This window comes from Siphateles boraxobius, unplaced genomic scaffold, assembly GCF_051911475.1.
Source record: "Siphateles boraxobius isolate OS27281-9 unplaced genomic scaffold, OSU_SipBor_1 92, whole genome shotgun sequence".
NCBI classification, from domain to species: domain Eukaryota; kingdom Metazoa; phylum Chordata; class Actinopteri; order Cypriniformes; family Leuciscidae; genus Siphateles; species Siphateles boraxobius.
In genome coordinates this window covers 3,904,050-4,176,749 of record NW_027509222.1, presented here as the reverse complement: position 1 = coordinate 4,176,749, position 272,700 = coordinate 3,904,050, and the positions used below count along the sequence as shown (strand labels likewise).

Here is a 272,700-nt window from a genome sequence, read left to right as displayed (position 1 = left end):
TCGTTTACATGACAACATTTTCAACTAAAAACAGAAAACGTATGCGTTTTGGCCGCTTATTTACACTACAAAGGCGTTTTTACTTAATTTATGCTTCATCTTATTCTATGGAAAATAAGGCTGTGACAATCTGCTTCCATCTTATTTTACCCTTGGCAGCATGTTGTGTTTGCAACCCCATGATAGGTGTAGGTTATGTGCATGCATGACATCAAGGCTAGATTATTGTAATGCTATTATGGGTGGTTGCCCTGCACGCTTAATAAACAAACTACAACTGGTCCAAAACGCAGCCACTAGAGTTCTTACTAGAACCAGGAAGTATAACCATATTAGCCCGGTTCTGTCAACACTGCAGTGGCTCCTTATTAAACATTGTATACATTTTAAGATATTGCTGATTACTTACAAAACACTAAATGGTTTACCTCCCCAATACTTGAGCGAGCTCTTAATGCATTATAGTCCTTCACGTCTATTGCGATCTCAAAACTCCAGCCAGTTGATAATACCTAGAATATCAAATTCGACTGCTGGCAGTAGATCCTTTTCCTATTTAGCACCAAAACTTTGGAACAGTCTTCTTAACATTGTCCGGGAAGAAGACACAGTCTGTCAGTTCAAATCTAGACTAAAAACACATCTCTTTGACCTAGCATACACATAATACACTATCGATTTCTACAATTCAATGTTAGGCTGCATAGATTAGGTCAGCCGGAACCGGGAACACTTCCCATAAATCCTGATGTACTTGTTACATCATAAGAAGGATGGCGTCTACGCTAATATTAGTCTCTCTGTTCATCCCGAGATTTACCGCAGTCCGCCGGATCCAGGCCGAATCCAGATCTGAAGAAGGACCTGCGCCTGACACGACGACAATGCAGTCCTGAAGTGTCCACTATTCTCTCCACTGTGAAGGGCTCCTTCCCTTTACCTCTGTACAGATAAAATGTTGTCGGGATAATTCCGGTTCACGTGGCTACGCGGAAACGGAAAAAAATCCTGTATTATACATTTTTCAAGGCTTGAACCTAGGAACCTATTTCATGGTTTGTGTTCTAGAGCCACCAGACACTGTTTTGTGCAAATGAGCGGCCGGATCGCATTAAGGATTTTCTGTTAGAACGGTGTCGTGTTAGCAGCCCCTAAGTTAGTAACTAATGAATGTTGCGATGGAAGTGAATCAATCAAAACTAACTTTAGCTAGACAATAACTTTATTCTAGAGCTGCTGTAAAGCCAAAACAATCTCTGTTACTTTAATTTCCTATTATCACAGTAAAGCTGCTTTGAAACAATCATATTGTTAAAAGCGCTATATAAATGAAGGTGACTTGACTTGCTTTTAGTTCAGCTTCTACAGTCCTCATCCAGGTTGTCTTTGGCCTTCCTTGGTCTCCATGTGGTCTCCAGCTTATAGCTACTTTTAGGATGCGGTTCTGGTCTATCCGAAGGACATGCCCAAGCCATTTTACGCTACCTTGCTCAACAGACTGCCAAGGTAGATGAACTCCTCAACATCTTCAAGAGGACTTCCATTCAGAATAATTGGTTCATGAGATCTTACATTAATGCGCATCACTTGGGTTTTGGCTGTGTTTATGTTGAGGCCCATTTTCTTCGCAAAGTTGACTGTCAGTCTTTTCTTGTAGGTGGGCATGCATAAATGACAAAAGAGCTACATCGTCTGCAAAATCAAGGTCTTCAAGCTGTTGGAAGAGAGTGCACTGTATGCCTCAAGGCTTGTCTGATGTTGTTTGTCTCTTGATCCAACCAATGGCTACCAGGAACGGGATTGGTGAGATGACGCATCCTTGCTTTACCCCTGACTTCACTGAAAAGTTAGGGGTACGATAAACCCAAACTGCAGATAGAATAGTTCAGTCAGTGTAACCATCTTCTGAGGGATTCCATTGGCATGCAAGATCTTCCAGAAAGACTCAGGAGATATGATGTAACAAAGTATTAATTTATTGACAGCCCAGCAAGCAATTATTTATAGTTCTTTGGCCTAGGCCGCGTCCGTAGTTCATAATCCGAGGGTAGCGGATCTGCATTTCCTGCCTGAAGACGAAGACAGGGGCGCAGCTCAAACGTGTGTAAGTACCAATCTTTTATACGGCGAGTATAAGGATGTGATAGGATAGATGTGAAGGTAATAAGTGACGTAGTAATTAAGTCTTCCTGGCAGAACTTAAGCTAAAGCTTTCATATCTTCCACAATGTGTCACGGTGTTGGCTGACAAAAGCCTTTTTGAAGTCAATGAAGTTAACATATTCCCCTTCCTGAAACCAGCCTGCTCTTGTCTCAGCCTGAGGTCAATAGGGGCTTTCGCACCGGAGGAACCTGTTTATGTTCCTAGAACTAATGGTGAAAGTACCCAATTTTGGTGTGTTTGCACCGCAGGAACTGGAAACGATTTTAGTTCTAGGAATGACTTTTGGGGGTCTAACCCAGCACAATAGGAACTACCAGTGGTTGTTAGCTGAACACATGTGAAACGCCAGCAACCGCCATCTTTGAAAAAGCCGTGTACACACACAGATTGTAGCCTTTATTACCATAATGCATTTGGATGTGTTATTGTCATTTTTTCCTAAAATAATTCTCATTATATCATGCCTCTCACTAAAAATACTTTAATACAATATTTTAAAAACTAAATCAGCAGTACATTTACACACACTTGTTTTATGGGGACTTTCCATAGACATAATGATTTGTATACTGTACATTCTCAGCCCTTACACTACCCCTACCCCTAAACCTACAGAAAACTTTCTGCATTATTCACATTTTCAAAAAACATAATTCTGCATGATTTATAAGCTGTTTTCCTCATAGGGACCAAACAATATCCCCACAAGCACAAGGATTTTAGAGATTGCCAACCTTATGGGGTATTTTGTCCTAATAACATAAGGTTTACCTGAACACCACACACACGTACGCGCACACACACACACACACACACACACACACACACACACACACACACACACACACACACACACACACACACACACACACACACACACACACACACACACACACACACACACACACACACACACACACTTACTTAAGCGGTGCTTCCACCGCAGAAACTTTCCCCAGGAACTAGGGACTTTGGGCTGGTACTCTGTGTCTTTCGACTGCAGGAACCAGGGTCTAAATAAATTTCCGGGTAGAAATTTTCCCCTCAGAATGTCCCTGCTTGCGAGGTAGTAATTTTACAAAGTTGAGGAACTTTCAGTGGGACTTGGGCACTGTCAGAACATGCTGATTGGTTGAGTTACCACAGTATTTAATTTCAACCACCATTTTTTAAAATCTGTTGTGGTGCGCGCAGTCCTACGTCTCCAGACTAATTTGCCTAATCTTCACGGTACTTTAGACCGCGGTGAAACGCAGAAAGCAACAGGTCTGGGCGGAACAAAGTTCCAAAAACATTTTCAACAACGTTTTTGGGGAATTGGAAATAATTCGATAGTGGCAAGTGAATACATATGAAGTGATTAACTTTGGCAATTTTCACGCACAGCTACTAGAAGATTTACGTCTGTCAGACAGGTTGCTCACGTCATCAAGCTTAGTTTGAGTCGGTTTGAGTCTGCGCGTCAGGAACGGAAAGTGCTAAAAAATCGCTAAAAATGGGCTTCAAATGTCTCAACTAAGTTCCAATGAGATGGCTCTGTCCACTTCTTATACTGTCTATGGTTTCACCGCAGTCTAAAGTACCGTCAGTATTAGGCAAATTAGTCCGGAGACGTAGGACTGCGCGCACCACAACAGTTTTTGAAAAATGGTGGTTGAAATTAAATGCTGTGTTAACTCAACCAGAATATTAAAATATTGTTTAAAATTATTTTTAGTGAGAGGAATGATATAATGAGAATGATTTTGGTTGCTAGTTCCTAGAACCGAGTTCCTAGAATTACCAAAAAGGGGCTAATGGCTACTTCAATTCTGGACAGAAGGATTCAGCAAAATTCGAAAGATGCCCTGCCAGTTGTCACAATTTCGAAGGTTACCCTTCTTGGAAGCTTGATAATGAGGCATTTGGACCAATCCTCAGGGATGATGTCTTTATTCCAGATGTTCTTGAATAGATCAGTGAGCACTCTAGTAGATATGGTAAGGTTTGCTTTAACCATCCGGCTACTGAAACCGAGACAACGCCGTTTTGAGGGCCTGAAAACACAAACTTTTGAAAACTGGTTTCAAAGTGCAAGTTTTTGAAAATAATACCGTTATTATCTCTGTGTAAACTACAAAAAACGCAAATTTGTGAAAATGCATGTGTATTACGTGTGCAGTCTATATGTACATAGTGTTTCTTCGCAAAGTCGCATCGCCAACTACTGGCCCGGCATGAATCATACAGCATTTTTAGTTGTTTTCGGATTGTTTTGACCACATTTTCGTCTGTACGTGAAAAACGCAAAGGAAAAACTCTTCCGTTTTTAGTACATCGTGTAAACGTACCCTAAAAGGTTAAAATTGAGAATGCATTTCTATATATAATATGTTAAGAAGTTTCAGTGAGATATTCAGATTGCATGAGAGGGAAGTGCCGGTGTTGTGCCGAATTTCGACCCCCTGCCAAATTATTACCCCCCTCGTTGAAGTCAGTACCTGATTGCCTAATCCTAACCCCACCCCTAATCCTAACCCCTCCCCCACAACTAATCCTAAACCTACCAATGCTAGGGGGGTAGTAATTTGGCGGGGGTCAAAATTCGGCACAACACCGGTTTGCTTGTTCGCAGGCTTGGGTCCGGCAGCAGGAGTCTTCCCAAGGCTCCGGGCTGCACGCCAAACCTTTTAGTAAATAATAGCATGTAGCATCTATTACTCCCAAGAAGGAAACAAAATTTAAACTTACACGGAGATGAAAGAGGCTTTGTGTTGCTTGTGCTTGCTGCCAGTGGAACCTATCCATTAAAAGAAACAGGATGTTTTATGGGCCATACTGTATAATAGGCGAAGTCACCTGACCTCAAAATCTTCTGAAACGTGCAGAAGCTGTATTAATATCTAAGCAAGGTGGTTTTACACTTCTAGTGTCATGAACTGCAAGTAATGGTGTCGTCGCCCTGTGCCGCTCAAAATAAGGGGATCAGCTGGGCCGGCTGTGAAAGAACAATGATGTCAGAATAAATCCAAAAGCTTTCTTGCGTTTGTGTGTGCAAAGCTCTGCATTCTTTAGGATTCCGAGAGAGTGATGGTTCTCTTCGCCATGGTAACATGTACACAAACAAAAATGAAAGGACAAGATGTACAATGTGATTAGTATCGTGTTTCAATGCATAAACTAAAAGCGATCCTTCAGGTCATTTTAGACATTCACAGAGAGAGCACATATTTCCAAATGATAAATTAATAAACATTCAGTGGTAAACTGCAAATAAACTGAAATAACTTCACATGCTATGGAAAGTTCCAAATATATAGGCTATATTAGAAATACCACCACAGTACCGACACATTTCTTTTTACTATACTTTTTTTCAAAGAAATGTTCAGAATGTTATTTCACTCCAAAATCAAAAAGAAAAACAAAATAAAGAAATTATATTTTGCATTAAGAACTATTCATAGTTTTAGCATTGTGACATTATTTCATCATCGTTGGCTGTCATTAGCATAATGCATTTGGACCTGTTTTTGTAATTCTTTTTCCTATAATGATAATTCTCATTAAGTCATGCCTCTCACTAAAAATACTTTAATACAATATTTTAAAAACTAAATCAGTAGTAAATTTACTGCTACTATAAATTACTACATATTATATAAAATTATATATATATATTATATAATATATAATAATATATTATATATATATATATATAATTATATATTATATATATATATAATATAATTAATATTATATTATAAATACTATATATATATATATATGTATATATACATTTATAATTTTCAAAGAACTTTATAATTTTTAAATTTTAAAGAAGTCTCTCATTTATACACACGTGTTTTTTTTATGTTTTATTGGGACTTTCCATAGACATAATGGTTTTTATCCTGTACAAACTGTATATTCTCTCCCCTTACACTAAACCTACCCATCCATCACAGACAACTTTCTGTATTTTTACATTTTTAAACAACATAATTCTGAATGATTAAGAAGTCGACTAAAACAATTCCCCACAAGGACAAGGATTTCAGAATCTGCCATCCTTATGGGGATATTTTGTCTATTTACCCGAACCACACACACACTAAATGGGGACACTGTATAACCTAACCCTACCAGAAAAGCTTTCTCCATTTTTACAATTAAAGTCCCCCTTTAATTTAAAAAAAAAAGTTTTTGTCAGGTTTGTCCAAACTTATGGTGAAATATGGTTAAGTAGGTACAAACACACACACACACACACACACACACACGCTTACATTTTATAAACGAAATGTTTGCATTTATTCAGATTTTTGCTCCTGCAAGCATAACCATCATTCCTCTGTCTTTATTCTCCCGAAGACCTGAAACTACAGCTCTGTGGACACAATGGCACAGTGACAATCAGAATATGGTTTTGATATGAGCTCAGTATTTATGAGCGGGTCACTATGTAAATAGATTCAGCAAACAAATGAAGAGGAAAGAAGGGTTTAGTGTTTGCCTGGATCCGCTTGTGCTGGAGGGACTGTTCTCTAATCAGTTCAGCTGCAAGATTTCTGCTCACACTAGAAGTTAGATGCCTATGTGTGTGTACATCAGTGCACTGAATATCAGAAAACAACAGAATCATTGATTCGAGTATTAGAGGATATTAGAGTATTTAAAGGGATAGTTCACCCAAAAATGTAAATTTTGTCAGTAATTACTCTCCCTCATGTTGTTCCAACCCCGTAAGACCTTCGTTCATCTTCGAAACACAATTTAAGATATTTTTTATTAAATCTGAGAGCTGGATCACTCCTCTATAGTCTTCTAAGGGATTGAAACTTGCCAGCCCCGAAAAACCCTAAAAAAATAACGACTTTATTTGAACTATTAATGTCAGTCTCTGTGGGCCTCGAGTGAGTTCACTAGTGTAACAGCGCAGCGCTGCTGTGTTGTACGTCACACGTAGGCTCACTATTGGCCGACGCTGGTCATGTGTGTGATGCGTGTGACGTACAACAACAGAAGCGCTGCGCTGTTATACTAGTGAACTGACTCGAGGCCCACAGAGAAGGAAATGAATAGTTGAAATAAAGTCGTTATTTTTGTTTGTTTTTGTGCACAAAAAGTATTCTCATCGTTTGATAAACTTAAGATTGAGCCACTGTAGTCACTTGGACTATTTTAACGATGTCTTTAATAACTTTTAAAGACATTGTAATAATAACTAATAACTCATTAATAACTCATCCCTCCATACTGGCATTTTTCCTACAGCATTTAAGCAGGCTCGGGTAACCCCACTGCTTAAAAAACCAACATTAAACACATCACTTCTAGAGAATTACAGACCTGTCTCTCTCCTACCTTTCATTGCAAAAACACTTGAACGAGTTGCTTTCAACCAAGTATCATCTTTCCTGTCTCTGAACAACCAGCTGGATGTTAACCAATCTGGCTTCAAGAAAGGGCATTCGACCGAGACCGCATTACTTTCAGTCACAGAAGCCCTGCGGATCGCTAAAGCTGCTTCCAAATCATCAGTTCTCATTCTCCTAGACCTGTCTGCTGCCTTCGACACTGTGACTCATCAGATCCTTCTGTCCACCCTCTCATCACTGGGCATCACTGGATCTTCCCTCCACTGGTTTGAGTCCTATCTCACAGGTAGGTCATTCAGGGTCGCATGGAGAGGCAAGATATCCAAAGCACATCGACTGACCACAGGGGTTCCCCAGGGGTCAGTCCTTGGACCCCTCCTCTTCTCCATTTACACCACATCACTGGGACCCATCATACAGGCACATGGTTTCTCTTACCACTGCTATGCTGATGACACCCAGCTCTACCTCTCATTTCAACCAGACGATCCCACAGTAGCTGCACGTATCTCAAGCTGTCTGGCGGACATCTCGGCATGGATGAAGGAACATCACCTGCAGCTCAATCTGGCAAAGACTGAGCTTCTCGTCCTCCCTGCCAATCCGTCTCTACAGCACGACTTCACTATCCAGCTAGACTCAACCTCAATCACCCCATCAAGGTCAGTCAGAAATCTTGGAGTAATCTTTGATGACCAGCTAACCTTCACAGACCACATTTCAAAGACAGCTCGATCATGCAGGTTTGCAATGCACAACATCAGGAAGATCAGGCCTTTCGTAACTGAGCATGCAACACAACTTCTTGTCCAGGCCCTGGTTATTTCTAGGCTTGATTACTGCAATGCTCTTCTAGCTGGTCTTCCATCATGTGCAACTAAACCCTAACAAATGATCCAGAATGCTGCTGCTCGTCTTGTCTTCAACGAGCCCAAAAGGGCCCACGTCACTCCGCTGTTCATCTCCCTGCATTGGCTACCACTCGCTGCTCGAATCAAGTTCAAGGCGCTGACACTTGCTTACAGATTGTCCACCGGCTCAGCTCCCTCCTACTTTCACCCGCTCCTACGGGTCTACACCCCTACCAGAAGCCTACGATCGGCCAAGGAGCGACGGCTCGTGGTGCCTTCACAGCGAGGCATAAAATCACTGTCCAGAACATTCTCATTCACGGTTCCATGCTGGTGGAATGACCTACCCACCCTCGTCCGTAATGCAGAATCCCTGACAGCATTCAAAAGACAACTGAAAACTCATCTCTTCCGTGAGCACTTAACATAGAAAAAAAAAAAAAAAAAAAACTTTCTCTTGAAATCTTCGCTTGTCTGGTTTATGCTACTCTGAGCAATGTTTGAACTTTATATTCTGAGCACTTCTTGCGTGGTTTTTGCCTCTCCATGATGACTCGCTTGGTTTAACCATCAAATGTAAGTCGCTTTGGATAAAAGCGTCTGCTAAATGACTAAATGTAAATGTAAAATGTAACTTTTGCGGGGAACAAGTTTCAATCCCTTAGAAGCCTATGGAGGAGTGATCCAGCTCTCAGATTTAATTAAAAATATCTTAATTTGTGTTCCGAAAATGAACGAAGGTCTTACGGGGTTGAACAACATGAGGGAGAGTAATTACTGACAGAGTTTTCATTTTTGGGTGAACTATCCCTTTAAGAATGGCAGAAAAATTAATTGTTATACATAGTGTGCTTTCACAGCTTTGTTTGTGCAGGTATTTTGAGAGGTTGTTAAACTAATTAAGACACAAATACAATTTGCATGCATTTTACAACATACATTTAGGTTAAAGCAACACCAAGGAACTTTTCCTCTGCGGTCGCCCTACAGTTTGGAAGTGGAATTGTCCATTAATGCTGTCGTAAATAATTTAGCCTAGCGCAGCCGACTGTCGCACACGCACGCTCGCTGTTTATCCAGCACCGGCTTTGGAATCAACAATGGCCACAGACAAGGTAGAGTATGATGCATGATTTTATGAAAAACATCACAAACGAAGAAAAACTATGTATGCCGTAAAGCAGTTGAATTTTGTAGTGTTTTTTGTGCTCCGGTTACTACCCGAAATCACAAGGGTCTTGGAAATATATTTTTCTAATCTAGCAACTCCATTTTACTCTTTTTTTCCACCAAAGAACAAGCACTGTGTGGCATCCAAACGTAAGGCATTGCTCAGTGTCTTTATTAAAAATCCCACATCTGCAGACAAAGCTTACATTATTAATGCTGCTCATAATCACTGTAGTTTCTCTCAGCATTTTAACACACTAGGCCTTTATGTTTTCCACAAGCTCAGAGCAGAGAAATAGACAATCTTGGGGAAAATCTCTTGAAACAGCGCCTTCCTCTGTCATTTCTTTTATTAAACAGTAAAAAAGAAAAGAAAGATATTGTCTATAATTTATTTTTAAAGAAATGTTAGTTTCTTGATTCTAATTACTAATCTTATAAATACAGTATAGTAATATTTTATCACGTTTTTGAGACTCAAAAACAAAAGAACAGACGTTGAAACAAAACAATATATATATATATATATATATATATATATATATACACTCCAAAGCCTGTGGTCAGTTGCACCATACATATTCTGTTTCTGTATTTCCCTGTGGCAGTTTTCACGTGTGATTGACGTTTTCCGTTCACCTGTTGTCCTGTTGACCGGTCCGTTTAGTTCCTCGTTTGCTCTGTGTGTTTAAGCCCTGTGTTCTGTTCAGTCTACTTCATTATTTTGTTGTTTTATACCTGTTACGCAAGTTATTTCATGAAAGACTGTTCCATTGTTATATTTGTCCTCGTGCACTTCATATGTACAACCCTCGACGTCAGTACATTTGTTTGTTTTTGTTTTTCAGCAAAGACGGGTTACATTTTTATTTTTAAACAGTGAATAATCATCAAAGAATACTGAAGAAACATCACAGTTTACACACAAATATTAAGAATCACAATTTTTTTATATTAGAATGATTTCTGAAGGATCATGTGACACTGAAAATTCAGCTTTGCCATCAGAGGAAAGAATTGTATTTTAAAATTCAATAGAAAAGTTATTTTAAATATTTTAAAATATTACTGTTTTTACTATATCTTTTTTTTAAAATAAATTCAACCTTGGTTAACAGAAGAGACTTCTTTAAAAACATACATGTTATGATTGAATGAGAAAGTTTTTGTAATTGAATGGACTTTTTTTAAAATAAATAAAAATTATTAAATACATAACAAGACTATTTATGCATCGGTCCCATTTTGTTAAGCTTGTTTTCATGTCTTTTATTTTGTAAAAATTCAGTCATATTTCCTGTTTGTCATGCATTTCATGTGCTTCCCTTGTCATGTTCCGATTGGTTGTTTTAGTGATGTGTTTCTCAGTTCTGTTTTCTCATTGGTTTATAGTGTTTCTTGTTAATCATTAGTCTTTGTGCATAAATAGCCCATTGTCTTTTGTCTAGCTGTGTTCATGTAAAGTCTGTTGGTGAGGTTTGTCTTAATCGGGTCTAAATCAAGTGTTTTAGATGTCACGGTTTGTCTTGTATTCTGTCTCAATAAACTCTCCTTTAGTTGACTTATATTACAGCACCATGGAGATCCTTATTCAACACATGGGACACAAGATGACCACAAGCCAACATTTATTCAAATGAGAAAGTCAAGCTATCATTATAAATCGTTTTTAAAGATTAATTCCAGCTAAGACTTTACACATACATAGCATGTAAAACACAAAATTGTGAAACAAAAGTCCCATTCGGACTGGATTAGTTTAACATGGAGAGTTGGGGTAAAGTCATTATTACCAGAGTTTCTCAGTGATTTTAGTCCCGTCTGAATGTGCCATCTCAGTTATCAATACGGACAACATCAGTGAAGATTACGGAGACTTTTACCTTCTGGAAAAAGGTCCTCAGGTAATGCTAATCCCGTCTAAAAGCTGTAATTGGGTCAATGACGTGACGCCTAAATTTTCTGTCCAATTGCATTTGTTCAGGTAAAAACGGGTTTAAATGCATAAAAAGATACCGTATTTGTATTACATCTCCCATGTATGTACTCACTTTAACTTTTAAAAAAACATAGTTATTTGTAACTTTTTTTGATATTTGAAGTGTCAAAATATCATGTGGTGCGACCGTCCGGCCCTAACTTCTGTTTTGAAAACATCTTTGAAATTACTCTAAATTTATTAAAAAATATTTTCTGCACTCTTTGGCATGATTTCCAAAGTGTTTTTTAATTCTGTAAAAAAAATCAAAGCATTTGTAGTTATATTTCCATCATAATATACAAACAAACTTTGTCCTACAATGTCCATTTTATGAAATATCATGTGGTGCGACCATCAAGGAACTACCATTTTGGGACTTTTATGTTGAAAACTATTCAAACACAGGAAGTTACATCATATACCAATTTACCAAGGACCCATGGAAGCCACAAGCAGGTTTGTAATTCTCTCAAATAGGAAAAATATTTATAGAAATAGACCTTTGTAATGATTGGTATGTTTTGTGCTTTTATATTCAATTGATGGTTTATATACAAAAAGTACTTTAATTTAGTATAATTTGGAATAGATTTTTATGCAATTTGCGATTTTTTAAAAATATTTCAGACGGTTTATGTTTACTCTTTGTAAAATATGAGAAAAATGCAACAAAAAGTTATAGCATGTAATTTTAGTTTAGTAATTATGCATTTATTAGTAATGTATTTATTATTGCCTATTTATTTATTTAAAACTATTTTTAATCTATTTTACCAGATGCCAATGCCAATTGAAGTAAAAATTCTGACCCTGCAGGAAGAGTGGACTACCTTGCTAGGATAAGAGTGAAGTATTATTACAGTTTAAAATAGCTGGTTTCTATGTGAATATATATAGTAAACTGTAATTTATTCCTGTGATCAAAGCTAAATTTTCAGCATCATTACTCCAGTCTTCAGTGTCACATGATCCTTCAGAAATCAGTATAATATAATGATTTGCTGCTCAAGAAACTTGATTAGTATCGATGCTGATCTATGCTCTAGATCGAGCGCTCAATTTCCGGATTGAGGATTTTAGTTATACTATTTTTGTTACTACTGGAAATTGTGGAAACTGTGATACATTTTATATGTCAGGACTATTTGATGAATAGAAAGTTGAAAAGAACAGCATTTATTTTAAATAGAATCTTTTGTAACATTCTAGCCTAAAAATCTTTACTGTAATTTTAGTATCAATTTAATTTGTCCTTGATTAATAAAAGTATTAATTACTTTGACCAATAAAAACTATTGACCCCAAATGTTACCTATATACAATATTTGTATTTATATCTATAACATTATTATTTGTTAGAAAGAAATTCTAAGTCAAGTTAAATGAAATGGTGCACTTATGTTTGCGATGTGATTTTTATATTTAAAAAAAATGTTTATAATATGTTTGTGTTCAGGAAAATGCTGTGAATTTTGCATAAAATTTGGTTTAAATCTAGTTTTTGCATAAAATGCGTTGTTCATTGATCTCTTTAAATAGATTTTTAACTATATAAGGTCTTCGTTGTCATTTGGAGCGACCACTCATCATGTGGTGCGACCAATAAAAGCAATCTCTGTATTCAATTTAAAATAAAATATCTTATTTCTGTGGCTGAAATATGAATCACTGATAAAGTATGCTTAAGTGAATGATATTTTTAAAAAAAATGTATCAGTTTTATGTGATTTACAGGAAAAATAAGTCTGTTAACTAGATTTAAGGCGACAAGTCTAAAATTATAGAACAAAAAGATGTAAAAGAAATGCAAATACTTTGTTTCTAAACAATTTAACTACTAAGAACTTGTAAAAAAAATGTTAAGGAAATTAATTAATTTTAAGATAAATCACGGTCACACCACATGACATTTTTTAAGGCTATGGCCAATTCATTTAGATGAAGAAACACTAAAATCACTTAAATATTTTTTTTTATATGAATTTATGTGTACACAACATCCTTAATGTTTGAACAATTGCAACAGGTATTATTTTTTTTTGTATTTTAAAATTGGCCTGCTGAATATCCTTATAAGTCATTGACCCAATTATGTACGTAAATATTCCGCCATTTCCTGTTTAAAAGTGGTTTTCCACAGTTTTTCAAGTATGGAGGCGCTTGAAAAAGCATTCAGTTGTGTTCTACTGGTGGGACAAAACTCAAGTGTTTTCCACACACCATTCAGATCAAAAAGAAGTTCGAAAGCACTTGAACTTCTTTTAGCTTTAGGTAAGTGCCTATTACCAACAGAATCCAATCAGAATTTAATAAATAAATCATTCGACCGGAACTAACTGTAATATATTAGTTATATAGATTATATGCGTTTTCGCTCGTGTTATCAGGAAGCAAATGACGAGTTATTCTAGTTACCCCTCCCACTTCTGATAGTTTTACTGAGATTTCTAATCCTGTGCGAATTGGTCATTAATATTATAGTAGTCTTGTGTTAAAATTACATTATTACTCCATCTACCCTTGTTGAACTAATCCCACCCGAATAGGGCATAAGACTTCTTCAGCAAACATAAAATACACAAATAGGCCAATAGAATTACTCTTCCATGAAGTCAGTCAGTCATGGAGAAGACGTCCCACACATTAAAGATCAAGCGTTTAGCCCCAGACCGCACTGCTGTTCCTGTTCAGCAAACATCTGGCAGACATGCAACTGTTTTAGCTTCAAAATAGTAAAACCAAGACTAGTGGTCGATCGATATAGCGCCAAGGCCGATACGTTTTTCTGATTAACCGATGTGTTGGAAGCGTGACTTTTATTTTGACGGCGCTCCAGACTTTTATTTTGACGGGTGGCACTGAGAATGGCAGCGCCTGATCACACAGCGCTTTCGCATTCTCCGTCTTCATTAGTTTACGAATCACGATCTCTCTCAGTCATATCTAATAATGTGTTAGAAAGAACTGGCAAACAAAGGTAGTAAAATGTTGGGTGAAAAAGTAAAGCCTTTACATTATTTGTAACAGAAAAAGGCAGACAATCAGGCTAAAATACTTTCTCATTTACCGTCAACATTCAGCAAATGCGCATCTACATCATTTAAACAAATCTCTGAATATCTAATAAACATTTAATTTCACAAACCTTGCAGATTTAATCGAATCCAGCTGTGATGTCTTGTGAAGTGTGCGTTTGTAGCCTCATAAACGTGTTCCTGCGAGTGACGGTCGGTCAGTGTGAAGTGAACAGAAGATCAGCTTCACAAACACGATCGAAAAACTTGAAATCCTTCATTTTAAAATATGCTGTGCTATATCCAGTTGTCCACTGTGTCATATTCATATCGTTTCATATCTTATCGCAGGAAATCACCAGACTACTGCGTGCTGAGTAGTGTTTACTTCTTTTTTTGTTCATATATTTTTAAACAATTAGTTTATGGAAAATACTGTAATAGGATTGCAGATTCATGAAGCTGCCATCTAAAGTATAAGCATGTTTATTTTAAGGTGTTTTTTTTATTTATTTCTAATTTATTAAATATTGATTAAAATAAATATAGAGTATATATATTAAAAAAATATCAGCTTTATATAAGCCACCCTGTTCTCTAAGATATCGGCATCGGCCGTCAAAAAAAAAACAATATCGGTCGACCACTAATCAAGACATGCGCCGTGTTGTGTGAAGTTTAATCCTCCTTGTTAAATTCCATAGTGTCATGTGATGAATGCGTCACAGTTCTGTCTTCACTTTGTGCATGAGGTCTTTCTGGTCAATCATTTCCAGTTGTCTGTTCCAGCGATGGTATGCTAACAGTGCTATATTCTTAGCCGCCACCGAGCTCATTTCCATCGCACTTCCGGCCCATTCGATTCCATTGAGGAAGTACAAGTTATCGTGCAGCTCCACCGGTGGCAATCCCTGTGTGCTTCCATAACTAGGGTAAGCCAACCAATCCGTGACCTGCACGGAGTAATAGGACTTAAAGAGGGTCTTCAGCTCATTCTTCCCCAGAGGTGCTGGGGAAAAGACCTTGTAAACCCCAGCCTCCTGAGGCTGTTTCCTGCGGAAGCCCGAGGTTATGTTGACGGGACACACGCTGGCAGCGCTGTTGAACACCAGGCCGGGAGTGTCTGTGGTAAGGATGCTTGAAAACGGGAAGAGCTTTGGGTCGGGGAAGCCGAAGTAGGAGCAGTTTAGGTAGCCGTGGATGATGGAGGCCACGGTTTGGTGGTAGGAGCCCGTCATTTCAGGGAGTTGTGGCTCAAAGCCCTGGAATGAGATGCCGGAGTTGACGTTTTGTTGGAGAGGCGTTGCTACCACTACAATATCATAGAGCTCCGATGTCTTTTCATTTGGAGAGTCGTAGGTGAGCTCATACTGGTGGTAATCTCCTGAGGAAACAAACTGCAGTTTTAGTTATTGTTCAATAAGACCACCACATTTTTAAGGTGCGTTCACACTGGCATTATAAAATGGATCGGTGAATGTTTTAAACAGCTGATTGTACAGGTAAGTGAATCGCCGTTCTGAACTAATGCGCTGCTGCATTGTAACGCACACAGACACAGAGAAGAAAGCCATGTGTAAAAACGTAATTCTTAAAAATTCTTAATGCTTCCCCTGCCATTGGCGAGATTTTCCATCATTTATGACACAACTTTCCTGCCATTGACAGAAATTTCAGGCAATCCATGTTTTCACTGTTGTTACTGAAATAGTACAGAATCTTCTGATCCAAAAACAATCGAAGAAGATCTGCGTAACCCAGAAGAAGAGACTTTTTTGCCCCTTTCTCCCCCAAAAAAAGTTTGTGCTAGTGACATTTTGAACAAACATCATATTCGTTCTGCTGTTTGAAAGAAAATATCTAAATGAGCACAGCTTTATTGGACATATGTGAGCACGGATTAGAAGCATAATTGAACAGGCTAATTGAAGCATGACGTCATCAAGCGACATTTTGGGCCGGATTTAGCTACTTTCCTGTGAAAACAGTTGGCAACACTGGATAGAAGTTGTTTACGCACAAGTAAGATAATGTGATCACCAAATAAAGCTGCATGATTAGTCGTAAAACGATTCTTCTGTGTCTATTAAATCTAACCAAACAGTGTTTGCGTTGCCACTGATCCAGAGAGAGCAGTGGTCATGTATAGATATGAAACAGCTTCACAAACAGTCTTTTCAACCACACAGAATCTGTGTTACAATAATTCATATTTTCACAGAAGTACTAGTATAAAAGTTTATATTTTGAATATAAACACTGATGTCTAAGGCAGAGATCAAAATAGAGCAAAATCACCTTTTAAAAGTAATAATGTGACGAGTGAGCGAATCCAGACAGCCGTTGAGCGTACATCGGATGTACACTCGTTATTGCGGTGCAATTTGGGATTGAATAAGTGCACTCTATAACGTCCACTATGGTTTGGGACATCACTACAAATGTCTGTCCCCTCAAATAACGCCCTATTTGAGGGTATAGGGGGCGATTTCAGATTCAGACAATGTATTTGCCATTGAATCATTCATTCAAGAGATTTGTTCAAAAATGCTGATTCATCCAGTACTGAAACAAGAAGTATTTATGAGCGAGTCATTGAATCATTCATTCTAACTGCTTTTTTTTTTTTTTTTATAATTCACTCATCATTAATTAAACGTTTTGTCAGAACCTCTAGTAAATGACATGTTATGTTGTTTAGTTGTCAGTTCAGAATTGTGGGAGAATCGTGATCTCGGTTTAAAAAAACAAAACAAAAACATGATTCTCCAAACATCCAGAATCGTGCAGTCACAAAACTTTCTGAATGAAATGTCGAAACCCATGAAGAGGTGCAGGACTGTAAAGCTTTCGGGTGTTGATGGACTCGATCTACTCCATATAGGTTTTGATTATCGTTCTGTATCCGATCAGGACAAAGTCTTTGACAAAAACGTGATTTTCTACGCTTTTTTCACACATTCAAGTTTAGATCCGAGAACAGTATTTTTGCCAGTCAGTATGAACACACCTTTAGAGGTCCAGATGAACATGATCATGTGTTTTCAGAGATTGTTTTTTTAAATTAACGGTCACGTGGAATACCTGTTGATCGTAGGCTAATGGTTGTAACTGGACTCTGGATGAGATTAGCTTTTGCTAGTTTGAGCAGTCCTGAGCAAACCAGCTTGTTTCCTCCCTCCACGGCCCAGAGATTGGCCTGAGCGCCAGCGAGAGACACGGCACCTGTCACAGAGAAACACACACGTCAGAACAGCTGGAGAGAAGACCACTAACATGACCAACATATGCTTTGTTCCAGGATCATGCAGAACTTTCTCTTCTACTGTTGATAAGATATTAAGGTTACACATTATTGTAAGGTGATGTAGTTAGGTTGCACTTCCTCAAATAAGTACTGAGTTAGGGTTTGATTTAGGGTTAGTTACTTGAAACTATGAATCATTTACTGTTAATACTATAGTAAATACATGAAGTAACGTAACCATGTCACCTTAAAATAAAGTGTTATCGGTATTAAAAGTGCCAAATCATGAAGACTTTGATGTAAAACAGTTTGATGTCATATACCATATAAACTTTTAGAACTCTGTCCAAAACCCATTCATTTCAGCAAAATAAATAAAAAACATTAAGAAAGCTTGTTTAATTTTTTTACATTTAAGAATTCACATACATGGTCACAAAATTAATTAAAACTATTATATAAAAATGTACAATGTTTCAAAATATTTTTTAAATGTATTTTTTTTTAAATGGCTGTTTTGTGTTTGAGTACATTTTAAAATGTAATTTATTCCTGTGATAAAGACATGTTAATGTTCAAACAGTTGCTTAATAGCTGCTTAATATATTAATACAAAGTCTTTACTGCCACATTTGATAAATTTAATGCATTAAAAATGCGAAATTTTCAAAAAATAATACTAACACTGTACCTAAACTTTTGAATAGCATTGTATATTTAATAGACGTTTAAACTGATGTTTTTGGTGCAATATTTACATGATGACAAGATACCTTTAGATTTTAGCCCTTTAATGTTTGAGGTTTATTATATACTCTATATATTTAGCTATATATACACTTTGTGCTTCAAATATGTATTATGTAATTATTATTCCGCACTTTTAGAATTAAAAGAAAGTGAAAAGAAGAGAATAATTCTCATAAGAGTGTAAAAATAAGAGAAGCTAAATGTATAATTGTAACCCCTCTGAAGAAAGTGCTGTGCGTACCGACAAATGCAGGGATGCTGATGTTCTGGCCGTAGTTGACCCTCATGATGGGGGCGATGACTTCATCGATGAAGCGCTGGGAGACGCCCAGTTCAAGCAGAGATTCGGAGAGAGAGCGGCGGGTCATGTTGATGAATCCTGAACCGCCCAGAGAATGCAGCAGCTCTTCCACTGAACTGAAGGCGTAGCCGTGGGCCTGATATTTATAGATTCTGACAGGAAAAGAGGATGATGGTGAGACGCTCATTTGGTAAATGAAAATCAAATACAAAAACTTGTTACTCAACTGAACAGAACTGCAGATTTTAAGGTTCCCCAACACTACAGTTCATTTTTCTTTCTTCAAATAACAGAGAATGCATCAACTGGATAATTTCCCAAGAAGTAGTTTGACAAGAAGTGCCTCTTTCTTTCAAGGTTTTTTCAGGATTAGCTATTGAGGACATAATCAAAAGGCTTTTTTTTTTAAGTGCCCCTTTTGTGCTTTTTTCGAATATTATCTTTCATGCAGTGCTTAATAAAGCTGTTTGTGACTGTAAAAGGTCTCCAAAGTTTAAAAGATCATTGTGTCCCCAAAGAAAGAAGAGAAGATCCTGAACTTGAAACGAGTCGTCAGTCATTCCAGTTTTACTTCCTGCATGAACCTATGTAGGGTTGTAGCAAATTTGCATAATTATATATTTGCACAATTTTTTTCAAACAGATATTCAATAGTGTTGGGACATGTATCCTATCGATTGTAAACAAACGCTTTCTCTCCTGTTCTGTTCCATTCATTGTAAAGCGTCCTTGAGCCCTGGAAAGGCGCTATATAAATAAAACTTATTATTATTATTATTAAACATGCCATGGCGAGACAGATATTGATAAGACCAAAAAGTGTTTTGTATCATTTTAGACCCATTTCAAATCTATCTTTTATTGCTTAGATCTTAGAGAAAGCTGTTGCCGGAAAAATGTAAATACACAACACAGAATTTCTGGAGAAAAAAAAAAAACATTATATAGAAATATATTTTTTAAACATTATGAATTATGAGTTCACAGATTGTATTAATTAGACATGCACTTTGATTATTAACATTTAATTAAAACAATTAAAATGGAATCCAGAAAACTTAGAAGAAAAGAAAACGTATTTCATAGGGCCCTAAACATGTCATTATTGTCAAACTTTTAATGAATTGTTATTAAATTGTATAAGTTTCATGATTTCAAGTCATTAGATTTAATTAATTATGTTTCTTGATTACTAAAATGTAATTTAACCATTAAAATCGAAAATTGAAGAAGAAAAAAAAGGATTTCAAAGGCCCCAACAAATAGTGGGTTTCATTCACTAATAATTGCGTGGATTATTAGTATTTGTTCACACGAACGAACTTCTCAAAAAACAAACAAAAAACCCTCTGCTTAATTCACAACACGTTCGTATGCACAAGAATTTGTTCTTAAAGGGATAGTTCACCCACAGATGAAAATTATCCCATGATTTACTCATCCTAGGTGTTTATGACATTCTTCTTTCAGACGAATAAAATCAGAGTTATGTTAAAAAATATCCTGGCTCTTCACAGCTTCATAATGGCAGTAAATAGATTTATGGAAAAATTAACTGATTTGTAAACAAACACATACATTACACTAAGGGATGTTTTTTTTATAATATTAAAGTTAAAAACTTTACAATTAAATAATCATATGTCTACTCCAATTTTAGTTTTTTAAAATATAAACATTTAAATGGTGGCTGTCATAAAAACTTCACGGATTTATTCAAACATTCATTAAATATTGAAGAACATAATGAATATGTAACGTGGTGCATATATTTATCAAAATGCTCCTCTCTAGAGTTAATTTTTCTAGCTGACTAACGAGTTATGGTCACTAAATATGTTTTTTTTCTGAGGTAAATGTGATTTTACGTGACATTGTTTACAAGCGGTTTTATTGACGTCTTTCTACGGTTGAAACACTGATTGAGCGATTACATGAGAGACATGATACGGATTTCGGTAAGTTGTACAATATCTTTTAACATAACTTCGGTTATGTTGCTGCAATGTATATTATGAGAAAATAAAGTGTTCTTTGACCTTAGATGCATGTAAAAGTATTATAGGAGACAACCAAAACATAATTAGGAATCTTTAAAATAGTAGGCTATAATAAGGGCACTTTAAAATGCAACAGCCCTACGTCGCAGCCCGACAAAACCACTTGCTATTGCTACTCAGTTTCAGGTGGTAATTATAACATATAAAGGGGTGGGAAAACACGATTTCACTTTTCTAACTTTAGCTAGTGTGTAATGTTGTTTGAGCATAAACAATATCTGCAAAGTTACAGCGCTCAAAGTTCAAAGCAAACGGAGATATTTGCTTTTAAAGAAATCAATTTCTAAGGACTACAGCAAACAGCCGGTAGGGACTACACGACATTCCACCAGGGTTGCTGACGTCACTAATCCCTAAACCCCTCCTCCGAGAATACCTAATAAGAGGGGCGAGGGCATTTTATATTGCGTTGGAGAAGAGTTATTGTGGTATAGGAGTGTTGTTGCCGCCGCAATGTCGTCGAAACGCTGTTATTTTCATCCCGGTTGCAGGTCCACTTTGTTGAGCCTTCCTACGGATGCGGGAGTTAGGGATCAATGGTTAATTATGACCCAAATCTCGCTCTCTGTGCTGCACATTTTACGGAGGAAAGCTTCCACAATCTTCGCGAGTTCAATGCAGGATTCGCACATCGGCTTGTGCTGAAAGATTGAGCAGTTCCAACTTTAAAAACAGAAGCATTTGTTTACGGGCCACAACCTGTAAGTAAGATTTCTTTTTCGTCGATGTGTTTTCCTGTAATAGTTCGTATTGTTAATTAGGAAGGAAGTAAACAAATGACAGCGCTGTTTGGCTCTGCTGGTTTGTTAAATGCTCATTCATACTTAACGTTATCCGACAAACACCTAACGTTACAAACTTTTTTTAAATCTCAACAGCGAACTTGGAATTAGTGTAAATTATTCTTTGATTAGAGCTTTTATGTATTGTTTATCTACATGCTTGTTTATCTACAGGCATGCTAAACATGGTTCTGTGTTTGATTTGGCAGCCGATGTTTAGTGTTCGTTTTGGGTTTATAGTTCTGGCGACAGATATTTGGCTACAATCCTTCTAAAAATACAAAAGTAACAGTCCATACAGTCAGAAACAATCACTATAGATCCGCAGTCTTTACTAAAAAAAAATCCCTTTGAGGACTGTAGTATAATTTGTTAGAACGATTATATAAAATTCTTGTTTATGAAGCTTATTTTTTTTAATACTATAATAATTAGTACAATTAAATAACAGCGTATCTAAAAGGTAATGAGAGAACAACAAAAAACAAACCTTTCTGAAACGTCGTTTAACAGCCGTTCTTGAACAGGTTCTGCTCGATCCTCTTCACTAACATTCTCTGGGTCTGATTCGGGCTCAAATTGGTATGGTTTTATTGACGCCATCGTTTATAATACACCAAAGCACAAACTAGGCTACCGGTAAAGGTAAGAGTCGTGACGTTTCCGGAAAACGTGCACTAGTCGGTTAGCGAATCACAACACACTGAGCCAGCTAACCAATCTGAGCACATTTCGTAGTTTTGAGGGACTGGCTTCATAGAACCCGGAAACCATCAGACCGTTCTTACAAGGAGGGACCGAGCAGTGTAGAATAAAGGTGAAAATAATGCAATTTTTTTAAAACGAAGCATGAACACATGTTACATGCACCCCACAAACACAATCAAGCCTTTGATATGTCTGGATACCAACATTCTTCAAAATATCTTCTGTGTTCAGCACAAGAAAGAAATTCATACAGGTTTGGGTGAGCAAATGGGTGAATTGTGCTCTTAATTATAAACGTAAGCAAATTTAAAAGATTATAAACGGTCAGTAAAAGGATTCCTAAAGCGGTGTTAACGTCCTGTACCCTCTCGCTCACCTCATGAACTTCTCCATGATCTCCTCCACCCACATCTGCAGGCGGATGAAGCTGATCCCATAGCGCCACCACAAGCGGAACAGATCCAGCAAGTACCAGTCGGTCTCCTCCAGAATAAACTCCTCTCCGTTAAACACTGCAGTTTTCCCAGCCACGCTCTTACGGTACTTCAGCCCTGTGGACGGGTGACATGAGATGAGCATTGAAGAGAACAGGCTCACACTTCATAGAAAGTGTCTTTAATTGTACTTGCATTAAAAAAAAATGTTAAAGGGTTACACTGCAAAAAATGCTTTTCTTGTTTCCAGTCCAAATATCTAAAAATGTGTAAATCAAGATGCATTTACCAGAAAAGTAAAATGCCATAAGATGTTATATCTTGTTTTCTGGGGAAATAAATAAAAAATTAAGTGAGTTGTTGCTTAAAAAAAGCTAAATTATCTGCCAATCGGGTAAGAAAAATAATCTTAATTCAAACAGAAACCAGATAATTTTGCTCACCCCATTGGCAGATAATTTAGCTTTTTTTAAGCAATCATTCCCCAGAAAACAAGACTTAATATCTAATGGCCTTTTACAACTTTAGTAAATGGGTCCTGATTTAAGAATTGTTTGATATTTGGACTGGAAACAAGACAAAAATAGTTGAAAAAGTAAAAAAAGCATTTTTCTGCAGTGTAGTTCAACCAAAAATGAACATTTTGTCATTAATTACTCGCCCTCATGTCGTTCCAAACCCGTATGACTTTTGTTCATCTTCAGAAACATAAATCAAGATCTTTTATATGAAATCGGAGCGATTTCTGTCCCTCCATTGACAGCTACACAACTACTTAGATGCTTCAAAAAGAACTGCTTCATAAAGAGATCGTAAAACGAATCCATATGAATTGAGCGGTTTATTCCAAATTTCCTAAAGAGACTTGATCGCTTTTTGAAGAGAACAGATTTAATTTAGGCTTTTATTCACATTTAAACATTCATCAACACACACGTCAGTTTTGGTAAACAAGCTCAAGCATGTTCTCTTGACGTGCGAGAGCCAGTGAGGTTTATTCTCGTGTTACGCAGCAGTTTGAGCTTCAGCAAGAGGTTTGTTCTGAACCGTCAAGCAGGTTCGGTTGAGCTTCTCTTTGTGTTCGCTGATCAATGTTTATATGTGAATAAAAGTATAAATTAAATCAGTTCATCATATAAAGTGATCGAGTCTCTTCTGAAAATTTGGACTAAACCACTCAATTCATATGGATTAGTTTTACAATCTAATTATGAACTTTTTTAATAGTCAAAGTGGTAGTTGCGGAACTGTCAATGGAGCGACAGAAAGCTCTCAGATTTTATTAAAAATATCTTCATTTGTGTTCTGAAGATGAATGAAAGTCTTACAGGTTTGGAAAGACACAAGGGTGAGTAAATAATGACAGAATTTTCACTATCCCTTTAAGTGCAGTGTAATTATTGTGTGTTCATATTGAATTGCAAAACACTTGTGCTGCTATTGAGGTGTGATACGGGTAATGTCAGGGGTCGGTTTAAGGGTGGGTCAACAGTGAAATTACGGATGCAATTACAAAAATTAATTAAAGCTGTAATTACATGCAGGTGTTTTAAAAAAAATATATATAAATACAATGTAAAAAAAACATGTATGAACTAAATAATTGCATTGCATCAAATTATTAATTTAAATGTTAGAGCATAGTTGTTAAAGACACCTGTAAAGTGGGTCTGAGAAAAGAATGAATAAAAACAAACCACTTACTCGAAGTATGAGCAACTGAAGAAGTGTTTTCTCAGGAGGACTAATTCAGTCACTAATAACTAAATTCAACATTAGCAATATGACTATAACTAACCCAGTTGCTGGACAAAGTCTTGCATGTGCAGGTTGAGGGAATGGATGATGGATCCCCCGGACTCGTAGTCTTGCTGGTTGACGGTAACAGTAGCCAGTCGACCACCGACTGAGCCCTTCTCAAATACATCAATTGTCACTTCTGGCCCGAAGTGTTGCCTGAGGAAATGCGCTGTAGCGGTTCCTCCGATTCCGGCTCCAACGACCGCTGCAAACACAACAACACGAGTGTTCAGACTGCAGCATAAAAACTCGTATTATTAACATCATTCACTTTTTGGCCTACCTATTTTAGAAGGCGGGGCACCATCTTGTTTTGCAAAATCCGAACCCGCCAATACATGCACACAAGAAAGAAGAAAAAGCAGATACTGATTCATGTTTATGACAACCGATAGTAACGTTACTTCCCATGAACAGAGGATGCACGTGCATTCAAGCTAACAGTTAAATGAATGCATGAGCCTTTATGCGTTTCTTCTCAGCATTGTAATAGAAAAGAAAAAAAGGAATTAACACGCAAAATATCTGATGATTTTGATAAATGTAGCTTGAAAGCTATACTCATAAATGTCTGCTATTGGCCACCGGCAACAAGAGCGCATGATCTTTCATGCGCACGTTTCTGACCAATCAGAGCAAGAGAGACTCTCTTCTGACCAATCAGAGCAACAGAGACTCTCTCCTGACCAATCGGAGCGATACAAATGCCTCACCAATCGGAATAGGAGAAACCTTCTTTCAACAGGGATCATTTGATGCATAGAGATGGAACGGGCTTCTTGAAACCAACTGATTAGATTTAGTTTTTATTGGAAGTTAAAAGGAGCCATAAAAGCAAATTCAGTGACAGATTTAGACCGTCCAGTCCCTTCAATCATACGGCATATATTTAAACCACCACCTTTCAAAGACATTTTAAGGTGATTGACAGACAGAAATATGCCTAAAAGATGGCTAAAATAATTTAAAATAGCCATTTACAGTAAAGAGGGCTCTCACAGGTGTGATTTCTCAGTCAGGAGTCAGGTGATATCTGTCAGGTAAATTTTACATTTCCTACTTTCTCAGAAGCGGAATTAGCCACAGTTGGGTAAAATTCTGTGAATGAGAGAAAGCTTTAAACATGTTTTTTGTGTTCTCATTTTCTCAAATAGACAAAGAAAAACTTCTCAATAGTGTTTTCACAACTTTCAAAAAGAGGAAAAAAATAAAGATAGAGATTACGGCAGTCGGAAGAGAGAAAGATATCATTTTGAACTTGTAGCCACTGTATTCAAAACAGCAGTGTTAATTAGTTTTTTTTTGCAATTTAAAGTAAAGGATAATACAAAGTAGAAATATATATATATATATATATATATATATATATATAAAGATATTCTTGCAATGTTTTGTCAGTAGAAGAACTATCCAAAAACACATTACGAAACACTTGCAGGCCTCACAGCCTCGCTTTCATTCCTGTGAAAAAATCAAAGATGACGCAGCTCTGAATAAGATCTGGCCTATACCTTTATTCACTATTCCCTACATTACTCCACTAATAATACTCCACTTGAAGGAGTGAATGAAAACGATGCGGACACAATGCGCCGGAAGAGCTGCAGATTTTGCATAGTTTGTGCTTGCTGTTTAATAATCATTTGAAACTTACCAAACTGGCAGCTCCAGTAGTAATGCAAATATTTATCTTGAACTCTGTCATGGAACTACATCTTATTTAAACAATTTAATAACCAATTAAAACGGAATTTATACCTGTATTATATTACGTTGTTTGGAAAATGGATGGATGAATTCATTTCCACACGACTCTCACAGTGCATTATGGGTATTCTCTAGCCGTTGCACACTCATTGTTGCGGTGCATTATGGGATTTAATGAGTGCACTCAATAACGTCCACTATGGTTTCGGACACCACTACAAATGGCTGTTGGTGTCCTATTTAAAGGAGTACTTCGACACATCTCCGTTCACGCCATGTCGTAATTATCATTATTACAGGATTTCAACTTGTAAAAAGGGTTCAAGTTCTTGTAGAGCTCGTAATTACAACTTGCGAGCTGGGAATTTTCTGAGAGCTAATACTTGTACCACATGATCGAATAATAATAAAAAAAGGACCTAACATAAATGATGCACTTCCAATATATCAGCATATTCACACAATAATTAATATTTTCCCTGCATTATGTATATGTATAATCCCTTAAAAATGGAAAGCACAAGCTTGTATGAGTTGTATTGAATAATTAAATACAATTAGATTCAATTCATATAAATAAAATGACAAAATAAAAAATTATATTAAATAATTAAATTAAGCAAATTTAAATCTGGTAGAGAAATTAGAGTTGTAGTTTTACTTAACTTCTGATATTGATATTTTACATTTTTCCAAGGTTAGTGTTCCAGTCCGATCGTGTGTTAGTTATTAGTTAATTCTGGGTCAGGGAGAAATTCCCCTTTAGCCACCTGGTTTTGTTTGAACACTGATTTCCCAAACAATAATAATTATGCTCACGATTAAGAGGGATTTTCTTAAAAATCACAATGACCAGTGCCAGGAACCTGATAGGTGATTTGACTTGATGCATGTCCAGGAAATGTCCCTTCTGAAAGGTTACAGTAGATTAAAATACATTAATCATTATTAAAATTGAAACCATTATTTATTGATTTAAACCATTTGTGACATTTCAAAGACTTATTAAAATAATACAATAAATAAAGAAATATTGTCGAAATATACAGGCCACTCATTCCATCGATGGACATTTTCACCCAAAATACATATAAAAATAAATCTTATTGGGTTAAAGTACACATTTGTGCCCATATTTGAGCTCTTAAAATATGTCATATGTAATGTTTATTTCTAAGGCACGTTTATAAAAGCTACTTAAATGTCCTAATTGACCTAGTCTGTGAAACCAGGCCACGGTGTCTTCACTTTTCTCGTGTTATATGAGGAAATAATTCAGTAAGCAGGATTTTTTCTCTCTCATTTGTTCAAGAGAACATTATCAGGGCAGTTTATATCTCCTAAACTGTGCCATTAACCCTCACTATAGTGTTCATGTTGGCTTTCACACGTTCGTTCGCACTCTTAAAGGTCAGCGTTTATTTATACGCAGTTTCCTCGTCGTGAGTGGCCTGTGACTTCAGGTCATCTGTAGCCTGTGATACTCTGACTCATTTCCTCCGTCATGTGAGGAGAGAGAAAACTCAGTGGTGCAAGATGGACAAAAGTCATGATGACAATATCATAAAAACAACTCATGACAGGACATTCCCAGATTGTTTATGACCTTTACAGACATGTTTTGCTGTTGTAATGGTAAAGAAACGCATGAAATGGTCAGTGGAAATGCTTATAATTCATCGAAAAGCGGTAACCTGAAGTCAGCGTTATTATTTAACACAACTGAACCAACCTATAAACATTCATTCATATGGCCAACCAATCAGCTAGAAATTGCACTTTAAGGTATAACAATTGCACGGGTTACTACGTTTTACAGTGTATAACGCTGAATGCAGGGCTTTCTCGTAAGACAATGCAGGGAAAGCATGAAAACCAGAGTGATATTCAAAACAGGAGGGCTGATATTTTGCATTGTTTTGGTACTCTTGGAAACTGGGACGAAAAATCCAACAACAACAGCTCTCGAACGAACCAGGATCGTGAAAGAGTTGGTCTGATAAGAGCCTTGTGACAGTTAGACAGGACGAGATATGGCACTCTTGATTGGCAAACCGAACAGGGTTAGGATTTCCCCGTCTCAACCCACGGACTTTACAGAGCGGAAATGGTGCATTAAATACTTAACCAACATTTCCTCCTGCTCTGGCGGTTGGGGTTTTCTCAACACCAACGTCGCATACACGTCGCCTCGTCTGCAATAACAGGCTACGCCGACGGAAAAACAATGTTATTCGATCAACCTTTATCCATTAAACACGATTGCAACAGTGCGCTGTTGGTGGTGTGACGTGGGTCTATTATCATGGCCTATACGTGTGTTGTGCAATTACGGCTATCTTTGCACTTTGAGCAAAATGGATAGCAGGGGGACTTTCCCATGACTGTGTGTGTAGTGTGGAACAAACGCCCATGCAAATGACAGGTCTAATCGATGGGTTTATATAGGGATGCTGCACTGAGCGAGTAGGCGGCAGAAGAGCTTATCGCTCGCGACAGGTTCATGAGAGACATGATTCAGCATCCTCAATATGGTACTGGTACCGAAATGACTCACTAACAACACATGTTGTGGACCTGTGGAGAAAAGAGGACAAAACTGAAGGTAGGTTTAAGGAGGTGAGTGATAAAACGCAGATAAACGACAGATGCGCACGTGGGTTGAAGATGTAAAAGAAAAAAAAAGTGGCAAAATGCAATCATTGCATTTCGTGTTTAAGAGCGTTCCCCGCACTTAATATAAAATCAATGTGGAGTTTATGACGGCACTTCAGGTTCATCATAACACAACATACATGTAATACTGGAGGCAATTTGCGAGGCGTTTTTGTAACATTTTAAATACACTACCGTTCAAAGGTTTAGGGTAAGCAAGACTTTTTGTGAACGAAATTATTAATTTTATTAAGCAAGGATGCATTTGTTGATAAAAAGTGGCAGTAAAGACATTTATATTGTTGTAAAAGATTTCTATTCATTAAAAAATTCCCCCAAAAATAATTAAAAACTGTAAAAAAAAAAAAGTTGAGAAGGCAACCAGCTGCAGGACATTTCTGAGTTTTCTCAATTTAGGGTCATTAGTTGGACAAACTTTTTCATGTTAAATAGTTGAATAAACTTTAAAAACAGAATTTGTCAAACAAAATGTAAGTTGGATTTTTTACAGTGTGCGCTTTAAAAAAAATATAGCCTATAATCAAAAAGTTATGACAACATGTTTTTACATTGCTTTAACTCACAAAAATTAAGTTAAGCCATTTTAAAACAATGTATAAAATTCAACTCATTTTGTTATAGTCAGTTTAATGTAATTTAAGTTGAAAAGACTAATTTAATGTAAGGCAACCACTTTTTTTACAACGTGTTTTTGACCAAATAAAGTATAATAGATTTTCAAAAGCAAAATCTTATCGACCCCAAACTGTAATGAACGGTATAATGTATGTTTTATATATGAGATTTAAAGTGAAATAATGTGTGCCACTAAAGTCAATAGTTATTAACAATAATGAAACTCGCATTACCTTTCATGTTGCTATTATTGTTATTTTTGTGCGAAGTAGGTGAATTTTTTTTTTTGTGTTACTTATTTTTTATTTTGAAAATTCGTCAGATGTCCTTTTACAGGTGAAATTATTTTGTTGAGAAGTTGTAACATGCACTCACAATCAACATGATTAGAATTCAATCAACTGAAAACATTATTTAAATGATCCTTGATCACCGGAATCTTGGTTTTATTCATATTTTGTTTATATTTGATTCTTGCAAGGAAGTCAACCGAACATGACAAATATTAGTTAGATTCATGCATGAAGCACTTTTAAGAAAATGCTCTTGAACAAATACAGAATTGCTGGAATAATGAAGAAATCCAAGATACCAAGAAGAGATAAAAGTGGTGTGACACATTTTACTAAATAATCCTAATCCTACCATTTATGACAAATTATCTGTCTCTTTTTTTTTATGTTTATTGGCATTCCATCATTTAAGTTTCATTTTATGTTTTGCTTGTAGGTAATAAACCCCCCTGTTGGCAGCTCTGCATGATTTCTGGATGTTAAATGAGCTCTTGGCTTTGAGAACTGAATTCCAAGGGTGTCTTCTTTATATTCAGCCCACGGAGTTCAGTTCTTAAGTTTGGATGCTCTCTGCATCTGCGCTGACCTGAACACACACACACACGCCTGCTACTGGACCAGAAGGTACTGATGCACAATTCTTCTAATTTTGGCTTTCAGATCTTAATGCACTTGTTCAGTGGATTCTGTCCGGTTGTGCATCATCATGTCTCTATTGCGTAGAAGTAAATTAGAAAACTATTGCTGTAGTTTTAAGGTGATTTTTTTTAAGTAACACTTTTATTTGTATCCTTTTTTTTTATTGTATTTGTACTTTTATTGTAAGCCTTGTTTGGTTAAACACAATATAGTAAAGAAGGGACATTAATTGTTAGCAATGTTTTTTTTTTAATCTAATTTATATGCTGTCTGTATAATCTCATATCTATACAGTATAGGCCTATACTTTTTTTTAGCTTGCCCTATATCATATTTTGACATGAAACAATGTCAGTATGATTAATAGCATTGTTAATAATAGGAAATATGTCTGTTATCAAAGAAAGGAACTGTTTCTTTACTGTTTTTGCAGCGCGATACGTTTTTTACTATTGATGAACTTTATTGCAAAAAATATTTTGATAATAAACAACATTTTTAATTTTAATATGAAAAAAACTTTTCTTTTATGCAATTCAAAGTGAAAATTACAGGTCATTATCCTTTTAAAGTGCATTAGACCATTAGACCACCGCTTTGCTAAAACCGGTTTACTAAAAAATACTTTGAAGTTATACCCAGTCATTTGTATCACATTATTAAATTTTTGTACTTTGTACATCTGACACTTTATTTTACAGTGTCCTTGTTAGACATGTTTCATGCAGTTAATAATAACAGTAAATCATGCATAATTACACGCAACTATCTCTAAAACTAACCCTATAAATTCATGATGGAAATTAATTTGACTTAGTTAAAGCTGCAGTCCATGGCTTAAAGTACAAATATAAACACTTATTATAGGTGTACCGTATGATTCAGCATAAGACGAAAACAAGGTTTGGAAAATGGATTCATGATGTACTCGCGCTTATAATAAACATTTTGTCAGTTTTGAACACAAAACAGTAACGGACTGCAGCTTTGAATGTATAAATACACTCTAACAACGACACCTTCAAATAAAGTGTAAGCCTAAGTTGTTATACATTGATAACCATCATAACCAACATATACTTTTTTTTCAAATGCTTTATCTTACGTCCAGTTGATAAATCGCTAGTTCTTGACATTTTAAAGTAAAATGTCTTCATCGCCCCAATCTGCCAAAAAAGACACAAAAACTGACATTATCCGGAAGGCTTCGGCTGATTTTTTCGTTTTAAAGACAATTTAAAGGGGCCATGACATGAGAAATCAAACTTGCCTTGATCTTTTGATGATAATTAGGTCTTTGCACGATAATTCAATTACACATTTATTTGTATAGCACTTTGCACAATACATATCATTTCAAAGCAGCTTTACAGAAAAATGCATGTTTCTACATTACAATTTAGACTGTTATCCGAGGTGACTGTTTCAAAGTATTGTCCATTTGTCCAGAAATGTACTAAGATAATACAAATCATGCGGTTAGCTAAAATCATGTTCTCATTTAGGCAGAAACAATGGTCTCATTGAAACAATTATTACATTTTGGGATCATTATATGATTATATAGAAAATTGGCAGTAACGCACAAAATAATTAATTGGTTTGAGTAGGACAAACTTAAATTAAACTAGTTCAGTCAAATTAACTTCTATGAGTATTTAGCACTTTCTTTTTCTTTCAAGTTCACAGAACGGATATATTTTAAGTAAACTGAACTGTTTCATTGTTGTGAGTTTTATGAAATTATTTATTTTAATTTAGGCAAACTTAAGTTTAACTGAAACGGCTGGGATGTCTATTTCCCAGCATGCTTTGCCGATGGCACTCGAAAGGGAGAGTAAATGCTCAAATTAAGTGTAATATAATGTTTTTTTTGTGCAAAATTAATCTTAAGTGGGTGATTTATAATGTTTTGTTATGCTTATTTAGAAGAATTGGTGGTGCATGCAGCTTGATCTGAGAGCAAATAAAACTTTTATATTGCTGCACTCATACAGCAAATGCTACTGTATAATATACTATTGTTAACATGTTAACAAATTAGTATGTTAGCAAACTAGCTTATTACAGCTAGCTAAGTTTAACAGATAAAAGCGCTCATATTGAGATTACATGCCATTTTAAGTTAAATGTATGAATTAGTGTACTCAAACATTTCAAGTTAAGAACATTTAAAATGAATGAGTACAAAATACAAATCTTTTGCCTTAAATTTTTCGAGTTTTGCCAACTTATTCGTGTTTACAGTGCAGTTTTCCATCATCTCTGCATCTGAAGTCTTCATACGAGGGTTATGCAAACTGCAGCTGGTGCACTGTTTCCTCGTTGCTGCAGTTCATAACATTTCAAGCAAAAGATAATCATGTGCATGTCATCTGACAGACATCTGACATTTGTACTGGAGTACAAAGAGGTTAAGATATGTATTATATGAATGCTAGGCTAAAGCGATGCGTCTTTAATCTAGATTTAAACTGGGAGAGTGAGTGTGAGCCCCGGATAATATATCAGGAAGGCCATTCCAGAGTTTAGGAGCCAAATGTGAAAACGCTCTCCCGGTACTTTCAGAAGCACAAAGTTTTGTGATCTTAAACTTTGCAATTAATACAGATCTTACTTAACCAGTGTAGAGATGATCAAATATGGGTTATATGATCAAATCGTCCTGATAAGAACTCTAGTATAGCTGCGTTATTGACTAACTGTAGCTTGTTTATTGAGGATGTAATGCATTACAGTAATCTAGCTTTTAAACTAACTTTTCTGCATCCGAAACAGAGAGCATGTTCTTTAGCCTAGCGATGTTTCTTAGGTGAAAGAAAGCTGTTTTTGTAACATTTAAGGACTTTCTTGACATTGCTTCAGTGATCTCCCAGAGCTTGCTCTCATTGATTTCTTCTGCTGTGGACTCAACAATCCTTTTCAATCCGCACTGATCCGTGATGGTCCTCGAGGATCTGGTCTACGCCCTCCAGTTAAGCGGTTCTCCTTTCACTGTGGGGGAGGTAGAGGAGCACACTTCCCATCAACTTTATTCTTGGTTTTGGGTGATGGCCCAAAAAAGAGGGAAGTGATCCATACTGGATTCAAGCGATCACTAGTCCAGTGCTCCCAGTGCTTCCCAGTCCAGTGGTCCCAAGTCTCACCGCTGATGTCTGTGTGAGCGGCTGGCGTCCCGTTCGTCTCAGCCCTTTCAAGTCCTGCGGTTCAAGAGTTCCTACCACTGCTGTTTGCACTGCCGGTGATGGCAATAATGTGTGTTTGGGCCACACACTCCTTTTACTCCTGTTACGTAAGCAGACTCAGAGGATGATGCTGGGTGATTAAAGGGATAGTTCACCCAAAATGAAAATTCTGTCAGTATTTTCTCTCCCTCATGTTGTTCAACCCCGTAAGACATTCGTTCATCTTCGGGACACAAATTAAGATATTTTTGATGAAATCTGAGAGCTGGATCACTCCTCCATAGGCTTCCGAGGGATTGAAACTTGTTCCCCGAAAAGTTATTAAAGACATCGTTAAAATAGTCCAAGTGACTACAGTGGCTCAATCTTAAGTTTATCAAGTGACGGGAATGCTTTTTGTGCGCAAAAACAACCAAAAATAACGACTTTTTTTCAACTATTATTAATTAATTTCCTTCTCTGGTTGAGGAGATTCCCGCTTCCATGTAAAGCACTTTGAGTACCCAGAAAAGCGCTATATAAATGTAACAAATTATTATTATTATTATTATTATTACAGGTGAGAATGGAGACACTGTGGACGGACGTGACACTGAAGACAGGGAGATAAATCCACTTTGTATAGACGAGATCGGTGCATTTATAGTGGCAGTGCTGTGGGTGATGGGAGATGTAGTGCAGATCTGTGACAGTTACGATTGCAGAGGTCGTTCCTGAATACGTTGCCTATCCTGAGACGACCGTGGTTCAAGTCCATGAACTTTCTGCCTGTCCTGAACTACTGTAAAAAAAAGACGGACGACGCACCTTACCTCTCTTCCATTGTAATAAGTGAAGCCGCATGTGACGCAATGTGTCGCTGACATCTTGAGTCTCGAGTCTGCGCTGCGTGAGCGTGAAGTGGTATCAAGGTTAGTACAGTTTACTGAAGAACAACTCATTATCTAGGTGTGAAATAAACAGTCATGGAAATGTAGAAATTAAAGTTTAAGCTCCAATCCCGAAGATCCCGAAAAAAGTCTGTTATTTGCCTCACTGACTACTCAATCACAGGTGTCAATCATGACGTCACACAATCCGTTTTTATAGCATCAAATAACTAACTAAAACCAAACTTATTTAAAGAACGAACTCTTGAACTTATATCAGCGTGATAAAAAAAAACTGGCTAAAATGACAGAGACTATCTTTAGAAAAAAATTATTTGTTGTGTAATTTGTAGTTTATGACCTATACTGGGACCAGCCACCAGGGGGCGATCGAAACGCTTTGGCTTCACTTTTCAGGACTCGTGTGGCACGCTTTGCCCCGACATGACCCCGGAGGTCACCTATGAACCCTCAGTTTGTCCTGTTATGGCCACAGAGGTTAACCTGAACTCTCTGCCTGTTTTGACACAGCCCTAGAGGCCAACCATAACCTCTCTATGCTCTTTGTTCCAGTTCCACCTGATTAGCCATGGTTTCCAGGTCCGACCAAACAGCAACCTTCTGGTCTCTTGAATCCAACACGGAAGTGAATTAAACTGCAATTCATCAACTGGCCGCTAGAGATAGGCTCCAAAAGAGAGTCAATCCCATAGACCCCCATCTTAAAACTTTACAGCAGAAAAAAATATGTTTACAGCCTGGTGCAAAAAGTGGTTTTGGTCTATTATAGCTAATTTTGCCCTTCATGGAAACTGTGAGGGGGTGATTTTTTTTTATAACTCACCCGTTTAAATTATCTTAAGCCTTAAAGTTCTGCATAATTAAGGGCGTGGCCACTTGAGTGACAGGTGGATTGCAGCTGATGTCATTTCTAGTGTTTGTCTGCTGTGTTAGATAATCCCGCCTCTTTGACCATTTTCGGTTAACCCGTGAGTGACGCACTGCCAAGATGGGCTGGCTCCACCCTCTTTGGGCTTCAAAATGCTGTTCTGAAACCTGCAGGTGACGTCACGAACAATACGTCCATATTGTTTTGCTGCGAATGATTCCCACTGATGGTCCTTAGTTACACCTTGGCAACACCAGCTGGAGAGCCCGGGATCTCCACCAGAGGGCGCTCCTTCCCCATGCTTTAACTCACAGTGAACTACATTTCCCAAAACTCATTGCCTGGACTAATCATATTCTGATTAATCTATTATTACTCATTTGTTATTATCCTATAGCCCTGTGTATTAACTCTTACTTTGCGATATCTTGTAGGTTGTTGTTACACTGCATTTCTGAGCATTATCCTGTATGTGTCTTGGTTTTTTGGTTGTCTGGATTACCTCTTTGTCTGTGTTTTTTGCCCTGTTGTTCACTTGGATTGCTTGACCTTTTGCCTTTTATATATTCTGGATTGTCCCAATAAAGCTGCATTTGGCGTATATATTTTTAAAATGAACTGATTAGGCTTTGTGCCTCCTTACATCTGTTCCCGATACTATTTTATCTGTTGTAACAAAAAAACTAGTGCTGTCAATTGATTCAAAAAATAAACTAGATTAATCACACAATTTTTTTGTGTGATTAATCGCGATTAATCGCATTTAAAAAAATATATATTTTATAATGTAATAATTTCACAGTTAATCTCAAAATGAATGTAGAAACAACATAAAGACAGTATATTTTAAATACTTGTTTAATGGTGTCTTTTTATGAACGAAGGTCAGTGTCACTGATAGTAATACAGCTACTTTCGTCTCAATGAAAATTTGTAACATTTATTAGGCTTAAAAAAAAATAACTTTTTTTTTAAGTAAATTACAAACAATCCTCACACAAACCCATAATAAATGTCATATTTAGATGTGTCCGCCTGTCTAATAAGTCATCACAGTGCTTACAAGGCTAAATGGTTATGCTGTTATTTATTAGGACTTCTGACATATTCTGTAGAAATCAGATGGCAGCTGGGATGCGTTTACCATATATAGGCCTATATATTTTTAAATAATATTGAATAGGCTTTGTGCCTTCCTACGTCTTTTCCCCATATATTTTATCTGTTTTAACAACAACAACAAAAAATGTATTTTTTTCATAAGTTTCACATATTTTTTTGTTGCAGCTGGAAAATAAATGTCGGAAAAAAAGGCCACATTGTTGCTTTCAACCACAAGATCTCTTATTTACATATGTACAACTGGACCATCTCTGCTTAATGGAGTGCAACAGGGAGCACATCAAAACTAGTTTGCATTTTAGCACTCCCAGTTCCATCGCCCTGAACATGTGAGCTTAGTGATGGTGACGTTGAAGTAGTTTTGATGTACTCAAGAAGGTTTTTGAAGGTCTTGTCTCTGTCTCAGACTAAGAGGAGTCAGTATTTTATTTTAAGACATTGGAAAAAATTCTATTGAGTTTTTGTGAAGTGAACCATAGTGATGCGAACATCTGGGTTGGTCTACAAAAATGCCATGATCACTGCCGCTCTTCTTCTGCCCTATTACATTTAACAGTGGCTTTACTGCCATCTAGTGGTCTTTAGTGTGAACGATTGAGACTGTTATCTTGTGTAAATACATTTACATATTTTATTTTCTCTCTTTTTTTTATTCTGATGTCTCTATTGTCCTGTGCATTGGGTTAGCAGCACCAAGTCCAAGCTTATTATTTTAACCTTTTATCACATCTTATCGCAATAATCGTGAGTTCTGTAGCGTGGTATGTGTTATGTATCGTTACACCCATAGACTGTAAAAAAAGACTGTTACACCCCATACCTTTAAACAAATGTTGTATTTTACAAATAAATTAGATAAAATTAGGCCTTAATCAAAAGGAAAATGCATAGCGTGGAGGAAAATAAAATCAAAAAATGGCAAAAACAGTGGGATAATGCAGTAAAAGTATATAGTCAATGGCCTACAAAACAGAAATATATGATTCAGAGAGAGCATGAATGTGAAATATGAGACAGTTGAACATATTCTTACATCATGTGAGAAATTCACTGAAATTATGTGTCAGTTAGGACTTAGATGCGTAGAATATTCTCGAAAAGACTGGACTTTTGTTGACTGGACAAGCGAATGTTTAAGTGTAGGACAGTAGGGGGCAGTAATGCAACAATCATGAAGCCAGCCTCCGCAAAACTCCACCGTAGAAGAAGAAGAAGAAGAAGAGGGAGTGGAAGCTTCTAGACGCCTGAACCTCGCTCGCTCCTCTTCCGTTATCCCCGTGACTCTGTGTTCAGGTTTCCAGCAGAATGTCCGCGGTTAAAGCACTAAACCCGAAAGCAGAGGTGGCCCGGGCTCATGCGGCCCTGGCCGTGAACATCAGTGCGGCCCGGGGACTTCAGGACGTGCTGAAGAGTAACCTGGGGCCGAAGGGAACAATGAAAATGTGAGTTTGCCGTGTTGCGCACCGCTTTGTTAGCACGTGTTTGTCACCCAATCATCCGCTAACCGGTTCAGTCTAACATGTGCTCCGGGATTTACGCGTTTTCCCCTCGTCACTGCGACATGTCAAAATGCAGTGTGTTGCAAGGCTCGGGAAATCTGTTCGTTAAATGAAAGTGTGTGTTTTTGAGGCAAGTTTGGACCCACTGGTTGTTAGGAAGTTAGCATCAGTGCTATCCACTCATCGTGACAGTAAACTTGCATGTATAATTGGCACATCTGGTCTGGAGCTGTGATAAAGATTTGTTTAATACATGTTTGCAGTACTCTGGTATCAAGTTTTTAATTGCATGCAGCGGCCAGCCATTTTAATTCTAGAACGCATGAACCAAATAAAATAAATTAAACAATGAATGAATGGTTGTCTCAACAAAAAAACAAAAACAAGTGTCCTGGTAATTGAAATCATGTAATCTAAATTAAAAATGCATTTATTTATGAAATGTTGCAGTACTTAATATTAATTATACGTGTACATTTTTATTAATGTGTTCTTGTAATGTTTTCAAAATAACTCCCTCCCTTTCAACGAATTCTCTGATGACGTGTTTACTAGCGCGAGGGCGGGGCAACCTGTCAATCACTCTGATCACTGTAATAGCAAACAACAATGATTCAACCAATTTCTGATGGACAAAATTAAAAGGTTAGTTCACACACACAAAAAAAAGTCAGTAATTACTTGTTCCAAACACCTAATACTTGTTTATCTTCGTAACACAAATGATGATAATCTGAGAGCTTTCTGTCCCTCCATTGACTGCTACGCAATTACCACTTTGATGCTTCAAAATTTCAAGAATTAAAAAGATCGTAAAACTAAAAAGCTCAAGCATGTTCGCTTGTGTGCAACAACCAATGGTGTTCATTCGTTACACAGCAGTTTGAGCTTCAGCAAGAGGTTTGTTCTCGCGCATCAAGCAGGTTCGGTTGAGCTTCTGTTTATATTCGCTGATCAGAGTTTATGTCTGAATAAAAGACAATTAAATCCAGGGTTTCCCGCAGCACTTTGTTACTAAGGCGGCCGCCTAAGCAACACACGCCTGCCGCCTTAACTACGTCTTCAAAAAAATTTATATGAGCGTTATCCGCCAAGTTACTCTGTCCTGTTTTCTCCATTTCAATCTTTAAATATGTGATAAGCCTTCGTGTTCGCTTCAGTCTTGTAATCTGCACGTCAGAACCATATACTGTAAAAAATGGTCAGAACAAACAGAAGACAGGGTGTGTGTTCATCTGAGCCTCATTGGTGTGTAGGGCTGGGTACCGAGTTCGGTACTTTTTAGGTACCGACCGAATTGCCTCGATACTACCGAGTATCGAAACATGTCTTGTTTTTCGGCACCAAGTTTCGGTACATAAGTGGTTAATAAACATGCAGCATGATTGGCTGTGGCGGAAAAACACTAGTTTACGCGGTGAGGCTCGTCGCACGTGAGGCTGTAGTGTGTGTGTGTGTGTAAGCGTCCCAACCCAGAAAGATAGAAAATATGTGGAAATTATCAAAAGTGTACCTACCTATGCCAGAAGCACGCGATGCAATATTTTCGACAAGATAATTGCTGCCAAGACTGGCAACACGGTAAATCTGATAAGGCACTTAAAAGCGCACAGATTATTTGAGAGTAAAAAATGTATCCGTCTTCGACTTCAAGAACTGGAGCGCGTCACAAATGAACCGAAACTCAGCGTATAGGATACTTGCCTCGCAGGCATGAGAAATAGTCCTATATACGCTCAAAATATGTCTACTATTAAATGAAACAATTATAAATAAATAGTTGATTACCTAATCCATATAGGCGCGCGCGCGTTCACTAACGTTACTGCAGGAATGACGAGTCAGCATCGCCATAATCATCTTTGCAGCCAACACACTCAGTAAACACTTGTTCATTAATAAACAATTAAAATATCTCCTTGCTATTGTTTCCCGACACATCCATAATCATTAGGCTACTTTTGCCAGTGCTTTGCAGCAAGCTTCATGTGTGCTGAGCGCGAGGCATTTATGCCGCACTCCAGTAGCCTATATTTAATTCAATTCACATTTATTTGTATAACATTTTTCACAATACATATCGTTTCAAAGCAGCTTTACAGAAAATGCATGTCTAAATTATAATTTAGAGTGATCTGTTATCAGAGGTGACTGTGTGTAATGCATTTCAATTAATTTTCATTCAGTCTCAATGTTAAACAATGCATCAAGTTAAGGCAGAAACAATGAGCTCATTGAAGTAAAGAATACATGTCGTTAAATTATTAGGAAAGATAGAAAACTTTAGCATTGGTGCTTTTTTACAGACTCAAAATATGAATATAAAAAGTCAACAAACTGAAAAAATAAAATTTAGGTAATGTTATATTGTTAACACTTTCATAAAATTGGTATCGAAAAAAGTAGCATATCGTCCAGGAACCGGTATCGAAGTCAAGGTATCGGTATTGGTATCGAAAAATTTGTTACGATACCCAGCACTATTGGTCTGTCACTGCTTGTCAATGTCAGAATATTTGAGATGACTAATCAAATCAAAGTAGGCAGGCTTTATGTTCGCAGCGCGAACTTTAGTAGAGAGCGACTCACAGACAGGAGCGACTCGACGCACTTCAGTTTACGGTCGGTCAAGTGCGAGAAGATGTAAGTTGCTAAACTAAACATTTCCTATTTGACAGTTTTTTTTAGGTCATAAATGTTAAACGAATCACAAAAATAATCAGACAAACTAATAAACTTTTGTCTATTTTCGCCATTTTGAACTGAAAATAGACCACTATGTGACGTGGCTCATGTAATGTAACGTTAACCTTAGCCTAATAATTAGTTTACTGTCATTGTGAGGGGACACGACACATTAACCAGGGTACCTGCGGGATCTTAAAAGCATTGAAAAATAATCTCAAATTAAGGCCTTACAAGCCTTGAACTTGGTATACAAAGTCTTGGATTTCGTTACAAAAGTATTATATATTTTTTTATTACTAGGATTGAGTGCACCTCGCACTCCACGTCATAGCAGAAAGCGCGAAAGCGTGCGCACCATTACTATTGTTACTTGGCAAGTGAGTTACAGAACAAGATAGTAACGTTAGCGAAGCGTAGTTTGTCGTCTGAAATAGGAAAGTTTCAGTTTAATCCGCTGTGGCCACAAATGCCAGAATTCAATAATTTAACCCCCAAATCAGAGCTTTTCTTAGCTTACCCGGTCTTTTCAATAGTAGCTGGGAACCATGCGCGCGTGCTCTCTAACTCACACTGCTCAAGAAGCGCGGATGATCTGAAAACACAGACAAGCTGGAGTTCAGCAATCTTCATTTGAGATTTTCAACTTAAATTGAAGGGTCATTCAGTCGGTCTATGTTCAGTCACGAGCCGCTTGCGCTGTTTGTGTGGAAAAAATGCAGGCTGATATCCAGCAGTGTTTTTAATGTTGATGCAATGTTTCCCGAATATCCACACGATTTCAAATGTCACATTGATTTTATACAACAGTTAAAAAACAAAACAAAAGGGTAACATTAAGTGATTTACTACATTTAAAACAGTATAGTCAGGCTTATTGATCTATTTTGCAAAGAAATCTGTGGCTTTGAACGAATCGTGAGATTCAATGAATGACTCGATGACACACAAAGACAATGAATTACCGCCACCTACTGGCGATTTTAATACAATATTTTTATTAATATTAAACGATTTTTAACATTGCCTATTTATTGAACATTGTTTTATTTAATGAATTATTTATTTTTTAAAGGTATTACAAAGGTAAAAAAATGAAATGGAACAATTGATTAAAGGGGGCAAATATTGTCCCTTTATGGAAAAGGTGTGACTGCAGTCTAAGTGGAAGAGGGGTACGGCACTCTAAAAAATTGGAGAACCACGGATAACATTACTATCAGATGTAATGTTATTACCTTGACAAACGGGAGACTCCCGGGACTTCCGGGATGTCTGTATTTTGTCTCGAGCATCAGGTTGTGCAATCAGTTCGCTCGCAACGTAAGTGATGGATTAAAATAGCGCTACCGCAGAAATAGGTTAAATTAAAACGGTGTTTACAAAGTGAAGCATTAAATACAAAGGCAGTTAATAACAGCAGCAGTAAAATATTGTTTTTTAGTCACTGTACTCAGTGGTTTTCAGCGAATGCTTGTGTACTAATGCTTAATTTCTCCTGTCCTTTACTCAAGCCTGTTAGCTTGCTGGGTAACGTTACCTCCATTCCGTTCTCTTTTTATAGCATTTGTCTACTAAGTTTTAATTGTTTTTCAAACGCGATCTACTGCGGCTCTACATTCACACAATTGTTTTCAGTCTTTCTATATTTATTTAATCAATTTATCCTTATATTATATTCTTTTATATATTATATATATAATATATATTATATTCTTTATCCTTATATTCCTTATATATAATTAATTTTAAATAAAAATTAAATGAATTATATATTTTAGATGTTTTTAGTTTGTTTTTAGTTCAGATATTCACATCTGAACAACATGTCTGTGTAAATTATGTTTAACAAAAATTGTGTTAAAACATAATATGTTGGATATCATTTTTTTAACAATAATCATGTTTGTCAACTTGCCATCAGCAATTATCATTAAAAACAATGCAAATATTGATATTAGTAAAACTCAATGTGTGGCTTTTGCACTTTTTAAAGTACACTTTTACACATAAATACCCTGATTTACGGTTTTATTTAGTTATAATAATAACAAAATCTAATTTAATTTATATCCGATTAATCGATTAATCGAAAAAATAATCGTCTGATTAATCGATTATCAAAATAATCGTTAGTTGCAGCCCTACTTAATTTGTGTCAGGAGTTATGCAATTTCCTTCTGGACCCCCGACGACCCCCCCCCCCCCACACACACACACATTTTCTGCGGGAAACCCTGAAATCTGTTTATCATACAAAAGTGATTGTGATTTTGCTGAAGACGCTAAATTCATTTTTTCAGAATTTTCTGAAGCGTCAAAGTGGTAGTTGCGTAGACTGTTAATAAAGGGACAGAAATTGCTCAGATTTGATAAAAAATATCTTCATTTGTCTTCCGAAAATAAACAGAAGTCTTAGGGTTTGTAACAACATGAGACAGAATATTCATTGTTGGGTGAACTATATATATAACCCTCTGACAAGCTCTACTTTTTTTTTTCTTCTTGTTTGGCAAGCCGTTTAGTGAAGGAAAGTGTTTCATTGCGACTTAAAAGGTACACTAAGGCCGTGTGTCCACCAAAGCGTTTTTAGCCAGATAACCTATTTGAAGAAAAAAATATAAAATTTAAAGATGTTTATTTAAAATGTATTATGCATATTTTTAAATAGTGTATATAGCCTGTTTCGCTGTGTTTCAAATCTCTGCACTGTGTGCATTAGGGCTGGGAATCACAGGGTACCTCGAGATATGATACATGGCTCACGATACCGATAACATCACGATTTAGCAATTCTGCGATAATATATTGGTAGACCATCCTATGATAAATCACAATATCTATGAAAACAAAATGCCCATGAAAAGGTTAAGTGCAGGTTGTCTCTCTCTTCATTAAAGTCCAAACTGTTAGAAAACAGCACAAAAAGTTTCAGTCTGTACATTAAATGGAACATTTTAAGTAAATTAAACATACTTTCTAATAGCTTAAACTTTTCTTTGTGTAAACTGACACGTATCGACTTGTTTTATATAAACCTGGATACATTTTCAAAATTTACCAACCTGTGATTGGCTATTTTGTTCACGCGCTCATCTCTTATGTCTGTGATTGGCTATTTTGTTCATGCGCTCCACTCTTATGTCTGTGATTGGCTATTGTGTTCATGCACTCAACTTTTATATCTGTGATTGGCTATTGTGTTCACGCTCTCAACTAGGGATGCAGCGATTACCGGATTTCACAATTAACCGCGCTTTAAAACGTCACGGTTAATTAATCGTGAAGACTATGCTACACCGAGTGTTCTGCACGGAACGGAACTTTTGCACCACACGAAAACTAGGTTACATCAGCGGTGCACCAGCTTAATGCCGTGCTCGTCAACCACTATGGCAGAGGGACTAGCAGCGACGCTCTATTTCCACCGAAAAGACATCGAGATAAAAACATCTCTACTTTTCATAAGGCCGCAAGCGCACCTTAGGTCAAGTGACAAGAACCAACACAGCAACGACAGACGCCTCCGGAGCGCAACCGCCCTAGCGCTTTGGAAAAAGGAGAACGTGGCGTGCAACTTTCAGCTTTCAGTGCAACGTAAAAAAACAACAACAAAAAAACAGCGGAATGTTTTGGTTACGCAAGTCTGTGGAAAACAGAATGTGACGTGCTCTCAAGAGTTTCAGTCAGTGAACATTTAACTTAATATCCTATTGCTTTCTCCTGTAAATGTTAGGCTTTGTAGTTTTAATATGCCCGATGTAAAACACTAACATAAGATCAGGGCCGTTTAGACTTCTAGGACTACCAATTAACTGCATTTCAGTTATTAATAACACTACATGAGAGATGTTCTCAGTTTCTTTCTATAATTTTTACTTAAACTTCAAACAAACAAACCAAAATAATGAGATTTTAATAGATGATTTTCTAAAGGCACATGTAAAATTTGGATTAATAATTTAAAAAAGAGTATTAAAATAAGTACAATAATATTGGAGTGGATAACATTTGGACTATATTTGTTTTCTTTTAAAAGAAATACATAGTTAATATTTAGCTTACATTTAATTCAATAGAGCCAAATACTTTGTTTATTCTTATTTTCATTGGGATTTATTATCCCTTTATTTGTTTTTAAGTCAAATACCAACAAGATATTGTTTTCATGTTATCAAGTTTTCTACCTCAGGTTGAAAATAAATTTAGAACAAACTAAACACTTAATCATTTTGTGATCTATTTCAATCAAAGAGCCCTGCAGCCATTGACTTAATTTGTTATTTTTAAAAGAAAAATGCTGTATTATACATATAGTGTTGTGAAATTAATTGATGCATAATAATCGTGATAATCGTTAAATCGTGATTAATTCTCAGACAATAATCGTACTTACAAAATCTGTAATCGTCGCATCCCTACTCTCAACACTTATGTCTGTGATTTGCTACTACAATGATCTACTCTTCCAAAACATGTATATATGCATTTTTGACGCTTTTGACCGAACGCTTGCACAGATACACATGGAGCGTCTATTTACAACATGTTTGTCCCATCAATGGTATAAAAGCCGAAGCGCGTCCAGACTTTGATGTGGCTGGGACATATATTATTTTACTCACACTGCTGTCCGCCATCCCGTTAAAAACCTCTTTGACTTAGACTAGTTATCTTTTGTTCACGTTTCCCTCATTCATGTTGAGCGCCACTTCGAGGAGCCATGAAGTAGTGATGTTGGGAGCAGGAGGGGCTTGTTTTATTAATTAAAATATCGATATTTGGCTCCAGCGTATCAATTCTCGTATCACACAAAGGACAACGATATTTCGCCCTTAGTATCGAGATTCGGTCCCGCCCCTAGTGTATGCGTGTAAGCATCTGATACCCCTTTTCCACCAAAGCGTTTTGAGAGCCAATTCGGAGCCGGTGCCTGCGCGCGAAGCAGTTCTTTGTGTTTCGACAGCCAAAGAACCGGTTCTCGGCCAGGAAAACTGGTTCCAAAGCGGCACCAACTCTTTGCTGGACTAGAACCAGAGAACCGTTCTTTTACCACGTCATGCTTACGTCGGGGGCTTGGGGCGGGTTTAGATGTGTCCTAAACATCTTTTCTGACCGCAAAGCCAGGAGAAACATTTGCAGAAACACGATGTAGTCCGCCATTGTAATTGTTATGCTTGAAGTTGGCGCAAGCGTTTCTAGCTTTTTTTAAAAATTTTTTATTGAAAACATTATGTAAGCAAAGAAGAAAACAGTCACAAAATAGAACAAATAAACGGAGAGAAAAAAAAGACAAGACAGGTGTACATAACTAATCAGAAAAGATTACATATCAAAGGAAAAGATTAAAAGACTTACATATTTCAATTGTTTTTAAAGCCTTCTTGGTTCACGAGTTAGAGATAATCCCAAAGTAATGTTGTACTTGTAAGCGTTTCTAGCTGAGACGTAAAGCGACGTACACAGTGACGTAACGACGTCGTTCGCTGGGCGCTAGAAGTGGAAAAACAAACAGGTTCTGAGGAGGTTCGCAAGTTGAACCAACTCCGAACCAACTTTGAACCAGCACCAGTTCCGAACCCGTTCTTTTTTGGTGGAAAAGGGGTATGAGTGGCACAGTAAATGCTGTAAACTTCATCTCTGTGTATGCTGGACCAGATACATTTGCATCATTTCCAACATTTCTGAAGATGATTACAACATATCATTAGATATCTCAGCTGATGGATTTGTGTAGTGCACACTTCAGTTTCACGGCTTCTTCCATTTGTCACGCCGCAGGATAAGTTTTATGATGAGAGATTAGTTTTAAAGCAAAGAAAGATAACTTTTCAGCAGGCTGGTATCCAAAAAAAATTGAAGAAAAAGAAAAAAATATCTCAAAAGGGTTCTTAATGGGGTAAAATTAAGGACATTTAGTTGTAATTATATTCATTTGAGGATGGGTTAGGTCAAGAGTTGCACGATTATCTAAAAACTGCACAAAAAAAGTGGTTTACACATGCCATCTCGGCCTGCCCTTACAAGCTGGAGCTCACATGGGGAAGCACTTTTTTAAAACGTTTTTATATCAGCAGTCCTAGTTCCAGTTTCCCTTTTTTAATGATGAATACAGACTACTGTTATATCATCTCACACAGGCGCAGAACATACTTTATTGTTGGCCTTATTCTGTCCTCTTTACAATTTGTTCAAGTGCATCCTTTTATCCTGGACTGGCGATGTGAGGCGACTACAGTTGGCTTTCACTGGGTTTACTGCTTTGTAAAACTGTTATAACTAGGATATACATCTAGCAAGGTTTCATAAAAACAGCAACCAAGTTCTTAATTTATTGATGAATCCAAATTTTTTCTAGAGGTCGACCAATTCATCGGTTTTGCTGATATATCTGTACCGATAGTTGATTGGTGGTACTATGGGTTATCGGCAAAAAACCATACCGATAGTTTTTCTCGGTTGTCAGTTGCTGGAGTGGCTGAGAAGTATCAGAGACAATTTACTTAGACATGCCACGTCCTCAATACAACTATATTGGGAAAACCCGTAACGCCAAAGATGGTGGTTGTATGCACATGTCCCGCCCCTCCCGCTGGAAAGCCAATCGTCTGCTTTTAACAGTCAAGCCGGGAAACATTTAAGCCTATCGTCTGGTTCCACTGACGCATGCGCACAGTTGAGGTTTGAGACAGCGGAAAATACGTTACTGTTTGAAAAGGCGGCAGATTTGATATGCAGTGTATGTGTGCGTTGTGTAAATATCAGACTTACCAAGTCTCCCGGAAGTTCCTGGAGTCTCCCCCATATTGATAGTGGCTCTCTGATGGCCGGAAATTAGTTCAAATCTCCCGGAATCTAGAGCGAGCGAGCAAGAGCGTGCACATACTGTGCTTCAAACCATGTAGCACGCGCACGTCAGAGAGGGAGAGAACCCTTGCACATGCGTTGTAAAAGTATAACCTGTGGGGAAAAAAGGCGTTTTAAAACTTATTTTGGGGCAAAGTCATAACTTTTTCAGCGATTTTATTCATATTTTACTTCTGTTTCTATACATGCAGTTTTTATGACCTGGTGACCAGTGAAAGTGCAGTTCTGACTCTCTGTCCATTCATTTAGATAGGATCCTGGTCTTGTTAGTCCGAAATAGCTGCCCAGAGGCGTTGCCAAGATGGCGGCCGAGTGGCATGACTTGCCTAAAAGGACTTTGGAAGTATACAGAGCGAGAGTGGCCTCTAGAGGACAGATAAAAACTATCACAGGCAACCGCCTGTTGTTTATTTTAACACGCCAGTCTGCACAGATATCACACATGTCATGGAGAGCGCTGACACTTCAGATGCGCATTTAAAACACTGACAGCGAAACGTTATGAATACAGAACACTACAGTACATATTGCCACATCAGTAATTAATACATAACATAAAGTAATTAATTAGTTGAGTAGATGCTGCATTAGCAGAGAAAGAACAGAAGTATGTTTGCCGTCGAGGCTGTGAGGACTCTAAACATTTGGGTCAGGTTTGCGTGTGTTTGTCACATTGTTTTAACTGCTTGAGGTACTTATGTTAACGTTGCAATTGTTATCATCTATTTGCATTAGTTTATATCCAGCTGGTCACTTTTATGCATTCATGAGCCGGCGAAGTTGCATATTTAAAGCTAGTGACGTGATTGCTTTCTCAACATTGATGTGTTTATGTAGCCGTCAGAAACGCATTCAATTATTTTTTATCACTGCAGTGCATATTGTTATTTGGATTAGATAATGATCAAGTGTTCTAATATAGAAGCAAATAAAGTGAGATACTAGGCTATATTGTAATATAGGTCTACATTTATGTAATTTTAATGCTCTGGCCTTTGCAGAGATTGCTAGATGAATACCAGCGCCACACACAACGTGAGTCCGGCGGATATAAAAGAATAAGGACATTTCATTCTACCAAACTACACGCAAGTGCTGAATTAATACTCACACGGGTCAGTTTATTAGACGAATCAAACTTGAGGTAACGCAGCGCTGTTTCACTTGCTCTAACAGTTACACTATCACACTAAACAGCATTTGAGTGTGTTGAATGTTGTTAGTTAGGTTGTGTGTTGGCTGTGTGAGACTAAGTACGTTAAGCTAGATCAACATTAGAATAACATACAGATCATATTCTAACATTTCATCATGTTGAACTAAATAACATTGATTAGTTTTATGGACATTTGCTCACCCGTCTAATAAAGTACATGCAACTCGCGTCTCTGTCAAGTCGAAGTTAGTCGCAGACGTGGACTCTCGGCATCTTTTTGACTCAAAGTCTGCTTGCCATGGTCCATAATGTTTGAACAAAACAACAACAGCGTGAGCGTCCTGCTAGGCATAACAGGCCAGTTGTCAACATCTGTCGCCATGGTTACTATGGCAGTACGAGGTCAAACCTGGCGTAAACCGAGGGTAACGCGGATATGATGTCATTGACTGGCGACTCCTCACCCCTATTTACAAATAGTTTGAAACATTTGAGATATTGTAAGTAATCAACAAAACAAAATATGGGCAATTCCATGCAAAGGTCATCTTTACCATGAAAAAATAAAGTTTTAAGCAAAAGAACAAAACGCTTTTTAAGTTGTCCATTTAGGTCTGTAATATACTAGTAATCATGCTTTCAAAAAAAGGTATCAAAGACCCCCCTTTTTAAACTTTATTTTAACAGTAAGCATTTTGCAGAAAGATGGAGGCATGCCTGAGAAATACATATACTAATTTGGTCATAACAGCACTGCCTGTTGAATTTATAAGGGCTATAATAAAGAGGTCTTGACGCTTCAGTGCACTGTCACGTCCATAACGTTTTAAAGGTTTAGTTTATTTAATATGACAGTTATAAATGCAAATAACTTGAAACTTTATTTACAAAGCTAAATTATGTTTGTTTATTAGGATAGACAATTCATTTCACTACTTTGCTCTGAACAACCATAATAATGCGTTATGGACGTGACCGTTATGGACGCTTCATATTAAATCATGCATATGACTATTTGTGATCTGTTTCAAGACAGAAATGATTTTATATATAAACTTGTCCGCGTCTCATAACAGAAAATCAACGTAGGCTATGCCTCTCAGAAATATAGCCTATCTATGGAAAGATTGCATAGATCAAAACGAAAAGAAATAGGCAACTCTCTGATTGTGTAATCTGTATGTGCTTTTTCCACCACCACGTCCCTTTAGAGGCTCGGTACGATCACGCTGACAAAATAATAATAGGCTAATAATATTGCGTGTCAATTATTTTGTCAAATCATATTTATACGAAATAAAATGTGGTGATTTTGACTCGAGACTGTGCATTAAAATCCATAAACTGGCCGAAAACCGTGCGATCATTTAGACACAAAAAACGTAGGATTTACATGATTGCTAGTGTCTCACATCTACGGACAATAATGTCCATCGGTTCACCTGACTGTGGAGGAAACCTGTGATTTGAACTCCTATATGACAAACATTAATTGTTAATGTATTTTAATTTTGACTGTCTTCCGTAATAGTCTCTGCTTTAATGTTCCGTCTATGTGTTTATAGTAGCCTATTCACGTCCTAGTCGAGAGGCGTCCTGCAATTGCGCGAGGAACCTGATTGGTATAGGCGCGAAACAGGCGCCCTCTAATTCGCTCGCGCTTCCTGTCATTCAGGCTCAGGTTTTGACAGCTCGAAGATAGCGTTATCTCAAAGCTAAACTCCTACCACAACGACAGATGGATAAAATGGTAAGATGATACTAAAAACCGCACACAATCAGGGAAAATAAATTGAATAAAAATCTAGTTATATTGATGTCATATCAAATAGCCTTGTCACCTCAGAGTCATCACCTCAGATAAGATACCATGACAATATAACAACCTACTTTATAGCAGTGTGTGTGTGTGTGTACACACATACATATTCACACATACATATACATACATATACATCTGTTTGATCAAACAGATTCTATGGATTTCAGACGCGTCACATCCATAACAAGGTTTTTGTCACGTCCATAACGTTGGTTTTTCCTCATAATACACTTCATAACAATATAAATATTTTAAACATTGATATTTTTATGTTCAGCTAAGACCCCTTCATCATGTGGATAGCAATATTTATACATTGAATTTAAAAGTTCACAGACTTTAAAGGAAATCGAACAGTATACCAAAAACTCTGTCATTTCCCGTCACATCCATAACGCATGCATATTTTCCTTTTTTGTGGGTGCTTAAATGTATTTTAGAAAAACATATTTTGCCTGTCAATTCCCCAGATTGGGTGCTCTGAGAACATGCATTTCCAATTTAAATATTGTAAGAAGTTTTTGATATTTTACTTCAAAAATCCTACATATTGTACCTTTAACTAAGGTTAATAAATGTTGTAGAGGTATTGTTCATTGTTAGTTTATTAATTTCAAAATTTACTAATACGTTTTAACCTTAACTATGAACTAACATGAGTGATCAATGTGCTGTATTGCTCAAATATTAAAACATGCTGTAAAAATGTATATTGCATAATGCATATAGTTCATGAAAGCTAGCTACTTGACAAATGGGACTTGCAAACCTATGAAATTTACGTATATTTCTAGGTTATAGCTAAAGAAACACATTTGACCTGTAAAATTTTAATGTTTAAATAATTTTCTGTAGAATTCGTTCTGTAGAGCTTTTCATTTTAATATATTCATATTTCTATATTTATTTAATTTAGCACATTTCAGTTCAGCACTGTTTTACTTGGTGTTATGTTTGTTTTTTTGTCCAGTATTCATTTTGAAAATATCGGTTGATTAATCGTTAATCTGCAAGTACTGTCAAACCTAGATATCGGTATTGGTGAAATCTACTATCGGTCGACCTCTAATTCTTTCACCAAGCAGTTTTTCAGACGCGTGTAGGAGAATGGTTGTCAAACAACAGACGCACAGGTGCAGTAATAGTGATGGAAGGAGGCTACATGTGTGTTTATAGAGCATTTTACAATGGCTTTGAACACTGCTCAGCCAATCATAATCAAATACTAAGTGAATGCACACACAATAAACATGACATCTTGTACATGTGCTCCATGCAGAACTGACTCAATCCTCTTATCTATTGAACGCGTTCTGTTTGTTTCACAGGCTTGTGTCTGGTGCAGGAGACATCAAGCTCACCAAAGATGGGAACGTTCTGCTGCATGAGATGGTGAGAGCTTTACTACAATTCATTTAGGAACTTTACTGTCCTAAGTTATTGTTACTATGACATTAATTGTCTACCGCCTGTGTCTTAAAGATTGTTCCACGGGTGCAAGTGCAATATGTTTATGGCTCATTGAACAAGCATGAAGAACATTGTTTAAATAGGGGACTGAATAAGCATTTTTTAAAACTGATAATATGTGCATTTGTTAACTATATATAGTATTAGTGTGTGTGCTTGCAATCTGGACTTACTAAATGTCATTATGTGATTTACCAGCGTCACTTCACTGTCATTCATAAATCCTCTCCCTTGGCCTTTTGGGATAGTAAAGTGTCCATCGTATACATACATTCTGACTGGAAGTGTTAGGTCATCTGGGTACTTTTTAGCAAGGACATTTATTACTGTCACATATTATTTAGTTATTTATGTGATGTTTTTCACCTACTATATAGTAGGGAAGTATGCAAATTCAGATGCAACCTGAACCAGACTACATGAATGATGAGCAAGCAATCTCATTATTGGCTGCAGGATCAGCTTGTGCCATGCTTGATGTGAGAGTTGCAGATTGCCAGTAAAGGACCGATCAGCTCTCTAGAGTTTCATGATTTGAACTAGATGTTTATAAAAATGCTCCTCTTTAGAGTTGATTATTATTAATTGTTATTATTATTATATACCATGTTTATGAAATAATTACATTAGTCTGGGCGGGAATCTCTGTGTGGCGAAGCCTCAGGTGCTGTAACATATTAGACGTGTTCGTCATTTTGTCTGTGCGTTATAATTAGTTTTTTGGTCTGTGAAGGATCATTAATTCCCTGTTATTCAAGCCACTCTCTGAAGTGGCATATGTTCTTGAGCTTTCTCTTCTTTTTTCCAGCAAATCCAGCATCCCACTGCTTCATTGATTGCCAAGGTGGCCACGGCCCAGGATGACATCACGGGAGATGGCACAACATCTAACGTGCTCATTATTGGAGAGCTCCTCAAGCAGGCGGACCTCTATGTTTCTGAGGTGTACATGTGCTTCTCATATGTCTACTTTTTTCTGTTCAGAGTCATGTTCCCCTTTAAACCAGTGTTGTACTCGTCTGAAGGGTCTTCACCCCAGGGTAATCGCAGAGGGGTTTGAGGCTGCGAAGGAGAAAGCCCTTGAGGTGCTGGAAGAGGTAAAGGTCATGAAGGAGATGGACCGAGAGACGCTCATCCATGTAGCCAGGACCTCACTCAGAACCAAGGTCCACGTGGAGTTGGCCGATTTACTTACAGAGGTGAGAAACGTTGTTTGAATATTTAACATTTTAAACCAGTTATGATAGAACAGAAAATCCTTTGGAAACATGGGGGAAAAAGGATTTGTTGCTTGTCACTGTATCACAAGTTGTGCCCATGGCATTGTCTTCAAAGGGGACATGAAATGAAAAATGTGTCCTTGGTATTTACAGTTTAGAATATACTTTTTTTTTTTGCCATTAGATGTGCTGAGATGCAGTAAAACAATATATCCAGATATTATAATGTGCACTTAAAAATGCATTTAAAATCTAAATAATTCGTAAATAGGAATTATTCCCTGCATTTTTAAGAGTACTTCTCCATCAAACGGTTAATTTCCAGCGTTGCGTGTGTGCTGCTTTAAAGAGGAATGTGCTTTCTGATGTAAACGATCCCAACGCGGATGAGAAGCAGGGCAGACTGAGTGAAAATGCACATTCACTCTATCAGCAGGGCTATATTCACAATCTTTTGGGGTTTTACAAACGCATTTACCACGTGTCCCGTTCACACAGAAACTTAGTTAGGGTTGGGTATCGTTTGAATTTTAATGATTCCAATTCTTAGCGATTTCTAATTTTCATTCCAATAAGGTAAAAAAACCCCCTAGTAATTAAAAAAGAACAAATAAAAATATATAAATCACAGCAAATAGATACAACTGAACAAAGTTACGTTTTAAATAAGCAGTGTTTGAAGATATTCAGGTACAAAAACTAATCAAATGTAAAATAACACTTCACTTTATAAATAAAATATACATTACAAATATAGTTACAAAAGTTATTCATTCAAGATCGAGTGAATTTTCTCTGTCTTTTGTTGTTTGATTAGTGTTAGTGTCATAGAGACGGCAGCAGGAATATTAGTCTCCTGTCACTTTAAAGGTGCATAGCGCAAGTGTCTGAGTTTTTGCAGAACTATGCCCCCCTCAGGCAACAAGCGAAACTGCAACCAGAGTGTGTTTTCTTTCTTACGTGGAGTTTGCCTTGGGATTTTGAACGGACTACAAGCCGGTCTCTTTGAATCCATCTTCTACTTTAGTCGCGCGAGTTGTCTTCGCTGATACGGAGAATTGCGGCGAATACACAAACCTGCCAGACATAGCCAGGTGAGCGTGAGCGCGCATGACGTCACGCCCAGTCTCAAATTCCGACCCGAATCCCTCTTATTTATTTTACTGTACAGGATTATAGAGGCAATCACAGTGATCAGAGAAGGGCTCATTCAGCCCATCAGGCAATTGTTTATGCATGTATGGGTTAGAAAAATGGGTATTTTTAACATGAACTGTTGCGCAATGCACCTTTAAGAGCTGCACAATATACTGTTACTTTATGTGTGCAGCACAGAAAGCAGTGCTGGAGTTTAAAAAAAAAAATTTTTTAAGGCTGTCCATTTTCAACCACTTCCAGAGGCAGTTTAAAACACATTTGCTTTCATAGTGTAGACGCTCAATGCATTTGAACAACCACAACGTACGACACTACTCTCCATCTATTGAGCTAATGTGTAAACATTATGGAAACCGATTGGCTGAAGACCTAAGTTTAGTTTGAAGGAGAGAAATGTACCTTCTCTCTCACCATTCCTGATTTCTAAACTAAACTTGGGTCATACAACTATCAGAGCAGGAACGACAGCTGGTCTCCATGTTTTTCCGCAATCTCAGGTCGCATTCATACATAATTTGCTCGAGCTTATTTCATCCACTAAATCCAAAGATCTGAAAAAGCTCATTTAATTTTTTTATTTTTATTTACAAATTGCCATTTCCATGTGTCGCACTTTAACAGACTCCTACAGATTTAATGGGGTCATCTATATATTTGGTCAGTGTAATTTAAAGGCCTTTGCAATGCTAAATTGTAAAGCTTTTGCGTTTTCGTTGAAGGACGTGTTCGTGGCGGCTTGACAACATTTAATGTTTCAACGTTACTCAAGGAATGTGTTGTAACTCAGACATATATTGTCCAATCGGCCCCAAACTTCACATGTTAAGAGTCCTGGCCTGAAGACATCTACACTACAATCATCTTATAGTTGTAGCGCTACCTACTGGAAAGACGTGACATGTTTTAGGCTGATGCACTCATAGCATCATATTAAAATGTCATCAAGTGCTAAACATAGTAGCAGCATGCTAGCTACATTTAGCTAAGTGTTAAAGAATTTGGATGTTCAAGTCCTGGCCTGAAGACATCTACATACTAATATTCAGTTATAGTTGTAGCGCCACCTGCTGGCAACAGGAAGTGACATGTTTAATATTGTCACGCACTCCTATTATAATTTTAAAATATTCCAGCAAGTGTTAAACATGCTAGAAACATGTTTTTCACTGCTTGCAGCTTTAATAATAGTTTTAGAACTATATTCAGATACATTTTTTACCAAGCTTTACCATACCACGCCTCAGGATCGGATTTGGAATCAAACATATACGAGACTTATCACAGCTCTGGCTATCTCGAGCATCAAAACATCATGCATACTGTGGGAAGGGTATGAATATAGTTGACACAGTTTGTCAATCACCGCACTGGACATTTATTTGCATTTCTGAAAGATCTAACAGCCTCTGAAACAGTATGGAAAATTATTTTCACAAATTTGATTTGTGCAAAAACTTTACTAACTTCATAAGATAACCTCCAGAAACATGCATTTCATGACCCCTTTAATATGATAAAAAATGAATTGGATAGGACATGTTTCCCCTGTACATTTACATGTTTTTACTTCAGGCTGTGGTGGACGCTGTGCTGGCCATCAGGAAACCCAACGAGCCCATCGACCTCTACATGGTGGAGATCATGGAGATGAGACACAAAACTGACAGTGATACACAGTAAGACTCACAGAATGGTTTCTCCTCTTGTCAAGTCAAGTCATCCTCATAAATTTAGCGCTTTTAACAATGTAGATTGTTTCAAAGCAGCTTTACAGAGATAAACATATAATTTAAGGTAACAGAGATTGGTTTGGTTTTATAGTGGCTCTTGAATAATGTTTTTTCCAGCTAAAGTTGAATTTGATTGATTCACTTCAGTCTAAATGATCATTTGCTATTAAATTAGGGGCCGCTAAGACGACACCGTTCTCTCTAAACAGACTTTAAACGTGAACCTGTGATAGACACTGATGGCGTTCACATGCGCATTAAGGATTGATTCTATAGTTATGTGCGTTTGAATATATGTGTGCAGGTTTGTAATTCCTTACAAACCATGCCTAAAGAAACTACTTGTCTATATATTTTGATGCAGAATTTTTATTTTATCTTATCACTTTGGGTAGGTACGCGAACCGAAAAATTCCACAACGCTTTATCTGTAGAGTGGTATAGGGATCCTCCATAGGGAGATGCTAGATGGCACTTCAGCACTGCATTGTCATCGAGTCCAGGCGATGGTCCTTCGTCAGATCTGGAAACGGCCTGGATCCGGCAGGCTGCTGGAAAACCTCGGGATAAACAAAGACACTAAAATTAGCGTAGATGCCATTCTTCTTATGATGTAACGAGTACATCAGGATTCAAGGGAGGTGTTTCCAGTTCCGGCTGACCTAATCTATGCAGCCTAACATTTAATTATAGAAGTCGATAGTGTTATGTGAATGCTAGGTCAAAGAGATGTGTTTTTAGTCTAGCTTTGAACTGACAGACTGTCTGCTTCCCGGACAATGTTAGGAAGATTGTTCCAAAGTTTTGGTGCTAAATAGGAAAAGGATCTACCGCCAGCAGTCGATTTATATATTCTAGGTATTATCAACTGGCCGGAGTTTTGAGATCGCAATAGACGTGAAGGACTATAATGCGTTAAGAGCTCGCTCAAGTGCTGGGGAGCTAAACCATTTAGTGCTTTGTAAGTAATCAGCAATATTTTAAAATTTATACGATGTTTAATAAGGAGCCAATGCAGTGTTGACGGAACCGGGCTAATATGGTTATACTTCCTGGTTCTGGTAAGAACTCTAGCGGCTGCATTTTGAACTAGCTGTAGTTTGTTTATTAAGCGTGCAGGGCAACCACCCAGTAGAACATTACAATAATCTAGCCTTGATGTCATGAACGCATAAACTAGTTGTTCCGCCTACAATCCTCTTGTGTGGATTGTAGGCTTTCCTTAAAGATAAAGTTCACAAATGAAATTGTGAAAAGTGGTAAATTGTTTTGAACATGACAGAAGGACTTCTGTTTAACACAAAAAGTGAATATTTAGATGAATATCCTGGGCAGTTTTTTCCATATAGTGAAAGGGAATGATTAATTAACTCACCATGAACTGCATTAAATATAAAAACGCATGTCGTAGATTTCAGTTGCACATTTTTAGGGGGGCTGGGTGGTATTTTGTGGGGGTTAAAGCTCTCCCTAAAATCTTTAACGAGGATCATCATTAGCTGCTGTTTTATCTGAACTCTGACTGGTGGTGTATGGTGTATAACGCCACCCCTGCTGCTACGCCAGATTCATGGTTCACGGAAAAAGAAGAAATGTCTTGGCTTGATCTTGAATTTCTGGCCTCTGCCCAAGATATTGATCTATAAAGTCCTCTTGATTTCCCTGTCAGAAAAGTTACTCGTGTGGAATCAGTAGGGGTTGCAGCACTTACATTTACAACTGTTGGGGTTTATTTATTCTCAGGCTGATCAGAGGATTGGTGTTGGACCATGGATCCAGACATCCTGACATGAAGAAGAGGGTGGAGGACGCTTTTATTCTCACTTGCAACGTTTCTTTGGAATATGAGAAAACGTAGGCTTTACAAATGTTCATATTTAATCATTTCTAGTAGGTTACTGGGTGTTGCTAATCATCTATGAATTAGGAGATCTGTAATGAAATAATTGTCTGTTTTCACAGAGAAGTGAACTCTGGCTTCTTCTACAAGAGTGCAGATGAGAGAGACAAGCTGGTCAAGGCTGAAAGGAAGTTCATTGAAGACCGTGTGATGAAAATAATTGATCTAAAGAATAAAGTGTGTGGAGACACAAAGAAAGGCTTTGTGGTCCTCAATCAGAAGGTAATGTAATTATTTTAGTTTGGGGAATAAATGATTTTGAATCTTATTTTATTTATTTATACCCTTAATTCTATTCTCTAAGGCAAGCATCACTATAAGTATTGATGCGCATTTCACGCTGTAACTGGTAATATTAAGGCGGAAGAGAAGATCATGTGCTTCTCTTGAGCTGCGCCAGAGCGATCTCACGCCACAGCGCCAAAATGGTTGTGTTTTTGAATTTCGTAAGAAAATGGACGTAATTTGAAATCTGAGACTGTTTCATATCAATAGTAACAAAGCACAAAGATTATTGCGTTTATTGGATGGGATGCGCGCTACAATGTTCCATTCATTCATCAACTGAAAACAGGATGACTAGACTAATCGATTCTTGGGATTTAAGAATCGATATCGGTTCGTAGAAATGAGAATCGATTAATATCGAGAAATCTTTATTTTTATTTTTTATAAACCCAGCCCTAGTAAACAGACTCTTTGAATTAAACGCAGGTCTTTTGTACAGGTTAAGTTCAGCCACATAATCATAGTCATTAAATTAGCAATTTTCTTTTGACCCAGTATAACAACCACTGGTTAATAAATACTGAGAAAGTTGTCTGACCACACGGGTCTCTAGCAGTGAACCGCTCAGACGAGCACTACTCACATTTTCATGACATGTAGAAAGTTTTTTTAGTTTTTATATTCTTGTTCATGCATTTAAAAGAAGGTCCCTCAAACAGGATTTCAAAGTTACACTTCTACATGTTTTCATTAGACAAGTGGAGTGTCTGTTCTTTAACCCAAATGTATTTGTACAGGGTATTGATCCGTTTTCTCTGGATGCTTTGGCTAAAGAGGGGATTGTGGCTCTGCGCCGAGCAAAGAGACGGAACATGGAAAGGTATGAGAATAATGTTAGGTAGGGGTGTAACGAAACCCCTTTAAATTCTGATACCGGAGTTTCTTTTTTTCTGCTTAACTAATATTTTCTCATGCATAAATAAACATTAACTATGCTACTTGAATATAAATAGAAAACGCATACATTTGCATAATATTTTCAGGTTGTACCTTAGGGGCTTTCGCACAGGAGGAACCTTTTTCATAGTTCCTACAACTATTGGCGGAAGTACCCGCTTTTTGGCGTATTTGCACTGCAGGAACTGGGAACGATGTTAGTTTTAGGAACTCCTTTTGGGGGAACTAAATTAGCTCCTACTTCAGAGCAGGGTCTAAAGGCTGATTTATACTTCTGCATCGGACCTACGCCGGAGCTTCTACGCTATACACTACGTGTTTTCATTTATACTTCTGCGTCGTTGTCCGCGTTGACGCTGAATTACACATGCAGAGGGAGCATGCGAAACCCGAGGGAGGGGTTCTAGCAGACCAATCACAGCGCTTGCGTCCCTGTAGAATTGACGCGTTGTTACATTTTTGGAGAGGTGCATGTCAGGGTACGCCGAAGGGTACGGCGTAAGTTCGACGCAGAAGTATAAATTGGGCTTAAACCAGCACTATAGGAACTACCAGTGATGTAAGTGCAGCGCTGATTGGCTGAACGCACGCTAAACACCAGCACTCGACATTTAAAAAAAAAAGCTGTGTGTACACATAGATTATAGCCTATATATTAACTCCAGAAACTAGAGATGCACTGATTGATCGGCTGGCGATCTGGAATCGGCCGATTTTCACGTGATCGTGATTTTTCGCCTGTCAGTCTGACATATGCCGAGTTTATGCCGGTCAAACGCACTCGGGCACCGCATGATTAACATCAGCATCACACGTGCACACGGAACGCACAAGTAGGAAACCTCGTGAATTACGTCCGTTTCACACCGCGAGCAGGAGCGTCGGCTGAGCAGAGTATTTGCTGCGCTGCTCGCGCTCAATTAAAGTGAAGGCACACTTTTGATGGACAAAATAAATATTATTTCGCACAAAGTGCCCAAAATGCACTGAATTTGGATGTCTGGTGTGTTTTAACAAGAACTGGAGTAGGCTATGTCAGAAAAGAAAATTAATTTTCTTTTCGAAATGAGCACATTTTTTTAGTTGGATATTGGATGTGAAAAGGAAATGGTTCTTCCGTAACACTGCACTTTAGATGTGTGTGTGTGTGAATTCCCCACAGGAGTAATTGATTTAGTTCTATTTTATAGTGATTACTGTTCAAAAAAAGTTCTATGTAAAATATTCTACTAAAGAAAAGAGAGAAAATAAATATTTGTGTGCTGTAAAGTGGTTAGAAAAATGAAATTGGAATCGGCTAAAATCGACATCGGCAGCTCAAACTCAACGAAGAATCGGCCTAGAAAATTGTAATCGGTGCATCTCTACCAGAAACTAACTCTATAAACATGGACAACAGTGGTAGATTGACCTCTCAACCTTTACGCTGAGGAGAAAATCCAACGCAACTTTGAGGGGACCAAGCAAAACATGATTATGTATTTTTGCTCAGCTAGCGACATTGAGCGTCAACCACACGGCAAACGCTAATATTCTTTCATATACGGTTTACTTTTTTTAAATGACAGTTTTATCTGATAATGTGTTAGACAGGACTGTTAAACAGAATGCAAACGGACTGTGCTCGGGCTCTGGTGTTCTCAGCGCCGTCAAAATAAAACACAACAACAAGCACTTCTTGCGTCAATCCAGAGTTCCTACTGGTGCTGGAAATAACCCTACAGGACTACTTTTACCCTACTACCCTACTTTTAGTTCTCAGGGAACTATCCTGGAGTCCAGTTCCTATAACTACCCAGTGCGAAACACCCCATTGCACCCGGGGGTCCTCGACCAATAGACCAAGTCTGTGAAATGAGGTTTAGCACTTTATTTTACAGACTATTAGTTACATATTTTTTTATCATCTGAAACGTGATGTGACTTATATTCCAAAGTGACTTGTATAATGCATGGTTTAATCACTGTTAAACTATCAAAAAACAACCAGTACAATACAATTTTATAGGTTTATATAAAGTGTAACTGTTTTATTTATTAAACCAATGTAAAAATTGTAAAGTTAGTTTAAACATTTTTACTTTTTGCTTTTGTCAAAATTGAAAAGCAAAATCCCTCTTACTATTCAAAACATGTTTTCTTCCCATAAGGCTGTCTCTGGCATGCGGTGGTATAGCTATGAACTCGGTGGACGATCTCACTCCCGAGTGTCTGGGTCACGCTGGGCTTGTGTATGAGCACACACTGGTGAGTGAACCGAACTCTGACTGTGAGCTGACATTCAGACTGTTGTTCACTCATGTTTGGCTCTCTGTATCAGGGAGAGGAGAAGTACACGTTCATTGAGAAGTGTGGAAACCCTCGCTCCGTGACCCTGCTGGTGAAAGGCCCCAACAAGCACACGCTCACGCAGATCAAAGATGCGGTCCGAGACGGGCTCCGGGCCGTCAAAAACGCCATTGAAGACGGTAGGAAGACAAACATTACTTTTCAGTAATATACATCATGTTCTTTAAAGAGAATATCCCATTTCATATTGAAGAACTGTTTTAGTAATCATCTTAAAGTTGACAGTCCCAGTCTGAGTCAGGTGGCGTTTTCTTCAATCTGTTTGGTTAAACACTTTTATTCTGAGCATCCCTATATTTAGTCACTTCCTGTGTAGAGTAATACATCATAAGAGAGACTATTTATAGCATACACGTGTTCAAGGTGAACGTGATTTCACCAAGTACCACATGTTCCTGGATCGACATCTTTGTTGATCCTGGAACAACTTTCAGATCAACCAATCAGATTTGAGGGACAAGTTTACAGTTTATATCAAGTTTAGCCGTAAAACCAGGGTAAGGTGCTTCAATATCAGTGTTATTCATCTATTATTTCCCTCTGATTTTAGGGAAAAGTTATGGGTAGGATTATGTTTAGAGGTAGGGATAGGGTAAGGACTACATTTTGGGACAGGATTGTTGTTCCAGGATCAACAAAATATGTTGATCCAGGAACATGTCTTACTTGGCAAAATCATGGTGACCGTTGTTCAATTACCCTCTGTTTGATTACAACATATTCACATAAATGTAAAACTTCCATATGCCTTAAACCCTTTCATTGCCACTCATTTAAAGAGAATTTTATTCGCTCAACTCTAAAACGGCTAATGGTAATGCTAGCTAGAGATCCTGCGGATCTGTGTGTGTGTGTGTGTTTGCAGGATCTGTGTGGACTATAGTGGTGTTTCCTCATCTGTGTGTGTGTGTGTGTGTTTGCAGGATCTGTGTGGACTATAGTGGTGTTTCCTCATCTGGTGTGTGTGTGTGTGTTTGCAGGATCTGTGTGGACTATAGTGGTGTTTCCTCATCTGGTGTGTGTGTGTGTTTGCAGGATCTGTGTGGACTATAGTGGTTTTTCCTCATCTGGTGTGTGTGTGTGTGTGTGTGTGTGTTTGCAGGATCTGTGTGGACTATAGTGGTGTTTCTTCATCTGGTGTGTGTGTGTGTGTTTGCAGGATCTGTGTGGACTATAGTGGTGTTTTCCTCATCTGGTGTGTGTGTGTGTGTGTTTGCAGGATCTGTTGTGGCCGGGGCCGGTGCGTTTGAGGTGGCTGTAGCGAATGCTTTGGTCAATCATAAGCCCAAAGTAAAGGGTCGTGCTCAGCTGGGGGTGCAGGCATTTGCTGACGCGCTCCTCGTCATCCCCAAGGTACTGGACAAACCACAGAATAATGCGTGCGCTGTGTAAATCTTTTTGTGTAAAGATGCCTTTGACTGAAGCTTCTCTCCTTTTCAAAGGTTCTGGCTCAGAATTCAGGCTATGACCCTCAAGAGACTCTAGTGAAGCTCCAGAGTGAGTTCAAAGAGACCGGACAACTGGTGGGAGTGAACCTGAACACAGGCATGTCTCTCTCTCACTCACTCACTCACTCACTCACTCACTCACTCACTCACTCACTCACTCACTCACTCACTCACTCACTCACTCACTCACTCTAGCTCAAATTTTTTTTCTATGATGGCTCTAAAATAGGGATGGCGAAAACTAAAAATTTTCTTGACCGACCACCGAGCCTTGTTAGCCGGTTGAAACCGGTTAACCGATTAGTTTAAAATATGCCACGCTATTTGAAATAACAGCCATTTCGAGCCGCGCCTGCAATTTCGCAACTCTGTCGCGTCTCTCTCTGCCTCCCGCTCACACACACACACACACAAACACACACTGCCCCGGCGCCGCGCTTCCACTCACGTCACTTTTTTAAAATCCCCTACAGCGCGAAACATGAGTCCCGCAAACGCGGCGCCGAGGAGCTTGTATGTAATCGGAGGACAAATGGCTCCTTAGTTTTGAAATGGTTTGGGTACAAGGTGATCGCGTTGAAAATAAAGGCGTTAGTCTAGCGTTAGAAGCCCATTTGAAACATTGCAGCGGCTCATTTAAGAAAATGACAGCTCCGAAGAGACGCCACTTTAGTTTGAGGTAACGTTAGTGCTAACAATAATAAAGAAAGATGATGATCATCATCACCTTATCTGTTACCACTGAAATGTAGATGTAATGTATTTCTACAGTATTACTACTGTATCTAAGCACTGTATCACACAAGTTGCAACTTACTGTGTCATTCTTTTTGGTGAAATGGTCCCACACACTACGTTTCTTTGCACGCTTCATCCTGTCGTCTGCACTGGCTCTAACCTCGAGTGTTTTAGCCTGTAGCCTTTACTTTTCGCAAACCTTGTGAGCGCGCGAACCCAAACGCTGTGACCTCGCGCCAAATGTTTTTATTGGTTTATTAAGTACAAACAGGCGAGTTATGAAAAATTGAGTGTGAGGGATTTGTTCACTTCACACAACAATATCTTGGAATGAGATGGCTAACTGTAGTAGCGTTTAGTCCACTGTCTATAATAGCCTAATTTAGAGATCACTTTTTTTTTAACCGACTACCGACAACTTTGATCGGTTAACGTTGAGACGGTCAACCATCGGTCAAACGGTCATCGGTTAGCATCCCTACTCTAAAATACATTAAAAGTTTTTTTTTTTTGTGAAGACAGTGTTTAGTACTGTAAATCAGGCATGTGCAGTCGATATCTGTGTCTCAATCCCAAAATCAGTTGTATCTGTAATCGGATGAAAACGGGTCTAAAAACACAGAGATAAATGCAAATCTGAACAAATGATAAAGAATACAAAATGCTTGTCAGCTCAGCGAGAGAGTTAGACATATGTATCGTATCATACAAGGTTTGAAACATTTAAATAGACATATCATATAGTAGAAAATGTTTATGATTCAGTATCTTAGTTGATATTACTGCACATTTCTCAAAAATAAGAGCTTGACGAGAGGTGGAAATGCAGCTATTGATTTATGATCATTGCGCTAATTTCATTCATAGAGCTTACACTAAAATCACTTCATAAATGTGTGTGAATGAGTTTTATATAGCTATATAGAGCTCCCCTGGCTATGGCTGGCTGATAAAGATAATTATCACAATATAATTTGGTATTTATAAATAAATACATTTAGATAATGATAAACAGTTAAAGCCATGTATGCTGCTACTTAGTCCAATGATTAATTTGAATAACCTAATTTTTTATTAAAATTAAAACATTCTGACCGAGTTCTGTTGTTTTTACAGATGTAACCATTTTTGTTTATGAACATAAATGTACATCTTCATCCCAACTCAAACTGCTGTCATATGAGCATTTCTAAGAGATGAAAAGTGTAATATTATTAATAGTGCAGCCTGTGCTGAAGACACGTCAGAGTCAGGCAACACACACGTTTCATGACACAAAACCGGATCACCCGTTAGCACATGCACAACTTCAAATACATTTTTCTTTCAAGGAAAAATGACTAGGAATGTGTAAATAATTCAAAAACGTGAAGTGTTTGTCGAGAACATCTGCATCGTTGTGTCAGGTTTAATATCAGTGTGTGTGTGTAGGTGAACCTATGGTTGCAGGAGAGGCCGGTGTGTGGGATAACTACTGTGTGAAGAAGCAGCTGCTCCACTCCTGGTGAGACCCGTTCCTCTCTCTCTGTTACTCTACAGTTAATGCTGTCAGATCCCGTCTGCACTCTTAGAAAGACACGCGTGACCCGTGCTGGCAGGATGAGTTCACTCCAGGCAGACAAGTGAAAAATGTCAATTTTACATTTGAGGTTAGATCGAGCGCAATCCCGATATACACACGGTGCTGCGGGTCCTTAAAAAGTCTTAAATTAGATTAAAAAAAATTAAGGCCATAAAAAGTCTTATTTTTACTTATGTCTAAGTCAAATTGCCATCGAAAATTTTAGACCTTTCATATCTAAATGTTTTCCAAATTAAAACTATCTAATTAGCGTACTTTTTTATTTATTATTCGTTCTTTGTGGATTTGCTTGTTCACGTGACATTTCGCGTCACATTCGCGGCAGCATTACGTCTGTCTCCTGCACGGGAAACAGCAGCAGAGAAGGAGAAAGCTGGTTAATTTCAGTTCAATTGTAAGTTCATTCTTTATGTGTGTAGTGGTGTGCGATGTGTATTGTCTATTATGATATTGTAATCATTGTTTTACTTTAACGTTAACTATGTATGAGGGCGCACTGCAAGCTGACATCGCATCGTCTGTCATGCTTGCTTTCACTGCGTGATGTGTCAGTGCAGTTATAGGTATTTTCCCTAATAGACGTATAAAGTTTTTGTATTTTATCATATGTTATCATACAATATTACATCAGCAAGAGGGCTGTTTTCCCGTGCACAATAGCAAATATGATATTTATTTTATATAACAGTTAACGTAAATTAACATTGTGATTTACATTTTATAAACAATATTGTCAATATTGTTTGTTTTCCCTTTATTTCGCTGACGAGAATTTCAAAATGAAACTGTAGCAGAGTCTTAATGCAAAAGACAGTGATGATTTCTTGACTGATATCCGCGTTTTGAATGAATCATTTTAACGATTCAATGAACAATTACTTGCACTTCCTGAATGAATCAGCCGTTTGAACAAATTGGTTGAATGAATGACTCCCTGAGACTTGCCGCCGCCTACTGGAGGGTTTAGTTTCACATTTAAAGTACCCTGTAATTAAAATGTTACAATTAGAAATCAGTTAATATTGAATTAAGAATTGAAATAATTGAATATCTCATAGCTTTATTTATGCAATTGTAAATGGAGTGTAAATATATTAATGCCAGTTCTGATGCTGCTTCTGTGTCTCCTCTGCACTGCAAAGATGGATTTTAATTTAATGATTTAATTTAACTGGTAATTTTTTTTTTTTCTGATTTAAACAAATGTTTTGAAGATTTTTTTTTTTTAAATAGAGAATCTGGAAATAACTAACTCATTTGTGAAAATTTGCACATTGCGACTCATTTGCCAGCACTGGTCACATTTCACATGGTTAAAGGATTAGTTCACTTTTTAAAAAACTTTTGCTGATAATTTACTCACCCCCATGTCATCCAAGATGTCCATGTCTTTCTTTCTTCAGTCGAAAAGAAATTAAGGTTTTTGATGAAAACATTCCAGGCTTTTTCTCCATATAATGGACTTCAATGGGACCCAAACGGTCAAAGGTCCAAATGACAGTTTCAGTGCAGCTTCAAAGGGCTTTAAACGACACCAGACGATGAATAAGAGTCTTATCTTGCGAAACGATCAGTCGTAATTTAAAAAAAATAAATAAAATAGTTTAAGTTTTATACGCACAAATGTTCGCCTTGCTCTGTTCTGCGATGCGTGTTCGTGACGGCACGTAATACGCTATTACGTTGAAAAGGTCAAGCTTCAGTGTTTACAAATGTGAGGAAGGAGGACCATACACGCATTCAAATGTGTTTGTGTCAGTTTACCGTTTAAAATGGCCATTTCGTGTGCGTATCCTGGGTGTTCTAATATTAAAAAGGCTTAAAATATACATTTGTAAACACTGACTCGGTACTTCCGCTAACGTCAAGCTTGACCTTTTCAACGTAATTGCGTTTTACGTGCCGTCAAGAACGTGCATCACAGAACAGAGCAAGGCGAGCATTTGTGCTTATAAAACTTAAAGTTTTTTATTTATTTTTGAAATGACCGATCGTTTCGCAAGATAAGACTCTTATTCATCGTCTGGTATCGTTTAAAGCCATTTGAAGCTGCACTGAAACTGTCATTTGGTCCTTGAACCGTTTGGGTCCCATTGAAGTCCATTATATGGAGAAAAATCCTGGAATGTTTTCATCAAAAACTTAAATTTCTTTTCGACTGAAGAAAGAAAGACATGGACATCTTGGATGACATGGGGGTGAGTAAATTATCAGCAAAAGTTTTTTTTTTAAAGTGAACTAATCCTTTAACCATGGTTTGGAGGAGGCATGTGTAGGTTAAATATAAAAATAAACGGTCTGGAAAATTCTCTATTTCTGTGATGTTTTGAATGAACAGTGCATGTTTTGAATGAACAGTGCAGCACCTCATCAAGTGTGTTCAGCATTAAATCACAGCAACTCTTACATCACATCTCGTGCGCTTCTGATAAGGCTGCCTGACACACACCTAAAATTCTAATGTGGATTCTTTAAGTTCTTAGAATATTCTAAATAGAATTAGCCTCCAGTGCAGAGTGGTTATTTCCCACTGTATCACGTGATGGACAACTTTAGTGAAAAATGAAAACAATGTCTCTGATGCGTGAGCCTAACCCAGACTCCTCTTCTGCACAGCACTGTAATCGCCAGTAACATCCTGCTGGTCGATGAGATCATGAGGGCTGGCTTGTCTTCACTCAAAGGATAGTCCATCATCAGGAAACCCGCCTCATCCCGCCTGGATTCAAGACCACAATCCTAGGCTAACAACATATGTGTCTGCTCATTGTATGTGTCCAAGCAGTTTTGTCCATTTGTATGACCTAGGAAATGTTACTCCTTCCAGTCAGTTGGTTTATTTAAGAAATTGTTGCATAAGCACTGAATTGCAATACACACTTTCTTTTGTACCCATTAAACCTTTTTGTGCGAAATCTTTGTGAATTGTGTGAATTTAGCATGAGCCACTAGTCAAATCAAGAATATCTAATTGAGTGCGCATGTGTGTATACAGTATGTAGCAAGATGCTTCACTACTGTTAACAATGAATGCTAGACAACACAACGTATATATGGCTTGCTTCCTAGATAAAAATAAAAGGTAGAGTCCCTGCCGCTGCTGTTAGCAGCTCTAGTTCTCACAGAAACAGTGTTTACATCCACTAGTTAATCAATCAATACAGTCACATTTCACAAGTTCTGTTTATTAATTAGATCAGATTGATCTTGCTTTCAATGGTTTAATTCTCAGCAAAATGTGTTCACAAGTAAATACTTAACAATTGAGACCAACTGAACAAGTTTCAGAGACATTTGATGAATAGAAATGGAATAATGAATGAGTTATCAAAAGTAACAGTAGAATCTGGTGTGGCTTAATGTACTTAGATTTTATTTCAAATATTAGCCATTTTTGGGAAGAAATGACCATGTCAAGTCAAGTCATCCTCATTTATATAGCGCTTTTAACAATGTAGATTGTTTCAAAGCAGCTTTACAGAGATAAACATATAATTTAAGGTAACAGAGATTGGTTTGGTTTTATAGTGGCTCTTGAAAAAAGTTTTTTCAAGCCATGGAGACAAAGATGTATATGGTCAATGTTTATTATTTGGGTGTCAGCTTCTCTACATATGCAGATGATGGCGAGGGTGGATTACCTCGTGTACTCATCGCATCATGACATTTCTTACCCCCCACCTAAAAAAAACCATATATTGAGTAATTGTGTAGTTATGTGATAGTGACAAGACTACACAAAACAGTTCAGTATTTTTATTAAATGATACAGATGCTACATGGAGCTTTTTTTATGACTGCCTTGTGTGAGAGCTCATTGATCATCTGGATGGTAGACTTCCTTTCAACTTGCATAAACAGCTGAGACAATCTGATCACTACATGTATATTCATTTTAACCTGAACCCTTGATAATGTGCCAACTCATTTACTTTCAAGTCCATCAAACATGTCTAAAATTACATCATGAAATTATAAACAAGTAATCTTGTTGAAAGACAACATTATTGCAAAGGAGCCAAATTCATTAACTAAAAATAATATTCTGTACTTTTGCACATATATCTGCTAGGCTGATTTGCAGCATGACTGTATTTATCACTGAAAATATGTTTTGTTCACACATTTCAGTAACACTATTTGAAGGGACGAGTGTATGCACAACAGAAAGGTGAATTGGAATTTGAATGTGGTGTGAAAGTAAAACAAAAAGGGTAAATATATGAGGCAAATAAATTCTGAGATGTTCATGTGATTGCCTAGTCCAGAAGCGCCCTGGAGGAAGTTTTTTCATTTAGCTTTTCATTTATGCTGGATCAGTCATCTTCATCACTTCCAAAGCCTTCTTCATCTTCCATTTCCACTCCCTGAAACAATCTAGAGCAGAACATAAATAAATAAACACAGCAAACGCACCAGCCATTTTAGCAAACTTTTTATCATCTGAAATCAATTATATATGACTAAGACCAGGAATTGAGGCAGTGTCTCCTAAAAAAAAAAAATACTTGCTGAGAAAATAATCGATAATACAAAAAGTAAAAAAGCGCAAATATTACAAAATGGGAAATTTAAGTGTAAAAGTCACTGATCCCACTGACTTAAAGGGATAGTTCACCCAAAAATGAAATTTAGCCCATGATTTACTCACCCTGAAGCCATCCTAGTTGTATATGACTTTCTTCTTTCAGACCAATACAATCAGAGTTATATTAAAAAATATCCTGGCTCTTCCAAGCTTTATAATGGCAGCGAATGGTGCCTTAGATTTTGAAGGCCAAAAAAGTGCATCCATCCATCATAAAAGTAACCCATACGACTCCAGCGGGATAATAGGCCTATGTCACCAAAAAATTGAAGACCGGAAGTTCGTCTTCTAGTAGGGATACGGCTCTTCCGGTTAGCTTTTTACAATGGCGGAGTCCGATAGATAACGCTGGACCAAATCTCTCCTCGACCTGCCTGAAGTCACATGTGGTGATGTGGTTCGGATGGCAAATGAAAACTCTCAAGTGGGAAAGCGTGAAAGCTGAGGTATGGCTGTCTACCTCCTGATGCAGAGCAACCCGGTACACTACAACAACAGCTGCAGGTGTAGCCTACCGTACGCCAGTAAGATAAACGTTTCTATGGTAACAGCGAGTTGGACCAATCAGCAGACGTTATTGCTACGCTTTGGATTGTGGGTAGTGTAGTTTTTCTTCATAAGATCGCGGATAAAACATGTTTTTCTTAAAACAAGGTTGATTTCATACGAACTTATAGCTTCTACAGGAGCAAAAACCCTCGTTTCACAACCTCATAGCTCGTGGTCAGTCTACCTCGGATGGTTTAGACATTATGGCTGATAATCTAAATCCTTATCGAGAAAAAGTGTTCACCGGAAGTTCTGTATCCCTACTCCGCGTTCCGGATGCAGGAAGTGTGACATAGGCCTATAAAGGCCTTGAAGCCATGTGTTTGTGTAAGAAAATAGCCATATTTATAACTTTATCAACTACAATAACTAGCTTCCAACAGACGGTTTAGGACACTTGCATGTCCTTGTCGGGTTACTAAGCATTATCGGTAGACTGTGGATGTAATGGCACTGGCTCTGATACGCACATAAGGGCTTATTGAAGACAGTATATGAAGGAACTCACTGGTTATAGCATGGTGAGCTGGGGTTGTTGAAGTGGCTGTAGGGGTTCACTCTGCTGAGAGCTCCCAGACAGATCCAGCAGAAATACTTCTGACAGGAGGAGCAGGTCATCTTGTTACAGCCATGTACCTTCTGAAGAAATGAGAAAAATGAGAAAAGCACTTTCAATCATTGTGCAATGAGTCTTTCAGAGTCCTCCTAAAATGCACACTACACGTCAGATCTCAGTTTGCTGAAGGTTTCCACAGTTTTTCTTCAAGTGAATTATTTTTTAGAGATTTCTGGGGCAGTTTTTTTATTGTAATGTTTCGTAACACTTTCTATGAAGCAATTACAAGGATATTTTTGATGAACACATTGCAGCGCAGAATGATGCGCTTGAAGCAACACGGAGTCACAACACGCAGCGCTTTGCAGTGAAAAGTTCAAAGCTCAAAGGGAAGAGATATTGATGCGTAGTGTAATATAAATATATGCAATAGTTTATTGAGCTTTTTTTCTTTTAACGGTTTTAAATTTCAGTTACGGTGCGCGTGAAGACAATCATAGATCTGGAGTATAATAATAAGAACATTGAATCATCTTGGAGAGTATCATCGTGTTGACCGTCGTAACCGAACGAGACGTTGTTTGAACGCTGAATGGAGAATGACTGACAGCGGCAGCGGAGGGAAAAGAGGACTGACAGGAAGTAAAGTGGGAGAGAGAGGGAAGGGGGACAGGAGCGCCACATGTCAGAGCACTGTCCTATAGGCGATCGGCCTCAATGTTTTTGATTCTTTTCCATTCTGCTGTGCAGAGTCCAGCTGTTTTTGAACACAATAATGCATCTTCCGTAATTCTTCCAAAGAGAAAAGCATCTGACTGGGATAAGCCTAACTATTCATGGCATTTCATTTTAGACAACTCACCTAAAACATATTGAGAATATGTGGCATGTACGTGCTTAGTACTGACCTCGATATGAGAGCCACAGCAAGGGCACTGCTTCGAGTTACTCTTCAGCCAGTCAGTGCTAAAAGACTCCTCCACCGCCTTCTGAATGACCCGCTTCCCAAAGCGCTTTTCAAGGAACTTCTTTCCCTCTTCGCTTGCAGATATGTACTCATCCCGCAAACTGCGAAGCTCATCTGTTAAAGAAAAGCACACCTTTTGAACTGTACAGAAGGGGAACTAACCAACCAAGTGCCTGTACTTCACATTTTGTAGCAAGAAAGCTGGTCACTGAGAATCCAATACATTTATGGAAATACTAATATCAGAATCAGGCAACAAATTAGCTAGAAGTGACGAGAACTCAATCAGTAACTCAAATAGGTTTAAACATGCCTCTTACCAGCAGTCGCTATGCAGTTGGAAAGGCCGTGATAGCTCCTCTTACAGAGGGTGCAGAAGGCATATCGGCAGGAGGGGCAGATGCCCATGGTGGAGTCGGGCTCGACCATCACAGCCATACAGCAGCTCGTGCGGGGGCAATACACAACATCTGCCATCAGATCCAGACTGGACTGCAGCAGAAGACGATCGTAGCGGGCAAACTCATCTTCACCCACAAGAAGTTTCACCTATTATCATATGAGCAATGTCCCAAACCATTCTTTCAGGTCTCAAAACAAAGACACTTCACACATTTCAACTGTTTTCACACACTTTCTTGATGATTTCTGGAAAACTCTACATTAGAAGTCCTCTTTAAACTTCACACAAGTTTAACCATGTGCTCATTCACTCAAGTATAACGATGTGAACTTAAACAGCACACATGTCTTTAGGAGTAAACATTAAAGGGATAGTTCACCCAAAAATGAAAATTCTGTCAGTATTTACTCTCCCTCATGTTGTTCCAACCCCGTAAGACCTTCGTTCATCTTCGGAACACAAATTAAGATATTTTTGATGAAATCTGAGAGCTGGATCACTCCTCCATAGGCTTCTTAGGGATTTGAACTTGTTCCCCGAAAAGTTATTAAAGACATTGTTAAAATAGTCCAAGTGACTACAGTGGCTCAATCTTAAGTTTATCAAGCGACGAGAATACTTTGTGTGCAAAAAATACAAAAATAACGACTTTATTTCAACTATTCGTTTCACTAGTGTAACAGCGCAGCGCTTCTGTGTTGTACGTCACACGTAGGCTCACTATTGGCCAACGGTGGTCATGTGTGTGATGCGTGTGACGTACAACACAGAAACACTGCGCTATCACACTACGTGAAACGAATAGTTGAAATAAAGTCGTTATTTTTGTTTGTTTTTGCGCACAAAAAGTATTCTCGTCGCTTGATGAACTTAAGATTGAGCCACTGTAGTCACTTGGACTATTTTAACGATGTCTTTAATAACTTTTCGGGGAACAAGTGTCAATCCCTAAGAAGCCTATGGAGGAGGGATCCAGCTCTCAGATTTCATCAAAAATATCTTAATTCGTGTTCCGAAGCTGAACGAAGGTCTTACGGGGTTGGAACAACATGAGGGAGAGTAAATACTGACAGAATTTAAATTTTTGGGTGAACTATCCCTTTAAGTAGCAAACCTCATGACACACTAATCAGAGTTTCAGGATAATATAAGTAGAAGCACAGGGTGAATGTTCTTTAGAAAATGTATCCTACACGGGAAAGCTGAAGAATCCTCTACAGGGTTTTTTATACTACTAACACATACTGTATACTACACAGTAACAGTACTTTAGATCCGTAAAAGTATTTGTGCATATATGAGAGATGACTGCCTAAGGTAGAGAAAGTCTTGTCAGAAGACCAATAAACTGTTATAGTACTGTATAATGAAATTTGGTAGAAGGAACTGAATTTAATTATTATTTTACTGTACTGTAATAGACAGTATACTGTAATGTGTTGCATACCAAGTTCATTTTCAAATTCTTTTGGTATTTGAACCTTACTTCTCTAGTGCTTTTCATCTACTGTAAGATCACTTTACAGTAGTGTAAAGGAATATTTTCCTAAATCTCATTGTTGTATTTTACAGTATCTGCACTCTTTCATTTACGTTGTTTAATGTAAAAGTCGGATTTAGGAATAAATTTTGCAGCTTAATGTCTAAGAGGTTTTTGTTACAGTGTTATGAAAGTTTCTTTGTGTTCTCTAGTTCAAAGTAGTCCATGTATTTGTTAGGGTTTGTGTGTCATCTGATGCCAAAGTTTGATTCTGACAAAAGAGAATATATTTGACTTAAGTATTTGATTTTGATGTAACAGTTTGAGGTTTGTATAAGTTGGTGTGTAGTTCAGAGATTGTTGATGGTCAAAATTAAACTTTTACTATTGAATTTTTTTTAGCAGATGCCATGGTGCCATTTTCTCTGATTTGGCCCTATTAAGCAAATCCTCACATCTTCTGATTTTGCTGTATTATAAAGCCAATTTAATAATATCATGCAGCTATAATTGTGTGGGTATGTTGATATGGATATCAGAGTGTGGTTTGTATGTGTAAAAAATGTGTGCGTGTGTGTGTGATGTTTGAGAAAGAGAAATTATACTGTACTTACTGCAAATCATAAATGCTGGCCTCTATTGGAAAATTGTGGCATTGCACCCAAACAATTTTTATACATCTAAAACCTCATTCACTTTTTTTTAAATACATTTATGTTGTGTGCCCCAAAGCTTTTTGACACATGTGTGTCTTCTAAGGACCTCTGAGTGACTTTTAAGGGTTTAAAGGTGTAAAATAGCTGATGGAAAAACAGTCGTGTGAGCATTAGATAGGTATTGTAATGCATTGTGCAATATTGAATGAACACGGCTCTATAGGACACTGTTGTAACTGCCGCCTAAGGACTACAGTTGAAATTTAGCTTTAAGGAAACACTGTTAGTAGTATATAAACTGAATTGTCCCTGTACAAAGAAAACAAATGAATAAATCAGATTTTCACCCAACGGTTTAGGGAAAAGACATGACCAACTGTTTGCACAACAAGGATACTCTCTTTGACTACTGTGTGTATTTTTCCATTGAAGCATGATAAGACCAGAAAGAAAACTAAAATCAGTACTCAGGCTTTCTGTGTGCACACTCCGAGGGTACGTTTACACATCAACGATGTGCTAAAAACTGAAACTTTTTTTTTGTACAGATGACAACGTTGTCAAAATGATCCCTGTTCAAACGGATCTGTGAAAACAACTAATAACGCTGCATTATTCATGTCAGACAAGTAGTTGGTGATGTGACTTAATAAAGAAAGACTACGTGCCCGCGCACTAACGCGAGCCGAGCTCACATGCATAAATAATCTATTGCGTTTTTTTCCCGATTTTCATTCTAAGGATGTTAATCTTGATAATACTCTATTATTACTTTGCTTTCTGGGTAAATTTCATCTTCACAACGCCAAAAACATTCACTGGAATCCCAATTTAAGAAGGTCCTCCTCTGATAAAGTCCCATTTTACTCCCTTTAAGAAAATGTCAAAACCTTTGAACACAAACGCTTCGAAAACATGTATCGACACGACAGCAATTGCCACTGACTGGTCCTCAACAAACCCGTCTCCATCCCAGTGTGATGACTCCGATCTTCAACCAGATGAACTGGATAATATTCTGATTGTTCCAAACCAATGCTGCCTGAATCATAATCATGGACTGTTCGTTTATTGACCAGAGGAGAACTGGAAACTTTTTTGCATTATTTTCCTGTTATCTCTGTAAAGCTGCTTTTGAAACAATCTGTATTGTAAAAAGCGCTATATAAATAAAGGTGACTTGAATATCATCCTTGTAAGGAACATTTCATTTTTCATGGTGACAAAATGTTATATTGTGATTTGTGTAATTCTTATAACCACTTGTGATGATTTCCGTACACCCACCTTGTTAATATCTGTATACTTTCATTTGCACGAAAAAAAAAAGAAAAGGTTATAGATCTAATATGCATGTGCATGAGGTCACTGTTTTGTAGTTTACAGAGATTATAAGGGCATCGTTTTCAAAAACTAGCACTTTGAAACCCGTTTTCAGGCCCCCAAAATGCTGTTGTCGTGTAAATGAATGGTCAAAACGCATAAAAAGTCTACTGTTTTTAGTTGAAAATCGTGTCGCTTAAACAGCCTCTAAAAGTCTATCAGACGATATCAAGTGTCTTAGTGTGCTTAAAATTGCATGAATGTTTAAACTGGCAAGATTAACAAAAAACATGAACAAATAATAAACTTGCTCTGGATAGTTGATGGAATTTCCACGCATCTTTCAAGCTGGCCCTACATTACCTATTCATATACTATTTTTATTACCATTCATATGAGCACACAATGACACAATCATAAAAAAAGACAAAGATACCTGTGTGGGAGTGGCCAGGGACATGCACTTGGGCTCAGGGCAGTTAAGGCACTGAACTTTGCCATCTCTTATTTGGATCTGAAAGTATTCCTTAATGCAGGCCTTGCAGTAAACATGCTGACACTCTTTGAAGAGCAAAGAGTCGGATCCCAGCTTCTCCGAGTAGCAGATGCCGCAACAGAACACCTTCCCGTCGAACACCTTCTGCTTCTGAGCTTCGTCAAAGTCCAGCAGCTGAGTCAGTATATCTGTGTTAGTGTCAACTTCTTGAACAGCTCTCGGGTCTAAATCTTGTGCTTTACTTTTATCTCCAGAAATGTCTTCGGATTCTTTCTGACCGGATTCGCATTGATGCTGAATGCAAGAGCTTTGGATTTCAAGCGGAGACTGGATTCCCAGGAAATCGAGAGTCTCTTCCTTTAGGAACTGGATCCAGGTAAAAAGAACCACATTACCTTGGTTCTCCTCCCAAAGCTCATCCAGCCTCCTGCAAAGCGCAGTGATCTGATGGAGTGAGAGTGGAAGATTATCTAAAATTATGATAGAATGCCACATATTAATCACGTCAGAAATACTACAGCAGCAGAAAAGATATATGTGATGTCTGCACCACTAACAAACATATGGGGCCCTATTTTAACGATCTAATCGCATGGTCTAAAGCACATGGCGCAAGCGCAACTTAGGACGTGTCCGAATCCACTTTTGCTAGTTTAGCGACGGGAAAAATGGTCGGCGCTCCCGGCGCATGGTCTAAAAGGGTTGTCTCTATTCTCTTAATGAGTAATGGTTGTGTTTTGGGGGTAAGATGCGATAAACCAATCAGAGTGACATCTCCCATTCCCTTTAAAAGCCAGTTGCGCCATGGCGGATTCGCTATTTACATGGAGGAATTTACAAGTGGAAAACTGAACGCGTCTCCAGAGAGCAAACGGATCTGCTCGTGCGCAAGGTTAAAGCTCAAGCGGACCATCTACGGGACAAGCCGGATTCCACCATATCTTTAAGTACACAATAATAATCTTTTACATTGTAATCCTTTTATTGGTAATATTTGGCATGTTTGTAAATGTCTCATTCATAGACTTAGCTTTCGATTGGTCAATGACAATGCAGTCTATTTCAGTTGCCTCAAAATAGCAACGCACCAACAAACACATCTCGAATTCAGACCAGCAGCCCATGGGCTTACAAATAGGCGCAAATGCATTTGCTATTTAAACAACTTGGCGCAGGACATGAAAATGATAACTGCGTCGGGCTTTCTGACTGATATTGCCAAACTAACACCATTTACCAATGTCAAAGTTGCTGTGACTGATTGCGGACCAGGGGGTTTCATACCAATGAAATGTGGACCCTCTTTCATGAGGGTCCGGAAAATCATGAACATTTGTCAGAACTTAATTAAATGTCCCTGGCTGTTTAAATAAAAGAAAAAGTTAAATTTATGCGAGCATGACTAATTGCTTGATGACTGGTTTTTAGACAAATGGACAGGGTGTCCAATTAAGAATTTTCTGGTTAAAAATGTGATTTGCAATTTAAAATGTGTTTTTACTTTTTAACAAATGCTCGTCTTGCACTAGCTCTGTGATGCGCCACGCATGACGTAATCACGTTTGAAGGTCACGTGTGTTCTGGTTTAAAAAAAATGTAGGGTAGGGCGAAAAACTCCATCTCATTTTCTCCTCCAACATTGTTGTTTTACCTTTTATTTATTAATTTTTTTGTAAAGGACGTTTTACTTAGTCTTTGCACGTTCGCTTTGTAAAAACTATCTCGGTACTTCCGCCTACGTCACGCGTGAGCTTTCAATGTGATTACGTAATGCGTGGCACATCGCAGAGCTGGGGCAAGATGAGCATTTGTGGTTAAAAGTATATTACTGTTTTTGTTTTTTTGAAAATGACCGATCGTTTGGCTGGATAAGACCCGTATTCCTCGGCTGGGATCATGTAGAGCCCTTTGAAGCTGCACTGAAACTTACATTTGGACCTTCAAACCGTTGGACCCCATTGAAGTCATTATATGGAGAAAAGTTTTTTTCCTCAAAAACCTAAACTAATCCTTTACATGCTGCATGATCTTACATTTGTCAGCAGAGAAAAGTGAGAGTCACAGAAAGCTATGATTAAAAACTACAAAAGCAAAAATAACAAAATTACAACAATAACATTACACACATTTCAGGCCATTACTAAACAGGACTCACCTGGACTCTTGTAAACCATTTGGAGCTTAAAGTAAAAACGGGAGACGATACTGAAGGGTAGTCTGGTGGAAGTTCAAAACTCAGAACCAATGGAGGTAGAAATGATAAGTTATACTCTGTGGATTTCTGTCCTGCAAAAAAAACAGATATAAATATATAAATATTTTAAAATAAATGTATTTGTGTATTATTTTTTATAAATTGTAATATATTAAATACAAATTTTGTGTGTGCATATATACACTGAACAAAATTATAAACGCAACACTTTTGTTTTTGCCCCCATTTTTCATGAGCTGAACTCAAAAATCTAAGACTTTTTCTATGGCCTTTTATTGTGGCCAGCCTAAGGCAGACCTGTGCAATAATCATGCTGTCTAATCAGCATCTTGATATGCCACACCTGTGAGGTGGATGGATTATCTCGGCAAAAGAGACGTGCTCACTAACACAGATTTGGACAGATTTGTGAACAATATTTGAGAGAAATAGGCCTTTTGTCTAAATAGAAAAATTCTTAGATCTTTTGAGTTCAGATCATGAAAAATTGGGGCAAAAAGAAAAGTGTTGTGTTTATAATTTTGTTCAGTAGATAAACACAGTATACAATTGTGGTCAGAATTAAATGGCACCCCTGGAAAATATTATCAAAAATGGCTGTAAAAAATAACAGCCATTATTATTCATTTTGAAATAAATGTTTTTCTCCAAAACAGGTTAGCCACAATTATTAGCACCCTGTTATGAAATACTTTTTGCAATCTCCTTTTGCCAAAGATAACAACTCTGAGTCTTCTCCTATAATGCCTGATGATTTTGGAGAACACCTGACAAGATCTTCAGAGACCATTCCTCCATACAGAATCTCTCCAGATCCTTCAGATTCACAAGTTCATGTTGGTGCTTCTTCTCTTCAGTTCATCAGGTCAGGGAACTGGGACGGTCATGGCTGAAGCTTCATTTTGTGCTCCGTAACTCCGTAATTTTGATGTTTGTTTTGGATCGTTGTCCTGATGGAAGATCCAACCATGGCCCATTATAAGATTTCTAGCAGAAACCGTCAGGCAGGGTGGGAAATTAAATTTTTAGCCCACCAGCCACAGTGGCTGGTGGATGCCCAATTTTACCAGCCACTTGTATTTTTTACCAGCCACTTTTTCTGGAATTCAAATTTATGAATGAGAACTGTGACTTTGATAACATTGACGTCCATTACAAATATGTAATTCGTTTTATCCATTTAACAATATGAGTTATGCTGCACTCAGGCGCCAATTTATGTTTTCCTCCGTGGATGCTCACGGGCGCACGCCCTTTTTTTTTTTTTTTTTTTTTTAAAAGCACTATTCAGCACAAACAGGGCTACCATAATATGTGAGCAACATGTATGTACATGTTTGTATTTATGAGAGAATTTTATGCATGGTTATTTTACAGTTTATTTTTTAATATTAGTTAAGACTGTATGACCATAAATGATGGAGTATTTAAATGTATTTTGCTGCTATTTGAAAAAAATCCAGCAAAACGCGCCAGCGCGTTTGTCGACCCCAGAGGGTTAACTCAATAATAAAGCCGTAAAGTAGGCTATCTTTCAACTCAGGACAGCACCACTTCTCACAAATACAGATAGGATTGGAGATGAAAAGTTTAACTGACACGTAATCGAGCTCCAGAGCACCCACGGTATCGGCTCCTATCCTCGCTAGGGGTGTCACGATTCTCCAAATCCTTGATTCGATTACATTTTCGATTCTAAGGTCACGGTTCGATTCGATTCTCGATTTTTACTTTTTTTTTTTTAAGCACAGGTTGCTGTTGCTCCTAAAAAGCTGACATCAGTTAATCGCAATCTCACACATCTCTGTTATTATCAATGAAGCTGACTGCACAATGAATCTTTCATAATATATAGCCTACACTTTGTTTGTTATAATTAGAGGATTTGCCAGCTTACAGAATTCAGCACTGAACAAAAAGTCTGTTTTGAGCGGTGAGGAGAGTCTATCTTAAATGCTTCTGATTGGCCATTGCGTTCAAGAAATCAACACATATGTCTGTGATTGGCTAAATCGCTCAACGCTGCAAACATGTTTTAAATAGAATCTCTGGCCTGTAAATCGTTTCTATTTTGTTTTAGTTGTTCTTGTTGCTTTTCTGCAACAGATAAATACAAATTTATTAGTTTTTATGTTTTATTCATAGATATTTCTAGTTTGCGGGAGTCTGCAAATCGTTTTATTCTCCCGCACACACAGAGTGAGTGCATTACCGCCCGCGCTTGCACTCGGCCATCAAATTTAGTCCCGCGCCGCACTCTATTGCGTTGGGAGTGCACGTCTATAGATCAAGAGCCCGGCCCGAGGATAGTGACGGGAAATATCGGCCCGGGTCGGGCCAAGTTCGGGCTCGGGCATAGAATCTAAGTCAGAGGAATCACAGCCTTTCAACACCTGTGTATTTTTCCCCGCGCCGTGATGAGTCGTTCATGAACGATCCGTTCATTGCATCTGTCATGCGACAAATGAACAAAAGACTCGGAAGGTCAAGTATTAATGTTCCCAGTAAATTACTTTTGACTCCATTATAATGATTTCTTAATTCAGAATATGGTCAAGATTGTGTAGGTGGATGTGTTCGGGGAATTTGCCTGTTAAAAGTATAACATTTAAAGCCCCTGAAATGACTAGAAAAAAGATTAGTTAATTTTGATGAACGAGACTGAACAATAGAGTCAGTAAAACGATCCGAACTTTCCATCACGGGCGCGACATGGGGGCGTGGCAGCATCGACGATTCCAATTTTTATTTCGATTTTTGAGATTGTGAATTAATTTCGATCGATTTCGATTTAAAATCGAAACCGTGACACCCTTATTCCTCGCGGCTGCTAAAACTATCGCTAAACTAAAAAAACGATAGCTATCTAGCCATCACATAACACAACTTCAAGTTAGTAATTTACTTGCACATCCAAACGTAGTCCCGAAAAGGTCTGCCCTTTTTGCCGATCGCATGGACGTTTCTGAATAGAATTGGTCATATTCATTATTGACTCTATTTTAAGGTTAGTTGTTCCTCTAACGAACAAATTGTTTTCATTTTCGAACGACACATAGGTTCGACAGTAAGTACAGTACATGGACTGTTCGACGGGAAGGTAGGCTAACCATTCCCTCGTTTTCCCTTCGTCATCAATGCGCCACTTGTTCGAAAAGTACCTTCACTTTTTATTTACTTCGCCCTCAACGGTTTGTACATTCATATACTGCTGACTCCGCGGCGGGCCTCTTAACATAGGGTATATGTCGCCACATTTCCTTTCAACCAATCAAATTAGTTACTCGACAAAAGTGCATTATTTTTACTTAGCAACAGCATTCTTTGACAAAAGATGTCCAATCCGTTACAAGGAATGTTTTAAGTAGTAACCAATAAAGTAACCAACATTGGCTGGTGGCGGGTGCTAATTTCCCATCCTGCCGTCAGGTTTTGATTTTTAATCTGTTGATATTTGACAGAATCCACAATGTATCTGAACAAGAAGTCCAGGACCTCCAGCAGAAAAATATGCCCACAACATTAAAGATCCAGCAGTATATTAAATTGTACACATGGGGTACTTTTTATCCTTGTGTGCACCAAACCCATCTAGCGTGTTTGCTGCCAAAAAGCTCTTTTTTAGTTTCATCTGAACACAGAACCCTGTGCCGTTTAAAGTTCCAGTCACGTCTGACAACTGAATATGCTGGAGTTTGTTTTTGGACGAGCGAGGAGGATTTTTCTTGAAACCCTCCAAAACAACATTTGGTGATGTAGGAGTTGTTTGATTTTTTTTATATATAGGATTTCTGACCCCAAGACTCAACTAATCTCTGCAATTCTCCATCTGTGATCCTTGAAGAGACTTTGGCCACTCAAGCTTTCCTCCTTACCGTGGATTAAGACAATATAGACACACGTCCTCTTCCAGGCAGATTCATAACATCTTCTTAGTTATTGCCCTGATGGTGGAAATGGAGATTTTCAATTCTTTAGCTATTTTCTTACTGCCACTTTCTATTTAGTTTTTTGTAATGCTCAACAATCTTTTGATGCACATCAGAACTATATTCTTTGGTTTTACTCATTGTGATGGATGATTAAGGGAATTTGGCCTTTGTGTTTCCTCATATTTAAACTCCTGTGAAACAAGAAGTCATAGCTAGACTAGTCACCCTGGTGTGCTAAAAAAAATGTAAATTTACTAATGGGAGATATTTTACTCGTAAAAAATTCTAGGGGTGCCAATAATTGTGGCCACAATGTTTTGGAGAAAAATATTTATTTCCCCCAATTTCAATTCTTTTACTTCAATGAAAGGTTAGATTTTTGCCTTTTTTTAATGAAAGATCAAAAGGATAAACAAATTGTAGATTTTCCATATTGTAATGATAAAAATTTAACTTTCATATATTTTAAATTCATTGCACACCAACTGAAATATTTCAGGTCTTTTATTGTTTTAATACTGATGATTTTGGCATACAGCTCATGAAAACCCAAAATTCCTATCTCAAAAAATTAGCATATTTCATCCGACCAATAAAAGAAGTGTTTTTAATACAAAAAAAGTCAACCTTCAAATAATTATGTTCAGTTATGCACTCAATACTTGGTCGGGAATCCTTTTGCAGAAATGACTGCTTCAATGCGGCGTGGCATGGAGGCAATCAGCCTGTGGCACTGCTGAGGTGTTATGGAGGCCAGGATGCTTCGGTAGCGGCCTTAAGCTCATCCAGAGTGTTGGGTCTTGCGTCTCTCAACTTTCTCTTCACAATATCCCACAGATTCTCTATGGGGTTCAGGTCAGGAGAGTTGGCAGGCCAATTGAGCACAGTACTACCATGGTCAGTAAACCAGTGGTTTTGGCACTGTGAGCAGGTGCCAGGTCGTGCTGAAAAATGAAATCTTCATCTCCATAAAGCTTTTCAGCAGATGGAAGCATGAAGTGCTCCAAAATCTCCTGATAGCTAGCTGCATTGACCCTTCCCTTGATAAAACACAGTGGACCAACACCACCAGCTGACATGGCACCCCAGACCATCACTGACTGTGGGTACTTGACACTGGACTTCAGGCATTTTGGCATTTCCTTTTCCCCAGTCTTCCTCCAGACTCTGGCACCTTGATTTCCGAATGACATCTTTTTAGAGTTAATTAGTTGATTCAGATGATTAGGTTAATAGCTCGTTTAGAGACCCTTTTCATGATATGCTAATTTTTTGAGATAGGAATTTTTTATTAAAACAATAAAAGACCAGAAATATTTCAGTTGGTGTGCAGTGAATCTAAAATATATGAAAGTTTAATTTTTATCATTACATTATGGAAAATAATTAACTTTATCACAATATGCTAATTTTTTGAGAAGGACCTGTATATGTATGTAATATATATATATATATATATATATATATATATATATATATATATATATATATGCACACACAAAATACGACTCCATGAATATGTTAAAACAAGGTTTAAATATCCGCTAAAAGAGTCTCACCCTTGACTAGCAGTTTGAAGTTAGGAGGAAGCTCTAGGCACAGATGAATCTCACCCTCCTCTTCTGATTCTGCCTGGTGAAACTCCTCTTCATCATATATGCTTGTTAGAGCAAGCAGTTCATCTTTTTTCGCTTCCTGGTCGGCTGACATTTGAACATTCCTGAAATTAATATGAAATCAAGTAACACTTATATTTTGTAAAGCATCTTGAGCAATGGAAATACTCTAAATCAGGGGTGTCAAACTCAGTTCCTGTCCTGCAGAGTAGAGGGCTGCATTGGGATTGAGTCCCGCCGGGTCCCGCGGGACCCAACGCAAATCTCGCGGGAGCGGGCGGTTTGAACTTTGCTGCGGGCGGGAATGGGCGGGCAAAAAAAAACCCTGCGGGATCGGGAGGTTGCCTAACGACATGATGGAGATGTCAATGATGTGGAAAAGAACCTCAAACTGGGTATTTACAGCACAAAACCTGAGCAAGGCAAGTCTGACATTTACTATTCATCTTCCTGATCAGTGCATCAGAATACATGCAGGCCAGGGAAACGAAACCAACAAACCCATGAATCTCTTTAATAATAGCAATACAAATACGCGTTTTTTTCCTGCGGGACGGGAGAAGACACAAAGTCAGTGCATCTCTATTATTGTGCGGGAATAAATTCTCCGAGTTTTGCGGGAGCGGGCGGGAGTGGACATACATATTGCGGGAGCGGGCGGGAGTGTAACACATACGTTGCGGGAGCGGGCGGTAATGGTCAGAAATTCGGCGGGCGCGGGCGGGAGCGGGATGAAGAAAACAGTCCCGCGCAGGACTCTACTGCAGAGTATAGCTGTGTTCACGCAGTGTCGTAATTACCGTCATTTCGTGATGACAACACATGACGCTCTATTTGAAGCTGTTCACGTCCTCGGACTGGGAATTATGCATTAACCAGGGTTCCCACACCTCGGTTAACTTCAAATTCAAGGACTTTCCAGCTCCAATACCCTCAAATTCAGGGATGTGTAGGATCTTAATGTGGGGACACATTTCAGGGGAGAGCCAGGTTACGTCGTGTTTCCTTGTAAGATACTCGTTACAGTTTAGCGTACGTGAACGTCATGGCAACAGTACAACACAAACTCACGCGGGAAACACTCAACGTAACGCGTAAATGCCCGTAACTAACGTAAATCAAGCAAGCCAAGTATGCATAGGCCACGAAATGTTGGAGAAATAACACATTAGCCAACCAGAGAAAAATAATATTGAATATTTTACAGAAAACTTATTGCGCAAAATAAATTCAAGCACATGTTTAATTTCAAAAACTTTCCAGGGCCTTGAAATCTTTTTTTTTTTTTTCAGATTCACAAACTTTCAAGGACCCGTGGGAACCCTGATTAACGCCTAAATCAGGGGTTCTCAAAGTTTTCATAGGTGAGGGCCAATTTAGTAACCCAACATTGAACTGAGGGCCGCCAATGGGGCGGGGGAGAAAAAGAAAAAAAACTGAAAAAAATTCCCATTTGAAATAATTTTAATGACCAGATTGCATCCCTACAGTTTACATTTATTGCAATAAACACATTTTAATTCATAACTGAGGCAAAACCTGGCGAGTTTTTTTTTAACAGAAACTTTTAAAATAGAAGCTTACCAAACACGTCATGATCATTCATATCTATCATTGCCTGTCAGTCGCGTTTCCATTATTGCAGATTTTCGCAAATGTTTTGCGCTATTATTATCTTTTTTTTTTTACCGTAACTAAAAAACGAAAAATTAACGTTTTTTGTCTTTTTAAAACGCAAAGTTGAACATCAACATTTTAATTTGAACTGGCGACAGCAACTGCTGCGCAAAAAAGTAAATAGACAGACTTTTTCAGATTTTTGTTTAAATTAGCCTTCTTTTTGCCCCTTTATTAAACATTTAAAATATTCACAAATTAATATGGAAAACATGTCGATTTTACTGGTTTTCTAAGGCCAAATTAGAACCTGGAATTTATATTTTTCCCGCAGTGCTGAATGAGAAGAGCCATATAGGCTATAGCCTGTGTCTCTGGAACCACAGCCCACAGAAAGGTGATTTATAGGTGAGTTATAGGCGAATGATAATAAATGTGTCTGAAAAAACAGCGAGGCATTTTAATTGTTTATTAATTATTGTTTTCTAAGTGTCGGCTAAAAACATATCTATATCTCCGGTGTTAAGCAGTTGCGCTTTTAGAGAGAAATGCACCTTTCATACGGATTACATAATCAGAAGGTATTGATTTCGATTCGAATTTGTTTAAAAGTGGACATTTCAAGCTTTCGCCTACATAGGTTATATTGTTTCAGTTCTCGCACTCCACTTCACGGAGATCATGAAAGCGCGTAGGATAGCTACTGATTGTTTTATTTTATTTTACAAAAGCACAATGTTTTCTTGTTATTATGAGTTTACACAAATAAAAGTAGTTGCGAATAATGTATTATTATTTTCTGTATGATCAGAAATGATAGAGTATTTTAAGTTGTTTCCACTGTTGATAGGAAAATGCAAGTGTTCGCGCCGGCGAAAAATTTGAAAGTGAATGGAAGCGCGGCTATTAATAAGCTTGTCATTAAGTCACACTGAATATTGATTACTTGCTCAACCTTTTAAATTGCAATGGGATTTGTGGTGCTGTTTTCGGCCGCTAAACACCACTAAACGGATAGATTAATTTTTTCAAAGCAATGTACAGTTTTAACAGTTTTACAGATGTTTTTCAGATGTTATCGCGGGCCGCCAGAAATTTTTCCACGGGCCGCCATTGGCCCGCGGGCCGCACTTTGAGAACCTATGGCCTAAATAAATCCGCAGCAGTCAGGTGGTGGTACAGTGGTTATGTGGTACTAGTAGGAGCTCTCAGAAACTTCCTAGGTAACAAGTTATAATTACAATTTCTTGGAGGACGTGACAGCTTTTTACAAGTTGGAATCTCATAATTATGGTAATTATGACATGGCATGTAAGAATCTTCAGGCTCCAACCCGAACAAGGTCTTCAGGAGTTTGACACATGCGCTCTAAGTAAACTACTAAAAAACTTGTTCTATGTAATGCAATGTTCCATGTATGTATTTGTTCTATGTACAAATGTCTATGTCCCAAAATGTGCATACATCCTTCACAAAAGTAATCCATCCGGCTCCGGGGGGATAAACGAAGGCCTTCTGAGGGTAATCCGTGTGCTTTTGTCATAAAAATATACATATTTAAACCTTTATAAATGAAAATATCTGACTTCCGGCAACGATCGACACGCATTCACGGGTGATGGAAGTCGGCGTACGAGGTATGACGTATATGTATATGTACGTAGCGTAGGAACCGTCGTGACGTAGAACGAATGCGCCAGCGCAGCGAGAGAGCAGAGCAAAACAAAACTACGTCATACCTCGTACCGCCGACTTCCATCACCCGCGAACGCGCGTCGATCGTTGCCGGAAGTCAGATATTTTCATTTATAAAGGTTTAAATATGTATATTTTTACGACAAAAGCGCACGGATTACCCTCAGAAGGCCTTCGTTTATCCCCCTGGAGCCGGATGGATTACTTTTGTGAAGGATGTATGCACATTTTGGGACTTGAAGGAGGTGGACCCCATTGCTTCACATTATATCCACTGAAGGGTCTGAGACATTTTCTAAAATAACTGAAAATGTGTTCGTCTGAAACAAGATTGACATATGCATCTCGAACGGCTTGAGGGTCAGTAATGCATGGGTTAAATATCATTTTGGCCGAACTATCCCTTTAAAACTGCAGTGAACCAAAGACAGTCTCAAAAACACGGTTTGAAATCGCTGGTGTTTCTGACGTCACAAACTACCTTGTAACCAATCAGATCAGCGTGTGATAATCAGCGAGTGGATCTCTGAGCTGAGTGAGTGAGTGGAGGCGGGGCTCATTTGCATATTTAATAGAACCGCATACACTAAATAAGGCAAGGGTGTCGAGTTACATTCAAGCCATTTTAAGACCTGAAGAATTTTTTTTCCAAGGAAAAACCGCTTAAATATGTCATTTTGGAGATCAAAGAAGAGTTTGAGAGGGATTCAATAATTGACTACAGGGGGACTTTAATATTCTCATTACTCAAATAATTATACTTAAATTACTTGGTGTTAGTTTTTCAAGTGTACTGTCTTTTTTCTCCATTCAATGGTGCACTTGATTAATTCATTACACAAAATGTATTTGTGTCTCACAAAGAGAAACACAGACTGCAAATACATGACCAAGTTTCAGTCAGAGCAACTGAGCTCACAGACAGAAAACCGGAGCTCTAAGATGGAGTATATTTAATTTATGACATATTATGTGGATACATTTGTCCCGTATCAAAAAAGGCACACGAAAGAGACAGATGAAATATGAAAACAAATAAATATACGATTATAATCATATTATGATTTGTCTACATTTTTCAAGCAGTCTCTGGTATTTTACATAAACATGCGTCTATTTATTATCGCAATGGTTAGCATAAGTAGCCTTTAGCATTGAAAATATATTTCTGCCTCATATGGTGATCAGAATCCCCATTGAACCGCAATCGAAAGCCATTTCATACACCCGCTGGAGTCTGAAGGTGAGTCTTGAGCTGTAAGTTGTTTTAAATGTTGAGGTTAGCTGGTATGATAACATGGGATATTAGCAGCGGTTTTAACCCTCTCCTGACTCAGATAAACTCCATCTTTTGTTCATGACCACTCCTCAAGCCTCATTTGGCCTAGTTTGGACTAAGGTATTTGGCGGGCAAAAACCCTGAGGCGGCTCAATCAGGTTGAACCACTGTAGTCATGAACTGTTTTAACAATGTCTTCACTACCTATCTGGGCTTGAAAGTTGCAATGACGATGATCATAAAGTGTGTTCCAACGATGAACTTACGGGTTTAGAACGACATGCGGGTGAGTAATTAATGACAGCAATTTCACTTTTGGGTGAACTAACTCTTTAACTAAGTATGACAAAAATATTTAAGTAATGGAATTTGAAGTAAATGAGAGCTAACAAGTTTATTTACAGAAATATTGCGATTTCTTGTTGTGTTTGAATGTTAAAATGGCCCTCATATGAGATGTCAATCACAGCACTGGCCCCCAGACAATTTGAGTTCGAGAGCCCTGATTTACACCAATCGTGATGTTCAAAACACAGGAGACAAACGGGGTATGAATGAAAACTCATGCAGTCAGTCTGTTCACCTCCTATAACATCTGAATGTGAAATCAAAATTTAGATGAATTATTGTAAATATTTCTCTAAAATAATTGCATCCTGTACATATAAAGGTAGATATTGGCAGTAAGTCCGGAAAAACAATCTACTACAACCATTTGTAATATGAAACATAACATTTAGGTCAATTATAGGCTAATGATTGTTTTCCTTAAAATATTTTAGCACTGCATTCGTATAAACTGGGAGGCATTGGACAAATCTCTCCTGTAGTGAGTCTAGCACCTTATTGTGATCCTACAACAACCGTTTAGAATGTGAAAATGTTGTTTTGATATATATATATATATATATATATATATATATATATATATATATATATATATATATATATATATATATATATATATCATTTTGTGTATGTTAAAAAACTTGTGAGTCATTTAAATGGACGCCTGGACATCTCATATGTTTTGTACTGTGGGTGGAAATGTCAGATGATCCCTTAGGGAGCATTTCTACACGAAACTAATAACTTTAACGCAATGTCACCCTACGACTACAGTCCATCTGATTGACTTTAGTTATTTCCTTTATTATTCATCCAACTTGCGACGTATGAAAAGATCTTAACTTGTAAAACACGTACCTTGCTCTGTGCCTGATGCAACTTCAACAACAACTGTCGTTTCTTCTTTAGGTTTAATGGCAGCTTGCGAACGAACGTCATCGGTGCAGACCGCCACCTACCGGGATGGAGTGTGAAGAGAATTAATTCTATATTCCTATATCCTATTTTTTAATCCACCCAATCCTAAATAGTAATGATGGATTCATTTGATTTTCCGCATTTGGACCATTACTTCGTATATTTTGAATAATTAATCATCCTAAAGATTGCAATTCCTATAATCAAAACATGCTCCACTGTCCGCTTTATTAAACAAACATCACAGAATCCTGTGTTATGTGTAGTGAATGGGCGTTTTCGAAACACTGCTTCGTGAAGCTTCGAAACCTTTGTGAATATTTTGTTTCGAACCAGTGATTCGGAGCGCGTATCAAACTGCAATAGTCACGTGATTTCAAGCTTCGTTGCGTCATAACTTTTTCGAAATGACAATGATTCGCCGCTAGAGGGCGGTGATCTCTGTGAATGTTTATTTTTTATTTTTTTTTATTTTCACATGATCTCGGATCAGTTTCATAATGTTGTAGACACATTTGTATAACAAAAAAGGAAGAGCATACTGACAAGCCACATCCACCATAAAACACAAAAACAAGCCCTACAAATGAATAAAATTCATTTTTTTTGTATTATTTGTATAGCGCTTTTCACAGTACATAATGGTTCAAAAGCAGCTTTACAGAAAATGTCTACAGTAAAATTGAGTGATCTGGTATCAGAAGTGACCATGTCCAAGTAATGTACATATAAAAGAACACATATTATTCAGACACTCATATTTAATTGTGTTTGATGATTTGTAGATTTAATAGATACAACTTTTAATAAAACATTTGCGATTTGTTTTTAAAAGGTGTTATAGGCTGAAATGTCATTTACATTGTTTGACCAGCAGGCGTCACCAGCGCGCGGTGTTTCGAGCGTTTCGAAACAGTGAATCATTTTGCGAAACAATCATTTCAAATGATTCAGAGTTTCGAAAAGAATCGGTTCTCCCATCCCACCTCTCTCTGAACAGGTCCGGGAGTCTTCCCCATATTGAAAGCGGCTCCCTGATGCACATAAAATATATACAATATCCCAGAAATCGAGCAAGCAAGAGAGAAGCCCTGTTTCCACCTGGTATTAAGATAGGTTTTCGGTTAACCGAATTATAATGATGATATTTGACACCCAAATTCTGTTAAACAAGCCTGTTCAATTTAGATAATGTATTAAGACTATGGTGTACTTTCTCCTGTCTTGGACTTGGACCAGATTTAAAAAGATTTAACATTCTTATGTTAATTACACACCCATTGCAAGTAGCCTAGTTTTATTTCTAATTCACATGATGAACAGTAAGAAGCAAATCATCTCAATGACAAAAGTGCCACAATTACCCTGAATTCACCCCTACATTTATTGTCCTGTTGACTGTTTTCCTATAATAATAAATAGTGAATAATACCCGAATTGGCTATATTAAGATGAGTAATGTCAATAAGTGGGTGTCATAAAGCTTGTTAAGCCAATATATCATCAATTTCATTACCATCCGTTCCTACGTGTACAGAAATGACTGGATTAACTGCATGTTATGGATTCTGAATAAACTTTTGAGAATTACATAGGCCTATCTTGATGAATATGCTAAAACCGAGAGTGAGTCAGTGCATATTACAACATTTAGAGGGCCATGAAACCCTATATTTATTTATTTATTGCACACTACTAAACATAATGTAGCCCTTATTATGTTCATTACTAAAGGGAAATTTAGAAATTTACCATTTTCCTGAGGCATTTTGTTCTTCCAGTTGAAGCAACGTCACAATATGTGAGTCTACGTCATCAGTTTCTAAACATTTTTATGAGAAGGAACTCTGTATGTCCAATCACTGTGCGGTATAATGTCAAGTCATGTCACCTTCATTTATATAGTGCTTTTAACAATATAGATTGTTTCAAAGCAGCTTTACAGTGATTATAGGAAATTAAAGTGACAGAGATTGTTTTGGCTTTACAGCAGTTCCAGAATAAAGTTATTGTCCAGCTAAAGTTAGTTTTGATTGATTGATTCACTTCCGTTACAAAGATCATTAGTTATTAGCTTAGGGGCCGCTAACACGACACTAACAGAAAACATTCATCATAGCGTTCCGGCCCACTCATCCGGACAAAACAGTGCTATGCGCGTTTGATGTGCGCAGGCGTGTAGTCTTTCTTTATCGTTACCACGTAGCCACGTGAACCAGAATTATCCTGACAACGTTTTCTCAGTACAGAGGTAAAGGAAATGAGGCCTTCACAGCGGAGAGACTTGTGGATACTTCAGGACTGCGTTGTCATCGTGTTCATTCGCTAGAGATGCGTGGTTGGCGGTAACAGCCGCAGACTCTGCGGATAAACCGTGGATCGGGTGGATGACGTGATGAAAATAATATTTTAATTAAATTCGGGCAGGTGGCCGTTGAACCAATCAAATGAAAAAATAGCCTATATACATTGTTAAATATTGTTACCGAAAAAAAAAAAAACAAGTACACTTTGAAAGAGTCAAATTTTCATCAGGCAGTAATTTGGCTGATGATTCATCGATTCATCTACCGTTCCTCGTCCCAGCGCCTGGTAGTTCACTAAGCAAACCTGCAAGCTATGAGCCCAGCTGTCAGTATTGGAGGAGGCCTAAACGTCTCGTAGATGAGACTGCCTGCCTGGGATATTAGTTATGTTTTAAAACAGCCAGTCATTGTTGCCTACCACTCGGGGAATAGGCATTTAAAAGAGAGACAGATTATGGAGTGATATGACTCAGAAATTACATTGGGCAATGGCAGCGCGAGATGTTCAGAAGAACGCAAGAGCTAAACTTCTACAAGCTCAATAACATCCACAGCAAAAAAAAAAAAAAAAAAAAAAAAAAAGAATAGGGAAGAAAAATAGTCGGAAAACTTTGCCCATTAATTAGATGTGCAAGGCAAGCAGGCAAGTTTTGGGGTTGTTATGGACAATTAAAAATGTGAACATCGGAATGAATAGAGTTGCCGTTTCTTTTTTTTATTGAGGCTCCATAGTTTGTTTCTTGATTGTTAGGCCTGCTGGTATAAAATGAATTGCCCTGTCTGCCTGAAAAAGACACGCTCTCTTCCCGTGTCAAAATTAACGGGAGTCTTCAGAACAGGCTCATCCTAGTCGTCACCCTGACATGACAGTGCGTTAATTAGCCTATAATGTGAATGACTTGTTATTTTTTCCAAGCTTTCTTTCTTTTTGCAAAAAAATAAAATGTGCAATAGGCATTAATTAGTAGTAGGCTAAATAGCAGCATGTTGAAATTATGTGCTATGTATCATTTTTATTACAATGATAAAATTGTACAGTAGCCTAGTCAGGTAAGGTCAGGTTTGCCGATGTGCATTTTATTTAGGCTATTTATTTATTTTTGTCCCTGTGCACCAATCAGAGACGGAGTTCACTGCTGATATTCTGGGGATACAACATAGCCAATAGGCTATACTAGGGACTTTAGCCTTTAAATATCTTTGCTGCATTGGATCAGTCTCCTTTCTAGAGCAGGCTTGAGTTTTCTAGCCTCGCGGCAGCAGTGCCTTGCATCGCCCATAGACCTTAAAACAATCAGCGGATGGCGGGCAGGTGAGGCTTTGAAAATTGGTCAAGGAACGTTGGTGCGGATGGATGGCGGACCGATGAGTTTTGTGATGCGGTTGCGGATGAAATAATAGCCAATCCACGCATCTCTACCAGGCGCAGGTCCTTCATTAGATCCGGATACAGCCTGGATCCGGCGGACTGCTGTAAACCTCGGAATTAACAGAGAGACTAATATTAGCGTAGACGCCATCCTTCTTATGATGTAACAAGTACATCAGGATTTATGGGGAGTGTTCCCAGTTCCGGCTGACCTGATCTATGCAGCCTAACATTGAATTATAGAAGTCTATAATGTGTTCTATGTGTATGCTAGGTCAAAGAGATGTGTTTTTAGTCTAGATTTGAACTGACAGACTGTGTCTACTTCCCGGACAATGTTAGGAAAACTGTTCCAAAGTTTTGGTGCTAAATAGGAAAAGGTGTTAAATTATCAACTGGCTCGAATTTTGAGATCGCAATAGACGTGAAGGACTATAATGCGTTAAGAGATCGCTCAAGTACTGCGGAGCTAAACCATTAAGTGCTTTGTAAGTGATCAGCAATATTTAAAAATGTATAGATGTTTAATAGGGAGCCAATGCAGTGTTGACAGAACCGGGCTAATATGGTCGTACTTCCTGGTTCTGGTAAGAACTCTATCGGCTGCATTTTGGACCAGCTGTAGTTTGTTTATTAAGCGTGCAGGGCAACCACCCATAATAGAATTACAATAATCTAGCTTTGATGTCATGAACTCATGAACTAATTGTTCTGCATTTGTCATTAAAAGCATATGACGTAATTTAGATATATTTTTAAGATGGAAAAATTCAGTTTGACAGATACTAGACAAGTGACTTTCAAATGAAAGATTGGTATGAAAGAGCACACCCAGGTTCCTAACTGACGACGAAGACTTAACAGAGCAGCCATCAAGTGTTAAACAGTATTCTAGGTTATTACGTGTGGAAGTTTTTTGTCCAATGATTAGAATCTCTGTTTTTTTCAGAATTAAGTAGTTTATTATAGTTTTTTTCCCTAGTTTATTATATCAGCTATGCATTCTGTTAATTTTGTGAATTGTTAAGTTTCATCAGGGCATGAAGAAATATAGAGCTGAGTATCATCAGCATAACAGTGAAAACTAATGCCATGCTTCCTAATGATATCTCCTAAGGAGATGCAAATGCAAATGCAATTCCACTAATGCCAACATAATTTTCGAGTCTATTTAAAAGAATGTTGTGGTCAATAGTATCAAATGCAGCACTAAGATCAAGTAACACTAATAGAGAGATACAACCACGATTGGATGATAAGAGCAAATAATTTGTGACTCTCCTGAGAGCTGTCTCAGTGCTATGGTACGGTCTAAATCCTGACTGGAAATCCTTGCAGATACCATCTCTTTCTAAAAAGGAACATAGTTGTCTCATAACGCATGAGATAGTATTCAAATGTAATTCAAATGTTTCATGGCAGTGATGTTGCACTGGTAGGTACGCCAAAAACTACAACATCATAGAGGGGTTTGTAATACAGATGTTTTCTTATTTAAAACATTTACATTTACATTTATTCATTTAGCTGACGCTTTTATCCAAAACGACTTACAATTGCTATATGTCAGAGGTCGCACGCCTCTGGAGAAACTAGGGGTTAAGTGTCTTGCTCAGGGACACATTGGTGTCTCACAGTGGATTTGAACCCGGGTCTCTCACACCAAAGGCATGTGTCTTATCCACTGCGCCATCACCACCGCCATGACAATGAAAACATGACAATGTGTAACCGCTGGCCTGGACTACTGCGTCTTCTGAGACAACGGCAGAAACGGATGAGCGGCTTTATTCCGTGCAGTCATCTCCACCGGTTTCAAAACATATCTCTGTTATATTGTCATTTTCTGCTCGTCTGGCACTTTGGAACAACACAATCTGCAGTAGTGATGAGTCAATTATGGACGAGTTGTCTCAGAGAGTGATTCGTTCATTTTGTGTTGACCGGCATGCGCAACATCCCATGGATTTGTACTGGAAACATAAATGTTTAGTTCACCTTCTGAGTCAGACTCTTCCGTTCTTTTGTCACGTGTCATGACAGCCGTGTTGGATACAGAAGTCAGTTATTGGATGCGTCCGAAAACTGATAAATGCTGCCTTCGGAGGGTGCATTCCCAGGTCGGAAGGGATCAAGGCACGTCTGAATGCAATAATAGTTTCTTTTCCTGTCTCCCGAGATGCCTTCATCTGATTACTTTTGAAGGCAGCATAGATGTATCCTTCGCTGCCTTTGATATCCCATAATCCTGTGCTTTACATTCTGTAACAGTTGAGCTAAAAAATAAAGATCATCTGACATCTGAAAGTTGTGTCTGGTCGTCAGTTTGTGTGTAAATGTAAATTTTTTATCAACGTTGTCCACTAATGATGTCATTTCTAGCGAGAAATTACTATTGTAGTCATTAAATATTCACTTGCTCTATTCTGCTGTAGATCACTAAACCGTTACGCTGCCTCAGAAGTCTGTCTGAAATCAGTTTTGTGAGGTACCTTCGTGCGCAGACGATGCCTACAAAGTCATTGCCTGACAAGGCAGCGAAGCAAAAAGTCAGCTGCCTAGTTTTCTGGCGCAGGCGCATAATTCCCAGCATGTAGTTATTTTGTAAAACTTTTTTAAAACTTTTTTTAAGTTACGTGATGCATTTCTGGTCTCAAATTTCTTACAGTTTATAAAATTGTGAATTTCTGTCATGATGGTTCTTTTCCATAACTTGTGGGCTGTGTCCAAAATTGTCCCCCTATACCCCTATACCACTAGCGGCGCCAGGAATTTGATTGTAGGTGGGCCTCCAGAAAACTGGATGGGCCAGTTAAAATAAGCAAAAAAAAACAAAAAAAAAACGGGTTCCTCTTCATCTCCGTTTCAGCGCTTTTCTGCGGCACTGAAGACAGCAACTCAGTAGCCTACCTGTGTGGCTCTTGTGTCGCTGTCCTCAGCTCAGTGCAGTAACGTTAGCCTAACTGGGGGTTGCACACTGGACAAGAAGCGCAGCGCTGTGCCGCGTCACGTCTAGGACAACTCGAGGTATCGCACATTGGACGCGCACTTTCTCAGTTTATGGCCGCAAATACTGTTATGTTTAAGGACATTATGGAATGAAGATAATGTCTGTACTATGTTATGATTGAACTGTACAATTAAATACAATCGTTGCTGACTTTGCAGTCTGAACACTTTACCTCAGAGCATCTGTTAACTGAATTAATTGAGAATATCAGCTAGAAATCCGATAACATCAGCAATTTTCATTCAAGCAGCTGATATCTGTAAATAAATATATAAAACTAAATGTATATTGCAGCACAGGGTGATTTTGAACAAGGTCCTGAGCCGTTGCTGGGCGCCGTAGACAGACGACGAATGGCGCCGGCGGTGTGTGAACACTCATAGAGAATAAAGTGTTCGAAATTTTCGCTGCCGCGCTTCTCTTCCGGTGTGCGACCCCCTTAAGTCACACGTGGGGTAGAAGCCGCTGATTGGTTGAGAAGCTTTCACTCAAAGCTTTCCTCGGGCTGCTTATTGGATGAACTGCTAGGGCGGGCCCGGGTGGGCCTGGGCCCACTCATTTTAAGTCAGAAAAAAGCAGCAGCCCTTCCTGCGCATTCAGTGTCTGAATTCACTCACTCGTTTGCATTCACTCCTTGAAGTGGACTATATTAGTGGAGTAATGTAGGGAATAGTGAATGAGGGTAAAGGGGGTGATTTCGAACACAGCCATGATGAACCAACGAGTTAAGTGGTGAATTCATAATTTCGGTTTCTGATACAGATTGCAAAGCTTCAGCCTATGGGGATGTGACGTGACAATAGAAGGAACGTCTCGGATTGGGAGGTGAGGTGAACTAACAGACTGCATAGCCTGAAGACCTAGATAACCAATGATTTAATCGTTTCTGGTTCTTATAATTTGGCCTTGGCTGCGTTATATTTTTTTCTTAATGTGATCGTTTGTGTAAGTTGATGTGTTGGGGAATTTGGCTATTAACATGTAACATTTCAATTATATTCAGCTGAAATTAACAAAATGACTTGGGAAAAAAGATTCATTCATTTTGCTAAGCGAGACTCAAAGATCAGAGTCAGTAAAATTATCCGAATTCTGCATGTTTTCTATAACAACGTCTGACGTTACATTTCACATGGCGTGAGGAGGTCACAAAAACCATGCGATATCCAATCAGAGCAGTCAGACTGAAATGGATTTCCAGAGATAGGAATAGGCTTTTCAAACCTCATATGAATGTAACTCGAAATGGATTTGTAAATATCACATTTCATGTGATTTTTTTTGCCGTTCACACTTACTAAATCTGTTCTGATTTCAATTGGATATGTGCAAAAATTGGATTTGGACTGACAGTCTGAATGAGTCTTATATCATTCAGTGTGTTCCATGAATATAGGGTCCTTGGAATACACTAATATAGAGCAGACATCTTGAATGAAATTTTATACGTTATATAGGATTCAGATGATGGGATTAAGTGTATCAGCTAATGTGAAAGAAAGAGATGGGGTGGAAACATTTGGAGAAGGCTAGAACTGCTAGATGGTTTTATACATTCAACGAACTTAAGTGTTAGTTAGAATAACATAAAGAAACAGATGAGAAGAAACAATAATCTCCAGATTTAGGTCTGGACATATGGCCCTTAATACTACACTGCAGAGAATATGGAAACATGACGCAGGGAAATGTGACCATTGCAAGGAGAAAGAGACATTAGAACATGTGATGATAATCAGTCATTCATATTATAATGAAAGGATGTGATTTCAGAAAAATGACTCTGGGAACATAGGATCTATTCTTTCCTCTATAAAATTCAGTAGCATCTTTGTCATTTTAATGTATTGTCAGTATCATCAGTCACATTTGCACATTTAAAATTAATCTATTCTGTCCTAGTTGAAAATGAATGACTCATTTTTAGTGAAGGACATGACGTTTTTTGTGCAGTCAGTCAACATTTCACAAACAAGATGTCTGATTCATTTATTTTGTTCATGAACAAGTGCAATTGGGTCACATTCTATTCAAGGTAATGACGCTGCTACACAGAACTCTATGCACCATAGAGGTTTTCACCACAAATGACAGAAGAACACATTTTAATTCCATATATTTAGGATTATGTTTTGTGCATGCTATTTTTGCATTGCACCCGCTTTCCCTCCTTGTTAAACAAGACTCACAAAGTGAATGGATCAATGACTTGCCCTTTCTCGTTCCAGTTTTCAATCTTGAGTTCCTAAAAACATATGTTTTAAATTCATATTGCCAAAGCATTTGCAAGGTTGCAAAAGTTGATCAGCATCATAACTTTGAGAATGTGATGACTGATTGTACTGGTTATATATTCGTTCAATATGTCCAACCCAATGAAATGCACCTGTACAGTCCACACTTGAAAACGGTTGGCTCATGCTATAGCCAGTATTTACAGACTAGAGAAACCACCAAAGAAGTCACACGCTTGAAATTGAGATTCAAAGGAGAGAGACTTCAGTGAATAAGAAATATGAGTCAGTGTATGAAAATGAACAAATCTGATCCGTTCAATTTAGGGGAATAACGCTACATGTATTCGTCCCGAACCATCACGGTATGGACGTCATGTTTCAGTCCATACAGTCAGACGATGAATACAGTCAGTTACAGGCGATCCACACTCCAATCCTTCCAGAAGGGGGCGCGATCATCCCAAAAACAAGACTGAATCTGAAATCACCCCCTAAACTCTCAATCACTATTCTCTACATTAGTCCACTAATACAGTTCACTTGAAGGAGTGAATAAAAAAACGAGTGAGCGAGACATCGGTTGTACACTCGTTATTGCGGTGCAATGTGGGATTGAATAAATATACTCTATAACGTCCACTATGTTTTCGGACAGCACTACAGATGGCTGTCCCCTCATATAATGCCCAATTTGAAGGTATAGGGGCGATTTCGGATTCAGCCCAAGAGTTCAGATGGTACGCAAGAGCTTGCTAGTAGCCTATATGCTGAGTTTCGATCAATTTTTGTGACGCACTACACTAATTCATGGAAAGGAAACCAGGATTGCAGAAAACAGCATCATGTTTGTTTTCTTTATTTTACAATAGCACAATGTTTTGTTTTTATCGTGAGTGTACACAAATAAAAACAGTCAATTTACAGTTTGGAATGACGTCTTACTCTTATCTGTTTGACCATATATGACTAAGTATTCCTGAGAGTTGTTTCTGCTGTTATAATGGGACAAAACGAAGCCAATTTGTGTTGTAGAAGTCTCTCTACTGTCCAGTGATGAAATTCGTGTCCTGGAAATGAGAAGCCTCAGGTGCCGCTTTACTCGCCGTCTCGTCGTGGCAAGGTGAAGTAGGCTCAGATGTAGATGGCACTTTTTCTCCTTCTTGTTCACCTTTTAGTGATTTTTGAACTCTCACGCGCAAAGGAAATGACAGCGTAGGCTACTCACATCACATTAATGAATCAAAAATCAAACCAATATGTTTGAAATTAACAAGTTTGATAACAAATCAATACGTTTGAATCAATCCAATAAGTTTGAAAACAGCCATTGCATTTTACAGCGCATCATTGGTCAATCTATCATTTAGAGTAACAAATCAACAATTCCTTATTTTAATTTATTTTAAGCAACCAGAAATCTGTTTTTTTATGACACTGAAATCAGTGCATTGTTTTACTGCTTAATACTCTAGGAGGCTGTACTGTGCCGCTACTGTAGATGGAACAAACTGTAATTTGCACTACTGTCTGTTCAATATAAATGAAAAGAAACCTAGCATTGGGGATTTGTTGCTTTCCTTGTTGTACCAAACTCGTATCGAACCTTGACTCCAAAAGGACCGTACCAAACCGGGACTTTGTGTACCATTACACTCCTTATTCAATTAAAAGATTCTTTTAAAAACACTGATTCACGAACGACACATCACAGGACCTTGGGAACATAGAACCTTTCAAAATAGATACGTTCCCACTGCTCATACTTTACCAGGGTTAACAATTAATCCTGGACATTCATAATCTCACGATTCACACTGTACATTCCTATACCCTCGGTTTATATTCTTGTTTGCATAATTGTGGTGTCAATGACTGTGTAAATGCAGCAGGCAACTGATTTAAATACCAGCTTTTCTTATTCTTTCGCATCAGTGAAAAAAAAAAAAAAATTGTTGCCATGTAAATCGTCCTTGGCTGTTTTACAAAGTGTTACAAAGCAGAGTTTCCATGAATGTACAAAGCACGTAATAAGAGGCAAGTGCTGTTCAATTTGTTATTGGATCCTTTTGCTAAGCATTAAGCCATAACATTCTAACAACGCTTTGTTTACTTACATGTTTGGCACCACACTGCTGAGGGTTCTAACAATGATTTAGAACAGTGGGTTAAACACATTATAAAAAGCCCTTCAGAATTCATGTAGCCAAGATTAATTTATGTTGCCCTGAAAATGTTAGACACTACAAACAAGGCTATGGCATAAAGGTTTTATTGTTTTTGAGATTAAAACATAAAATCAATACTTATTCCCTGCCACAATTAATTAATTTACTATGAATGACTTTGTATGGTTATACATTCAAGTATTTCACAAGGACAGGGTAGGTAGTGCCTATGTGCTTCTGGTTGTAGTGGTGACAGACTATCTCCACCTCATATATGTTAAAGGAGACTTTCACTCGCTCGTTTGGTGACGTGAGAAAACACAGTGTATACAGGGCAAATTCAAACTCTGGGCTCACACCAACAAAGATGCTTCCTTTGGGTTTAATTCCATTCTTCCAACTGAACTGGAGAGCCAACATGTGTTTGTTCTCATCCGGCTGGGAATATGGAAATTAGAATAAAAAGAAATGATGATTATGCATTTAAAAGAGATGAATGTGACTGGACAGACAGATAGAGAATATCATTTATTAATTGGTTGATTACAAGTTTTCTGCAAAAGATTTTCCTCAACAGATTTCAGCTAGTTAGTGGTTTGAACTTGTTTAATCATTTTAATTAAAAGTGCTGTAATTGATGTTAATCCAAGTACTTAAGAACACTAAGTTCTACGAGACTAAGTATTCCTCATTCTACAACCCAGCCACTTTTAAGTAACCAATATATTTTTGCCTGTCAAGCAGAAGATTCAACTATAATAATGCCGGTTGCATTTCAATAGAGTGGTGCGGGTATGACATCAAAGCCCCACCCCTGGTTCCCTCAGGATTTTCCTATGGGGTTTTATAATGGATTCAATTTAAAATAAAGCCTGTTGTAAACATAATTTGACAATACTTTGACGTTTTGTTCTACAACGTCAATTACACACCCATACCGGAAACACGAATTTTGAAGCGGTTATGTTTATTTTTGAAAATGTAAGTTTTTAATAAATAACTAGATAAGTCAGTTGGGGGTGTGAGTGTGTGCAGTGTAGGTTGTAGAACAAAATGTCAAAATATCATAATGTTTACAACAGGCTTTACTCATAAATTGAAAACCCCCAGCCTCCTGAAGACCTTGATTACATATGTTTTTACATTGCTTTGACATTTTTTTTTTTTACATTGCTCAAAATAAGTTTAACAACTAAAAAAAAAAAAATGTTATACAAGATTCAACACATTTTTTTAGTCAGTTTAATATTAAGTTGAAATGACTTAAACATCTTTTTTTTTTTTTTTACAGTTTATGGTTGATTAGTGCTGGAGAAAAACTCAGCAGGAATGTGGATCTCGAGAACCAGTCTCGAGAACTTTTGTAAACATTTCGGTTACGTATGTTGGGATCACGCTTAGGGAGCCTGTCATCTTCAAGATCTGTTAAAACGAGCCAATGCACATTGGCGTGCGAGATCTGCATCTCACACTCCGCCGCCCACGGCGCATGCACCAGTTGTTTTTCGCTGAGGAGCCGAGCGGAGCCCGGAGTCAGCGGTGGTCCAGCAAGAGTGGAGATGGGACTACGTCTCCGTTCCAGGAAACGAAGGTTACATACGTAACCGAGACGTTCCCTTTCAATCGCTCACGTTCGATGTAGTCCAAGTGTCGACTGTTTGGGATCCCAAGTAAAACACCACTAGTGCTGCGACCTTCCAGTGCCTAGACAAAAGCCTCCTGATCCCCCCGCATTATTGAGGCGGAGATGGGACAGGGCTTAGGCCAGGAAAGTCACTGCTGTTCCGGAAGACCCACTTAGTTAGACTTGGATAACACTGGGAAAGCATGCCCTTTCGATGGAAGGAGGGATGCTATGGAAACCACATCCAGCCCACAGGGAGGTAACATGTGGAGATACACATATGGACTGGGTGGATTACCGGGCAGTGGAACACATGGAATGTCACTGGGGTGGTTCCAGCCTATAACACTCAACCAACCAGTGACGGCAGAGCAAGCTCTGCAAAGGGAAAGACACGTGCTCGCCGTAAGGAGCCGTACCGTGGAAGAATACACATATAGGATTGCCAATAGGATCACGACATATGGACCCAGCATAGTACAAGTTCCACCAGTGCACACAAGTGGTAGGCCTAGCATAGGACGCACCGCCACGTCCAATGCCGAAGGGGTGTGGAAGAACTCAACAGGGTTTGGCTAAAGGAGAACTCAACTGGAGCAAGAATGGCGCACATATCCAATCCATAGGAGGGGAATGGCGCAGCAAGCCGACACTTCGAGCAGGGCTTACGGTGTTAACTGACTTCTATGTGAAGAGAGCACACGGGAAGCAACCGGCTCGACACATAGGCTATAGAATCTAGCAAACGTGTTAGGTGTCGCCCAGCCTGCCACTCTACAAACATCTATCAGCGAGGCACCCTGCGCCAACACCCAGGAAGCGGCTAGACTCCGAGTGGAGTGAGCTCGCAGTCCCAGGGGACAAGGTGCATCTTGGGACTCATACGCCAAGATGATGACATCCACTATCCAGTGGGCCAACCTCTGCTTGGAGACAGCCTTTCTCTTCTGCTGGCCTCCGTATCAGACAAAGAGCTGGTCTGAGGTCCTCAGGAATCGCGTTCTGTCCACATATAACCGCAAGGAGCAGACGGGACAGGGCAAAAAGCCAGGGCTGGGTCTGCCTCCTCCAGGGGCAGTGCTTGCAGGTTCACCACTTGGTCCCAAAAGGGAGTGGTAGGAACCTTGTGCACATACCCAGGCCGGGGTCTCAGGATAACGTGAGAGTTAGCCGGCCCAAATTCCAGGCACAATTCATTGAACGAAAATGCATGCAGGTCCACTACCTTCTTGATTGAGGCCAAAGCAAAATAAAACTGCAGGATAACTGTTCTTAAAGACAGGACTTTTAACTCAGCTGCCTGCAGTGGCTCAAAGGGAGGTCTCTGCGATGCGGTTAGCACCAGAGATACATCCCAAGAGATAAATCTCCTCGCTCCCCTCAGGAACCTTGCGATCAGGTTGTGCTTTTCCACGGATCTCCCATCCACTGCATCGTGATGTGCGGCAATAGAGGCAACATACACTTCGAGGGTGGAGGGAGACAGCCCTCACTCCAACACATCTTGCAGGAAAGAAAGCACAGAACCAATCGAACACCTTCGGGGGTCTTCTAGGTGAGAAGAACACCACTCAACGAACAGGTTCCACTTCAGGGCGTAAGCATGCCTCGTAGAGGGTGGTCTCGCAGAAGTGATGGTGTCTACGACTGACTGTGGTAGATCAACTAGAACCTCCGCGTCCCGTCCAGGGACCAGACATGGAATTTCCAGAGGTCTGGACGTGGGTGCCATACGGTGCCCCATCCCTGAAAGAGAAGGTCCACAGAGGAATGGGCCAGGGAGGGGCTGTCGAGAGGAGCATGAGTCTGGGGAACCAGGTCCAGTTGGGCCAATAAAGGGGCAATTAGTGTGTCAGCTCATCCGTGCCAAGGGTCCCCTCGGTCAGTGAGTAAAACAACTGGCAATGGGACGAGTCTGGAGAGGCAAACAGATCTATTTGTGTTGCCCCGAAGTGGTCCCAGATCAGCTGTACAGCCTGGGGAGTCGCCACTCTTCCTGGGCCACAGACTGTCGTAAGAGCTTGTTGGTGGCACGATTGAGCAGGCCAGGAATATAAATGGCACATAGTGACCTCAGATGCATAGAAGGAGGTGGCGGGCGAGTTGCAACATGCGACGGGAGCGTAGACCACCCTAATGGTTGATGTATGCAACGGTTTTACTGTTGTCCATACGGACCAGTACATGCTTGCTGAGCAGCGGCATATTGAGGCACCTCAAAGCAAGGTGTACTGCAAACAACTCTAGGCAGTTGATGTGCCAATGGAGTTGGGGCCCCATCCAGATCCCTGCTACTGCATGCCCGTTTTACGTGGCTCCCCAGGAGGGATCTGTGTTGACAACAGCATATCTGGACACTTGTTCTAGGGGCACTTTGGCCCGGAAAAATGAATGGTCTGACCACGGGCTGAGGGTTTGGCAGCAGGCCGGGATGAAGAAGCCGGTCTTCAAATCGGCTAGAGGAACTGGCTCTATCGCATCCTTCGCCAGTGGGACTGCTGAACTTGGGTGGACTGAATCATGTAGCCGAGTCTGATGGTACGGAGGAGCCAGCTGGATCGGTTGGGAAGCACTCTCCAGGCTTCCATAAACCGAGCCAGGGGGACCAGAGGCATCACAGACATACCCGGGGTGGGGCAGCAAGGTGGAGGACAGGGACCTGGCTCGGAAGGCCCGGGGGCGGCCCTGAGTGAGGTCTGAGTGTGCGGTGCAACACTTACCTATCTCCATGGGTCGCCAGGGGGTACGGGAGAAGGCGTAATCAGGTCCTCCTCACCGCACCTGGCTGCTGGCTGGTGACACAAAAGCGGGCTGAGGGGAGCAAGGCATAACAGGGTCGCACACCGCCAGCCTGACCCTCTTGTGACCCAGGAACGGAGGAATTTGCTCTTTTGACAATTCGGGTACCGCTGGACTCCGGGGAGCCAGTGGCGGAACGGTAACCATCTGAAGAGTTCGTTCCCCCATCCCTGGGTGGCCTGTCTCAGGGACGCTTGGTCTTACACTTGCCACCTGGTTTGGCAGCGCCTGAGACAGGCTGGATGGTTTGCTTGCGGCTGGCTGCATGCTGAGGCCTGGGTGGAGGCTGCTGCGGAGGCCCAGCGGCACGGGGACGCCCTCAGCGACGAGCAGGCAGAGGAACTGCCACCGGCGGCGGGGTGGAGGCAGCAGCGGGCCACCGGGAGAGGATATACCGGATGGCCTCCGTCTGCGCTTGGGCACCAGAGAACTGTTGGGCACAGTTCTCCACCGCGTCACCGAACAGCCCAACCTGGGAAATTGGAGAGTCCAGGAACCAAACCTTGTACGCATCCACCATATCAACCAGGCTGAGCCAACGATGGCGTTCCTGGACCACCAGGGTGGACATCGTTAGACCGATCACGCAAGCCGCAAAGCTTGTGCCCCCGAGGTCCAAGTCGTTTGCGGTGCGGAGCTCACTCAAGAGCGCACGGTCTAGACTACCCTCGTGCACGTCCATGAGTGCCTTGGCCTGATAGACCTGTAGCAACACTATGGCATGCAAAGAGGAAGCGGCTTGCCCACAAGCTTTGTAAGCTCTGCCCGTAATAATGGACGAGAGCACACAGGCCTGAGAGGGGAGACGAGGATCCCCCGTCCAAGAGGCAGCAGCTGCCGGACACAGGTGTGCCGCGACAGACCTCTCCACCAGAGAGATAGCCTCGTAATCCTTCACCGCTCCCCCGTCGAGGGTAGTGAGGGGGGAGGAGCTCTCTAGGCAGTTTCTGGCAGTAAAAGGTGCTATACACGACCTAGTAAGCTCTCCATGCATTTCAGGAAAGAAGCCTTTCTTCCCGTCGGGCTGAGAACCAGCACGGTCCGCCCCGAGAAACCAATCATCCAACCGAGACTGAGCGGGACATGGTGGAGGATTCCATTGGAGCCCAACAACCTCAAGGCCCTTTTCAGCATAGCTGACATTTCTGAATCTTGCTCGGGTAACGTTACACTCCCAGAGGGAGATAACGTAGTCAAGTTATCATCTCTAGAGGCCAGCTCCCCCTCCGATGCTGCAATTGGCATCCTGTCCTCTGGAAGGGCCCAGAATGAAACGGCTGGCCGGTCCATTACAGAGGGACAAGCACGGGGGACTCCATCAGCTGCAGTGTGATGGAGGAGTGAGGAGCCCACAGGGAATGGTTACCGGGCGGGTATTTCATCACTATCCTCCGATCACTCATCCCACACGGCACCCAGGGGTGGGGCATGGTAATAGGGACTACACCTTAGCGGACGAAGGCGAGTCTTGATCTCAACACTGAGACAGTCATATTCCCGCAATGGGAACATTGACCATCCACAAAAGCTGCTTCAGCGTGCTGTAAGCCCAAACACGTGATGCGACAATTGTGACCGTCAGAGGGGGAGAGGTAACGACCGCATCCAGAAACGCACGGGTGGAATGACATCTTGAAAAAGACGCAAACACACCCAAGCGTGATCCCAATCAGTCGACACGTCGACTACGTCGAACGTGAACGACTGAAAGGGAGCCATTGATTATTACTGTATGGACTTTATTGTATCTTTTTTGTCACGCAAAAGAAAGAAAAGCATATGATTTTGGAACAACATGGAGGTGAGTAAATAATGGCAGATTTATTTTTATTTTGGGTATTCCTTTAAAACTAAGTTATTACAACAGAACTATTTTTTATTAATTTATTAAAACATGCAAACATTTAATCAATTTTATAATGTATCTGTTATTACTGAGAACAAACTAAATGAATCTACTGTAAGTGGCATTTGTACATTCCAGTGATATTACAAACATACCTGTGGTGATTTGGCATTTACACTATATCCTTTGTAGTCAATGTATCCTAGTTTCTCCTGTAAGTACAACTGAATCCAGTTATGGAAACCAATGACGGTATGGCCTCCTCTTGTCTCTCCTACAAAGACATGTTCAAAACCAGAAGAGTCCGGTCTTGTGTGGAGAGAGAAACAATCAAAACCTAACTTTTAAATATGACTTTGTTACACAAATGAATATCAAGTTACCTGTCTGTGTGAACAGGGACCAAATTCATCACACATTCTTAAGAATAAAAGTGGTCTTAAAGTTTTGATCTATCAGAAATATCAAATTATATTTTCCTCCGCACTATGACATACATCCAAGTGAAACGGATTATTGAAGAAGAAAAAAGTTCTATCCATTTGTTGTTGACTGGATGGAGACAGATCTGAATGCAAGCTTGCAGTCAATTGAAAGCCATTTTTGCAGGGTTTATGGAAACTAAATGATTGGAGAAGTTCAGAATATGTCACTAGAGGGAAGTCTTTCGTTTCACCTGAAGATTGAGTTATGACACTGTGATTAAAAATAATGGTGTGAGAAAAAAAAAAAGAACTTGTTCTTAAAGGGATACTCCCCCCCAAAAATTATATATTTAACATTTTTCACCTTAAACCATCACTTCCAGTCAGCTGTTATACGTGCATTCAAGTGTTCAAGGTTGACATAAATATCAGCATGTTGTGAAGGCTGATGCAAGCACATTGTGAAGCGATAAATGACGGTCCTCTGTGCTTCTGCACTATTTCTTGCACGAGCTTCACAGTGTGCTTATGTCACATACCACGTAGCGCTTCACAATGCTCTCAAGTATGACAGCTGGCCAGAAGTGATGGTATCACTGTATGGTATCACTATTTTTCTCTCATACACACCTATCACCCACTGAGGTCATATAGGTTATTGTCGTGCTCTTTTTGCATGGTTTTTGAAGCATCAACTTTTGGCTTTTGGGCACCCATTATAGGGACCCAAAGAGAAGGATCATTTTTCTAAAAATCTTAATTTGTGTTCTACTCAAGAAAGAACGTCATATACATCTGGCATAGCATTAGTAAGTAAATAGTTCTTAAATGATGAGATAATTTATATTTTTGGGTGGAGTATCCCTTTAAGACAAAGATTTTTTGTGAATCTGGCCCCAGATAATCTCCTGCAAACTGTTTTGAATCCTCTATACTTACTTACTGGATCCTCTCCTGGCATACAGCTCAAACCAAATGTGATATAGCTGCTTCTTGAAGTCTGTGGTGTTCTCTGGAGAGAGATGCTTCTCCACTAGATATTTGTGGGCAATCTAATGTTAGCAAATACACAATTGTTACAAAATAATATTCAGTACACTATTTTACGGAAATTATAAGTTATAATAAACTAATTTCTTTTTTGTTTGTTTTACCTCTGTGCATGGTACTTCACAAGAAAAATAAAACAAACATCTCAAACTGTTATTTTGACAGAGGTGGAAAGAGTAATAAAATATTCAACTCAAGTAAAAGTACTACTACTTCAATGAAATTTTACTTAAGTACAAGTAAAAGTACCGGTCTAAAAATCTACTCAAGTAAAAGTAAAAAGTAGCTCATTTAAAATTGACTCAGAGTAAAACTTACTGAGTTACTTTTTTAACAGCGGGGGTGGGGTGGGGGACCCTCCTGTGTAGGGTTGTAATGGTATAAGATTTTCACAGTATGGTAACGTCTCAGAAAATATCACGGTTTACAGTATTAATCAATTGTTAAATAAATAAACTGTATTATTAAATTATGGGTATTATTATTATTATCATCAGTTAAAATGACAGTTAAATTGATGAAAACAGGATTTTATTTTGGTTGAACAAATGCTTTTATTATAACAAACTTGAAATAATTTGTTTGTTTATTAAAATTTCAATAAAACATGTCTAATCAATTAAATTTGATAATTAATAATGAATTAGATTAACAACTTATTTTTAACATTAATAATTTATTAAAATGTTTAAGAATAATATTGTCCTATGAAATGTATTTTATTCAGAAAATTAATGTTTCTTTTTATTAGGGGTGTAACGATATTCGAACCAAACCGAAGAACCGCGATACAGAACCCATGATTCGAATGGCGATACTCTCATGGCGTACCGAACACGCCCCGCCCTGCAAGCTACCCCGGCCCCGCCCAGCCCGGCTCATTGATTGGACCTGGAATCAGTGTTGCCAAGTCCGCTTATTATAAGCGACTTTGGGCTTGTTTTTCTGTAAAGTCGCTTACAAATATTGGTAGTCGCGGGTCGCGTTTTTTTTTGGGCTTGTTTCTAAAGTGTAGTTGCTTATTTGAGCTTGTTCTCAGCTCGTTGTCAAGCAGATATTTTCTATATGTTATTTAAACGTAGGAGTTTGTCTTGCCTGTTCCCTCTGTCTCTCCCCTTTCCCTATACACAGAGTTTTTTTCCCACCCACATCCTGCTTCTAATTGGCTCTGACCCAGATGGCAATGAGTACTAGCCAATCAGAGGCAGAGCAGGGCAATCGTTTTTTTTTTCTGGTTAGGAAAACGTCAGTGAGTGACGTTTAAATGAAAATACGTGCGAGTCACGACCGATGGTGACTGGACTGTAGGAGAGTTTTTATATATAAATTATATTTTAGATATAGATATAATAGTTTAATATCGTTTAACCCTTTAACTGTCACTCCCCCTTTTTTCGCATAGACATGAAAATCACTATTCAAACTTAAATGCTTTGGAATATAGACCTATGGTTGGTCTTGTTTTAAAGAAGACATTTGCCAGATTAATGTTGAAGTGAAGTATTATGAAGTTATGAAAGTGAAACAGAAAAAAAGTTATACAAGTTTGAGTTTATGAAAATGAACAATGTAAAAATATAATTATTTAGATTTTATATAAAATATATGTATTACAAAATATATTTTACTCTAAAACTGCCAGAAAATGTAGGCCAAAAATCTGAAGAAGTTGTGTTCCAAATTTTAGGTTGATATCTCAAAAAATGAGCTTTCAGTAAGATTTTATTTGGCCGCAGTACCAACATTTTTCACTAGATGGACAGCCAAGCTTCATTACAGAAGAAAAATAAACTACCGTGTGCACAGTTTTACAAAACTAGGCACAGTTTACCAAACAGTCCACTTGGATGTAAATTGACAATCTGTACCCACAGTTTAAAACTATCTGTCACCACGGATTGTAACAGCAGCGGCAGTGCGGAGTAAACGCGAGTAAACGCGATCATCTCTTCCTCAGTTACAGAATAAACATGAATGGACACCTGAAGGTATGTTGAAAAATACAGTATACTTACTGAAAGGCATCATAACTCCTGTAATCGCTCAATCAGTGTTTCAGCAGCGCAAAGACGTCAATAAAACTGCATAGCTTGTCACTAGCATTATATTTACCTCAGCAGGCTAGTGATTAAGTGTCCACAACTTGTTGGTTCCTAGAGAAATTAACTCTTGCACTAAATAAATGCACAATATTATCCTATATATTATATTTTACTTAACCTGTTAATTATATTTTGATTATTTAAAGTACGTTTAAAATATCTTTAATGAAAATGACAGCAACTGTGTAAATTATTATATTTCAATAACAAATTTGAGTAAAGTTAATGCAAAAACTGCCTTATGTTCAGTTTACATGTTTTCATAAAATGTGTTGGGTGTTGATTATTATTTCTAAAAAATAAATAGCATCTAAATTTAGGCTCTGTTGTTAACCTTTAATGTTATAGTAATGTGCGGCTCCCTATACAGCATTAGCAGATTTTTAATCCTTCCAAAACGTTTAATTGTAATTGAATTAATTTAAAGACAAAGACACCATTTTTTCATTAAACCACTTTTTAAATTTTTTTTTAGCTTTCTAAACCGAACCGAACCGAGACGTCAAAACCGTGGGAAAACCGAACCGTCAGTTTTGTGTATCGTTACACCCCTACTTTTTATGATTTAGTCCAAATATATTTTCAAAAACGGTGGTAATCAAATGTAAATTTAAACTTGTGTCCTTTTATTTTTTGGGGAAGCGCTGCAAAAACAGATTTACTAAATTAAACCATGGACAAAAAAATATTCCTTTAAATAATGTTCAAATAAAATGTATTATTATTATTGTTGTTATTATTATTATTTTGAGGAGTAGGCTACGTTCTACTGTATGCCTACAATAGTAATATATTTCTGTCATAATTTCTCCTAGTAAAACCGAACTTTTATTTTGACGGGTTGTGAAGACCTGTTAAAAGTGTATTTGACAATGGATTTTCTCAAATAAAATTATGAAAATGCTCATTAGGCGTTCTCTCAGAGCAGCTCTGGAAATGTTCATGTATTCATATCCTCAAATTGTTTGTGAGACGCTGAAAACACCATGAACGTCACGAGTACTTGAGTATGTAGTAGACAAACGCAGCTTAGCAGAACAATAGGGTTATATATTTACTTGCAGTATTTTTGTGCTTAGCTTAAATATTCACAGACCATGTCGCGATTGGATTTATTGCACAGTTCTACTTTCCATGTATTCATCCATCCATTATTTTACATGTTTTATGTGACATCTGCATTAAGTGAATTCCATTTTCATGACTGGATTCCGGGATTCCCTTTGCATCACGTAAATCGGGACATACCTTTATCTGCAGGAGGGATGGTGTCCTATATCCTCTTTTTGCAGCCACTTTGCGTCCACATTTTTTGCAAATTGGATATCTATCCTCGAGGACAACCACGCTTTTTTTCTACTTTTCATACTGGCCATAATTCGCTTGGCGCTTAGCTTTCAGCTTCAGCTGGGCGTCACCTTTTTTGCGCGTTTGTTCTCCCGCCCTTCAATCAATTCAGTAGTTTCCAGAGTGTGTGATTCCCCCCCCCTTGTATTATTATTTTTTACTCAGTAACGGATATGATTTCAAATGTAGCGAAGTACAATACTTCAAAGAAAACGTACTTAAGTAAAAGTAAAAGTACAGATTTTAAAAACTACTTTAAAAAGTAGAAGTACACAAAAAAACTACTCAATTACGTAACGCGAGTAAATGTAATTCGTTACTTTCCACCTCTGTATTTTGAAAAACAGAATACAGCTGAATTATTTCTTCTCACAAGTTATGAATAACTTCCGTAACCCATTTATTACCTTCATAGTGGGAGTCTTTATGATTGAATCCAGGAACTTGTGATTTTCCAGTTCTTCCTCTGGTGTGACAATCTCTGGTTCACCAGTAGCACTTTCATAGTTGTCCAGAAGTGAGATGAAAGCTAAAATGACACAAATATCATTATGAAGACAAAACATTTCAGCTTGATCTCTTAATTAGTACCCATACTTGTTTTGATCAATATTATTTCCAATCATGTCATGACAAGTAGAATGTCATTATTCCATTTATCACTGCATATACAGTATATTTTTTTAATTCAATAATTTGCTCTTTTTGTGCGTCGTTTGTTTCACTTTTTACAGAAAAAAATAACCATCAAACATGATGATAGTCTTCTTACATTTCTTTTGTTACTGATTCTTGAAGGTACACTATAGAATTCTGGGCTCACTATTTACATCCGGCTTAAGTCCTGTACGGAGGGAGGTTTTTATTTTCATTTATGTTTTACATCAGTTCTTCTGTGTGGATACATTTGATGGTTTAAGATACAGGCCTACCCATGTTTGCCTGTAATTGCTATACATTCTGAAACATTTCACAATTTCAATGGTTCGCTGCTAGAGGGAAATCTTAGAATCAGAATCAGAATCAGAAAGAGCTTTATTGCCAAGTGTGCTTGCACACACAAGGAATTTGTTTTGGTATTGAGGCTTCCAGTGGACTATACAAATACAAATACAACATGAAACATGAAACATAATACTACAAATTATAAGAATAAAAATATAAATATATGAGAATAAAACTATCACAGTTGGGTTTAGTCAGAATAGACATTTTCAGATTTACAGATTATGAACCTATTGACAGTGTTTTGAATATTATAAATAAATAAATCTACATATAAGTATCACCTGAGTTGTAGGATATTGCACCAAACAGTGGGAGTATTGCACTTACAGGCATATGCCTTGGGAGGAGTGTTAACTGTTCAGGAGGGAAATGGCCTGTGGGAAGAAACTGTTCCTCTGCCGAGATGTTCTTGTGGCCAGTGATCTGAGTCTACGTCTTGACGGTAACAGTTCAAGCAGGTGGTGTCCAGGGTGAGTGGAGTCTGTGATGATTTTACCTGCTCTCTTCCTCACTCTGGAAGAGTACAGGTCCTGGAGGTTTGGCAGGGGGGCACCAATGATCCTCTCCGCAGTCCGGACTGTCCGTTGTAGTCTCCTGATGTCTGATTTGGTAGCTGAACCAAACCAGACAGTGATGGAAGCGCACAAGACAGACTCAATGACGGCTGAGTAGAACTGAATCAGCAGATCCTGTGGCAGGTTGAACTTCCTCAGCTGGCGAAGGAAGTACAGTCTCTGCTGGGCCTTTTTCACAGTGGAGTCAATGTGATTGTCCCACTTCAGGTCCTGAGAGATGATAGTGCCCAGGAACCTGAATAACTCCACTGCTTCCACAGTGCTGTTCATGATGGTGAGTGGGGGGAGTGCTGGCCTGTTCCGCCTGAAGTCCACGATCATCTCCACTGTTTTGAGCGTGTTCAGCTCAAGGTTGTTATAACTGCACCAGGCAGCCAGCTGTTCAACCTCCAGTCTGTAAGCAGACTCGTCACCGTTTTGAATGAGACCGATGACAGTGGTGTCGTCTGCAAATTTCAGGAGCTTGACAGTGGGGTCTTTAGAAGTGCAGTCATTAGTGTACAGGGAGAAGAGCAGTGGGGAGAGAACGCACCCTTGGGGGGCTCCGGTGCTGATTGTGAGTGTCTTGGATGTGTGTTTCCCCAGTCTCACTCGCTGCTGCCGGTCCGTCAGGAAGCTGGAGATCCACTGACAGATCGAGGATGGTATGGAGAGCTTGGTCAGTTTGGCTGTGAGAAGATCAGGCATGGTGGTATTGAAGGCCGAACTGAAGTCCACAAAGAGGATCCTTGCATAAGTCCCTGGTCTGTCGAGATGTTGCAGGATATAATGCAGTCCCATGTTGACCGCATCATCCACAGACCTGTTTGCTCTGTAAGCAAACTGAAAGGGATCCAGCAGGGGTCCAGTGATGTCCTTCAGGTGGGCCAGCACCAGTCTTTCAAACGACTTCATGACCACAGACGTGAGAGCGACAGGTCTGTAGTCATTAAGTCCAGTGATTTTGGGTTTTTTGGGGACAGGAATGATAGTGGAGCGTTTGAAGCAGCAGGGAACTTCACACTGCTCCAATGATCTGTTGAAGATCTGCGTGAAGACCGGGGTCAGTTGGTCAGCGCAGGCTTTTAAACAAGCAGATGAGATGCCGTCTGGGCCTGAGGCTTTCCTAGTCTTCTGTTTTTTGAAGACTCGGCTCACGTCCTCCACACAGACCTTAAGCTCAGGTTGGATGGCAGGAGGGGGGAGTGATAATTGGAGTATAGGAGGTGATGCTGAATGTGTGAAGTGCAGATCAGACCGGGTGTGTGGTGTGAATGAGGGCTTTTCAAACCGGCAGTAAAATGAATTTAAATCGTCAGCCAGGTGTTGATTGTCCACAGATCGAGGGGATGGTGACTTGTAGTTGGTGATGTTCCTCAGGCCATTCCAGACTGATGATGGGTCGTTGGATGAAAACTGTTTTTTCAGTTTATCAGAGTAGTTCCTTTTAGCAACTCTGATCTCCTTTGTCAATCTGTTTCTGGCCTGGTTATACAAGATTTTATCCCCACTTCTGTAAGCATCCTGTTCATTAATTAGTTAACCCATTAACCAATATCTGAATTAGAACTGGGCCTCAAGATCCACTTTCCTGCAGAGTTTAGCTCCAACTATGATCAAACTCACCTATCTGTCTTTGGCTGCTTCTGAAATCGCATACTCTCCCGAGTAGATACTTATTTTTAATATGTAATTACTTCACGACCGGTCATCATCATGTGACCTACCAGCGTCACTTCACTGTCATTCATAAATCTTCTCCCATGGCCTCATGGAATAGTAAAGTGTCCATTGTATGCACACTTCAAAAATCTCCCTGGAAGTATTACTTCTTCCGGGTACTTTTTGCCAACTTATTTATGAGTACTGAGAATTCGGACATACTTATTTTGTCACATACTGTTTTTTACCTACAATCAGAGGTCGCATTAAACAAAAATTTTCGTGAAGGTCCTGGTCTGATGAGGCCAACACGACAACATGATCCGCAAAAAGCAGCGACGAAATCGTGTGGTCCCCCAACCGGACACCCTGGCTGCACCTAGAAATTCTGTCCATAAAATTAATGAACAGAACCGGTGACAAAGGGCAGCCCTGCCGGAGTCCAACATGCACCCGGGAACAAGTCTGACTTACTGCCGGCAATGCGAACCAGGCTCCTGCTCCAGTCATACAGGGACCGGACAGCCCTTAACAGAGGGCCCTGGAACCCATACTCCCAGAGCAGCCTCCACAGGGCGCCGTGAGGGACACAGTCGAATGCCTTCTCCAAATCCACAAAGCACATGTAGATTGGATGGGCAAACTCCCTTGAACCCTCCAGTACCCTGGAGAGGGTATAGAGCTGGTCCAATGTTCCACGACAAGGACGAAAACCACACTGTTCTTCCTGAATATTTGAGTATTGGCCGAACAAAAACAGAGCCTGTTAAATGGCTTTCCAAAATGTGAAAATTAAAATGACAGTTAATAATAGATTATGACGGAATTTTTAACGACCATGTCCGTCAAAAGGACAATTTCGTATGCAGCTTTTTAATCCTGAAGACCTTGATTAGCTTGATTGAGCCGAAAAGCTCAGCTTCTACCATCTTCTTTCATATTGGTTGAATGACTCATCAATTGCACAAAGTTAAACTTCTCAATTTTCTCAAGGACACCCTAGACACACACACACACACACACACACACACACACATCATACACACATAATACACCAGACGTCACTGTCTAACGATCTCATTTAAAAATGAATAGGATGAGTTTGTTTTGTCACCTAGAATTGTGGCATATGTGTGGATGAACACGATTTTAAACCCAGAATTTATTTGTACAGGTTTTTTTCCCTCAAAAGTTTAAAGGTAAAGTCTTATACAGTGTATCTTTTGACGTTGAAATTCTCAATACAAATTCATCATACTTAATACGAAACTAACCTTACTTCTCCACCACGGACATTTCGGACAACCTCAGGTTGTCAATATAATATAATACAATACTACTGTACCTCGGGGAAGTACCTGTCCCGAATAATACAACATAATCCAATACTTCATGGTAATTCCCCTCTTAAAGGATTAGTTCACCTCAAAATGAAAATGTCCTAATAATTTACTCACCCCAATGCCATCCAAGATATCCATGTCTTTCTTTCCTCAGTGGAAGAGAAAATAAGTTTGAGGAAAACATTTCTGGATTTTTCTTCGAATAATGGACTTCAATGACAACCACTGTTTTGAAGTTTAAATCAATGCAGTTTCAAAGGTCTTTGAAGTGCTTGAAAATGCTGTGCAAAATCGCAGCTGATGAAGAGAGTCTTATCTAGCGAAACGATAGGTCAATTAAAAAAAAAAAATATATATATATATATGCTTTTTAACTACAATTGAGGGATTGAGCTGATCTGCAAAGCGCCGGGAACTACGTCATCACGTTGAAAGGTCATGTCCATGTTGCCGGCGCCAGCGGAAGTACAGCCCCACTCGACCGTGCGAAGGAGGACAGTTCAAATTGTATTGGTCGCTTTGTAAACAGTAGGGCTTTGTAAACAGTACTTCCGCCGGCGCCGGCGACATGGACATGACCTTTCAACGTGATGAAGTAGTTCCCGGCGCGTTGCAGATCAGCTCAATCCGCACAATTGTAGTTAAAATGTATATATATATATATATAATTTTTTTCTAAAATGACTTATCGTTTCGCTAGACAAGACCCTCCTCCTCAGCTGCGACCGTGCACAGCATTTTCAAACACCTCAAAGACCTTTGAAACTGCATCGATTTGGACTTCAAAACAGCGGTTGTCGTTGTCCATTATTCGATAATAATGGACTTCGAATAAGTCCATTATTCAAAGAAAAATCCAGAAATGTTTTCCTCAAAAAAACTTATTTTCTCTTCCACTGAGGAACGAAAGACATGGATATCTTGGATGGCATTGGTGTGAGTAAATTATTAGGAAATTTTCATTTTGAGATGAACCTTTAAAGTATTGTGACGACATCCCCTTCAAGAAGCCACTGTCACTATCTCAAAACACACATGAGCACCAGGTCTTTAGGATCTATACCTGGGGTTCCTCAAATCCTGCCCTGGATCCCTGGCCCAGGGCCAATGCCCTGAAGGGTTTAGCTTCAACCCTGATCAAACACACCTGAGCAAGCTAATCAAGGTCTTCAGGATCACTAGGAAATCACAGGTAGGGGAGTTTTATCAGGGTTTGAGCTAAACTCTGTGGGGCAGTGGCCCTTCAGGACCACTGATCTATAAACTATATCACTGCCCTTCTCAGGTGCACGCTGGTCCAACACAGGATCATTAATACTAACTCTAGGTATTACAGAGTGTCTATAGTCTTCCAACACCATCACTGTCCCTACTGTGGACATCAGAGCGTAGAATCTTTAGTACTTCTATTCTTCAGCTGCGCAACATATACCAGACAAGACTTCCACTGCTCTTTACAAGAATACAAGTTTATTCACGGCCAGGAGCTCACAAACAAGAGACACTCCCTGAACAGAAAGATACATGTGAATTTATATCTTGCAGTTGAGTAAAAATCAATGTTACTCAAGCAGGGCCATAACCACCATAGCATTAGCAACGGGCAAATTCTAAAAGTTAATTTTTAGTCTGGTCTGCCTCAGCAGTCTAACAGCGCTCTTGTTAATGTCAAAATGAGTGAGATGACCAATCAAATCAAAGAAGGTGAAACTTACTGTTCACAGAAGCAGAGCGTGAATTCCAGAGTGAAGCATCAGTTTAACGTTGAAAGAGAATGAGGGAAGATGTAAATAGCTAAACATTTAATACAGGTCAACATGATAGAAATGTTAAACGACAGACAGTGACACCTTACACCATTACAGTATGTCACGGTACGTGTAACCACACTCACAAAGATAAACGTTAGGAAAAATGACTTTAATAATAATTATCTTGAAAACAGGAATAATACACACGCTAACATAAACAAGAGCCGACAAACACTGAGGGAGAACTGTGGACTTAGGGGGCTTTTACACTTGGCTCGTTTGCTGCAGTCCGAGCCCGAGCGCGTTTGTTCCCGGCGCCCCCCGCAGTGTTGGTCTGGTTTCACACTCAACTTGATTCTATCGAACCCTGGTGCGTTTGCGTGCATATTACGTCATCTCAAACATGCACGGCGCATGATAGAAAACAGAACGCTGGTCAATGTTGTGTTTTTTATTAATTCGTTGCTATACGCTTATTTCACACAGCCGTTATTTTGAAATCGAAAGCGAGGCTCCGGTGGGAAGAAAACCGGAAGTGTCGCCTTTAATCACAGGAGATCACGAATGCGATGGTGTATTGTTGTGTTTAATGTAGAAATGAGTTATTCTAAAACTGTATATAAAAAAAAAGAAACGTCCCTTTTTCAGGACTGTGTATTTCAACAATAATGTTGTAAAAATCCAAATAACTTTACAGATCTTCATTGTAAAGGGTTTAAACAATGTTTTCCGTGCATGTTCAATTAACCATAATCAATTAATTAACATGCACCTCTGGAATGGTCGTTAAGACCTTAACAGCTTACAGAGAGTAGGCATTTAAGGTCACAGTTCTAAAAACGCAGGACACTAAAGAGACTTGTCTACCGACTGTGAAAAACACCCAAAGAAAGATGCCCAGGGTCCTTGCTCATCTGCGTGAACGTGCATTAGGCATGCTGCAGGGAGGCATGAGGACTGCTGATGTGGCCAGGGCAATAAATTGCCATGTCCGCACTGTGAGACGCCTAAGACAGCGCTACAGGGAGACAGGAAGGACAGCTGATCATCCTCGCTGTGGAAGACCACTTGTAACAACACCTGCACAGGATCGGTACATCCGAATATCACACCTGCGTGACAGGTTCAGGATGGCCACAACAACTGCCCGAGTCACACCAGGAACACACAGTCCGCAATAGGCTGAGAGAGGCTGGACTGAGGGGTTTTAGGCCTGTTGTAAGGCAGGCCCTTACCAGACATCACCAGCAACAATGCCACCTATGGGCACAAACCCATCTTTCGCTGGACCAGACAGGAGTGGCAAAAAGTTCTCTTCACTGATGAGTCACGGTTTTGTCTCACCAAGGGTGATGGACGGATTCGTGTTTATCGTCGAAGGAATGAGCGTTACACCAATGCCTGTACCCTGGAGCGGGATCGATTTGGAGGTGGGGGGTCCGTCATGGTCTGGGGCGGTATATCACATCACCATCGGACTGAGCTTGTTGTCATTGCAGGTAATCTCAATGCCTTGCGGTACAGGGAAGACATCCTCCTCCCTCATGTGGTACCCTTTATGCATGTTCATCCGGACATGATCCTCCAGCAGGACAATGCCACCAGCCATACTGCTCGTTCTGTGCGTGAGTTTCTGCATGACAGCAATGTTAGTGTTCTGCCATGGCCAGCAAAGAGCCCGGATCTCAATCCCATTGAGCACGTCTGGGACCTGTTGGATCGCAGGGTGAGGGCTAGGGCCATTCCCCCCAGAAATGTCCAGGAATTTGCAAGTGCCTTGGTGGAAGTGTGTGGTAACATCTCACAGCAAGAACTGACAAATCTGGTCCAGTTCATGAGGAGGAGATGCACTGCAGTACCTCAAGCTGCTGGTGGCCACACCAGATACTGACTGGTACTTTTGATTTCGAGCCTCCCTTCATCCAGGGACACATTATTCTATTTCTGTTTGTCACATGTCTGTGAAACACTTTTAGTTGATGTCTTATGGTGTTGACTCTTTCAGTGTTCATACATTAAGTTTACTGAAAGTAAAAACAGTTGGAAGACAGAGGCTTCGTTTTTTGCTGAGTTTACATGTCTTTCATACTTTATACAGTGAAATTTATAAATAAGATATTTTTTTATATATATATATATACTGTATATATAATTCAGAAAGTAAAAAAAGAAGCAGGAACGAACTATATACACATCCTATATTGGACATTAACATCTAATAGTGTAAATCGCGGCAGCAGCTTCAGGTTGGTAGTCCAAGGCATTGTTGTTTATCTTTACTTCCGGTGTTCTTCCCACCGGAGCCTCGCTTTCGATTTCAAAATAACGGCTGCATGAAATAAGCGTATTATGCGGAGTTGAGTGAACAATACAGGTTTACTGTGCGTGTGTCACATAAGGTGGATTTCTGCTGCTTGCAAACGGACTCTTTTGAGGAGACAGTGGATTTCCAAATTTGTTGCCCTGATTCCACGCGCAATGCACGAATACACTGCAGGCTCACTCTCGCTCGTATCCAAGGTAAATCATCAACACTATCATCCCTTACAAATGTTTTATTTAACTGAATACATCACAATAAGCTAAAACGCATGCGCAGGTTACTTTACTTCCTGAACAAGTACACACCCGAGTCCGTGTTTCTTTCACATTCACGCGAACCGCGGCACGGTTTGGGAGCAACCGAACTCAGGGGGGTTTCACACTGGCAGTTTAGTTCGGAACGGGGCACGGTTCGCATGAAAAATCGCTAATGTGAATCTGTCATGTGGACCCGGGTGCGCACTGGGTCCTGAACCCGAGACTGCCTGGAGGAGGTGGTCTGAGTTCGGTTGCTCCCGAACCGTGCTGCGGTTCGTGTGTGTTATGTTGAAAGGTAAGACCGAAAAGCGAAATGCAAATAACAGTGTCTCTAATTATGAGAGAGTACACAGTCCAACGAAAATATGTCTAGAGAAAAATAACAGAAAAGCAGCCATAAATGGTGACGCTCCAATAACATAAAATGAGAAAGTCTCTCTTTCAAGTGGACTGCGGCAATCCGACTGGGAACAGGATCTGGCGGGCTCTGTTCACTGATCCCTTAGAGAGTGAGCGTTCTTGTGGTTGGAGAGATGAACGCCCTGGCGTTGACCTGAGCCAGGCTAGATGACGGATTGAACTCAGACAAGACAGGATTCGGACAGGACAGATACAGCAGGTCGGAAGATGCTTCTTGCATGTGTAGAGTACGAAATAATCTGGCAAAGAAACAGGGAAAGGAAGAGCATGAAGAGGAGATTAGATTAGAGGACAATTAGAGGAGAGAGAGAACAGGTGTGAGAGAATAGGCGTGATGAGAGTGTAACTAGAAACAGCTGAGGGTGAGTGAAGGTGCGCAAAGTCATGTGTGTGTGTAACCAGAAGAGGGAGACAGAGAAGGATACCAGACTCATGACAGTACCCCCCCTCAACGAGCGCCCCCTGGCGCTCCCAAGGGAGTGGCCTGGCGGGTACGGAGAAAATCATCAATGAGCGAGCGGTCCAGGATGTCCCGGGAAGGGATCCAGCTTCTCTCCTCAGGACCATTCCCCTCCCAGTCCACTAGGAATTGGTTTCCACGACCCTGACGACGCATATCAAGGAGCTTGCGAACGGTTTAAATAGGGGCTCCCTCAGCACAAGCAGGAGAGGAGGGGGGTGCGAGGAGGGGCGCGCACGACTGGTTTGATGCAAGAAACATGAAAAACAGGGTGAACACAACGAAGATTAGGAGGGAGTCTCAATCTGACAGCGACAGGACTGATGACCTTAGAAATTTGATAAGGTCCGATGAAACGAGGAGCCAGCTTGCAGGAAGTGGCCTGGAGAGGCAAATTGAGGGTGGAAAGCCACACTCTCTGGCCACAAGTATATTTAGGGCTCCTGACACGACGTTTGTTTGCGGTTCTTTGAGTACCTGCCCTTGAACGACAGAGAGCCGACCTAACCCTTCTCCAGGTGGGCTTACAACGCTGGATGAAAGCCTCTACTGATGGTAAATTAGAATCAGCTTCCTGAGAGGAGAACAGAGGAGGCTGATACCCTAAGCAGCAGTGGAACGGGGAAAGGCCGGTAGCGGACGTAGGCAGATAATTAAGGGCATATTCGGCCCAGGGCAGCTGCTCAGCCCAAGTTGAGGGGTTGCGAAAGGCCAAACTACGTAGGAGACAACCGACGATCTGGTTGGTGCGCTCAGCCTGACCGTTAGTCTGGGGGTTAAAACCAGACGAGAGGCTGACGGACGCACCGATTAAACGACAAAACTCCCTCCAGAACCGTGATGTGAATTGAGATCCCCTATCCGAAACGAGTGAATCTTGAAAACGTGAGTGACCATAACTTGGGCCGTTTCTTTGGCGGAGGGGAGTTTCGCGAGAGGAATAAAGTGTGCAGCTTTAGAAAATCGATCCACGACGGTCAGGATGACGGTGTTACCGGCCGACGAAGGGAGACCCGTAATAAAATCAAGAGCGACATGAGACCATGGACGAGACGGAATAGGTCTAAGAAGACCAGCCACTGGGGAATTACTAGACTTAGTCTGTGCACAAACGGTGCACGAGGCAATAAAGCGTCGTGCATCTCGTTCGAGGGTGGGCCACCAAAATCGTTGACGAACGGTAGAGAGTGTGCCCCTAACAGCCGGGGTGGACAGTCAATTTAGAGGAGTGAGCCCACTGAAGTACCGCCATACGCGCAGTAACAGGTACAAAAAGAAGATTTCTAGGGACGTTACGTGGAGCGATGGAGCGGGACAGAGTGCGCTTAACTAGTCTCTCGATTCCCCAGATAGGCGCACCAATAACTCGAACTGGCGAAACAATCACCTCGGGAGTCGAGGGTACGTCTGTGGAATCGAAGAGGCGAGAAAGAGAGTCGGGCTTTATGTTTTTAGAGCCTGGACGGAAAGAAATCGTGAAATCAAAACGACCAGAAAACAACTTGAGCAGCTACTTGACTAAAGTTACGTATGGAACGGCGATAGAAATTTGCAAAGCCAAGAAAGCGCTGAAGCGCAACACGAGTGTCAGGAACTAGCCAATCGGTGACCGCCTGAACCTTAGTGGGGTCCATACCAATGCCCTCTGCCGAAATAACGGAACCGAGAAAGGTGACAGAACGTGCGTGAAAGTTACATTTCTCTGCCTTAACAAAAAGACGATTCTCTAAAAGGCACTGAAGGACTGGGCGTACGTGTTGTACGTGAACCTGGAGAGAGAAGAGAAGATCAAAATGTCGTCAAGGTACACAAAGACGAAGACATTAAGCATATCCCTTAGGACGTTATTAATTAAAGCTTGGAAAACAGCGGGAGCGTTTACCAGCCCGAACTGAAGAACCCGATATTCAAAGTGACCTAACAGAGTATTAAACGCAGTCTTCCACTCGTCTCCCTCTTTAATGCGAATAAGGTGGTACGCGTTGCGCAAATCCAATTTAGTGAAGACCTTTGCCCCCTGTAACAACTCAAAGGCAGATGACATTAGTGGCAAGGGATAGCGATTCTTAACGGTAATGTCATTGAGACCCCAATAGTCAATACAGGGGCGCAAAGAACCATCCTTCTTTTTAACAAAGAAAAATCCTGCGCAAGCTGGAGAGGCGGAAGCAACTATAGTACAGGCGCGGAGCGACTCAGAGAGATATTTCTCTAACACGTCACGCTCGGCGGCAGACAAGGAAAAAAGCCTTCCGCGGGGTGGCGTGGTATTAGGAAGAAGATCAATACTGCAATCATAGGGACGGTGAGGAGGGAGAAAAGTGGCCCTGGAATGACTGAAGACCGCCCGCAAATCATGATATTTCTCCGGGACCCCAGTCAAATCACCCGGCTCCTCCTGAAACACAGAGACGGGGGAAACAGGGGGATTAGCAGACAATAAACATTCGACATGACAGGACAGCTTCCATGAGAGGATATTATTATTAGACCAATCTATGTGAGGGTTGTGTTTTACTAGCCACGGGTGTCCTAGTACTACTGGGGAATAGGGGGAGTGAAAAACTAAAAAAGAAAGAGACTCGTGCTGGTTGCCTGACACAGTGAGAGATAAGGGGATGGACCGCAGATGAACTTCAGGAAGGGAACTACCATCAAGGGCAAAAAGGGGAGTGCAAAGTCGATTGATGACGCGGCATTCCCTCTCTCTTGCAGAAATGCGAAGAGCACCAAGTTGCATAGGCTCTGGCTCAGGGTTGGAGGAAAGAGGAGCGGGGATGGCTGAAACAGCTGGTTGAGAGAAGGAATACAATCCTCTGGTGCGACGGCGGAGGTCAAACCGCTTCTCTATACGAATGGCTAACTCGATGAGAGAGTTAAGACGGGTGGGTAGCTCGCGGGCGATTACCTCATCCTTGACGTTTGCACTCAGCCCCTCTAAGAAACGTGTGACAAGAGCCGGCTCATTCCATCCCCAGGTGGTTGACAGGGTACGGAACTCAATGGAGTAGTCCACAACAGTCTGTCTTCCCTGGCGAAGAGATGAAAGAATGCGAGACGCCTCCTCTCCATGAGCAGAGCGGTCAAACACACGTATCATCTCTTCCTTGAATAAATCCAAACATGTGGTAAAGTCTACCTCAGCCTACCTCAGCCTCCCAGCCACCCGGTCAAGAGAGAGATGACGTAGGCCACCCGGGCTCGCTCCCTGGAATAAGTAATCGGCTGAAGGGAAAAAACAACCTCACACGAGCGACACTGAGTGGGCTCACCAGCATAGCACGGGGGGTTGTTTATTCTGGGCTCTGGGACTTCCGACGGTCTTGGAGGAACAGGTGGATCCTTCCTGAGCTTCTGGACCTGTAGAGACAGATCAGTGTCGTGCAGCGGTAATCTCCTCATCATGCTTGCCGAGCAAAGCACCTTGCAGTTCAACAGCTGTGTGAATCGGGCTCGTGTTCGCTGGGTCCATGTCAGGCCAGATTATTCTGTTATGTTGAAAGGTAAGACCCAAAAGCGAAATGCAAATAACAGTGTCTTTAATTATGAGAGAGTAAACAGTCCAACGAAATATGTCTAGAGAAAAATAACAGAAAAGCAGCCGTAAATGCTGACGCTCCAATAACATAAAATGAGAAAGTCTCTCTTTCAAGTGGATAGCGGCAATCCGACTGGGAACAGGATCTGGCGGGCTCTGTTCACTGATCCCTTAGAGAGTGAGCGTTCTTGTGGTTGTAGAGATGAACGCCCTGGCGTTCGTCAGCAGCAGGCGGGCTGGACAGAGTGTAGAGCAAAGGTTAGAATAGAGCAAATAGAGATTGACCTGAGCCAGGCTAGATGACGGATTGAACTCAGACAAGACAGGACTCGGACAGGACAGATACAGCAGGTCGAAAGATGCTTCTTGCATGTGTAGAGTACGAAATAATCTGGCAAAGAAACAGGGAAAGGGAGAGCATGAAGTAGCACAAACAATTAGAGGAGAGAGAGAACAGGTGTGAGAGAATAGGCGTGATGAGAGTGTAACTAGAAACAGCTGAGGGTGACTGAAGGTGCGCGAAGTCATGTGTGTGTGTAACCAGAAGAGGGAGACAGAGAAGGATACCAGACTCATGACAGCGTGTATGTGAAAGCAACACGGACTCGGGTGCGCACTTGTTCAGGAAGTAAAGTATCCTGCTTATGCGTTTTAGCCGATTATGATGTATTTAGTTAAATAAAACACATGTAAGGGATGAAGATTTACCTTGGATACGAGCAAGAGTGAGTCTGGAGTGCATTCGCACATAGTGCATGCAATCAGGGCAACAAAATAATGGAAATCCACTGTCTCTTCAAAAGAGTTCATTTGCAAGCAGCGGAAAGACAGCTTATGCGACACACACACACACACACACACACACACACACACACACACACACACACACACACACACACACACACACACACACACACACACACACACACACACACACACACACACACACACACACACAGTTAACCTGCGTTGTTTACTCAGCTATGCATAATACCACCAAATTCATAAAAAACACAATAATGACCTGCGTCGTGTTTTCTATCCTTCGCCGTGCACGTTTGCAATGACTTAAGATGCACGCAAACGCACTAGAGTTCGAAAGAATCAAGTTGAGTGTGAAACCAGACCAACGCTGCGGGGGGTGCCGGGAACAATCGCGCCCGGACTCGGACCGCAGCAAACGAGCCCAGTGTAAAAGCCCCCTCAGACCACCTCCTCCTGGTAGTCTCGGGTTTGGTACCCCAGTGTGCACCGGGTCCCATGACAGCGTTCACATTTGCGATTTTTCATGCGAACCGTGCCCCGTTCCGAACTAAACTGCCAGTGTGAAAGCCCCCTTATCAGCAGGAATTAAACAAAGAAGCTGATGAGGTAATTAACAGAACGCAGGTGGAACCAAATGAACTAATCAGAATATAGGAAAACTGGGTCAAAGAGAACAAAACAGATTAGACATGTGAAAGATTGCTTATACTGACCTGGTGATTGATATTTAATTATCTATTTTAATGAAGCTAATCATATGACAGTGAGTTCTATCGTGTTAAGCACTTTTTAGGTAGGTCTAGATTCTTTAATCATGTGATGTATATAGATATACATGGTCTTTGATCTTAGCATCCTTAGTATGCACATTCACTGTAGAAACACTTTTTTGCGCCACCCCCCGAGGCCATTACATAAAACATTTTTATCACACTTTAAAATGAACAAAACATACATATTAGCTGATTTCCTACCTAAGAAAGTCTCCTTTTTGAAAATGTTTTCATCAACAAAAGTGAACAAAGGCAACCCTGCTCCATCATTGCAATCGTCAATACCTGCCAGATCACCCGCTTTGCCCTGTGAGACAAAGCAAAGTTTGAGGAACTTCCTAAAGCATTTTCACCTTTTTTTTTTCATGTATGGGTGGCATAACTTTAAAAAGGGAATTAATTACTGGGTAAACTTAAATTATTATTATCCTCCATATTATTATAATATCTGAAGACAGGAATGTTTCAATTGCTGGTTAGTGTGTACATTTCAGAATAGAACCTTAACCAGAATATTCACCTTAATTAGAAAATGTTAACATGATCATTAAGTACAACTACAATATAAAAACATTAATTATTAATGCAATCAATTAGTTGTGATTAAATAATAGAATCACTATATATCATTAACAATCCTAGTAAGCATCCAAGTTAATGTTTTGCAGCCATGTCCAAAAGTGTCACTGTGAATGGTTTTCTAAACACAGCACTTAAGAACAATGCTCATCTCAGTTTGTATGTGTTAAATAGGAGCTCTCTGACCTTATGACCTTGTGTCAAAAAACATAAAATAGAAAATGCAAGTCACTTTTAGTGTAAATTGTAAAGGATGCAACAGAAAGCAGACATCAAATATTATTCAGATTTATTATTTAAATTATTATTATAATTTCTATTTCTGGAGAACTTGTAAACTTCACACAGAAAAGATTTCAGAAATACCTGTAGAGATATGCGATAATCTATCCCAGGTCTCAGTCGATTGATGTCATTGTCCCAGAGCTCCTGAATCATAGCTGAAAGTTCTCGATCCCCTTCAATCATTTCTTTTCTTTTTGAATATCTAAGGATTCACTATAGGTGTTGAAATATACTTAATGTGTAAATCATTGCTTTAAATTCATGATTTAAAATTTATTTTAAAAAAGCAGATTTTGATATAAAAATAACATTGACAAATTGGTAAGTGACCAATTGTTTAAGTGACTCAGGAGGAAAAAATGTATTTAATGAAACATTTATTGTAGTTCCTATGTTTTTTCAGAGTGTAATTATGATTATGGTATGTAAAAGACTAATACATTTCTAAACACTATGTTCTGAACTGACACCTGAAAACAATACAATATATTAAAAAAATATATGTATCCACTGACCTGGTTCCTCTCACCGATGTGGGTTAGTGATAGATTTGGATCGTCTTCTAAAAAACAGTGAGGTCAGGTATGCCACAACAGCTTGGTGCAATGGTGTTCCCGCACATGGACTGGTTGGGTAAGATGCAGCAAGCTTCCCACACTATGACAGAGGGCCTATTCTAAAGGGTTAGCCAGTGTCAGCAACTCTAGCCAAAGGGATTAGAGCAGCTTTTGAATGTCCCTCAACAGTGAGGGCAAGTGCTTTGTATTTGTTTTCGTGAGGTATTGACCCTTTACCTGACATTGTGTATCCTCTTCTAAAGCCTGACTCAATCCCCAAAACACTCAGTCTGGGCAAACATTTACTTCCCTTCATTTCATATAAAAGCAACAAAATCTCCAAATTTACTCTCCAATAAATGACCATTTTAATATCTTACAGGGTTAAAGGGATAGTTCACCCAAAAATGAAAATTCTGTCAGTATTTACTCACCCTCATGTTGTTCCAACTCCGTAAGACCTTCGTTCATCTGGATCATTCCTCCATACTCCTCCATAGGCTTCTAGGGAGAGTAAATACTGGCAGAATTTTTATTTTTGGGTGAACTAACCCTTTAATATTTAGATTTTGGGTGATATTAACATACTGTTTCAACTTCACAATTCCACAAAGTTAGTGTCACTTTTATTTTAATTCATCCTTTTCCCCCCATTGTATTTATTTTGGTCACGTTTATTACTTAGAAAAAGTTATTGGGAGAAATGATTGGGGAAACAGTGGACAGTAGGATCAGGAAACTGCTTGAGCATACAAACTCCAAATCTTGAAGAAAAGGTTGTCAAGTCAAGCTAAGTCACCTTTATAGAGCTTTATACAGATTGTTTAAAGGAACTTTACAGTGATAACAGGAAAATGATTAAACAAAGCAAACAGAGTTAATTTCTGTTGTACAGCAGCTCTAAAAGAAAATAGTGTAATTGTTCAGCTGAAGTTGATTCATTTCTGTTGTAAAGATCATCAATTATTAAATTGGTTCATTTAATCTATAAAGCAGTTCTGCCAAAAACATTAACAATGATGTCATCGTCCAGCTCAGGTTAGTTTTCATTCAACAGCGTCAGTACAGTCAGATCAATAATATTGTTGAATTTTAAGTGTCCTAAACTAAGCAAGCCAGAGGCGACAGTTGCAAGGAACCCAAACTCCATCAGGTGACAGAAGGGAGAAAAAAAATCTTGGGAGAAACCAGGCTCAGTCGGGGGGCCAGTTCTCCTCTGGCCAATGAACGAACATGGTGTGATTATGATTTTAGGCTGTATCAAAAGTCAGAAATCAGATTGTAGATTGGTAACATTAAAATATTTCATCCAGTTCCTTTTGCTTGAAGATCGGATTCATCATGCCGGTATGGAGCCGATGCTGGCCATAGGGTCTGCGAGGAAGACCTGTCTTGTTCTTGTTTCTGAGGATCTGTGCCGATGGCTGACCAGACGATGCATTCACAGGGGTTTGTCTCGTTCACACAATTTCTGCTGACATTCTGGGCTACGATGTGGTTGTTTCTAGGTGCAGGTCCGCCTATGATCTGGATACGGACCGGATATGGCTGACTACGGTAACCTGGGGATAAATAGAAAGACTAACATTAGCTTAGATGCCATTCTTCTTACATTGTAACAAGTACATCGGGTGTCATGGAAAGTGTTCCTGGTTTCAGCCTAACAATCCTTTAACAGATGCGAATTATAGTAATGTGATCTGTTATGTGTATGCCAGGTTAAAGAGATATGTTTTCATTCTAGATTTAAACTGACAGTGTGTCTGATTCCCAAACAAGGCTAGGAAGACCCGGTCTAATTCACTAAGCATGCGAACGGACACATTTTTGCATGAAATCTGTGTTTTCCAGAACAAATCATGATTGACCAAGAACTTTAATTTAAAATATTTTTTCTACATGTCTAACCATGTATGCAAAAAGCACTTTCTCCATACGGCCTCATAACAATGAAGTTTTATTTAATCTTTACATGACTATAATTATATTGTTTATATTAATTATAAATAAAATTAATGAATAATACAATTTAATTTCATCTTAAACATATTTCATCATATACAGTAAAAGAGTTAGAAAATCTGTGCTAGCGAGGTTAACTTACACCACACTGATATCAACCTTTTGAGTACTCCTGCTTTGAGAGCAGCGCATAGTACACTTGTCACACGGGGTCAGAGGAAGATAAATACAGATTATAAAAATATCAACAAGGTTTATTAAACTAGAAGGCAGCATGTGTAACAGCGTGCACTATAATAACCGACAACTGAAGGAACTTAAATACACTGTGATAATGAGAATATAACGAACAGGTGTGATGATTAGATGGGTGTCCATGACAACTGATGACTGGCGGGAAACTAAGACAAAGAAACACGTGATAGATGAAAATAAAACTAACTGAACATAAGTGTTTCATTACACCATGGCGGCAGTTGAGTGACGACTGATCAAGGGGGAGCCGGTGGGATGAGGGAACCCGGTGGAGCCGCAAGGCCGAGGGTGTCTGGTGGAGCCGAAGGCGGATGGACCCAAGGGGGAGCTGACAGGTTGACGGGCCGGGATGGAGATCAGAGGCTGGATACGGAGCCGCAGGATCCTCTTGCTCAGGCACTACTGGTGGTTGCAAAGTCCAAACAGTTCTTAGTGCTGTCTAGAAACAGCGATGAAGAATCCGAGCAAACTTGTAGAGTGGCCACATAAGGGGAAGTTTTTTTAATAAGGTTAGTGCCATTTAAGTAAGTATGTTGTGTCACTCTATGTATTACCTTGTCAGCTTTCCTCTGTACGCTGTATATGCTCATTATACTGCAAGCGAGATTTCCGTGTGACTTCTCATCACGTGGGTTTCGCCCAGTAAACAGGAAATGACTATTATTGTTGCCATAAAAGGAAGGAGGAAGGCGGTCTTCGGGAGAAGCATTTTCTCATTCACAAACCTGACGGAGCGTATGTGGATTATTCCGAGGTTAACTGTCCTGGAAGCACCGCTCCTCCTGGGAGTATTTCAGTGGGCTCGCTGTCAGGATTACTTTGTTAGAGGACTTTGGACAGTTTTTCCACTTCATTGATCACGCTCCTGGACTTGATATTGTTCCTGGTGAGGCTGATCCTAACTTTGTAGAATACATGCTGGAATATAAGACAGTTCGAGAACACACACACTCACGTATTCAGAGGTGTATGTATTATCTATGAGGGTATATGGGTTTGTGACGTATGTCCTGTGAAGTTGTAAATGCACTGTGGTTGTTTGTGCAATGAATCTCTTTGTGAGTTTTGTGTTCTATTGAGAATCTGTGATTTGTTTGTAGACTACACAATGAGAACAGGCGTTCCAATTTATAGTGGACACAAGCTGAGTTACAAACTGTAAATCATTGTCCAAACGGTTCACAGTGCTGTCTAGAAACCAAAATGAAGAACATGAAACGGGGTGGGATAGGGTAGGAGTTGATACCTCTGCACCGAAGTTCATCAGCCAGTCCTCAGTCTCTATTTTCACCATTATACACTCAGCCACAGGTGTCGTGGGCTCACACCCCTGGTCAGACTCACTGTGGGGCTCCTCTTCTGGGGCGAGGGTCAACACTGTCCTCTTCTCCTCTGGCTGTGGTCTGCGGTGGGCTCACATGTTTCTCCATGGTTGAAGGTGTTCTGGGTCTGGCTGTGTTCTGGAACGGGGGTAGACACTCTTTAGACACCAGATGATGGTGTCCCTCCAGTTGAGTACAGAGGTGTCTGGGAGGTCTATATGGTAATTTGGTAATATATTTGTATAATTTTGGCTGATGAAATTTTGCAGAGATTTGAACAAGGTCTCTGGTCACACATATTGGATATTTATATATCGGATATTTAGAGGATGATTATTAGTTCTGTGCATTTTAATGTTTGCTAATTATCTTAGTAAACGTTAGAGGCTACTGAATTTTTAACAAAATATATAGTAATTTCACTTACCTTGCAATAACTGCATTCTCCCAAGAACAGTCTTCTTCTTCTTCTTCTTCTTCTTCTTCGATGTTTAATGGCGGTTCAATGGTGCATTACCACCACCTACTGTACTGAAGTGTGGACCAGAGCTAGACAGAGATCAACTATATCTTTTTCAATGTGCACAAAAGGCCTATTGCTCTCAAATATTGTTCACACATCTGTCTAAATCTGTGTTAGTGAGCACTTCTCCTTTGCCGAGATAATCCATCCACCTCACAGGTGTGGCATATCAAGATGCTGATTAGACAGCATGATTATTGCACAGGTGTGCCTTAGGCTGGCCACAATAAAAGGCCACTCTAAAATGTACAGTTTTATCACACAGCACAATGCCACAGATGTTGCAAGTTTTGTGGGAGCCTGCAATTGGCATGCTGACTGCAGGAATGTCCACCAGAGCTGTTGCCCGTGAATTCAATGTTCATTTCGCTACCATAAGCCGTCTCCAAAGGCGTTTCAGAGAATTTGGTAGTACATCCAACCGGCCTCTCAACCGCAGACCACGTGTAACCACACCAGCCCAGGACCTCCACATCCAGTATCTTCACTTCCAAGAACGTCTGAGACCAGCCACCCGGACAGCTGCTGCAACAATCGGTTTGCATAACCAAAACTTTCTGTATAAACTATCAGAAACCGTCTCAGGGAAGTTCATCTGCATACTCGTCGTCCTCATCGGGGTCTCGACCTGACTGAGTCGTCAGTCGTGAGTCGTCATGGTCGTAAGCGACTTGAGTGGACAAATGCTCACATTCTATGGCGTCTGGCACTTTGGAGAGGTGTTCTCTTCATGGATGAATCCCGGTTTTCACTGTACATGGCAGATGGCAGACAGCATGTATGGTATCGTGTTGGTGAGCGGTTTGCTGATGTCAACATTGTGGATTGAGTGGCCCATGGTGGCGGTGGGGTTATGGTATGGGCAGGTGTATGTTATGGAAAATGAACACAGGTGCATTTTATAGATGGCATTTTGAATGCACAGAGATACCGTGATGAGATCCTGAGGCCCATTGTTGTGCCATTCATCCACGACCATCACATCATGTTGCAGCATGATAATCCACGGCCCCATGTTGCAAGGATCTGGACACAATTCCCGGAAGCTGAAAACATCCCAGTTCTTGCATGGCCAGGATACTCACCGGACATGTCACCCATTGAGCATGTTTGGGATGCTCTGGATCGGCGTACATGACAGCATGTCCCAGGTCCTGCCAATATCCAGCAACTTCGCACAGTCATTGAAGAGGAGTGGACCAACATTCCACAGGCCACAATCAACAACCTGATCAACTCTATGCAAAGGAGATGTGTTGCACTGCGTGAGGCAAATGATGGTCACACCAGATACTGACTGGTTTTCAGACCATTTAAATATCCTGTGAACAAATGTTCAGTATGTGTTTTATGGCCTTATTTCAGTGACTTAAAAAATAAAAATAATTCACTAACCACAAATAAATGTAATTTTCTCAAGAATACAAAATTGTACATGCCACTTACATAGCACACTTAGCACAGTTTGTGCTGAATACATTGAAATGAAACTTTAGCCATTTTTATGATTAAATGTCGAAGCGCCAAAACCCTCTCAGAGCCCAGAGGGTTAATAGGTAGGAGAAATTCAGGCCTTTCAAAGTTGGCGACCTGGTGTGGATGAATGATCCAACCACACAAAAGAAACTTGAGCCAAAATGGACCGGACTATATCGGGTGGTTACTATGGACATGACGGGTATAATTTATACAGTATATTGGACCTGAGAAATGTTAATGCAGAACCTAAAGTTGTTTACCATGAACGCTTAAAGCCTTACAGGTCCAGAGGGAAGGAAACAGCACTAACTTCCCATGGTGCTGGTCAAGATGTAGACAAAAGTGTTCAGGAGTTGAGACCACTATCAGGGCCGCTGATTGTCAGTAGTTGGGGAGCACGCGTCTGAGGATGTGCTAACTCGTTCAGGACATTACCTAGTATGCTTTCGTGTTGATAAATAGTATATATTGCACTTTTGTGGTTGGTTTCAAGGTTTTACAATGTAAGAACATGTATTTTAACATGGTGTATTTTTTCTTTTCTGCATAGAATCTGTGATAGTTTTATGTTATGTGTTAGAGAAAAAAAAAATGAAAACACACAAGAGGTGATGAAAACATGTTTATTTTGTACAATGGTTACAAACTGTTTGATATTGCCTGTTATGGCATGTTATATCTCTCATATGTCCTGTTGGGGGATGAGATTTATTTTTGTATGATTATTTTGTGTTTATGTAATTAAGGTAATTTGGTTACTGTTCATGGGTGATGTAACTGACGCTATTATAAGGATGGGGAATTGGTGCGTGGACAAGTGTAATTGTCTGCAGGAGAAGCATGAGCAACGCGTGTGAAGCAAACTGTAATGCATGGTGTTCCTAACCACATGAGCTCTGACAAATAAAAGTCAATAAAGCCTCATACAGTATGTCCACGTATGCCTGCAGTATTACCTGGAACCCATCTAGGAGAGACTGTAGCTTCCTCCTCTGTTCCACAGCCAATCTTACATAACCACATCCATGTCATTCTACAGGAAATAATAAATGGTACATCTCTCACGTCTAGGTGATATCTCTGGGAAAAATATTAGGAGCAAAGTGATTCGATTTTCTGATATGAATGTAGATGGCACACAAACAGCAAACCGATTCTGTGCTGATAATAGTGTTCATATTCTCATAAGAGAATTTTCAAGATACTCATATGACACCTAATTTGAATGAGTATAAACTAATCAAAAATTAAACATGCCCACGTGTATAATGCAAAACTATCAAGATGCATATATCCAAAATATCCAAAACCATACAGTATGCTGGTTTGTTCAGCTGGAAGGTTAATGTAATAGGGTTAGAAATCAAACAGTATATATTTCTCTAACTGTAAATCATGTTTTACTGTATGTAACCAGAAATGTTTGCTTATTTGTCATTTTTGCTACCAAACAGTTGCACCTGTTCAGTGATTTTCATTTTTAATGCAGCAGTAAAAAAACAAAATTATCTAAACATCTGATTATGCCGCAACACTTTGGCAATTCTGAGATTTTAGTACACAGTGTTTTTAGTTGCATTTGTTTTGGTGTTTATTTATTTATTTATATATTGGTTGCACTTTATTTTACAGTATGTGTACTTACAGTGTACTTACCTAAGAAAGTACTGGGTAACATAAGGAAACTACATGGGTTAAGGTTAGGTTCAGGGTACCTTATTACCCAGTTTTTGTAATACTATACTACCTATATTTTTCGTGATAACACTTGAGCAGCGGTGCCCAACACCAAACATATTTATGTACTCAGTAGCATAGCTATCTACCTGGGGTAAGATTCTGAAGTTAATGGTTTTTTAAAATAGAAAGTGGGTTGTGCTTGCATATGTTACATTTTATTAATGATGCTGTAATTTATCTGTTTCCCATGTATACATGTTAATGTTATAAAGATACTATTTAATACATGCATGCATGTCATTTGCTAACTGCAACAAATAACACACACAGTAACGTATCAATCTACAGATTATGTACTAAATTCATTGAAATAAGTTTTTTTTTGTTAAATTAAATGTCATCCTATTTTTAAGTCCAAATTAATCATTTACAATATAAACTAATACACAAACAAAAGAAAAAGAAAAAAAGCATGTAGATATTTTGCAGTTTGTTTGACAACATTCTGTTACATGTGTTTGGAAAAGACAGTGCTAGTAAAGGAAATATTTTGTTTAAAACTTTGTTCTATTCATTTTGTTAAACAAAATAATACTACTAATAATGGGGGAAGAATATGACTATAGTAGACTACAGAATACTCACCCCATCAACTGAAAGATGAGCTGGACTAACTTTGGGTTAATATTTATTTTGTGGGTAGGCCTATATACCACAACTATCCAAGGATGGATAGGAGGCTCATACTGATACCCAAAAGGATGCAAAAATTGAAAACAGTACTTTTACATATAACAATATCATTGTGCATTTATAAATGACAGACATCTAGAAGTGGCCATAAATGATGTAAAATGTAGCTGGACTGTTGAAGTTAAGCTTTCCTGACCCTTTTTTTTGCCTTTTATCAGTTGATGATAATAAAAGACTTTTGCTAATTTTGGCCTAAAAGGTGCATGCATTATACAGTATTCATTATTTACAACATTTGTACAGGTGACCAAACGTTTAACCAGCCGTGACCACACATGAAAAACTCTTTTCAAACACTTACATTTTTACATTTGATCTGTAGAATGCAAAAATAATAAAATGCTAGGACATATTTGATTGATTGCTTTTACCTCACATAGGCCTGACAGCCATGCATTTGGATAAAGTTTCTCAAAATCTCTTTAGTGCTTGATCTCTAGGGGCGTAAAAGAACATGTAGGCATGCAGTACTCATATGTTCTGCCTTTTGCCCAACCACTTCTGGATGAATAATCTTACATATGCAGGTTTCCACTGTCTGCCCCTTCCGCTCGTGTGTGTTTTTTTTGTTTTGTTTTTTTGCTACAACTTTTGCTTTATACACAAGATATACTTTCTAGAAAAAAGATGTAAACATAGACAAACCAACAATTCACATATTACATGAGTGCACAAAAATCGTAAACTTTTAAACAAAATAAATAAATAAATAAATAAATAAATAAATAAATAAATAGTTAGTAAAAATTGCACATAACATAGACTGGAAAAACAACAACAACACCACCACAATGCAACTTAATGTTTTCAGTGGGTTCCCGTTTCCAAGAAAGGGTCTTGCTGGAATCTGTAACATAAAATAAGGCCAGCCTTTGTATATAGGCCTATATATGTATTTTTTAAAGATAGAGATAGGAAAACCAGTAAACTACATTGAATAGACCAAATGCAGTAGGAAAGAAAATGCGGGCGTAAGAGTCTATCTTAGCAACACGGATGTGCAAACGGCCGTGCCGCCAGGCTCCTGAGCGACAGTCCTCAAAGCAGCAGAAGAAGCTGGTGCAGTCCTTCCCATCCAGACATTCATAACCGTATTCCTCATCCCGCTCCTGCATGTGGGTGGCGTTGTTCATCTGGATGGCAGTGGCGGAGCGCGGGCGGATGTCCACGGTTGGGGCCTGCTTTTAGAAGAAAACACAATCAGCAAGGGTCACATCAAACACACGGGACATCTCCACCAGCTGTTAGGGTCTGCGTTAAATGGTCTGTCAATACGTGCTTTGCCCCTAATTTTTTTTGCGGGTGGAATGTATTGAATGATATGTAACTGCAATATTTGGATGTAAAAAGAATTTACTACTTGAATGAATACTAAATTAATATTATGGCTGTTCAATGTACATTTATCTGTCTTTTAAAGTTTTTTTTTATTGTTGGTCAATGATTATATTACACTAGAGTGGTTCCCAAACTTTTTACAGGGGTGTATCCCCTGAGGCATTTAACATCCTTTCTTGTATCCGCATTTCCATTAAGGGACAATATTTGCCCCTTCATTTGATTTTCAGGAGCATTTTTTCTTTACCTATTAAGGCAAAGTTTTTCTAACCCTATTTAATGCGTCATGTCAAATTCTGAATATTTCATTGATTTAATTATTAATATAATAAATAAAGCAATAAATTCAAGTAAATCAATCGTTTCGATCAAATGAAAATGATGATTTATTAGACAATGCTTCCCCGCCATTGACGGACACTTCCAGCTTTCCGTGTTTTCAGTTATACGGTAGGGGGCGCTATTATGCATCTTCTGAAAGATTACTTGATCTCCAGATCAAAACACATGCAAAGAAGAAGCGATATCATATGTAATCATATGCATATGTAAAATAACACGATCACCAACATTAAACAGCATATAAATCAAAACTACCTAATGTTACTGAATGAAATGTCCACCCAGGACGAGCTATAGGACTGTGGAGCTTTCGGGGTGTTGATGGACTCGATCTCCTCCATCTGTGTTTTGATCATCGTTCTGAATCTTATCTGGATGTAGTCTTTGACAAGCAATTAATTTTCTCAGCTTTTTGCCTCGAAATGTTGCTTTTTTAATGAAACTTAGTTCATTAAACTAAGATTCAAGTGTTGAGCTAGAATAAAACATGTTTTTTGTTCAAGAGCAGGGGATCTGTTCTTTCTTTGGATATGCTGCATGTTCAGATATTCATAAAAAACTAAATATTCTGGGGGCCATGAAACCTTTGTGAAAACAATCAAAAATGCTGGTGCTGGCAGGCAACTTTTTTCCAAGACACTGGCGGGGGAAGAGTTAAATAATTAAACTAAAACCACCAGTAGGTGGCGGCAAGTCACTGTCTAGGAAGTCAAATTTTTTTTAATGAGGATCATGGAATTTATTTGGTAAATTTGTTTCCATCGTAGTTTATGCGCATATTTTCTTGTCAGATAAAAAATTCATCTGACTCAAACAAGCGCATACATTTTTTATACGCATTTTTAGAATTTATGTGCATCTTGGGTTTTCCATCCAGAAGTTTTTGATGCAATATCCTAAACTGCGCATAGAAATGGGTGGATGGAAACATAACTATTAAATCATTGACTCTCTTAAATTGTTCAAAACCGCATATTCGTTCACTAACGAAACACCGCTGTGTGTTGAAGAAACACAACAGTTATTTCATTAGAACTATTATTTTGTAGAAAAATAGAACAAACAATGTTTAAAATACTGTTAAATATGTCACTTAACATTACCTTTTTGTTTGTTGAACTGTTGTATAAAATCAGTCACATTTGCACATAATCATTTGGTTATTCAGAAAAAATTGCATTGTTGCTTGTATAATATGATCAACATTAAAAACAAGAACTCGCACAAGGTATGTTTCTGTATCAAAGAGAGTTTGAGTCTTGAATCGATCTCTATGCACTATGTTTCTATATTTGTTCTTTATGCAAGTAAGTGCTAAAACCACACGTTTTTTTTCTCCTTGAGAACGGCAGAAATATAGAGCCATTTTTTAAGGCAGCATACTCTGCATGCAATCTATCATACCTGCATTCATATTGCTTGTGTGGATGCACTCAGTTTTGACCGCAAAAGATGAGGTAATTTGATTGGATGACCTTTTACAGCACTACCATTTTCCCTTTTACACTAGATGCAGCATTTTGCCTGTTAGAAATACATGCTCGTTTTTTTATGTTATTTTAAGGTGGTGTAGAATGAAATAAATGGCACGTCGTGTACTCCTGTTTGGGAACCACTGCACTAGTATATGTGTTCTGCAAAAATAATAAAACATAAGTGCATCATTTATTTGGCAAAAATGTCATCAGAACGATGCAGGATAAAAAGATAAATGTTAAAAGACTATACACTGCTTTTTCAAACAGGGCACTGTGTGTCAAAATGCAGAAGAACAGCTAAATAATTAATTATTAATATCCATTCAATCTTGTATCTTGGCCAGCAACAGTACTGAAATATAAGTTTAAATATACACTTGAAATACACAAATGTTACAAGACCTGATTGTCAATATTTCCCAACAAAGCCAAGAGAAGCAGCCTCATTGGGACATATCCACATTTCTGGACTCACAATCATTTTGCCCAGCATTGGAAGGGTGCTTCAAATCCCTTTGAAAAACGAAGCACAACCAGCTGTTCATGCTGGCTTCTCTGAGTGTACAATGTGTAGCATTTAGGACAGAGCCACCTGAGGCTGTGTTAAAACGGGGTCATGTGAATCGCTTCTCAAAGGGTTTCACTGAAGCGTGTGGAAAGCAACGAGCACAAAGAGTCTGCCAAGCGAATAGAAACAAATACAGTGGAATTGGCAGCTTTAACTGGATGAAATACGACAACCTATTAAAGATGAAGTGCTTGTCTGCCTGTCCTGGTGTGTGTGTGTGTGTGTGTGTGTGTGTGTGTGTGTGTGTGTGTGTGTGTGTGTGTGTGTGTGTGTGTGTGAGAGAGAGATAGATAGATAGATAGATAGAGAGAGAGAGAGAGAGAGAGAGAGAGAGAGAGAGAGAGAGAGAGAGAGAGAGAGAGAGAGAGAGAAAGAGAGAGAGAGAGAGAGAGAGAGAGAGAGAGAGAGAGAGAGAGAGAATGAGAGAGAGAGAGAGAGAGAGAGAGAGAGAGAGATCAATTCAAAGTGCATTTCTTTTAAATGTGGTTCTCAACTGGTTGGCTATGACACAAAAATAGGTTGAAAGTGTGATAGAGTCACAAAAACAGAAAACCTAATAATACACAATCAGAATTTAGCTCCAACCCTAAACAAAAACATACCTACCTGAAGAAATCCTGAAGACTTTGTTTAGATGTTTTAGTTGTGTTTGATTGGAATTGGAGCTACACTCTTTGCCCACCCTGCTGTTTAAGAAAGGTTGCGCGGAAAGCCCTTATATTGAGATGGTTTGGGTGTATTTTATGCAAATTACTAACCTTGGGTTTGTGGTCAGACATTTAGAATAGCCTACTACAAATTCATTAACAAAAGAATAGAATAAATTCTTGTGTGTGTGCACTAGGGGTTGCTCAGACTAGTCGGCTAGTCAACACGTCGATTTTAATTCTCTGCCATGAAACAAGCTTGACGTCATTTGACGTTGTCTAGTCGCTGATCATGTTATTTTGACACTAACAACATGGAAGCCTTGCAGAAGACATCCAGACTGTTTAGACTTAGTGCGCTATATCTTTTCTAACTGATCAGAGTTAAGATTTTCATATAAATTACGATCAAATCTGACTGACTGTAATACTAATGCTGTCCTATAGAGGGGGCCACAGGATAATACATCTTTAAAGTCCACTCTAACGCTCATATTCCATTAGTTAAAATGACAAATAAAAGCACACTTCTGAGAGCGCTTCACTAGTTGTATTTGTGTACACCATCTGAATACTTGATACTGAAATCAAGCACCTAAAAGTTGACTTCAAATTTTTTTTTTTTCGTTCAACCCCTAGTACACACACGTTGTGAATCTGGTGACATTTTTTGGAAGAATTGTCCTGTGTGTAAAAAGTTTGTACTTTCTGCTGAATTATTAATGAATCAGACCCGGTGTTTGTTGTCCACTGTAAAATCTAGGTCCGGAAGAGAAACTAGTTGAGAACCACTGGTTTAGTCTGATTACACACGGATATAATTTAATTTCCTCCAAAATCCAGCAAACTTTCTTCTAATACTAAGTGGAAGTTACAAATATCGGTCCGCGCCCCATGTACATTGAGTTTTAAATGATTACTATGGCTAAATCTGCCAAAGCCATCAAGCTTATGCTGTTTAATTGGAATTAAGGTAATCAGCGTGGTTGTCTATTTCAAGCTGTTAAGGCTCTGCTGACTATTTCTGTCAGGTTTAAAGCCTCATATTCAAGCACACAGAGAGGGAGGAAGGCGGCCTATTTTTAATTAAATGAAAGATGTAAATATTTCAGTCATTGCTGTTCTATTTAAGTAAAATAAGAGTCCCACTGGGTTTCACAGCACAGGAGGTTCAGTACTAAACTTACTAGATGTTAGTGCAGTGAATCTAAAGACCAGACACAAGAGCAGTGTGGTTGCGCAGAATGCAGAAACATGCATGATTAGTGAAGTTTACATGAGCAATATACCTTTGAGGAAAAGAGCCGCAGGAGCTTTTGTCCACACAGGAAACAAACAACAAAGAAAATTAGAAATTGAAAAGAAGAAAACAAACATGAACAAACCACCACCAACACCAACACCAACAACAACATAAAAATAGACATACGATATAATATAAAGAAGACTCTGAAATATACATAGACACAGAGGAAGGAAGGGGTGCAAGGCAGTATATCTTAACAGGTTCACTGCATGTTGTTAAAACACAGAATAAAAATGCTCATTCTTAAGGAGAACACATCTGCAAAGTGCAAGGATTAATTTAAAATACTATCAACGATACAATTAAATACAGTATATTTGACATGGTTTTGAACATGGCTCATCCGATCAGATTTTACAGTTTGGAAACTGACATTTCTTATAAACGAAAAGTACAAATCGGCAAACATTAATTACCAAACCACAAAAGAAGAACATAATCATCTGAGGAGGAAACTGATACTCTTCCACTCTGCATAGATCAAAACACTTCTTCAGCAAAACTTGTCATTTTATTTGATGAGTTTTTCTTCAGAGTGTGCCTTTGACTGGTCACCAATCTGTCGAATGTGGTTTGAAAATCCGCCTAACATTTTTCAACCCCAAAATCAAATAAGACATTTCTGGCACCCCTTTAATCATCTGAAAGTAGAACGACCCCATTTACTGAGATCAGCCCTCCTCAAGCTACAGATATGAGCACCATGCTGAGCTGAACATCTAAGACTGCTCTTTAAACCTGCTGCCGAAATGATTCGGATCAAGGACATCACTGTTCAGTGACACTGTTTAACCCAGGTGGTCTACGCTGGCAAAGCTGACCACATCTGGGGCAAGTTTCTAGCGTGCACACTATAGCTATGTTACAAAACCTAGTGAGCTTTCTCATTGTGTATCACCTACATAGGCATGTCAGAACCTTATTGGTGACTGATTTAAAATGCTCATCATGGACAGCAACTAATGATTCAAAGGTTTGGAAACAATTACTTTATTATTTCTATTTTCTACATTTGAGTCCTCAAGAATATAACCGTCCACTGTCAGGCCAAACCGTTCGAGTTGCTTAACCGTTTCATTCCATGTCGGGCCGGTCCGGTCCAGCCGGTTAGTTTATATAATGCACCTTGTTGTTGAAAAATAGATTTAATAATTTATTTGAATTCTAAAAAAGGGTGTACTAACAACCCAACATATGAATTAATGTCAATGGCAGGTAATTTTGATGTAATGGGTTATACAGAGACTGTATTACAATCCACTGCATTACAAGATTTGTAAATCCAAACGATATAATCCTAGAGATTTAAATTATGCTTAATGTAAATAAAAGCTGAGAATTTCGGTCAGAGAACACTTTGTCATTGTGCAGTGCTGAACCAAACTCAAGTGGAAGTATAGCTATACCCTTAGCGTACTTAGAAGTGTTTGGCCCAACAGTGGAAAAGAGACTTATGATTCCAGCTCTTTACAATCAATATTCCCAACCAACTATAAGTTTATAATGTGATTCCATTTAAACAGTACTGAAGGTATTCACATGCCTGCTGGATACTTTTTGGCTGCACTATAAAACTACCTTAACCTTACGCAGTCTAGGCAGCTCACTAAATTGTGGAAGAGTGCTATTATTCGGAGTACTCAATCCTTGACTCTAAAATACTAACAATTGCAGTTCTCAAATAGGTTAATCTAAAATACTTACAACAATGGTAGTAAATACACTTTATAATATTGCTGTACTGTAGGTGATAATGTGAATTGCTTTAGGAATTGTACTCACAGGATTTTTCTTCTTCTTGTCTTTTTTTGCGCTGGGCTTGCGGTTGCTCACAAAGTAGTGGAGCATTCCGTACTCGATTAGAGCGGCGAAAACAAAGATGAAGCACACAGACACGAAGAGGTCCATAGCTGTGACGTACGACACTTTGGGTAAGGACTTCCGAGCAATGGTACTCAAAGTGGTCATGGTAAGCACAGTTGTGATTCCTGGGGAACAAAGTAAATAACACTGAAATAAGAGCATGGACATTTCAACATCTGTTGCATTTGGATTACTGAGGTTACATCTGTGGTATTTATCTTTCACACGGCTAGTCCACGCTTGTGGTTTGGATTTTAATTCCTACTGGACAACAATTCAACCACTCATTTAAGAGGCAACGTAAAACAAATTATAACATTAAAAAAAATTGTTATTATTGTTTGGAAAATATAAAATAATAAGATAAGGTGAATGTATAAATACTGCATATTTACTATTAATTAATTATTAAATTAATTTTAAATGTTAATGAGTGTAACCAATTAACTAAATTGGTCAGAACCCACAAGATATTAATTTGGATTCTTCATATAGCTCCTTTTTGAAAAGATTTGGGGGTTAATAAGAGCATTATGGGGAATTAAATATGATGTATTATTAATTACAAATGTATTACAAACGGCACTTACAGAAGATACAGGGTATTCAGAGCCCTTCATTTTTTTCAGATTGTATGTTGAAAGCCCTTAAGGGAAAAAATGCTTTAATAATTCATCACAATCTTAACTACAATGTGCAAACTACTGACTTTATTAGGTTTGATCCCCTCTGAAAGATGAGAAAACAAGATGTAGTGGAGATTTAGAAAGCAGCCTACTTGTTACATGAATCTTTAATGTGATTTTAAATTGTATTTTTGAAACCATTGACATCACCTGAGCAGTTTAAGTAAACATGCTAGATCCTTGCTCATTCAAGGATGCTCTTTTATAGCACAATTGAAGGAAAAACAAAAGACATACAGTGCCTGCAAATCTCCAAGCGTTTTAAGAGATGACAACACCAATAGCCATTCAGACTTAAAAGTCTGAATCTAAATCCAATGGCTCAAAAGGAGGATTTGTCAAAGCCTCCAACACCACAGATATATCCCAAAACAGAATGCTTACAAGGCAGAAAATTCGCAACCGTCTCGCCCACACATAAAACAGGATATCATGGAATGTCTTCCCAAACATAGACCAGTAAAGGACACATGCTCAGCCACAATGGCTGCCGATGCACCCTTTCCTGTAGAAATGCCAGCACTGAACCTACAGGCCAGTGAAATACAAAGTTCTGTCATAAAACTCTAGATGGCGCAGGCTAATAGATCCTAACTCAACCTGCTCATAATCACATCATTATCTATAGGGTACAGCTGATTGGTTCCCTTCTCTATCAGTAGCCAATGAGCTTGCATGCTGAACCTTCAAATACATGGGTAGCATTTGCCTTAGCAGTGCAGCACGCTTTCAGAAACCCTCCACCTCCATCTGCTACGGGTAATTGACCTATGGCTAAGCCATGCCCCCTCCACTCACCCGGACAAACAGTCAACATTCGGTGACAGGCGCTATGGCAGCTGTCACAGTAGGAGACATTTCACAGGAGGCAATTGATGATTTTTGGAGACAAAAAGATTATATTGATATATATTTTGGTAGAAAGTTGTCTAAAATATTGTGCTTTAATATGTAATTACTGGTTCATGATCAAATTAAATATGTACAGGTGTAAGTTGCATACGTTTCCAGGACAAGCCTTTTTACCCTCTCTTTACCAAGAGTAGCTCTCCGTTAGTTTGGTGCTACAGTATTTACATGAATCATTCAGCACAACATTGCTAACATTTGTTATCTTGGTTATTTACAGATACGTTAATGAAGCTAAGAGACATGATGTACAACGCAGCTAGAAGCTAACGCTAACGTTCTCTAATGTTAGGCTAACGTTACGTTAGAGATGTTAAAGATAATGTTCAAATACGTTTTTGACTTACCTTAGAACAGATGTAGACATCCTTGATTAATTTACTTGTTTAATCCTCGTTTAGGTAGTGTTGTGGTCTACCGCATAACTTAATCCAGACACTTATCTCGGTTGAGATGTGGCTTGGGAAAGGGTAAAAAATACACACCATCGCCCGGCCTCTCGGGATTCCTAGTGTCGGAGTTGCATGTACTCCATGCACACCGTTTGACCATTTTAAGCTTAAAATGACAAGAAAAACATGAAAACGAATGAAAACTGACTAACTGCAATGCATTTCAATGGACGAGGAAGCAGAGAATGTCAGAGTGTATGGGTTAGCATTGCGCACTGTTATTGGCTCATCGTGTTTGGGGGCGTGGCTTAGCCATAGGTCAATTCATGTATGCTATAGACCTAATGTAGACCCGCCCCTTTGCAGCGCTGCGCTCGTTGTCTTTTGACTTCCGGTCTGTATTTTCACAGCGTTCTTGCATAGGTATGAATGAACTGCTCGTAAAAAAATTCCCGGTCGACATTTGTTAAGACATCTGCTTTACAATGCTTATGATAAACATTACAATGCTCATGATAACTTTTGTTAACTCTACAATAAGTAAATCCACTTCACCAGCTAATTACTCCTGGACAGCAATGCCATAGAAATATACAGAGCGACCGCAAAAACGGAAGTTCAAAGACAATATTCTAAAGATGACGCCGCCCACGTTTCTCTGGTGCATAAGGTCTATATTGTAGAGGAGCAGCATGAATTACTTGCTCACAACAGTGTGTCATGTATGTATTGATAGCAGTAATAACCTACAGCAGCGATAAAAGCAGCAGCAGCGTAGCAGATCTATCCCGCCAAGACCAAACATATCAACATTACCATATCCATTACCATGCCAAATACTCAGAGAGTTGTCATGACAGAACTCGATCTAGGCCCAGTTGTGCTGGAGGAGTCAGAGAAAACCAAAGAGATCTCTGAGACTCTGAATGTCTGCCAAATCAGGCCCACAACCTGAGAATGAAGCCTCCACTTCCCGGGCCTCAGCCCATGTCTTGACAGCAGGTCTGCCCCCTCATTCAGACTTCCTGGAATGTGAACTGCCTTAAGAGAAAAAGGATCTTGCCTAGCGAACAAAGCAGACGGCACAGACTGACCTAGACAACGCACCCTGTGTTGAGGAAAAAAGACTGAACACATGGAGGAGACAATCATACCTGCATCGTGCAAGAAACCAGGATCATTCCTAGAACGTTTTTTGCTGCCTTGGCAGTAACACACTCTTCTGGCTGTTTAAATTCAAACCCATCCTTAGAAAATGACAGAGAACTAAGCCGTGATGCCGAACCACCAATTCCTGTGATTGTACTAAAAATAGCTAATTGCCAGCTCTCAGAAACAGACAGGGAGAGAGAATGTAAGCTGACTGCCTATGTGGTATGGGGAAAGAAAGACAAGCCTGACTCAAAAATAATAATAATACGGAAATGCTGATTTTGTTGTGCTATGCCCGTTTTTCTTTGTGTCTATAAATTAAGTAAATGAAAATTCTCTCGTCGGCCCTGACTTTTTACTTCCCACATCTTTAATCTTGCTAATATGCACAACCCGGGCCTCAACGGGGCAAGAGCCATGTCCATATATTTTGTAAACATCTGGGGAGCCAAGGCCAGGCCAAAAAAAAGAACACGAAGCAACCATTGAAACTTCCTGTGTGTGTCTGAACGCTGTCTTCTGAAACTGAACACACGGAGCATGACATTCAGAGGACGCAAATCCAGAATAGGATGCAGAACTTCTATCTTTTTCGTAACCAGAAAATACTGGCAAAAGTTCGCTTTGAGGAGGAGACAGCTCCTCTATGGCTCTTTTTTCTTTTCTTTAAAAAATATAATCAAGCAGATTTCTTTCAAAGCAGCTTTACAGTGATACAAGTAAAATAATGATTCAATGATGAAAACAGAATTTAGTTCTTCTGTAAAGTAGCTCAAAAAAGACAATAGTAAACAGTCATTATTCATTTGAAATCAGTAAAGTGATGATTCAGTTAGGTTCAATAACTGTGTAAAGTTCATCAATTATGGAATGTGTTCAATTACTCAATCAAGCAGCTTTGGAGAAAACCGTGTCATCATCAGCTCAGTTCAGTTCTCAACCCAATAGTGTCAGTGTATTCAAGTAAATAATGTTACAGAATATGAAGTGTCCCCAACTTAGCAAGCCAAAAAGCCATGCCACCAAATAATTTGAGAGAGGTGACCATGAGATGTCAACAAGTGGAGTCACCATGTCAGGGGGAGATAACCTCCTAGGACAAGTTCAGACAGAGAGAGCGGTCTGCGTCTCTGAACAGGACTGACCATCAAGGACCTCTGCTGCCGGCCTCAGGTAAACATGTTGGCGGGGATACATACACACTGGCACACGAGTCCAGGTGGCCCAATCGCTCTGAAAGATCGCCTAAGCTGCAGCATCTCTGTTCTGCCTCTCACCGGTGCGCTGCAGAGAACTGGAGCAGAAATTACTCGAAGGAGGTGCAGGCTCTTGAGCTCTGCGTGGGATGAGATACCGAAAAGTTGCTGTCTGCTGCTTTGCTGCCTGGAACTTATTGATGACAGCAGAAACAGCCTCGTTAAAAAGCATTGCAAGCCTCTGAAACCTGACATGGATCCTCACATACAAACATAACTGAACCGGAGCTTAAATCTTTATCGGGAGAGAGTGAGAGTAAAAGAGAGAACTCAACTGGATGGCTCTCCATAGCTACAGTGGTTGGCCGATCTCCCTTTTTCCATGAAAAGAAAGCGAAATGAGAATGAAGCATTACTGTCATCCTACAACTTAGGAGCTACAACTTAATAGGGGTGTGCATTGGCACTGCCCTCACAATTCGATTCGATTACGATTCACCAGGTAACGATTCAATTCAATTCGATTCTACGATGCATTGCGATGCATCACAATTCTACTGCACACAACAAGGCAAATTTTCCATCAGTCACAGGGCAATACAAGCAGTCAGATATCGAACAACAGATTTATTGGCTGCTATGTGTGTATTATAACTCTCCTGTATCTTTTAAATTTTATTTTATTTAATGGCATTTATGTTAATCCAAGCTTTGGGTGCGTTTTTGATTACCCGTCTATGGGCCTGTTCACATATCGCGTCTTTTGTGCGCTCAAGTTCGTTATTTCAAATGTAGGTGCGCGGCATGCGCGCTCATAATGGAAGCGTGGCGGTTGCGGTGCGACGCGCTCGTTTTTTTCAAGCGTGTCCGCGCCGCATCAAGATAAAAACATCTCAACTTTTCAGAATGCCACAAGCGCACCGTAGGTCATGTGACAAGAACGGTTTGCTGTAACGGAGAGCGCAGCGGATGGTTGCTTCGCAACGACAGACGACTCCAGAGCGCAACCGCTTTGGGAAAGCGCGCCTAGCGTTTTTAGGCGCTATGTGAATGGCGCCATAATGCTGTCATCTCCCTCCGCCTCAGCCATCTTTATTGTTGTTATTCTGCCCCCGGAATTAATTGAAACTTCAAAACTTTATTGTCCAAGGCCAGAAAATAAACAGTGACATAATCGATTATGGCACTTTGCCGCATCGATGCTGAATCGTACATTTCCCGCATTGCATCCCCGAATCGATTATTGTTGACACCACTACAACTTAAGCTGCTAAGTATTGAATGAACATGTTGAAAACCCAAGCATTTAACACACTTTTACGTGTCCTTGCTCAAGATCTTCCAAAACGGCGTTGTGCTAACCCTGAGGAGATTACCAGGGAGAATAATCCAGTTGAAGTGGATCGCTAAACACAATAAATCCTTATACAACAACCAACACAAGCAGATAAATGGTCTTCCTGAAGAGAAATCTGGGAGCTGTAGAAAATAGACATTAAAAGATCAGCGCTGATATTTTTTGCACATGGTATCAGTTTACATAATTTTTTTGCTTGCAAACCTAGTACTATAAATCGTATTGTGACTACCCTAGATTTTAGATTATTTGAATATACACTTTGAGGCTTTCAGCAAACTTCATGCGATCAGAAATATTGTTTCAATGTGCTGATCTGGATTTATTGTGCATGATTATTCTTCTGTGTAATAAAGAGGCCAACAATAGAGCATAATTGTCAGGGTTGGTTGCAGTAAGGCGAGGATTGTTGATGCACTAAATGCACTATATTAGCCTATATATTAGGCTAGATTTTACTTAACCTGTTAATGATATCTTAATTATTTAATGTATGTTTAAAATATACTTAATGAAAATGACAGCAACTTTGTAAATTATTATATTTCAATAACGAATTAGAGTAAAAACATAAGTTATGTAAAATGCAACAACTGCCTTATGTTCAGTTTACATGTTCTCATACAATGTGTTGGGTGTTGATTATTATATCTTAAAAATAAATAGCATCTGAATTTAGGCTAAAAGTCTAGGCTCTTTTGTTAACCTTTAATGTTATAGTAATGTGCGGGCTCCATATAGTTTACAGCATTAGCAGAGTTTTTTTTTAAATCTTTGCAAAACGTTTAATTGTAAGTGAATTAATTTAAAAACAAAGAAAATTTTTCCATTAAACCACTGTTTTAAAAAAGCAATTTTAGCTTTCTAAACCCCACCCCACCGAACCGAACCGTACCGAGACGTCAAAACCGTGGGAAGAACCGAACCGTCAGTTTTGTGAATCGTTACACCCCTACTGGTAACCAAACCATAAACCAACAACAAGAACGGACAACAAACAACTCAAATGATAAGTGAAACAATGAGCGGGTAAGGGAAATCAATGAACAAATGAGAAACAAAGATAAGATAAGATGACGCTTTTGAGTAACAGTCTTTTGCTGTTTGTGATCTGTTTTATTCATATTTATCTTTGTTTGGGCAGTGTATGAGGACTAAACAAAGTCTTTGGTGGTTGTGTCTAGCTGGTATTCAGGCGGACAAAACTAATATGATCCCCAGTCATTGAGAGGAGGTGTGTTGGTAAAACAGAGAAGAGCATACTACATCTTCAGTAGTCTCGCTGGGCATTTGGTCTCTGAGTTGGATCTCTATGGCATCTCTTTCAACGTGCCATCATAATGGAAGATACTCTTACTGGTTTTGGTTGTTCCAGCCCATAGGGAAGTGGCATCTGTTTACAAAGTAATGCGACTGCATTTTAAAAAGAGGTGGGTCAACCCTGATATTTTTCGTCCTCTGCAGCAGGTGCTGCTTTAATCCAAATGAAAAGAGCTTTCTACATGCGCTAGCGTGAAGATGGTTCTATTAAATATTACATGGTTCTATTAAATCACCTCGCAAGATGGGGTGGGGGGCATTTAAAGTAGACTGGAGTAGGTCAACTCCTATACAGATCTCCCATTATATATAATCCCAAGGATTGTACTTTGTTCATTTTCAGATTTTCTATCTTCTGTGATTCCTTGTTGTGATAGTCTTTTAATATTAGGAGTTATGTTGGTGCAAGTTTTTTTTATAATCTTTGGTGGATTCTTTCAACCGAACTCAATCTGTAGTGGTTTCTATGCTCAAGCAGGGTCAGGCACTGTCCCGGAGTTTGCTATAGAAAATATTTGATTCTCAGATAATTTTCTTATTATGTTTAATGTTTTTTTCTCTCTTCCTACTTTGGGCAGGCCGTCATGCTAGTTCTATAAATGCTCTGTCTGCCTTTAATTTTCAGAGGTTTGCAGTTTCAGAGTATTCTCCATGTAGGGATTAGATGGGTAGGTGGCTGACTTTAACTGGTTGCAATGATATCTTGCTTTCACAAATGGAGACAAGTAGAGAGGAAATTGAAAAAAGACAGACTCCAGATTTCATATGAGATACTTTGAGATTGTATGGTTTCGTATCAACAGTTTGTTAAAGTGGTCAAGGCAGTTGTTTTGGACTTAATTTGTCAGAATTACCACAGTCCTAAAGTATTATTTTGCAGAGTCCTGAATCATGAGGTCCAGTTTCAAGGACTGGACTTAGACTAAACCAGGATTAGGACTTAAAGCAGCACTATGCAGTTTTTTTAGCTTAACTGAACATCTTCGGAGTTATTGAAATGGTTATATGAGTCTTTTCGGGTTGAATGGTGGTCGTCTCGCCCCCTCTGGTGCCTGTGAACGGAAAAACCGCGCTTGCAACTTTGGGCCGGCGGACCGCCGTCAGGAAGTATTGCGTGATTTCAGCTCTCGCGATGTAACGAATTGCTTTACGGCACTGCACACATTACACGCATACACGCCCCCATCCAGATCCGGCTAGCTGTAAGAAGAACTATCGTCCCATGACAAAGCCGGCATATAAGAAGCAGAAAGCTAGAAACGCATTGTTGGAGGAACAGTGAAAGAGGAAACGGCAGACTGACCGAGCGAGGAGTCAGACACGAGTAAACATCGGACCTGCGTTTTCAGAATGGCGAAAAAAACTAAGAAAGCGCGGTCGGAAGAGTCTAGAAAAAGGTAACGAGAATCTGACAGTGCGAGGAACCGGACAAGAGTCCTACTCGCTCAGACTTTCACAGTTAAAGTTGATTCCTGCGATTATCATGAGAACAGTTGTCAATATCTCACATAATTATCAGGACATAAATAAGAGTACATGTTGTAAATAGTGTAAATGAGCGCAATTTGCAAACTATTATGATAAATTGCAATAATCATGTCTAACATCATCATAACAGACATTGTTACAAAATAATGCGACGTACATGATACACTTTATTGGTGTCATCTGGCATTTAGGCTCAGGTAAGCCTAACGCGGTAGGCTACTTTATTATAATGAAGTGCAGAGGCCGTGAGTGCAGATACGCTCTGCGTGAGTTGTATTTACGACAGTAACGTTAATTACGAGTACTCTACAGCGACTCTAGGGATCACTGTTTGACAAAAACAGAAATCCTGCATAGTGCCGCTTTAAATTAGGACATTTAAGTAGCTTTTATAAATGTACCTTAGAAAAAACATTACTGGTGTGCATCTCGAGACAAAACAACGGCACTGACATATTTTATGATATGAAACATGAGACAGCTGAAACGTGCATTTTAGTCCTGGACTAGCTTAAGCCTTGTCTGTGAAACTGTACTAATTTAGCTGATTTTGCGTTTACAAACAGTCCAAAACGCAGGTGCTGGACTTTTGACTGGTACTCATAAGGTGAACATATTACCCCGTCTTGCTCTCTTTGCACTGGCTGCCAGTCTGGATTAGAACAGTTTTAATTGGACTGGCACCTTCTTATCTTTCTGACCTTTTGAGTATATACTCGCCCGCTCTGCTAGATGTATAAAATCTTTGGATCAGAAACTCTTACTGAGATAGTTTGAGTCAATAAGTGGGAATCAAGTGCTTCTCGTCTTATTTAAATGACAGAACTTTTGTCGTGGAATTAGGGAGCTCTATTTCCCCCTCTGGGCCTATCTCTTCTGCATCAAGGTTACTTTCTCTTTACATGTTTCTGTTGGGATGTGTCAAAAATAAAATGTGGCATATTGTTTTTATGCAGAAGACACTGTGAAGTGTAATGGCAACTCCAAACTCGGGTCTCTTTTAGTGCAAGCACGCTACATGTCGCAGCACTGCTTATGAGGCTATCGGCTCTGACAAATAGAAGACATTTCAAGAAATTTTATTATATATATATATATATATATATATATATATATATATACACACAAATTATACAAGGGATATTTGTTAAATGAAAAGAGAATTACATGTCTTGACATGCAGTTTCAGATATTTTATATTATGTTTTCAAGGTTAGTTTATAAAGTTTGTCAAGTCCATTTTTAGAAATTAGGATTTTCCATTCTCATTTTCACTCTCTGTGGAAAACACTCAATTTCAAGGAGCAGATCTTGTGGAAACAGAAGTCGCTCACTGCTGTGATTGGCTAAATTTCATCGCACCATATCCATTCCCCCCTTTACAGCATGTCATGTGTTTTGATACTCGAAATAGCAAGCGCTGTCATAGAGCCGTTTGAGCCTCAGTCAGATTTCAAGGAAGAAGAAATTGAAATTTCAACAAAAGAAACCCCTGACCGTAAACTAATGCCTTGTTGAATTGCTGACGACCTCCATGCACTCGTGCTTCTTCTGACGAAGGACAAATGGATCTAAAACGTTTGCTTTGTCGTGTCCAGTGTAGACACGTTGAGATTAAAAATAAGTGTACTTACCAGCGTTGCCTCAGAGGACAAAATGCTTGCCACTGCCAGAGATGGGCAGAAATACACGAAAAATATATAAAAATAAAAATTCAAAAGTCTAAGTTGAAATTTATCAAAATATCAAATATAATTAAAATTTTAAATTTTTGAATTTATTTAAAATAATTTAAATACAAATACAATATTTTGTATTTTGAAAATACACAAAATACATGTGAAATATCACTATTAGGCTGAAATCTATCCGGGCCTATTCTGAATGCAAAGAACATTTTGTTGTGTACAACTGCTTAGAAACTTTTGTCTTCATTTCACCAACCTCTTACCTTTCCCTGAAATAACATTACATTTTGTTGGTTTTGTGCGTTTTGCATTTTGCAATCCGGCCAGTTGTTACCATATTGTGATGATGCAATTATTTGAGGATAAAGACGATTTATTACATTTAATTTTTTTTGGTCATAACTCTCAAACTCACTGTGCTGATTGCTTGTTGCATTTCTTGTCAAAGGTAACGTATGCAGTACTGTAGAACAGGACATGTTAGGCTGATTTTAGGCTGTTTACCTTTTTCATGACGAGGGAAGGGGGGAGAGGGCCAAAGTTCAAGAGTCACGGGTCGCTACTGACAATCAGTCACCAAATATGAAAACTAGAGATTGAAAGCTTTCGAATGATATATAGTTTGTCAAGATTTCTTTAGCTTTAGACTAAGATATTATTGTTATAAAAATGTAATGACATATTTATAACTCATAAGTTCTGCTATTTATTTTTTGTAATGTGTGAAAGGTATTGATATTAAAAGTTTACTATTTGTACATGATTCTTTGATGTTTTTCATAGTGTGATTTTGGGGGAATTGTATTAAATCCAATGGGGGTCAATTTGACCCTCCCTCCCTCCCTCCCTCCCTCTCTCTCTCTCTCTCTCTCTCTCTCTCTCTCTCTCTGTCTCTCTCTGTCTCTCTCTCTCTCTCTCTCTCTCTCTGACTCTCTCTGTCTCTCTCTGTCTCTCTCTGTCTCTCTCTGTCTCTCTCTCTCTCTCTCTCTCTCTCTCTCTCTCTCTCTCTCTCTCTCTCAAAAAAAGAAGAATTCTTACCCAGAAATTGAACATAATATAAGGGTCAAATTTAAGTATCTCTACTTTTGCATATAATTGTCGTTAGATGCATTGAAATTGATCGTGATGTTTTGTAATCTTGATTGTGTAAAAAAACTTTTATTTCTATTGCACATTTAAAAACAATACATGTTGATTGAACAAATGAACAGGAACTAAAAACACAAAGCACACTAAACTTGACAATAATGATGGATATTGTAAAGCATGCTGTATATCATCATAAATGCACGATGCTGAGTATCAGCTACATAATCAAATGTCTTTAGGGTTAGGGTTTTAGATTGTGTCCATGGGTTTGCAGTGTGTGTGTGTGTGTGTCTGTGTGTGTGTGTGTGTGTGTGTGTTTGTGTTCACTACTTACTGCTCCTAATATATGTGCACTAACTTGGATGGGCTAAATGCAGAGGACAAATTTCGAGTATGGTTGCCATACTTAGCCTTCAAGTCGTGTCACTGTCACTGCCAAAAGTGGCAATCGGAAGAGATCACCACATATTAAATGTACATTGTTTAAAGCCAAATTCGTGTTGTTTCTAAACAGCAGATAATTTAGAATTATTAATGGTAATACACTGAGGTCAGAAGTCACTGCAGGAAAGATGAGCTACTGAATAAGAAGAGAAAAACATTTTTTTTTTTCCCTTGAAGAACAAGGGCATTACAACAATGAATACAAGAGAACAGAAACAGGGAATTTGCTTTGAGTAAAATATGAACATGCTTTTAAATGCTATAATATTGTGATTGTAACACTGCAAAAAATCTTTCTTATTGATCAGTATTTCTGTATTGTTTTCCAATAAAACATATCTGAACAAGATGCGTTTTCAGAATATTTCAAATAGTTTTTTTGTTTTCTTACATAATTCTATTCTCAAGTGCATTGCCTTGATTTCAGGATGTTTAGATTTACTGTCCAAAAAAGACAGAAATACTGATTAAGAAAAAGGTTGTACATCATGTAGAAATTAAACAGAAAGTTTTACCCAAGGAGGTTCTGGCTGGCACTGCATCCTTGTTGATCCAGAATGAAACCCATGACAGGACAACGATCAAAGTACAGGGGATATACGTCTGGATGGTGAAATAACCCATTCTTCTGCTCAAGTCAAAGAAGACTGTCAGAACCACATAATCTCCTGGGGACAGAACAAAATTTCATATTACGAACATTATGTATCTTCTATACATATCTTCTCACTCATTATTAAAATTTTCTATAAAAACCTTCCTTCAAAACTTACTTTAATTACCATCCTTTGTCTATAGATTACTAGGCATTCTATTAATCAACTTTTTAAAGTCAAATTACCTTTATTTCTATAGCACTTATGACAATACATATTGTTTCAAAACAGCTTCACAGTACTTGAACAATACTAAACAACAGTGCGGATTCCCCATGTTCACAAGAAACAAAGTCAGTCAAGTACGCCGAAATGTTTGACTGGCAGAGGAAAATACTGTTTTCAAATTGGACTGGCTGCTGTTACAGCAATTCCAGGCATCAGCTGTTCCACCAAGAAACGTGGGGCTCTGCAAACATCAGGCAAAATGCTGTTTGGGCTAGAGAATCATAAACTGGATGTTAAAGGAAAATGTAAAGGTCAGTTAATCATACAGAATAAAACTACAGAACAGGACATTTCTGAAGTTGCAGGAATGTCTGTTAGATCTCCAGGCAATAGAGAACTTTTGATATGCAACACACAGAAATACAACATAAGGACATTATAGCAAAAGAAAAAAAAAGAAACAATGTTTTAAAGTTATTCCTAATATACATTATATCTTTTCATAGATAATTGTAACCAAAGTTAAAATGCCTTATAATATTTGAAATTAGTTGTTTGTCATGTCGTTTAAATGCATTATACTTTCTAAAGTTGTTAAACAAAAAAACAACTTTGTTAAAGTTGTTCGCGGTTATGTAAGGGTTAATGCCCGACGAGGTGTCCATTGTCAGGTTTTAATGGACTTCGGCGGAGGCAACCGTCCTCCGCTGCGCGTCGGCCGGTTCACACCTCGCCGTCGTCCATTAAAACCTGACAATGGACACCTCGTCGGGCATTAACCCTTACATAACCGCGGGAATCCCCTTCTATGAAGGTCGACATATTGTGACGTCATGTTTCTACCGTAGCCGACAGCGAACAAACAGCGTTACAGAGCGCGTTTCTTCACTACCTTGAAAGAGAAGCCGCAGAAAGCTAGAAGCTAGCCATAAACACCGTGAGTAGTGACTTTTCCCTTGTCAGTGGTGTAAAATATGTAGTTGGATTGTTTCATGTAACTTAATTCTTCTCCCTCGCTGTGTTTTATGTGGGGATAAATGTGCTGGTTACGTTCGTGAGACAGCTGATTAGTACTCTTGTCACTGACCGTAAAACAGTAACATTACAGGAATCACCAACTCGATCGCGGTCGACAAGTCGATCTTGGAAGCATTTTAAGTCGATCGCGAAGAGTTTTCAAAATCAGAGAAAAAAAAAGCCTATTGTGTGTAGTAAACGGTGTCTAGGGGATGCGGAGGCGCGAGCGCTGTTACAATCATGCCATTTTTGCCGCACGCACCTTTGGGCTCATGCGGACGCGTCGAGTTTAAACAAGGCTTAACGCTTTAACCAGCTCAGCCACAGTAACAGCTCATATTTAGCCAGCTAAACTTTTACTACCCTGTTAGAAAAAATATATAGTTGCATATAGTTTCATGTGGTTCTTCTCCCTCGCTATATTATGGGTTTGCTATGTGGGGGAATTGTGTTGGTTATGTTTGTGAGACAATCAGCTGATTAGTATTATTATATTATATATATAGCACAGCCTTGCCGTTATGCACATCTTTCAGAAATCAGAGCTTTGTCAAGAGTAATATCAACCAAGATAATATAGGCTACATTATGCGCTACACATTTTCTACTATTTGTTATGTCAACTTAAATGTTTTAAACCTTGTACAATTTGATATACGAATATGTAAACTATAAATGAAATGAGAAGTTGCCGCGTTGCCTTCTCGTGCATCTCTCAGATATCAGAGCTTGCCAGGAGTAATATCAACTAATGCTGAATCATACACATATTCTGCTATTTTATGTCTTTTTAACCATTTTAAACTCAATCTCTCCCAGAGTGACAAGCATTTAAGAATCTATCATAAATTGACAGATTTGCATTTACATGCATAGTACAAGTGGTTTAAACAATTTTCAATATTTTCTTTCATCTTTATATAGGGTCATTTTATTTAAGTTTGTGATTGTCCTGCTATAAAGTACCCCTGAAAAATAAAAAAATGAAGATTTTTTCTTTTATATAACATTTAGTAAGCTTGTGTTAGTTATATAGTTTTATAATTATAATAAAAAAAGATTTATTTACTTACACAATGTATATTTGTTAAATGAAACCTATGAAGGGAACTGAATTACTTTTAAAACTGGCTTTTCATTTGGTTCATTTGGCTTTTCAGCCCTGCCCACTTGCAGTTTTATCAGAATAAAGATACAGATATAAATAATTTGCGATAGCTACAGATCCAGATCTATATATACATTTCGACTGAGGCTGTTAAAATTCACTTTGCATGTTTCGGGTAAGCAATTGATAACTGCATACACATTTCCAAGATCACATGTAAAGCACATCTTTACAGAGGCAGAAAAAGAAAATGATGTGATGTTAAAGTGTAATTCAAAACCTTCCAGCTACAGAAGCACATTTGAATGTGATAATAAAGAGTCGGCTAACCCCATCTTTGCAGAACTCATCCAATACTACGAGACTGACTTCCCTGAGAAATATGTCCTTCCACCAGAGCTTGGGCCATACTGGCCAGAAAGAGAGAATCTGCCCGTGGCTGGAGAGCTACTCCTCAGGGGCCAAAGACTTGTGATTCCCCACTGCATGAGGCAAGAAATCCTCCACAGTATACATGAAGGACACCAAAGTATTGTCAAGTGCAGAGCTTGAGCCCGTCAGTTTGTCTGGTGGCCAGGTCTATCCGTGCGCATCAGTCATCTTGTGGAAAACGGCAGCTTCTTTTCACAGTATAGGGCAGAGCACAGAGAGGCCTTGTTGAGCACTCTAATGCTGGAGAGACCATGGAAACAAGTTGGCACAGACGTATACTTCTGGAAGAAGTCTCAATAGCCACTTTTCCATTACAGATTGTTGCAAAACTTTTGTGATATTTTCTAAATGTCGATAAAAGACTCTTGTGAAATTCCATTAACAAATGTTATGTGACTAAAATGTAATGTTTCCCTCTTCTGATAAGTCATTCCAAAGATCATGGCAATGGATGTTGGTAGGTTTATGTATATCCCAGCCACCACACTAGCCATTATTTTTAATGGAAGGAGACGTAGGTGTGTTATCCAAGCGGTAATGGCAAGGAAAGCCCCTTGTTGTTTAGAATCCAGTATTCCCGTACTTCTTTTGTCTTTTATGAGTTTGATAAAGAACTCTGTCTCGTCTTCTGTCCTAATATACCGCGCCTTCTTTAAAGAATGATCGACTTTTACGTACACTAGAGGTCTGCGCGGGACACAATTTTCAGACCCGCTCCCGCCCGCTCCCGCAGTGTTCAGTCCCGCTCCCGCAAAGATTTGTCATTTTTAGTACCGCTCCCGCCCGCATCTGTGATATAATGTCCCGCTCCCCCCCGCACTTTCTGTCTGACGAAAGGTCTTGGGGAAAAAATGCGTGCACACAAAATTCCTTACCAATACTTGGTAACATATTTATTGGTCCCATATTACGAACAGCATAATATTCACAACAGTACTTTATCTGAAGCACTAGAGGCGCTCTGTTCCTCGTCCATGCTGTCTATTTTGAACTTGAACTAGCTTTCGAATTCGAACTCGGAGCAGCGGGAAAGGAATTGTCTCTAAACAAGTGTGCGTGAGATTAGGCCCCGCCCTACCCGACAACATTCACAAGTTTAGGCTGCTTAAAACGTTTTTATTGCTGCCAATCAGAATCTCCCTCACAACTACAAATTATGTACGCTACTTTAATCATTTATATATTTTACTTTATACTCATATTTAATTTGCGGGAGTGCAGCGTATCATCCCTCCCGCCCGCACCCGCAAGTGCACCTCATCATTCCGCCCGCTCCCGCAATGACCTTTAAAAATTTGTCCCGCGCCGCACTGTTTTGCGTCGGGACCCGCGGGTGCAGACCTCTAACGTACACCAGGTGACCTGTAAATGCGAAAAAACTGTTTCCATTGCAGTTGTGCAAAATATTCCTTTTTCAAATTGCCTGAAAAACCACCTCATGCGAGCGTAAAAAAATGGAAGTTTTTGAAAGTTTTTGACGTGTTTCCATTGGGCGTATTTTCAATTCGCAATTTCAATTTGCGCAATTTGAAGGGTAATGGAAATGCGGCTAATGTCGACACATCCAACACAGTCATTGCAACCCAAGAGGGACGCGCCCGTAACACCTCCCCGGGAAGGCGTCCAGGAGGCATCCGGAACAGATGCCCGAGCCACCTCAGCTGGCCCCTCTCGATGTTGAGGAACAGCAGCTCTACTCTGAGCTCCTCCCGAGTGACCGAGCTCCTCACCCTATCTCTAAGGGAGCGCCCAGCCACCCTGCGGAGAAAGCTCATTTCGGCCGCCTGTATCCGGGATCTTGTCTTGACCCACAGCTCATGACCTCCCAGAAATGGCTCTCTTCAGTCATGTTACTTTCCAGGAGTGTTGCACGTGCGAAGCCAGGATGAGTTTTGGGGGAATAGTCTGTTCCTTTGCCTTTTTGATCTCAGACTCTGCAGTTTAAGATTTCTTTGTTTCACAATGATCTTACACAGAGCACCTTTAAAGACCTTTGTTAAAAGCCCTTTGTTAAAAAGTTATAGATGAGAGTGTGAGGTAACCTACTTGCTCTTCTGAGAAATCACTTCCTTCCTTATTTTCATCTGCTGATGGTATCATTAAAGGTACCTGCAACTGCAATGTTTCATACATACTGATCCTGTTCTTTCTGATGACAGGGCACTTTTCAGATGGACTGCTCCCAAATTGTACTTACCATATTCCGCAGTTTTCAATTTGTATTCATTAAGACCTGCATAAGTTGAAGCCCCTAAGCAACCTTTTCGAATGGCGAATTGCTGTACATAAACACCCTAATTAAGCATACTCAGCAATGTCAAAGTCAAAGAACACCACTGTCTGCGTTTACTAACAAGGCATCACAGATCATCACAAATCATCACAAATTCACCTTTTTTCAATAATTTCAACCTATTTTAAATGGTTCTAGTACAATGCACAAACTCACAAAATATCCTTTTTACAACAGATAAGTGTTTTATCTATATTAATGTTTTATTCACAGTAATTGTCCTTCTATTACTGCAAAACCTTTTCAGCTGCATTTCTTCTTATTATTTTTCTATAATTTAATCCACCTGATCTTAACGTTATATCCAGGTATACAAATCTGCTCTGAGAGGTCTACCTTCTTGCAGACTTCAGTTCCAGCTGTGCTCCAGCACACATGGCTGCTGTTTTCAAGTAATCAGAGCAGAGCAGTAGTACGGAGAGCAGTAGCTTTCGTTTCTGCCGCAAGACCAGCTGAACGCTGTGAGTGTGTGTTAGAAATCAGGAATGGTGAGAGAACATTGTGTTTGATAAGTTTTTAATCTTCAAACCAAACTTGGGTCTTAATGGCGACAAAGTTTAAATCCCGTCTGGTTAGCGCACTTCCCATTATGTTTACGCATTAGGTCAGTAGGCAGAGAGTAAACAGTCTTTTGTGGCTGTTCGAACAAATTCGACCACATGAGCGTTTACATTATGAAAGCAATCCTGTCGAATGCGTTTTCAACTACCTCTGGAAGTGTTCGAAAGTGGACAAGCTCAAAACTATTTAAGAACACGTTTACACTTTTTTATTTATTTAGCGTCGCCCACTTGTGATCTCTCTCTCTCTCTCTCTCTCTATATATATATATATATATATATATAGAGAGAGAGAGTATTTAGTTATATATATATTATAGAACAGGTTGGCAATTTTCAAAATTCATAACCAAATATAATGAATTCTTATTACAATATAAGCAATAAGCAATTTATCTCCGATTATAATCACAATGTTCAGTGTGTGTTTGTGATTGTGAGTGTGTGTGTGTGTGAGAGAGAGAGAGAGAGAGAGAGAGAGAGAGAGAGAGAGAGAGAGAGAGAGAGAGAGAGAGAGAGAGAGAGAGAGAGAGAGAACAATTACATCTAAATTAAACAACTACAGCAGAATCTGTAATTTAAGAAGAACAATGACAAAGAACAGACTAAGCAATCAAACTCTGACCATAAAGACGGCCAGAAGCCGAAATAACTGGCTGCCCAAAGAGAGCCGGATCTGCTGTTCTGTAGCCAAGGAGATGTAGAGCAATCCTGCCCTCACAAGCTGCCATTAGGAAATTCTATCTGAATTTTTAAATAATTTGCCATGACTTTAGAAACATTCACTCAATATTTATAAGTGGAGAAGAGATTGTATCTATAGAGCAGCACCTGGCTTAAATACTCAATTAACTTGATGTAGCAGAATTAATATTATACAACCAAGTTGAACACAAGCGAACACTCTTTTATTATCATCTGTCTTAATCATGTCAACTCTCAGAAAGTATTTTTTTGTGGCCACAGAAAATGGGTACAGTACTACTTAGAGCATGTTGCTGTGAACACATCGTTAAAGGGACTTTGTTTTGCAAGCAGTGATCATAGAATCAAAGTAATAGTAATAGTAATCAAATCACGAAAACACATAAGTAGTCTAAACAAACACATACACACAATCACACATACATGGGCAAAATGGAAAGTGAAAGTGAATGAATAAAACCAAAACAGGAACCGGGGGATGAAACTCAAGTTAACCAACTTAATAAAACCATCAGTTGTTTCCTAATATAAAACACCTTGGCAACAAGGCTGATGAAAAAAGAAAAAAAAAGTAGATGAAAATCCTGTAGAACCGTAGGCCGTGCCACATTAGATGCCACTTTAGGCACATAGCTCGGCCTGGGATGCAAGATAGCCTTAATGTCGCCTGGAGCAAACTCCAGGCACCCATGAGATATAGAAAGCACCTGATGATCTTTCTACTCTCCTCCGAGAAGTAATGGCTAATAAAAAAGCTACCTTGAGGGAAGGTTCTTGGCCTCAGCTGACTCCAGAGGTTCGAAGGGGGCCTTGACTAGCCCTTCGAGAGCCACTGCCAGGTCGATTCGCAGGTCTCATCCTCCGAGCCCTACGGAGGAAACATATGACCAGCTGATGTCTCCCCAGAGGCCCATCACCCAGAGGAGCGTGGGAAGCCGCAATGGCAGCCACATCCATCTTGAGTGTGGACGGGTAAGACCAGCCGAGAGGCGATCTTGGAGGAGCTCCAGCACTGAAGCCAACCGGGCAGTTAACTGGGTTCACCTCACACTTTCTACACCATGGGGAAATACATTCCACTTTAGGCCATACAATCTCCTAGTGGAAGGAGCTCTGGAACTGAGTATGGTCCCCACCACTCCAGCCGACAGGCCAGCCTCTAGGTACTGAGCCCCCTCAGGGGCCAGGCCCAAAGTTTCCACAGGTCTGGTCGAGGGTGAATATTGACCTAGTCACTTTGAAAAGACGCGCTAGCTGAGAGGAGTTTCGTCAAAGCTGATTAAAGTGATTGAGGATGGATTTCAACGAACTTGATGAACCGGTGATAACTTGATGATACCCGTGGGCGTAAAAGGAAAATAAAAGCTGAAACTTTTTCACGGAATCTTGCTAAAAGTTAGTTAGAACGTTAGGTGTGAGGGAAAAGCTCTCTGTATTGCGTGTACGTTAATCACAACAACAAAGTTTGATAGGCGTCTATGTCAGCTGAGGAGAATAACCTTACAAAGAGTAAGTGTTTTATTATGTATTATAGCAATTACTTGGCTTTGTTTAACTCTGAAACATGAAATGTGAAGTTATCTGCTTTTGCCACAAAAAATATATATATCAAAAATACTTTCAATGAACTTTAATTTTATAATTTACCTGTATTTTTTTAGTTATTATTACTTAATCAAAACAACCCAGCTGCAGTATGATTGATATTCAAATGCACAATAAAAAAAAAAAACATAATGTATGTAAATGAACAAGAACGGAGTTAACTGTTTTTGCAAATGGGCTCTTCTGTTATAGAGTTCATTTGCAAAAACAGATAACTTCATTCTTGTTCATTTTCATATATCATGTTTTTTTTTTTACTTGTAACTTGTAACAAACAACTTGCAAATGTCCCAATTGGGAGAGGGTGTGTGGAATTTTCAAAGAGTTTAATTCAACTTTCATGTTATATATTTTGGATGCATTTGTGAGTTAATAAACGTAACAGGTTGTGTACACTTGGCACATAATATCTAAATATCGATAAATCGATTGGTATGGCCCTGAATCGAATCGAATAGTAATCGTATCGCAGAATTTTTTTAGGTATCTGCAAATATCGTATCACTGGCTGAGAGAATCGATATCGTATCGTGAGGAACTGTCCGATTTACACCCCTAATATTTAACCCAGTGGTTCTTTATGACAACCAAAAATATGTGAGATAGAATTGTGATACAACTGCATTTTCTGAAATGTATGAAACTAAAATAATAAGATGACAACAATAATAATATAAACAAAATAATTAAATCACAACCATAAACACACGTTTGTGCTGTTTTGTGATTGCTGCAGTGAATTACCAAGTAATCAAACATCTAATCAAGGTTATTTTGAAATCAAATATTATAGTAATTTCGTAAGCCCTAATCTGCATGTATAACCAATTACCCATCTTTCAAAGCAGCAGAGGGAGATTGGTTTTGAACTAAAATGATTTCTTCCTGTTGCTATTTTTGTCATATAGGCTTTTTCCAAAAGAAATATAGATGATGGCAAAAATATAGATAGATGATGTCCTCTGCCTCAATGATATGAATGTTTGACTGAAGTAGCTGTGTCATCTCCATTGCATTAATTTCATTCTCAGCTCAAGGACTTCAAAGAAGCCCATTGCTCAGATTGTCCCTAATGAGAGCACAGCACAACACCTCAAAGGCTGAATCTGCCAGGAGATCTCATCTGACAGTCTGCTTGCCTGTAATGGAACAAATGGTGGGAGTGTAAAAAAAAAAAGAAAAAAGGATGAGATGAGATGCCTATGTGCCTTTTATCTCAGCACAGTGGGAATATTCTCAGACATTCTCTGTTTGAGGGCAACATTTTTTATCTCTCTCTTTTCCTTCTGTATCTTTCTTGCATTGAGACATATGCAAATCACAAGCAACCATGAATAGAAAGAAAGTTTGCCAAAAGATGGTTAAAATAGCTTCAGCACAGGCCAGGAATCTTCATGTATGTAGAAAAAATGCATTGAATTATGTATATTTTTGCATTTGGATATTTTATTCTAAAACAAAACAAGGATACTTGATGAGTTTTAGCAATGTAAAGGCAAAAAGGCCCTCAGGTGGATCCGTTTAAGTCCACTTTTAGACATACACTATTGAACTTCCCCTCGGGGGAATCCCCACCGTCATTTTGTGTTCATCTTCGTCAAGTGGACTTGGGACGTTTATCTGGACAGTCTACTTAATATATACTCTTCATGCAGATCAATACTCAATGCAACAAGATTGTGACATCACAGCAGATCACGCTAAATTTACGCCCACCCCACACAACTCTAGTGTATGATATTGGAGTTATTTTGACATTTACCGCATAATAGTTGTAGCTACCTGATGTCACTGTTCATGGGTCTGTGTGTTCATCCTTGCATGTTTTGCGGTTCTGTCTGTGACCTGATTGGCTGTCTGCGTTGCTAGGCAACTCATTGCGCTGATGAGTTAATCAGGTCAACCACACCTGGCACTCATTATCTTTCTCCTTATATCTACCTTTGTTTTTGCTGTCATTCTTTGTCAGATCGTTGTTGGTTCATGCCTGTCGTTTTCTTTGACGTCTAGAGTCTAGTTCCTGTTCCAGTTTGTTTTGCCTCTTGTTCATGCTGGATTACCTGCTGTTATCATTTTTGAATTCTCTCTGGATGTACTGGTCGGAAGTCTGCGCCACCAGCCCGCTGCAGTCTGATCCTCGCTGCCAATCTCTTACCTGCTATTCTGCAACATCTGACCATCTCTCTACTATGTTTATTATATTTAATAAACTCTATTGATTGCATTCACTACTGGACCCGTTGTTATTTCGCTGACACCTTAAGCTGACCTCTGACACAGTTATAGCTATTGTATTATTATTTTTGTTTGTGTATTTTAATATTTTATATAAATATATGAATTTTTGATTTATTTACATTTTTTAACAGCCCAAGCATACATGCAGGCCTATAGAATGGTGTGTAAACAGATTTATAAGGAAAAGAAACTGTATACAGTGGTGGTCAGAATTAATGGCACCCCTGGTAAATATGATCAAAAATGCCTATAAAACAATTAATCTGTATTGCTTATCCTTTTGATCTTTCATTCAAAAAATTTAAAAGAATCTAACCTTTCATTGAAGTAAAAGTGGGGGGTAATTCACATTATAAAATAAATGCTTTTCACCAAAACACGCTGGCCATAATTATTGGTTCCCTGTTATTAAATACTTTTTGCAACCTCCTTTTGACAAGATAACAGCTCTGAGTTTTCTTATATAATGCCTGATGAGTTTGGAGAACAACTGACAAGAGATCAGAGAGCATTCCTCCATACAGAATCTCTCCAGATCCTTCAGATTCACAAGTTCATGTTGGTGCTTCTTTTCTTCAGTTCACCCCACTCATTTTCTATAGGGTTCAGTTTAGGGGACTGGGACGGTCATGGAAGAAGCTAAATTTTGTGGTCAGTTACCCATTTTTGTATTGATTTTGATGTTTGTTTTGGACCGTTGTCCTGATGGAAGATCCAACCACAGCCCATTATAAGATTTTTTATCTGTCGGTATTTGCTAGAATCCATAATACTATGAATCTGAACAAGATGTCTAGGACATCCAGCAAAAAAATAGGCCCACAACTTATAAGATCCAGCAATATATTAAATTGTACACATGGGGTACTTTTTATCCCTGTTTGCACCAAACACTGCACCAAACACATCTGATGGGTTTGCTGCCAAAAAGCCTTTTTTTTTGTTTCATCTGACCATAGAATCCAGTCCCTTTTGAAGTTCCAGTCACGTCTGATAACTGAATATGCTGGAGTTTGGTTTTGGAGGAGCGAGGAGGATTTTTCTTGAAACCCTCCCAAACAACATGTGGTGATGTAGGAGTTGTTTGGGAGGGTTTCAAGAAAAATCCTCCTTGCTCCTTTTAAGCGAGGAGGATATATATATATATATAATAAAAATATATATATTTTTAGGCTTTCTGACCCCCAAGACTCAAGTAATCTCTGCAAGTAATCTGTGATCCTTGAAGAGTCTTTGGCCACTTAAACTTTCCTCCTTACCGTGCATTGAGACAATATAGACAAACGTCCTCTTCCTGGCAGATTCGTAACATCTTTAGTTGATTGGAACTTCTTAATGATTGCCCGGATGGTCAAAATGGGGATTTTCAATTCAAATTTTTAGCTATTTTCTTACAGCCACATTCTATTTTGTAATGCTCAGCAATCTTTTTATGCACATCAGAACTATATTCTTCGGTTTTACTCATTGTGATGGATGATTAAGGGAATTTGGCCTTTGTGTTTCCTCATATTTAAACTCCTGTGAAACAAGAAGTCATAGCTAGACAATTTCATGTTCCTAGTTTTGTAGGTGTGCTAAAAAAGGTATATATTAATTGTGAATATACTTCAGATGTATTTTTTCTCGTAAAATTTTTTAGGGGTGCCAATAATTGTGGCCAACGTGTTTTGTAGAAAAACATTTATTTCATAATGTGATTTCCCCCACTTTCAATTATTTTACTTTAATGAAAGGTTAGATTTTTGCAAATTTTTTGAATGAAAGATCAAAAGGATAAACAATGTAGATTTATTTTTTACAGGCATTTTCGATAATATTTACCATGGGTGCCATTAATTCTGACCACCACTGTATATAAAAAATCAGCCCCATAACGGATTCCAAGGTGATCAAGAGCTTAGGGTGTTCCATTTAAATGCATTTCAAGTTGTTCCACCACTTATGAAACTTAAGCAATGATGTACATTCGAGTGAACGAGACGGAGGGAAGTTATTAAGAGAAGGGCATACAAATTGGACTTAAACACAGCCGTGTTCGTGTTCCCTTTCAAGGGAACTCGCACTGCGTCGATTGAAACTAAGGGAACACTTTGCGTGATGATGTCTTAAAACACATGTAAAATCAGTCCAATGGTGTGGCGGAACGTCAGAGACGGGTAGCGTCATGAACCAGGAAACTATAAAGCCTGGCTAAATAAAGTCTATCTTGTCTATTTGGTGTTGTATATTATGGCGGGTAAGCAGCTGCAGTTCAGGCTGTGTAGGCACCCCAGCCCGTGCTATTTAATGGATGGGGACACAAATGTTCTGTGTGTTGCTTGTTTGGGTGAGGAGCATGCACAGTGAGCGCTCAAGCACTTACAATGTGGACACGCCGATCCTGCCTGGCGTTCTTTCGCGATCAGGCTCGCGTTCCCCAAGGCTCGAGTCCCGCTCCTGCCGAGGCATAGCGGAGGCTTCAGACTTGGGGTTCGCAAATGGATGTGACAGCGAGGTTAGAGATGGGCCCAGCCTTATCTCTGCATTCACCTAACAGATCCAGTGCCTTCTCTCAGGGTTTGGAGCACGCACTACAGTTACTTTTGCCCTGATTGAAGGACCGACACTGCAGCTATCCCATTACGAGGAACTGGATGTTGTTAGTGTCGAAGCAGGAGATACTAAGGACTCGTCACCTCAGTCTAATGTTTTTGAGGAGCTTGTTGAGATTGTAACGAGAGTGGTTGAAAGATTAAGCATCGATAGGCCGGACGCTTCCTGCCCTCTCGTTCACAATCTTAACGCAGAGGCCTTCCGCTTTCCCAGATCGTGTGATAAACCAGTTTCATATTGAGTTTATAGTCCACAAACATCACACTATTCCTCTATCTCTAACTATAAAGAGCACGGTTATGGGGATATGCCAAAGGTGGAAGAGACGCTCGCGAGCTATCTCTCCCCTGAATCAGCATCTTTGCTTAAGGACCCGGTATTACCCACCAAGCCAGTTAGAACAACATCAGCTTTTGTGGGTAAGGCTTATTCAGCTGCTGGTCAGGCTACAGCGTGCCTCCATACAATGTCACTGCTGCAGGCTTACCAGGCTGAATTGTTAGGAGAACTTGATGAGGGCGGGGGTATTGGCCCGAACCCTGTTTGCGAACTGCGTCAGGCTACAGATTTGTCTCTCAGGGCCACCAAGGAGATGGCTAAAACTATCAGCCGTTCTATGGCAGCCCTGGTGGCCACTGAGAGACATCTCTGGCTCAACTTGAGTAATATAAAGGAAAAAGATAAAAACTTTTTAATGGATGCACATCTGTCACAGTCTGGCCTCTTTTACAACGCAGTGAATTTGGTTGTCGAGAGATTTCAGGAGTTAGCTAAACAGGCGGCTGCATTCCAGAAACTCCTTTCCCGCCGCACACATGTCTCCGGGGCTGATGAACGGGAGCAGGATCTGCTCTGAGAGTTCTGAACTGGATCCGAGAGTTCTGAACGAATCAGTCATGCAGCTAAAGTTCAAAATGTTAACACTGAGACAATCGTGCCACAGATCAGATCTGAGGACTGGTTTGTCACGATAGATCTCAAGGACGCATACTTCCACATTTCCATTCTTCCTTATCACAGGAAGTTCCTGAGGTTTGCTTTCGGGGGCAAAGCATACCAATATCGAGTTCTTCTGTTCGGCCTAGGACTATCACCCCGCACTTTCATGAAATGCGTAGATGCAGCTCTGGCGCCACTGTGTCTGCAGGGTATTCGCATCATGTACTACATCGACGACTGGTTGATTCTAGCTCAGTCGCATCAGTTGGCAGTATGGCATCGAGATGTTGTTCTCGCCCACATGACAGAATTGGGGTTACGGTTAAACGCCAAAAAGAGTGTGCTTTCTCCACTATAGAGGACCACTTATCTGGGCGTGGTTTGGGATTCTATGGTGATGCTGGCATGCCTATCACTGGCACGCATAGAGTCTATCCTGTCAGCCATGAAAAGAATAAAGCTAGGTCAGTCAAACAGTTTCAGAGACTGTTGGGTCTGATGGCAGCAGCGTCCAATGTGATTCCTTTTGGCTTGTTGTACATGAGACCCTTGCAGTGGTGGCTCAGGACCAAAGGGTTTTCCCCGAGGGGCAACCCCTTTCGCATGATCAAGGTTACGCGGTGATGCCTACGTAGGGCTGGGTATTGTTCAAAATCTTTAGATCCGGTACCAATTTCGATACCTCAGTTTCGATCCCGGTTCCTAGCGATACTTTTTTCGATACCAATTTTATGAAAATATGAAATTGAACAAGATTACATAACACATTACCTCAGAAAAACTTTGGTTTTAATTTTTCAGTTTGACTCATGCTCCTAGCCAGTGAAAAAAGGAACAAAAAAAGCACAAAGCAAGAAAAAATGTTTTATAAAGAGCTCATGCTCACCAAAGCTGAATTTTTTTAATAAAAAATACAGTAAAACTTGTAATATTGTAAAATAGTATTACAATTTAAAATCTTTTTTGAATATATTTCAAAATGTAATTTATTGAAATGAATTGAATTCAAAGCTGAATTTTCAAAATCATTACTTCAGTGTCACATCACCCTTCAGAAATATGAAAACAGTTTGCTGCTTAATATTTTGGAAACTATGATAATTTTTTTCATGATTCTTTGATGAATAAAAAATTCAAAAGAACAGCATTTATTTTAAAACAAAATATTTTGTAACATTACACGTTTTAATGTCACCTTTGATAACTTTAATGCATCCTATTCCTTACTGAAAAAAAATTCTGACTAACCAACACATTTTTGAACGGCAGTGTTCATTCAGTAGGTTATTATTTATTGCAATATAAACACTGTCAGAGTGATCAACAAGGTATCTCTTTATTTACCAGTCGAAGACGGAGCAACTTTTATGTTTACTCCGTGCACTGTCAAGGTCTTCATCATATTTGTCGCGGGATACCGGTCTTTGCAGCAATTATTTTACCGCAAATACTGCATCGCGTGCTGTTGGCATCGAGCCTGGAGAAATGTACCCACACTTTTGATCGACTTTTCCACATCTTTAAGGTATTATGTGTGTGTTCTCGCGTCTCATATGAATATGTGCGCGGAGAGTTTGTGTGTGTGTGTGTGTGCTCGCGTGTCAGTGAGTATGTGCGCGAGTTTGTGTGTGTGCTCGCGTCTCATAAGTATGCGCGTGGAGAGTTTGTGCGTGCACGCGCGCGTCTCATATGAGTATGTGCGCAGAGAGTTCCGCGCGTCTTGTGTGTGTAGAGTTTGCGTGTATGTGCCTGCATGTATGCCTACTTCTCATAGGAGAGTTTGGTTTCCCTATTTAGTGTCTCTCCTCTATGGGCTTCCTCTGGAGTTATCCGTCAGGAGGGACCTTCTGTCCCAAACAAAAGGATAAATCATTCACCCTCGACCAGAACTGTGGAACCTGTGGGCTTAGCCTCTGAGGGGGCCCAGCTCATAGGGACAGGTCTCTCAACCGAGGTTGTGAAGATCATTCTACAATCCAGAGCTCCCTCCACGAGGAAACTTTATGCTCTGAAGTAGAGGATGACACGGGAGTGGATTTTCACTCCTGTCCCGTCCCACTCCCATAGAAAGAAATCTTGTCCCATCCCACTCCCAGACCAAAGTTTAAAAAATAATCCCATCCCATCCCGCTCCTGGTAAATTGACTCCCAATCCCATCCCGCTCCTGTTTAAACTGACTCCCGCTCCTGTACCGCTCCCATATACGGCAATTTTCGCTTGATGAACGGAGCGATGCTTGGCTGATTCTTTCCCGAATTTGCCTTGCAAGTGTGCTTCTTCAGACCGCTCGTCCCTGAATCACTTGCGTACTTGACTAAGACTAAGCATGTCTTACAAGCAGCGTACATTGTGCTATCACCGTCACATTCTACTCTCATAAACTTAATTAATATTCAGACTTTCCGACCAGTTCTGTGAACTTAATAGACATGTCATTACTTCTGACTTTGCGCTGTAAATCATTTTTGGCCACATCGACTTCTCCGCGGCTGTTAGCTCCCTCCATCACTGCTCTTTGAATTACGGCGGTAAGCCGTGACAAAAAGCACTGATGGCTTCTGGGACGGCTGGGTCGTGTAGTTATTTTTTAATTGCGTTACATTGTAGGCGTATTAAAAGGAAACTACAAAATGATGCATTTACTTTTTTCTTTTTTTGTCGTCTTTGCTATTGGTTGATTCCCGCTCCCGTCTGCTCCCGTTAACCATTTATCCTGTACCGTCCAAATCCCGTGATTGATAGCAAAGATGACTCCCATCCTGCAGGAATCCCACGGGAATCCCGTGACCCGTGGGATTCCCGAAAAAATGTCAGCCTCTACTCTGAAGTGGAGAGTCTTCACTTCATGGTGTAGTGACCATCAGTTGGACCCAGTTAACTGACCGGTTGGTACAGTGCTGGACTTCCTCCAAGAGCGGTTCACTGCAGGTCTATCCCCGTTTACTTTAAAGGTTTACTTTAAGGTTACTTTAAAGTGCTTACTACATTCCTTTAGGTGGAATGTCATGAGTGCCCCTCTAGGACGTTTGTGATGCATAAGGGTGGTCCTCACCGCATACATTCATCAGGTTTTACTCTTTGGACCTGGACTCTACACCAGGTTCTCGGGTGCTTTCGTCCTAGTGCAGCAGGAGGACGTAGATAAAATAAACATGGCAGCATCAGAGAAAGGAATCAGAAAAGAACCATCTGCGTTTAAATCAAGTGTATGGACTTTCTTTGGATTTTTTAACAAGGAGGGGACAACTGAGATGGATATGAAACATGGGATTTGCAAGGAGTGTCGAATGAAAATAAAATACTCTGGGAATACCACCAACATGAGGGCTCATCTCACACGCCACTATCCAGAGTTAGCGTTAGCCGAGGACGCTAATGCTAAACCAACCAACACTGGACACACTTAGCTTGACAAAGCTACCTCCCAATTCAGAGCGAGCAAAGAAAATAACTCAAGCCATCGCTTACTTCATGTTCAAAGACCTGCGCTAACATTGCTCACCTCCTGCAAAATGCAGGATGGGAATGGGGGATTTCAGACAAAAACCTGGTGGCTGTCACCGACAATGCTTCTAATATGGCCGTCGCCATTCAGTTAGCGGGACACCTCCACGTGAAGTGTTTCGTGCACATGCTAAATCTGGCGTTGCAGCGGGCGTTTAATCTGCCAGCAGTGGCCAGGCTCATGGGGAGAGTACAGCGAATAACCGGCTTTTTCAACAGAAGCACAGTGGTAAACCACGCTTTGGAGAAAAAACAGAAAATGTTACAGCTCCCAACCCATAAACTGAACACTGATGTCAGCACGAGATGGAACAGTGCTTATGAAATGCTACTGCGGTTTCTTGAACAGCAGCCTGCTGTTTGTGCAGCGCTGTTGTCTCCTGAAGTAAGAAAGAATAGCACAGATGTCTTCACATTGAATGAGGCTGATATTGGGAACGCTGAAGAAATTGTGCGTGCATTGAAGTCGATGCAAGTGGCGACCACTTTGATGTCTGAGGAAATCCTACTCTCTCACTCGTAGCACCGCTGCTTGCACAGTTGTTACATGACACACAGGACAACATTGGGTACACAGCGCTGATCAGAGACGTCAAACAAAGCATCAGTCAAGATCTTAAAAAGAGATGTGCCAGTGCAGCAGAGAAGAACACCCTCTAAACAGCATCATCCCTGGACCCGCAGTTTAAAACCCTACCATTCCTGTCCTCGGAGGAGAGACAGGAAACCTTTGCCAGAGTGGTTGCAGAGGCTGTAACACTTCAGGTAATCAAACATTATTAATTTAATAACAAATGATCATTTCGACGGAAGTGAATCAATCAAAACTAACTCTAGCTGGAAAATTACATTATTCAAGAATGGCTATAAAGCCAAAACAATCTCCGTTAACCTTAAATTATATGTTTATCTTTGTAAAGCTGCTTTGAAACAATCTACATTGTTAAAAGCGCTATATAAATGAAGATGACTTGACTTGACATAAATTTTAACCCACATGTCATTGCTGTGCTAACATTGTAGTCATATTAGTAAAGATAAAAAATAAAGACAAATTAACTCTAAATTACTAAAGAGAAATAACATTTACTGCATGTTTATCTAAACATACAATACATATTTATTCACACTCATTGTGTGTGTTTGTGTGCGTGTGCGTGTGTGTGTGTGTGTGTATTCTACAGGAAGAAATTTGGCAGCAGACTATCTCTGAGCCAGAAGTCCAGGAGCATCAGGAGGAACCGGGCTACACTGAAGAGGATCCCGGACCCCCTGTCATACCAGAAAAAATTCTGACATTTCTTCACTGTCCAAATGTTTTTGAACTCTTTTAGTCCACCTTAAATGCAAACAGTTCAGTTGGACAGGTGTATGCAACATTTATCACAGGTTCATGTAAGTGTTTGTTAGTTAGTCGGCTTGACAATCACATTTTGCGGCAATAAAATTGATGTGACATGAACAAACAGATGTTGACAAAGTTTTCCTTTCCGGACATAATTTGAAGTTGGAAAAAGGTAATAAATTGCAATATATTGCAGAATATCGCAATATGTTAAACCTCGCAATAATATCGTATCGTGACCTAAGTATCGGGATAATATCGTATCGTGGTGCCTCTGGTGATTCCCGCCCCTAATTTGATACAAAGCCAAAGAAGGTGAAGTGAGAACTTTGATCAAAGAAATTAGGGATTTAAAAAGTGTGAATAGAGAGGGGTGAGTATGTGCAGTTTAAATGAGGCAGTTTGCATCACAAAACAATAGAGACAGTAGACTGAATGGATGTTTAGAAGATGTGAATAAACATTAGTTTATTTTAGAGTCTTCTCTAAATAAAATCCCATGACATGGTCTAAAACAATATTTCATAAAACATGATCAGGCCTGTGGCTTTAATTGTATTGCATTTCTAGACTGCAACAAGGCCAATTTTTTTAGAGTTCCCATAGCATCAGCTACTGACATAGCGTTGAGGAAACATTATTTATTCAACAGTCTTTGATTGTTTGTTACGGTCACAGTGAAATTCCTCACTGGTGTCCCAAAATTAAAAAAAGAACAGAGTCATCTGACACTCTCACACTCACTTTAGGTGACTTGTGACCAAACTCAAAATATTAATTTGGTGCCACCTGTGAGACCCACAAATTCTGGTGCCTGTTGTGAGAAACTGCTTAATTAGTGGTGCTCATGCACACCACCAGGGCTTGACATTAACACTCGCCAACTTGCCATATGCGTGTGGAATTCAGAAGTGGCGTTTAACGCAGTCCCTCCTACTAGCCACTTGTGAGGGTTGAATTTTATATATAATATATAATTTTTTCAGTTGTAGTCTTATCAAAAGACATGTAAAATAATAAACTAAGTGCAATGTAGTGTTGTCAAAAATATAGGTTTTTGGATACATATCAATACTGAAATATCTGATATGCTTCCAATACTCATTTTCCACAGAATAGATACACAATACCAGCTGCTCTTTCTCTCTCTCATCTCTTTGACAGCGAGTTGACACACAAACCTGTCTCCCCTCACTCACTCATTTCATTTGCACCGGATGAATAGTGTTGCAGTTAAAGGGCTTGTATATGCACAGACCCGTCGCTATGGGAGGGCCATAGGGGGCCGGGCCCGCCCCAAAAAATGCTTGTGCCCCCCCACTTGAGGCACAGATAATTTGATTTTAATTTAATTTTAATATTTTCATAGTTGCTAATTTTGTGTTGCATTAATGTTGCATTCTTTATCATTAAAATATTAAAAAATATAAGAAACAATGGTGTGATTTAGTTTGATTGATGGGAATCTACACTGCAACAGCCTATCACGGCCTTACAAAAGAACGGTAGGCTACGTACGTGACATACAACTAAGCCACTCAGCAGTTACCGTGCATTTTTGAAAGCTGTTTCAAAACGAGTTTTCGCCGGCTTACTCGCTTCAGTTCCTTCCGAGTGGAATGATACTTTGATGAGGAGCTTCTGCTCGGAGAAACGCTTCCTCTCGCTGTACTGGGACTGGAGAGAGGACAGCGCTGCCTCCACTCAAAGTATCTGTGCAAGTGTGTGTGTGTGTGTGTGTGTGTGTCATGGCAATGCATATCCCTCTGTTGACTGCTTTAAAATGCAATGTTTGAGAGATGCTTCTAGTGTTAGTGTAGTCAATCTAATATGTTGTGTAGTCAAGTGTTTTATGGATATTCATAACATTGCTTCTGTGTAATGTGGTGTAGGCTAGGCTACCTGGTCATATTGCTGTTGGTTATATGTTTAACATGATGATTACGTGCTGCGCGACTAGAGATGATTATTAAATAAGTTATACATACTGTAGGCTAATAATAATTGTGCCCCCCCAATACATTTCATATGCCCCCCTTAAGACTGAGGTCTGGCGACGGGTCTGTATATGCACAAATTTCATACAGAAAAAGATGTCATTCCCTCAACATTGGAACGAGGCCAAAACTTCACATTGAGTGGCAACGACATAAAGATGTTGTTAACTTAACATAAATGATATTGGTGCCATGGTATATCACATTCCCATAAGTTAATATGTCTTGGCTACGACAAAACGAAGTTAAGTGGTCCCTTCCCAGTCACCATAGAGGCTTGTCAACTTGCAACATAAATTTTAGTCATTTAAGACAAAAACGCATACAAGAATTAAAGATGCAAAGTAAGCCTGAAACTTTACCTGACACAGTCCTGACAACCTCAGTGGTATTCCTCAGGCCAACAAAGGAGAATTGATAAAGACGCCAGGAGCGGATGTCTCCAACTTCCACAGAGCTGCGCTTCCACTTGTATACAATCTCCTCCTTGGGGTAGCCATCTGCAAAAAAATTAGAGTTGGTCTAGAAAACTACATAGAAGCAAACATTTAAAAATACTCTATAATTTCAGACACCATGCTTTGGAGGTGCTGTGAATACATTCATCCAGATTTCTTTTAAAAACCCCCCTGTAGTCAATCATTTTATCCTTTAAAAACAATATTTGATCACCAAAACGACATATTTAAAGTTTTTTTTCCAGTAAAAAAAAAAAATTCTTCATGCATTAAAATAGCATGAATGTAACTCGAAACCCTTGCTTCATTTAGTACACGTGGAACCATGAATATGCTAATTATCCCCGTCTCCACTCACTCTCATCAGCTCACAGATCCACTCCGTCAAGTTACTGAGGTAAACGCTGCAACTGTATCGCTCTTTACATCGTCGGACACATAATGTGATTAATATGATTAGCCTTCTAAAAATCATTAGAAACGCTTTGAACAACACAATGTCAGTGGAGAAAGGCATAGTTCATCATAACATCATAATATTATACCGATATATTGCTAAATCTACCTGACTTTTTATATCAACAGAAAAATATACCGGGATGACCTGGCTTCTCTTGAGACTCCACTACTAGTTCGCTGTTAATGATATGCTAAAACCCATACCCAGGGCTGCCAACTCTCACGCATTGAGCGTGAGACTCACGCAATTGACCCAATTCTCACGCTCTCACGCCACACCCCCGATTTCTCACGCTGAAGTGTCAACCCGGTCGGTCAAATGCCTGAAAGATGAGTTTATCTATATATCTACCTGTTGAGACACTCGTGATCGATTTATGATAAATAGTTTAAATAAAGTTTAAAATGCTTCCGGCGTTCATATATTTCATAATAAAATTACATGAATACACTACCCTTTCTGAAATACAATTATTTGTCATCATTCATAGATTTCATGTTAAAATAATATGCAGACGACTACAACTGATATATTGTTTGCATTCATAGATTTCATGTTTAAATATGTTACTGATGTTACTGATGTTATTTTTGTGTCTATTATTTCTCAGGAAGAGGCAAAGCTGTGTGCAAGATTTCTTTCATCAAAAGGATGTCACCGTTTCAAAGTATTTTTTTTTGAAAATTAAAAGTTTGAAAATAAAAGTTTGAAATATTAATGGTAGAAGTTGTACTTTTTATTTATTGGAACGTTAGCCATGAATCAGATAATCCAAAAAATAACCATTAGATTAATCGGAAAAATAATTGTTAAGGTTTGTTCACACCAGACGCGAATAGAGCGTCTAGCGCGTCTAGCACGAGTGATTTTTTTTGATTTTTTTTTTTACTTTATTTATTTACCAGGGACAACGTACAAAATACATTAATCTTACGAAAAGATGTTTTGTACCAGAGTTAAGTCAATGCAAAGACGTGTTACGTGCGTAAAAAATTCCTGCGGTGCGAATGAGGCGTAGAGCGCGGCGCGGTAGAATAGCGCCAATTGAGCGTCTGGCGCGTTATGCGCGAATTATTTATTTTGTGCATTCACGCGTTTGACGCGAATTCGCGTCTGCCGCCCGAGTTGAAAAATCTGAACTTCTGCTTCAATTTGCGCCGTGTTAACCATTCAGGAGCCAGCTTGACGACAGGTCATCAAACTGGTCGCGCGGGACAGGCGGAAGTACCGCTGAAAGTGGCCGTCATCCAGGCATTGCTCATGGAGCAAATGGTGAAACTCGCCAAACTGGGTTTACCTCTGAAGGGTCTGGTGGACCCAAATACGGCGACGATGATCCCTATGCCGCTGTTCTGCTCTCCAGAGCAAATACAGAGCGGTGACTCTCTCGATGAATGCTCGATCAACATTAGCCGTCTTGTAAAAAGATGGCTGCCAACAGATTTCGCCTCCGACGCACGTGACGCGCGTAAATTTCGCTCTTGATGCGCGAATGGATTCAAAGTGTACACGCGTATAACTAGACGCAGCAGGCGCGAATTTGACGCTCAATTCGTATCTGGTGTGAACGCACAGTTAGATTGGTCAACTAATTGAAAAACGAATCAATAGATTAATCAACAACAAAAATAATGGTTAGATGCAGCCCTACCCTAAAGTCTTTATGTCTGGGCTTGGCTGGATCATTACAAAATACCAATATTATTTTTTTTCACATGCCTTCATGAATCGTTTGCTATGTGCTTTGGATCATTAGTTTTCCCTAAAATGACTCGCTTCTATTGCCTATTTATTTCTATGTTAATAGGATCTTGAATTTATCTTTTCACCACTATGCTTGACAGTAGCAATGGTGTTTAACTGTATTGTTACACTATTGTGCACACCAAACATAGCTTTACGTTTTCAGAAATTAACCCATATAGCAACTGAGAGTGCTGAAAACATTTTTGATGTCTGCACAGTTCATAGGACAGAGCTCTGTTTGCTATCTCATCAGTTTATTTCCTTTAATACATTTATTTGATGCTGTCAGTAGCTGATACTATGGAAACAACCTCCAGGTGTGATAATTGTCTGAAGCCCACATAAAATCACACCAATTCATTTGCTGATGGCACTAGTGCTACCCTCCTAGTTGCTGTGTGAGCACGGCACTAGCGCTATGAATGAATCATGCACTAATGAAACGTAAGGACTTGTCCGCACCATCGCTGCTCAGACCTTAGAGTGCAACACAATGCTGTTTCATCAGTGTGTGCCTCTGTGTTCTCGCTTATTACAATTGAGAACACTCACAGCAAGTGTTTTTACTTTTTCCATGTAGAAACTTATGGCTCTATGGCAGTTTTATTCCAATGGCAGACCACTGTCCCAATCCCAATTTTACCATTTCTACAGATTAAAGTAAGTAGTGCGTCAAAACAACGGGGCGGTACACACCACAATGATATTTTGGAACCAAAATTGCTTCATTCATGCCCTTTCTGCTCTGTGCTCGTTGCTTCTCTCTCTCTCACTCGCTAAAAACGTAAAGCGCCACACTAAGAGCTGCAGATGGTGTGGTTATTTTAACAACAGTAGCAGAAACACAGTGTGCAGCAAAATACCGGTAGATACATTCGCTAAAACACTACAGAAAACAAGAATGCAGCTAATAAAAATATTTTTATCCGTCAAACAGATGACTCTGACCGTTTAACTAACTAACTAAACCAAGTTAAGGTGTGGCGTATCCACTCCAGGGAGTGAAACCCCCAAATCTACTCCAGAGATTGTAAGAGAAATTCCCGAATTTTCTCCAGTGTAAGAAATTCCCCAGTTCGCTCCAGTGAAAGAAATTCCCCAGTCTGCTCCAGTGAGAGAAATTCCCCAGTCCTGGTATAAACAGCCCTCATGTAAAGACCAGCGACTCTCCCTGCGTGACTCCAATGAGCAAAAACAAGGCACTTGAGTATTGTTTTTCTTTCCTTTTATACAGCTTGTTCTCATCTGCTTGTTCTTTTGACCTGTTTCTCACTAAGTGCTTCCAAATCGCTACTATTACTAACACTCGTAAATCATGTCTCACGTAGAATGTAGCCCCATCCTAACAAACTCTGTACTTTCCCTGTGATTCTAGTACATTACTTTTTCTTTTGGTCTCTGTAATTGCCAGCCTGCTGCAAATCAGACTACATTACATCTATTACTATTCAAGTCTCAGCCTCATGACCCTGACTGAGACCTGGATCAGACCAGAGGACACTGCCACACCTGCAGCCTTCTCCACAAACTTCACTTTTTCACACAGCCCTCGTCTGACTGGGAGAGGTCAAGGTACTGGTCACTGTGTCACTGTGTGACAACAGCTCATTTGATTTGCATGCAATTACTATCACCAGTCTGAAGGAATACAACTTTGTCAAATGTTTAATTTAACTTCTAATACTATCATATATAAACTGAGAAAGTTCTGTAAATTGAATTTAGCATTCAGCTGTGGAGCACGAAAGTCCTGTCTTATTCTGTGTCTCTATATACAGCTGTCAGACGGGTTTTCTTTCTATTGTAAGTTAAATGAAACATGTTAGTGAAACTCTTGGAGACTCTCGCGAGCTTTTGTCTTAGCAAGAGAGAGTCCTGTCATTCCTGTTCTGGAGTCTCAGGGTTTGAATAGGCTTTTTTCCCTCTCTCTTTTATACAGGTTCCTAAACCTGTATATGAGTTTCCACCATCACAATGTAATCCCTCCCTCTTATAATGTATATATATTACAATGTTTGACTCAAGAAGTCAGACGATGTTGGTATGACTGCAGCGACAAGCAATAAAAGAACTTCTGCTTGGAAAACGTCCTCCGTCTCCTGGTCTGAGCTTCTAACTTTTCTACAAGGAAAAAGTTCACTACAGATGGTGCCGTGACCCGGATATAATTAACTTCACCTGAATCCAGATTGGAATTCAAGCTCAAAGATCTGACTGCATTCCAGAGAGAATCTTACCTGAATCCAGAACTGAAATCTCCACTAAACAAAGACTGAGTTCCAGAACTGAAATCTCCACTCAACAAAGACTGAGTTCCAGAACTGAAATCTCCACTCAACAAAGACTGAGTTCCAGAACTGAATCCTGAAACTTCAAAGCTCAACAAAGAACAAACTTTTTTTGACTGAGTTCCAGACGGAATCCTTTCCGTATAAACAACGATTTGGTGAGTTTCACTCTATTCAAAGAACCACTGAAGACCAGTACAATCCTCTGCGCCGTCAGAGAACAGTTATCAGACAGCTGCAGTGTCTGGCTAACAAAGTTACCCTTTAAAAGTTTATTTTAAAGATGAAAGTATAGCCTCTACGTTGCAAGAGAAGGTATCCTCTAAAGTTAGGGAAGGTTAACATTACGTGTTAATATTGGTGAACCTCTGTTCAAACAGGGATGTGTTTATCCTCTAAAAGTTAGGAAGGTGAAAGATCCTTTACATTTCCTTTTAGAGAAGATTAGCGTAGCGTGCTAATATTTTGTGTGTTACCCTTTGCTCTGGGCAAGGAAGGTTAACGGTGTTATCGAGTGTAGCCTCTTTTGAGCAGAGAAGATTTAGTGTTTTTGTTTGTTTTATCCTCTAAAAGTTAAGAAGGTGAAATATCCTTTGCATTTTTCTTTTAGGGAAGATTAGCGTAACATACTAATAGTTTGTGATGTGTTGGTAACAAGGAAGTTTAACAATAGTTGATTTGTGTTAACAAGTGTACCCTCTGTTGATCAGAGAAGTTTTAGTGTTTTTGATTGTGTGATAAAGAAACATCACAAAATGGTTAGAAAAAATGCTCGGCTGGTTCCAACAACGGAACAAGGTGGTCTTGCTACTCCTTTGTGGTCAGATAGCGAATTTAAAACACTGTTAGGAGAACAGATGGATCTAATAGTCACTGAAAAAGTTAGACAAGAACTAACACAGAAATATGAGATTCATCCAGATAAGATTTGGTCTGTAGAAGAGTGTAAAAAGGTTCTATGAGCAAGTGTTCGCAAGAACAATGTGGAAGCAATTATCTGTTGTCACAGAGAATTTGTTTTAGCAGTAGCTACACAACAGTCTCAGCATAACTCAGAAGTAGAAAAAGAGAACAAAGAGCTACGTGCTAGAATTTCTTCTTTGACTAAGAAATTGAACCGCAACAAACCTATAGAAAAAAATTATGTAGAAGAAGTTAGTCAGCCGGATAACATTTACCCTGACTTACGAGCGTTCTTTGAAACAGATGCGGCTCTCCGCCCAGTAACTGATGTGCCTGTAAATTCAGTGAATGTGTGTGGTGCTAGAAAGAGATCGCAGGGAATTGAGGGAACTGAAAGTGTTCCTCTCAACTCTTCTGTTGTCCAAATCCAAACAGTTGCAAAAGCACTTGGACCTAAAGACATAGAGCGACTGTCCCAGAGCCTACCTTCAGCACGTAAACAGTTTTCTGAATTTAGAAGAATATTAATCAGCAAAATGCGTCTATATGGTCACACAGTTAATGTCACAAATTTTAACTGAAACTGAATTCAACAGTTTTGAATCTGCCGTGACTTCTGAACTACAACATGCCAGTAGAAGTGATATGAGAGAAGGTGTTTTGAAAATCCTAAAGAATATCTTAGGGCCCAAAATAGATTGGTCTAGAATTACTATCTGTGTACAAAAGAAAGATGAAAATGTGTGCGAATATACTGAGAGGTTTTGTCAGTCAGCTGTAACGTACAGTGGAATAGTGGATGACTCTGAAAGTGTGCTTGATGACAAAGGACCACTGATTCGTATCTGGTCAGATGGTCTTGTTGCTGAATACAGATTAGCTTTGCCATTCCTAGATATAGCTTGGTCTAACAGAACTCTCAGAAGTAACTTAGACAGTTTGGCAGCATGGGAAAGAGATGCTGATGTTAAAGCCAAAGTGAGAGTAGCAGCAGCAGCTACATTTAGCACAACGCCACCAGTAAACAGGTGGTCTAAAAAAGAAGGCAAATGCCACTACTGTGGAAAATTAGGACATTGGGAGAAAGAGTGTAGGAAGAAGTTGCAAGATACAAAAAGTAATGCTATGCATAATTCTGTGCTGTGAGTAGCTACCTTTCACCTGTAATCCATCATAATGACAAAAGAATTTTTGTGAAAGGTAGCATACAAGAGAAAGAAATTGATTTTTTGCTTGATACAGGTGCAGAGATTACAATAATTCCAACAAAATTGGCTAAAGGTTTAGACATACCGTACAAGAAAACCAAACTTTCTTTAACTGATGTAGTAGGTGAAGATTCTGTTTTGTATGAAACCCCGCCCATAGAGGTACAATTTGGCCATAAAACTCTGACTACAAAACTGCTATGTGCTCCATTAAACACAGGTGCAATTTTAGGCATGGATCTCCTGAGACAGGTACATCTAACTTTAGACATGTCCTCAGAATCTGCTAGCATTCAAATTTCCTCAGCACAAGTTTCTACCAATAATGTAATCCCTCAAGAGTATGCTTTCTTACAGAATCATCCAATTTGGGCTAAAGACAAGGATGATTGTGGTTTGTTGACAGGTGTAGAACCAATAAAATTGACGGGGACTCCACCTCCGGTCACCAAACAATATCCGATCAATAAGGAAGCTATACAGGGGATCAAACCTATTGTAGAAAAGTTGCTGATGCAGGGAGTGCTAGTTAAAACCAATAGTTCCTGTAACTCGCCCATATGGCCCATCAAGAAATCCAATGGGACATGGAGACTTACAATAGACTACAGAGTAGCCAATAAAAATATTAATAAAATCACCCCTCTAGTGGCAGATCCTTCCACAATTTGTAATGGCATACCATTAGAGAGTAAGATCTTTTCAGTAATTGATATGTCTAATGGATTCTTTTCTGTAACGTTGCACTTGACAGCCAGCCATGGTTAGCTTTCACAGTTGACTATGAGCAATACCAGTGGACACGTTTGCCACAGGGATTTCAAAACTCCCCAACCATATACCATCAGGCTGTCAGACGTGATTTGTGTGACCCAGAATGTCCGGTAAAACAGTCCACTATGATCCAAAATGTCGATGATATTTTGATTGCCTCAACAGATCACGAGGTACATCAAACTGAATTGGCATCATTGTTGGACTATTTGCATAAGAAAGGACACAAATGCAGCTTTCACAAAGCTCAAATTGCTAAAAAGCAAGTCACATTTCTGGGTCAAACAATTGGTGCAGGAAATAGATCCATTACACAGGATCGAGCGGCTTCAGTCAAAGCCATACCCCCGCCTACTACCATTAAAACACTCCGATCATTTTTAGGAACAGCAGGTTACTGTAGACCTTGGATTGAAGACTATGCCTCAATTGCACAGCCGCTCTATGACTTGTTGAAAGGCCATGGTAAAGATTCTGATACTGTTTGTATGGAAGAATGTCACCTCAAAGCGTTCAATGATTTGAAGAAAGCACTATGTCAAGCACCAGCATTAGGAATTGCCCAAACTGATAGACCATTTGTGCTTTATGTCCATGAACATTTAAGCTTCATGACTGCATGTCTAATGCAAGATCATGGGGGCAGTTTACGCCCAATTCATTATTATTCTGGTAAACTTGACATAGTAGCTCAAGGTATGGGCCCATGCCTCAGAGCAGTACAGGCAGTGCATCTAGCGCTTCAGGCTTCATCAGGAATGGTGTTAGGACAGTCTGTAAACGTAAGATGTCCACACGCAGTGTCCGCATTAATGAATCAAGCAAAAGTCACTTCTGTCACTTCCTCTCGCTGGGGAAATTGGTTAGCAACTCTCACAGCCCCGAATATTGTCTTACAGCGTGCACCTGTCACGAATCCGTCCTCATGTATGATGTCTGCTATGACTGAAGTTTTGTTAGAGGAGGAAGGAGAAAGGACTCACGATTGTGTTACGCTTACATATACACCTACGAGTGTTGTAAAAGAAACTGCCATAGAGAATTCAGAATTTGAGTTGTTTGTTGACGGTTCAGCTCAAGTAATTGAAGGTAACAGACGAGCAGGTTATGCAGTAACGTCCACTACAGAAGTGTTAGCTTCAGGACGTCTTCCAGATAATTTTTCAGCTCAAGCTGCAGAACTAGTAGCCCTAACAAGAGCATGCACGCTAGCTTCAGGATCAGTTGCTAATACCTACACAGATTCCAGATATGCTTTTGGGGTAATTCATGATTTTGGTGTCATTTGGCAAACCAGACAGTTTCTAACTTCTGCTGGATCCCCCATTAAGCATGCTGAATTAGTGAAAGATCTAATGTTTTCCATGAAACTTCCAAAGAAATTAGCAGTGATCAAAGTGAAAGCACATCTCACAACTAATACTACGGAAGCTAAAGGTAATGCTCTTGCTGATATGGCAGCTAAACAGGCTTGTTTCTATGCAACTGTACAAGTGTGTTCAGGTAGTGCAGCACAGAAGACAATTATGCCTCCTGAATCAATAATTGATCTGTACAAAGACGTTCCTCTGTATGAAGCATGGACATGGTTAGACAAAGGAGCCACAGTGGATTCATCTGGTTGCTGGACCAAAGGGGGAAAGTATGTCGCTCCCGAATCACTGCTGCCATATTTGGCTCAACAAATACACAGTTTAGGTCACAGTGGTCCAGCAACGATGAATCACAGGTTCTCAAATCAGTGGTGGAATCCAAAATTCAGAAATGTAGCCACAGAAACAGCCAAGAGGTGTGTTACATGTCAGAAGAATAATGATATACCAGCAGCCACTACACCAGCAGCACATACCGCAGCTCCACCAGGACCATTTCGTCACCTGCAAGTTGATTACATATCATTGCCTCGTTGTAAGGGAAAAACTGATGTTTTGGTAGTAATAGATACGTTCTCAAGATGGGTAGAAGCTTATCCAACAGGGCGTGCTACAGCTCCACATACTGCTAAATGTCTTGTCACTGATTTCATTCCCAGATGGGGATTACCAGATTGCATTGACTCAGATCAAGGTACACACTTCACAGGACAGATAGTCAAGGAAGTGTCTAGAATGTTGCAGATTAAGTGGAACCTTCACTGCCCATACAGGCCACAAGCATCAGGACAGGTTGAACGATCGAACAGAACAATCAAAACCAGACTAAGCAAAATGCATCAGGAAGGGGTACCATGGGTCGAAGCACTGCCAGCAGTACTGTGTAGTATGAGAGCATCACCTAACAGAACAGTAGGACTGAGCCCTCATGAGATTATTACTGGACGCCTCATGCAGATGCCAGGTGTGATTGATCTTAGAAATGCTGATGTACACATTGCCTCAGATGCCCTGATTGCTTACAGTGAAAACCTAACAAAGGCGGTACAGAGTGCCAGAGGGAGAGTTGAGTCATGTTGGCAGACTCCACCAGAAGGTGGACACACAATCATCCCAGGTCAATGGGTCATGATAAAGTCATTCAGAAACAAGCCGTTAGAACCTAAGTGGCATGGGCCACATCAAGTGATGTTGATAACAGCAGCTGCAGTATTGTGTCAGGGAAGGAAAACCTGGACTCATTGTACACACTGTAAGGTTGTTCCCCCACCAACAGGGATAGGTTAGGACACGGAACCAGTGTGGAGCCCCGGGAAGAACCGAATGCAACAGGCTTCGGCGGGGTTAACCCTGGGCTGAAGACTTCCCTCATAGGCCCTATCCTAGTCCATCCTTACCTCACTGTTCCTTAGTTGTCAAAGGTTTAAGAAATAGGGAAAGAGGGAACAACAATAGCAGACTCAGAAAAGTTTACAACCCTAGTGTTTGAACAAATACTGCTCCACTGTCTAGCAGACTCAGAAAAAGTTCACAAACCTAGTGTTTGAACAAATACTGCTCTACTGTCTTTTGTTTTTCTTTCTTGCTCTGTGCAGATACCATTGATGACTGTCTGGGACCCATATGCACCAACCTCCTCACCTGCGTATGAAGCCACAACCTCCAGAAAACAACTAGACTCACTGCCGAACCAACTATCACGAAAGAAAAAAAAATACACAACGCAGAGACTCACATACGAAACCTTCAGTCATCCATCAACATGATCAAGATTGTCGTTCTACTAAGCATCATAGACATCGCACAAAGTGTGGACTCCAGAAACAACATATTCTTAGAGCTGATGAATATGTCAAGAAATGCCTTTTTTGCTGGGAAGAACGTTTGCATGCCACACGCACATTCAGTAGGTGCGGGAATCCCATGGGTGGCCCACCCTATCTCCAAATGTGACACGTGTACCTTATTCAATCATCATACCAGTGGATTATACAACAAGGATACATGTCACAACATAACAATTCCTCCCGCTTCTCTGTGTTGCATTCCAGGATTACCATCCTGCAACCTAACTTCAGCTACTCCCATCATGACAGATCTACTCCTGCCAATGATGTTCTATTGGTGCGTGGAAAATTATGCTCCAGCATCGACTCCACTGGGTGAAATTCCTCGTGAACGTTGCGGCTTTGTGATTGAAAGAGGAACAGAATCCCATGTGTACGTTACTACCACAGATAAGAAAGAGGAAAATGACTTAGAGTGTTTCTCCAGAAACCCATCCCTACCCAATTTTTTTGCAACAAATCAGTTGTGTATGATCTCTCCACCAACTGACACTTTTTGGTTATGTGGAACTTCTGTCTACAGCATCCTCCCCAGCCAATTCAACGGAAGGTGCCATCTGGTTTATGTTCTACCAGCTATCAGAGAAAATACACACTCCACCCCAAGCTCCCCACAATTACAAAATTCAGCTCCTACCACTAACGAAGCAGATGGCTGCATTCCAGGACTCAATTGTGCACAAACATGGTGGTCAAGAACTCTTGGAGCATTAATACCATCTTATGGTGTCATGCAAGCCCTTGATCAAGTCAGAAGCTTATCAAATTCTGTACAGAAATTGGCCAATGATACGGCTTTGGCCCTTGGTAACATCACAGACACTCTCGCTTCGCACAAGATAATGATCTTACAGAACAGAGTGGCCTTGGATTACATTCTAGCAACTCAAGGAGGAGCCTGCACCATCATCGGACCTGAGTGCTGCACCGGGTTAATGGATCCAACAGAGAACTTGAACAAAATCCAACAAGACATTCTTGATCTTTCAGCAAAATTACACCAGATGACTGAAGATAAGTCTTCATGGTTCGGAAACTTGATTGGTAAACCCTGGCTGTGGATAAAGGAAATAGCAATTATGTTGTTGTTTGTTCTACTGGCATACTATCTATGCGTCCACAGTATCAAGTGTTTTATTCAACATATGAATCACGCTTCTCACAAGAAAATCACAGTTCCTACCAGAAAAGACTATTATCCGTAAGAACTTCACAAACCCTGATTGCATGTTTGTTTTCTGTGTCAGCATGCAATTACAGAAAAGCAAACACAGAGTGCATTATGTGCCTGTAACTATCCCAAGTTGCAAGAATGAATTTTTAATTGTTTAAATTTGTATATAGTGTGGGAGTTATTTAGAACTCCCAAAGGGGGAATTGAAGGAATACAACTTTGTCAAATGTTTAATTTAACTTCTAATACTATCATATATAAACTGAGAAAGTTCTGTAAATTGAATTTAGCATTCAGCTGTGGAGCACGAAAGTCCTGTCTTATTCTGTGTCTCTATATACAGCTGTCAGACGGGTTTTCTTTCTATTGTAAGTTAAATGAAACATGTTAGTGAAACTCTTGGAGACTCTCGCAAGCTTTTGTCTTAGCAAGAGAGAGTCCTGTCATTCCTGTTCTGGAGTCTCAGGGTTTGAATAGGTTTTTTTCCCTCTCTCTTTTAATACAGGTTCCTAAACCTGTATATGAGTTTCCACCATCACAATGTAATCCCTCCCTCTTATAATGTATATATATTACAATGTTTGACTCAAGAAGTCAGACGATGTTGGTATGACTGCAGCGACAAGCAATAAAATAACTTCTGCTTGGAAAACTTCCTCCGTCTCCTGGTCTGAGCTTCTAACTTTTCTACAAGGAAAAAGTTCACTACAAGTCCTATTAAAATCCATTTTGTAGTTGTTTATCGTTCCCCAGGTGAGATTGGTAATTTCTTGGAGGAGTTGGATGTGTTACTCTCATCCTTCCCTGAGGATGGCACACCTCTGGTAGTTCTTAGAAACATCAACATCCACCTGGGAAAACACAAGGCTGCTGATTTCCACACTCTGCTTGTCTCCTCTGACTTCATGCGAGTATCTACTGCGGCCACTCACAAATCAGGTAACCACATGGGCCTTATTTACATGCGCTACAGCTCCACTGACTGCTGGTCACTCCACTGCACACCTCAGATCACTTCATCCTCAAGCTTAATCTCAATCTGACACCTGACACAACACACACTCCTTATCAGGTCACCTTTTGGCGTAACCTACACTTACTCTCAACCTCCCGCCTATCCTTTTTGGTCTCATCCACACTTCCTCCCCCTAATCAGCTCTCATCACTAGATTCTAACAGTGCAACTGATACTATTTTCTCCACTCTAACATCGTTCTTATACAACTTATGCCTTCTTTCATCCAGGCCAGCCCGTGCCACCCCCTCTGCCCCCTGATTATCTGATGTTCTCCACGAGTATTGTTCTAAGCCGGGGTGCCCAATCCTGTCCTGCTCCTGTCGATCGACTGTCCTGCACAGTTCATCTCCAACCCTAATCAAACACACCTGAAGCAACTAATTAAGGTCTTCAGGATCACTTGAAAATTAAAGGCAGGTATGTTTGATTAGGGTTGGAGATGAACTGTGCAGGACAGTCGATCGGAAGGAGCATGATTGGGCACCCCTGTTCTAAGCTCAGGGCTGCAGAGAGGAAGTGGCACAAATCGAAAGATCCCAGTGACCTTGGTTTATATCAATCCCTCTTCTCTTCCTTCTCTGCTGATGTATCTACTGTTAAAATTAATTACTAGCACAAAAAAACTAACAATTCCTCTGATTCTCGCATACTTTTCAAAACCTTCTGTCTTCTCAACCCTCCTCCTCCTCCATGATCAACCCTAACAGCTGACGACTTTGCCACATTCTTTATAAAATAAAACCAACACCATAAGCGAAAAATTTTCCACACCATATTTTGACACGCGCATCTTAACAGCTAACACATACATTCTGGCTTCTCTCCACTCTTGGAGGCAGAAGTCTCAAAACTCATCCTTTCCAATCTCCCTATTACCTCTCCACTTGATCATATCCCCACTCATCTCCTTTAAGCCATTTCTTCTTCAGTCGTACCCGCACTTACTCATATCATCAACACCTCTCTTCACAGGTGTAGTTTTCCCACAGTATTTAAGCAGGCTCGGGCAACCCCACTGCTTAAGAAACCCACTCTAAATCCAGCACATCTAGAAAATTACAGACTGGTATCCCTTCTTCCACGAGTTGTCTTCAACCAAGTCTTTATCTTTCTTGCACAGAACAACCTCCTGGACAACAACCAGTCTGGGTTCAACACTCAACGGCGACTGCCCTGTTTTCGGTTATTGAAGCTCTGATACTGGCAAGAGCAGCTTCCAAATCCTCAGTACTCATCTTGCTGGATCTGTCTGCTGCTTTTGACACAGTTAACCACCAGATCCCTCCTGTCAACCCTCAAGACAAAGGGCATCTCAGGAACCGCACTACAATGGTTCAAGTCTTACCTCTCAGGTAGGTCCTTCAGGGTGTCGTGGAACGGTGGGGTGCCTCAGGGTTTGGAACACTTCTCTTCTCCATCTACATGTCATCACTAGGATCTGTCATTTAGAAAAACTTTTTTTCCTATCACTGCTATGCTGACGACACACAGCTCTACCTCTCATTCCAACCAGAGCTTCCGACAGTAGCTGCTCGCACCTCAGCCTGCCTGACAGACATTTCTTGCTAATTGAAAGACAACTACCTTCAACTAAACCCTACGACCCCGGCCAACCCAACACTCCATCACAACTTCTCCATTCAGCTAGCTTCGTCAGCCATAACTCCATCCAGGACAGCCAGAAACCCTGGAGTTGTGATTGATGATCAGTTGAACTTCACAGACCACATTGCTAGAATTGCCCCGTCCTGCAGATTTGTCACATTCAACATTTGAAGGAACAGGTCCTTCCTATCAGTGCATGCTACACAACTCTTGCTCCAAGCTCTTGTTCAAACCAGTCTGGACTATTATAATACTCTCTTGGAAAGCCTTCCAGCATGCACTGTCAAACCTCTGCAACTGATCCAGAATACTGCAGCAAGAGTGGTCTTAAACGTGCCTGAAGAGAATGTGCGTCACACCTCTCCTCATAAACTTGCACTAGTTGCCAATCGCTGCTCACATCATATTCAAGGCACTGATGTTTACCTACAGAACAACCACTTGCTCTGAAACCCTATACCTAAACTCACTACTTCAGACCTATGTGCCCTCCAGAAGTTTGCATTCTGCAAGTGAACGGTGGCTTGGGGTGCCATCTCAAAGAGGCACAAAATCACTTTCATGAACCTTTACCTGGACTGTTCCCTGCTGGTGGAATGACCTGCCAAACTCAACCTGAGCTACTGAGTCTTTAGCCATTTTCAAAAAAAACTGCTGAAGACGCATCTCTTTCGGCAACATGACCTATTAATACTAACATTTACTGTTCTATGTCTATTAAAAAATACACACACACCTTGCTACGTGTACCTTGCTAAACTAAATGGGACTGGTCACAGCATTTGCATATTGCCGCCCTATTGTTAGTTTGATTGCTTCTATTGCTCTCCTAATTTGTAAGTCATTTTGGACAAAAGCGTCTGCTAAATAATTAAATGTAAATGTAAAAGTAAGCTGTCTGACTCTGAATTGGAACATGGTTTGTGTAACATTACCAACACATTATTAGCTGGTTGATAACGTAGTCAAGCAAAAGGCAAATCATATTATTTACCGTTATATCCCCCCTTGTAAAGAGCGGTTCCATTGTGCAGCCTTTACCTCAGTAAGTTGACCGAGTGGATCTCTGAGCTGGTGTGAGTGAGTGGAGACGGGGCTAATTTGCATTTTCATGGTTCCTCGTATACTAAATAAAGCAAGGGTGTAGAGTTACAATCAAGCTATTTTAATGCATGATTTTTTTTTCACAGGAGAAAACTTTTAATAATGTAATTTTGGTGATCAAAGATGAGTTTTAAAGGATAAAATTATTGACTACAGGGGGACTCATGCGAACTTTAAGCTTGCATATTGTCAGGCTAGCTTTGCTTAATTGTTTACTCCTTTCATGATACGCAACTTGTAAAACATAACTTTAAATGTGTATTTACTGTTGCTGCTGCTGTAAACTCAAAAAGCATGCTAGCTTGCTTACATGACTAATTATCCACTCTTTGTAACAACACAACTTGTAAAACCAGTGTTGGGATGGTTGATACCGGGGCTCCGATGTGACGACATAGTTTCCAAAGCTTAGGTTTAAAATAATTGGCGCTTCGCAACCCCACCTGATGCATAAAAGGGAAATGATTATCCCGAGAGGGCTGTCAGTAGAAAGTCAAGATGCAAACAAATATTTTGAGAAAGAGAGGCCGATCCATAGTTTGGGAGCATTTTAATATGGAATCCCCTACTAAGGTAGGCTGATGCAATAATAATTCTTTTTCGTCTTCTTCTTATCATTATCATTATGGTAGGCTTGTGTTAAAACTTTAAGAAATCCGCCATGCACACTGCTTCTCCCATGGTCTCAACTTGGTGGTGAATAAAGCCATTGATTCATTGATTCCCTGAGTTAGAAGTCCTCCGTACCCGAGGGCACAAGATCTTGGTTCACTTCAGATCCAGCACCACAGCCAAGGACATGCTGTCACAGTTCTAGCACCAGATAGGTAGGCCTCAACTTCCCAATTCAGGAAGTGGAAACAAGATGGAATCCAAGCTGTCACCATTCACACATGAGGAGTATTCTATGATACTGATTCTATGAATCAGTGCCTTGGGATTCTTGAGCCTTTCCACCAAGCCACGGGGGAAATGTCTGAGGAGAGAAAGGTGTCAGGATCCAAGGTGATCCCAATGATCAGAATGTTGAAAACATTAATTTGAGATATGAGTACCAAAAAAACATCAGATATGGGCTCACGACTGGCTGCATACCTGCCCAAACAACTGAATGAGAGGTTTATCACTCATGAGCAAAAGAGCTGCCTTGCTCTGGCAACACCCACGTTTTAAAATGGTGGATTTTCGTAGTGACACATGTGCCCAGCATGCGGTAAAAAATCTAATTTAACAATGTGCAGCAATCATCAAAGCCTCTAGACCTGAGAGGTCATCACAAACACCAGCACCACAGGCTCAACCAACACCAGGGAGCTCAGCAGGGTCTTCAGCAACACCCACAAGCTCATCATCAAACATGGTAGAGGTAGACCTAAGAAAAACCCTGGACAAGTGCACCGCAGCTACCAACAGTGCCACTGCAAATGATACAGTGGAAGTACCTTGAGGATCCCATTCTGCCACGTTGTGTTGATCCACTTGAATAATGGTCCAGACAGTATTCAGAATGGTCATGACCTGGCTAAACACTACTTGTGTACACCTGCATCTTCTGTCCCATGTGAGAGAGTATTCTCCAAGGCTGGAGAAGTAATCAGCAAAACAAAGAACCAACTGAACCCCAACACACTGGAACAGATCCTGTTTTTGAATAAAAATATTGAGGCCTTTGCAGTCTAAGTCTACACCCCAAGCACATTCCCAGAAACAAAAGTTCTGTATTCACCTTTGCACTGTTGCAAAATCATATTCCATAACCCTTGTGTTTGACTTTACATAGACTTGGTTGTGTGTGTGTGTGTGTGTGTGTGTGTGTGTGTGTGTGTGTTTGTACACTTCTTTGGGATTCAGTAGAATATAGTTTTGAGTCAATTGTAACCTCAACACCAGACAGAAACTGAATGTACATCTCAAATCATGTTTTATAGCTGGGGTAACAGAACATAAGACCCTGAACAGAAAATAAGAGTGAAACAGCTCACCCAAACTATATATTTTTAACTACTCACGTCAATTATTAATTATTATCAAATACTTGTATATTTTATATTATTGATCAATATGTAAATCTGTTGACCAGGCTACACATGACATGAGTAGTGGTCTCATTGGCACAAATTGGCAACCGAAGCGGTCTTGCAATTGCTACTTTGGGGTATCGCGGCTACCGTGCTGTTTGGCGCATTCAGGAGGTTTCTTATCGATGGATTCGTCCTATTATTCCTGGGGTTTTCGATATGCCTTTGCAGTACTCTTTTTCCCAGACACGACGCAATGGTCACGGAGTGAATGCGCAACTTCTTCGCTCGCTCAACTGTGGAATAGAACCTGTTTGAGGATCTTCGCATCTAAGGATGGCATTGCTAAATGTTTGATCGTTGCTTAATAAGATTTTTATTTTACATGACTATTTTACTTCACATAATCTGGACTTTCTCTTCATGACCAAAGCTTGGACAAAAGAGGGCGATCTAAGTCCGTTTACTGACCTCGTCCCCCCAAAATGTACTTTTATTAGCACCCCTCGGATGTCTGGTCGCAGAGGGGGTCTAGCGGCAGTTGTCAAGGACAATTTCCATGGCCAAATCATTCCACCTGAGGCATATGATAGTTTTGAGCTTCAAATGTTACAAACGGTCCACAGTCAAACAGTGTGTTTTTAAATGAGTTTGCAGATTTTCTGGAGGGTATAGTAACAAAGTTTGAAAATATTCTGTTACTGGGTGATTTTAATATTCTTATTTGTTGCCCCACAAAGTCACTCTCCAGCGATTTCTGTAACCTTACTTACTGAATTTTACGCAGTGGGTGCAGGGATCCACGCACATCAAAGGTCACACTCTGGTTTTTACTCATGGCTTTCTTATTTCGGACATTGAAGTTTGTGACAATGGCTTTTCTGACCACAAATCTGTTTTATTTAATGCCACCTTTCGTGGTCGATCTGATATTACTGTCCCACCAGTCCGATGGACACGTCACTTCGCAGCGAATGCTGCTGAGGAGTTCGCTTCATCTTATGGAGCAGCTCATTTCCCTGCCTTAACGGATTCAACGCCCAGAATACAAAATGCTGATGAGTACCTCTGTTCTTTTAACAATACCTGTCTGAACATCTTCAACCGTTCAAAACCTCAACCGTGGTTAAATGACTCGATTCGCTCACTCAGAAAAACTTGTAGGAGGTATGAACGCAAATGGCATAAGACTAGGTTGCAGGTTTCCTATGAACTTATGAGGGAATCTCTCTCAGTATTTCAGAAAGCAATCAAGGTTGCAAAAGCTAAATATTTGTCAGAGATTATAAATAACAATTGCCATAGTCCTAGAATACTATATTCTTCTGTTGATTCTGTCTTAAATCCAGTGGTAAATATTTTTTATAGATGTGTCTGAAACTACACGTGAATTTTTTTTTAACATTCTTTGTTGAGAAAGCGATTAGGCTGAGACCACAAAATTTCCATTCTAATTCAGACATCTATGACATACCATGGGCCCTGCTACTTGGTCCGATAACACTTTATTTCGATAGTCCACTTTAAACATTCAACTACCTATAAGTAACTTTGAGGCTACAAGTCAACTAACTGTCATTAGAGTATTAGTAGGCCGTCTGCTTCATATCTGCTAACACTTTATTTTGTTGGTCCCCCAACAGACATTCTACTGACAATAAGTAACTTAGCAACTACAAGTCAACTTGTTCTCATAACCCGAACCCTAACCTAACAGTCTACTGACAGTCTACTGCAGCCTACTAATACTATAATGACAGTTAGTTGACATGTAGTTGAAAAGTTACTTATAGTTAGTAGAATGTCTAAAGTGACTTTCGAAATAAAGTGTAACCCTTGGTCCTCCTTCGATCCTATTACTCTTCCTACTTGCAAAAATATCATTGAACATTTAAGATCCACTGTCTTTCCTCTTGATGTCATGGCTGCTCACTTTTTAAAGCAAGTTGTAAATATTGTTAGTGCAGATGTGCTATTTTTTGTAAACTTGAGTTTGAGCACTGGAATGGTCCCTGATAGCCTTAAACATGCAACAATTACTCCAACGTTAAAGGCCCCAAATTCAGACATATCTGCCTTAGCACATTTTAGACCAATCTCTAACGTACCATTTAAGGCCAAAATTTTGGAGAAAGTGGTTATTTCAATTACAGGTCTTAGTACAAACCATATTTATGAAATATTTCAATCAGGTTTGAGAAAATTACATAGTACTGAATCTGCTCTACTAAAAGTCTCAAATGACATCCTATTGGCTACTGATGCCGGAAATGCTGTTGCTTTGGCCTTACTAGATCTCAGCTCTGCCTTTGATATGGTAGAGCATAATAAACTCATCTCTCGTTTAAAAAAAATGCATTGGCCTTAAAGGTATCACTCTTGAATGGTTCTGGGCCTTCTTAAGTGACCGTAAGATTTCTGTTCATATTGGGCAACATACATCCTCCACTGCTCCTTTGACTTGTGGTGTCCCTCAGGGTTCCATTCTTGCTCCAATTCTATTCATGATATATTTGCTGCCACTGGGTTCAATCTTTCATAAATATGGGATTTCTTCTAATTTATATGCTGATGATGCGCAGTTTTATCTCCCTTTGCAATCTAATGATAAACATGCAATGGGTGCATCGATTGTATTCAGGAACCTAAATTATGGTTAACAAATAATTTCTTGACATTAAATGAAGACAAAACTGAAGTGATTCTGTTTGGGCTTAGTGATTCTTTTAATGCCAGTATTTATACCTTGGTTACTTAACCCAATTAAATCCCGTGTGCAAAAAATTTAGGCTTTCGATTTGATTCTGGTCTTAAGTTTGATAAGCAGATCAATGTGGTAGTTAAGTTTTGTTTTTTCCATCTTTGTCACCGAGCTAAAGTCAAATTGTTTTTATCTCTAAAAGATTTTGAAAAAGTAATTCATGCATTCATTACTTCCCGCTTAGACTATAGCAATTCGCTCTATTATGGGATTAATCAGTCATCTATGGAGCAATTACAAATGGTCCAAAATGCAGCAGCCAGGCTTCTGACTAACACAGGTAAATTTCAGCACATCACTCCTATTTTGATCTCCTTGAAATGGTTGCAGGTGAAATTTAGAGTAGAATTCAAAATATTAACCGTGGTTTTTAAATCCTTACATAATCTTGCACCAGTCTATCTTGCTGAGTTGGTACATTCACACAACTCTTCCGGACCACTCGTGATCGGGACATTTAGGAATGTTGTCCATCCCTAGGTCCAGATTGAAACACCGTGGTGATCGAGCTTTTTCTATTGCTGGTCCAACACTCTGGAACAAGCTCCCTGGAGCCATCCGAAAAGCACCATCTCTTTTTGGTTTTTTTCTTGAACAGATGTTGTTAGTATACAATATGTTATGTAGTTGTATTTTATCTCTTTGTACATCTTTTATGTACAGCATTTTGGTCAACCCATGGTTGTTTTTAAATGTGCTTTATAAATAAAGAAAAGAAAGAAAAAAAGAAATTAATTTAGATCAGATTAGATAGAACTGTATTGATCTCAGATTGATTCCACTCTTGTATGTAACAGACTTCCGAAGCTTTGTTTGGTCTCATATATATGATGATATATGATGACATAAGATGTGTGGTTTTCAAAGCACAAGGAGATGCAAAGCTCACTGGCCTCACCCCCTGACTAACAAGAACGATTTCCAACTCTCAAAGTAACACATTTTCCTCTGTACTGTTTCTAGAAAAAAAAAAAAAATTTAATTCCTCTGAAACTACAGATGATGCTGTCCCATGAGACTGTCCAATTACACATCTGCTGCTTTATTTCCTCTCCATAGCCAAATGAGAAGAAGAAAACTATGGCAGTGACACCGTTTGCTTGTAAAAGCATGTAAAGACATGTATCTCCAAGTTTGGCCAAATTGTCATTTTCCTCATTACCTGTCCTTCATATTTCAAGAAAAACATTTAAGTGAAGTGTCTTTTATAGCATCATAAAATGGTCTCATTCTCTGAACTACATCAGAGCATGAAAGCAGGCATGGGGTGGAGAAAACTGGAGAGAAAAAGCGAGCAAGAATGGAACTGATATAGATGGATTTGCAAGTTAAGCATATGGCCAGACTTACAGCTTGAGAACTCCAGGGGACATGAATGTTCATCCATTGGAAAGTTATTCAGTTTAAGCTGGCACTCTGCATCAATGGTCAACCTACAGACAGAAATGTCCTTAATTAGATTTCTCTATATAAGCTGTTCCATTGGCATACCTGTAACAATATCAATAATCTACTTCACTAGAATACAGTGATATAAATAATAAAACAAATGACAAAACATGTAAGCTGAGAATTGGCATCAAATGCAATTAATAGCAGGCGTGCTTCACAATTGTTCTAACTGAATAAATGCTTTCCAGAAGAATGTAATCAGACTAGAGTTGCATTAAGAATCAATTAAAGAAGTCAGGGTAGACATTAAACCATGATCACTTGTAAAGGGTTTTTATTACAAAAGCTACCCAGATAGCAAGGTAATATTGAAACAATGTTGAGTTTTCCTCCAAACCACCATTTTGTTTGAGATTGACATTTCAGTGTTTAAAGTATGTTAGATCAGCATTGAAATTTTGATGAAAGCCAACATCACACATGGGTGATGCAAGAGCTTTTGACCACAAGATCATGCGAGTTTGTATCTCGAGAGGCCGCCCCCCAATCAAAGGGCCGTTTTCAAACTATGAAGGGCACTTAACCCGATTTGAGGGCTTGGTTTAGGGATGAGCCTTCATGATTTTAGCAAGTCGGTAAAGCAGTTAAAAATTCCCATCATGGTTTGAAATGCCCACTGATTGTGAAATGCCTATTTTGGTTCTTCATATGTACTTCTCAGTAGTCTAATAGATGTGAGATGCTTTAGAAAGAAAACGGGTATATATTACAAGTCTTGTTTGTTGAACCACCTGAAATAAGATTTCTCTGGCACAATTTCAAATGGTGCATCTACTCAAGATGCCTATCCGCCTTTGTTTTACTGGCTTATTTTTCTGTGTTTATTGATTTTGAATAGTTACTGACTATAATTAAATACATTCATTTTAATGTTAGTAGTGTTTAAATAAATCAGATCTCAACATTTCAATAAGTAGTGCACAAGGTCAGGCAAGTGTTTGTCAGTTTTACGCTTTTCAAAAATGGCCAAAAGGACGGTGCAAGGACATCTTTTGACGTTCTTTAAAAAGAAGAGAACAGAAGGTATTTTGACAGTCTTTCGGGACATTCACTTGACAGAAAATTAGAAAGAATACAAGTAAATCATGTACAGCACATTGATTGAATAAAGGATGTTGTCAAGTTATTGAAAATGATTGCAATCGCCTAGGTGGTATGTTAAGTAAATGTGCGTGTTTATTTCCAAAATAGTCAGGTTTTATTCTCTAAAGCAAGGGCGGATTAAGCTCTACACAGGCCCCTATAGGTTTCGTAATGTCTGTAATACCATAGTGTAACCACTAGATTGCAGTACAGCCCTATATATAAATATATAAACATGGCTGTGTATTCCCTACAATGGTGGATGAAGTACACAAATCAAGTAAAAGTCCTCATACCCTAATAAAATATTACTAGTAAATGTAATAAGTACTCCTTTTCGGCTTTACTTGAGTAAAAGCACAGACGTACTTATTTTTTAATGCATTTAAGTATTAAATGTAGAAAGTACTTTTGAAAAATGTATATTTATTTTGCAATTTCATATACTCCACCTTGCTGCTCAAAATGTGTGTTGGGGGGTGGGTGGGTATAATGTACTAGACGCACAGATAGAGCTTAAATAGGTTATAGCTCAATATGACATCATTATAAATCATTATGAATTTTCATTAAGGAAGATTATGCAGACATTTTATTTTATTACTAAAACTTGTTATACACTGATAATACTACTACTGCTTTTTTCTGATAATTCAATTATCAGTGAAAATAAATGACAGGGTATGTGAGTAAAAAATAAAATAATGTGCAAACAAATAAAAATGACAAAATATATCATATAGTAGGCCTATATAGAAGTGAGGAAAACAAAATGTGTGTAAATCATATAAACATACAATATAAAACAGATGTCACATAGGGCAAAATGTGTTAAGATTTTAAAGGCACAGTATGTAAGTTTCGCCACTAGAGGTTTTTTATTCAAAATGATAACAAAGACATTGATAACACTGTTAATGAGCGTGGAATCATAAGAGGTCTCGTCTTAAAATCGATGGGACTCAGGCAGAATTCATGTTCATAGATAAGCTAATTTAATAAAGTTGTATTAATGTTACTGTGGTATGAAGCTGGGTGGGGCAGAGAGCCGTCGGAGCGGAGCGGAGCGGGGCAGGTTTAGTGAATGCTAATAGCCATGTTTCCACTGTTGGACCAAAAGCAATCATGTTAGTGCATGCCAGTTTCCACTGTTCATCTGAGTTTTCCAGTTTATCTAATTCAGGAGAGGGTCAACACTGCTGCTCATTTCTCATGTTATCATATCAGACTACCAGCTATCAAAAACCTTTAAGACATTTAAAACAATGTTCAGCTCAAAACTTTCAGATACCAGCAAATGTTTGAAATAGCTTCCGAATTTGATCCAGGGTTTCTGATCACCGCATGAGGCAGATATATATTTATATGCGATGATAAAGGCTGCTTATGCTAACCATTATGATAATAAATACACATATGTATGTTCCTGTGATCACAAATAAATGGAAGCAGTCTTGACCAAATAAGTATGTGTTCTCCATTTATGTGAGAAATTGATAAATACCAGTTTGGTTCAGAATGGTTCACATCTTAAAAGTTTAATAAATTACTGTAAATCATGTGTCAAATGTTGATGCATGGAGTCTTGATTCTTTAAGTAAAGAACATTTGCTACTGTCATGATCATTTTGTGATCTAACTAGTTTTTAGTCAGCTAGTTTCATGCTGGTGAAATTGTGGGGTTGTGTGACATTGTTCTATGGAGGCGTGTTAAGGCCGGATTTCAGGGTAGCGCTTTGGGGCTACTGGAACGATAGTGAAAACACTGCTTGACTTTGGCCTCGTGGCTCGAGGTCTTTGGCTATTGGCCCCGCCCAGTACATTGTTGGCCCTGGCTCGCACTGGCCCGACAGTGGAAAAGCGGCTAAGGAGACACATCTGCGCGACACTCCAGTCTCAAGTCCCACAAAGGAGACATTTTTTATTACTGTTTTTATCACGTTTATATTCTGCATTCAGTAGGACACCTGCTGCCACTCCTTTAGTTTTGTTGTTTATGTTTATTTTATGATTATAAAAGTCATGATTATATATGAGTTATTTCCAACGTTTGCCGGTTCCTGCCTCTATCTTCCCCGAACGTTTGATCACTAAATTTCACATTATTTTATTTAAATCTAAATTTATTTAATTCGACAAATAAAGTGACCTGTATGAATACAAGCATGGCGGAATGATGACAACAGTGGTGGTTAGGCAAAACTTTGCTTTGCGTGGGCCAGAGTGAGCGGAATCGGATGAAAATGAGAGTTAAGACCATATAGAGATTAATCAGGGAAATTTAAAATCAAGGGAGAAATGATGAAACTCCTTTGAAAAAGCTGGAAAGAGGAAAGTCAAAAAGGTGATTACTAATTTAAAAGGAAGGAGTGGTAAAATCTTGGTAAAGAGGATTATGAATTCAAGGTAATACTTAGATTTAGTGAAGAAAAAGGGTTGCATGCCATGAGCCCAGTAAAGTAGACGATATTAAAAGAATCAATGTGAATCAAATATGTGAGGTAAAATGGCCAAGGTTTTGAGAGATAGGAATTTTACTTATCATTTATAATAATTAAGAACAGAGAGAAGGGGCTTGTAGGATGAAAAAAGCATGAAAACATAAAGTGACGAGTGCTAGCCATGTGGAGAAGAGATACACATGGAATAGGGGAGTGATTTAAGGGTATACCCAGTCAAAGTTACTATGGATGACATTAAAGTAACTCTGAAAACAGAGAAACTGAGTGGTGGGGGAAGATAACATTCCATTATAAGATGGATAAGATAGTAAGGGATAAGATATACTATGTAGTATACTATTGGAGTTTGACGAAGAAAATCTCTCAAACAAAGTAACTTTAGGATACATGACATATAATGTGAGGGAAAATGTCCCTAACCATATGAGATGCTTTAAAGGGACTATGTGTAGTTTTTTAGGTATTTTATTATCCAAAATCAATATTTTTATTCATAAATATGTCCTCAATGGTGTACAAATACCTCTGCCAATTATCTGACTTATACTCGTAAACGAAGAATTTATTATCTTTATATACATGTGATGGGTAGGTCCACGGAGGCTTCAATGTCGTTCCGCCATCTTGAAAAACTATAATAGCAGAGAGGGTCAAAAAGTACTAGGCCAACGCGTTTCCACAACGCGTTTTCGTTCAGAGCCAGATTGTAACTGAGCCAGCTTTTTTCTGTAACTGAAAGCAGCAGAAGCGGAGGAGCAGAGCAGTCAGAGGCGCTTGTCACTGCCTCGGCAAGTTTAAAAGGCTGCACTGCACTGTTATTTTTAATGGCATACATATGCTGAGCCACAGGAGAAGATATCCTCGTCGCCAAAAAAGTCGAAAATTGAACGTAAAAGGAAATTTGACCGGAGATTACAAAAAAGAGTCAATGTCGGGATAGCTTTTTCCAGGTGGAAAGAGCTAACGCAGGAGAAAGATGTGACCCGTCACAGAAACCAGGGACACAAGTCGGCAGCACAACTTTCGAGCAAAATGAGAAAGAAGAGTTTTTTTTCAAAATTGGTGATTTTCAATTTTTTGGAGAATCTGTTGATTGAAATCACGAAGAAGCCTCTCCATGTTTGAGATAGCAGTATTGGTATATTTAAAAGCTTACATTTTGAGGTTGAAATCGGCTTGTTTTCGGAGATTCTAGCATGCAGTAGGGGCGTGGCGTGTCATTGTCTGTGTGTATTTCCATACTGAATAACCCGGCGCTTTTGCCCCCGCCCTCCAAGTGAACCGCATGGCTACTTATTATGCTGTGCTCTGGCCGGCTCTATCTGATATCAAAATTCAATGAAGATGGATGCCGCAAAGATTGTCGCAGACGAGCTGAACTGTCTGGCAGTTACACCGAAAATGTTTTAGCCGCACTTCGTGGCCTCGGGAAACTGAACCGGAGGTATGGACGCGGCGCGCGCGCCCTCAGTGCTTGAATACGGCGGCTCGGCTCGCTGACAGCGGTGGCTGGCTGTTTCATATGTGACGTCCCGATTGCTTTGAATGGTGAACATTTTGTGAACAGGGAACAGAGTTAATGGACTGGCAACAATCTCCATAGAACATGAACTGGCACAGAGAATCGAAATAGAGGATGCAGTAAGACCTTTGCTGCGATGAAGGCCTGCCGTGCTTGTTTCTGAAATGTAAGTTAAACTTCATTTGCTCTTTAGTCGTTATTTAAGATGCTGAAGTGCAAAAAAAGCTGTAAAGCACATGGAGGAGCTTTACAGGGGGTATAGCTTATCTAAATGAGATGTAAATGAGCCCTATTGTCACTCCCAGCAGCAGAGACAGGTGAGAACTGCACAATCTTTAGAGATCGTTTTCTCATCTTTGAGCTTTTTTAAGTGCCTACTTTAAAATGGCCACAACTTCTCCAAATATTATCAGATTTCCACATGTTACACATCGTTGGAAAGCTTGGAGATTACACTTTCAGAATCTATGAATAAATCAAAATGCCCCAGAACCGACTTGTGTCCCTAGTTTCCGTGACCGGTCACAGATTTCAAAAGAAACGCTGAAGTCCTGCTTTCTCCTCGACAGGTAGGCTAAGTCAATATTACAGTCTTAATGACATACTTTATTATATAGACAGTAGAACATTTATAGTTAAAAGTTAAACAGGCTCTTTGATGAATATCAGCAATTGAATCAAGTTGAGAAGGTGCTAAAAACAAGGTTTGTAAGTTTACTTTTTATGTAACCTAGAAATTTGATAAGAATATATTTTAATAGAGCATATGATTGTTCTTGCATTATTTGTCATAGCTTTTTGGTACATAACAGCTACCGTAGATGCAACACGCATTTGAAAAAGCGAGGCGCTGGAGAGCACAATTCGTTTGAATGCAAAATACAATTTCACCGCTAGATGGGAGAAATTCCTACACAATGTCCCTTTAACGGTCAAATATTTAGACATACTGCTCTGACATGCAAAGGGAAAAGAAGGTGTGCTAGATGGGGAGAGGATCATGAAAATGAGGAAAGAGATGCAGCCAAAATGTTAGAATTGTGGGGGGGGGGGGGGGGGGGGGGCTCACAGGAATGTTGGCTCACCCCTTCTGAGGGAGGGTTATAGAGCAGTATGTGCGGTTATACCTTGCTGGTCATCCGCTTCGGGGCATCGGACTCCCTACTAAGAATGCACCAAAGGTCAGTCTCAAGAGACTTATTCCCTTGACAAACTTTTTAGCAGCATGGAAGCTTCTGCCAAACATGTCTCGTTAGGTCCTGTAGATTGTAAATAAGGGTACATAATTCAGTTCTTCCTGGGAGCAGTCTATATTCCTAGATACCTGAATCAGGGAGCAGACATCTTGTCAAGACAGGGGCTGAGAAACAAGGAATTGAAACTCCATCCCGAGATGGTGCAGTTGATTTGGAAGGAATTCAACCAGGCAGAAGTGGACTTGTTCGCATCCGAGGAGACACCGCACTGTCCGCTATGGTTTTCCCTCATGCATCTAGCTTCAATGGGGCTGGATGCCATGGTTCAGATGTGGCCAAGGCTGGGTCTATATGCATTTCCCCTGATTGTTCTGCTGCCGGAATTCTAGAGAGAGTTTTCCAGGATGGGGTTCATTTGCTGTTAGTAGCCCCTTTCTGCCCAGCTACTAAGTGCAGACAGTAAGTGCATTGCATTAAGTTTTTATCGACTTACAGAGTTCTCTTTCACACACCAACTGTGTGTTGTTTGTTTTGGAGTGCAGCATGCCCAGTCAGCTCTCGAAGGGGCTGATTGTGAGCGTTTACCATTAAGAACACTTCACTCCCGCCGATCACTCTTCGAAGAGGGGCGGTTTGGTTCGTAGTCCCCAAGGCTCGGGTCCCACTTCTGCCGAGGCAGAGTTTTGACTTCAGACGTGGGGTTGACAAATTGATCTAACAGAGGGATTTGAGACAGGCCCAGCCCTATCTCAGCCTTCACCTGTTAGATCCAGTGCTTCAGTTCAGGGTTTGGAAGCATGCTCTGCGGTTTCTTCCACCCAGGCTGAGGGCCCCATATTGCAACTATCCAAGAGCTGGATGTTGTTAGTATCGGCAGAGGAGGTATTGAAGACTCGTCACTTCAGTCTCCTGCATGTGAGGAGGTAGTGGAGGTGCTAACTCGTGCTGTAGAGAAATTAGATTAATGTCTGCCTTCCCACATGCAGCCTCCACACCGAGGTGTCGAAGTCCTGGAAAAAGCCGGTTCATACGATGTGTTTAGTCCCCAGACATTTACATATTCCAATATACATGGGTCTTGATAGCACGGTTATGGGGCGATGGCAAGTGCTGAAAAGACGCTTGCGAGCCATTTCTCTCCTGAGTCGACATCGTCCTTTAAAGCACCAGCATTACCCTCCAAGCCACTCAGAAACACTTCGGCTTTGGTGGGTAAAGCTTATTTGGTGGCAGGTCAGGCCGGGCGTGCCTGCACACAATGTCCATTCTGCAGGCATACCAGGCTGACCTATTAAAAGACAAGAGCGAGAGTGAGGAGGTCACCACTGACGTGATTCACAAATTACATCAGGCAGCAGATTTAGCTCTCCGTGCCACCAAGGAGACGGCCAAGTCAGTGGGCCGTTCTATGGCAGCCCTCGTGGCCACGGAGAGACTTCTTTGGCTGAGCCTCTCAGGAATGAAAGAAAGAGAAAAATAGTTCCTTCTGTGCCAGTTGAGCACATTCTTTGTCCCAAAGAATAATGGGGGGTTGTGTCGAAATTTAGATCTGCGCCTGTTAAATCGCTCAGTAGAGAAGCTCAAATTCAAAATGCTCACTCTCAAGTCGATTGTGTCACAAATCAGATCTGAGGACTGGTTTGTCATGATAGATCTAAAGGACGCGTACTTCCTTGTATCCATCCTTCCACAACACAGGAAGTTCCTGAGGTTTGTTTTCGGGGCGAAGCATACCAATATTTAGTGTTCTTCAGTTCGGCCTAGCCTCATCACCTTATCAGCCTCATAAAGTGTATGGACGCAGCTCTGGCTCCGCTGCGACTCCAGAGCATCCGTATACTGAACTATATCAACGATTGGTTGATTCTAGCTCAATCGGAGCATCAGGCGGTTCGGCATTGAGATGTCGTACTCGCTCACATCAGAAAGTTGGGGTTAAGGTTGAATACCAAGAAAAGTGTGCTATCTCCACTACAGAGGAACACTTTTCTGGGTGTGGTATGGGATTTCAACGTCGATGCAGGCACGTCTGTCTACTGCTCGTATTGCTTCAATTCTCTCAGCCGTGAAACAAGTGAAGCTAGGCCAGCTGCTCACTGTAAAGCAGTTTCAGAGACTTCTGATGGCAGCAGCGTCCAACGTTGTACCTTGCGGCCTGTTGTACATGAGACCGTTGCACTAGTGGCTCAGGACCAAGGGATCCTCCCCTTTGTGCCTTAGTCATGTGGAAAGAACCTTGGCTCCTGTCCCAAGAGCCCATGCTGGGAGCTTCTTGTCATCGCGTCACGCTAATGACAGATCATGAGTGGTCACCCAGCCCGAGGTCTGTTGAAGGACCATCATCTATCGTGGCATATAAATTGTCTAGAAACGTTGGCGGTGTTCCAGGCTTTGAAACACTTTCGCTTGGTGCTATTGCATTTATATAGTGCTTTCACAGACCCAATGGCCACCAAAACACAGCGCGTTGGTGGCCATTGGGTCTGTGAAAGCACTATATAAATGTAGTCCATTTACCATTTATGCAAATAAGCCAAATTGCATGAAAATCAGATCCAAATCATTTACTATCTTAATCGTGTATATATTAGCTTCATTTTTCACGTGTAGAATTGTACATTTCTCAGAGTTTCTTATGTACGGAACAGACCGTAGAAGTGTAATGGAAGTTCGTCATCAGAGGAGACAGGGCGGGTTATGACCGTGTGATTTGAGAAACATATTTGCAGCGAATGAGCTTCCTCTGAGTAATAACAGAGCCTAGCAGTAATGATTAGAGTATATAAACCCTTCAGTCCCTTCCTAAAGCCCCGTTCACACCGCCAGCGACACGCAGCGACAAAGCGACACAATCCCATTCATTTCAATGGGCGCTGGCGACTTCCAGTGACACGAGCGACAGAATGTGGGCGTGTCAAGCGACGCGAGACATGCAACAAAAGTTCAGAAATTTCAACTTTGTGCCAATGAGAAGTGCTTTTCGCAAGCGACAACCAATTGGAAAGAAGACTTTCAGTGGAGCTCACGTAACCGTCTCGAGTGCAGGCAAGACAGAAGAGTTTGAGGGCGATTTCACTGTTTTAAAATGATTTGACTGTAACCACATACATGGATATAATAAAATGATGCATGGAAAAGAAATTGTCGACAGTCTCAGTGAGTTTAATTCATACATTTATAGTTCGAGTGTTGTAATTTTACGATGCAAGTTTAGCACTGCTGCAGTTCATTTTACAGGTTCCCCTGCATTATGTTGACTATTAGGGACAAGAAAATATATTATTTGTCAAATTCTAATGACATTTTTATGTCAAATTAAAATAATATAGTTGTATATATCACTTGTGATGGTATTTTGAATAGATATGGCCAGACGTGCAGTCTACCAATAATATTAGAGCGACAGCACTACGAACGCCCACAAGCGACTCGCAGTACAGAGACTAGCGACATACAGCGACAAAGTCTCTGGCGGTGTGAACGGGGCTTACGGTATCATTCAGGTTGTTTGGTATGCAGCGAGTGTGTGTGTGTGTGTGTGTGTGTGTGTGAGTGAGTGAGTGAGTGAGTGAGTGAGTGAGTGAGTGAGTGAGTGAGTGAGTGAGTGAGTGAGAGAGAGAGAGAGAGAGAGAGAAAGAGAGAAAGAGAGAGAGAGAGAGAGAGAGAGAGAGAGAGAGAGAGAGAGAGAGAGAGAGAGAGAGAGAGTCTGGTGCAAAGTCATAAGACTACAGTCATATACATTTTTACATTTATAAAGCTTACATTTTGGTAAATAAAATGTTTGAAATGATTAGACACATTTTTTAATCATTGTGCAACCACACTCGTTGTGTAACCACATTGATTTTTTTTAACAATCCTACTTCTGGTTTAACATATTAAAATTCATGAATATGACCGTTAACCTGCTCTCGGGTGACATTATGCTTTTACAAATTTTAGAGATCCCAAAAGAAAGGAGGCAGTAGTCTGTAAACGAGATATTTAAAACTTGAACCTTTGGGCCACTTGCAGTCATAATGACATCAGACTATTAAAGCTAAATGCATTTTTTAAAGGTTGTAGTCCTTTTTATCCCACTTTTACTTTTCCATTTTTATCATTGATTGTTCTAAACTGTGTTAAAACAACTATTAAAAACAAAGTGACTCAATTACTGGAAAGGTGTTGATTTTATTATGTTTTTCACCAAATTGTGTTTATTCAACAACAGGGATGCAAAATCTAGAATCAACATCACATTGTAACATTGATTTAATGACACTACCATTGTTTTTTTATTATTTCAACAGGGTTTCAACATTAACTGAGGGTGAAAAAGTGATACTGAACCAACTCTTTAACTTTAACTCAATGCAGTCTGTGTTGATGCATTAACGTTGACTTAGCATTGTTTCAGTGGTTGGTTGCTATCTGGGTATGCTCAATATAGGTATGAGAGGAATAATTAACAAATAAAAAGTGAATTTACCTTAAAGTGTACAGTATACGCCCATCGTTCCATATTCTAAGCATCCGATTGGGTGTGGTGATCCAATGGGCATCTGCCTTCTTGGAGTTGCGGAAAAACGTGTCAGGGATCCAAATTTTTCCTACCATGTTGCTGTTGAGACGTAGAACCTTCATGGTGCTGTTGAACTTCAGCCGCCTGTCATACCATGTCTGGGCGAAGAAGATGTCAATTGTGTACTCCTAAAGAATCGTAAAGGGCAGACCTTTCAGACCTGAGTGTAACTGACAAAGGCAAAACCAATTCTTGAGTACATACATACATACATTTGTCAAAATTTAAAATATATGCATTCCACTTTATTTGGCATTTTTGGGCATTTTAGATGAAACAAGAGAAGTAAATGGGATAAAGAAATGACAAGCAAGAATCAAACGTGCACTGGAGCATATGCACTATTGGCCATTTGTTTGGCACAAATTAACCAAATTAATTTCTTACTTGTGCAAATTCAAACACTGGAGGGATGGTTAAACAGTGGTGTCAGCAACAACTGTAGGATAACTGTTGCCATAAATTTTGTACTGTTTCATAAGTAGATGTTTAGGGACTGTCACAGCCCAAAATTCTTTGCTTAGAAGTCAAATATGCATACCATACAGAGATGGAAGTAGCCAGCAACACTTGTGTTTATTTGGAGGTTTGAATCTTCAATGAATTGGCAATGGGCCAAACTGCGTTATTGTCCAAGTTGCAGGAAACGGGAAAACTAGGAACGGTTGATTACTCACATATTTGTTGTTCATAAGTTTGTGGGGCAGACCTGACTTGCTAAAAAGAGATAGTCTTCACCCCTTCAGGGGTGGTGCCACTCTTCTCTCTAGATATATGGCACATAGTCTTAGAGTTGGTACTTGACTAACTGGAGCACAGGTCAGGAAGCAGACAGACTTGCTAAACCAACCATCTGCTAGCCGCCTCACATCACAGAAGTCAGATAAATCTCAGCACATACAGACTCTTTCACGCAGATATCATAATATAGAGAATGTGTCTGTTACCTGAACTAATAAAAAAAAAAATTGTGAGGGTAAAAATTTATTTGATGATGCTAAAACCAGATGATTACATTAATTTAAATGAGTCTACACCCCAAGGTTACTGTTATAAACATGGGCCTTGTCTGAAAGCCAAAGGGGAAGGTATTGCTACAATTTACAGTAATATTTTCAGTATTTCTCAGAGTTCTGGTTTCAAATATAAATCTTTTGAAGTGATATTGGTTTAAATAACGTCATGTAGTGTACACAATAAATTGCTTTTGATATTTGTACTGGCTACTGTATACAGGCCACCAAGGCACCACCCAAACTTTATCAGAGAATTTGTTGATTTTCTATCGGAGTTAGTACTGGCTGCAGATAAAGACTTACTTGTTGGTGATTTTAATGCACAGATAATGAAAAATGATCTACCATTGTAGATACTACCATTGTAAGACATTCTAAACTCTATTGGAGTTTCAGGACCCACTCATTGTCATAATCATTCTTTAAATTTAATATTGACACATGAAATCGATGTTTATGGCGTTGTACTTCTGCAGAAGAGCAATGACATCTCAGATCATTATCTAGTCTTGTCTAAACTTCATTTAGCCAAGGCCACTAAAGATTACTTTATAAATATTTATCCTTATTTGTCTTAACTCCTCAGCATACCAAATAGCTCAAGAAACTGCAAAAGAAACTACAGACAGTCTCTTTTCTAGCACTTTAGACACGGTTGCTCCTTTGCACTTGAGGTTTAAAGAGAACAGTCAGATACTGTGGTATAATGAATACACTTGAGCCCTCAAGAGAGCAGCCCAGAAAATGGAGCGCAGCTGGAAGAAAACAAAACTAGAGGTATTTTGCATCGCATGGAAGGATAGTATTTCTAACTACAGAAACCCTTAAAAACTGCTAGATCTGCTTATTGTCCGACTCTCTTGGACGAAAACACAACCCTAGATATTTATTTGATGCAGTGGCTAAATTAATGAGAAATAAATCATTAACATGTTCAGACATTTCCCAACAGCACAGCAGTAATGACTTATAAGATTGATACTATCAAAGAGAAAATGATAAACATGCAATCGTCTACTACAGTATCACATCAGGCAGTGCACTATAGACACCCTCAGGAAAAATTCAATTTTTTCTTTGCTGTATGAAGGAAGAATGGAAGAACTTGTTAAATCATCAAATTCAAAAACATGTTAAACCCTATTTTGACTAAGCTACTGAAATAGATTGCTTATAGAAATCATACTTTTCTCAATGTTATTAATTCATCATTGCCATTAGGCTGGTTGTTATTAAGCCTATCATTAAAAACACAACTTGGTCCTAGAGAATTAGTTAACTATATACCGATCTTCAATTCCCTTTTTTTAGTCAAAAATACTAGAAAAGGCAGTATTCTCACAACTTTGTTCCTTCTTAGGTGGTTGTACTCACACTAGGCCAGTGTTTCTCAAACTTTTTCTGCCATTCCCCATTTTGGAGGTAGGGAAGGGTTCCGTGCCCCACCTGTCCCCAATCGCTGTCCCCAAACAAAATGTTAATAAACTAGGCTTAAAGTTAAAATGTATTTTATTAACATGACATTTTAAAAACATAAACATGACAGTGGATAAAAATAATAATGCAATTGTGTTTTGTATGTGTATTTTGCCTATGAGAACATCAAATTCAGAAACGGCGAAAATAAAAGTGTGGACTAGTTGTGCTTTGCTTAATTTGGTCACCTTGCAAACTGCATGCAAAAAGAACAAACACAATTGAAAAAGAATAATAATAATCTGAGGGTTTTTCCTGGCTCAAAACGAGCCGGAGGTGGTAAAATCCTAATAATGTACGTATTTTAGGTATTTTAATAATAAGAGTATTTTGTATTTTTCAAAGACTATCCTGTACGCTACTGTGTTTCCCACAGTATTTGTGTGTGGACCTCGGTACCTCTAGGGGTGTCTGGGGGCATGCTCCCTGGAAGAAAAGTTTGTACATTTTAAAGATAAATTCATAAATCTGGTGCACTTTGAAAGTTCAAAATTAAGTGATTAACTAATTTAGTGTCTTCAATGAGCCTGTTTTGTCGTAGGTTTTTCTGAGCCAGAGACGGACGCGCTCAGCGCTTGTCATATATCACAACTATTCAGTGTTTTAAACCACATATTGTTTATTTTAGGTTTCAGACATTTAAAATCAATAAGTATTTTTTTATTATTATTAATATTTTTTTACGTACTAAAAAATCAATACATTTAGAGTTTGTCAAATAAACACTTATGTCTATGGAAGCAGCAATAATAATTATTTCCATTCAAATTAGACGACACGTATTATTCATATCAGATACACATCATGTAAGTAACTTTCAAGTTTACTCTATGCTTCTCCCAGTTCACCGGCCACTTACTTTCATGTATTTCGGGAGAAGTGGATGAATTGATGTTTTGTGAATCCAACAGATAAACTATGGCGGCACCCATTGCTCAACTAAGGTGTTAGTTGAGCCCCACTTTTCATGTCTCTATTCCCCACCAGTGGGGCGCGCCCCACACTTTGAAAAACGCTGCACTAGGCGATCTGAACCGTGCCTTAGCATATTTGACCCTCAATGTCTGGTTCGTTTGACTTGTGAGATTGCTCTGTACCGTGACCGGGTGCAGTTTACTAACCATCCCCTGGCCCGCTTGGAAGAGGTGGGCCAGAGTACAGTTCGACTGGGCTAAAGCTCGGGACGCAAGTAGTGTGATTGCTAGCCGCGCCAAAGCATGGAATAGCTACTACTCTTGTGTGCAGTTCTGTCATCATTACAACAGCAAACATCTATTTCTACATGGATAGTACACTTTTCAATTAATTCAAATTATTACAGTATATTTAGGTTTATAACTGGTCTGGTTCTTAATTTATTGATGAACAGGAATTGTAGTTTGTGAGTAAAACTGCAAACTCCTCCATCAAAGTCAACTGCATCCGTAATGATCTTTTGATAAGTACAGTACAATCAAGTGAAAATCGCTGTGCGGCATAAATGATAAATATATTAGGCAGTCTATTAGTAAAAGCACTTTTCTTCCTGTTCATCTTCAAAACAAAAAGCGTGCTCCGGGCCGGAACTTTAAGTGCGATGAAAGTGCAGGCCAGGGGGTTAGAGGTGGCAATCGTGCCAGGGCAACCGTGCCTAGTGTGAGTACGCAAAATGGTATCTTGATACTATTGCCCACAACATTCTTTTGAATAGGCTCGGAAACATTGGCATTAGTGGACTTTTAGTGGTATGGTTCAAATCAGACTTATCTGACCATCATCAATTTGTAGCAGTAAATGAAGAAGCATCATCACAAGTTTATTATGAAGTACTGCAAGGCTCAGTACTAGGACGTTTGCTTTTTACCCTGTACATGCTACCCTTGAGAGGTAGCATTAGGAAACATGGCATCAGTTTTCATTTGGTACGCTAATGATACTCAGCTCTATGTTTATTTGAGGTCCAAAGAAAAATTCTAATTCAAAGAACTAAAGGAACGCATAGTTGATATAAAAAAATTGGATGACAATTAATTTCATACAACTAAATTCAGAAGAAAATCAGGTTTTAATCATTGGACCAAAAACCTCCACACAAAATAAACTAGAATACTGTCACACTCTTCATGGATGTTCTGTCAGGTTAGTTAAGAACCTTTTTTACAACAGAAATTAATCAACACTGAACTCACTTAAGCTGGACAATGACGCAATTTTCTTATAGAGCTGCAGTACAGCCAAAACAAACTTTGTTGCATTATTTTCCTGTTATCACCGTAAAGCTGCTTTGAAACAATCTGTATTATAAAAAGTGCTATACATATAAATAAGACTTGACTAGTCCTTCACGTCCACATAGGTCTCAATTTTGGCCAGTTGATTATCTAGAATATCAAAATCAACTGCGGGCGGTAGATCAGTTTGCTATTTAGTACCCAAACTCTGGAACGGTCTTCCTAGCGTTGTTCGGAGTCAGACACACTGTCAGTTTAGATCTAAAATAAATATCGATCTCTTTATCCTAGCATACACATAAGTTAACACACTATCACATTTATATACTTAGAATCCCTTAAAAGATTGTTAGGCTATACATAAATTAGGCCAACCAGAGCCGGGAACACTTCTCATAACATCCCATGTACTTGTTACATCATAAGAGGAGTGGCATCAATGCTAGTATTCATCTGTTTGTCTCGTTCTTATCTCAATGTTACCGTAGTTAGCCGGATCCGGATATATTCCTATTATTTCGATGGTTTAAGCAAAATGGTTAGGACATTCAAAACAAAAACAAACAAAAAATTTCACACATCACATTTGGCCAGTACTGTATGTATGGCGTGGTAAGTGCCACAATTAGTGCTATTTACGACCCAGCTTACTGTGGACTGAAGGGCTCAAGTCATCAACGGTGCATTGCTGCATTTTTCCAGTTGCCAAAAAATGTGATTTTTACTTTACTGCAGTCAAAGCATTGATTTGTAGAGTGTGAGAGGTTATTACATTTCTCACAAGGTCAGATCAAGATTTTATCGTTTTATCCACTCCCTTGTCATCATATAACTCCAATACATTATATCTTTGTTGGAAAGTGTGTGGCCTCCTCCTCTCTGCTGCCATCTTGTCACCCTTAACTAGGTTAGGATACCTCTCTAGCACTCTTAAATAATTTAGGTGCTGAGACCTAGTCTTAACACTCAGGTACCTTTATGAATCATACTTATTCTTTAGTCTAGAAATAAGAGTAAAACTACGGCATTCTTATAATTTTTACACACTTCAGCCTAAAATGTTGGGTGAATTATGTATATGATGTATATTACGGTGAACTATATGCCTTTCTCCACTAATGTTCTAAGTTGTTCAAAGCGTTTTTAAGGATGCTAATTTTTAGAAGGCAGACTGAGATGGTGAACAGCAATGGAAACATGGTTTGTGTAAGATTAGCAACACATTATTAGCTATTTGATAACATAGTCAATCAGAAGGCTAATCATTTAAATTACCGTTATGTGTCCGAAGACACTTGTGAAGAGTGATACCATTGTGGAGCGTTTACTACAGTAAAGTTGACCTGACTGAGTGGATCTCTGAGCTGGTTGGAGTGAGTGGAGGCAGGGCTAATTTGCATATTCATGGTACCGTGTATACTAAATGAAGCAAGGGTGTAGTGTTACATTGAAGGTATTTTAAAGAACATTTTTTCAAGGAAAAAAGTTTAAATATATCATTTTGGTGATCAAAGATGAGTTTTAAGGGATACATTTATTGACTACAGGGGGAGTTTAAAGATGTACTTACCTGTGGTACTTGGATGTACCTACCTGTGATATTTAGGGCCCATATAAAGGAAGCCTAAGCATGCTACCGTGGAGTATATTGTAAATATAATTGTTTGTGCACTTGTGACATTTGCATGCAAAAGTTGGTCCTTCTTAGACATATGGCTTGGGATATGAAGGAGACTTTGAAGAAGAAGTGGCCGACGGAACAGTTAAGGGTTCAGAGGAAGTCCAGTTCACTGCAAAATGGCCCCACAAGCACTACAGAGACAAGCTGGTGATTCTGATGCGTGATTCCTGAGTGCACAGCAGCAATAGGAGCATGATATCTGAGGCCTGAAACAAAATGTGCCAAATGTGCAGCCGCAGCAACCCCAAGTACTTTAGAGTATCTGCGGTTGGAACTCCCAACAACAGCACCCACACACAGAATTCAGTCAACAGTGCCCGTACTCAGACTGGACGATGACATTGAGAACTATCTCAGATGGTTCGTGACGCTGGCGAGAATGCGGAGATGGCCCAAATAGGCAGTGGTGGTAAATAACGAAGTAGAAATACTTTGTTACTTTACTTAAGTATTTTTTTCGGGGATCTGTACTTTACTTGAGTATGTTTTATTTGCATCTACTTTTACTCTTACTCCACTACAATATTAAAGACAAAGTTTATTTTTTACTCCGTTACATTTCCCCATGCCTGCTCCAAGTATTTATTACACTGGCTTTCCAAACCAATGAAAAACTTGGTTTTATTTTGAAAAAAAGAATGCGCAAGCTCTTTGCCAGCATACGCTCACATAGCAGTCTGTTCGCCATTGTGGAAGATGACCGCAGAAACAGGTGAAGGTGCAGCTCTGCCCAGCAATGATCCCGAGATTCCCGCTTACCTTGTATCTTGCACATCTTCTGTTTGATGCAGCTAATGTTATGGAACATGTCTATTGCAGAGCTGCCAACTCTCACTCATTCAGTGTGAGACTCACGCAATTGACACTTTCCACACGCTCTCACGACACACATCCATTTTCTCACGCAGAGAAAAATCACGAAGCAAAGAGGACATTGACACCGACAGACAAGACAGATTAGGTTACTTTTGATATTAAACAAATTCTCAGCTCTCAGATTCTGTCAATTTTATTACGAAATTTAAACAATAAATACTGTTTTGGAGCTTTTAAATGTGACGTGACAGATAGCTAGCGCCTGCTATGGGGTGCCGTTAATCTCTTTACTACTAGTTAATTGTAAATAAACACAAATGAACAATAATAGGTAGCCTATGTTGAAAGATACAGTACAACTTGTAAATGTATATACCTTGTACATAATATCAATAAATCAGTGTTTTTCAACCGCGGAAAGAGGTCAATAAAACAGCTGGAGAACAATGTCACATAACGTTACATTTACCTCAGGAAAAAAAAAAACATTTAATGACCATAGCATGTTAGTTGGCTAGAAAAATTATTTCATAATATATTTAATATTAATATAAATTAGTATTTTGTTAAATGTGCACTATATATTTATTATATTTTTACTTATATCATTAAAATATTATAAAGTTGTTATTATAATAAAAATCACATGTATTTTTAACATGTAATAATACCAGCTGACAGGGCTCTCTGTAGCCTGTTTACAGAATAAGGTGAGATTTTCTTAATTTAAAAATTAACATGCATCTACTGTACCAAATATTTATCAAAATGAATCTATATTGAATCAAGATCGGAATCAAACCACAATAATTGAATTGAAATTGTAAAATTTGATTCAAAGAATGGCCTACCAGTCATTGCACCATAATATGCTGTCACTAAACTTAATGAAATTGTTTAGAATTGATGCAAGGTGCTTCATTGTCTCTTATGATTGCAAATCTAACAAATTCTTAATTGCAGTATCTAATAATTTGTTAAATTAAAACATTGCATATCACTCCCAAAACAATTGATCTGTTTAATTATTGATATTTACAGTTTGAATATTTACTTTTTACTTTCGATAATTAAGTATGTTTTAAATCGGATACTTTTGTACTTTTACTCAAGTGATGTTTGAATGGAGGACTTTCTAATTTTACTGGAGTCATTTTTTATTTAGGTATATAAACTTTTACTCGAGTATAATTTTTGAGTTCTTTTACCACCCCTGCAAGTAGGAATGGAGTTATCAGCGGGTCCCATTGCTCACCGGTCAAGCTCTGTATGCTTTACTTACTATGGATGAGGAGCAGGCAGATGTGTACGAGAACCTGAGGGAGGCCATCTTGGAGAAGTTTAACATCTTACCAGAAACTTATCTTCGATGGTTGTGGATGACTTCAACTCTCCGTGTAGAAACCCCTAATAAGACCTAAAATAACCAGCAAAACCTTTACTAGTGGTGGGTGATGCCAGAACAACATACTAAGGAGATGAACTGGGGCAGCTAATTTGAATGCTTCCTTGTGACTGCCATGGGTAGGTGAGAACACAACCCAACTTCAGGACTGGGGAAGGTGAAGCTAGCTCAACAGTACACGAACATTCATTCGAGTGTTCCTCGTTCTCAACTACCACGAGGTAAGACGCAGTATACATCATCTTATATTGAGGGTGAGACTGAACTGAGATGCTCAAACAATACCGGAAGTGCACAAAATCCCAAGGCTAGCCAGAACCAGCCGGGACACAAAGCTTTCTTCGATCTTCAAGGAAAAGATGATGAGTAATTGTTATGTTTCTAGAGAAGAGGACAATAATTCTGACTCTGTAACTACAGTTCCAGCAAGACAACTTCTCAATGGACAACCGGTAAAAACGCTAAAATTAAAATCTTGATTTTTTTTTTCAGAACGATTGACCGATTCACAATTTTTTTTTATCTTTATGTTTAACTAGTGAATTTAAAACCGTAACTGAAATATGATTCAAGTAACATTGTCTTTATTAAACATCTGGTTAAAAAAGTTCTAATCCAAGTGCACCACACCTGAAGCGATCAACATGGTGTAAATGTAAAACAAATGACTTGCAATTTGTTAAATATTTTTGCAGAAAATATGCATGAAATATGAAGGCAAATATATCTTAAACATATTCTATATGCTCGGAAACAATAAGAAAAATGCCAAATTGGGGTTTCACCAAACATGATGTTTTTGCATTGTTTGATATGTAAACATGCTCTTGACACATGTTTAGCAGTTGCACTCGCGTCTAGCGTTTTCTACAGCATCTCGAGCATGAAACGGCATTCTAAAAACATTGTGCTCTATGAAAAAGAAAATAGGCCTACTTTATACTAAAAAACATTAAACATACTTAATGAATAAATTAAATACTGAATCACTTGGCCTAGCCTGCTATGGAGGAGGAGAATGTTACTGATCGACTGTGGTGAACTTAATTTACAGCGACAGCAACAATCCCGCGCTGTATTTTTTGACCACCACTCCCACCCGCAGCAAAGGTAATTCCACCTGCTCAAGCAATATTTGCGTTGGGACCCATTGGACCCACAGGATCCCAATCCCAATGTAGCCGTCTAGTCTGCTACATATCTTGATGATGTTGCAGTTTACAGCAACATTTGTGCAGATCATCTAATGCATCTACAACACACCCTGGAGAAGATCCATGCAGCAGGCCCGTCCTTGAATGTGGCAAAGTGTAAGTGGGCTCAACAGGAATGGTGTTGACGGTGTTCAGAAGCAACACCGGTTACATCAGTTACGGCACTGCCACTCACCATCGATTTGATTTTTTGAACTACAATTCAAGCATTCCGCCCCCGAATTGGCAGTCATTTGAAAACAAAAGGAAAATGTGCACGGCCATTTATAATGGTGCGTGTGCACTGGAGCGGAGCAGAAGCTCAACTTCCATAGGAATTAATTGAAAACGCTCGCTCTGCTCCGCACCATTATGAATGCCCATGCGGACATATTACTTTCACTTTCAAATTACCGTTTTAAAACCCCCCACCTGTGATACCGGTATTACTGGTGTTGTCACACGTCGATAAACCTGTGTAAAAATATCCTCACTGTCACATCCCAAGAAGCCAGCTATTTTGGGGTACTACCTGGGCAATGGCAAATTAAGGTCTCAGGTGGACAAAGTAGATGCTATGAGATGCAGTCTGCAAGAAAAAGGTTTGATCATTTCTGGGTACCGATGATTCATCACAAACTTCACCACCATAACTGCACCTGCTAAAAGAAAAGATGTGCTCCAGTCAGGCCCTCCAGAGTCCAGACTTTTCCAAACGATTCCTGGTTCAAGTAGATGCTTCGAATAAAGAAATTGGCCGGGTTAGCCCAGGGACCCAAAGGAGAGGAAAAACATCTCCATTTACAAATGTAACCATGGTTCCCTGAGAAGGGAACGAGACCCAGTGCAAGAGACAGCATACCGCGGAAGGATACCCAGATCAAAGCAGCATTAACTTCTGATTCCCAGGCATGCAGGAAATATGGCAGGGTGAAGCAGCGTCTCGTTCCCTTCTCAGGGAACCATGGTTACAGTCGTAACCTGAGGCGTTCCCTTGCTAGGGAACTCCACGCTGCGTCTGACGTTGACGCTATGGGGAACGAAAAAGTCATTTAGAGTACAGCTTAGGACAAAAGCACTTCCAGTCCAGGTCCAGACTATAAAACCTTATGTGTGGGGGAAAAGAACAGCTCACTATTGATGCACTGATCATAGTTATATCCATGGACACTACAGATAATCAGCGGGCCAGGCAAGCCAAGTAATAAAAAAATAACATTCCAATTAGTTGCCAGTGGGTCACAGGTGGATGAGAGATTAATCATTAATGTCTTGTTTTTAATAAAGGCATGGAACTCATTTCACCGTAAAATGCAACGAACGTGCATCTCTCTTTTAATTTAGTTTTTAACAACATATATCTCTTCAGGGAGATATAACAAATGCTAATCAAGGAAAACAAATGCCTTGAGTACCTCCTAGTGGTCATTATATAAAACAAAGGAAAAAACCTTCATGAAATATTGCTAAATCACTTAAGCTTATCAGAAATTATTCGGATAAAAGTTTTTTTCAACATGATGATGGAAATATTAACATGTTTAAAGCTTCATTTTCCATCAGGCACTAATTTGCAGACTCGTTACGCAGTTGTGAGGTCCACTTGTTTAAGCAGCAATGGAAGCAAAACAGATCCGAGACATTTCAAAAAGGCAAATTCAAAACAAAACAGCAGAAAAGAAAAGTACAGTGTGGGAGTGTTTTACTAATCAACCAGGATGTATCAAGTGCTGTGTATGTGATATGTAAAAGCTGGGAAGCGCTGTATGTATTTGACAAACTAATAAAGCCTATTTCCAGCCTTCACTTGGGCTGAATGTATTCAATTTCTCGTGTGAGTCTTCTGGAAGTTGCAGTGATGGAAACAATTTGAGTTTGAAGGGAGTAATGTCTGTTTAGGCTATTCATTAAGCATATGTAATTTTGCCAAAGAAGAACATTTACTTTAAATAAATGTTCATTCAAAAGCATCCTACTTCAGTGTAATATGTTACCATATCATCACGCTTAACACAGAGAATTTGAATACTTGTAATGTGACAATTGGGTGTGGGTCGGGTGTGGATATATAAATCTGAGAAATCATAGGTTCGGGAGGGTGGTGGGTGGATGATTTATTTTTAACAGTGACGTAAGAGCTGATCCGCTCATCTTTACAGCCCTCAGCATCATATCATTCTTGGAGTCAGACTCCTGACAATGAAACTTTAGAAGCTGCCATACTAGTGTGGGCTCTCACAAGCAGAGGTAAAGGCAAATCGCATGGAAGGCAGCAATAGTCGTCACGTAGACCTGAAGCTGTGAGGGGGATAAACCAACAGAAAAAGCGTCCTGAGAGTGAGAAACTCCTGCACTGAAGCCACTGGGCAGTTAACTGGATCCAACTGGCATTCTCTGCACCATAAAGAGAAGACTCTCCACTTTAGAGTGTACAGCTTCCCCACAGAGGGAGCTCTAGAGTTAAAGGGGTGGTAAAACACGATTTCACTTTTCTAACTTTAGCTAGTGTGAAATGTTGCTGTTTGAGCATAAACAACATCTGCAAAGTTACTATGCTCAAAGTTCAAAACAAAGGGAGATATTTGCTTTTAAAGGAGACATATCATGCTTTTAAATCATTCCTTTTTACATATAAATCCTACATTTGTGGTCTATATAAAGCAGAACTTTAATGCTTGGGTCTGAATTCCTCATTATTATAGCTCCACAGGCCCCTTTTCTACCCCTTTTCTGATGTGCGTCTGAGAGCAACTCGTTTTGGTGCGGTCTCTTTAAATGCAAATGAGACACTTCATACCCCGCCCCCTCTCCAGGTTGCAGAGGTGACACTCGTTTCAACTCCACCCCGTTCGGCCATTTTTGTAGTTTGATAGCAGATATACGATTATATGGCGGCACAGAAACTTTTTATTCACACGTTATTAACAAAATGTCAACAACGGAAGACTTGTCCATCAAGCCTTACATGTCGAGCCAGAGCCGGACCCGGAGCGAGATGAAAATGAAGACGACGAACCTGCAGAACAACGTCTTCATATGGATGTATCGCAATGGTATGTTTCTGTATTTACAGTAACTTCTCCATCCATGCCCACTACTACAATAATGCATGTTTTACAACGACTATTTAACACTCACCAAACAAAATATAAGTTGTATTATAAACAATTAAAGAAAAGCACGTTGTTATTGCACGTAAAAACGTTATTTACAGCTTACCGAAGTGCTCTGTTCGTCTCCAAAGATAGAAGGAATTGACCCCTCAATCAGACGAAGTCTATCGGCAAGTCCTTCTTTATACTGGCGGAGGTTGCTGAAGTAGTTATCCTTGAAGTGCTTCGTTCGTGCACACAAAAATTACTTTAACCACAGATGTGGGTACATTTTCCATGAAAAATAAAACTCAACCAGGCACTTCGAAGAGGTTCTGCTGGGAGACGGTGTAATGAAGTGTGTGGGTTACTACATCAAACAACCGAACATTTTGACTTACCCTCTCGTAATTTCTGCATCCTTGAGCTTGTACAAAACAATCGCAGCGAGAAATTAAAATGGCGGATTGCTCGAAGTGTTGGGCCGGTAGTCGATGTGCTTATTTGGCAGTTCCGCTGCAAATACTGTGACGTAATTGTTCAAAAAACGTCATAGAGAATAGAAAAATCGGAACAGGTTGTAAAATATGACCAAAACAGGATATAAAGATATCAATGAAGCACCTGAAGAGACATATTTCAACTTTTCTGTACTTATAAACACTCCAAATATACAACAAAATGCATTTACGGGCTAAAAAAGGGGATTTAGCATGATATGTCCCCTTTAAAGAAAAGGACTACAACAAACGGCTGGTAGGGACTACACAACATTCCTCCCGGGTTAGTGACATCAGTAACCCTAAAATGTACATAAACCCCGCCCCCGGGACACGCAGTCCATGTTGAGAAGAGGAAAAGTTGTTCTATAATACCCCTTTTCCACCAAAAAAGAACGGGTTCGGAACTGGTGCTGGTTCAAAGTTGGTTCGGAGTTGGTTCAACTTGCGAACCTCCTCAGAACCTGTTTGTTTTTCCACTTCTAGAGCGCCCAGCGAACGACGTCGTTACGTCACTGTGTACGTCGCTTTACGTCTCAGCTAGAAACGCTTGCAAGTACTGTACAACATTACTTTGGGATTATCTCTAACTCGTGAACCAAGAAGGCTTTAAAAACAATTGAAATATGTAAGTCTTTTAATCTTTTCCTTTGATATGTAATCTTTTCTGATTAGTTATGTACACCTGTCTTGTCTTTTTTTTCTCTCCGTTGATTTGTTCTATTTTGTGACTGTTTTCTTCTTTGCTTACATAATGTTTTCAATAAAAAATAAAATAAAAAAAAGCTAGAAACGCTTGCGCCAACTTCAAGCATAACAATTACAATGGCGGACTACATCGTGTTTCTGCAAATGTTTCTCCTGGCTTTGCGGTCAGAAAAGATGTTTAGGACACATCTAAACCCGCCCCCAGCCCCCGACATAAGCATGACGTGGTAAAAGAACGGTTCTCTGGTTCTAGTCCAGCAAAGAGTTGGTGCCGCTTTGGAACCAGTTTTCCTGGCCGAGAACCGGTTCTTTGGCTGTCGAAACACAAAGAACTGGTTCGCGCGCAGGCACCGGCTCCGAACCGGCTCTCAAAACGCTTTGGTGGAAAAGGGGTATAAGAGTACATTTGTGAGTCAGCTCAAACATTAGCATTCTTCTTTTCACATGCAATAAAAAGTCACTCTGCATCTCACAACAGTTCCTATACGAACGATTTATAGATTATCATGACAGAATATGCTAATTGAAGATAGTTAACTCCACATTAGCAACATGAATTCATCAACTAACCATTCAGAGACGTCCTGTTGCATTCTACATGTTGTCACTTCTTCTTGAGTCTCTCCATCTTTGTCTGACTCTGTTTTAACATTAAAATCAGAACAGTTTCTGTCATTTTAGTGTGTCTGCGTGAGGTAATCGCAGCTGCTAACACACAAGAGCTCTTGAAACCCCGCCCTCTGAGGAAGCTCATTTGCATTTAAAGGGCCAGGCACAAAATGGTGCGTTTTTGCTAACCCTCAAAAAGTGAGAACTTTAACATGCTATATAAAAATATCTGTGGGGTATTTTGTGCTAAAACTTCACACACACACTCTAGGGACATCAGAGATTTATTTTACATCTTGTGAAAAGGGCATTTTACCACCCCTTTAAGGACGGTCACAACAACCTTGGCTGAGTTCATAGTCCCCCATCAGGGGCCAAAACCCTAAGCTATTTTTAAATACAAAACTATCTGGCTTTTAGCGATGATTATTTATTATAATTATTTGATTTGATTTATACATTGTTTATATAATTATTATATCGCATATCCTTTACACATGAGCAATTTTAGTTTAACAATAATATTAAACGTTTAGTTTAAATATATACAAATAATTTTGTATTTGGAATCGCATACCTGTATTATCAACTATATAAACTATCTTCAAAACTTTCACTTGCACTGATACAGCAAGATATTTTCTTCTTGTTGTGTAAGTGCATTTATGCACTTCATATTCGTCAATCTCGTTATCCTCGGCAGAACAGAGAAAATCTTTCTGATTCTCTCAATGTTTCAAGGCATGTGATTGGCTGTTCACTACTGATGTCACACAATCATGTGCACACATTCCATGAACTCAGGATCCAAGTCTGAGTTGACAGAGATAGTTTTCTGTACAATCTGTATTGTATAAAGTGCCATATAAATAAATGTGACTTTCAATTGTTGAACTGTGACTGTTCAAAATTTCGTGCCCATAGAAATGTTAACATACTGTTATATGCCGATGCCACTGTGCAACCTCACAAGCTCTGCATTGCTATATTTTATTAATCTCTGTGTTGTATACAGCAGGACAACCCTATGGCTCTAAAATAAATAAATAAATGAATACATAAAATAAACAAGTAATATGTGGGTGAATTAGAACTTTGAACAACCCTGTCCTTATAACAAAAATATCACCACTGGATCAACAGTTTTGTTACGTGTATTCAGCATTTTGTGTGTTCCGTTGTGTCTAAGAACTCTAATTTTAATACATTAGAAATAGTTTACATTTTAGTTGCATTGATTCCCTTTTCTCTTCCTGTGTTTACATCCTGTTTCTATTGGTTAATGTGGATTTTGATTATGTATCTTGTTTAGTGTTTGTTATCTCCAGACAAAATACATATATAATACTTTAATGACATATTAACTCTTTCCCCACCAACATTTAAAAAGCGTTTGATCATTTTCACAAAACTATCATTGCTCCTGATTTTTTTTTTTGTATGAATATCTGAACATCTAATCTAGACTCATGCATTTTTTTATTATCAACATTAAATCACATTTGTTTCAAAGCTACAACATGCATTAGCAATGCTTTTTTTATTTTTACAGAAATCTTGGGTTTTTATTGGAAAACTTTTTGAACATGGAATATTTCCATTAAATAAAATGTATTATATAAACCTGACTGCGCTTGTCTCTACGGTTCTCCAAAAGACCAGCAGTCTTGGCAGAATTGGCAGTGCCTAAACAAATGAACCACAGTTCCAGGGCAACTGTCACAAAAAGGGCAATTCAAATAAAAAAAATAATGTTTCACAGGGTAAATCCTATAGGTAATTTTAAATGAGACCTCTTCGACTTTGTAATGAAATATTGATTGGGTATAAGCCAAACCTTTTTCCAAATTATATTGTCCGTCAAACGAATCCAATACGAGTAAATGCAAGGCATAAGAAATGCTTCTATCGCTTGTGTTTTGATTTGTGTTTTGATTCTGAGATTCTGTTCTATTTCTACTGTATAACAGTGAAATCACGGAAAGCTGTAAAATTCTGCCAATGGCGGTGAAGAGTTATCCTACAAATGATGGAAAAATCTGTCAAACGCAGGAAAAGAGTTAAAGTGAACATGTCAATATATAATTTACTTAATTATTTTTACATCGACTTTGTTCATAATACAGCTGTCATAATTAATGAACCCTTATTCAACATTGTTGTTTTTTAAATTACTTAGTAATTTCTGTTGAAAATTCTGTTGAAACACAAGTAAGACTTTGGGAACTTTAAAATGCACCTAATTAGCTTTAGTTGTTCAGTTTAGCCCATGAATGATGATGATTTTTCTTTTCTTTTTTTTCCGAACAGATTTAAATGATGTAATTCATGGCTTCTCAGAAATGGTGCTCAAGGGACATTTTGTCAGTGTGTGGAACTGGCACTGGGTGGATCCTGGAAGAGGATCCTGATCTTCCAGCACCAGGTTCAGACCCACAGCTTCGACCTGAGCCACCCCAGCCCCTCATCATGCCCGCCACAGACCCCGAGCCAGCGCCACGCCTGTCATGGACCCTTAGCGAGAGGTCTAATCTGTCTTGGAGCCAGCACCCAATGCCCTCTATCCACAACTCATTGACCTGTCCATCCTCCACCGGCTCTACTATGCTCTTCTCCTCCACCGGCTCTACTATGGTGGTCTTTACTGGCCTGTAGCGGGGATCTGTTCCCTTTCTGTGGGCCTGGCCCTCCCTCCCATTAATGCTCTCTGCGAGCGAAGCCCAACTTGACCATTTTTGTGGTTTTGCTTATGGGCAATGGTAGAAGGAAGTGGGATTTAGGGATTCCCAGTAATGGTAAATTACTTGGTATATTTCTGCTCTCTAATCTTTCAAATAAAATAAAAAAAGTCATAAAATACAATCATAAATAAAGTGTATTCTGCAAAGATTGGTCAATAAAACCAAACACAAACTTAAGGCAACTGGTTACAGTACAATGTAATAAACAATGTTAACTTTCAGTTTCTAATGTAATAATGTTTGAAATAATGTATTTGAATGATAATACGGTACCCTTTCAAAATGTACACCTTTGTACCTAAAGAGTGCATATTACTACCTCAAAGGCACATATTGGTACCAAAAGTGTACATATTAGTACCTAAATGGTACATATTAGCAGGGGCGTAGAATTTAGTAGGGACGCTAGGAACGTGTCCCTACCAATATCCAGTGACACTGATTTGTCCCTAGCAATAATTTTGATCAAAAATTAAATATTTATATATAACCACTGTTGCCCGGTTGGGTCTTGTGGGTTTTATTTATTTCTTATTTTATTTAACCAGGAAACATCTCAGATTAAAATCTCTTACAAGAGTGTTCAGAGAAAAATGCGCAAATCCTGAAACACAATGGTTAATAGATCTAGGTCCCGCCTGCTTAACACACATCGCTAAACTGATTGGCTTTGTGTTTTCTTTCTAACTTGTGAGAGGCTGTAGCTACATTTGGTAGTGTGTAGCGGCAAAGCTCCTCTAAAGGAAACCTAGATGCGGTAGACTAGGGAGTAATCTACAGTTCTGTGCACAGCAATACGGGGTAAATCGCGTCAAATAATGATTTGGGGACAGCTCAGTTTTTACAATATAATGTATGACAATAGCGGGATAGGTGGCAAACAAAATCGTTAGTGTGTTTGTGTGCGCGCAAAGAGCACTGAAACTTAGTAAAAACATCACTTAGTATGATTTATAAGCCGTTTTCCAAAAAAGGGAAAAAAGAAAAGAAAGAAATTTCCCACAAGGACAAGATTTTAGTATATTGCCATTTTTGTAGGGACAAAGACAAAATGTCCCCTCAAAGATTGCAATTTCCGAAATACTTGTGGGGAATTTTTTTTTTTTTTTTTTTTTGGAAAACAGCTCATAAATCATACTAATTGACGTTTTTTTTGAAAATGCAGAAAGTTATATGTGATAAGGTTAGTGTAGGGGGATAAAATATGTTTGTACAGTATAAAAATCATTATGGAAAATCCACATTAAACATGAAAACACTAAATTGCTTGGTCTGTTGAAATGAGAGGTCTGTTGAAGTTGAAACCCTTGTCATCCCAGTCTCATCAGCTGAGGCTGAAAAAAGTTTCATTGCTCTTACGACACTGAAAACATGGCTCAGAACAACGGCACAAGTTGCTGTGTGTCATGTCCAACAGGACAAACTGGACAGTAACAAATATGCAAAAAGTTAATTTCTGTTAACGGGATAGTTTCCTTAAAAAATTAGAATTCTCTCATCATTAAGTTGTTGCAACAGTTTCTTTCTTCTGCTGACCACAAAAGAAGTTATTTTGAAGAATGTTGGTAATTCGAAAGTTGATGGCCCCCATTAACTTCCATAGTATTTTTTTCTTACTATGAAGGTCAATAGGGTCCATCAACTGTCTGGTTACCAACATTCTTCAAAATACCTTCTTTTGTTTTCAGTAGAAGGAGGAAATTCATAAGGGCTTGAAACAACTTGTGGGAGAGACAGAATTTTCATTTGTGGGTGAACTATTCCCTTAACTATCCCTTTAATTTGCATTATTGCTCTGCACTATGAACAGAGTAAAGTGTCTGTTAAACTCCCTTCATGTCTTTAATAGTTACCATAACATTACAGAATTCATTAACGTATTGTTAAGGTCAATATAGACTAAAAACCTCAATATTATCCTATTAATTTCCTGATTCCTCAGTTTCTGGGAATGTCCCCACCAATATCAAAACCAAACCTACGCCCTTGCATATTAGAACCTTTTTAAAGGGTAGCGGCCCAGTGACAGCTTTTGTAGCATTTTATCTAAGTGTAGACATTACAAATCTGCTGGGGAAATAAAGAAACACTATATTTATTTTTTTCATAAAGGAATTTGTCATTAGAGCATATTCTTACCATGTTGATGGCATTTACTGGGCCAATACTGTTGACAAACATGTCTGCATGGATCACGGTTGGTTTGACTGTAAAGAGCAGTGGAGAGAAACAAGGAGAATGTAAAATTAGTTCAGTTATCTCTGAGTACATTTAAAAGAGGTTTATTAAGGTAATGACAATGTAGTAAGTCTGCACCTGCATTTCTTTTGTGAAAAGTTTTGCTTGAAAAATGGACCTGCTATCTTTCTTTAAAAAAGATTACTTGATTTGATATTTCATCTAATTAAATAAAATGTATATGATATAGGCATCCAAATATACACAAGCACAAGTAGTAAATATCTGAAGTTGAATTAACCATTAAAAACGTCTAAATGTTTTTTAATAACCTGTTGCAGTTTTGTTTTAGCTACTGATTGTAGGTCATAACAGAACACAGTACTACACTAACTATGGTGAATGAATGAATGAATGAATGAATGAAACCATAATATCAGCAATATTACGGCATCTTGGCTGTACTGTTTGCAAATACGTAGAGTCCAATGCTCTGCCGTACCCAAGCTGTCACCACCATTTAGCATCAGTTGTCATTTATAGACTACCCAGTGTGTAACCATGGCATGTAAAAAAGGCTAGTTTGCAGGTAATATAACAGGCTGTTAAATGTGATCACCTGTACTTTAACAGTAGACAGTCATGCATGTAAATATATGGTCATTGAGGCTGTAAGTGGGACATAAAAAATTATTATTTTTACAAAGAATCTTTTTTACTTAGATGATTTGAATAGCTTTCTTTTTTATGTATGTGTTTCAAAGAGAGCATTTAAGTTCCATTTATTTTCAATTTTTGTCACAACAAATATTTTCTCAGAGCTTCATGTTGTTATGTATTTTTACTATGGCTCTCCGCTAACGCGTTAACGCATGCGATTAATTAAAAATCCTGATGTTTATATGATGATTTATATGTTTAATTCATTGTCTTCATGGTTACTTTCTTGCGTAGCCTAAATGTAAGCAGCTTTCTCTACCGTGAACGAGATTATAATGTTATTCCCAGATGCTGACATACAGATCAAACGTTACATCTGAGGTAGACATATATTTCTCTCGGTTGTTTAGTTTCCTTAAAGGGCATCTTGCATCTTGCAAGAAAAATCTAAATTAATGCATAACCTTGTATGAAAATACCATATGAAAAGTTAATGCAGGATTTAAAATGTTTTAAAACAACATAAGGGCACCAATTTAGAAGATAAAGTGAGCGTTTCTTTGACTGCTCGTAAAAACTGCTTTTTTTCAGCATCGCATCATTTTACGTCACACGAGGGAGTTGTATGTGTGCTCTGCGTCAGCTCAGTGCTGAGTAGGTTGGTATTCAGCAAGAGCGGTCGTGAGTCAGTGTTTTCGGTAGTTTTTGTATTTTAATTTATCATCATCATGGTAAATTCCTGCCTGAAGTGTGAGTATGCTATGTGTAGCACAAATGTATTCAGGCAGCATGCCTCAAATCCAGGATGCTGCGTTAGGCATGTTACATCTTGTGGCGAACAGGACGGCCGAGAGACGTGAGAACGGCGCGAGGGCAGTGGTGCGATTGCTAATGAGCAACACCTGTGAAGCACACCGGTCTCGCATCTCTCACCGAGGAGCGGAGGCATAAAGGAGGAGGAGGGACGACGTTGATGATCGAGAGAGGAACAGGCCTGTGTTTTAGTTGTGTTTTGGTTTTTGTATTTGTATATTATTTTAGCCAGCAGTCGTCCGCGAGGGGCTGCTGGCAGTTCTTTGTTTATTCACGCTCACCTCCCTACAACACAAGCTCTCCACCACAGTTTCCATGGGACGACACCGCCCACACAGACACCTGCCAAACACAGCGCTTACTACTCACTCCCTCTCCCGGTAAGCCTGACGGTGTTAATGACAATCAATCACGAGGAAAACTAGTTGGCACAATCAACAATAATCACACTGAAGACATGACCAGCATACTCGGCGTCGGCTACGTTTGCAAACAACATTTTCAGCGGAGAAAGAGGTAAAAGCTTAGAAATAAACACTAGGGATTCACAGGTGGGACTGTCAAGCTAGCCCATAGCTAGCATAATACACCTTCTATTTATAGATTTATAAGTTTAGGGTACTTATCTGAGCCAACGACATAATCACTGTCACTATATATAAAGAAAACGTTGACTTTCACTCGATGCTATTCACTGACAGTAAAGAAAAAGTTGTTATTGTATGCACTGCTGTTCATAGACTACTAGCTCCAGCGGTCATTGCTGTGTCTCTAAATGGTAGCAACTCACCAGGACACTCCACCAACTCTCCAGTCATTCTCCTCTGACCATGCATTTATTATTTAATTATATGGCTGTGGGCCATCATAAATGTTAACTGTGGGTCTCGCCACCTCTTCCTCATCCCAGTTAGACGCCATAGTCAGTGTTAGAACTAGTTCTAGTAGCTGAGAAAGGCTGAGGCTATCCACCACGTCTACCTCATGTGACGTCATCGCAGAGTTGCGTAAAAAATAACCGTCACTTACCAAAAACTACAAAAACCGGACTTTAACACCATTTTGGAGACATTTCTAACTTTATATACATACCTTGACTGCTTTATGTACCTATTAATCGACAGTGGCGTTTAACCTGCACCATGGCCTTTAACTTTATGCTGTGCTGCAGTATTGGGGGATTTTGCCGGTGCACTGATTAGGCTATGTATAGGCAATTAAAGGCTCATTATTATGATTTAGCTTATTAATATACAGATGTGATTAATCGCTTAAATGAAGGAATAATAGTCAACTAGAAAAACCTTTAGTAAAGGGCAGCCCTACCAAGCTGACATCCTTAAATACTTAGATGAGGGAGCTCAAAGGAGCTCAGACAAGTGACTAATGACAGTCACATGACGTAAACGCCAAGTATGATATGTTGCTTTGTGTCATGAAGCTGTAGTGCCTGAGACAGATCAGACACACAATAATTTGTTATATCTTAAAGATCATCTACATTTTGATGGAGATTACATGGACTATGTCCCTTGCTTTAGTGTAGGATTTATATCTCCTGCTGGAAAACAAACACTTTTAAAATGAGTATAGCATTAAATTACCATTATTAACAGTAGATTGCAGCAGAGGACCACTCATTGACTCATTCTACTATATATCATACTTATTTTAACAGGTCTTGCTTTTGAAGTCATATTTATGATTACAGTGAACCCTGTTAATTATGTTATAAAGAGGAGACTTGGAGAAATCATTTTGTTTCCTATCATTTATATCAAATATCTGTAAGAAAGTGTGTGTGTGTGTGTGTGTGTGTGTGTGTGTGTGTGTGTGTGTGTGTGTGTGTGTGTGTGTGTGTGTTTATGTGTTTAGCATGCTTAATGTGTTAAATGAGCTAAGTATCAAAGATTAACCTTTAAATTTCTGTGTGTGTCTTTGTGTATTCTCCATCAAAGATTTGTTATGCGTAAGCCCTACATTTATATGTATTCTGAATTGTGTGTTCATTGTTTAATTTTGGGTGGTCTAGACCCCAACAGCATAAAGCAACAAAGGTCCTAAAGCAATTGAACCCCGATAATTGCTGCTTACAGCTATATTTATAAGGGTTTCAAGCGCAAAGCGTTTAAACTATATTGGAATTTTACCACCAATACCACTACTCGCGTCCCACTTCTTCATCTATCGCCTCTCCGGTACTGGAAGTACAGAGCATGAAAATGGGCTGTTACAGAATAGGAGAGCAGGCAGTACAGCCTCTCGCTTCCTTAGTTGTCACCCTCTCCGCAATGTAATTTCCATCTGTATTCACTTCTTTTAGGCTGGGCTGAAAAGGAGAAGTGAGCAATATTGCACTCTCGTCTCACTTCGTTTTGGCCAGCGCTCTACAGTACAGGCAGCTCAGGGGTGGTAGCAATTCATAGAATTGGGGTAGTACAGATGAGGACAGTAGGCAGTGCCGCCACTCTCTGTCCCATGCCCACACCTGTCGCCCTTGCCAGTACTTGAAGTTTGGTGGAGGCTTAATGCTTCCAATGGCATTACCTTTGTAGGTTCCACTTTATTTTGATAGTCCACTTTAGACATTCTACTAACTATAAGTAACTTTGCAACTACATGTCAACTAACTCTCATTAGAGTATTAGTAAACTGTTAGGTTATGGTTCGGTGTTAGAGTCTGGGTTAGTATAAGTTGACTTGTAGTTGCCAAATTACTTATAGTCAGTTGAATGTCTGTTGGGGGAACATCACAATAAAGTGTTAGCAGAATGTCTGTTGGGGGAACATCACAATAAAGTGTTAGCAGATATTAAGCAGACAGTCTACTAATACTCCAATGAGAGTTAGTTGACATGTAGTTGCAAAGTTATATCTAAAGTGGAATAACAAAATTAAGTGTTACCCATTCGTATATTAGACATGGATTTGGATTGGTATTGCTGCACTTGCCTTGTTTTCACAAACTTGAACGAATGGGCATGACCGCTGGCAACGTCCCACTTTCCTATGTGTCAGCCCCTCCGATACAAACAGATATGGAGGTTGCATACATTATTCTTCCTCATTTAATCATTTATGATTGGCTGCACGGAGGAGGAGAATGGGCATGGCCGCCACTCGCGTCTCATTCCCTTATCTGTAGCCTCTCCAGCATGGTCTGGAGGTGATAGTGTGGACATAGTGAAGCTGCTGTTAACATGGTTTCTGGCAGTTTACGAGGAGCAATGGAGGGACACAGCATAAAGGTGGACATCGTTGGCATCGCCATCTTTGCCTTCTCTGCCAGTACATTGACAGAGGTAGAATCTACGTCTCCTCATTAGAACCGCAGGACTGGGTAACCACTAGCCAATAGGGCCACTTGGCTAACAGGTGGACTTTCTCTGGCAAGTCTTTTGGTAATGAAGCTCTTGGAGAAAGAAGTGGTTGTAATCGCCATGGCTGCCCCTCTTTATCTGTGGTTCCTTTTGGATGATGGGGGTGGGGTGTCGTCAGGCAGGGCCTACATACCATTTTGGATGGTCTGTAATAGAGAGCAGGAGGATGTGGAAGCTGCTATAGATGCTCCACCAGATACTCACTCACCAGACTTCCCGAAAACACTTTTGAGGTTTTCCTTAGGTAGAGCAGGCAGTTGAGAGAGCACAGATCTCTCCTGAGGCATCTTACAGTTCATAGAATGGGTTGCTTAATTCTACGCTCCCTTCAATTAGGTTACCCCTGAGAGCTAATGCCCAAGGGTTCAGACAGTCAGGATAGCAATACTTTGGTCTGCCCCCTTCATTGGGAGTTATGGGCGTCTCTCTAGCTAGCTCTGCCATGGGTCATTTGGGTTTGGAGGTTAGTCCCATTTCCCTAAGAAGGGGGAAGTTCCCTTGTGACGTCACCTGACTTTGGTAGCCAAAATTGCTGTGTATCACACATGCTTCTGACACTGGCTCGCACAAAGCATTTCCATAGTGTCAACACCATGACACAGCTTAAGTGATGTCTAAAATAAAGGAATATATGTACAAATTAAACTAAAGATAAAGACAAAGCAAACAAGATCACAGCTGAATGAATAAATCAGAGAGATATTCCCACATCATATGTAAGAGCTTTTCACATAATATCTGCTGTATGCGTCAACATTAAAATGTACACTTTAACAAACATTGAATCCTGAGTGTCTAATTGAGAGGGAGTTCGGTGGAATATGATTTTGAATCAAGCCTTTGTGGCAAGCAGGACGGTGGTGTGACTGATAATGAGCGTCACCTGTGCGCTACACCTGTCTCGAGTTTCTCACGGAGGAGCTTCGGAAGCTCCTCCGTGAGCTTAAAAGGAAGAGCAACGACAGTGAAGGACGAGAAAGGACCAGGCCTAGACTTTACATTATGTTTTGTTTATGTTTGTCAAGCAGTCGTCCTTGAGGGGCTGTTTTTTTGTTTTTATATTTTATATGATTAAAGTTTAGAAATTTTCGCCGGTTCCTGCCACCTTCTTCCAACTATCAACAAACTTCAATACACTGGTGCCGAACCCGGGAATGAAGTTGGGACGCGCCGTCGGAGAGCCCTCGCTGCATGGAGGCAGCATGGAGGAGCGGAGACCGAGGTGCTGGAGCGATGGATCAGGTGAGACGTAAGGTGAAAGCTTCGAATCGGGTGAAAGCTCGCTGCCGCGCTTCTGGGTCGAGGAGAGGTGGCTGCTGTCCGAGAGGGAGTGGAGGAGTCTGCGCCGTTTGCTAAGAGGCCGGAGCCTGCTGCTGTCTGCCATGTTTGGGGACTCGCAGGGAATGGCGACTCGCTGGTGGCTGACCTCAACCGAAGAAACCATTGCTCTCCGCCAGAAGGAGAATTGAGCTGTCCACCAAAGGATGTCCAGTACCATTGCATGGCACCGCGAGTGAGAGTCTCTCAGCTGGTTGAAGACCGAGCGGCAGTGTGTTCAAGAACCAGAGCAAGATTTTTTTTTCTTTTCTTGTCGCTCCTTATGCTTCCGTCTCCTTTTCTTTTGCCTCATCTGTCCTTACCCCAATGTACTGCGGCCGCCGGAGATGGGGGGATGGAGTTGAGCGCAGTTTCGTGGGTACCCCCGACCTGCCAGGGGCGATGGGGGTATGTGGCAGGCAGGACGAGGCCGGTGGCGTGTCTGATAATGAGCATCACCTGCACGCCGCACAGGTCTCTCAGAGGTTCTTCGGATGCATAAAAGCGTAAGCGACAACAGTGAAGGATGAGAGAGGACCAGGTACGGACTTTACATTACATTATTTTTTGTTTATGTGTGTGCAACAGTTATCCATGAGGGGCTGCCGCTTTTACTTTCTTTTTGTGTTTGTTTATTTTATATGATTAAAGTTGTGAAACGTTAGCCGGTTCCTGCCTTCTCTTTCCCTTATCAACGAACTTCGTTACAGCCTTGTACTGTTGTGTTTATGTATTTATGTTGTGTTTTAGTATTGTTTTTATTCATATAGTAGGCTAACTGCAAATGTTTCAACAATGATTTCATCTACAGGATGCATTTCGAAGCAGTTAATAATTTAAATTATGGTTAAATTAATAATTAATTCAACAACATATAGCCTACAATACACTTTAATTAAATACATGCATCATAACTTATTCAAACAAATAGCGCTGACTGCCTTATTTCCTAAACTTTGAATTTTAATAGGCATACAATATAGTGCAATATAGTAAAAGAGGCCTGTATTAATTTTGATTGTATAGGCCATTCAAATCAATTTCTGCAACTAAAAACATATGTTCATGTTTAATATTTCCTCCGTAATTACGTACAAGAAGAAATTACCAGTTACCTTTGTCTGAAGTGTGAAGTAGACACACCCACATTGACGATTTAAATATATGACTTATCCTCTCCGAAAAGACCAAAAGCATTACAGATAACATCTGAAGTAACAATTCATTTAAATACGTTTATCATAAAACTAATTTTGTGAGACTGAGCAGGATTGATTTTAGGTCAATGTTTTGGCTTTAAATCAATGATGCCCTCTGTTGGTAGGGAATGGTAAGTTGGCCTCTCAAACACTTTGGGTGACTTCCCTGCCTGATGGCAGTTTAGAACACAATGAATAACCCAGTCATTATACAGATCAGTGGTGCAAACTTAAATATTTAATAAGGTTCAGAATTTTTGGAGATTAGATATGTATTTTATCCAGTTGTTAAAGGTGAAGTATATAAGAAGTATGTAAGCCAATTGTTTACTGACTACTATTAGTATGCAATATATGGGTTTATGTCCCCCAAAAATGTAAACACTGTGCTTCCCGGGTACCATTAAAGCATTGTGAGTGGTTGATTCAGATCTGTCAATCTCCTTCCAGCTCAACCTATAGTGAGAGTTTAGGGCTTGGCTACTTTAGCAGGCTGAGCCAGAGGGTTTAGCCAGTGTTGCAGGGCTGGACAGTGCGACTAAAAATAGATGCGTGACAACTGTGAAAAGCATTTAGGAGCATGTGTCCAATTTAAAAAAAAAAACAGAGTCAAAAGCCTACAAAGTCATTGCCAGATAGAGCAGTGAGACAACTAGTCAGCTGTCTAAGTATTCGGACGCAGTCATTATATGTGTATCTTGTCTAACACACCTAATTTAGATCATTAAGAGAGAGCTCTATGATTTGAGCATTCCAATTTACAGGTTCCCTACGCAGTGTTCACTATTCCCTGAGAACAGGAAAATATAAATTATACATAGTGGGTCTAAAAAAACTGTTTTTGTCAAGGTGGTACCAAAACTTACAGCAAACCGTGATTTTTTACTGGTAAATAAATGGTGGTAAATTTTCATTGCGCCCCTAAAGTTTTTTAATATGCTCCTAAATTTTTCTTTTTACAAATTTTCAGTTTAAAGCTTTCTCTTTTGGACAAAAGTAAGCGTGAAGCTCTGTGTATGATTATGGCTTATGCGTTACATGGAAAAACACATTCAGCTTCGATTACAAAAGTGCAAGCCAAAATTCGTTGCATTTAGACCTTTCAAAGATTAAACAGGTCATGAACACATCAAAGCAAACAGGGCATTGTACAATGCGGTACAATGAATGCTTCAAAACCATACAGCTTCATGCAACCGTTAAGAAAGACAAATGTACCAGTTTATGTTTACTTTGATGTGTCCAGTGTAGACAGCTTCAAATAGTTGTGGTGCATCATGTTAAAAAATTTGCCCTCTGCAGATACATTGGATGGGTTTATTATATGCGAGACACTAGCATTCGCTCTAGACATAGTGTTAGCCTATTTAATTGGGTACGTATGACACATTGCAAAACAGCTAAACCTATTCCTGATTTGCTGGACATTTTATTGAGAGTAGCTTTTACCTGTTTGTAAAGTCGTTTGAAAATATGCTTTATTTTTGTAATTCTGCTAGGTGTCACTAGTGTCGCAGTAACTATATACTTCACTTTTAAACAAAATAAAACAATTTTACATGCAGTAGCTTAGTAGCTCAACATAAAAATAAATAAACAAAAACAGACACCTACCTCCAATGTCTGGTCGCAGCTTGTTATCATAGCCATCTAGTAAGCTGTTCAAAATATGTGTGACGTCACTCTCATACACTTTGGGGGTCAGAACCCATGTTTTGTTTGTCACTTCGTCATCATCACTTTCCAGCTGAACAGAGCTAATGGGTAAAACAAACAAAAAAAGTGAATCAAAGATACTAATGATCCTATTTTCAACACTTTAATAAACGCATTTTATTTTTGTAGACTCTACAATGTAAACTGAGTTCATGCTGATTTTGTTTTAACAACATGAATATCCTTATGATTTGTTTCTGCTATTACATATGATCTTGTTATAAAGCCATCAAGTGATAATACTGTAAACATTTATGGCCACCTTTCTTTAGGCAATTTGACTGTATAACTCTTACTTTAGGTTGCTATTTTATGAATCATAGTCTCATAGTTACGTTTACTTTAAGTATCAATTATTAAACATAATATAGTATACATAAAATGTACTAATGTAAATGGAAATAATGTAATGAAAGAAGTAAAACCTGGTAGAAGATGTTTAAACTTTACAAAATCTTATCTGAGAAGAGGGGCTAATTTATTGCAAAAATTGCTTAAATTAAAGATAGAAAAAGAAAGCAGACACGTTTTGCTAATGAATATTTTCTCAAAACCACAGGGGCCATTAATTTAAATTCAATATTGTGTATTCTTTCTTCTGCATGCATGTGTATTGGGCATGCATATACAGATGGATGTAAGTTGTTGTGTACTTAAGTTTCTTAAGTATTTTAACTTGAACCATAAAAAAGGCGAGAAATTAAACTAAGATAATGATAAATATGACAGTGAGTCTTTGGAAATTGTGGGTGTAATACTGCAGGCTGGAGACAGACATACAATAATAATGTTGCATTAGAGCTGGAAACGTGCTCTCAGTCGTTCTGTCTTTCTCCCTGGCAGCACTCCTAAAGTCAGATTGTGAGGGGAAGGTGTGACAAATGCAAGCCTCTGTTTTCATCTACAGCATTATTTCATGTATTCCCATTATCTATCTATCTATCTATCTATCTATCTATCTATCTATCTATCTATCTATCTATCTATCTATCTATCTATCTATCTATCTATCTGTCTGTCTGTCTGTCTGTCTGTCTGTCTGTCTGTCTTCAATTGATATTGAATTTTGAGGAGCTTGGCAAAGCAATCAAACAATATTGTGAGGCAGTAACCATGGAGTCAGTAGAAGATAGAAAGGCATATCCTTGAGAGAAACATGTGACTGAGAGCTGTACTGCTCTGGCAGCTTCAGATACATTTCAGAAAGGCAAGACTACAATATAGCACTTTCAGTACATTTCAATTTACATTATATGGGGAAAAAACACTGCATCATTTCAACAACACATTGTTCAACAACACAAGCTGTTCATCAACAGCTTGTGAAGTCCATTTAAAACCTTCTTGCAGAACTCTACTTTCTTTTTTTAAAGCGATTAACAAAGAAATGAAGACCCAACTTTTACAGAGAATACTTTAGATAAAGTGAACATCAAGCAGGCCAGTCACAATGATTACATAATTGTCAAGTTAAGTGGATTATTTCATATAACTCCTTATCATTTTGCACTTTAAAAGTCGATTACACATTGCATTCCCTGAGTAGACAGCATCCGTTATCTATTGCTTTTGAAGCAACCCGATGCTCACATTTAGTGTAGACAGGTGCCAGCCATTAAGCCAGTGGTTCCCAACCTGGGAGCTTATATGCTTTGAGGTCCAAATATGGATCACACACAGTAAAATCCCCAGAGTTAAATTAACTCTGCTCAGAGAACATTTGGTCCCTCTCTACAGAGAGTTAAAATAATTCTGAATCAGAGTTAAATTTAATGAGATACTTAAGTGATTAATTAAGTGATGATTGGGCATTAATGATGAACACCTGCTGTCAACAAGCAGAAGCACTGACGGAAAGAGAAACAACAAGAACAGAAAAAAGAGAAACACAAGAACTACAACTGACTTCTAGCCACAGCCTTAGATGAAATCAAATTAACACAAAAGACATTCAATCTCTAACGATCTGAGCAGAGGAGGATTAAACAACTCCACAAACAGCATTACCAGCTTCACTTATTACTAACCAGACTGACTTTATTTATGTCAGACGTCTACAGTTCTTAAGTTCTTATTGAGAATTAACTGAGGTTTAGATGTTGACGATTTATTGAAAATGGTTGGTCACCATTATGGTGACGAGTGTTTCATTTAGTTGGGCAGTTTGACTATTAGCTTTTTTTTTAAGTGAGTTTGTGGTTTTTGTAACAGCTTTTACCAAAACACGTAACGTGTTTGCAAAGAAAGCCGGAAGCAAAGATAATCGGGAGATATAGTTTTCAACAACAAAAAATAGAATGATGATTTATCTCATCACTGTCCAAAAGTGGTCGTTTGGTGTTAATAGATTATGTTCACTAACAATACCACATATTAGACATTTTACATTTTTTATATGGGGGAATTTATTTTTTTAAGATATAGACATCAAGAATCAGCATATGAATCTCAACAATGGTGACATGTTTCATGCCGCAATGCATCCTGGGAGCCATGAGTTTTATACTATTGTGGCTCCCAGCATGCATTGCAGTATGAAGCATGTTACCATTGTTGAGATTCATATGCTGATTATTGATGTCTGTGTCTAAAAAAAAAAATCCCCATAATGTATTTTAAAAACAAAATTCAGAATGTCCGATCTGTGGCGAGAGTATTGTTAGAGAATATAATCTATTAACATCAAATAACCACTTTCGCAAAGTGATGAGACAAGTGCATTATTCAATTTTTTGTTGTTGAAAACTATATCACCTTAACATCTATGATTCTCGCTTTCTTTGTAACAAATTATGTGTTTTGGTAAAAACTGTTACAAAAGCCACAAACTTGCAAAAAAAGCCAAGAGTCAAACTGCCCAACTAAAGGTAACACTCATCACCATAATGGTGATCAAACTTTTTCAGTACATCGTCAACATCTAAACCTCAGTTAATTCTCAATAAAACCTTCTGTAGACGTATAACACAAATAAAGTTAATCTGGTTAGTAATAAGTGAAGCTGGTAATGCTGTTTGTGGAGTTGTTTAATCCTCCTCTGCTGAGATCTTCACAGATTTAATGTATTTTGTCTTGATTTGATTTCATTTAAGGCTGTGGCTAGAAGTCAGTTGTAGTTCTTGTGTTTCTCTTTTTTTCTGTTCTTGTTGTTTCTCTTTCCTTCAGTGATTATGCTTGTTGACAGCAGGTGTTCATCAGTAATGCCCAATCATTAATTAATTAATCAATTAAGTATCTCATTAACTTTAACTCTGATTCAGAGTTATTTTAACTCTCTGTAGAGAGGGACCAAATGTTCTCTGAGCAGAGTTAATTTAACTCTGGGGATTTTGCTGTGCAGGTATAGTTTAGGAATGCTCCAAATGATCGGCCACTGATAATTACTTCATTCAAGAAAGCTTGGAGCGGAGGCTGTCCCCCTTCACATTGAAGGTGTATGTTGCCGCCATCGCAGCACATCACGGTGCTGTTGATGGCAGGTCAGTTGGAAAGCACGACCTGGTCATCAGGTTTCTAAGAGGCGCCAAGAGGTTGAATCCTTCATGTAGGCTGCGCACCTCATCCTCTTCTGGGACCTCTGTCATCCTTTCAAGTAAGAGCTACTTTCGAGCCCATAGAATCAGTTGAGATTAAAATCCTGTCTGTAAAGACAGGGCTCCTGACCACGCTCGCTTCCTTCAAGAGGGTGGGGGACCTGCAGGCATTTTCGGTCAGCGAAATGTGCCTTGAGTTTGTGCCCAAAGTTCCCAACACACCCTTTCAGGACCAGGTGTTGAATTTGTAAGCGCTGCCCTACAGAGGAGGCAGACCCACCCCTTGCGCTTCTGTGTCACTACGTTCTTACGTCGACCGCACGCAGAGCTCCAGATGCTCAGAGCAGTTCTTTGCTATGGAGGTCAGCAGAAGGGAAAGGTTGTCTCCAACTGGATAGTGGATGCCAGTCCCAAGGCTAGCCGTGCCCCCTCGGAGTGAGAGCTGACATCTGCAGAGCTGCGGGAAGGGTGACACCTAAGTGGAGTCTGTCTCTACCCATGTGTTGGGTACAAACAGGTAATGCGGGAAGTAGGGATGTGCCATATCTAGGGCTGCAGCTCTCGATTCTTTTTGTAATCGATTAATCTAGCACTTAGTCGATCGATTAATCGCGTAATCGGATATTTTTTTGTTTGTTTTATTAACAGAATAGTTATATTAAACTTGAGTCTATTTCAGTTAAAGCTGTTATAAGTTATATACTATAAGTTATATAGTATGCCAGTTATAAAGCTATCTCATATGTGAATTTTCCTTTAAGATGTTACAATATAACCACTCTAAGCATCTAAGCATATTTGTGTATTCTGGTAGTTTAACACTGAAGAAGAGCTGTAACGTGACTTGTTGTTGAACACGCAGTAAAAGCTGACCACTTTTTGTTCCGTGCGTTTTAACTGAAAAATGAGTACTCCGAATCTTTATTAAAAAACAACAAGCTGGGGACTTTAATTTTTTGTTGTTGTCTGTATTTGGCAGACGTGAAATACAAACAAGGTCTCGCAAAGACTGCAATACAACATTTGTTCCTCCATCACGTCCCGGTGTGTACAGTGAATGCATGCTGAAATTATTGTTGCGTGGCTATATAAAAGTTTAAGCATAAGTGATGCATTGCTGCAATTGGTCTGACTGGTGTGTGCGTGTGTGTGTGTGTGAAGGGGTCCTTTTTTTAGGCTATACTCTTGCAATTGAACGTGATAGTTACGTTTACTACTTAAAAATGTCATCAAAGCTAAAAATCATATCTAGTCAAACCGCATCACGACATCGCTACAAATACAGTATGGGATTAAAATCAGCGAACATCAATAGGCTTAGACTACGTTACCTTGTTTCAGCGAGTTAAGTGTATTAAGTGAATTAAGTGTGTAATGATCCCACACTTTAGACAATTTCTGCCGTTTATTTACATATTTATTCTCCGCCATCGCGCCAACTAAATTCAAATTATATGCTTCCTGAACAGGTCCGTGTGAATACACGGTCCATGGGAAACAATCAAATCCCTGCGCCGCGCGTATAGTGCGCGTCATAGGAATTTAACGAGGCTTCGATGCAGAGTTTTTGCCTCGAGGAATTTTTGTAATCGAGTAACTCGAGGAATCGTTTCACCCCTAGCCATATCATATCGTCCACGATAACACCGGTATAAATTTGTACATGATAAAAACTGTCATATAACGATATCAATGATGTAGCAACGCGATGACGTATGGCGCATTTACGTTCCCTAGCGCGCGCAACAACAACACCTGTCTGAGAGTAAGAGCAGTAAGTCAGCCTCCGATGACAATTTAGTACCTAAAAAGGGAGCTACTTCAAAAGTATGGAAGTGGTTTGGTTAAGAGGTCAGACCTCCAACAAAGCACAATATTTTCGAAATATGCAAGAAAACTGTTACCGCTGGGAAAAGGGGGAAACACAACAAACTTATTTCACCACTTGAAGCAAAAACACACCGTCGAGTACAAACAGGCTATAAAGGTACGCGAGGAAGAGATACTAGCACAGGGCATTCCGGTGCGAGATTGCAGGTATTGCATATAATTTGAATAGTTCCGCAGGTCTCCCACTTATAATGTGGAAAATTCCTCTGCAAACATTGATTCACTTTAGCATGTAGATTGTATGAGTAGCCTAAGTGAATCCACACAAATTATAAAATCAAATCAATCATTTTAAAACCATCTCCGAGACGCAATTTCACAAACCGCGTGAGTGTTCAGCGGTGCTCTCTCTGTCTCTCTCTCTCTCTCTCTCTCTTGTGTGTGGTGGCGTTGGAGAGCGCTCTTTCCTTTTTTTTCCTCCTTTTGATTCTTTTCTATTTTGATTTCCCCACTACGTTATTTGCATTTATTTGTTAGCGAAGAAAAAAAGTTTTCATCGCATAATACATGGGTTCTGGGTGCCGGTATGGCAGCCGTTCCGGTGCAAGGAAAGGCCTCCTTATCCCTCCGTAATGGGTGCAGGTGTGTGCCAGAGGCCGGTGTAACAGTAGAAGACTGGCTTGTCGCGGAAGGAAAACCATTGGGTTGGATAATGTAATCTCAACTTCGCAAATTAATAAAGCAGTCGTAGTATTTTTAAAATCTGAAGAGTTAGAGAATTAATTGACTGTGGACGGATTGTGGGTGAAAGAGGCCTTTGTTCTTTTGTTTCCAATGTTCCGCCATTTGTTTCCAACAATGCCATCATAAAAGAACTTGTAAGATTTGGGAAAGTTGCGAGACCCATGAGAATGATTCCATTAGGGTACAAAAATATGGCGCTGAAGCATGTTTTGTCTTTTCGACACCAAGTCTACATGTTCCTAACCTCCCAAGAATGATCTTTAGAAGCATCTTTTCGAGTTAATCGTGAAGATAATTCATATATGATATACACAAGCACAGAGAGTCTGAAATGTTTTGAATGCGGCAATATTGGACAAACGTTTTTCGTGTCTGAATAAAGAAGTGCACGATGATTCTCAGCCTCTACTCATTACACCTAGCGTTGAAGAAACGAATGGAGAAATAGACAAGACACTGAGCAGACTGAAAGAGTAACGGAGGAAGTGAAGGAACAAGATGAGGTGAGTGGAATTGTTTCTAAAAATGTGATGATCAGTCTGGATGCAGCTATGAGGTTGAAAAAACAGATAGCGTTGCTACTATGAATAAGATTGTTAATGAATGCAATGCATAGGATGTGCTGAAACTCTGAATTGTCTCAGGCAAAAGTTTTAGAGGAGGACTTGGGAGATGAAATGGATGGTTTATCTCAGAGTACTGAAGATAGCATGAGTGATAATGAACAGTGGTCGGATGAGTTGGGAACAAATTAATAGAGTGAAAATTAGTGATTTTTTTTCCTGATCTTGAGACATGTTCCTTCTTCAGTGACTTGGGCCTGAAAAACGAGTATTGTACTGAACTCTTGCGACAGAAACGGTTTCGGCTTAAGAAACATTACGGTGGTTAGACAAAAAATGAAAACTTTTGGGAAGTAGCATGTAACAAGGAGGAAAAGTTTCAAAATTCATGATGTATACTTTTTCTTCATTTAATTTTTGCTGTTTTCTTCCCTCTCTCTTTCTGATGGAGATCTTATGAGCAGGATACAGTCCCTGTAAATGGAAAAGGTGTAAATTCATTCTATATAGCACAAACGGGGCTACCGTAATATGTGAGCAACATGTTTGTATTTTTTAGAGAATAATGTTTATGCGTGGTTATTGAAAAAACTAAAACTTAAAGTGTCTGAAATAAGGCCACAAAACACATACTAAATATGTGTCCACAAGACTTTTGACTAATGAGTGTTGTTGCCTAGAATTTTTGCATCAAAATGATCTGAAAATCATCCTGCCTAATCATTTACACAAAACAATACATTGATTTAAATTTTATAAGACACCTTTTGTTTGGAAAGGCAATATGCGTGGAGGCGTGTTCACACCTGAGAAGACAAAGGCCGGATAATGTGCCACATACATAATGAGCTGCATATTAATTAGCCTTTTCACACAGGTGTGTCACAGGATCCCAAAGAATTCAAGGACAAAAGAAATGATATATACATATTTTACAATTAGAAATTGTAACCAATTACAAATAGGTTACAATTACAACAACAATTACAATTTTAACAATATTTCATCTGTATTTCGTTGTAAAAAGTATACAGTTTATCATACGTATTAAAAAAGGTAAGGATTCATTAGTTTGAATATTGGAACAAACACTATAATATCATCTTAGTTGATAATTCAATATACCTACTTTATTTTTGACAAAACATACTATTGTATATTTAACTATGAGCAGAAATTGGTGAACGAAAGCGTACCTATTTATTGTGACAGTAGTCTTTTTTTAAAGTCAAAACTTTATAATCTATCCAAAACTAATCACAAAATCTTGTCTAAACATTCATATTTAGTCTGTAACATATTGTGTATGATATATTAGCATATACATGTGAATTTGCAGTTTGTTGCTTATACAGACATTTTATTTCAACATATTTCAGTCTATTTTTACTCATCTTAGTAGGCTATAGCAATATAGTTTGGATGTGTTCATGTAAACATAACGTTTACTAATGTAGATGCGAGAGTGAATGAACGGCACAGACACGGGCTGTATAACTGTAGTAAACAAAGCGCGCGCCTGTGCCGTTCATTCATCATTTAGCCTACACACAGACACGCAATTTATATTTAAACATTCTTTTTGCGGTTTACAGTCAGACACCATTGAATATCGCGATTAGAACAAAGCACTTAAGAATAAATGACTTAGTACATCAGCTGGATCCGTTGCTCCTCGAAATGAAACAACCAGCACTTCTGGTACATTTTCCAGGGTTATTAGATAGTATTATTCTTCACAGCGTAGGGATACGCTGTGTACACAGCGGTAGTAAGAAACTTACTAAACATGATTTTATAATCCAGCTGGTGGGCGTTGGCATGTTTGAATGGCTTGCCTTAGATCATTTGCATTTGAATACCGCGCGCTCTCCGTGGGCATGGCACATTAACGCGTAATCAGGTATAATGAGCTGGAAAGAAAAAGACTGACATCTCTCTCTTTTCATACAGATTACATAAACTGAGAATATATGTTTTTTTTATAATAATTAATTTATTTAAAAGAAGAGAGTTCAAGCTTCATTATGGAAAAACACTCGTTCCTGTATGACAAGTATTCGCAGAATTAGTTAATTTTCGGACGAGTTTCAGAATGGACTTAACTGACAGAGAGATGGCAGAACGCGCATCATGTTTATTTTTCTTTATTTGGCGAAAAGCACAACACTTTGTTTTTATTGTGAGTACCCACAAAAAAATAGACACTTACCAGGATCTAATGATGTACAACACTTAATATGTAAGATCAAAATCAACAGGAGTATTTTGAGTTTCTTTTGCACTGACAAGAAAAAAAGCGAGACTATCGCGTCGACCTCAGAGGGTTAATGGCGTGGGAGCCACTCTACCTTATTTCTGCCTCGGCACAGAGGTGCCTGTAGGCAATATCATGATTCTTCGGGTATTCATCATATAAGAATCTATTTGAGTCTGCTTCCTGCTCGTCCTGCTCCCTGGAAGAGCGGTGGTGCTGCTCCCTCTTACGTGATGACGTGGGAGCCACTCTACCTTATTTCTGCCTTGACACTGAGGTGCTTGTAGGCAATATCATGATTCTTCAGGTATCCATCCTCCATCGCATGTGTCGGATGGTCAAGGTCATACCTTGGAGGCCCCTATGTTAGGCCTCGGACTGGGAGGAGTCAGATCAGACAGTTGGTTATCTACGGAAACCTCTCATAACTGATGTACGAGGTGCGCATTGGCCTTCACCTCTCATCTAATATTCCTTTATTGTCTGGGGTTCCCATCCATGTGGTCTGTTGAGCCACTGGCTCCAGACCTCCCCTTCTTACACCAAATCTTATGACAATCTAGGTTGGATCTACCTTCTCATTCCTATCGTCCATGAGTGTGCAAGATGCTTCACACGAGGGCGTATTCTCTCAGTGTGGCACAGTGGGCATTTCGTTCCCCAATGTGTCGATTCTCGGCACAGCGCGAGTTCCCTCGAAAGGGAACGTCTCGGGTTACAACTGTAACCCTCGTTCCCTGAGAAGGGAACGAGATGCTGCGTCCCTCGGCCACACTTTTCGCATTCCTGAGAACGACTTGCTTCGACCAATCAGAAAATGATGCTGTTATGATCCGGCGTCCTTTTATAGCTTCCACATCGCCGTCACATGCGACGTCACGAGTGACGTAATTAGGCTACGCCAATCAAGATTGAATAGTTGACTTCAGACGCTTCATGCCGAAGGCATTCCCCAATGTGTCGATTCTCGACGCAGAGTCTCGTTCCCTTCTCAGGGAACGAGGGTTACAGTCGTAACCTGAGACGTTTTTGTCAATGGACTAAGAGAAGGCCTTTGACGGAGTAGATCATGTCTACCTTTATGAGACTCTTAAGGCTTTTGGTTTCGGAGATAATTTAATTTCATGTATAAAATTGCTTTATAATGTATAAAATTGCTTTATAATGAGGCAACTTGTTTGATTAAAATTGGTGGTAGTCTCAGTGTTCCAAAAAAGGTTCAGAGGGGTATTAGACAAGGTTGCCCTATTTCAGGGCAGCTTTATAGCAATGCTCTTGAACCTTTATTATGTAAATTAAGAAGATAATTAATGGAATTACAAATCAGAGACGGATCTTTCACAGTCTATTAGAATGTCTGCATATGCGGATGATCTTACACATTTAATTAGAGGAAATCAAGACATTTGTGTTTTAAAAAAGTTTAGAAACATATGAAATAGCATCCTCTGCAAAAGTTAATTGGGGCAAAAGTGTTGGTGTATGGTGTGGAAGAGACAATAATGGCCCTACGCTTCTTGGTGGGCTGCAATGGGGAAGAGAAGGTTTTAAATATTTAGGAGTCTTTTTAGGATCTGAAAAATATAAGAAACAGAATTGGGAGGGACTAGTGGAGAAAACTCGATGAAAGTGGTTGCTCTCCCAGCTGTCCTATAGGGGCAGGGCTTTGATATATGTAATAATCTTATTGCTGCTGCGTTGTGGCACAAGATGAGGATATTATAACCTCCAGAAGAACTGATAATGGACATTCAAAAACAACTAGTGGATTTTTTTTGGTCAGGGCATAACTGGCTAAGAGCTCCAGTCCTCTATCTGCCCAGGACGGAGGTAGGACAAGGACTAATTAAAATTAGTCGACATTAAATCAAGAATTAAAGCTTTCAGACTTCACACAGCTCAAAGGCTCCTGTATGGGGAAGAAGTGAGCTGGCTTGGGACAGCCTGTGGCCTCCTGAGAAGAGCAGGCAAAATGGGATATGCTTGTCAACTGTTCTTAATGGACATTAACAAGCTGGACATAACTGGCCTGTCATCAAAAGTCTCTTTCTCTTTCTCTTTCTCTCTCTCTCTCATTTATGTTTAATTTGTGTTGTGTTATTTTACTATTATGTTTTCATGTGATGCATTGGCTGTATTTTTGAGCCCAAGTTAAATTTCCCTTTGGGACAATAAAGTATACCTTAACCTCTCTCTCTCTCTCAAAATAGGTTGCACAAGCCAATCGTCAAGCGCTGCAGGCAGCGATACTACACTCTCGCGTTTAGGAGTTGGGACATGACGAAACTGTCACTTGCACAATCGGGCCAGCAATGCATCGTAACGTGCTCTCTGAGAGAAGGTTTTCTCTGTGTGCATACATACAGTAAAGCCGCCTCACAAACAGTATAAAAAAAAACAACGCAAAATTGTCAAAATTCTGGTCTTGGTTAGTATACTGTTAAACACAGTCGGTTATGTTTTAAATAAGCAAAAAACGCACGTGACAGACAGTATAAAGAAAACATTAATGGATCTGTGCAATAGCTCTAAAAGTGACACAAGCCATATGTGTCTATTTTTAATGTTGTCGTCGAAACAACAAAAGATAGCTTTAATTGTAAAAAATCAGAATTAATAGCCTATCTATTTAATTTAATCAGGACTCAGCACTAAAAGACTATCACTGTTTGACATTTGATTACTTTATTCAGTTTCTGTAGTGTTTTTAAATACTAGTGTTAGACCTACTCAAAAACTTTTCTCTTTATTTCTCTTTATTTGCATCTTTATTATTTTGTATACATTTTTGCTATTTTTTTCAATTTAATTCAAAGACTGAAATCAAGCTTCCTTGTGTTGTTAAACTCTTAACAACGAAATTACCCCATTGCAGTGTTGGGTAAATTACTCAAAAAAAGTATATATATAATATCTCGCATATTGATAGCGGCTCCCTGATGCCCGCAAATTAGTTCAAATCACCCGGAATCTAGAGCGAGCGAGAAAGAGCGCGCATGCAAGACAGAAGAGAGGGCTGTTTCTCAATATGTTCTTGTGGACTTGTGAAACGTCATCAGTCGCTGCCCAAGTACGGTTCCAATTCAAAGTTCACATCTAGCCAAGTCCAGTTCAAGACCCCTGATGTGTTCCTGATCCGCCCCTTTTACCCAGGATGCATCGAGAGGTGACTTTAACTTTGTAGCCTATTAGAGAGCTGACTTATGTTTGACTGAACTGTTTGCTTTATTTCTAATTGTACAGCTTCTTATACCTTTTAGGCTACTTATACTTTTATACTGGATATAATTGAGCATTAAAACTGACATTTAACAAAAAGAGACAGGGTTGTGTAATTTTATTTTATATATTTTAAAATATATAGAATATTTTTTAGATTTATTTTACTATACATTCTCTTCACTGTATGTACATGTATAATAAAATAAAATGACAAGCCTGTCTCTGTTAAATGTCAGTTTTAATGATCAATAATGTTTCATATTTTTAAAATGAAAACAAAAAGAAGCAGGGTTGTGTTTTATATATCGTGTTATAAATATATGCAGTGAAGATAATCAATGTACGCATTGCCTGAACCACATTTGTGTGGCCATAAATATGTTTACGATTTTTTTAAATGAAAAGAGGCAGAGTTGTGTTTTATAACATATTTTGTTTTATTGTTGATGAAAAGAGGCAGAGTTGTACTTTATACCATATTTCGATTTATTGTTGCCTGAAATATAGCTACATAAAGAGATAACCGGAGTAGCCGGAGCGTGCTGAGTGACGCGATCAAGAACGCCGCGGTTCCGTTTGCAGAATAACCGGACTCGCGCCCTCTCGTCCTCGGGAGGTCGTTCTCCTGCGCCCCACTTGGCGAACCCTGAGTTGAGTTCTTCCAGCAGTCAGATGTGGCGGAGGCGTCTGACGTCAGGCACAGTGGTTTTTGTGCATGCCCAGCCGGTCAGCCCTTGTGCTGGACTAGATGCCCATATGATGTGATTCCCCCTCGGTAATCCCATATGTGTATTGTCCACGGTACGGTTTCCCTGTCGGTGAACCTGTGTCTTTCCCTGGGCAGCTCTGCTCTGCCCTGTCTCTGCACCGGTAGCAGCTCCTCCATGGCTAGATAGGACCTACTGCAGAGATCTTCCATATGTAGCACTGCCCCTCGGGTCAATCCATATGTGTACTTCCACATGTTACCTCCCTTCGGGCAGGGTGTGGTCTCCCTTCGGTATGGAGGGCAACCTCCTTGGGCTTACATGGGGCGCTGGGTAGGTTACAACATTGTAAGAGCAGTTGTCAAAAGGGCATGCCGTAGCTTGCCATGAACTCGTAACTCTCCAAAACTCGTAACACATTTCAATGGCTATGGCGCTTTCCATAGGGACCCCATGACGTCAGTCCGATGTAACGTCAAACGGGAAGGCTTCCAGGCAAGACCCCATGACGCCAGTCCAACGTAACGTCTCCATTCCCACTTTCAGGGAACAGGGGTTACATTAGTAACCTAGATGTTACTTAAGTAAATTTTAAATGAATGCACAAGGATTAAATACAACACAGTCACGTGACATTCGCGAAATCATCAGCTGGCGCAAAGGGACGGTTGGCACTATTGCTTACTGAGGCTGGATTTGTTACATTTTCACTTGTAAATAAAGATACAATAATGAAATGATTTACTGGTAATAATAATAATTATATAGCCTTATAAAATATTATCTCAGCTAATATTAAATGGTTAATGTTCCAGCTATCTGACAACGGTTACAGTGAAATATTAAAGTGACGGCAGTGCATGAAGTGTGCTTGTTTTTTTTTTTTTTACTTTACAGTGCTGTCCAGTATTTTAGATTATTATACATTAAAGAGATGTAAATTATGTCATAAAATAAATAAAATTATAGGGCTATATCACCCATAATGTTCCCATTCAGAGTAATCCACATTTTCTCTAACACATGGATTTATTTACTTGGTCAATATTGTGACCAATTATTTGAAAATAAAACATTTAAAACTACAATTAATAATTCACTGATGTATTTTAACAGGTCAAGCATGCACTCATACTTAGCATATTCGTTAGGCTGTTTGTCCTTTTTGACACATCATTTCCCATACAAAACAGCGCTCTGCACATAACATGCAGAAAAATATAGTGTCCATGAATTAAGAAATTGATCGTTTGTTATTAAATCGTATCTTTGAAGCGATCAAGTAAAAGGTAGCCACTATTTAACTAAAACAATGGAATTAAAATGCTGGGAAGAATTTTCTTATTAAAACGTTCTCATGTTTATCTAAAACAAAATGGATAAATAAAATGTGTTGCGATGGTGGTGATATGCAAATGCATAAAAGTCAATATGCAGTTTAATAAAACAACAAAAAAGTGTGGTAAAGAAACCAGGCAGTTGTTCTGTACACAACGTTCAGTCCAACAAGGCAAACAAGTACAATCCACTAGGCATGAGAGTAGTCGATATCAACAGGAAAACAAGTTCTAAAACTCATAGGCAGGGTAATCCGAATAAACAGGAAAAGGTTTAAAAATACAGGATTAAAACAACAGTAATACAAATGCTTAGAATTGCTTACAAGGCTAACAAAACTTCACAAAAAGTCCAGGACTAATAGTAAAAAGGTTTGAGGGGGAAATTAGTCCAATAAGAGGATTATGGCAAATGCAATTTGTAAAGGAAAGAGTTAAAGCAAAGGAGATGGAGCCAAATAAACTTATTAATTATTGTGGCTTTGCATATAGAGTTCAGTGTCTGTATTTCCTGTGTGGTTTGATGTCAAATTAGGTATACAACATCTGTTTTCTTTTTAAGCCAAAATATGTAGTTTAAGAGTGCAGGTTGTTTAGTTAATCGGTTACACTTTATTTCGATAGTCGTTATAGACATTCTACTAACTATAAGTAACTTTTCAACTACATGTCAACTAACTGTCATTAGAGTATTAGTAGGCTGCAGTAGACTGTTAGGTTATGGTTAGGTGTTAGGGTTCGAGGTTAGGAGAATAAGTTGACTTGTAGTTGCTAAGTTACTTATAGTCAGTAAAATGTCTGTTGGGGGACCAACAAAATAAAGTGTTAGCAGATATTAATCAGACAGTCTACTAATACTCTAATGACAGTTAGCTGACCTGTAGCTGCAAAGTTACTTATAGTTAGTTGAATGTCCAAAGTGGACTATCAAAATAAAGTGTTACCAATTAATACACTGCATGTTTTACTAGCTGTTTTCTTATCTTTCTTTTGCTGATCTGTACTTACCAATACACTTCCAGAGTTTAAGTTTTCGTGTACGCTTCCTTTTTTTTCCATTCGAAAAAAAAATTTCATTCGCCATTCTGGCACATAACTCTCATGGGGGCAGGGCTAACAGCGGTGTGTTCTCATTGGGTACGGAGTTTTGGATTGACAGATTCTTGACCTGGAATTGAAGAATTCATTGTTGTGTTTACATGCGAGCGGCTGTAAGCGGCTTCCTATTTCATTTTAGTGATATAAAGATAGGAGTTTTGTTTTTTAATTAGATCTATCTATCTACACTACATTGTTGAGATGAGTTCCAAGGAATAGCACTGACGAATAATATCATCATCATCATCAATCATCGTTATCAGGATAATGGAGATGCTAGAGACTCGCGGTAAGTCAGTATTTTTTTTTGTAAGAAAGGTGGAGAGGTATTTTAGAGCTCAGTGAGAGCCCACAACTTTACACAGAAGAGTTGTGTTTATTTAGCCCAATCATTATACAACCTTATCTGCATACAATTACAGTCTTTCTTTGATGACATCACGTTTGCTTTGTCATAGGTGCAAAACCTAAAAACATAAGGAGGTTCAGTAAGAAATAATAAAATTCTTATCATGCATGTAATTTTTTTTAAAACTTTTATCTAGTTTTATTTAATAGCCTGAAAATCCTTTTCAAACAGGCTAATCGATAAATTAAGTTTTCAATTTGTTATGTACAGTTTGTATTGTTAGACTAGTATAATACTTCTTTCTCATTTTCCATAAACAAAATTCTGATGCTGACCCAGAGGATGGAGTGGTAGTACCAGAGACCCATCGACCCCATCAGACAGGAATCTTCAGAGCCGGCCCGCGCCCTTTTGGGGCCTTAAGAAGAATTTGAATTGGGGGCCCCCTCCCACTACGCGAAATCACCTGTGCTTGACGATTATTGACACAAATATCACGCAATAATGATACATTATAAATTAATACAGTGAGGTTATGTACTGTATTAATACAAAATAAATAGCCGCTTGCAGAGACACACATGTAAACAACACTGACGTCTTCACTTCCAGGTTAAGAATCTGTCAATCAAAAACTCAGTAGCCAATGAGAGCGCACTGCTGTTAGCCCCGCCCCCACGAGGATATGTGCCAGAATGGCAAATGAAAACTCAGGGAGCGTAACCGAAAACTTCAGAAGTGTAAATGAAAACTCTGGAAGCGCATTTGTAAGTACAGATCAGCGAAAGAAAAAAGAGAAAACAGTTAGTAAAACATGCAGTGTATTAAAAACAAAGACAAAAATTTTGCCTGCAATTAATTTTTTTCCGAATTCAAAGACATTTTATTCACTGTCCATTTATATTTTCATTCATTTCTTGAAAAGTTACGTTCAAAATGAAAGGCACAAAAATAATCCCATAGTATTTCCATAAAGCAAGGTTATCATAACATCAAACATACACTGAACTCTGTTGTTTAACACAAATCTTGCTTTCACAAGAGTATGCTGGTCCCAAAAACTCATCTGTGAGTAAGTTTAGCTCAGTTATTTAGTTAAAATGGTTATTTAATGGCTATAAAAATAAAGACTGATTAAACTAAATAACAGTCTGTGCTTGCAAAGAAAACATGGCTGTAAATGTTTATTTTTTTGTTTAGCCATTCTGCTTTCACAATTCTCGAAAGGTAAGATATATCATATATATGATTACTTTTTTTTATTATAGAAATACATTACCTTTTTTTTAAAGGGGACATCAGATGCCCCTTTTTACAAGATGTAAAATAAGTCTCCGATGTACTCAGAGTGTGTATGTGAAGTTTAAGCTCAAGATACCCCACAAATAAATTATTTTTTTATTTTTTATTTTAATTAATTTAAATTTAGTAAATGAAGACTTATGTTCATTCTAACATACAGCAGATTCTTTCAGCAGTCGTAAGTTGTCTTATTCAAATAGCTAGCTATCTACGTAGAAACATGCAGCAAATTGAAACGGCTCGCTGGATGACAATTTCAGACTCAGACCGCCCATAACCAACTGGCTGCGCGTTTTCTTTTCAGCTTTTCTGAGCTGGCAGAGACAAACCTAACTAAAATGCAAAAAAAGCTAAAAAAGTGAAAATTTCATCCAACATCCCCTTTAATAGAGCGTTATATATAGATATAACTATCAACACAGGCTCATTGGAAATGCGTACCTGAGGCAACATTTCTGCAAAAGGCAAAATATATACCAATACATTCATACCGCTGCAGTTTCCAACAGAAATGAACACTAGAGGCAGCAAAACAGCAAGCTCATTTAATCCTTTTCATACAAGAGTATGATTAGGGGCAGTTTATGGATTAATAAAGAATTATTTTCAAGCGGCTCCTTGCAAGATATTATATTATGACCTCAAAACACTTTTACCATAGTGCATGATTTGTCAACGAATACTTTGGAGTTTGCATCCCATAACCAGCTCCATATGTTTGGCTTAACTGACGTACTAAGCTTGCTCGGTAGCTCAGCTGGAATAGCAATGTACTTGTGATGTGTAGAGTTCGGATATGAAATCCTGTGAAACATGAGTTACGTCAAAAGAGCTCAAAGACGACTAGAATAAAGCTAAAATGGCATGGTTGCTTAAAGGGATAGTTCACCCAAAAATTAAAATTCTGTCAGTATTTACTCTCCCTCATGTTGTTCCAACCCCGTAAGACTTTCGTTCATCTTCGGAACACGAATTAAGAAATTTTTGATGAAATCTGAGAGCTGGATCACTCCTCCATAGGCTTCCTCAGGGATTGAAACTTGCCAGCCCCGAAAAGTTATTAAAGACATCGTTAAAATAGTCCAAGTGACTACAGTGGCTCAATCTTAAGTTTATCAAGCGACGAGAATACTTTTTGTGCGCAAAAACAAACAAAAATAACGACTTATTTCAACCATTCATTTCCTTCTCTGTTGGCCTCTTGTCAGTTAACTTAGTATGATTGCGTAAGCTTCTGTTGTTGTACGTCACACTCACTACCCACATGACCAGCGTCGGCCAATAGTGAGCCTATGTGTGACGTAGCACTACGCAATCATACTACTAGGGGTGTCGAAATTAATTGTTTCTACGATTCATCGCGATGCAGACGAGGACGATTCGGTATCGGTTCAGTAATAGACCATAACCGGTTATACTGACGCTTTTCTGGCGTCATTTGTCGCGGTAGCATACAATGGCAGAGGAGGCGAGACGCGAGTGCGAGTAATTAAAAATCCTCCTAATACTTTAAAAGCCTACATATATTCTGGGCACATTTCGGCTCTAATGAACAACCTGGTAAGCACGACCTGGAGAAGACACGCGCTGTGCGCGCTAATGTCACGCACACATAGAGCTGATTTAAGTATCCGAACCCGATGGTCAAATTACAATTATTCTGTGTTGTTACGCGTGATTATAAATGGATGATCGTTACCTTCAACAGCGGACTCTGCGACGGTTGATGCACGCATCTCTATGGTTACATTATACACTGATGAATGAGCGCTGCTTTTTTTAAATGAAGATTTCTTTACAACAAAATTGATTTGACACAATTTCATTTACTAAATGGCATAAACAGGCTTTACTCCCTTGAAACTTAAACTGGAATGTCACTGTTTCTGTCAGTGCGACTTCCCGAACAGGCGAACATGCACGCACGCACACATACATCACTTTTGGAGTAAAAATTTAAATTGCAGATGCAGTGCACCGCGATGCATCGCGATAATGAATTGAACTGAATCGATGACATGATAATCGAAACCGAACCGTGAGACCAGTGTAGGTTCACACCCCTACATACTACGTTAACTGACTCGAGGCCAACAGAGAAGGAAATTAATAGTTATTTATTATTATTATTAAAGTCATTATTTTTGTTTGTTTTTGCACACAAAAAGTATTCTCGTCGCTTGATAAACTTAAAATTGAGCCACTGTAGTCACTTGGACTATTTTAACGATGTCTTTAATGACTTTTCGGCGCTGGCAAGTTTCAATCCCTGAAGAAGCCTATGGACTAGTATGGAGGAGTGATCCAGCTCTCAGATTTAATCAAAAATATCTTAATTCGTGTTCCGAAGATGAACGAAGGTCTTACAGGGTTGGAACAACATGAGGGTGAGTAATTACTGACAGAATTTTCATTTTTGGGTGAACTATCCCTTTAATCAATAATATTTTTATGTCACATTCGCTTTTGTAACACTATCGGGTAGGTTTAGGGTTTAATGAAGGTGTACTTATTTTAAATTAACATTTTAGCAACAAAACGTACAAAATCCATTATAATAAAATGTTGCCTGATTCAGGTTCATCTGCTTTGGATAAAACTGAACACGTTTTTAGGGCCACTCAGTGGACATTTCACTTTGAAGCTGTTGTAAAACGTGCACAACTCAAAGTAATATCATTTTGCAGAAATGTTGCCACTCTTTTGTCACGATCGGTTCCACTGCAAACAAAACCTTAGAGAATCGCAAAACAGTTTGGTATCATTTAATGATATATTTATTATATATTCATTTACATTCAGCATTTTGTGAAGATGACTTTTGGAGATTGTCCGAACTTCTGTGTTGCAGGTGTGATGTATTTCTGTGAATGACAGAAAACAAAACCTGATTCAAAAAATGTGCTTCCGAATGCAAAGGTGCAGTTTAGCCTTGCGGTGTCCAAAACTGATGGTTTAAATTCAGAATAAGCTGCAATTTCTTTCGTTCTTTCTTTCTTTTTGTGGAGGAATGCAGAGTCCTGCAGTTCTAAAACACATTGATTTATGTTACACCATAACTGTTGTATTTACATTTATAGAATTGCCATGCATGTCGATTTTACACCAAGCAGCAAATATTATCCAACAGTGTGACTGAATTTACATTTGTATAATTACAATCAGATTATCAACAAACAGCAGTTCTGGGGCCGTATTCACAACACATTTTAAGGCTAAAAGTAGCTCCTAACTGGCGAATTTAGGAGCAACTCCTAAAAATAATGGGCGTGTCACTCGTAACTTTAGGACTACTAATTTTTTTGACTAAGAGTAATTCACGAAGCATTTTAGCCCTAAAAGTAGCACCTAAGTCTGGGACAGCTTAAAAGAAGTCGAGAGGACTCCTAACTCACTAAGACCTATTCACAAACCGCTTTTTGTGGCATTTCACGTTGCGATGTTTTGAAATGCGTATGCGGCGGCTACAGGAGCTTCCAATCACGAGGGAACAATTTTGCATTGTAGGCATAACTAGGGATGCAACAACGCCACCAACAACAACCAAAACTACTCACTGCATGTAAACTAATTGTAACATTTCATTGTGAATCAAATTAAAATGTTCTTCTCTTTGCAAACGTAGGCAGAGGCATATAGTGACAGATTAATTCAATAATGTTGCAAAGATATTGCATCAATCCATATGTTTCATTAGGCTACTAGGCTATTTGTTTTTCCTTACTCTTTATTCATTTAGGCTATTTATTCAGTTATTCATCATCTTCCGTCCTTCGCACTACTTGTGTAGCGCACGCATTCTCAGACCTGTCACCTGTCACTCATCATCATAGGGGAGGTGTTTGGAATCATTCCCGCGTTACAATCATCAGCCAATCAAGGTGGTCACTTCAGTCAAGCTCGTGCATGAGTAATGACGTCATCCATAGCAACGAAGACTCACTCTTAGTTTAGGAGTTGTCATTTTTCTTTACTAAGAGTAGGTCTGAAAGGCATTGTGAATAACTTTTAAGAGAAAACTCCTAGCTAAAATATTTTAGTGCGATTTAGGAGCACTCCTAGTGGTAAGATAAAATGCTTTGTGAATACGGCCCCTGGACTATTAATTATATTGACATTAATAATAAGAAATTCCTGTTGTAAAAACAGCTTTGCTTTCGCCTTTAAGCACCAGAGCCCACTCGACTTAGAGTATGGCTTCTTCTAAGGTACTAGCTAGCTAGCTTTTGTTATTGAATTGACCCCAGAAATGAGACCTCTGGGTTATTCAGTTCCTTACGCCAAAAGATATTGTGCTAGTGCATACTTCCTAACCTTGTTGGTCAGGCATTTTCCTCAGTATGGGGGCATGGGTATTAATGTTCCCATAGAGTCAACGCCATGATGCAGCATTGAGTTCCACTCAAAATGGAACATTTCAGGTTACGTATGCAACTCGCTTCGTCATCTTGCCATACCTCACGCAATGCCTTAGAATATGGTGTCGTGTTTTTCAGACGTCTATTCATTCACTATTCACTGTCTATTCACTGTAAAAAAAGTTGCTGCATGCCGTAAATTTAAGTGCAATCAACTTGGATGTTTAGGTCATTTCAACTTTAATTACATTAAACTGACTTAAAATATGAATTAAATCTTGTATAACATAAAAAAGTAAAAAAAAAAAAAAAAAGTTAAAGCAATGTTAAAACCCTTTGTCATAACTTATTGATCATAGAATTTTTTACACTGTGTCTTGGTAATGCGCTGATGTTTCGTCACCTAACCATGCTTCGGCCAATAAGATTGACGCCTTTCCACGCGTGCTTCAGACACATGCTCATGCAAAAGCGTTCCCATAATGTCAATGTCATGACTCAGTATCTCGTTCTCTCAGGGAACTGGGTTACATGCGTAACCTGAGACGTTTTTATGACAAACATTTAAATTACTATTTAAAAAAAAAAACATTTAAAAGACGTGCAGACTTTACTTTTTAATGTAGCTAGTGCATAAAACTTAAATTGTGTTTCTGGTAGTGCTGGGCGGTTCAAACCGAAAACCGGTTTATATGTTCGTCACGATATTGATTTTGAATAAACCGCCATACCGGTGTATTTAATTACACAACGTTCGGAACAAACGTTACGCTGCGCGACACTGTTTCAGACGGACCCTTTACAATATTGTACTTCTAAGCAGCAAGTGAGGGTAAACAAACAGCAGTGCTCTGTTACGTTACATGGACGATGGATGCTGAGCGCATTGTTGTAGCGCGAAAGTACATTAATATAATGCACGAGCGCGAATCTCTCTGCTCGCGCGCGGAATATAATGTGCCGCGCTCTCAGATACACGCTGCTCTTGTTAAAATAGGTCTATTTTCTCTGGGCTCGCTCAGAGAATCCTGCACTTAAAAAGTGTTCAGTGCAATCGCAAATCTCTCCTCTTCCCCAGCTAACAATTTTAGGTTATAAGAACTTTTTCATAACGTTCCCATCAAGTTTGTTCTAGGGACAATTCAAGAATGTCCAGTTTTTTAGACGTTGTATTAACGTTATTTCTTGGTTATAAGAACTTTATTGAAAACTTTATAAGAACATTCAATTCTCCCGTTAAATAAACGTTGTATTAACGTTCTTGCTTGGTTATAAGAACATCATTCAAACGTCATTAGAACGTACAATTCTCCTGTTATATAAACGTTGTATTAACGTTATTTCCTGGTTATAAGAACGTTATTCGAACTTAAAGAAATAACAATTTTAGGTTATACTGGGCTCTATTCTATTCTACAATATTCACTAATGACAGTAAAATAGACCATCCTAAGTCAATTTACTGCAGTAATGCCTCTCTCAACCAGTAGAAAATGCTTTGAACACCTGATTATGCATGAAAAAAAAAAAACGTCATAAACCGGAAAATCGGCATAATTTTGAAAAAAACCGTGCTATAAATTTTTGGTCAAACCGCCCAGCACTAGTTTCTGGGTCATAACGACTTAAAAAAAGAGCATGTCAACCACAAAACTTTTATGAAAATGTTGAGTTCATAACGTAGCCTAATAAGCCTACATTTCTTTTAACGCAATAGCTTATTTGGTTACACTTTATTTTAAGGTGCCTTAGTTGTAATTTAAGTACTGGGTAATAACAATTAACAAGATGCTTACTATCCACCTTATTTTGCAATGCGAATTAAGCTATTTTCTGTGAATGTGCAAGACTTCCGATTAATTAGCCACTATAAGTAATTAACTAGAAGAATAAAAGTGCAGTAAATGCTAAAGATATTTGCGCTAAACCAATGTGTTTATAATTACGACAATACATTTAAATAATATTGTAAGAAATACCAATTTGCAATATCAGGCTGCATAACAAGCTGTTATAATTATAATAGTTTTTAATGGACATTTAAAGTTTAACTTAACCGATTTTCAACCCCGCTTTCTTATTGTTACAATGTCGGTAGAATATGTAAATGAGGTTAACCTTTTAAAAGTCCGCCGGAAGACGCGTTTTTCTACCTTTGACAGCTCCAGGGCTTCTGTGAAAACTACAGATTCTACATCCGCATTTTCGTATCCCTGCCCACAGAGGGTTATTAGCAGAACAGTTATTGTAAGCGTAGGTTTATCACTGAAAGTTGTATCGTACTATGTCTACTCTTTAAACAGCATTATGGTATAAATGGAACACTATGGCAACAGCTTTCTTACCTGTACGTGACAGTGTTTTGCTTCGGGGGATTGGGTGGAACTGACAGAACGGCAGTTTCTTTCAATTGTTCCCCTCCATTTGGGCTAAAACACTGTGTTTGTGGTCATTGAAATGTTGACAAACACTGGGATTTTTCAGAGTTTCTGTTGCAATGTTCTCTGTATATTTACAAGCCTTTAGCAACTGCCTACAACAAGCTGGATACTTCACTGGAAACTGAAAGTAACTCACACCCACTAAAAGTTTAGCTACTCTTTGAATTTTTGCCCCCGGGAACAATACAAGACGACACCACTATGACTAAAAGTTTACAAAGAGGTATTTCCTACTAAAGCAAGGCAGTATTTGACCCTAGTAAATGTATCCATAGCAGACTGGTGGGAGTGACCTTGGACAGCAACATATCGTAGCTGTCCGATGAAAACCGAGTATGTCCATTTTGACGATTTTGAGATTTTGCGACAGATAGAATGTCCAGGTTCATTTCCGTATACAGTATGCTTCACGTTATCTAAATGACCAATGAAAAGTTGTGAAATCATGTAATCTGGTTTTCACGTATATCCATTTGGTGTAAAGTATCAGCAAACGTTTGTTTTTGACAACTGTTCACAAGTTTATATATTATATTCACAAAATTACAGTAGGACTGTGCAAACAAAGTATCAGTCTAGCATTGCCATGTCAGTGTATTGATTCATTGTCCCTTCATAGTTTGCAAGAGACATTTAATAAACTGAGCGTAGGCTATTTAACAAACTGAGACGTAGGCTATTTAATAAACTGAGCGTAGCCTATTCATCTGTCAATATGAAACGCGACTTTTCATTCTAATTTATGATCGGAAGAACGCGTATCGACCACCGTTACTGTAAAATATGCACGTATGTCCATTTAAACTCGATTTTGGTCAAATGTGGATTAGGCTATATCATTACACTGGCAAGAATATGGATACATTTAAAGATTCCGTAACAAGTATGCAACGCTACGTTCAACTGCTTTTGAAATTACAGTGTTTTTTTCACTTCCTGAAAAGTAACCGTTTTGGACATACGTGAGTTTCATCGGGCAGCGACGATATACAGTACATGTAGGCCTATATAACAACACCTAGTGCATTATGGGTGTTGAAGTTTATCTGCCTATTTGGCAAAAAGAATCTCTGATTTCACTAGTAGGGCTGGGTAAAAAATATTGATTTTCTCGAACATTGTAGCGCACATCCCATCCAATAAACGCAATAATCTTTGTGCTTTGTTACTATTGATATGAAACAAAGTCTCAGATTTCAAATTACGTCCATTTTCTTACGAAATTCAAAAACATAAATACCGTTTTGGCGCTGTGGCGTGAGATCGCTCTGGCGCAGCTCAAGAGAAGCAGCAGCGCCGAGCACACATAATCTTCTCTTCCGCCTTAATATTACCAGTTACAGCGTGAAATAAACATGAATGAGCATCTGAAAGTGTGTTAAAAGATAGAGTATAACTTATCGAAATCCTTGTTGTCACATGTAATCGCTCAATCATTGTTTCAACCGAGGAAAGACGTCAGTGAAACAGCTTGTAAACAATGTCATGTAACGTCACATTTACCTCAGAAAAACCATATCCAGTGACCATGAACTCGTTAGTCAGCTAGAAAAATTAACTCTAGAGAGGAGCATTTTGCTAAATATATACACCATATTACATATGCATTTTATGTTATTTTATAATTATTTTATGTTTTTCAATATTTAATGCATGTGTCAGGTTTGTTGCAGGATGCCGAAGACGAGGACACGGGAACTGCAGTTTAGGTTATTCTCACAAATCACTTCAATAAACATACAGGAACCAAGGAAAAGGATTTCCAGGACTTCAAACACACAACCGTACAAGGACGACGACCAACAAACACTGAGGGAAAACACAGGTCTTAAATGGACAGGGACTAATGGGATAATAAACAGAACACAGGTGAAGAAACTGAACACAAACGAGGAGCGGGAAAACTAACAGGACTGAACCAAAATCACAAAGACGGGGGAAACAAGATCACAAAACTGAACTAATAACAAATAGAAAACGTGACAGAACCTCCCCCTCCCCGAAGGCACGTCCTCGCGCCGTATAACATCCAAAGGGGTGGGAGGGTGGGCGCCCTTGAGGCTGACGAGGGCATGGTGGTGCAGGGACGGGAAGCCTCCAGGGCGGAGTTGGTAGCTCGGGGAACCGGGGTGGAACAGGCTGTGGGCGTGGCCAGGGCGGAGCAGGCTGTGGGCGTGGCCAGTGCGGAGCTGTCGGAGCAGGCTGTGGGTGTGGCCAGGCGGGGCCAGGGCGGAGCTGTCAGACCCTCGGGCGTCCAGGGCGGAGCTGTCGGACCCTCGGGCGTCCAGGGCGGAGCTGTCGGACCCTCGGGCGTCCATGGCGGTTAGGACCCTTCGGGTGGCCATGGCGGTGAGGACCCTTCGGGTGGGCGCCCCCCGAAAATTTTAATGGGGAAATTGACAGGAAAGGGGGGATCCGGCAGCAAAGGGGGTCTTGGGCTGGGCAGAAGAACACTGGCTGAGGAATGGGAACAGTCTCTTGATCAGCAGACGTGGGCGGGCAGGTGATGGGCTCAGGCGCTGGCGGGCAGGCGACGGGCTCTGGCGCAGGATCAACGGGCTCTGGCGCAGGACTGGACGGGGCCAGCACATCATGGGACTCGGAACTGGACGGGGCCAGCACATCATGGGACTCGGAACTGGACGGGGCCAGCACATCATGGGACTCGGAACTGGACGGGGCCAGCACATCATGGGACTCGGAACTGGACGGGGCCAGCACATCATGGGACTCGGAACTGGACGGGGCCCGCACATCATGGGACTCGGAACTGGACGGGGCCCGCACATCATGGGACTCGGAACTGGACGGGGCCAGCACATCATGGGACTCGGAACTGGACGGGGCCAGCACATCATGGGACTCGGAACTGGACGGGGCCAGCACATCATGGGACTCGGAACTGGACGGGGCCAGCACATCATGGGACTCGGAACTGGACGGGGCCAGCACATCATGGGACTCGGAACTGGACGGGGCCAGCACATCATGGGACTCGGAACTGGACGGGGCCAGCACATCATGGGACTCGGAACTGGACGGGGCCAGCACATCATGCGACTCGGAACTGGACGGGGCCAGCACATCATGCGACTCGGAACTGGACGGGGCCAGCACATCATGGGACTCGGAACTGGACTCATGGGCCAGAGCTGATGTGCGTGTAGCCCACACACACAGAATCGCCGCAGACATCACAATCAGCGCTGTGTCTTCTCGTGTGGACTCACGTGTGGTGTGCTCCAGAACAAACACTGGCTGAGGAATGGTAACAGTCTCTGGATCAGCAGACGTGGGCGGGCAGGTGATGGGCTCAGGCGCTGGCGGGCAGGCGATGGGCTCAGGCGCTGGCGAGCAGGCGATGGGCTCAGGCGCTGGCGAGCAGGCGATGGGCTCAGGCGCTGGCGAGCAGGCGATGGGCTCAGGCGCTGGCGGGCAGGCGATGGGCTCAGGCGCTGGCGGCCTTGGAACTGGCTGGAGTGGGAGATCTTCTACGCGGTAGTTGGATCCACACGCCCCAGCGTGTGATCCACAAACTCCAAGAAGGACATTTTTAGGTCCTTTACCAGAATTATCTGGGCTAGCGGGTCTCTCAGACCACCCCAGAAACTCTGTTTCAGTTCCTCTTCATCCTGAGTCATGTCATCATAGAGGTCTAGGTAACGCCCCGCATACTCCTCAAGAGAGAGCTCCTTCTGAAAGAGGATTGGTATTTCCATGGGGCTCACCTTCTTGTTATTCCTCCTTCGGCTCATCTTTTTTTTTAATAGGTTTGGTCGTTCTGTCAGGTTTGTTGCAGGATGCCGAAGACGAGGACACGGGAACTGCAGTTTAGGTTATTTATTCTCACAAATCACTTCAATAAACATACAGGAACCAAGGAAAAGGATTTCCAGGACTTCAAACACACAACCGTACACGGACGACGACCAACAAACACTGAGGGAAAACACAGGTCTTAAATGGACAGGGACTAATGGGATAATAAACAGAACACAGGTGAAGAAACTGAACACAAACGAGGAGCGGGAAAACTAACAGGACTGAACCAAAATCACAAAGACGGGGGAAACAAGATCACAAAACTGAACTAATAACACATAGAAAACGTGACAGCATATTTGAATAAATCTGGCAAGTTTTTATGACAGCCACCATTTAAATATTTATAATTCATATAACTTTATTATTAGAAAAATAAATAAAAGTGTAATTGTTTGTATACAAATCAGTAAATCTTTACCTTTAATATTAGGCTATAGTAGGCTAATGAAACAATTTTAATGATACAACTGACTCCCATAGTTTACAGCATTGGTTAAGAGATTTGTTTTCCTTGAGAAAATTTGCCATGTATTGTACCTGATATCCAAAATAATCAATATTGAATCGAATCGAATCGTAATCGAAATCGAATTGCAAGCTTGTGAATCGAAATCGAATCGAATTGTGAAATTTGTGTCAATACCCAGCCCTATTCACTAGCACCGATTTCAATTTTTTTTTTGCCTTTCTACTGAATAATAGGCAGCCAAGTTTTATTGAAAGCCCATTTTGCGACTGGTAAAGTAACCCTTTAAGGATTAATTAAAACTGCTTCATTACAAGCAAACTCAGACGTTATTCAGGGCTGGATTATGGACCTGGCCATGAGGTGCCAAGACCAATGTTATATAACACAACAAGCATTTTCTAATTTGGGGGGGGGGGGGCAGGCAAATTGGGGGAGGGGGTGTGGGGGGATATCATAACATATGTCTCACTGCATTTTCTGCAACACACCGCATGCATTTTGGTGGCTTGGTCAACTAACAAATAGCTGAGCTTTGGTTTAGAACATAAGGTTGAGGTGTTACTAAGGGACTTGTTCTTAAACCAGCAGGCTGAGTCCAATCAAAGGCAGTACTATCAAAATCTTTTTTATCATACCACTATAGTCAGTATTAATCCCTGTGGTGCAACTCAATGTCACTTAATCTTGGGGTACAGCTAACAAGTGTCACCAGTGCCACACTGTCAGTCGCCCGCTGTCAGCTTTTAATCTCCTTGAATCTGACACTTGCCTAGGATATGCCTTATGGGTCAGAAAAAAATATCCTACAAGGAATAAAATAACTTCATCAGGTCAGGGCTCCTCAAATCTTGCCCTGGAGGGCCAATGCCCTGCAGAGTTTAGCTCCAACCCTGATCAAACACACCTGAGCAAGCTAATCAAGGTCTTCAGGATCACAAGGAAACCACAGGTAGGGAGTTTGATCAGGGTTTGAGCTAAACTCTGCCGGGCAGTGGCACTCCAGTACCCTAATCTAAGTCAATTTATGTATGGAGAGATATTTTCAAGAGAACAGTTGACATCTGCTGCTGAGATTACATGTCTACATATAACTTGGTTTTAAAAATAGCTGAACACCTACAGTATTCGGTTTCAAAGATCATGAAGATTAGGGAGATAACCCTGCGTGACAGTATTAGTAGCTCTGTCAGTGCTATTCCTTCAGTAAGTAATTGTCAATCAGTGATTACAGCACTGTTAAGAACTATTCTGCACAGCTCCTAGAATACTTCAATTATTGTATTCGAGGTCTGACTAGCCTTTCCCAATCAATAATCCATAGTTGTGGATAGGTGAATGCCCTATGTGAAATTGGATTGGATGTACAATAGAAACCTGTTATGGTTTGAGATCTGACTTAAACCAACATAAAGGGCGGGTTAAATATACAGTATATATGGACATAAGCAGGCTTTTACTATAATATTACAATAGATGCTTTTGTCAGTAATCTTCTAAAACATAGATGGCCTATGTGACCTATTCGACTAGGCTATATATTCTTCTAATGATTATTCTAAGTAGGCTTTTAAGACGATCAAAATATAAATAATTGACTTAATATTTGTTCATGTCTTCATTTAACACGTTCGGTTTGACAGTATGTTAGCCTGCAAACATCATAAGGTTGAAAAATAAAGGTTCAGTTACTTTATTTTAAACAAATACTAGTAGTGGCAAGCATCAGATTAATATTTTGTGACATCCTTTCACCAAACAGATGTCGCTAGGTTTACTGGTTCTGGTCGCTAGGTTTTCCCCATACAGTATATTTATTTGAGCCCCCTCTGTACGATTAGAGATCCGGAGATGGGGGCTCCCCCTTTTTCTAAATCATTGTGGGGCCCCGAATATTTCTGGGCTCACTCTTTCCCCCCATCAGAGACTCTCCCGTGAAAAAAAGTCTCTGAAAAAAAAGTACACCTACAGTACTTAAAGATGAACAGAAAGTTCAATATTATGTGCCTACTGAGGTTTGATTGGGACAATTGTACATACTAAATATATAGGTTCATTTCAGAAATTGTATTTCTATTTTTTTTTACACGCTCAGCAGCATTGCAGGGAACCACAAGATAAGAAAATCTCAATCCCTGTAAAACATGACAGGTAAAACCCAGTAAACCCCTGATGATCTTTCTTTAAATCAACACTTTGATATGTTTATTATTGTAGTTTTTGTGGTACATATCCAACTTAGACTGTTAGGCCAGAATTATCCCAACAGCAGGTGGAGAGGAGGAGTCAATTGCTGACTTAAATCTTCTTAAACAAATGTCTGGACTGAAATGGCGTCATGTACATGACAAAGATGAACTTTACCCCTTTGACTGTATTCAATGAGAAATAGCATACTGTTAAAGGTCTCATTTCCTGCAACCCAGATTCAGTTTAATGGCTATTTGAATCATGACACACCTGTTTTCAATACATACTGTCATTATATAACTATTATTATGAGGTTGTATATAAAATATGTTGGTGCATGGTGTATAAATCTTTGGAATATTTAATTTAATATATATTATTAGCACAAACATACACACATACATTATATATATATATATATATATATATATATATATATATATATATATATATATATATATATATATATATATGTGTGTGTGTGTGTGTGTGTGTGTGTGTGTGTGTGTGCTAACAATATATATTAAATTAAATAATATATATAACTGGCACCCAATATGAAAACACACATTTAGACGTTAAAACAAACAGATTAAAGGAATACATGGGAAATAGAGCAGCACCAATCATCGCAGACACTCCAAACACAACGTTTACGTATCATACCATATTACATGTTCAATTCTTACCTCAAAGGAAGATAGGCGAATAGAAAAGCCCATAGAAATAGCTTGAGTGTGATCTCCGGGATGGCCATCGCATTCAAGCATTCAGAGGAAAAATGAAAAGAAGCCATGATCACCATCTTGCTCTCTCTTCACACAGATCGACGAGTCCCCTTTATTTACTGCCTTTTCTCGCTATTACACATAGCAGATCGCTTTGGCATTGGCGTCTCAGAGCCGTTGCTGCGATGCAATACAAGCCGTCACAAAAACAACAAAACACGCGCAGACTAAATGGAGGCGACTGTCCTGCTATATTCAGATATGGGCAGATCAGTGGAATTAGATGCAAAAAGATAAATGCGATCTCTCCGGGTCCAGTATAACTGGTAAAAGTGTGGATGCAGATGAATTGTGTGAAAGCCGAGCTGATGCACGTCGCTGCAGCACAACACATGCGTGGTAGGGATGGATCAAAGCTCACTTGCTTCTTAACAAAATCTGTACACTTTATCCAGTTAATATTATAATTACCACGCAGGCATAGCGTCTGAATTTAAGTGTTTGTTGTTGTTGTTGTTGTTGTTTGTCATTATTCGATTGTTATCCTAGTAGCCAAAAAATACAACAATTATTTAATAAAAGGGAATAAATAAAACTTTTGTAATGTAGTTGGTTTGTGCGCGAACTCGATTTTAGATTTCAGAATTTAGAGGCTGAAATTCAATACTGTTTTATTTAGGTTATTTTGTTAAAATTAATTTAAAGGCGTTTAATATTAAGATTTAAATATATTGTTCATGAGACGAAGAGGCTGACAGTTACCTTTAAATGTTTTTTTTAAGCCGTGACCTATTTTTTAATAGCTTTTAGAGGGGAAATTATTTAATAAACTGATGGGAATATTTTGATAATAATTATTTAGCAAGTCGATAAATTACAATATTAAAGTCCTGCGTGATTTGGTTGAGTGAAACTACAGAGAGAGAGAGAGAGAGAGAGAGAGAGAGAGAGAGAGAGAGAGAGAGAGAGAGAGAGTCTATCGTGATGCGACCACAGGAAGCTGTCATGCCTCACACAGCATGAGGAAAAAGAGCATTATAATTCCACGTGATGTAGGCTACTACCAATCCCCGTGTACAGCTTGCAGATGTTACATATCTGTAATAGTGTTATATCATCAGGTAGAGTTAAACAATTTGACAGAGTTGCTATTTATGGGAGGAAACCCACTTTCCACACTATGCACAAATCAAACGTCATGTCGAGCGCGTTGTATTCCAGACAGCCTCAAGTAAAATAACTGGTGAAACAGACAAACACACACACACACCACTTAGATAGATAGATCTAGCCTAGATCAACACAAAACTCAAAACAAATTAATAAATATATAGGTCAAAATGTTAAATATATAATAAATAAATAAATAAATAAGTGGTTCATTAAGTTAAATTATCCTCAAGCAATCCAGAAATTATGCTTTAGAAAATCCCTTATATAATACCATGTGTCTAATGAATTATCTAATGTTTTTAAGTGAGGCATTGTGCCTGAATGGTCCATCCACTTCTTTTAGCCACTGGGAAGGAATAAAATGGAAACCGGATTATAATTCACGCTCCTGGCCTGTCCTCTTTTTCACTGATGTCAGTTTATGCCACAAATGCTCAGTATTAGTGCTCAGCACAAAAGTTAGCCCAAGGAAGTAACGTGCCTGTGGTCATGCTTGGTTTTCTGGCCCATCTCTGAGAACACACAGCACAGGCATTATTTCTCCTCTAATCTGTTAGGTTATCAAAAATTATTTAACTCAAATAAATTGTCTCATCCAAATGAACATTGTTGTCGGTGAGACCATTGCTAATATTGTAGCCTAATTGCAGAACTTTTCTCTACTTTCATTTAATAATCTACCTCACCTTTGAGTTTTATAATTTCATATAGGAGAGAGAAAGCTGGCACCAAAAAACGTAAATACAATTTTTATAAAAGAGATTGTCGCATTTATGTTCTGTTTAGTTTGTTTTTTTTGTATTTAGTTTATTTGGTGGTTTAGTTCTTAGTCATTTGTTACCCTAGCTTGCTCATTTATTCACTAAAAGGTTACTTTACCCAAAAATGAAAATTGTCATAATTTACTCACCCTCATGCCTTTCCTTCTTCGGAACTCAATTGAATTTATTGGTAACACTTTACAATAATAGTACATGAATAATCATGTACGTATACCTGAATTAATAGTTACTTCAACATGAACTCATGATTAGTGAAGATATAAACTAATCATGAACCAATGAAAGGCAATCATTTGCATCAGCTGTTCAGCCTCGCAGCCCGGGTATATAATGAGCAGGAGGTGCGATTGCACTTCAGCTTTTTGCTTCGGAGCCAAGCACTTCGATGCCTTCTACAAACTGTCAAGAGTGTGAAATCAAGACGAGCCTTTCTTGGACCTCTCCATCCCGGTGCGGGCGTGATAGCACAGCAGCACACGCTGTCTTATTTCTCTCTCTCTCTCTCCTTTCTGTTTCCTTTGGGTGACGACCACGTTGTACTGAAAATCCGGCATGGCTATGTGCCCAAGGTTCCTACCACACCCTTCAGGGACCAAGTAGTGAACCTGCAAGTGCTGCCCCTGGAGGAGGCAGACCCAGCCCTGGGTTTGCTCTGTCTCGTTCACGCTTTGCGTTTGTACGTGGACACAGGGCCGTGCACAGGGGGGTGGCCCGGTGGCTAGAGCCACTGCCCCTCTGCCCTCATCGACTGCGGTGCCCCTCTTCCCCACCCCCACCGCTCCGCTCAAACCATTCCGCTGATTCCGCTAATCCGCTCCAGGTTTTCCCACTCGCTCCGCAGCATCACTCACAGTATATTTGTCTGCGCGGCACTCTCTTGACACTGATGACCCTTTCACACAGGCAGTTTAGTTCGGAACGGGGCACGGTTCGCATGAAAAATCGCTAATGTGAACGCTGTCATGTGGACTCGGGTGCGCACTGGGGTACCGAACCCGAGACTGCCTGGAGGAGGTGGTCTGAGTTCGGTTGCTCCCGAACTGTGCTGCG

The 272,700-nt window shown here is 39.3% G+C and overlaps 5 protein-coding genes, 1 long non-coding RNA gene and 1 pseudogene across 9 annotated transcripts; 3 read left to right on the top strand and 4 right to left on the bottom strand.

The window, feature by feature from the left end:
• Nucleotides 1-15,164: 15,164 nt before the first annotated feature.
• On the bottom strand, nucleotides 15,165-25,202 carry pcyox1l (prenylcysteine oxidase 1 like). The gene is made up of 6 exons (XM_077224742.1): nucleotides 24,906-25,202; nucleotides 24,621-24,827; nucleotides 22,765-22,939; nucleotides 18,779-18,990; nucleotides 17,625-17,765; nucleotides 15,165-15,924 (listed from the first exon to the last, which is right to left on the bottom strand). The coding sequence occupies exons 1-6, from the start codon at nucleotides 24,997-24,999 to the stop codon at nucleotides 15,263-15,265; spliced, it is 1,491 nt and encodes a 496-aa protein (XP_077080857.1). The 5' UTR covers nucleotides 25,000-25,202; the 3' UTR covers nucleotides 15,165-15,262.
• A 5,162-nt stretch (nucleotides 25,203-30,364) lies between these two features.
• LOC143733165 (uncharacterized) lies at nucleotides 30,365-36,113 on the top strand. The gene is made up of 3 exons (XR_013201281.1): nucleotides 30,365-30,537; nucleotides 34,297-34,648; nucleotides 35,180-36,113. It is a non-coding gene; the product is annotated as an uncharacterized LOC143733165 (long non-coding RNA).
• Nucleotides 36,114-37,779: 1,666 nt separating this feature from the next.
• Nucleotides 37,780-68,341, top strand: cct6a (chaperonin containing TCP1, subunit 6A (zeta 1)). The gene is made up of 14 exons (XM_077224820.1): nucleotides 37,780-38,059; nucleotides 51,975-52,038; nucleotides 52,925-53,059; nucleotides 53,142-53,315; nucleotides 56,067-56,170; nucleotides 57,968-58,078; nucleotides 58,187-58,346; nucleotides 59,150-59,232; nucleotides 61,460-61,556; nucleotides 61,630-61,777; nucleotides 62,878-63,011; nucleotides 63,101-63,203; nucleotides 65,276-65,348; nucleotides 68,043-68,341. The coding sequence occupies exons 1-14, from the start codon at nucleotides 37,923-37,925 to the stop codon at nucleotides 68,113-68,115; spliced, it is 1,596 nt and encodes a 531-aa protein (XP_077080935.1). The 5' UTR covers nucleotides 37,780-37,922; the 3' UTR covers nucleotides 68,116-68,341.
• A 251-nt stretch (nucleotides 68,342-68,592) lies between these two features.
• On the bottom strand, nucleotides 68,593-90,334 carry rnf14 (ring finger protein 14). Its single transcript, XM_077224830.1, has 8 exons — nucleotides 90,005-90,334; nucleotides 84,151-84,311; nucleotides 78,600-78,730; nucleotides 76,385-76,888; nucleotides 72,407-72,635; nucleotides 72,028-72,200; nucleotides 71,072-71,202; nucleotides 68,593-69,803 (listed from the first exon to the last, which is right to left on the bottom strand). Exons 2-8 carry the CDS (start codon nucleotides 84,299-84,301, stop codon nucleotides 69,743-69,745), a joined length of 1,380 nt encoding a protein of 459 aa, XP_077080945.1. The 5' UTR covers nucleotides 84,302-84,311; nucleotides 90,005-90,334; the 3' UTR covers nucleotides 68,593-69,742.
• Nucleotides 90,335-101,207: 10,873 nt separating this feature from the next.
• On the bottom strand, nucleotides 101,208-128,252 carry endou2 (endonuclease, polyU-specific 2). Its single transcript, XM_077224745.1, has 6 exons — nucleotides 128,144-128,252; nucleotides 127,400-127,505; nucleotides 112,752-112,873; nucleotides 108,785-108,897; nucleotides 107,576-107,729; nucleotides 101,208-101,589 (listed from the first exon to the last, which is right to left on the bottom strand). The coding sequence occupies exons 1-6, from the start codon at nucleotides 128,243-128,245 to the stop codon at nucleotides 101,338-101,340; spliced, it is 849 nt and encodes a 282-aa protein (XP_077080860.1). The 5' UTR covers nucleotides 128,246-128,252; the 3' UTR covers nucleotides 101,208-101,337.
• LOC143733175 (uncharacterized) lies at nucleotides 119,449-120,242 on the top strand (annotated as a pseudogene).
• A 6,517-nt stretch (nucleotides 128,253-134,769) lies between the features above and the next one.
• gabrg2 (gamma-aminobutyric acid type A receptor subunit gamma2) lies at nucleotides 134,770-270,098 on the bottom strand. Of its 4 annotated transcripts, none has more exons than XM_077224863.1 (10): nucleotides 269,657-270,098; nucleotides 238,644-238,786; nucleotides 229,622-229,689; nucleotides 209,943-210,163; nucleotides 199,107-199,189; nucleotides 177,382-177,519; nucleotides 156,372-156,524; nucleotides 144,055-144,260; nucleotides 142,256-142,279; nucleotides 134,770-137,774 (listed from the first exon to the last, which is right to left on the bottom strand). In XM_077224863.1, the coding sequence occupies exons 1-10, from the start codon at nucleotides 269,770-269,772 to the stop codon at nucleotides 137,493-137,495; spliced, it is 1,434 nt and encodes a 477-aa protein (XP_077080978.1). In that variant the 5' UTR covers nucleotides 269,773-270,098; the 3' UTR covers nucleotides 134,770-137,492. The 4 variants fall into 4 exon arrangements, with proteins under 4 accessions (XP_077080978.1, XP_077080979.1, XP_077080980.1 ...); XM_077224864.1 differs by having other exon boundaries at nucleotides 134,770-137,771; XM_077224865.1 differs by lacking the exon at nucleotides 142,256-142,279.
• Nucleotides 270,099-272,700: the final 2,602 nt, after the last annotated feature.

Coding starts and splice junctions, on each gene's coding strand:
- pcyox1l (XM_077224742.1), bottom strand. CDS start 24,999: ATGAATCAGTATCTGCTTTTTCTTCTTTCTTGTGTGCATGTATTGGCG. Junction 24,828..24,905: donor TGCCCCGCCTTCTAAAATAG/GTAGGCCAAAAA, acceptor TTGTGTTTGCAG/CGGTCGTTGGAGCCGGAATC. Junction 17,766..18,778: donor CAGCATCCCTGCATTTGTCG/GTACGCACAGCA, acceptor TCTCTGTGACAG/GTGCCGTGTCTCTCGCTGGC.
- cct6a (XM_077224820.1), top strand. CDS start 37,923: ATGTCCGCGGTTAAAGCACTAAACCCGAAAGCAGAGGTGGCCCGGGCT. Junction 58,347..59,149: donor TTGTGGTCCTCAATCAGAAG/GTAATGTAATTA, acceptor GTATTTGTACAG/GGTATTGATCCGTTTTCTCT. Junction 59,233..61,459: donor AAGAGACGGAACATGGAAAG/GTATGAGAATAA, acceptor TCTTCCCATAAG/GCTGTCTCTGGCATGCGGTG.
- rnf14 (XM_077224830.1), bottom strand. CDS start 84,301: ATGTCAGCCGACCAGGAAGCGAAAAAAGATGAACTGCTTGCTCTAACA. Junction 72,201..72,406: donor CAACTGCATAGCGACTGCTG/GTAAGAGGCATG, acceptor TTTCTTTAACAG/ATGAGCTTCGCAGTTTGCGG. Junction 71,203..72,027: donor GCTGTGGCTCTCATATCGAG/GTCAGTACTAAG, acceptor TCATTTCTTCAG/AAGGTACATGGCTGTAACAA.
- endou2 (XM_077224745.1), bottom strand. CDS start 128,245: ATGATTGAAGGGGATCGAGAACTTTCAGCTATGATTCAGGAGCTCTGG. Junction 127,506..128,143: donor ATTATCGCATATCTCTACAG/GTATTTCTGAAA, acceptor TTTGTCTCACAG/GGCAAAGCGGGTGATCTGGC. Junction 101,590..107,575: donor TAAATGCCAAATCACCACAG/GTATGTTTGTAA, acceptor CCATATTCCCAG/CCGGATGAGAACAAACACAT.
- gabrg2 (XM_077224863.1), bottom strand. CDS start 269,772: ATGGTGATCATGGCTTCTTTTCATTTTTCCTCTGAATGCTTGAATGCG. Junction 210,164..229,621: donor CAGTAAATGCCATCAACATG/GTAAGAATATGC, acceptor ACGATTCTTTAG/GAGTACACAATTGACATCTT. Junction 137,775..142,255: donor TGCGGCTCTTTTCCTCAAAG/GTATATTGCTCA, acceptor TTCTTCTAAAAG/CAGGCCCCAACCGTGGACAT.